The sequence below is a fragment of the Pogona vitticeps genome, chromosome 6 (assembly GCF_051106095.1).
Source record: "Pogona vitticeps strain Pit_001003342236 chromosome 6, PviZW2.1, whole genome shotgun sequence".
Lineage (NCBI taxonomy): Eukaryota > Metazoa > Chordata > Lepidosauria > Squamata > Agamidae > Pogona > Pogona vitticeps.
In genome coordinates this window covers 46172279-46460636 of record NC_135788.1, presented here as the reverse complement: position 1 = coordinate 46460636, position 288358 = coordinate 46172279, and the positions used below count along the sequence as shown (strand labels likewise).

Sequence of the window (288358 nt, the reverse complement as noted above, 5' to 3'; positions counted from 1 at the left end):
TGTGGACACACGCATACTTGTGCACATGTACAAATGGCAGCGCCTGTCTGGGCATGCTTGTGCTCATGTGTATGCGCAAAAGATGGCACAGAACTTGCACAGGCACGCTGGAGCGTGGGCGCATGCACGAATCAGCGGTGCAGGGGTGAGTGCATGTGGGGGGCAGGGCGGGAGGTCTGTCTCCGCGGCCTGGTCTGCGTCAGGCCACAGACCGGCACCAGGCCATTGACCGGGGGTTGGGGACCTTTGATCTAGACTAGAGGACACCAACACTGGTAAAGTAACTATGCTTGTTGACTTCCCCCACTTTGCTGAGCAAAATGTGACCCTTCATTTCATATCTGAATGAAAAGGGCTTCTTTGGCTTTGCCACAAAGCCTATCCAGGTGCTATTCAGCCTGCTACAGGCAAGTGCCTAGCTCAACCTTTTTCTGCTAACATTTTCTCCACATCTGCAAAATAGTTAGGTTATCTACCTGTAATCATGGTTGATCTAGTGGACCTCTGTGAATTCACACAAATGGGTTTTACTCTGTGCCTTTGCAGGACGTTTGGAAGATTCTAGAGCTTAGAAAAAAGAAACAAATTAGTTCCCCCCCCCAGGGCGCGAGCTCCACCTCCTCAACCTTCCTTTCAGTTTCCTTTAGTCTGCCGTTACCAATAAAGTAGGTGTCTAAGAGAAAGGCAACGTGACGGACAGAGGGGAGGAAGGGAGGGATGTGTGAATTCACAGAGGTCCGCTAGAAGAAACATGGTTACAGGTAGGTAACCTAACTTTCTTCATAGTGGCCTCTGTGAATGCACACAAATGGGTAATTAGCAAGATTACTCACCAGATGGAGGGCCATCACGGTAGCAGGGATGTCGGTATTGCCCTTCCAAATGCAGCATCATTTTTGGCTCTGACATCAAAGCAGTAGTGCTTCGCAAATGTCAGAGGGCTGGACCAAGTGGCCACTCTACAGATGTTTTGTATTTGTATGCCATGGTGCAGAGCGGTCAATGTTGAGGCTGCTTGGGTGGAGTGTGCCTTTAAATGGTCCAGTATCGGCTTGCCTGAAAGTTGGTATGCTAAATGGATTGTTTGCACTATCCAACTCGATATCGTCTGAAAGGAGGCAGGAGCACCCTTGTTGGGAGTGTGATAACATATGAATAGTCTGAGTGAATGTCTAAAGAGCTTTGTCCTATCTAGGTAGAAAGCCAGGGCTCTTTTTACATCTAGCGTATGAAGCTTGCGCTTGATCGGTCTGGACAGAGATGGAAATAACGTTGGCAGTATAATAGGTTGGTTAAGGTGGAAATCTGATACCACCTTAGGAAGGAAGGAAACATCAGGGTATAAGGTTACTTTGTCAGGATGCATCTGTAAATATGGAGGGTCTGACCTTAGAGCGGCTAGCTCACTGGCTCTTTTCGCTGAAGTGATCGCTACTAGGAAGGTGGTTTTAAGAGAGAGTAGTTTCTCGTTACAGGTGGCCATGGGTTTAAATGGCAATTTTGTAAGCATTTCTAAGACAAGTTGAAGTGACCACTGTGGCACAATTCATTGTGATGGTTGCCTGATGTTTTGTAGGCCTTTGAGAAATCTTTTGAGAGTCGAATGGGAGAAGAGTTTAGCAGAGAATTGGTATGTTGTATTTTCGAACCAGAATCTGAGGAATTTTTGGTGAATAGTATGTATTGATACATGGAAATAGGTGTCCTTGAGGTCAATGGTTACAAACCAGTTTCCCTGGGATAGAAGAGAGATAATGGAGTCAAGTGTTAGCCGAAGGTGATAGGGGATGACTATCAATATCAGTGTGTGTGTGTGTGTGTGTGTTGAGCTTTGGATACACCCGACGACGATGAATCATCATTAGAAGATATAGAAGCGATCGAGGATGAGTGATGGAAACTCCTTGAATGAGTCCATGGAGGGGGGTCGGCATCTGACTGTGTAGGTGCTGAGAAAGGCTCGGTATCAGGACCAGGAGGGCCAGAATAAAGTGTGGTTGCGTCTACTGAAGGATGGCTTCTGTTGTGTTCAGGTTGTTTAGTCATTATTGAGACCCCTGGTACCACCTTTCTTTTCTGCGGTGGTCAACTTGGGGGGCAGAAGCATCCCCTCGGGGGATTTCCTTGTCTTTCCTCTTTTTTGCAGGTTCAACTGGCCATGGTGGAGCCTTAGTGGAGGCTAATTTGGCCGATTTCAGAGAGTCCTGGGACTTGGTAAGTATCAAAGCCGTGCTGGATAAAGATTGTGCAGCTGAGCTGGAGACAGATTTAGCAACCTCCAGTCATGGAGGGTTAGGAGAGGGAAGAGTTTGTACCTCCATGGCAGGATTCAGAGTCTTTTCGTAGAGAAAAGACCTTAAGCGCTGAAGTCTCAGTTTAATAGCTTGTTTAGAGAAGCTTCTGCACACGGCACACAACTGGGTCTGATGGAATTCCCCCAGGGAAAATAAGCATTGATTGTGTCCGTCCGTCAAAGGGATTTTTTGGAGGCAAACGGAACACTTCTTAAAGCCCCAAGGGGCCATAAAACGAGGGGAAGCATAAAAAAAGAGGGGGAATCCAGGGGGAAGTGGGAAAGTAGTGAAAGAATGGAGCAGAGATCTTATTGCTATGAAGATAAAGCAATAAAATAAACAATTAGAAAATAAAACAAGGTAGAAATATCTACAGAAGCTAGAATTTACTTTCCTTAACACTCTACTGTTCCTCACATCCTAACCCAATGGGCATCAATAAAGGAACTGAAAGGAAGGTTGAGGAGGTGGAGCTCATGCCCTGGAGGGGTGGAAACTAAATTGTTTCTTTTTTCTAAGCTCTAGAATCTTCCAAACGTCCTGCGCAGGCACACATTTGTGTGCATTCACAGAGGCCACTACAAAGAAGTATTCTTCAATGATAAACCTACAGAGCAGTTTCTGTTCACATATAGGTTCTCCATGCAGCCGGATTCCCAGTTTTCCAGGATTCCTGTTTTAGGAGAGCTTAAGGAAAAGAGGAACCTTTGTTATGCAGATGCACTACCTTAGTATGAAATTGATATTTCATTCAACATTTCATTCTGTTTCCATGTGTGTCCAAGTGGATGTGTCCAAGAAAGCTCACATTGAAATGAAATAGTCTTTAAGGTGCCACATGTTTTTGTCTTTTGTTTTGTTTCTTTGGATATTTCTGATATGCTTCCATATACAGAAAGTAATAACAGAGGGAGGAAAGCTAGGTGCTGTCTTACTCCCATGTTGAAGAAAGCAGGGGGGGCTGAAAGTCTGAATAGAGCTATGGATAATGGCAAAAGTAGCAGCATTGTCTGTTGTAGAATTATGGATTGAATTCTTTTAGCTGCTCAATAGAAGTACACAGATCCACAAAGGAGAATAGCTTCAAGTTCCTTAGATAATCTACCCCTTTTCTCATTAATTGGTACTTAAGGTCCAAATACAGTGGTGCCTTGCTTAACGAGTGCACCGTTTAACGACGAATCCGCATAGCGATCTATTTTTTTAGATCGCTAATGCGATCACATTGCGATGTTCTGAATAGGCAAAACATCGCATTGCGATGATCGGTAAGCGTTTCGCTTACCGATCTTTGCATTGCGATGTTTTTTTAAACAGCTGATCGTGGTTCCAAAATGGCCGCCAGGTGCACAAAATGGCCACTGCAAGTGTTTTCGCGCCCTGCCCTCGCTTACCGAGGGTGCGAAAATGGCGGCGCTATGGAGGAACTTCACTGAACTGTGAGTTTGGGAGCCATAGGAACGCATTAAACGAAGTTTCATGCGTTCCTATGGCTTTTTCCGTTCCGTTTAGCGATGTTTTTGCATAGCGACGATTAATCCGGAACAGATTAACGTCACTATGCGGGGCACCACTGTAAGCCACTCTGAGACATTTGTAGGAGAAAGAATAAAGACATTTCATTACTTACAGTTGTGAACAGGTGACAGCAAACTAACACAGAGACTTCGACTAACTTCAACAGACAAAAGAGAAAGAAATAGAACTCTCAACTGAGAAGCAGGCCTCTCTTTGAGTTCTGAGGCAGGATATACAGTTTGGTTAGTGGTGGATAGACTGACAGTCACTCCAGCCCAGAAAAGGTCCCTCCCAGCCAAACTAACTACAGGCAGCATGTGAGGTTGTAAAACTCCAACAGTTTCTTCTTGGAATGTTGGTGCTTGTATTCTGTCACGGAGTGGCTCACTAAGTGAAAAGTCACACAGGAGCTTTAACTTTTCAGTATCCTAACACAGTATACACCAGCAACCAAATAGTAAATTGATAAGAGGAAATTAGGAATATTTTATTTCAGTGAGAGAATTAAACATGTTCTTGAGGTGGCAGTCTAGTACAGTTACCCAAGAGTAGGTCCCAGTGAACTCCGTTGGCTTTATTTCTGAATAGACGTGTCCAGGACTGTGCTGTTCTTTCTTCCAGTGAGTTGCCCAGAACTGCTAGGAATAATACTCAAAAGGTCTTGCAATTTCATTGATCTTTCTGTATACAGCAGCAGCAGTGGAAATTTAATCAGACAGAACTCTTGCTCTGTGAAATAAACAGATAAAATCTTGCTGTGGATTTTGCATTCCATATTTTTGTTCCCTTTGTATTTTTGAATGTTGATTATTTTCAGTTCCCTGACTTAGAACTCACTGCCCAAATCACGACAGCCTTTTGGAATTCTTTTTCTCTGTTAATAGGGTGATCCTGCTGGAAATGTCAAACATGTTTTTTCAACTATTGTGTTTTAGTTTTCTTTGCAAGATCCCCAAGCTTATGAAGAAAATAGAATGCCTTTTGGGCGGCTGATGCATTTTATGTTCTGCTCTGCAAAGGCTTACGTAGACAAGCAAATACCATGCCTGGTGAGGAATTTGAAATGATTCATGTGCTTATCTCTGTGTTGTTTTATATTATTGTTATAGAGGTATATAAACCTGCAGATGACATGAAGAAAGTGGACAGGAAGAATGCAAGTGATGTTACAATGGCAAGGGTTGCCAAGCAAGGAGAGCTTTGAAAGGGCGCTGGGCAAATCCATGGAAAATCACACTATTTGTGGGCTACTAATCATGCCTCATAAAGATTTCTTCCATTAAGGAGAGGTGGTAGAGATTGGAAAATTCACTTGTTTTTGGACTCCTACAGTCTGCTAACTAGCATGACTCCTGGGGATTCTGGGAGTTAAAGTTGAAAAAGTGACACTTCTGAACTCTGAGAGGCAACAGACTTCTGTATATCATTTGCTGGGAAGCTTGAGCAGGAGAGTACTGCTGTCCTCTGTGGTTACAACTGCCCTCAACCAGGGTAAGGCCCCTTTTCCCACCCCTGAGACCTCTGTCTGCCTTTTCACACCCTCCTGGTGGTCTGCCACTAGGGTCTCCATCAAGACTACCAAGAGAGAGGTGCAGCTCAAGGCCAACCAGCTTGCTTGGGGACTGCAGGGCCCTTCTTGCACCCTTATGTTCTGCTCATAGATAGCTGAATAGTGGGAGACCAGAATGCTAGGCAGGCCTTTGTCCTGATCTAGTATAGTTCTTCTAAAACATGTGCTAGAATGCCTCTTCTTGTCGTGCATGGGGGTCAGGGCATAGTTTTTTTGTTCATGTTAAGTGCCGTTAAATTCCCTTTGATTTATGGCAGTCCTATGAAAGACCTCCCAAATGTCCTGTCCTTAGCATCCCTGCTCAGCTCTTGTAAACCCAAGGCTGTGGATTCCTTTATGGCTGGTACAAAATATTACAATAAAATATAACAATCCTGGTTCTATCTATCGGGCCAGAAATTCATAGAGTGTATGCCCCAAATCAAAAGAGGCAATTACAAGAGGCCCTTGTAATGAAAATTTCAACTGCTGATTATTAGACGGTTATGTAGAAGAGACCTATCCTCTTTTGAATATGGCCACTTTATTTATGGATATAGTTTTATGTTACATTATGGATAAAGCATTATAGCCACAAACTCCAAATAGTCTCTGGTGGCATGAGATTTCCCAGAGTTCAAAGATATCACTCTGAAATGTTGGAATTTTCTTTTGTTGTTTAGTCGTTAAGTTGTGTCCGACTCTTTGTGACCCCATGGACCAGAGCACGCCAGGCTCTCCTGTTTTCCACTGCCTCCCGGAGTTGAGTCAAATTCATGTTGGTTGCTTCGATGACACTGTCCAACCATCTCATCATCTGCCGTCCCCTTCTCCTCTTGCCTTCACATTTTCCCAACATCAGGGTCTTTTCCAGGGAGTCTTCTCTTCTCATGAGATGGCCAAAGTATTGGAGCCTCAACTTCAGGATCTGTCCTTTCAGTGAGCACTCGGGGTAGATTTCCTTCAAAATGGATAGATTTGTTCTCTTTGCAGTCCAGGGGACTCTCAAGAGTCTCCTCCAGCACCACAGCTCAAAAGCATAAATTCTTCAGCGGTCAGCCTTCTTGATGGTCCAGCTCTCACTTCCATACATCGCTACTGAAAAAACCATAGCTTTGACTATGCAGACATTTGTCGGCAAGGTGATGTCTGCTTTTTAAGATGCTGTCTAGGTTTCTCATTGCTTTCCTCCCAAGAAGCAGGAATCTTTTAATTTTGTGGCTGCTGTTACCATCTGCAGTGATCAGGGAGCCCAAGAAAGTAAAATCTGTCACTGCCTCCATATCTTCCCCTTCAATTTGCCAGGAGGTGATGGGACCCCAGTGACCATGATCTTAGTTTTTTTGATATTGAACTTCAGACCATTTTTTGCGCTCTCCTCTTTCACCCTCACTAAGGGGTTTTTTAAGTTCTCCTCAGTTTCTGCCATCAGACTGGTATCATCTGCATATCAGAGGTTGTTGATATTTCTTCCGTAATTCTTAATTCCGGTTTGGGATTCCTCCAGTCCAGGCTTTCGCCTGATGTATTCTGTATATAAATTAAATAAACAGGGAGACAATATACAGCCCAATTTGGAACCAATCAGTTGTTCCATATCCAGTTCTAACTCTTGATTCCTGTCCCATGTATAGATTTCTCAGGAGATAGATAAGGTGGTCAGGCACTCCCATTTCTTTGATTGTAGTCCACACAATCAAAGGCTTTTGTGTAATCAATGAAGCAGAAGTAGATGTTTTTCTGGAACTTTCTGGCTTTCTTCATAATCCAGCGCATGTTAGCAATTTGGTCTCTAGTTCCTCTGCCTCTTTGATATCCAGCTTGTACTTCTGGGAGTTCTCGGTCCACATACTGCTGAAGCCTTCCTTGGAGGATTTTGAGCATAACCATGCTAGTGTGTGAAATGAGTGCAATTGTACGGTAGTAGGAGCATTCTTTAGCACTGCCCTTCTTTGGGATTCGGATGTAGACTGATCTTTTCCCAACCTCTGCCCACTGCAGGCATATTGAGTGTAGCACCTTAACAGCATCATCTTTTAAGATTTTAAATAGTTCAACTGGAATGCCATCACCTCCACTGGCCTTGTTGTTAGCCATGCTTTCTAAGGCCCACTTGACTTCACTCTCCAGGATGTCTGGCTCTAGGTCAGCAACCACATTATCTGGGTTGTCCGGGATATCCAGATCTTTCTGGTATAATTCTTCTGTGTATTCTTGCCACCTCTTCTTGATGTGTTCTGCTTCTCTTAGGTCCCTACCATTTTTGTCCTTTCTCATCTCCATCCTTGCACAAAATGTTCCTTTAATATTTCCACTTGTCCTGAACAGATATTTGGTTTTTCCCTTTCTATTATTTTCCTCTATATCTTTGCACTGTTCATTTAAGAAGGCCCTCTTGTCTCTCCTTGCTATTCTTTGGAAATCTGCATTCAATTTTCTGCAACTTTCCCTATCTCCCTTGCATTTTGTTTCACTTCGCTTCTCTGCTATTTCTAAGGCCTCATTGGACAGCCACTTGGCTTTCTTGCATTTCCTTTTCTTTGGGATGGTTTTTGTTGCTGCCTTCTATACAGTGTTACGAGCCTCCATCCATAGTTCTTCAGGCACTCTGTCTACCAAATCTAGTTCCTTAAATCTGTTCTTCACTTCCACTGTGTATTCATAAGGGATTTGGTTTAGATTATACCTGACTAACCCAGTGGTTTTTTCTCCTTTTTTCAGTTTAAGCTTGAGTTTTGCTATAAGAAGCTGATGATTAGAGCCACAATCAGCTCCAGGTCTTGTTTTTGCTGACTGTATACAGCCTCTCCATCTTTGGCTGCAGAGAACATAATCAATCTGATTTTGGTATTGCCCATCTGGTGATTTCCATGTGTAGATTTGCCTCTTGTGTTGTTGGAAAAGAGTGTTTTTGATGACCAGCTTGTTCTCTTGACAAAACTCTATTAGCCTTTGCCCTGCTTCATTTTGAACTCCAAGGTCAAACTTATCTGTTCCTTTTATCTCTTGACTCCTTACTTTAGCATTCCAGTCCCCTATAATGAGAAGAACATCTTTCTTGGTGTCAGTTCTAGAAGGTGTTGTAAGTCTTCATAGAATTGGTCAGTTTCAGCCTCTTCAGCATGGGTGGTTGGTACATAAACTTGGATTACTGTGATATTGAAAGGTCTGCCTCGGATTCATATTGAAATCATTCTGTCATTTTTGAGATTGTATCCCAATACAGCTTTTCCCACTCTTTTGTTGATTATGAGGGCTACTCAATTCCTTCTATGGTATTCTTGCCCACAGTAGTAGATATGATAATTGTCTGAATTGAATTTGCCTATTCCCGTCCATTTTAGTTCACTGACACCCAGGATGTCAATGTTTATTCTTGCCATTTCCTGTTTGACCACATCCAGCTTACTAAGGTTCATAGGTCTTACATTCTAGGTTCCTATGCAGTATTTTTCTTTGCAGCATTTGACTTTCCTTTCACTTCCAGGCACGTCCATAGCTGAGTGTCCTTTCGGCTTTGGCCCCACCACTTCATTAGCTCTGGAGCTACTTGTATTTGTCCTCCACTATTCCTCAGTAGCATGTTGGATGCCTTCCAACCTGAGGCGCTCATCTTCCTGTGTCATATCTTTTTGCCTTTTGTTTCTGTTGATGGGGTTTTCTTGGCAAAGATACTGGAGTGGCTTGCCAGTTCCTGCTCCAGGTGGATCACATTTAGTCAGAACTCTCTACCATGACCTGGCCCCTTTGCCACGACAAGGCAGCAATCTGTGAAGGGGAATGTTGGAATTAGTTATTCTTGAATCTGATCCATTGTAAAGATTTCGATGGAAGTTATTTTTGACTAATATCTATCCTGTTGATTTCATCTGATATGCAAGTAAATTGGTCTGTAAGCCTAAATTAAGTTGCAAACTGTTGAAGTTGGGAGGGGAGGGGAGCCAAATTTCATTTAAAAACAAAGAATTTTGGGAGCACACTCCTTGTCTGAAAGCAGAATTTAGAGAAAATTTCCAAAAGCCAGTCACATGCTTCTCTTGAACCTTGCCATGTTTTTAAACAGAGACAGTGCTTTTATTGTCATTGCTGAGGTTGTGGAACAGCAGCAGGATCTGATGGATAGCATTTAATATCCAGAACGTCAGCTGTTACTCACCCTATAATAATAGTAACAATAATATTAATACTAATATTAATAATAGTTGCTGTGGTTGTTGTTACATGCTTTAAAGTCAATTCTGACTTATGGTAAGCCCTTTTAGAGTTTTCTAAGAACAGACTATTCAGAAGTGCTTTACCATGCTCTTCTGGGGATACCCTGGGATTATGCAGCTTGCCCAAGGCTACACTAACTGCCTCTTTGGGAGCACAGTGGGGAATTGGATTCCAAACATCTAATCTAACCCAGTGAGCTATCAGCCAGCATATAGGAGAGTATAATTCTTTTATATGTGACCATTCAGCCTTCTCCATCCACTCCATCCTAAAACAGCACCAAAATCAAGTCAGCTCTTTCCTGCATTTTTTCAAGGAGGCAGTGTACATTTTCTAAGGATCAAAGGCACTACAAACCTACTCAAGTGTAAATATCACACAAAGGCCCAGTGTTTATATTCAGCCATGAACTGGTTTGAAATAAATATTTGAACTTATTAAATAAAATAACATAATCAACCTGAAAAGAATCAACAATTTTCTTTGTTAACTAAAATGCTACCAGTACAAGCCAGCTTGATTAAAGACAAATCATTAGTAAACCTTGGAATCACATAAAGCATGTGACATGAACACCCTGTGTGGGCAATAATCCCTTTTCTTGTTTCATACTGCTTGTTCCCTCTGTTTTTGTGCCCATAAGCAGTCTGACTGAGAATTGACTAGGAAAAAAAATCCTTCAAAGCAAGTACAATGGAGCACAACACTTTATGGTCATACATATCAAACAGTGCAGAGGCACAGCACAGAATATTATTAGCGGAACATTCCTCCTGCTCTAACAGCTCTGCTGCAAATAAAAATCTAGGCAAATCAATGGAGCTTTAAACCATTGTATTCACATTTCACGCTAAAATGATCTTGTGGAATATAGGCCCCATATGAAAGCTGTGTCAAACTGAGTGATCCACATTGACCTGTACTGTTGAAACTGGCTGGGGGCAATTTTCCAAGGCTTCAGGCCTGGTTCTTCTTGATTCCTACTGGGAAATGCTAGGGATTGAACCAATAGACCTCTGCAAAATATGTGCTCTGCCACTAAGCTGTGATCTCTTCCTCTATGTATTTTCAGATAAGAGTAATACATAACCTTCATCCCTCAAACCGTTATGCAAATTACGGTAAGCCATTTTCTTGCTTTGAGAACTTTTGAGAGTTGCCTGTATGTATGCAGTAGGAGTGGGTGAGAAATGTGTCCAGCTATGACTTCTCCACTTTTCACCCTCTGGACTCCAATAAAATTGTTTTTTGAAGCAGTAAAGGCTGGTGTGGTGGATTTCAAAAGAGTGGTGAATCCACTCAGGGTTTTACTTTAAATATTACAGAGGTTTTTGCAAGGTGCTGAACTCTAGCCCACAAATAGGTTCAGCAGCCTGGGTAGATTCCATAAACTTCACGCAAAAAATATGGAATAGCTTCCATGCCAGGTTCACTGACGGGAATATTGTGCAGTTTCAGGCTTGCTAGGGCTGTGCATATAAAACAGTGCTGCAAGAGCTGTAGTGAAATATGGTACAGCTGCAAACAAAGCTGAAATACAGACAAACCAATCACTAAGATATGTTTGGAAAACTGACACTTTTGACACATTTTTACAAACATTGTATCGTCAATAGGAGGAAAAATATGTACATTAAAAATGCATCTCTGCATACATTTCCAAAAAAAATATCCCTCGATACAGAATTTTCATGCCAAACAAACAAACAAACAAACCAGACACGCTGCAATCTGATATGCAGGCAAGTCTGAATAAACTTTGAGGTGGAAATCAGAAGATGTGGCAAACTCAGGTTTTACATATTTGCACATTTGTAGCTAGTTATAATATAGTAATAGGGTTTAGCCTCCCAGAGGTCTTATAGACCTCCAGAAAGTGCTCAGAATCAGACTTTGGAGAATGGTAGAAAGTTCTGCAAATAATGGAAATACTTCTCTGTAAAATCTTGTCATGCTGCTCCAACAGGCAAATGGCCATGGCTGAGGAAAGTTTCTAGTTAACGATCCACTGATGGGAGGTGCCATTTCTTCTGGCCTCTGATGTATTTAGAAATATATAGGATGAAGTGAATTAGTGGAGTACAGTAGCAGGGTATGTCCACTGCTGCCAGAAAGCAAATCCACAACCTTATATTAGATCACCATAGAGAAATACCTGAGCCTCACAGGTATGTTCAGTAGATATGTCTCCCTGCATGTTTGTGTGCACTTGTATGTGTATGCGTGCATTCCAAAACTGATATTTCTTTGCACACAACCATGACATCAGTCTTTCTTTTAAATTGGGAAGACTGACTCTCCTAAAGTAGGATGGCTAACAGTATAATTTTGTCTTAAAGCTGTGCCTGCTGCAGCTGTTAAAAATCAATCCAAGCTTCTTTTGTTGTCTGTAATGCCCTCATGCTAGCTGCCTCCTTCTGTTTGCAGGCTGATCTCAGACATCTGCCAGCAAAGATCTGTCCACAGAAGAGTCAAAATTGGGTGGGTGGGAAGAGTGAAAATGAAGCCATGCTATGTCCAATGCAAACTTCCTTCAGCCAAGGGACACAGACACTATGCTGCCACAAAGATAGACCATGGTGTGGTTAGTCCTTAGAAATATTTAACATTCCAATTGAGCACATCTTCAGTAGGTGTCGTGTCAGCCTAGATGGTCTTTGGCATCTTGACTGGTCAGGATGTTACTCCTACTGTATATATTTACAGTGGTGCCTTGCTTAATGATTGCCGCGCATTATGACGAATCTGCTTTACAACGATCTTTTTGCGATCTTTTTGCGATCTCAAAACGATGGTCTAAATGGGGGAATTTCACTTTGCGATGATCGGTTCCCTGCTTCAGGAACCAATTCTTCGCAAAACGATGTTTTTGGGATAGCTGATTGGCGGTTTCAGAATGGCCACCAGGTAATTAAAATGGCTCCCTGCTGTGTTTAGGGATGGATTCCTCGCTATACAGGCAGCGAAAATGGTCGCCGTATGGAGGATCTTCGCTGGACGGTGAGTTTTTACCCCATTGGAACGCATTGAACGGGTTTCAATGCGTTTCAATGGGGTTTTTTTCCCTTTACAATGTTTTTGCTTAATGGCGATTTTCCTGGAATGGATTATCGTTGTTAAGCGAGGCACCATTGTATTAAAAAAAAGTAGTCAGAAAAACACCATATACCATCAGTGTTTTCTCTTTTGTAAAAGGAAAGTTAAATCCAGGAAGAACTTGGAACTGCTTGCCACTAGATTAACACAACAATCAAGAAGGCCCTTGATCCTTAAAGTTATGATGACTTATGTAAGTCAAGTATTAATTTTCTTAGACACAACAGCATACAGTATTCTTAAGGGTAGAACTATGCATGATAAGAAATATGGTGTTGGTGCCGACACCTTTGTCACTTCACACACACACCTCCCAATTCCCAAGTGTGTAGGAAAGATACTTGTTTTTCATTCCAGCTCCCAGAATTTCTAACACTGTCAACACTGGTTGGTGGATTCTGGAAGTTGTAATCCAAAATGTAACATAGGTCACATGGGGGGTGGTTTAAGCCTCCACCTCTGTGGATATATCTGTAGGTCTTTTTGAAGACCAATCAACTGGTAGCACTTATCCTGCTTTACAGATGATTGCTAGACTACATTACTATCTACATGCTGCATCCTTAATTCTTTTTATTAAATGTATGATATATTTTCTCTTCCTTCTGCTTCCCTGTTGACTGTCTGTCCTATTTGTGTTCTGTTTATGTGGTTGTTCTTCTGCCTCATTGCTTCTTTGTTTTTTTATAGGTTAATTTATCTAATTCCTAGTCAAACAAGGACACAGAACTTTGTCAATTATTTAGCTTCTCATTAATCTCTCCCAGCTAGGCTCAGTTTTCACCCCCAGTTGTTTGCCGTTTCTGCTTTCAGAGAATGAAAGACTTTTTTGCTGCTGCTGTTATCACTTCCCACATGCAAAGTCAGGGTTCCAGCTTGATGCTCTTTTGACTTACAAATAATTGAGGTGAGCATTGTGTTTGTGTTTTTAAAATGCAGTGAAATATCTTTTCCTCTTCAACTTAGAATACTAACATATACAGTATTTGATCTTCAGTGCCTAAAAAGGGAAGCAAAGACTGTTTTTTTAAAAAAATAATCTGAAAAGCTCATTAAGTAGTAATTGCTATTTACCTTCTTCCAGTAGCAAGTGACCCTGTCAGTCACCTATCGTGGAAACAATGGGTGTCACTTTCAAGAAGGAATCTAAGGGGTAAAACATAGCAATACATTCAATATATTGTGTATACAATATAGAGCATGCTATGGTCCTGATTCACACTGGGAGCACTGCATACAGATTGGCAAAGTTAAATCCATCCCCCCCCCCCCAAATATCCTACCTCTGAGAAGAGAAAGGTCCCACTGGCAGTATGGCTGTCTCTGTCTGGAGAACAACACTTTGATGTGATTCAGCCAGCGGTGACTTGTTGACCAAGCTTGGAATGTGTGTCATGACCAATGGAGGAAGATGCCTCCAGCTTGGTTCATGAATCCAATAGAGCCATTCTGGTGAAACTGGAATGGGGTGCTTTTTAGAGTGCCACAAACACCTGTTTCCAGAAGGCTTGAAAACCAGGATTTTGGGTGACATTGAAGACTGCAGAGTAAGGAAAAGGGTAGAAAGTCCCATCATTTCACTAGGCATATAAAGCACCAAGATTTATCTCCTTTTCACTAGTTTTTAACTCAGGTTTTCATAGCTTCTTCCTGAAATCAGGCACATATCTATCCTACACCCACTGCAATGAAGAGAGACACAAAGGATTAATTCCGCTTCTCTGCAGTCCCCTTATACTCCTGTATAATAATCATCATTATCATCATTAAATAATGTCAAGTTGATTCTGAATATTAATGATCCTTTCCATGGTTTTCTAGCTAGAGAATACTCAGAAGTGGTTCACCGTTTCCTTCTTCTCCAAGGGCATCCTGGGACTCTTGCCAAATCCCACACAAATTCCACACAGGCTGTATCTTCTCCCAGAAGTGGGGAATGAAACTTCTGATTCTGCAGCCAAGTACCCAATTCCTTTGATACTACTTGAATTGCACCTTCACTCTGTTGCAGAGTTTTGTATTTCTGGTAAAAATTCCTTTTTCTTTGTGGTAGAAATACTCACAAAGGTTTCCCAGACAGCCTAACCCTTTCTCATTAACTGGCATTTAAAGTCTCAATAATAACTTATTCTGAGACATTCATACTGTAGTAGAGAGAATAAAAAACATTTCATAACTTACAATCGTAAACAGATCTACAGCAAACTACAAAAACAGCTTCCAACAGACAAATGAGAGAGGAAAGAAACACTCAGCAAAGAGGAGGGGCTCTCCTTGAACTGAGAGACTGGAAGGAATGATTGGTTACTGCTGGATAAATAGACAACCACCCCAGTCCAGAAAAGCCTCTTTCAGTCAAACTATGGGCAGCAGGCAAAGCTGTAAAAACTCCAACATACTCATCAGTCAGACTGCTTCACTCTCTTTTTGTAATGTTTGTAGTTGGTCTTTATTTTATTATCCATGATATAATGTCACCTGATAAGAGCCTAAACTTCTCTTTCTGCATCCCCTGTTGCCTACTTGCATTTTCTTTGGCCAAGTTTTTGCTCCTTTTTTCCCTTATCATTTGAGTGAGACACTTTTTTTCCCTAAAGGAAGCCTTCTTTTCTTTAATTTTATATCTTTTATATATAAAAATACTTTTATATAGTATTTTAACTATTCTGATGGCTTCTACAGTACTTTCCCTGAGCAGCTATGCATTCCAGTTGAATGTCTTTTATAGCATACATTTGGTAAACCTCAGGAATTCTAGGGAGAGCTCCTCCTCATGACTTTCCATTTAACAAGTTCCCAGATTTTGGAGAACTTTCTTCTTTTGAATAGATATGTGATTGGGTTAGACATTGTTAACTATTTCCCTGTTACTGGCTCTAGAATTCCAAGAATTTCAGCCCCTAGAAGTAAGCATTCCAAGCTCTGTACTGGTTAACTTTACTATTTTATCTTTGTGGCCTTCCACAAATAGGTCAGTGACTACAATGGGAAACAGAATGCTGGACTAGACAAATGTCCAACTAACTAGGGCTATTGTTACTTTCAAAGCAGATCTCAGAAGAGGTTATATAGGGTGGAACTACCACGCTCAGAATCCCCCAGGCAGCACAATTCGTCAACATGCCAGCAATTCTGGAAATTACAATTTTTAAGAAGTGATTTTACCAAGTTCTACTTCTAAGCTCTCTAATTACTGGGGATGCTATTTTGGGATTTTTCTGGATTATGAATACCATAGTTCTCCATCCTGGAAGCTGCTATACCTAGTGCTATCCAAACATTCTGTTCCTACCCCAGTGCTATCTGGGAGCATTCTCTTTGAGCAGGTAGCTGGGAGGAGGGGAGTTAGTCCTAGCTAAGCCTCAAAGCCTTCCAATTTAGGCCTGTCTTCTAGGTGCACCACATTTAGGCGTTTTTAAGGTGTCTTTATGGCAAGCAGAACTCCCAGCATGGAGAATTGTGGTGCTTCTAGTCCAGAAAATCTGAACATCCCATCCATAGTAAACACTTGGAGGGAGTGCTGTAGAAAGATTAAAGGATTCTTTTTTTTCTTTCCAGTATTTATTAGCATATTTCTTTCTGCCCTTTCCTTATACATCGTGACTAACATGCAACAAAGTCTATGTGAGTCTTCTTATGTGTCCATTCTGTCCATCAGTGGATTGGCCTTAAGATCAGTTAGGTTTGTAAGAAGGCTGATTTCCATATGCTTCAAAACCACATGTAGTTCGATTTTAATATGCAACTTTATGGGTAAACACATAAACAATTGTGGCCAGCCCTGCAATGGGGTAAAGAGAGGTCAGTGCTTCTAGTGCCAGATGCTGAGTTGGCACCCCCCCTCCACTGTTCCTTCAAACCTCATCGCCCTTCCTCTGTGTCATAGTAGAAAGCTATATGTTATACAGCCTGTTCTGCACCCCCTAAACTTGCTTGTCTGGAATTGTAATTCAAAAGTTATTTTCTAAATCACTCTGAAGGGGGTATTTACCATCCGTGGTAATATATCTAACAGCTGAAACATTCACATTATTGGTAGAGGTTGCATAACATTTCAAAGCTGTGTTTATATTAAAAATCTAAATACTTTAAATATACTTGGTACACTTAGAAATAGATTACACTGATAAACATGTAAGTTAAGATGCATATTTCAAGAATAAAAGTTAAATATACTAGTCCTATGTCATGAAAACTGGCATTTTGATATACAAGAGGTTAAAATACTTTACTGGGCCACTGAGGAGGCAAAATATATAAAAAAAGAGGGCAGGATTCATCACTAATGAAAACCAATGAAGCTTTGGTTTAATTTATGTACCAATTAAGTTGGTACCCCTTGCTGGTCACTGTAATCTTTTTAACGCTAGGTAAGCAAAAAGGTGGCATTAATGATCATGATGATGACACAGGGATTTTTAGCTCTGCAAGTGAGAAGGGAGAATCATTAGTTTAACCAGCAAAATCTAATGCTTTCCCAGATTGGATTCCATCCATTTCTCTGTCTTATGCTGATGCTGGGTATCAAACCAAAAGTGTTTGCACATCCTGCTTTTCCTTAAATGCCTGTCTGAAATTTTGAGGGGAAAAACACAAGGGTGAAAACTGGAGTATTGCCAATTGATTTTAGGACTTCAGAATTGTCTTACAAGCCAGGGTGAAGGGTGGGATTATATCCCAGGGTGTTTCACACAGTGATAGATATACTATGGTGACTATGGTGTGTGTGTGTGTGTGTGTCTGTGTCTGTGTCTGTGTCTGTGTCTGTGCAATCCCCCGGGCAAATATCCTGCTTGGGTAATTTTGGGAGTTGTAGTCCAAAAAACACAAAACCTGCACACCTCTGCAGATACATAGATAATTTTAATAGCCCTGCTGGCTTAAAACCAGTCTGAAGGCTATTTGTTATTGCCTCAAGCTCTGCATAGCCAGGAAACGGAAGCTAAGGCCAAGGCATGGCCTTTGACCAGATGCGATGTGTATAAAACATGGTGGAGAAAAAGAAGTGGCCACAAACAGTGAAAGATGCCCCACCCTGTCTTTCCTTCAGAATAGATAGGTTTGTTCTCCTAGCAGTCCAGGGGACTCTCAAGAGCCTCCTCCAGCACCACAATTCAAAAGCACCAGTTCTTTGGCAGGTCAGCTTTCTATATGGTCCAGCTTGCGCTTCCATATATCACTACTGGAAAAACCATAGCTTTGACTATGCTGACCTTTGTCGGGAAGGTGATGTCTCTGCTTTTTAAGATGCTGTCTAGGTTTGTCATCATCTATTATTATTACCCAATGATTACATACATTTAAAAAAATCCTCAACCAATTCTGTTTTTCATTTTCCATATGTTGATTACTATGAGTGAGGTGTGAAATGTTGCTGGGTGTGGTGTAGTGGGCACTCACTGGATAGCTTATGCCATTTATTATGACAAAAAACCAAAGCCTCTACTGTGTGTCACAGTCCCAGGGGGTTTCAACAGGCAACAGTCCAATAGGCCAGTCCAATATCAGAAGTCCAGAAGATGCAAAGCAGATACCAAAACACCAAAGCCAAAACACAAACCATAGTCAGCAGTCAGAGTCCAAAGCCAGGGGTCCAGAGAACAGGGTCCAGGAGAAGCAGGAGCATGGATGTGAACCAAAGTGTTTGACTTGTTGCTTCCACAAACTTGCAAGCCTCTGGGTGCAGATTTCATAGCAACAGCAGTCATCTAAACACCTCATCCTGCTAAAACTCAGGGCTGGTCAACCTGATGTTCCTATGGGAAGCATTCATGCGGGCTTCGGATCTTCGTGTCATGCGTCCTTGCTGAAGACCCCTTCCAAAGTTTTTAATTTTTGGAATTACTTTAGAGACTAAGGGCTATCTTGCAAGCGCACAACTTTACACCCTGCTTACACAGCAACAAGGGGTCATTTTATGACTCTTTGTCCTTTTAGCAATAGACCTTTCCAGCACTTGATTGTTTGAGGTAAATATTGCTTGGGCTGCTTATGTTAAAGTTGAATACTTTAAATGGCTCTTTCTTTCTTTGCTATATTTGTAAACCACCTTTCCTCCAAGAGCTCAAAGGAGGCAAAATGGTTTCTGCATCTCTAGACTTACTGGACAATGCAAACTACAGGACTCGCCCTCTCCCTTATTTTCCTATTACAACAACCTTGTGAAGTATACTGGGCAAATCCTATGAAATAGATCGTGGCTGGCTGTGATATCCTGGGACATGAAAACTGAAAAAGCTGCATCTCCCAGCTGTGAGCATGATGGGCAGCAGTCTGGAGCCAAAGAAAAGCTGGTGGCAAACCTCACAGTCTCAGGATGCAGGAGGGGAAGAGGCAGAGCATGACCACCAATTCACATCCAGTCAAAAAGTGCCCAATCTAAGGTGAGCAGAGGTATTTGCATTCTTCAGGATGCTCTCTTTCTGTGTCAAGTAATTAGATTTTCACTACTGACCACAGATTCAGCCATATCTTTGTGTTTCCAAAACTGATGAGGGGCCCATTACACTTCATTGATTAACCCTTTATCTCATCTTAATGAGAAATGGATCATTGCAATGACAACTGCTGTGAAGAACTATTGAAAATGTAGTTCAGAGTTTGAAAAAGTTACCTTTTTTAGATTACAACTCCCAGATCCCTCTATTTAGCATGGTGATACTGGCTAGGGAATTCCAGGAGCTATAGTCCAGAAGGGCATTTTTCCCAATCACCAGTTAAAGATAATACTCGCAATCCAGGACATACCAAAGCACACTTACATTTCATAGAAATAATTAGGGACAAAAGTACAGTACAGCTAGCTGTACTCTGGACTGCAGCCAATACGTGGAGTCCTTCAGTAAGGGATTATTCAGTAAGGGATTATTACAATATGGAGACAGATGGCAAGGCAACTCTCTTCAGGTGCGTGTTGCAAAAAGATACTATGTGTGTAAAATGGGACGACTAGTGTATGTGTGTAATATGGTAGTCTTTGTGCTTTTCATATGCCAAAGTACATCTGAGTTGCCTTAACCAGAATTATCACAGATACAAGTCCACTCAGAAGGATGCCTTCGACTTGAGAATTAGCTTGATGGTATTGCATTAGACCTACTGGATAAAAAGATACCTGAATTTCTAAGGAAAGAGATTTGCTTATTGGAAAATGAAAGTGGATATTGTTCTGCATGCTATGTTTTGGAATAAATTGACTTATTCATTGTTCCTTTTTGCACCCTGTCCTTCTCCCTGAGCGCAAGTGTACATAGTGTTCCTCCTCTACACTTTAAGGCCACAAAATCCTTGTGAGGTAGGTCAGGAGGAGAAAAAGGGACTGGCTCAGGGTCTCACTCGTGAGTTTCATGAACTTTGACCTCCGAACTCTCACTCCAGCCCTCTGAAAAACGATGCAGAAAAGTAGCTGTAAGCATTTTAAGGAAGTACACATGTGCAGAGTGACACAAGGTTGCTACCTTCAAACCTAGATTCTGCTGTTGTGGCTACTACAAAACTAGCAATGTTTAGATAAGGGTCTGAAGTTACAAAAAAACTTTTAACTGAAATGTTACAATGTACTTGGAGCAGCTTATAAAAACAACTCAAGGGAAAATGAATATAATAGAGTCAGATGCAGCCAGCATAATCACTAACAATTCCAAGAAAACCCACAAAAAATAACCAGGCAGCTATCTCCGTAAAAGCTTCCCTAAACATAAATGTCTTGCAAGCTTTTCAATTTATTGTGTATTCGGGCATATTAGATACCATGGTGTATTGCTTCACATAGGCAGCTTCAATTACCTTAACACATCTCTGGTTCTGTCAGAGATGAAGACAGAACAGATGCCAACCTGTTCATCAGTATTTCGCTCTAATAAGGTAGGAATCCAAAATGATAGTCTGGGGCTGTCACATCAGAAAGTCAAAAATAAATCAGTATGTGTGTGCCAGGGAATGCTGCAATTCTGAAATAGGGGGCATTTTCTAGAAAACATTCTATCTATAAACCCGTAGCAATCCTTGAGTACAGACATCTATGCTGCAATGTGTACTGCAGCTAGCAATGCAAATATCTAAATACAATATTTCCAAAAAAATAGACTGCAGGTGGGTTGCATAATCTGTATCAAGACACTTGCCCTCCCTGTCTTTGTTCATACTTAAACCCATCCCAATGTACAGTAAGAGCAACCCGCCATCCCTTCCAGGTGTTTGGGTTCTTCCATTTGGCTTCAATTGGAGCATACTGAGAACAGCCAGATGTTCAAAGATTTTCCCCAAGGCACATATACGAAGACTATTTTATTCTTCTTTCATCTTTCTTTCTGCTTAGAGCAATAGACGAGTCGGAAGAATATACATTCATTCCAGTGCCACCCCTTTTTAAGACAGTTCCCTCTAGCCAGGCCATTCTTTTCTGTTCCAAAAATTGGTAACATTTTAAAGCTCTGATCCAAGCATCTGAAAAATTCAGCATTGCTATGCTGTATGAAGCATGCAGCAGCAGGAAAATTTCTCTGTTCATGTTAGAATAGGCGTTCCATATGAATAACAAGAGTGCTACACAAACCATGACTTTAGGGTGCAATCAGCTAGCAATTTAGTTTGATGGCACAGCCTGTTTTGGTCTCTTTTCTGGAGATTGGGTGATGTACAGGAGATCACAAACCAGCCTGCTCATTGCACAATCTGGGCCTCTGTGATCTAGAGCCAGCGTTACTCTTTTTTTTTCTGGAACAGAAGTGGAGTGATCAGGGCTGGATTGTGTGTGCATAGAAAGGCTGTTTTGAAAAGGTTTGTAACCAGGGAGGTGACCCTTTCCATTGTGATCCAACACCATTCTGTATTGCCATCTGATCATATCCTTTCATGTTTGAGAAATCAGACTTTAAGGGGATCCTTTATTTAAGTCCTGAAGGCCACTCGCGCAGCAAACTAAGCTAATTTGCAAATATGTGGGGTGAGAAGAGCTCCTGCTATACACTCATTGTGTCACTAAGAGAGACAAGTGTGGTTGCCCTAGGAACAAGACCCACATTTGAATCAGGTTTAGCATGTTTTTTTTAAAAAAAACCACACACCACACAACACACATGGAAGCGTAGATTGTTTTGGCAGGCAAGAGTGTTGTTTTTTTTAACAGAAGCGAGGTATTTTACTCTTCTGCCAGACATCAAATCGATTTATTTTGAATTGTTTTGGCATACACAATCACTTCTTAAGAACGTTAGGGCATCAGGAAGTTGATTTCACTCCCAGCATCTCTCAGAGAAGAGAAATGCCTTACAAGTCTTTTACTGGGAGGACTGGAGCCCTTTATCTGCTATCAGTTCTAGGACACTTCTCAGGTACACCAACATGGAGTGCAGCAACAGGGGTGCTATATGCACATAGGGTCCTTCCCCTGCTATAGCGTGGCACTAAAGGAGGAGGTACAGAAGGAGTGCTGCCCAATGGGCTGCAAGTAGCCTGGCCAGGAGGTCTCTGCTGTGAGGCCAATTGCCCCTGCTGCTTCTTCTGCTGGCAGCATGCCTTCATCTGGTTTTTGGGCCTCTGGGCCTCTCGGCACCTGGCCTTGTCTCAGTAAACTTGTCAGCCTCTTTGGATGGCAGCAGAAACTCCTCCCAGCGTCTGGTATCAGGATCCCGGCAACAGATGATCTCCCAGCCAGCTGTTAAGTGCTCCAGCAACAGCAGTACCTCTTGAGCCTCAAATGTCTCCCAGTTAGCCCAATAGTCCTCTCCTGCCTCACACTAATCCTTAAATCCCATCTCAGGCATTGTGATACCTGAGGGTGTCATATGTGTCACTGATGCCAATGCCCAAGTCCACATGTGAACTGCAGGTTGGGAATTTCATCCTGAGTCTCAGGAAGGTGCAGAGCCCCCTCTTGTAGGTGAGGGATCAGTGCCAATCCCACATCCAAACAGACATTTAAAAGAGTTTCTATTTCTGGTGTGAAGATATTTAAAAAGATATTTTAGAAAACAGAATAAACATTCAGAAGCTCATTCATTTAAGCTGTTTTTGCATTGTGGCTGAGTTTGGTGCCTATTCCATCCATCTTGTCACTATACCCTTGTTTGGTAATTATGAACAAAATTTCCAAAGATGCTATGTACCTTCAAGCCACTTCTGATGTATGAGTTATTGACTTCCCAAATGTCCTATCATTAAGAGGTCTATTTTTAGCACAGAGGGACTACAGACATATGCAAGCTGTTCTTGCTTCTGTCTTACCCCGGAACTATAGTATAGATCATGTGCTCATCTTCTGGAATCCACCAGCACTGGGAAATTCTATATGAGGAAAGTTTCTGTTGGAATTTGCGTGTAGCGTATGTATATTTAAAATCCCATTTTAAAAAAATCAGTAAATTCATTTAAAAAACCCTCTGGTTTTTGAAGATGGGAAATTGTGCTTCTGTACCCACAATTCAAAAAGCCAGGAAATAGCCTGATTGTGCTGCACAGTACCATGCCCACATTGTCAACAGGAGAAAGGTTAACTGATGATAAAAAGGAATCAGCTTCTGGGATTCTCAGTTGCGTAGTTTCACTTTGTTAATGATAATAAGCACAAGAGGATATTCTGTATTTAAGCTTGCATGCTAGCATTGCCTGCTCTCCTATGGCTCATTATATTGAGTCTGAATGCTTTCCTTCTCTTCAGACAGAATTCGAAATTCAAACAGGCATTTGACTTTACATCTTCAATGTTATCTCTTTTTCCTCTTCTTCCTCCTCTTCTTTTCCTGAGATTTCATTCCTCCTCACCTTCAAAGAAGATATTTTTCTCTTCTGTCCTTTGCCTTTATGGGGCTTCCTCCTTGATTCTGTCCAGCATTTAAAGTCACACAGGTCTCAGCAAATGTGATTCTGCAAATCCTTGCCCTTAGTAGATCTTTTGTATGTGTGTGTGTGTGTGTGTGTTTTTCTAATAAAGCGTCCCATGCCTTTTATGAATGTTGGCATTCCATCTGCACACTTTAGAAATTTGCAGGTGCCTCATGAGATGCTAGACACAGAGCCTTACAAGTGGTTAAAATGGCTTTTTAAGAACTATGGAGTTGTTATTCAGTTACTGTATTGTGAATTGTAATTTTGTCAATTAATCCAAGTACAATCAGAGAACATCTTCTCTGTTGCGTTTGAGCTTATGCACCTCAGGACCAAACTAGACAGGACTTTAGAATGAGAATAGACCATGAGTTTATCCCTCTCTGTTTTCCCGTGCCTTGCCTTGCCTTTGCAGAGGTGCTCCCATGTATGGTGAAAGTTGTCTGTCACTGCAAATAACTTTCTTCACCTACATGTCTTGCATTTACTGTATTATGTTTCATTATTGGTCATTGAGAAGTTGGTTGTTGGGCAGTAAACACAGACTTCATTTGCAACTGATCTTTGAGGCATGTATCATTGAGGCACTCCTGTGGGGGAAGTGAATTAATCAGAGGAAATGAGCATTCCCTTTAATATTTATAGCTCAATGAGTTAGGTGTCTGACTGCAGAGCCAGAGATTGGGAGAAGAGCCAGCCTGTGTAATTATGGGCAAGCTGCACAGCCCCAGGGTGCCCCAGAAGAAAGGAATGGTAAGCCACTTCTGAGGACTTGCTACTTAGAAAACCTTAAAAGAGTCACCATAAGTCAGAATTGACTTGATGGCACACAGTTATTATTATGAGCATCAGTATTGGCCCCAGGTGAATCCGAGCAAACACAGAGGAGGAATTTGACTAAATACATGGTCTTCGCTGAGGGCGGAAAAAGCAGGGTCACCATATGACCTAACTCACAAATAACATTCCTGTCTTTGATGAGGTGTCAGACAAAGCATCCTCTGTTTAGAACTGTCTAGCCCAAGTTTGGTTTAAAGGTAAAGAATTAAAACAACAACAACAACAATGGAAAGACAAGCGTTGAAGTTGCCCAACAACATTCAGAACCTATGAATAAGCAGACAGATGGGTTACCTAGAGACAATCTCACCATTACTATCAGCAATATTGAAGTGCTATTTAAATCATAGCAGCTATTTCTGAACTTGCATCTATGCATATGAGCCCAGGAATGCAAATGTGATGAAAACTTGTGGGATTTTTGTCTTCAGTGATAGTACTGCAAAAGTAGTTGCCCCAGGAAAATTATTTCTCTGAAGCTAAAATTTCTAGGAGGAAGCTCCTGAGCATCAGAAGGAAAGGCTAATTTAACATCACACATACTGTAGGTTAGCCCTAAAACTAGGGTTGAATAAGGCCAAAATGTAATGTAATATTTGATCATGTGTAGTTGGCCCTGAGCATAAAAAATAAAGTTGCAACGGCTGTGCATTTCAAAGGAGGACTAGTGTGAGGGGGTCTGTGTAGCCAAAAAGACAGTCAGAATGACTTTGATGGATGATGCTTGTGATCAGTTTTGTTACATTTTTTTAGAAACCTAGTAAAAGGGCTGAATGTGCCCCAGTCCCCGATTCCCTATTATTATTCAAAAATACCAAACATGGTCAATCAAAATTATTAAAGCATTAATTGGTATTATAGAACAGATACAAGTTTTAACCAAAAATCTAAGTACAGTATCTGTTAAATACCTGTGCAGTATGTATGCTGTTCCTAATATTGTCTTTTTAAATAGCTCTGTTGCTGTTGTTGTGGAAGGTTCTTTATATCCTCCAGGAGACTTGTGGAGGAAATTTGCCCTGTTTTTTGCATCCTCAAAACTCTTTTAGTCTTGTTGAGCCTTTTCTGAAGACTAGAAGTGAATATTACCCACAGGATATGGAATCATCAAAACTGAAGTTTTGAGAAAATCACAGATAATACATAAAAATGTTCTGTAAATATATAGCAAGTGAGTCGATGGATACCAACCTTCATTCTGATCCTGACTCTTCCCTTGTATGATGTAAAGTCAAAAGGCAGCTTGCATGGATTTAAACATGGAGGCCTGCCAAACATTAACATTTCCGCCATTACAGAAAGAGCAAATTGTCTGGCATTTTCAGAGACAATTAAGCATGCAACACCCAAAGGAAACCTGCAGGGGAATACTGAAAAAGTTTATGTTAAAAAACAGTGAGCTGTGAGATAGCACAGCTGTCTTTGTCAACAACATGAACAACAACAACAACAAAAACCCTGTGAGAAGAAGTCAATTGAGGCCTCCTCAAATGAAAATCTGTGAGTCACTGAAGTAAACACACAGGAAATACAAAGGAGCAAGCAAAGTGAAGTCAAGACCTGAGACTGTCAATACTGGAGGAGAGAAGAGAGCAAACAAAACGAAAAATGAACCAGGAGACCTTAACTAGCTGTGTTTCTCCCTTCTGCCTCTATATGCACCTTCTGGATTGTGTAAGCATTCCCACACTTGGTTCACATTCAATATTTCTCTCAGCATCAGCTAGAGATGTGTAAAGAATTTTTAATCCCTCAGTTACACGGTTACCAGTTGCAATTCTCACTGAGACCCTGTTCTGATATACAGTAATGCCTCGCAAGACAAAAATAATTCGTTCTGTGAGTCATGTCGTCTTGCGAAATGTTCGTCTTGCGAGGCACAGTTTCCCATCGGAATGCATTGAAATTTAATTAATGCGTTCCTATGGGCCAAAAATGTCTGAAAAAGTCATTTGCTAGGTAGGGAGCTGGGGAAGCACCATCGGAGGATTGGCGGGGGGCCCCCTCACTGCAATTGCTGGCTATGGAGGCCTTCGGAGGCTTCCCCTGCACCATCAAGGACTTGTGGGGGGCCCCCATGTGGCTATTGCCACTTTCAGAGGCCTCCTGGGGTTTGCCCTTGAATTTCCCGCCCTTTTCCCCTGTCTTTTCCCATTTGAAGGCTTGCCCAGCATCATTGGAGGACTGGCGGGGAACCTCTGGAAGCGGCAATCACCATGGGGGGGACCCCCACCAGTCCTCCGATGGTGCTGGGTAAGCTTCCAAAGGCTTCCCCATGTCATGATTTCAGCTGAAGATCTGGAACCTGAAGGGTTAACTACAGCTGAGGAGATTGCTGAGCGATTGGAAGCACAGACAGCTGAATCACCACCAGATTCTCCTTCCCCAGTAGCCAGGGTGAGGGCTAGACTTCAGCAAAGACTTATGACACAAAGGTCAGAGGATTGTTTGAATGCTGCCCGCAGAAACATCAGGTCAGCTAATCCTGAGTTTTGACAGGATGAAAGGCTTCCAGCAGTTCAATGACTGTTTTGCTATATAATCAGCTCCCAGATAGCTGGGAAGCTCTTGGAAGCTACAAGTCAATACTCTGGCTTGCATCCACGCTCATGACTATCTGGAACCTTGTTCTCTGGATCCTTGGCTTTGGACTCTGACCCCGGACTATGTTGTGTGATTTGGCTTTGGACCCTGACCTCTGCTTATGGTTTGTGATTTGACTTTGGCATTTTGGTATTGGCTCTGCATCCTCTGAACTTCTGATATTGGACTGGCTTATTGGACTTTGCTCTTGAAGCCCCCGGGAATGTGACACCCCAGCACCATCAGAGGACTGGCAGGGGTACCCCACAGCCATGATTGCCGCTTTCAGAGGTCCTCCGCCAGTCCTCTGATGGTACTGGGGAAGTCTTCGGAGGCATCTGAAAGTGGCAGTCGTAGTTGCAGGGTGCTCCTGCCAGTCCTCCGATGGTGCTGGGCAATCCTCTGAACAGAAAAAGGCAGGAGAAAGGGTGGGAAATTAAAAAATGGTGCTGGGCAAGCCCTGGGAGGCCTCTGAAAGTGGTGATAGCCATGTGGGGGGCCCTGCCAGTCCTCCAATTGTGCTTCCCCAGGTCCCTACCTGGTAAGTGACTTTTTCAGACTTTTTTGGCCCATAGGAACACATTAATTAAATTTCAATGCATTCCTATGGGAAACCGTGCTTCGCAAGACAAAAATATCTTCATCTTGCAAGTCACCTAAAAACTCGCAAGACGCTTTCGTCTTGTGAGTTTTTTATTGTGCGAGGCCTTTGTCTTGCAAGGTACTACTGTAATATAAACTACTCTCAAGTGGAATAATGACCTATTCTTGTCCATACATCATTAAAACAGTCAGTCATTGTGCTGACAAGGGAGGGGGCAGGAGGTTCATTATGTGCTAAGTGCTGGGTAAACCTTTACAAACAATATTTCATTATTTATGAATGTTAAAACTCTTTAGGAACATTATCAGCTCCTGGTTTTGAAGCAACACTTAGCAAACAAGTCAAGTTGCAGATACTGAGTTTCATACTCCTTTCAAAGATTTTTCTCTTATGAAAGAGTTACAGTATATTCTTGAATTTAACTGTTAATAAACCACAAGTTTTTCTAAAGCCATAAGATCTTTCTCTCCATCATATGAAGACATCCACTCATTTTTCATATTTTCTGCCAGACTGAGCTGAACTGAACTTATTTGCCATGACCACTGGCCAAATTCAAGAGAAAGAGCAAGGAGTTTTTTTAGCACAAAGTGATGACCCTGATTTAGCACCAGTGTTTGGCATACAGAGGAATTTAGGTGAGATTTTTAAGAGCTAAGCATACAAAACTTTCTATCCAGTTAGACATATTTGTTTCAGTTTTCCTCCATATTCACTTTTTCCAGGTCTCCATCTTGATAGAGGAAAACTAGAGAATTTTGATAAATGCTTTGAAAAAGTGAACCAAAACTCATACTAATCCACCCTAAATAAATTTAGTTTTCTCTCACAGAACCCCCCCTCCCCAGCTTTCTTCATTTTACCTGAACAGTTTACTGTTAAACCTTATTTTTGCTGTTACTAAACCATTAAGACTTGAAAGTGCTTGATGATATATTTCAAATTGCCATGATGCACTCCCCAGTCAACATTCTGCCCATTCTTGTTCTAAGCGGAAAGTGTGACAACTTTCGCTTCTGCAGTTTGTGTCACATTCTTGCCACAAAATATGACCATCCCATGTGGTTGTCTTTGTGGCAGAACAACTTATTCAGGATTCAAACTCTCATCTGGAAAATGGATGGCTGTGTTGGCTTGAGTATGAGCACAGGATACAAACTAAATGCATAATAAAGAGTAAAAGAGCCACTTCTAAGAGATTTAGAGGTCGCTTAAAGCTGCGATAGAAGACAAAAATGACATAAGAGACTTTGACATCAATGAGTAGAAAACTCTGGGAAGGAATAGGAACAGCTGGTGTCACAGACTGTGGGCTGGCATGCAACTACGATGAGCAACGGCTTCTACAGCTCCAGAACAAACAGGAGTGTAAGATGGAGACAATGACCTTTTTGCTGGGATCGACCTCTTAATCTGAATTCAATTACAAAGGAAATTTAATTCAGATGAATCTGGCTCATCCAAAGAGATGTTAAACATCCATTTTATCAAAACAGATAGCTGTTACAGGGACATTTCAGTTCATGTGAAAATAAGCAAGTACTTGATAACTGATTTTTACTACTACTATAGTAAACAAATACATGTAGCAAATGATTTTGTTGGCTGGTCATTGTTTCCAGTCATGCAAAAGAGGCTTTGGATTTCTAGGTAAGGAAAATTGACGTCCATATCTTTCAATTCGATGGGAAGTATCACAAAGGAAATACTAACATAAAAATCTCTACCATGTTATTTCCAGTTCTGTCTGTGTTTCCACACACACACACACACTCTTTCCCCCGCATATGGAACAAATTATTTGGGTCTGGGCCATTGCAAGTGATCATAATGGGCCTCATTGCACCAGATCAAATGTATTTATCCAAACAACAAAAATGAAAGCCAAGAAAAGTGCCTTCATTAAGGTATAAATGAAACCATTTGCTGTACTGACAAAGACATTTTCAACCTGCTTTTGGCATAAAAATTTGCCTTTTATGGCCCACGTTGGCATGCCTGATTCCTGCTTTTCAATTATGAATGCCTTGGGGTGACCAAGCGAGCAATTACTCTAGCTGCTGCTGACAGAAGATGCCACTGCCAGTACTGCATTATATTGCTCTGATGGATGTATATTCCCAATATGCTAAACACCCGCTATGTCAGTGGCATCTGCAACAGCAGGGATTTGGAAATTAGGTCAGGTATATTGATGGGCTGGGAGAGAAGATGGATGAAGTGGATTAGGTAATATGTAAATATGCATCTGAGTATGTAGGAGCTCACTAAGGTGCACATACCTCATTGCTTCCAGGGGCTAACCGTGTTATCATCTGTTACAACAAAACCACAGGTGCTAAAAGACTTATCAATTTCTTTAGATCATGCTTACTGTCATAATTTAGACATTGGACCATGCCAGAACTTGTAGAGTTGCAAATGTCTGCTGCATTCAGATGTGCTTTGAGCTTGGATTGTACTCTTCCCCCCCCCCCGCCAAACACTCTGAGACTCAGGGTTGATTCTACAATTAGGCAGCATGACGTGACTGCTGCAGGCAATATATTTGATCTGCCATGAAAGAATCACAAAGAATATAGCACATTGTAGTGTTCCTCAAAATTGGAGCACCAGATATTCTTGGACTACGACTCCCAAAAGACTTACGTAGCTAAGCCAATGGCCAAAGTTTCTGGGAATAAAAGTCTAAGAACATCTGGGACTCTCAGCTTGGGATCCTTTGGTCTTGTGGCATCTTAAAGACTAACACACCTTATTAGGCATAGGTGTTCAGAGACTGCAGCCCATTTATTCAAATGCATGGAGTGTAGCCTATGTTGGCAGCTAGAAATGCAAAACGTACCCGAAAGTGATTATCTTATTAGCAGTCATTTAACTGTCTTTGGAAGGTGACAAGGACATCCTTGCCTAGATAAGCAGATTAACACATGTATGGTGATGAACAGGGTTTATTCAATCCAAGTATAAGAGAGAGAGAGAGAGAGTGCTTTTCTGTTCCCCCTATAACTTTGGCTATAATATTTGCATTGTTAAACTCTCTTCTCAGGAGGGTCCAAGGGAAAAGAAATGCAACTATTACAGCCAGTTATAGGAGGAACAGAAAATCTGGTACTTATTGCTTTTCCAGTTTCTCTCTTGTTTCTTTTCCCCAGCATGTGTGCATTTGTGTTACTGCCTGTCTGTGTGTGTCTATCACCTGAAGTTATGCTTCATGCAACTAATCAGGTGGGCAATATGATGCCCAAGTCTCCCTAAAGAGCACTAAGCATTTGGTCAGAGTTCAACAGGCCACTTACCTACCATCTTTGTGCTGGGGCAAGTCCCAAGACCTCAGCCATGTGTAGCGTATGCCCTTTGAACAAGTCTGTCCTTAAAAGAACACTTTATTCTTACCCAGTACTTTGCATGTACAGACACATGGGCTTTGTGATTCCTTAGATTTCAAAACAGCTCAGTTAGGCAGGACTCTTAAAGACAGCTAGTTTGTGGCCCTCTCCACTCCTTGGATTTAGCTAGACCCTGTTGTTCAAGAGACCAGTCCTTTTGTAAGAATTTTTATAATTAATGTTTATTAGAAAAATAGAGTTTCATAGAATCAGTTTATATTGCACACACTAGCATAAGGAACATATTCAAAGACTATGATAGTAAAATAAAATAACTAATCCCCATTAAAATAATAAACACTACTTAGTTGGGCTACAGTGGGCTAGCCCCACCTCCTTCTTTCTCTTTACTTGCATCCTCTCTCAATCAGGTTCCTTTCTCTCCCATCATCATGGAATCAAATCTCAGAACAGAACTTCTTTCACATAACCCATCGTCCATTTTCTACATTCTCTAACTCCTCCCTTCTTCTTGACAATTTTAGCTGTTAACCAATTAGTCTCAAGGGCCTGTAACACCTTCCTCCTCCTTTAATTCCCATGGAGGTCCAGGTGTTTTATCTCTTCTCCAATTAGCTCGGAATGTTGAGTCTTCCAGGGGTTCCTCAGTTCGACCTTCAGTTTTATCTTGAACTGCCTTGTACCGATTTTCGGAAAAACACTCTCATAGCACTTAGAAAAACACATTCCAATGTCTCTCAAATCATCTTCACACAGAACCTATCTGACTCCATCTTACATTTCTCTGACTACATATCCCATCATCATGACAGGCGGTAGTTTATAAAAGCATGTGCCAAATAAAACTTGCTACTCTTTAAGATGCCACAAGGATCTCTGTTTTGTTTCTGCTGCAGCGGACTAACACAATGACCTCCTCCCCCCTGGAGGTAATTTGCTATCATTGAATTTAACCACGAAAGGGAAGCAGAAAGCACTTGTGGAATTTTCCACTTTCTGTGCCAAAACAATTCAGCTGACTGTGGCTACTATTCATTTTAAATGGTAAGGGAATGCCATTTGCTGCTTCATCTCAAACAGAAAGATTTCTTGAGCTGGCCCTATGCACCTCCAGTGGGACTACAGTTCAGATCAAACTTTATGGAAGCATGGCCATGAGCTGCAATAAAGCAGTTAAACACTGGCCATTTGTCATAATAGAGCTTGGGAAAGTTACCTGCCAGCATGACTGCTGGTGATTCTGGCTGGAGATTTTGGGAAATGTAGTCAAAAAAATATTCAAAGCTGTGATCCTCATGCTAGGGATTTCCAGTTGTTTCAGAACATGCAAGAGAGGGTCCAACTATTTGCTTTCAAGATAAGCAAGCTTGGTCTTTTCAATCTGTATAAGTTATATTAAATCTGGAGATGTTTAGGGTCGCTTTTTACTGTATGGGGGGTTCAAACAGTTTTACATTTTAAACATCACAACTCAAAATTCCTTTGTCCAAACTCCCCCAAATTTGAGACAGAACAAGAGCAGACTGTCTGCTACATCTGTGCTAAATTTGGCACTGATATGAAGTCAAGTTTCAAAGTTATAACTTTTTGTTTGAGCTGACCTAATTTTTAGAATTGCCTTGTAGAATGTAGATTTGCTCTGCTGCACAATAACATAGTTGCACTACCATGTAGCTATAATCCTTTACTATGTCATGGTGCAACGTCAAAGTTAGCTACTAGAGGGGACCAGAGAGCACCCCCTGACATCCCTGTGATGTTAGAAATGCACAATACAATAGCAGCAATAGCAATAATAACAATATGGTAGCAAAGAGCATTACTTCTTCCTTCAGAAAGTCCAAGCTCTGTAAGTAGCACAGTGATTTTGTAAAAACTAATGAATTTCACCAGTGTGTTCTTCAGAAAAAAGAAAGCTCTGAGAATTGTATGCTACCTGTCTTTCAACTTCTTTCACATGAAAAGCCTGGCCTTCTCAACACTTGGCCTCTTAAAAATGGGGCAGTAAAATGAATACTGCAGCTCAGCCTTGGGCCAATCCACGATGTACTGTAGACATGGGCAAGCTCTGGATGCCCACAGCCATTTCCCCCATCCCAGTCATGCTATAGGATGCAGTACTTCCAAATGCAGTAAAACCAGAAGTATTGGCGTTATGGCCCCTTCTTTGTTGCGGGGGGGGGGCAAGAGCCAACCACTACAATACGTTTTCAAGAAGAATTGTTGCTTCTGGTTTTTTTGTTTTTGTTTTTCTGTTTTTGGTTAGTGGCTTTGCAGAAGGCCATGAGACTCCAGAAATGGGTGGGGAATGCATACAGTTAATGAGCAATATGCAGACTATCTTGGTTTTAGTGTGTTTGAGGTTTTTCTTAGATACCGAACCCCAAACTGATCCATGTAATCAGAACTGGCCCTTAGCAAGGATCAACTCCAATGCTGTTATGGTTGTTTCATGCTGCCTAATGCAGCCTATTAAGTCAAATGTTTTACTCTCTGCAGTTTCCAGAAAGATTTAATTAATGCTGGGCAGGCAACTTGATATAAATCCCTTAACACTTACCTCCTCAGCAGTAATGTTCAAACTGAACGAATAATAAAAATTACAAAGGGAGATCATACTGATTAGCTTTTTTCATGTTTGGTAACTTATTTTATAAAACTAATTAGCATTAGGCTCTTCACACTGCCATGATAATTAAAATATTATTTAAAAAAATGCTTGGAGTAACAAAATCCTAAGTATCCGTTTTCTAATTACTCCATACTATGTCAACTTGTCTAAAAGGAGACACACATTTCTGCCATTAAAGATTCTTCCTTAATTGAAATCTATTTAATACTTCTCTGGAGGATGAAAAGAGGCAAGTATTTACTACGTGGCTAGTGCTTATAAATATTCTATATTGAATTAATGTTATAATGTTCCCACAGTTGTTGGGGCAACAGAGGCATGGTCAACCTTAACATGACACCAGAGTTTAGAGATGAATCATTTTTTACATTTTCCAAATGGAACAGTTCAAGCAGGCTTTTGAAATATTATTCTTTTCTTACTCCAGATTTCCAGAATCCTCAAACCATAACATCTAAAGGCTCTTCTATCTGGGGTGTATGTGCTTTCTGAAGGTTGTAATTGATAAAAATAACTTTTGAGAGTTCTGATTTAAGTATGCATCTTTGTTCATCCCAGACACTTAGCAGATTGATGCACTGTTTTCTTATTGCAATGCCCTATGCCAGTGGTGGCAAACCTTTTTGGGCCCAAGTGCCCAAACTGGGAGGACCGGAGGGCCTAGCATGCTCTGGTCTATGGGGTCATGAAGAGTCAGACATGACTTAACTAAACAACAAGCCCAGACTGGGGGGAAAAACACCACAACCCAGTGGGTGGCGTGCCGTGGCGGTGGTGGAACTGGAAGTGGTGTCGGAAGGGGGAATCCCCGGTACAGAAGTGCCTCGAGACTCCACTCCTGATTCAATGCTGGTGCTAGCTGCTCCGGATCCTAGCCCACCAGCACCATGGCTGCAGCCACCTCCTGAGGTTTGGCTGCGGCGGGGGGGGGGAGCAGTGATATGGCGATTTATGGCTCGCAAACCCACAGAAAGGTCTCTGCGTGCCAGCTGTGGCACGCGTGCCATAGGTTTGCCATTGCTGCCCTATGCTGTCATTATTACTGCGTGTAAAGAGCACATGTGATGAGTGGGAGCAGACATGGTCACTTTCAACGTGGAAAACATGTGTTTGGAGAGGAAAGAAAATCTGGATTCTGGTGCCCTAAAATTTCCTCTGTCTTTTTTTTTAACAATTTATAAGTGATGTATAGCTATTTCCTGTCACTTCCAATGGTTAGCCAATACGCAACCTAGTGGTATCTGTCACCTGCAGCCCTTCCTAATTTTTAAATTTTTCACTACTCAATTCTTTTCTCTGCTTTCCGTTTCCCCCTCCCTCTTCTCTCCTTCTCCTCTTTTCCCTTCCCTATTTTAGTCGATCACCCCATTTTCCTTATTTTCCTGCATTTCTCCCTCCCCCTCAGTTTTTGGCTTTAATTTTTCTTTTCCTCTTTGAACAGCATTGGGAAGAGGAACCTGCAGGAATCCCTGCTTGGCCTCCTCATCTGAGTGGGTGGCTGCTGGCGGAGGCAGAGGAAGGAAATGTGGGCTTATGCTTGGACTGATTGAACAACAGAAGAAGAGGGAGGAGGAGAACAGCAGCGTGCATCAGCTGGTGAATGGGATATCCAGGGGGCGCGCGAGGGAATGCACAGCACCTGGGGTGCCGGTCCAACAAACTGTCATGAACCTCTAAACTGAGGTTTGTGCCCATCTCTAGTGATACAGAGTTGGACTTCTTCAAGGTTTGGATCATAGCTCCCTGATAAGAAACAAAGAGGTTGTGGGACTGAAGCCACTTCTAGGCAGCTTGAATAGCAACCACATTCTTTTGTATACCTCTTTCTGCCTCAGCAGTGTTATCCCCATTGCACCTTATCATAAAGATTCTGTTCAGTTGTCTGAAAGATGGTGCCCTTTGAAGTGTGGCTTTCAACTCTTAATTGGCAGCTTATGAAGGGGTGATTAGTTGTTGTTTAATTTTCTGGCATTTTTTTAAAAAAAGTTTAACGTTTAAATAATAGAGTGATCTAGTGATGCAGAAGAGATCTAGGAATAATGATGGAATGAATTAGAAACAAACACTATCATGGTGTGATGCATAGATTATCAGACTTGCACAAGGGAGCTCTAGTTTAATTCTCAGAATCCATCTTAAAAAGTGCTGCCAAAATATTATGCACACAGTAAAAAAAATTTTTAAGTGCAATTTAACTTACAGATTAAACCAAATCTAAAAACTGAAGTGCTTTAGTGATTTAAAAAGATCATTGGTTAGCATAAAAACATATAACATCAGTTATGTCAAATCATATGGCAAATATAAAAATATATTGTTTCCGGAAAGTAATATCTGTTGGTAATCACTAAACAGCTTTGATATAACCCCCCTAGCTTTATTAGTAGTATTTATGTTAAAGAAAATATTTTGCTTCATGTTTGTTTTTTCTAGCTTAAATCCCTGCATTGCTATGAGTTGGGCTGGTTTACCTTGGGCTAAGAAGTACTGTATCTCTAAGCCTCACCTACCTGATTTATAGTATGATTATAAGCAAAACACAACAACAACAACGTGTGTTGCCCCATAGTGCTTAAAGCACTCTCGTGGGGGGTTTACAATTTAATTATGTAGGCTACACATTGTTTCCTACTCCCCCAGCAAGCTGGAAAGACAGAAGGCTGAGTAAATCTAGACCTGGCTATCTGGAATTGAATCTGGGCTGTGAACAGAGTTTTGGCTGCAGTACTGTAGTTTAACCACTGGGTCAAAAAGCTTCAAATGATGGTTATGATGATAAAAACCTGCTAAGTCTGAGGGAAGATATGAGATAATTTAGTTACCTCTTCATAGCACTTTTGGGGAAATGGGTTCTCTAAATCTGTGGAACTAGCAACCCACAACATTAAAAAAATGTGTGGGCAGTGCTGTCAGTCTTTAACAAAGCCCGATTATATAACTTTCCTACCTGAATCAGAGCAGCACATAGTTCTCTCTCCCCTCAGTCAAGATGCTTAGCATCCAAAGAAAACCAAGGTACAGCTCTCTCAGAAAGAACATACAGTATATCGCAGAAGTGAGTACACCCCCTCACATTTCATAAATATTTTGGTATATCTTTTCATGTGACAACACTGAAGAAATGACATGGCTACAGTGTGAAGCAGTGCGGATACAGCTTGTGTTGTTGTTTAGTTGTGTCCGACTCTTCGTGACCCCATGGACCAGAGCACGCCAGGTCCTCCTGTCTTCTATAGCTTGTATAACAGTGTAAATGTGCTGTTCCCTCAAAATAATGCAGCACACAGCCATTAATGTCTAAACTGCTGACAACAAAAGTGAGTACACAATGTCCAAGCTGGGCACAAAGTGTCAATATTTTGTGTGGCCACCATTATTTTCCAGCACTGCCTTAACCCTCTTGGGCATAGAGTTCACCAGAACTTCACAGGTTGCCACTGGAGTCCTCTTCCACTCCTCCATGATGACATCACAGAGCTGGTGGATGTTAGAGACCTTGCACACCTCCACCTTCCATTTCAGGATGCCCCACAGATGCTCAATAGGGTTTAGGTCTGGAGACATGCTTGGCCAGTCCATCATCTTTACCCTCGGCTTCTTTAGCAAGGCAGTGGTCGCTTTGGAGGTGTGTTTGGGGTTGTTATCATGTTGGAATACTGCCCCGCGGCCCAGTTTAAAAGGGAGGGGATCATGCTTTGCTTCAGTATGTCACAGTACATGTTGGCATTCATGGTTCCCTCAATGAACTGTAGCTCCCCAGGGCCAGCAGCACTCATGCAGCCCCAGGCCATGACACTCCCATCGCCATGCTTGACTGTAGGCACGACAGACTTGTCTTTGTCCTCCTCACCTCATTGCCATCACACACGCTTGACACCATCTGAACCAAATAAGTTTTTCTTGGTGTCATCGGACCACAGGACATGGTTCCAGAAATCCATGTCCTTAATCTGCTTGTCTGCAGCAAAACTATATACAGGCTTTCTTGTGCATCATCTTTAGAAAAGGCTTCTTTCTGGGACAACAGCCCTGGAGACCAATTTGATGCAGCGTGCGACTTATGGTCTGAGCACTGACAGGCTGACACCCACCCCGCCCCTTCAACCTCTGCAGCAATGCTGGCAGAACTCGTATGTCTATTTCCCAAAGCTAACCTCTGGATATGATGCTGAGCACGGGCACTCAACTTCTTTGGTCAACCATGGCAAGGCCTGTTCTGAGTGGAATTTGTCCTGTTAAACCGCTGTATGGTCTTGGCCACCATGCTGCAGCTCTGTTTGAGGGTTTTGGCAATTTTCTTATAGCCTAGAGCCCTAGGCCATCTTTATTTAGAGCAACAATTCATTTTTTCAGATCCTCAGATAGTTCATTAGCATGAGGTGCCCTGTGGAACTTCCAATGACAAGTCTGAGAGAATGAGGGCAATAACACCTGCTCCTCCTTCACACCTGAGATTTGTGACACTAACGGTCTCATGACACCAGGGAGGGAAAACAATGACTTGGGCCCAATTTGGATATTGTCACTTAGGGGTGTACTCACTTTTGTTGCCAGCAGTTTATACATTAATGGCTTTGTGTTGTGTTATTTTGAGGGGACAGCACATTTACACTGCTATACAAGCTGTATACTCACTGCTTTACATTGTAGCCAAGTGTCATTTCTTCAGTGTTGTCACATGAAAATATATACTAAAATATTTATGAAATATGAGGGGGTGTACTCACTTCTGTGATATACTGTATCTCCATCTTTTGGCAACTTGGTGCCAGAGGAGTACATGATTTAGCTTGGTTTACTGAGATCCAACTCTGAACAAATCAAGAAATATATTAACAAAATTTAATGAAAATGCATTTTCCATCTGTGGTCTCTTGTGCTAGACCTGGTAGCAGCAGCTGTTGTTATTGTTTTGAGTAACGGGTCCTTTTAAGGAGAAAGGTAGGGTAAAAATAGACAGACAGACAGACAGACAGTCAGTCAGTCCTAGGAACAGGATCATCAGTTCAACACATCATAGTGCTAAATTTTGCCTACCAGAACAGAGAAGAATTAAAAATAAACTCAGCTTTTTGGGGAGAAGAAAATATGAATATGAATATCCCCGTCCCAGCTGGACCTAATGAGGGTCCGGCCCCCAGGACCAGACCACCTACTCAGGTGTCCCAGCACCACGAAGGTCCTGCTCTTCCCGCCAGTAGTGCCAGGAGCTAGACTATCTCCCTCCTCAGCTGGCCACGCCAGGCAAGGGGTGGGAGGACAAGTCTCCCTGCATGGCTGCAGGACCTTCGCAGCCCCAGGATGCATGAGTGGATGGGCCAGTCCCGGGGTCCAAACCCTCATTACGTCCAGCTAGGATGGGGATATTTGTATTCTTTTACAAATATGAATATTACCATCTCTGTTCTTAACTATATCTTGGATTGCTTTCTTTAAAAAGGCCCTAGGCACGTTATAGATAAAATATAGTACACACATATTCAAAATAGACACAAGTGATATATTAAGCAGTATCTCCCTTTAACAAAGTATCAGGATAACCAGCTGCCTGTCTGATACTAGAAATAAGTGGCCAGTACCATTCCATTAAATGCCTGTGAATAGAGAAATGTCATTGAAAAGATGATAACGTAGGGCCTGATGGATCTCACTGGGAAGAGCATTTTTCAGCCACGGAGGCCACAAATGAAAAAAGCTTTTGGAAGTCACCATCTTCTAACTCTTCTACAGATTAGATACTCAGAGGAATACCTCTCATGATTATGGTGATCTCAGTTGACCACAAGCATCATAACTGGAGAGACTTTCCATCAGTATACAGGGAACCTTGAAATGTAAAATACCATTTACGTTAAAAGTGCACCTTGAATTGTCCTGGAAACATATGAACAGGCAATGTACATAAAAATGTGTGCAACAGTATGTCTAGCCCTGGTCTTCAAAGGGAGCAGTGAATTCCTTTTGCACAAAATTTTAATTGACATGTTTCTGGCACTCAAGATATGGAAATCCTCAACTGAGGTATCTGTTGAATGATAAACTTGCACATAAGCCAAGAAGTGTATTCATTGGGGAAGTTTGAGAAGTGAAGTCCACCAAAGTAATGTTTCAAAGCTCTGCTTGTATGTTACAAGTAATTAATGGAACAAGGACAAATGATACTTCCTGACATCTGTTCATTGCTTACACTAACAAAGTCTTTTCTCTAACCCAGTTTAGTTTAGCTAGTTCAGCCTAGTTCCATTTAGATCTTAGAAAGCAATTCATAAGGCATCTGTGTAAATATTGACCTTTCTGTGTTGTTTTGGTTACTGGCATAATTGTATGAACTCCACTCATGATGTACTGTTGTAACCAATATTCCCTCCAAGGTGCGCAGGAGCGTGTTCTCACCCATTTGCTTCTGGTCGCAACCAGAATCCCACAAGCAGGGGGCAGAGGCTCCATGCAGCACTCTGGAAAATTAGAGGGCACGTTGGTTGTAATGTTTTGTTTTGTTGTGATCATCTGAAAAAGAAATGTGATAAATAAATACACTGTGCTATGAGCGTTGTCACATCTGCACTTGGGTATAATTGATTGTTTTTACAGGAACGTAAACATTTCTTTATCTTAAAGGAATCTACCACAAACATGCATGGGGAGGTTTGAATTTTATCTTTGCAGCAGTTCTTATCATCTAGTAGAATAATTCTCGAAGTGTGAACATAATGGAGCTGGATAACGGTGATGAGGAATGTGTGGATTTCCAGCTGGTGCTGGATTACAACTCCCATAATTTGTAACCAGGATAAGCTAAAATCAAGGTATGATGAGAGTTCAAAAACTCTTGGAGGGCTACACTTCCTCCTGGAAAAAGATGAACTTATAGCTTTTCTTCTGTCAAACTGTCCTTCAGTCTTCCTTGGTGTATCTAGCCTTTTGTGTTAATGTCTTGTTGATATCACTAGCCTGTCGTGGTCTGGTCAAACTATGCATTTGTTCCCTGAGCTTCTGGAAGCTTTCCTAGAGACTAGCTGCAGCTCACTACAGCTGCAGCTCATCAGAGATAATGTAAATAGTCCTGTATATAAGGAGAAACGCCAGAACAGTTGGTGTGGGTTAGATTGGGTTAGAATGGGTGTGTAGGAGTGCACGTTTGCTGCTATTTTCTTTATTTTGTCTGAAGTAAAGTGCCTCTGAAGAAGACTTGCTTTGCTTGTTGTGCTTCTTTTGCTGGAACCTCTGCTGAAAAGGCATAACCCTTACATCCAAAACACAACAGGTTATGGGCCCAGCCTACGCTTCTGAAAGCTGCAAACAACAAGAGAAAAGCTGTTGAGAGCAGTAAGTGGCTTTGGTGAGAAAACAGCGACAGAATGTCGGACACAGACGATGGACCAGAGGTGTCTGTAGGAGCGGGAGCACCAGCCCAGGTGCCAGCTATAATTCAACAGACTACTCCTTATCCAGTCTGTCACCTCACCGAGACAAATTATGCAGCATGGTCCCACAAGATGCGTCTGCTACTGAAGAGGGAGTCGTTATGGTCAGTAGTAGAAGCAACACCCACCCCCTTAATGGGAGAAAATCTTCAAAAAGATGAGAGAGCACAAGCCCATATCGGCTTAAGCATGGACGATGAATTGCTTGTGCACATACGAGGCCTGACCACAGCAAAACAATGTTGGGACACACTCAAAGAAATCTACACACGCCAGTCTGTGGCCTCGAAAATAAGCCTGTCCAGACGTCTCTACAACACGAAATTAGAGCCTGGAGGTGATTTACGAGTACATCTACGTCTCATGAAGCGAACACTCAAAGATTTAGAGGACGTAGGAGTGAACATTCCTGAGCTGCAGAAAGTGCTAATTGTGCTGGGCTCATTAGATAGCAGCTGGGATGTTTTTGCTCTGACCCTGGAGGCGATATCAGAGAACACATTAACCCTTCAGTATCTCATTAGCCGATTGCTGGAGGAGCAGGAGAAACGACAAGAGCAAAAACAGGAAGGGAAGAGGGGAAAAGCCCATCCCTCTACAGCGAGGACAACGGAGAAGGAAGAGACACAGCATGTGTATGCAACACGGAGATGCTATTGCTGCGGCTCGACCTCTCACATTCAGCGCTACTGCCCGTCTAAAGAGTCAAAACGCCGAGGGAAGACTGCAGGACGAGGCAAAGTTGCAGTGGTGAGAACACAGGATCCAGAGGAAGGACAATGGCTAATTGACAGTGGTGCCAGCTGTCACATTTGCTGTGACCCGACACGGTACACCAGTTTGAATCCCTCCGAGAGGACTCACGTGAGCTTGGCTGATGGAGCTTCTGCAAAAGTTAAAGGGACTGGTAAAGTGTATGTACCTGGTTTGCAAGCTGTAGTATCTAATGTTTTGTGTGTACCCTCCCTCAAACAAAGTTTATTAAGTGTGTCATGCCTGTTGCAGGACGGGTTCATTGTGCAATTTAAAGGGAAAACATGTAATATCACAAAAGGTGGCAAGTGTATAAAGGTGCCAATGAGAGACAATCTTTTTGTCCTCGAAGCCACTCCAAAGGCTGAGATGGCTAGAGCATTGTGCACAAATAAAGAAACCCATAAAGCATGTGCACATCTGTGGCATAATCGACTAGCTCACTTAAATTATAAATATATTCAGAAAACAGCTGAATTGGCCCGTGGTATCCACTTGCAAGAGTGCCATAATTATGTGGACTGTCACACTTGCAAACAAGTAAAATCACGTAAAGCCCCAGTGAGCAAGAAAAGTGACAGACAGTCACTAAGACCTTTTGAATTAGTCCATGCAGATATAGTAGGTCCATTCAAAGCAACAGTGGGAGGGGCCAGATATTTTCTGTTGATAATTGATGACTACTCACGTTTTGTATTCTGTTACCTACTGAAAGAAAAGAAGGAGGCATTTCAGAAATTTAGAGGTTGGGTTCATATGGTAGAACGCCAATTCAACCACAAGGTGGCGCAATTACAAACCGATAGAGGAGGAGAATTCATGGGAAATGCTATGCAATCCTGGCTTGAAAAGACAGGAATCCAACATCGGACCACAAATCCGTATTCACCTGCCGAGAATTCTGTTGCTGAAAGAAAGGCAGGAGTGCTACAGGTCATGAAAGATGCTTTGCTAACCCAATCAGGGCTTGGTCAAGCATTTTGGGGGGAAGCTTTGCAATGTGCTACACATTTGACTAATCGCATATATAGTAGATCTATAGATAACATTCCCTATAACTTGTTATATGGGAAAACACCTGACCTATCCTACTTAAGATGTTTTGGTGCTAGTGCTTTTGTACACATACCAAAATCCCAAAGAAAGAAAGGTGCCCTCAAAACTCAAAGACTTTTGTGTGTCGGATACTCTCCTTTTACTAAAGGTTATAGATTCCTAACCAAAGATAAGTGTGGTATAGTGATATCTAGATCTGCAAATTTCTGTGAACAGGAGCTATTGCCTCAAATAGAAGAAACTTATTTCCCTACCTCAGACATGCCCTTCACATTACAGGAGAGAGAGAGTGAGTTGCCAAGGCAATCTCTCCCAGCAAAAGCAGATAGCGGGGATGAGGAATACAAACCCTTAACCCCTTCTGTGACTCCAGAAGCTATAAAACAAAAGGCAACACCGCCTATTGAGCACAGCCCCATAGCACAGAAAAGAGAACTCCCACCAAGAATGACGAGGGGTGTACCACCCCAACGGTTCGTTATAGGGGAAGCTGTGGCATATAACATACAGCTTGAACCCCAAAAATATGAGGACATTCTCGAGTTACCAGTCAGTGAAAGGAAAAAGTGGTTTGAAGCAATGCATAAAGAGATGCATGCCATGAAGACACTTGGTGTCTTCACCCCCTGCAGCCTACCACCAGGAAAGCAAGCAATAGGCTGCAGATGGGTATACAGAATCAAGCCCCAGGAGGGGGCAGATCCCATATATCGGGCCCGCTTAGTAGCCAAGGGATTTTCCCAGAAGGAAAATATTGATTATGAGGAAATATTTTCGCCCACGGTAGCTGCTCAGACTATTCGTTATGTTCTAGCACTGGCAGCCCAACGACAGTGGCACGTGCATCACTACGATGTACAAACAGCATATCTGAATGCCACACTGGAGGAAAATTTATATATGGAACAAGCACCTGGTTTTGAGTTACCAGGAGTAGGCACAGAGCATAAAGTATACCACTTGAATCGCTCGATATATGGGCTGCGACAATCAGCTAGAAGATGGGCTCTACATCTAAAAGCAAAATTGGAAAGTTTGGGCTTTAAGGCCACAAAAGCAGATGCATGTCTATTCATTAAAGGAACAGGTACTAACCAAACAATAGTGATCTGTTATGTTGATGATCTCCTAATAATGAGTGCTGATGTACAGCAAATAGAACACACGGCACTATGCCTAGAGAAAGCTTTTACTTTAAAAGCACTAGGTCCAGTAAAACAATATCTGGGTGTAGAGATAGAAACAATACCAAATAAAGGATTTGCTCTGCATCAAACCCAGAAAATTAAACAACTCCTAGAAACATGGAGAATGTCAGAATGTAAGCCGGCTAGAACTCCTATGACAGTAGGAAGCCAAGTTACAGAAGAAAACACTGAACAATTTCCTCACGTAGAACAATACAAGTCATTATTAGGCAGCCTGCAGCATATAGCCATATGGACAAGGCCTGATATTTGCAATGCAATTAACATACTAAGCAGGTATTCCAATAACCCAAGTCACAAAAACTGGACAGATCTAAAAAGAGTTTTAAGGTATCTAAAGGGTACAACAGATCTGAAACTGAATATTACACCAGTGGGTGCACTAACGATTAAGTGTTATGTGGATAGTGACTGGGCAAATGATACAGAGGACAGAAAGTCCACGTCTGGTAATGCCATAATGTTTGGAAACACTTTAGTTGATTGGTCTGTAAAGAAACAAACATATATAGCCTTATCTACATGTGAATCTGAGTTTGCATCACTTTCGCAACTATGTACAAGTCTAGTATGGGTCAAACAATTGTTAACAGATCTAGGCATAGACCAAAAAGAACCAATAATTGTCTATGAGGACAATATGGCATGTATCAAGTTAGCTAGCTCCGAAAAGGTGAAAACCAGGAGCAAACATGTGGACATTAGGTACCACAACGTTAGGCAAGCGGTACAAGAAGGAATAATTTCTTTGAACTACTGTCCAACAGAAGACAATCTGGCAGACATACTGACAAAGCCTCTGTCAGAACTAAAATTCAACAAAGGTATACAGATGATGGGTATGAAGTGCATATAATGTAATATGTATAATGTATATGTCTAACAGTATGTAAAATGTACACTGCATAAGTGAAATGTATCTGTACAGTATAACATAACCAAATGAAGCTCTGTATACATGCAAAATTGTACTGTAAAAAAAAATGTATATGTCAATCAGTACAAGTGTTATATAACAGAGAAAGAGACCAGAAACTCAGAAACAAATGGGAGGAGTGTCGTGGTCTGGTCAAACTATGCATTTGTTCCCTGAGCTTCTGGAAGCTTTCCTAGAGACTAGCTGCAGCTCACTACAGCTGCAGCTCATCAGAGATAATGTAAATAGTCCTGTATATAAGGAGAAACGCCAGAACAGTTGGTGTGGGTTAGATTGGGTTAGAATGGGTGTGTAGGAGTGCACGTCTGCTGCTATTTTCTTTATTTTGTCTGAAGTAAAGTGCCTCTGAAGAAGACTTGCTTTGCTTGTTGTGCTTCTTTTGCTGGAACCTCTGCTGAAAAGGCATAACCCTTACATCCAAAACACAACATAGCCCAATGCAGGTGTTGCTGAATCTGGAAATTTGAGCACTCTTGGAGGGTAGCACCTAGCCCCACACTTCCCGTCTTTGTCTTACTTGTGCCAGCACTGTTGAGTGTGAAGAGATTTGTCTTCTTGTGTGTAGGGTCTCTGTAGGAACAAAAATCTTGGGAAACCTGGGTCATTGCTCATGTGAGCTGGAGACTCACATTCAAACCTCTTGATTCAGTCGTGCTTGAACAGGGTTAGTGTCAATGCACCTTTCAGCTTCCATCAGAATTTTCTTTCCACCATAGCCTTAAAAGCCTACACAGTCTTTGACTCACCAAGTCAAGTGTTGCCCATCATCCACATACACTGTTTTGTCACTTATTTCCAATCTTGCTTTTGTAATATTCAAACATAGAAGAAGAAAAGGCTTAGTGAGAACCTGGCAGGGTGCACCTACAAACATAGCTAAATGGGGCATCATAATTTTATTCTGGCCTTTTGCTTGGCTTGTCACTTAGCTCAGGGTGAGATATCGAATAATGTCTCACTTTTGAGCCAGGAAACTTAGTAGGTACTGTCTTTGTCCACAACAGCCTCTGTTATCATAATAACCTCCAGATGAATTGGACTGTATTTTCCATTGTCTTTATCCAGGGTAAGGAATTGTAGGAATTGTAGTCCCTAGACATGAGGAAGGTTCCCAGCTGAAAAAAAAGCTCTTAGAGTGTCTTTTCTAGTTAAGATAGGTTTATGTCTTTATCTGCAGGGGAAAATTCACTATTTCAAAGGTTGTCCAGTTTAAATATTAAAGATAGGAAAGCAGCCTTAAAGTTAACCATCCACAGCACTTGAACAGCAGATGGAACAGGCGTGTGTACTATAGTGAGATGTGCTCTGTTTCTATTTAAATTATAGCAATTGCTTCTAAATTTGCATCCATCCATTTCAGTGTCAGTTTGTGACTCTGCTGCCCTCTGTTTTTGGTAATACATGCCCTCTTTTAAGACAGCCCTTAAGTGGCCATCCATCCCTTGTAGCAGTGTTTGAGAATACCTGGTCTGGCTGTAACAGTAATGTGTAAAAAAACCAACAACCAAAAAAAAAAAAACCAAGTAGACTGCTTCAGGCAGCGAGCAAATAAAGTTCTCAGGCTTCTATTTCTGCTTGTTCAAATATACATTAGATTGAAAATAGACAATTCTAGGCACACCTAACCTCTACTAATATATTACAAAATTTATCCTCTAGAGAATTCTGACTGCAGAGGTATCCATTATATTTTCTGGAACACAAATGCCATAGTGAAGCCTAATTATTATTTGCATGAGTAACACATTTAACTCTCATGAATAAAACCTTCTATTATGTACTTCTTAAAAGCACATGGAAATATATTCCTGCCTTCCTTTCTTCTACAGATCCAAGTAAATAATAAGTTGTTTTTGATCAGGTTCTGTAACTTGAACGATTGCCATTTATTTAAATATGTACCTTTTGCATTTCACAATAGAATAATTAATATGCTTTTCTTCTGCTACTTGTTGGTATTTTATTATAGTTGCACTTACTAGCTTACAATACTATTATCTTCACTTTCCACATTGTACTCATTTGTGAATACCTCCAGTAAGAGCATCATGTCTACTCAAGTGTTCACATTGAGATCTTAACAAATGCAGATTTACTCATTCATTTTATTAGAGAGAGCAGATCCTTAATGTGCATAAGGGATAATTTCCCCCCCACAAGATTGTGCTTTTCTGGAATTGGTAGAGAAGCTCAACAGGTATGCTAGACCTCTTTTCTTTGTACAGTATTTCTCATGTTATCATTTAGTCATTGCTTCTGTCAGACTGCAAAGAGCTGTTCCCCAGATGAACAGGAATCTTGGACTTGTAATTGGCTGCTACACTGAAGATCAGTGGCAACTCCTCGGCTAGTACCCTTCTTCTTGCGCAAGTGAGCCAAAACCCAAATCTGTACTCAAGCATATTTTGGAAAGAAATACAAGAACGTTGGATCCCCAGAGTGATGCAGTGGATAGAACAATGGAATAGGACTCTGGAGGAAAGGATTTGAATCCTTGTTCAGCCATGGAAACTCACTTGGGGAATGGAACTGGTAAAAACACTCCTTAAACATCGCACTTACTTTGAAAGCCCTATTATGGTCACTATAAGTCAGTTCTGGGTTGACAGCAAAGAAGAAGGAGGAGGAGGAGGAGGAGGAGGAGGATGACAACACCACCAACAAGAATGTTTATTGAAGTAGACTTTTGACAACAAGATAGATAGATATGTTTATTGTTTTGACCACTTTGGTCATCCAACATCCACAGATTTAAAACACAAGTATAGATATAAAAATATACACTTGCTTGGAGCCAGCTGAACATCCACAGAACTAGCAAGTTTAAAAAGTACAGATACAAATACATACTTTCTAGAAAGTGCTGAATTAAAAACAGAATAAAAAAGGATTAAAATGTACACATATTTCAATTCTAAAAACCAAGTCGTTTCAGGTGGGTCCTCAGATGGGGTATGAGATATTCCCACAGCATATGATTATATCCGCTGGCCGTTAAAACCACAAACATATACATATACATTAAAATTCACAACAAAATGACATAACAGCAGTAAGATTGTACATCTGATAACCATATAGACTAATCAGCTCCATATTCTATACCATATCTCCAGTACTTCCTGCTCTATCATTATCATTCAACCAGCTATCCCTTAATTTTATCGCTAGCCATCCAAACTTGGCCACTCTATTTGTTACCTCCTTATTCCTATCTTCCAAAAGCTTCTGAAGGATTTCCTTTCTATCTCTGCCATCCAAAGAAGGTATACAAGGTTTTATGAGCCATTCCCGAATCTGCTCATAAATTTTACACTCTAGGATAACATGACTCAGTGTCTCTATAGCCCCCTCACCACATACACATAACCGACTCTCATAGGGGGTATTATTGTACCTTCCCAGCAACTAAGAGTAAAACTGATTTGGGCATACAGCTGTTGTGTTAGCCGTAGAGATGGGGGCATTCATATTTGTATACGGATTCGTATACGAGTACCCTTGCACAGCTGGAGTCCACTCACGTGGCTGCCGCTGCAGCCAGCCCGTTCTTCTTTCCAATTGCTCTGGAGCGCCCGCGCGGCTAGCCACTCCTGGCAGAAGGAGGGAAGACAAGTCTCCCTGCAAGGCTGACAAGTGGCTAGCTGACCAGGCGCTCCAGAGAGATTGGAAGGAAGAGCAGGGCCGCCGTTGCCAGAGGACACGTGAATGGATGGCCCGGCCCCAGGGGCCGGACCCTTATTAACTCCAGCTCTGCAGGGGTATTCATATTCATATATAAATACCCCCATCTCTAGTTAGCAACCAATCATAATTACAATTAAAGTATTTATATTCCAACCAGAAGGTCTACTAGAGTGGAAGGAGACAGCCACTAAGATAAGACAATTTCTGCCTGCTGTTTTGCATGCTAAAAGACCCAACTTCCAGGGGCGAAAAAGTGGGATATGATGGTGGAGAAAAAAAGCAAATTCATACCAAGAATTTTAGAAGAAGATCAGTCTATGCTTTATAGACTACAGCAAAGCCTTTGAATGTATGAGTCATGAGAAATTATGGGTTGTTCTGAAAGTAATGGGTGTGTCTCAACACTTGACTGTCCTGACACAGAACCTGTGTCGTAGACAAAAAGCTACTGTTAGGACAAATATGGAGAGACAGGATGATTTCCTATAGGCAAAGATGTCAGATCCCCTTGTCTGGTCAATATGTATGTAGATTTCATACAGAAATCCAGATTCAGATGAATGAGGAGTGAAAATTGGTGAAAGAAACACCAATAATTTAAGATATGCAGATGACACCATCTTACTGGCAGAAAGCACCAATGACTTGAAAGCAGGATTTCAGTTGAACATTAAGATGATAAAAATCACAACTAAAGAAGAACTACACAACTTCAATATTGACAATGAAGAAACTGTAGTTAGAGATTTTGTATACTTTGCTTCAATCATCAGTCCAAACGGAGACTGCAACCAAGGAATCAGAAGAAGACTGAGACTTGGAAGGCCAATAATGAAGGATTAGAAAAGTTAATCAAGCTTAAGGATGTGTCACTGGGGACCAAGACCAAATTCAACCATATTCTTGTATTCCTGATCACTGTGTAGGGGTGTGAAAGCTGGACACTTAAGAAAGCTGACAGGAAAAAAATGTTTTGTCTGAAATATGGTGGTGAAGATGTTTGTGGATATCTTGATTGATTGATTGATTGATTGATTGATTGATTGATTGTATTTATACCCCGCCTATCTAGTCATTTCGACCACTCTAGGCGGCTGCCAGAAAGATAAAGAAGTGAATCCTAGAACAAGTGAAGCCTGAACTTTCTCTGAAGGCAAAAATGATGAAACTGAGCTACTTTGGGCACCTCATGAGAAGGCAAAATTCTCTGGAAAATACAACAATGTTGGGAAAGGTTGAAGGCAGCAGGAAATAAGGAAGACAAAAAATTAGACGGATTAACTCCCTAAAGGAACCCACAGGCTTCACTTTACAGTTACTGAGCAGGCTTGTTGAGGACAGGGCATTTTGGAGATCTCTCATTCATAGGGTCACCATAAGTCACCATGGATACGAGTATATTACAAAGTTACTTTTTCAGTGTATCATCCAATGTTTTGCAGTTACTTCCAAACATTACTTTTAAAAGACATTTTAAGCCACTTTTACAGTCATTTTTGACAGGAAGTTTTCAGGTGTTACAGCATTTTCTTATCAGTGATAAGTGTCAAGAGAAGAATTGTTTTGTTTCATCTTTTGTATTTTTCTGTTTTGAATATGCGATTTCAGAATTGGCCACTAGAGAGTACTACATAGTATCCCTGCGATTTCTGTGGGGCTGGTGAAGATGCATGTAAGGAGTAACAGAACAGTCTGCTTTCGTAATCACAATAACAAAGATCTGGCTTCTCCACTGCAATGAACAACACAATGGGCTGTTTAAAGGAAAATGTTCCAGACTCTGCACCTTAAAAAAAACCCAGTATCCTTCTCATCTATGTTGTTACTTACAAATGCATGAAATTTTGCACTCAACATTGTTCTGCTTCATTTGCATATGTGAAGAAGATATATACACTTATCAAAGCACCATAATCTATAACTGACTAGTTGGCTATCTGTATTGTCCCCTCCACCACACGCTTAGTGGGGATACAAATTTTACCACCTATCTCCACCCAACTAAACACCAGGGCAGCATCAGGGTGTTGTAAATTTCTCTTTGGATGTGGACATATGAGCACATTAGTAATCACATTCACCCAGAAAAAACGATATTTGATAAACTTCTGTTAGGCTCAAAAGATAAAATAATTAAGAAAATGTAAAATTATTTGTTAGAAATTAAAATTCAAGATGAGATGGTTAAAGAATGTATGATTAAGTGGGCACAAAATATAAGACATAATATTGATATTGATCAATGGTTGCAAACATTGCAAAATAATATAAAGCATACAACATTGGTTAATTTTAAGGAGAACATATACAAGATGTGTTACAGGTGGCATATGACTCCGGAAAAATTGTCAAAGATTTATACAGATGTGTCAAATGTTTGTTGGAAGTGTGAAGCACATGAGGGAAGCTTTTATCATATGTGTTAATTGTTGTAAGCCGCCCAGAGACCTTTGGGTAGAGTGGGCGGCATATAAATTAAATAAATAAATAAATAAATAAATAAATAAATAAATAAATAAATAAATAAATAAATAAATAAATGTGGTGGACTTGCAGAGCATGAAACAATATTGGATAGGAGTGTATACTTCGTTACAAAAAATATTGCTTTGTAAGGTTCCACTAACTCCAGAACTGTTTCTATTGAGTATGATACCAGACAACATAGATAGGACAAAGAAGTGCTTAGTTATATATATAGTCACTGCAGCCAGAATTCTTTGTGCCAAAAATTGGAAAAGTTTGGTGATACCAAAACAAGAGGAACTTACTGAGAAGATGCGGGGAGCAGCAGAAATGGACATTCTATTAGAAGTGTTGAAAGACTGTCTAATACAAAAGGCAACTGAACGATGGGATTTATTTTATAAATGGTTCTAGTCACCAGATAGTGCTTGAATAACATAGATCTAAATTAAGATGTAAATGTAAATTAAAATCTGGAGGGCAGTGAATAGTAGAAAAGCGGAAAGTTTGAATTTTGATATTGCAATATGAATAGACTGGATGTCAGTATATTTTGTGTTTCTCCCCCTCTTTTTTCACCCTTACAATTCCCTTTACCCTCTGTATCCCATACCCTATACCAAGTTATTAAAAAAAAGTAATCACATTCTGTGCTTCTGTAGCCAACTGCTGGAACATATGGAATAAGCACAATCCTAATTTGTGTTAACTTTTTGTATTGAACGTGCTATATTGGATCTCCACTGTTTTTGAGGCCCAGGCATCCCCAGTACTTTTCCAACCGAGATGGAATCTTCCACGCTGAACAACAGAAGTAATGGAGAAGCCAAAAGTGCCACAGAAACATGATCACTGTTTCTTCAGTTTACTGTACACTGTAAACCACTTTCACCTTTTGTTGTCTTTCATGCCCACAACAGCACTAACTCCTCTTGGCATGAGAAGGGCCTGCTGCCCTTTGAACTCTTGCTCCTCCTCCTCCGCCCCTCTTTTCTCTGTTAATTTGCTTTAGCCTGCAACTGAGGTGCAGGGATAACACCAGCTTGATAGAGAAAGCAGTTCAATTAATGGAAGACTTGGCTTCTTACATGCATAAAATCTATGGAGTAGCTTTTTCTCCCCCCACACCAAACACAGCTAGCTGCAGCCAGTGAGCACTTTTGAATATCTGGGCTATCATTTTCTTAGATTGGCAAATACATAAAAATCTGAGACACAAAGGATCTTTAGACTAGCTTTCTTCTTCAGGGATTGCTGCCTTGTCGTGGCAAAGGGGCTTGGGTAACTCAGAGAAGCTATTGGCTATGCCGTGCAGGGACACCCAAGACAGATAGGTCATAGTGGAGAGTTCCAACTAAACACAATCCATCTGGAGTATGAACTGGCAAGCCACTCCAGTATCCTTGCCAAGAATATCCCATGAACAGAAACAAAAGGCTAAAAGACATGACGCTGGAATATGGGCCCCTCACGTCGGAAGGCATCCAACATGTTACTGAGGACAAGTACAAGTAGCTGCAGAGCTAATGAAGTGGTTGGGCCAAAGCCAAAAGGATGCTCAGCGCCTGGAATTGAAAGGAAAGTCCGATGCTGCATAGGAACCTGGGATGTAAGATCTATGAACCTTGGTGAGCTGGATGTGGTCAAAGAGGAGATGGCAAGAATAAATATTGACATACTGGGCACCAGTGAACTAAAATGGACAGGAATGGGTGAATTCAATTCAGACAATTATATCTACTATTGTGGGCATGAATCCTGTAGAAGGAATGGAGTAGCCCTCATAGTCAACAAAAGATCGGGAAACACTGTAATGGGATATAATCTCAAAAATGACAGAATGATTTCAATACTAATCCAAGGCAGACCTTTCAACATCACAGTAATCCAAGTTTATACACCAACCACCAATGCTGAGGAGACTGAAATTGACCAATTTTATGAAGACTTACAACACCTTCTAGAACTGACACCAAAGAAAGATGTTCTTCCCTTATAGGGGATTGGAATGCTAAAGTAGGGAGTCAAGAGATAAGACATAAGACATAAGAAATTTATTTGTCATTGCGCTCACAAGTGGGTGCAACGAAATGAGGTGCTCTTCCCCAAGGTAAAACTGGACAACACTACAAAAAAAAGTTAAAATATACACAACTTTCACCATCCAAATAAGGAACAACAGGAAAGTTTGGTGTTGGAGTTCAAAATGAAGCAGGGCAAAGGCTAATAGAGTTTTTTCAAGAGTACAAGCTGGTCATCACAAACACTCTTTTCCAACAGCACAAGAGGCAACTCTACACATGGACTTCACCATATGGGCAATACCAAAATGAGTTTGATTATATTCTCTGCAGCCAAACATGGAGAAGCTCTATACAGTCAGCAAAAACAAGATCTGGAGCTGACTGTGGCTCTGATCATCAGCTTCTTATAGCAAAATTCAAGCTTAAACTGAAGAAAGTAGGAAAAAACACTGGGCTAGTCAGGTATAATCTAAACCAAATCCCTTATGAATGCACTGTGGAAGTGAAGAATAGATTTAAGGAACTAGATTTGGTGGACAGAGTGCCTGAAGAACTATGGATAGAGGCTTGAAACATTGTACAGGAGGCAGCAACAAAAACCATCCGAAAGAAAAGGAAACGCAAGAAAGCTAAGTGGCTTCCAACGAGGCCTTACAAATAGCAGAGAAGAGAAGGGAAACAAAATGCAAGGGAGATAGGGAAAGTTGCAGAAAACTGAATGCAGACTTCCAAAGAATAGCAAGGAGAGACAAGAGAAACTTCTTAAATGAAGAATGCAAAGAAATAGAGGAAAATTATAGAAAAGGAAAAACCAGAGATGTGTTCAAGAAAATTGGAGATATTAAAGGAACATTTTGTGCAAAGATGGACATGAGAAAGGACAAAAATGGGAGGGACCTTAAAGAAGCAGAAGACATCAAGAAGAGGTGGCAAGAATACACAGAGGAATTCTACCAGAAAGATTTGGATATCCTGGACAACCCAGATAGTGTGGTTGCTGACCTTGAGCCAGACATGCAGGAGAGTGAAGTCAAGTGGGCCTTAGAAAGCCTGGCTAACGACAAGGCCAGTGGAAGTGATGGAATTCCAGTTGAACTATGTAAAATCTTAAAAGATGATGCTGTTAAGGTGCTACATTCAATATGCCAGCAAGCTGGAAAATTCAACAGTGGCTAGAGGATTGGAAAAGATCAGTCTACATCCCAAACCCAAAGAAGAGCAGTGCCAAAGAATGCTCCAACTATCATACAATTGCACTCATTTCACATGCTAGCAGGGTTATGCTCAAAATCCTACAAGGTAGGCTTCAGCAATATGTGGACCGAGAACTTCCAGAAGTACAAGCTGGATTTCAAAGGGGCAGAGGAACTAGAGACCAAATTGCTAACATGAGCTGGATAATGGCGAAAGCCAGAGAGTTCCAGAAAAACATCTACTTCTGCTTCATTGACTATGCAGAGGCCTTTGACTGTGTGGACCACAACAAACTATGGCAAGTCCTTTAAGAAATGGGAGTGCCTGACCACCTTATCTATCTCCTGAGAAACCTATACATGGGACAGAAAGCAACAGTTAGAACTGGATATGGAACAACTGATTGATTCAAAATTGGAAAAAGAGGGTTGTATATTGCCTCCCACCTTATTTAACTTATATGCAGAATCCATCATGCTAAAGGCTGGACTGGAGGAATCCCAAGCCGGAATTAAGATTGCCGGAAGAAATATCAACAATCTCTGATATGCATATGAGACCACTCTGATGGCAGAAAGTGAGGAGGAATTAAAGAACCTTGTAATGAGGGTGAAAGAGGAGAGTGCAAAAAACAGTCTGAAGCTCAATATCAAAAAAACTAAGATCATGGCCACTGGTCCCATCACCTCCTGGCAAATCAAAGGGGAAGATATGGAGGGTAGTGACAGATTTTACTTTCTTGAGCTCCGTGATCACTGCAGATGGTAACATCAGCCATGAACTTAAAATACGCCTGTTTCTTGGGAGGAAAGCAATGAGAAACCTAAACAGCATCTGAAAAACAGAGGCATCACCTTGCCAACAAAGGTCCACATAGGCAAAGCTATGGTTTTTCCTGTAGTGATGTATGGAAGTGAGAGCTGGACCATAAAGAAAGCTGACCGCCAAAGTATTGATGCTTTTGAATTGTGGTGCTGGAAGAGGCTCTTGAGAGTCCCCTGGACTGTAAAGAGAACAAACCTATCCATTTTGAAGGAAATCAACCCTGAGTGCTCACTGAAAGGACAGATCCTGACGCTGAGGCTCTAATACTTTGGTCATCTCATGAGAAGAGAAGACTCCCTGGAAAAGACCCTGATGTTAGGAAAGTGTGAAGGAAAGAGGAGAAGGGAACGACAGAGGATGAGATGGTTGGACAGTATCACCGAAGCTACCAACATGAATTTGACCCAACTCTGGGAGGCAGTGGAAGACAGGAGGGCCTGGAGTGCTCTGGTCCATGCGGTCACGATGAGTCGGACACGAAGAAACGACTAAACAACAACAAGACTAGGTTTGGAAACTAACTACCAGCAAGATGCCTCAGCTTTCAGGTATTTAAGATCATTCCACACATTGAGTTTTCACTATGATGAATGAAATAATAACATATTCAACATCATATAGAATCGTGGCATTTTCTTTGTTTTAGCTGTAAATATGTAAGTGACTTGAATTGAGACTATAGATTCCAGCCTCAGTACACATGGCAAAACAATAATTTTCAATGAATGCCTGAGATGTATTCTAGTTAGCACTTTGATTTTGAAAGAACATCTGAGCTGCAGAGGTGCTTTCAGAAATGTAACATGATATCAACGATGTTTTCCAGGGGTAACATAATTCATTTGGGCAGTACAGTTTGTTTTCTGGCAGTAAGGTATTGCTTCTCAGAGTAACCTCTGTTAAGCCCCTGTTGCAGAGCTGATCTCATTATGGAGGATCATGGCTTCAGCACCAGTAACTCAATCTATTAATGCACAAGTTAAGCAAGATGTACATAAATATTTTAAATAGGTGCTTATTTACTAGTGTAATATTGCATTATAGAATTAACTATTGGCTTCTGTATAGCAGCATTCTTGGAGGATGGAGCTGCGTCTTTTTAATGCTGCTTTGTGTTAGCAGCTGCCTCCTACAGCTACCACTCTTTCTTAAGATTTTCCCATTGAAATGAAATCCATTTAGCTTAGCAAGACAAAGTGATGTGTGAAAAAATAAAAATCCACAACACTCCTTGTATTGCTTTATGATCCTTGCTTGCTTCTTAATTCTAATGCTTTAACTCCACTTAAAAATGAAATCAGTCAATGAAGCATTATTGTGATTATATTCTAATCAAAGCACAAGAGTTTGTTAATAAACTCTCTATATCCCACAAAAGTGTTTGCTGTGCTTGGGCTTGGAGACTCCTTGTGATTCCTCCTTAAGAAACTGAGGCCTCCAGGAGTTTCAATCCCAGTTTTATTTTATTTTTTCTAACAGGGAGAAAACAGGGGCTCTGTGGGGACATCAGAGCCATATGTATCCCATAGCAATAGTTTGTTCACTCTACTGTAGCATTTTCAAAGGACTGCCTCAATACATTACCAGCCCAACACATGTGATAGGTGATTTATCTGGATCTGATTTGTGCTACTAGACAGAAAAAGGATGAACTTAGGCTATAACCTCATTGCTATATAGACTGGTCACTTCTTTGTGAGATTTAGGTAAGAATAACCCCCTACAGGTATGCAGGACTGAGTAACATGGTTCACCCTCAGAGATTTATGGAATCTAAAGGGTTCCTGAACAGTGATGTAATCATGCTATCGCTTGGGGCATCAGCACCTTTCCTGTAGTCAGGACCTTCTTGGGTCATTCCCTCCTCTCAGGTGGTTTATATCTCTTCAGACTAGCCCCTCCTTCAAAACCACTCTCCTTTTACTTCTCAGAAGGATATATAATTCCCACCATTTCAGACACTTTCACCAAGCAGAAAGCTAAGCAGGCTGGGTGCTATTGCTTGGTTTTCTGCGCTTCAGTCTTTATTGCTGCATGTGCAACAGGTGTCAACTAAAACCCAGAAAAGGAGATACCCTACAATTCATTCATCCCCATACAACTGGGTTGCTTGGAAAACTCCTTTTCTCCTTTTCCCCTAACTTGGGTTTGCTATGTGTGTGTGTTATAGTGAGAGAGTGGGCAAGGGAGAAGTAGCTGGGGGGGGGGGTATAGTACGAAAACAGTTGCCATTGCCTCTGCATTTCACAAACATGCAAGCAGAAGGTGGCGGGGGGCTGGTCTCTGGATGACAACTTCCTCCCCCCAACTGCTGCAGCTAAGTCATAATTTGGAGCATATGGATGTGTGCACGCGTATGTACATATATCAAGGAAGGAAAAAGTGTGTGTCTAATGAACTTGCAACTAAAGTGCAAATGAAAGTGCTGGGGGACTTTCTGGCTGACAAGGCTGGAGATTCTCTTGAAGACTTGGTCTCACTATGGTATGGAAAAGGGTATCAACACAACTGCTGCGGCATCTATAATGGCCTTTGGTTCACAGAAGATCTACAGGCAATGAAACAGGCCAGTGGCTGGCTAGCATGCAGGTGGTGTAAGTCACAAACCGAGTATGACTGGAAACAAGCAATAACTTGTTTCCTAAAGAACATACGACTCATTAACAAGCTGCATTCCACCCTAGATCTGTTTGTCTTATTCCCAGTGTTGTGAGAGAAAACCTCCGACCCCTCTGTTAAGAAGAGAGCAGTATCTCATAATTGAGAATGTGTTTGGTTTACACAGGGAAGCAACATTCCTTATGCTGAAGGATGGGCCTGTATGCACTGAGATAGTTACAAGAGAACTCAAGGGGAGGCAGAAATAGAATGTCTCACTTGGGATTAATTTAAAGGCAAGGTTTCTTCCTTGGTGAGGAAGGACCTTTGCTTTGTATGTTTTCAATCATTTAGTTGCAATCACACTCCTGGGTTCCACCCCCTCCCAATCTTTCCCTTCTTTATTCAAGTTGTTCTAAGGATGTTCTGCCTACTAGTGTAGCTATAAATATTACAGATATCCGTGAGAATAATGTTACATTTGTTTCATCAACACCCACCCACAAAAATGTGGAATGTAAACTGCCCCCTCCTGAATATTTATTTAAGCAAGTTGGAAGAGAGAGAGAGAAAAGATTTGAACTTGTTTATTTGGTCACAGAGCAGGGTGAATTAAAATCAATTATTTTTTTAAAAAAAATGAAATTGATTTAAATTTTAAAAATGATGATTCAAATAGAAAAGGTGGACAAGGGAATGGAAAAGTAAGGAAAAAAGACTGAAATTAGAGGAAAAGGCAGAAAGAAAGGGAACTGTCAATCAAATATATAAACTATTAATTCCGGCTGAACAGGATACACAACAATTAAAAGCACAGTGGCAACATGATTTGGATAAAGAAGCCGTAGGAGAAGAATGGGATAAAATGTGGGATCAATGATGAAGAACATGTCTTTAAGGATAAAGGAAAATTATTATAAGTTAATATGGAGGTGGTATTTAACACCGGTAAAATTGAATAAATAAAAATGTATCATCACTATGTTGGAGGTGTAAAAGACAGAAGGGGACGTATTTACATATGTGGTGGTTATTTGAAATAAGAAAGAAAGAATGGAAGCAAATCTTTAAAAAAATAAGGGAAATAACTGGATTAAATATTCAAATATCCCCATCAATGGCTTTATTGAACATGGTTAAGAAAGATCAATTGTTGAAAGAAAACAATGATTTAATTGTAACAATGGTTACGACAGCAAGGTTAATTTTTGCAAGAAATTGGAAAAATGATAATCAAATTAATTTAGAGAATTATGGGATATGGCAATTAATGATAAATTGACATATGATATGAAAATAATAGGAGGCCTATCCTATCAAAAATAATGATTTTAAGAAAATATAGAGTGTATTTCTGGAATATGTATTTCAGAGAGGGAAGGTGTATACGCTGAGGGAAGAAACAATGAATTTTTGGAGAGAAAACAGATTGAATGAATTTTAAAAATATTATTAATGCTAGCCCTGAGGGTGAAAGGTGGCACTGGTGTATTGTATAATTGTATTTTATTGTGGTGTTAGGTTTACGTTGTTTAGGTTGGATGTTTCTTTAATTTTTATATATATAACGTAAAGAACCTTAACCACATCCAACCCACAGATATAAAAATATAAAAAGAACTACACAGATAAATATTCAGGAAGGCAGCAGCAGGCAGAATTGAAATCAAATCCTTCCTTTCACTGAGTGCCCAGGTTGTTCTATGGGGAAAACAGCATCAAGGGGAAATCCTGGGTAAGTCATACTGCTTCAACCTCAGTTTCCAACCTGTACAGTGAGAGTAGTCATTAAAACCCTTAAAATTTGATTTGAGGCATGGTTGTAAAATGAGCTGGATTTTAAATAAATTTTGCTCAGAGCCATGAAGGCCCTGGTCTACACATACAGCATGGCAAAGTGGTCTATCATGTACCTCTAAATTTGGGAGATCTTGTTATTTGTTCCGCTACATCAGCAGCTCAATCCAAGTAACTCCAGCACCGCAGGTGAATGATTGGGGTAAGAAGCTTTGTTCTCTCTCTCTCTCTCTCTCTCTCTCTGGGAGGTGTTCAGTGTGACAAAACACCCAAAGAAGGTCCTTCCTCTCCAGTTGCCTGCAGTGTTATAGTCTACTCCATCATATTTATCTGCATGTGTACATACAGCCTGGGAATGGGTGGGAGTGTTGTGGCAGATAATTAATTTATATTCAGTTTTCTACTCCCTCTGCTTTCAGTGATCATCAGCTGAGGCTTGAAATATTCAACATCCTTATCTGCATGACATGACTGCAACAACTATGTGGGGGATCAGGAGAACTTGAACAAGTAATAGCTTTGGCTTAGTTTGCCCATCGGAAAAATATAAATAACAGCATTTTATCTTTTAACAGTTATCAATATGTCTGAATTAGGATTGAAGTAGTATCTCCCAACACAAACTATGGAGCTCCTGCACATTTAATAACTGAATGACATAACTTCTAATCATTGCATTTCTAGCCGTGTGATCCACAATGAAAAAGCCTTAAGACTGAATGACGTGTGGCTTGGAAAAGTTACTTCTTTTGAACAATAACTCCCAGAATATGCTAGCTAGGCATTTTTGGGAGCTGCCAGAAGTATAACTTTTCCAAGCTTTTCCAAATGAGGTTAGGAAGGATTGCAAAACACTACATCCATGGAAGCTTTACTGTACATCCAAGGCTAAGATAAATCCATTGAGGCTGAGAAGCAGTGACACAGAATGGCTAGAATGCCTCCTGTCAGTATATTACGTTTTTGCCCAAATACAAAGAGGAGCAGAAATACTGGCAAAGCAAATGTAAATTGATAAAAAAAAAAAAGGAAGGGAAGGGAGAATTTGAATATGTTTTTGAAGCTTTAAAACAATGTGACAGTATAATCCAGTATGAAGCTAAAAACTAGCCAGAGTTGCCTTCTAAGAAAGGTGTGAAATGATTTCTTAAAGAGGTTTGGAGACTGTAGGGAAGCTAACTGGATTACAGTTTTTTTCCCCACTGCGGAACATATCAAACACCCATCCTCCCAATTTGAGCCATATTTGTTGCAGGGAATGGATATATGAAGAAATATATCACGTGGAGAATATAATAAAGTTCCAGGCACAGCTGATAACGTACAAATCAACATATCATGGGGTGCATGTATGAATGGATCAGATGAGAAAATATTGATCTTCTAACCAAAATAATGATATACAATTTGTCACCAGAATTAGTATGGTTCCCAGAGATAGCTTAGTGATGGAGCTTGAGCATTAAATAAATTCCTGATGTCCAGTCCATATACATAGGTAGAATGGATATGGAATGTATAAAAGAATAAACCTTACTGAGGATGAATAAGCTTGGCTTCTACAAAGAGAAGTAATATCTAGATAACATTTTGGAACGCTTGTGTGCTTAAAAACATTTAGTTGGGGTGTTTCTTCCAGCAGAGTTACTATTGTACTGTAATATGATTCTGAGAGCCACTGCAGTCTAATGCATAAAGAGTCAAACTAAAACTCAGGCGTTTTGGATTCACATTTCTACTCGGCCATGGAAAGGGGACAATGATAAATGTATCACATACTTCAAACACCCTGTTAGGGTTGCCATAAGTTGAAAATGATTTAATCGCAGATAACACACAATATGGTTCTAAGAGAAGAGTGACTGTTGTTTGATGTTTGAGAGTTCGTATGATTTAATATTTACAGGAATATATAACAAAGGACAGGTCTTCCCTTCCCTATTATTTACACCACATTTTGCAACTGCCCTTTTAAAGTATAAAAGATGTGTGTGAGGAAGAGAGAGAGACAAAAAGAACTTGCATTGTATGTTACTGCATATTAGAATCCCTGCCCAAATATCTGCTTGTATCTTTTGTACTTTAAATGTTTTTGGGGTTGTAGCCGTGTTAGTCTGCACAAATATTTCAACAAGAAACCCAAAACAAAAGGAAAAAAATACATTGTAGCACCCCAAATATCTTGAAAAGAAAATCATGCACAAAACGTTTGGTCTTGCCTTAATGTACTAGTTATGTGGTGATGGGGTGCTGAGGTATGTCTTTGCTTAGTTCTGTCAAGCAGAGGGTGGCTTTTAAACAAAATTCTTCAAATCCCTCCCACTGAAGTTATATGCATGCTAATTTCTTGTTGCGAGGCTAGGGCTGGTGTAAACACCTGCCTACAAACAGAGATACTGTAGTAGATGAAGAATTGAGAATATGGCAGCTGATCTTCCCCTGTGCCTCCCAGGTCCTGCCCACAACTTTGCCCAGTTTCAGATGTCATTAGTAGAATGGTTCCACTTGCTAAACTTTCTGCATGAAAACCTGCTTGTTCGGTCTACACTTCTCATGATTCCCGAGCCAGTATGGCCACATTGCCTGGAGCATTCTGGGAACTATAGTCCAAAACCATACTTTTCCAAGCTGTGCCATGTCCTTATGAAGATACACTTCTCCCTTGAATTGCAGGGAGATGACCACATCAGCAGCCCTTCAACTTTTCCTCTGAGCAGTACCAGTTTGGTTATACCCTGATTTTTTCCAAATAAATAAACAAACAAACACTAAAACAAATAAACACAAAATAAACACAACACATAAACAAATGAATGAATACTGTGCTGCTATTCATCTCCAGGAAGTGGTTTGAGAAAGGGGGGTCTTGGGCTTACCAAGACCCCTGTTGGTGCGGCGGGGGCCTGATCTGAAATTAGTGGCCCTACTAGCCCCTCCTGGCACAGTAGTGGAGCAGGGTGCTGGGGCATGCTGCGAGTTTGATGCAGTTTGGGATGAGGTCTGTATGTGTGTGTGTGTTAATACTGTTTATGTGTTGTAGTTATGTTTGGGGGGCCCATCAAGAGTTATACACAGATTTTGAGCTATTTGGGGATCTGCTGCCCCAACCCCTTTATTACTGAAGGGAGAAGTGTACACCTTGAGCACCTCCAGTGTAATACAGCTTCCAAATCCTATATCCCCTCATCCAGCAGTATTTGCACCATGAACTAGAAATTCAAAGGCTGCAATTCCAGGCGCACCTCCTCAGAAACTGTACGGAAATCAGTAAGACTTCAGAAAAAGGGCAGGTAGGATGGAAACCTATCCCCAACATGCCATTGTTTCCTCTTTTCAGAAATGAAACAATACATGTAAGGAAAAGCTCCCGCTCGACTAATGCCTTCCCAGTTTCCCACCCATTCTGCAACACCCCTTCAAACACTTTCCCCCTCCTCGTGTTACTGAACTGTTGCCAAAGGAAACGGGCACTTTTTCCCTGTCACTAATGAGGCGGCACGAGGCCCAGCGGCCAGGGCCTCGTGCCTCTTCACGACTTTCCCTGTGCCCTCAACATAACCCTAAGGCAGCAAACGGCAGCTCAGTCTTGTTCTGTGAGGTATTTATAGCCGGCTTCATGCCGGACCGCCGACACCAGCGGCAGAAAACGGGGGCGGCCGCTCTGGCGGCTGAGCGCCCTGGAGCCGGGTAGGCGGAGCAAAGGGCCGGGGCGTGGATTTCGCGGCCGGCTAAAGAGTGCCGGAGGAAGCCTAGGTTGTAATTCCACCTGGAGCTCTTTGCCGGGGCTGCAGCGGTGGGGCGACCCAGCGGGGAAGAGCGGCCTCGCGTCGAGCCAGGGAGGCGCACCTAAGCTATCGGCGAAGGCGGGATGGAGGAGGAGGAGGGTAAAAGCAAAGCGGCCCCGCGTGGCTTTATTCCCCCCCCCCCCGCTTTTCTTTCACAATAACAAAGCGGCGAGTCGAAAGCCTCTTTCATGTTTCCGAATGTATGGACTGGCGGACGAGCACTTTGAGGAAAAACCTCCCCGCTTTTCAGTCTTGGTTTGCAGGACATTTCCTCCCCACCCTCTTCAGTTTCTGTTTTTCAACTAGAAGAAGCAAGTCTGCTCCTGAGGTGTGCTCGTGCAAGTGTGTGTGTGTGTGGGGTGTGTGTGTGTGTGTGTATTTCTGCCCTTTGGCGGAGTGCAGGCTTGACCATCCTAAGGCCACCTCTTTGTTCTTGGCTTTCCTAAGTGTTGAAGGTCTGTCCCTCTTTTTACGATACGTGTGTTGTGCTTTCGTGCTTCTCTTTTACCTGGCCGTCCCTGTCCTTCTGGAGTTTGCTCCTTCGGCTTTTGCCTGCATCTTCCCCTTTATTTTATTTTAAGAAAAAATGTAAGGTTGTGGTACACATGAATAACTTTCTTTTCTGAAAGCCCTCAGGACGGGAGGAGGAGTGACTCCAGAATCTCTCCTCACCAACAGTGAGAAAGCTGTTCCTGTGCTTATCAGCTGTGACCACTACTGACTTCTCCCACTGCAGGGACTGCATTTGGTAAAGCAGAGGGGAAAATAACCAAACACAGCCCGCCCATTTAATATAAACAAACACACCCTTTAAAAAAATACCAGCCCTGCAAAATTTGCCCTCTTCTACCCACTTGCAAGCAGGGTTTTTTTTGAAAGGCATTGTGTTTAAAAATAACTAAAAGTAAATGCTACAGATTTAGTGGACCCTTAAAAAGGAATGGAAGTCAACGTATAAAACAAGATTGATGATTAACCAGTTATTTGTGATAAATTATAATTTTTATCTATTTATTTAATTTTGCTTTCCAAAGGAAAACAAATGAGATTGTTTTTCAGCAAAATATAATTTGCCAGCTTCACTGACATTCTTAGGATTTGGGTACAGTATGAGAATCACCTGTTACTTTAAATTCCATGGAATTTGCTTCCACAGATAAACGTATTTGTTTTGTCAGTTGCCTTGTTGCTTCATTCAATTCTTTCCAGATTTAATAAATTCTGGATTAGACAGTTTCAAAGACTGACCTGCAGTGGGAAGATGAAAACTGTTCAGTAGAATGGACTTTAAAAACCTGTCAATGTAAGGTACAGACTTATGAAAAATTGTGTATGCTCAGGGTCATTGTTTGCAGCTGACACACCTTATTCAATTTAAGATTGTACTGCAACTATGCTAAAAGCAAATCCAAGGAGATTAGAAAAAGTTAAAAGTCACAGAACCTTTTCAAATGCCCAACATTTTAAAAAATATCCAACACATGCCAATTTATTTGACGATCTTCAGGGGCATTAATTCAGCAATGTGTACAAACATCTTTTGCAATCTGTGTTGAAATCTCATTGAATGGCAGTGACACTTAGGAATCATTCAAGCTTAGAATTTTCCTCCCTCCCCTATTTTGTGCAGGTTGTACACCTTGATGCCAGATGAATATGGATCTTACCAGGGTTTCTGCCCATACATGCCTAAAACTCTTCTCTTTAAGAAGGCAGTGTATTTTCAAGGAAAGATTTGAAAATATTTTTAAAAACTCGAGGAACTGCATCAAGAATGATCTTCTGTCAGGTTCTTTTTTAAATGAAAAAGATAGATTAGCTATAATTGTGAGCTTCCATTTCCCACCCTTTTCAGCAGAGGCATGTTGAACTGCTAATTTGCTTTTCAAAATCAGCTGTCTTTCATAACATTTCAACAATGGCAGTCCTTTAAAAATAGTCCTCTGTATTGTTTGTTTGTGAATTAGCATCATATTGAAAGCTTCTGAGCCAAGAAGCTCTTTCCACCTCCTACAAAGTGAAACTTAACAAAGGAAAGGCAGCACCTTACTGGTGATGTATGCATGCGTAATTGATGGTAACAAATTGAAGCTAATTAATGACGTGCTGGTTGCATTTGTGGGTGTGTTCCAAAATGCAACAAATTCCTCATTAACTAATAGTAATTTGCCACCATGATTTTCAAAGTTTTGCCTATATTTGTAAAATTGTCAGTAGGATTCTGGCCTTTATCTACAGGAGATGGTTTTTAAAAACCTGGAGAGTCTGAGTTTTTGTCCCTTTTTGTCACTGTTGGTACTGATTTAAGCTTTGTGTCATCTGGACAAATGTCAAAGTCATTAAAACAAAATTGAATTGATACACATAGAGAAAGACATAGTCTGCCTGAATGAGTCCATAGTAAAGTTTTGAAACAGTCTCTAAGCGATGTTTGTACATTGTAAAATTAATGCCCACAGAATAAACGGAACAAAATATTTTAGGCATTTAAAAAGTGGACAAAACCTTTTTTTTAAAAAAAAGCTTGAAACTTGTCTCTTTAATTGCACTACTTCTCAGACTACAGACATTTTCCTTTATTACTTTTTATTTACAGTTTATTAAATGGAAAATTTAAACATTTCTAAATTATGAGACCATTACTGCTAAGTGATCAGTGTAACAAATGCCTGTATATTTTAATATCAGGCTTTTCTGCAAGAAGATCAGGATAGTGTATGTGACTCCATTCTTCCATTCTTCTGAGCTTGGCAAATGAATACTCTGCTCACTAGGGGCCAGAGTGAACTGAAACAAGAACAACAGGTGACACTCCCACTCTACATACAGAAGCAAAGGAGAAGGCGGTGCCCTCCACTCCATGTAGAGAGGGCAATTGAACTGGTAGATGAATTTTGCTTTAACATTGCTGACAGGATGGTGTCTTTCACCACATTTGAGGCAGCACATACGTTTTAGGAGCACCCAGATAAGTTTTGTGAGATGCACAGTTCTGTCTTTTAATACTGGGGAACTCCTGGTGCCTCAGATGGAAAAGTGGAAGGGCTGCTGATGTGGTCACCTCATTCCATTGTAGGTCTGGCCCTTTATCTTCCTGCAGACGACAGTTCTTACACTGTAGCATAGGGTAGCATAGAACAATGTGTTCAGTCAAAATGGCCTGGGTAACTTTTTTTAAGCGTTATTGTTCAGGTGGAGCAAGACATAAGGTTGCTCTGAAGATAAATGTTGAAACTTGGACTATAGCAAGCTGCCCTGTACTGAGACTGGCAATAAGCCTTTCTAGTTTAGCAGTGCTTACTGTAGAAGTGGGTAGAGCAGGCTTTGGGCTTGCAGGATCCCCTTTGGTTTTTACTGGAACTGTGAAGTCCATCAGCCAGAACCAGATGTAATACAAGGCGGACATATGCCAAGAATGATTGATCACAGCTCAGGACTTGTGATCATTATCTGAATGAATTTCTCCAATCCTTCTGTACAAAATTTGGTTTTACTCCAGGTGTTCTTCTTCAGCTACCTAATTTAAGAGGAATATATTTTTATTTGTAATAACACTGTAACCGGAGTTGGAAACCCTTGCCAATCAGCTACAGTAGATCAAGTGTGGGCATTCCTGTGCACACTGGAAAGCAGGAGCTGTCCAGGGTTTCAAACAAGAGTCTTTCCCAGTCCTACCTGGAGGTAAAAAAGCTTTCCCTCTGCATTTGAATTCTTACTCCTCTCTTGGATATCTCTTGTTCTGCATTCATGAAAACATCAAACATAAGGATTCCTTTTATTCCAAAACAGGTGTAGCTCACTTTGTGTATTTATGAACAGAAGCATGCCGTCGATGATCTGCAGCTTGAAAAATTTGTATCCTGGCACCTTTTACTCACAGCTTCTATTTTGAGCCAAACAATTCATGGAGTTAAAACATCAATTTAGTTTTTTTAAAAGCTTTAAACTAGATCTGAGGAATTGTGTGTGCAAAGGGATCATGTTAAGTGGAATGTAATTTGTTCAGAATTTATCCACCCCACCCCACTGTGAGAAAGATAATGGTGTTGTGGACATTGGAGTGTAGTCATCTCAGGAAGCTCAGAGGACTGTACAGGACCCAAGGAAGGTCCAGTTTGGCTGCAGAGCCACAAAGACTCCAGCCCTGCTGTGAACATCTGTAGGCCCATCACTGAGAAGTGAATGGGCTTGTTTTTTGATACTTTGGTTTTCGTCAGTCTGAAGATAGACCATGGAAATATACTTTATAATTAATTAAAGTAGAAAGATAAACATGCTGTGTGTCTCAAATGAGAGAGAATGATAAGCACACTGGCAATGCATACACAGCCTTATGAAAATGGTTTGGGTCTGGGATAAATGAATTGAATGTGGGTACTATTGGAATCAGTGGAACAAATCTTATGAACATCCTCTTTGTTTCAATGGGGTCTAAGTTCAGGCACTGTAACCTGAATCTAATCCATTACTTACAGTGAGATAATATTCTGGATGAAGAAAATGAGATAATACATAGTAAGAATCCAGGCAGTTTTATTAATTGTCACACCATGTACCTAATGCATTATACCCCTAAGAGAAAGTCAGTTGGTCCAGTTGTATCTAACTTGTATTCTTGTTGATATCTGCATTCCTTAGTACAGTGGTCCCCAACCTTTTTGGGGCCATGGACTGGCTGGGGGGAGCAAGCTCCATTTTCAGGGGAGGCGGGGGCACCCTGTGAGAGGGCAGTGGGCACCGTGCTCACGGGGGTGTTCTCACGCTTGCACACATGCACACAAACTTGACATGCCCCACGTGAGCATGACACCCCCCAGTGCAGCACGCCCACTGTGGGTGCAAAATGCCCACCCCGGGGACGACACACCCACCACACAAGTGTGACATGTCTACTGCACGTGCGTGTGGGTGGTGGGGATCCATATCTGCGGCCCAGTTTTGGGAAGCCCATGAACCGGCCCCGGGCTGCGGACCGGTGGTTGACGACCCCTGCCTTAGTAGACAAGTATAAATGGGGGATAATAAATCTTACAAAACTGGGAGTTGCTTCTGCTCGTTTTCTCCTGTTGACCAGGTTTGTCAGTGAATTATATATACTGAAATTGCACATGAAAGTCCATTTGTTTGCCATAAAGTCTGAGGTTCAGTTATTTGGAAACAGCAATATGGGCTTATTATCAGACTCTTTAGATCCTTCCTTTGGATCATTCATGGCTCTTTGGATCCTTCCTTTAATATTTACATCTGGGGTAGAGCAGGTTTGGTTCAATATTACGGCAGTGTGGCTATGGTCCTAAAAATAATGTTGGAGGTGTAGCTCTTTGAAATTAATTAAAATCAAAACATTTGTATTCTCTCTCCCCCAAATATTGACAGGATAGCATGTAATCAATAACATTACAATAAAGGAACTAATAAAGTCTGAATACTTCAAAAATATTAAAATATTTTAAAACACCTTAAAAGAGTGAAGACAAGACAAAAACAGCGAACTGAAAGATTGAAGACATGATTTATCTATTTCCCAGTGGAAAGCTGTCAAAATTTTATTTTTAACAAAAAACACCACACACATTAAAATTATGGACTGAACTGCTGTATAGCTCAGTGGTTTAGGTATCTGGCTGCAGAGACGGGATGGGAATACAGTGGGGTCTCTACTTAAGAACTTAATCCGTATTGGAAGGTGGTTCTCAAGTTGAAAAGTTCTTATGTTGAATCTGCATTTCCCCTAGGAATGCATTGAAAACCATTTAATCCGTATCTGCTCTTTTCCGTCCATAGAAACTACAGTGGAACCTCTACTTAAGAACTTAATCCGTTTTGGAATGGTGTTCTTAAGCTGAAACGTTCTTAAGTTGAAGCAAAATTTCCCATAGGAATGCACTGAAAACCAATTAATCCGTTCTGGCTGTTTTTTTGTTATGTAGAGGTGTGTTCGTACATTGAAGCATTAGTTCCCATAGGAACTAATGCAAAGCTGGTTAATACGTACTCTACCACTAGGGGGAGAATTTTTTTTAACCTAAGATGACCTAAGGTTAAAAAAAGAGCAGGAAAGGTTTTTTTTCCTGTTCTTATCTTGGATTTCTGTTCTCAAGTAGAAGCAAAATTTAGCAAATGGAGCTGTTCTTAAGTTGGATTGTTCTTAAGTAGAGACCCCACTGTATGATCTTGTGAATCAAGATGTCTGAGGAAGTGGTCTTGATCTACAAAAGCTCACATTGAAATATAACAAAATAGCCTTTTAGGTGCCACAACATTTCTGTTTTTGTTTTAGGGTTTGTTTATTGTTTGGTCTAATATCCTTACATTTTTGTAGGTATTTAACAGCTCATTATCATGCACTACAACCCTAGGCCCAGACAAAAATTCCTGGGTAACATTTTGGCTGCTCTACAGGAGGAAAGCCCTCAGACAAAGGTGGTCAGGTTACTTTTGGATTGTTACCCATATATTACATACAGAACAGCGCTGTTTGCAAAAGCGGCCAGAAACATTCGTGCTAATTTCCTGGGAGCCATTGCGATCAATTGTGCGGAAGACTCCCAGATATGAATGGTCTATGATTTTATTCTGATTTTATTTGATTATATTTGTATTTTAAACAATTGTGATGGCTTTTAGCTAATACAATAAACTTGAACATTATCATGCACTTTATATTGGAAATAAATACTGTATTCAGAGGACCTTACCACCCCATAAGTTTATTTAGGTTTATAGCCTGAATTGTTTCCTCAATAATGGTACTACTTACTCTCTTTAAAAGTTCAAATAGCAGTATATCCTCACATGAGTTGCTGGGCGTTGGCCTGCTGGGTTAAACAGTATACGTAGTTTCTAATGAAAAGTGCTACATTTAAGCCATAGTTTGGTAATACCAAATGCCCTATGCTTTATATCTGTGTACATAAGGGGATAGTTTATTTATTTTTTAATAACAAAGGGAGCCCATGATCTAAGCTGGGGTTGGGCTCACCCTGAAAAGGAAAGAAGAGGTGCTTTCAGTATGAATCATGAGCCACTGGTACTTATAAGACAATAAGAAATGCATATTTCTTGTAAGCCGCCAGAGACCTTTGGGTAGAGTGGGCGGCATACAAGTTAAATAAATAAATATTCTTGGGAGGCAGGCTTTCTTCTTTCTGTGTGTTGTAGATACTCTGGTTTGTTACATTGCCTGAACTGATGGTGACTACCCATTTTCTTTAACACTGGACTTAGATCAAGGGAGTTCAAATTACTGTGTTAGCATCAAGTTAGCCTTCTCTCTCTCTTTCTCAGACTCACCTACTTCACAGGATTTCTATGAGAATGAAATGGAAGGAACCTTTTACAAGAGGTGCAGGGAAATCATAGTCCCCCAGAAGGTAATGGACACAGGCTGTCATCAGCCCAGATTGAATGGCAGGGATACTAGGAGTTGTAGTCCAACAACTGCTGGAGAGTTGTGGACTTTTTATCCTTCTCCATTCTGGACTTCATGGGTTTTAAATGGCATGAAGATATATTAAATAAGATATAATCTAATTGGAATTCCTCTGTGCAAGCCCCAGTGTCACGGGATGCTTACAAGAACCCTTTTTCTGAAACAGAAGTTTCCAAGAGATGGAAGTATCTTTCTTTGAGCTAACAGCATCCATTAATGTTTTTTTCTCCTTCTTGGGAACTTTATTCTGCAAGATGCTGTGATCCAAGCATTGACCATATTTAATTTTAATAGAAATATAGTATTAGAATTATTCATTGATTTTGATCAGAGACCTTGTCAGATGGATTGTATCCTGTTCACAGAAAGCTCATCCTTACTCCTAAGTATGAACTCCAAATGTGGACTCAGGTTATGAATGTGACCTTCTCTATGAAGGCTTTATATAGATACAAGTCTAACAGGGATTTGTTTTTTCCAGCTCGTCCAGGAGAGCTGCTTCTGTAATTTGAAATCCAGTTTGTTTGAAAAGGACAGATCCTGTTTAAACTGTGTTTTCTGTGGGTTTTTTAAAAAATTATTATTGCTGCCCCACAGTTGTCATTCAGAATCCCAATACTTGCCTTACCACAGATCCCATTCTGATTCCAAGTACTTGGTTGAAGGACTCTTACAGACTTTACCGTAAGTGTATCTGTGAGCTAGACCAACATTACTCACATGGATAAAGCTTATTGTGTATTAGTTTTAGCAATGCTAGAAGGGTAGGAAATTTACACTGAATTATACTGTGCTGGAAATGAGCTTCAGTTCAGGACGAAGGAACACGTGGTGTAAACCTCAAACTATCATATGATATTTATTTATTATTAAAACAAAATTATCCCACTTATCAAAACCTTTTCTCTGTAGTGGTTTCAAACATAACACAGTAAAGCAGACTGTAAAAACAATGGCAACATTAACACTGCATAATAAAGAGAATGTCAAAGCAGTATATATGCTACCTGTTTTGGAGGGAGTAAAATAGTAAGAATTCTGGAAATCAAAAGCAAAAAGCAATGCAGAATTAGCGAAGTGGTGCCAGATGAGAGCATTCCATTGCTCATATATCACTGCTGCCAAGAAGGGTTCTCTTTTACTTTGTTCACTCAAATCTTGAGGGTGGGAGGAGCACATCAGAGAAGGTGACCAGCAGACTGATATGGAGAAATGTTCTTCCAGATGCATTTAAACTCAGACTATATAATTCCTTAGGGATACATTTCAGTTATGCCAAGTAAAAGAGCCAGAGCCAGTGTTTGAGACCTTCTACATACAGGAGATGTGTAGAGGGAGTGGTGGTTCTCATCATAGGATTTTGGATAATGGTAGAGTGAATCTTTATCCTCCATTCCTTCTTCAAAGTGGCCTTCACATAAAATGATGCAATATTGAAAATTTACAATTATTGTTTTTTATTTTTTTCCAAATTAAAATTAACTTATTAAATTAATTTTTTTTATTTCAATTTTTGAATCAAATTGTGATATTATCATGAAGGCAGAATTATATAAGCTTCAAAGAGTCCCCTACACAGCTGCAACATATCAAACTCCAAATGAGCTATTAACAGCTGGCTATATTTTTTCCTCATCTGTACCAAGACTGCAGAAAATATATGGGCTTGCTAAAGCTGCACACTCTATGTGGCTAGTGGGCTGATTTGTGCTACACGCTGCAGTTTTACTGTAAGAGAGAGAGATATAGATGATGCATTTTTTGTTATTGACAAGACAAAAAGAGATGAGTGGGGGGAAATTATGGAAGTATGTACACTAGTGATTTCTCAAGGGGAAGGCATCTTATTTCATTCACTTTTAAAAAAGATTTAGTCTATTGTTCCAAAAATCATGTTTAATAAAAGTTACGATGAATGACAAATTAACATCCCATACTTCATTAAATTGTCTTGTCAATTAAACTTCTAAAATTGCTATCATATTAATGCATTGGGTTCATTATTGCATGTTAACTCAATTTTTATGCTTATTAGATGAGCTATATTTGATAAGTTGTTTTTTTCTTGCTCGCTTTAAGGAATCTAGATTAAATCCTACTTTTGGCTGAGTGTCTTAGTAACAGTTCTTATAGTCTGCATTGAATATGGAAGTGTGGAAAAATACAGTACTTCATTTCAGTGTAATATAAAGCTGGGGTAGGCATCAAATGTCTGCCAAGGCTTCTACGGAGACGTTCCTGCTCTCATTATTAGCCTACAGGTGTGGACCAAATTGCAAAAGCCGAGGAAGCTGACATAGAGATTCTGACCAGGTATAAGGCAGCAACCTACGTTTCTGCAATATATTTGGTTTTTCTTTTTGGTCAAATCAAGTTTCCTTGATTTCTTTTTCATTTCTAAATATTTATACATTAGATAAAATGAAATTACTGAATCTACTGGGAGAGTTCATTTGGTTTTTTTGCTGTTTGTGCTTAGCTCTGGAGGTTTCCTTTTGGAGTGTTTGTTTAATTTTTTCCCTTCAGGGAATAATTTCTTTATAAGGTTACATTAGGTAAAAACTGAAAATACTGAAAACCATTGTATAATTTTATTATGTCCCGATACATAAAAATCTTAGAATTCAAAGAGAGTGTACTTTCTTTTTCAGCAAATGGTTTTGTGCCCTTTCACAAACAAAGAGCAATAGGTGGGTTTGCACCTCCTGAGCACCAAATTATTGCACTATCTAAATGCTAGCACCCAAAGTCAAGGCCCTACTTATTCCAATATAGTTATGATAGGAATATTTGCAGAGTATTTTTTGTTGTTTCTGTATGCTGTCAAGTCATCCATGAATTGTGGTGACCTTATGAATGAGTGATGTTCAAAATGTCCTGTCACTAACAGCCCTCCTTAGCTCTTGCAAAGTCAAGGCTGACACCCTTCCCAATGGGAAATCGTCCTGATCTCCATATTCTATCCTAATAGTAGTTTCTTGTCCACAGTGTAGTTTATGCATCAAGAACAATGAACTGTGGAGGCATATCTGTTTTTTCAAGAAGAAATTACTGTATAGTTTTCCCAAGAGCCACACTGTCAAAGGCTTTGTTGTAATCTATAAAACATAGACTTGATTTATTCAGACGTCCTTTGGTGTGTATAAGTAACCACCATGTATTTGCAATATGATTTCTAGGACTTCTTCCTGTTCAGAATCCAGCTTAAACATTGCACATTTCTTGCTCTATATAAGCTAGAAGTCATTGTTGTAACACCTTTAGCACCATTTCGTTTGTGTTGGAAATAAATGCGGTGATCTTATTGCATTCCCTAGTTTCTTCTTTCTTAGGGTTTGAGTGTGTGTTGAGCATTTCCAGCTTGTAGGAGACTGTTTTATTTTCCTTATTTTTGTGAGGATTTTGACAGATTCAGTAGCTTAGAATAATTTTATGCATGCCCTGTCTATTCTTGGTGATTTATTTCTTCCAGATGCTTTTGAGAACCACTTTCACTTCTTTTTCTGAAATTATACGTTTATATTCATAGGATTCTTCTTCAAAGTAATTTGTTATTCTTGCAGTTTTTCTATACAATTCTTCAGTATATTGTTTCCACTGGTCTTTATTTTATTTTGGTCAGACAATATGTTCACCTGTTGATCATTCAGCATACCTTATCTAGGTTTAAATTTGGCTTTGATTTCTTGGATATTATCTAAGAGACCTCTTGTTTTTCTAATTTTATCATTCTCTTCTACTTTTTTGTAGTCTGTGGAGTACCTAACATACATTTTTATTCTCAGGAGTTTTACTGTGCAGCAGATATGACAGGTCAGTTTCAATAGAAATAACGGAGCAGTTTCAGACGTCACTGTAAATTTTATGTCTACGTCAAATACTGTAATGGTTTGCAAGGAAGTTTCTGCAAAGCACATTTAAGATGTACCTTGGTTTAGTATCATGATGCCATTCTACACTTTGATTAATATAAAGCAGAATCATCATATCATTTTGTAGCCACACCAGGGTGGAACCTGAGCAAAGGCAGATTATAGTTAGTGGCTTCAGAATACGCATGAACTGACTTGGTAGAATAAATCTTAATAATTGTTATACTGTAGTTCTTGTATTTTAAGTGTATTTTAAGCATATGAATAAAAATGGACATGACTTTGGAGATGATGATATACTGTGATCGTGTTCCTCACTGAACCTGATGACAGAAGGCCATCATCACTCTTATTAATCTCTTATGCTTCCTTGAAACAGCAGAACGTTGCACAATATGGGGCAAATTCCTGTTGATATAAACATTTAATTAAAACCTTGCCATCCCTTCCCTTTCAGGCCATGAAGCTTCCTAGGGCTCCTTTTTGCTCTGGGAAAGCCACTGGGAACCTCAGAATGATGGAGATGGGTGGGGAGGGAGCCTCTAATAGTCAAAAATTGCTGGTGGGATTAGAAATGGTGCCTGCAATCTAGCTCTTGATTTTTCACCTTTAAAGTGGTGAGCAGGGCAAAAGGGAACCCTCAGAAGCCTTGGAACCTGAAAAGGAAAGAATAGGAAGCTTTACTTTACTTTATAATAAATATTTCTAGAACCCAAATTAGGTTACACCAGTGTAAATTTATGCAACAGGATTTTGCCTATTGAATAAATCACTAGTTCTCTTATTAGATTCTTCTGAATCTTTCCCAGTGTCCCAGTCCTGAAGAGGTATGCTGACTGAAGGCAAAGAAAACATTTTGTGTTTTTAGTGCTCTTGTCTTTTGGACCATATAGAAACTTTCTAGGGTATGATCCCCTCTATGAAGTTCTCCAGTAGCAAATTCGCAACAGATAGCATTCCAGCAGTAATAAAAACTCTCTCCTGCACATGCCTGAGTGGAATATTTCAAGAAGGATGAGATGCAGGTCTGGTTAATTGTAATAAAGGAGATTAGCTTAGGTTTTATTTTCCTGAGGTCATGGTTGAACAGAATGTAATGAGAAGACACTGAAGATCTGTAGCTAAGACCTTGCCTTAGCTATACACAGCAGTAACTGATGAAACATGAACGCGAAACGTGAATTGACTATTTGCTTCAGAGTGATCTCTAGACTCTACAAATGGTAGTTTATGGAAGCTTTCTCTCAAAATGGAAGCCTTGAAAAGGATTATAATAAAATGTAAATATAAGACTGAGTTATTTTTAGAGAATAAATGGAAAATGTTTTTATTCAATTATTTATGGATACATTTAACATTAAAAATTTGTTTTCTCTTTTGTGCTTGTTTCCTTTATGAGCCATTTTGATAACATCCTGTTTCAAGCTGTGTTCAGCTCAAGAGTTAGTGAGTCAATCACAGAGGACTTTATAGTGCAATCCTGTACATCTTTATTTGGAAGCAATGGGCAATACAACCCATATGAATTTATTGAGACTCAATTAGTTTCTATAGAATTATAACTTCAGTTTCTTGTGTTCAGAAAGGTAGGCAGAAAAGGACAGAATGCCCCCTCATGTCCCATTGAGCTGTTCTTTACCTGTAATTGTTTGGCAAGCCTGTTAAATGTCTTCTTAATAATATTTATTTATTTATTTATTTATTTATTCAATTTATATGCCGCCCAAACTACCCAGAGGTCTCTGGGCGGCTTACAATAATTAAAATTCAATACAGCAAAAGATAAAATAATTAAAATACAATTAAAATACAATTAAAATTGCCATCAGACCCACAGCTAATATTATTTCAGTTAAAAGCCTTCTGGAACAGGAAGGTTTTGACCTGGCGCCGAAATGTCATCAGCGTCGGCGCCAGACGAATCTCAGTCGGGAGGGCATTCCATAGTCTGGGGGCAGCTGCCGAAAAGGCCCTTTGTCTACAAGCCGTCCCTCTTACCTCCTTAAGGGACGGCTCTTTCAAAAGGGCCCCCTGGCTAGATCTTAACTACCGGGTAGGTTCATATGGAAGGAGGCGGTCCTTCAGGTATCCAGGGCCCAAGCCTTATGCTATTCTTTGTACTCCTTCATACACAAATTGAAATCATAGATGTATGACAGGCAAGAGAAACTGGAATGCAGAACACAACTTCACTTTGTTAGGACAGACTTATAGGGGAACAGTTTCTAGTTCTTTTCGGAGGAGGGGGTGATGAATCAATACAGAAGCTTTCCAGGTATTTATATTTCTGCCAAACATGTCAGAGGAAAGGATGCACATTTCCTTACTAGCAAATACAACAACAAAACCTAAAATAAAGAAATGGAGCAATTTGTTGCAATAAATTTACAGGCACCTTCCATCTGTTGCAGTGGAATTACAGGATAAAGGCAGTGAATTGGGAGTGTTTCACTTTTCCATGTGCCTCTATTTTTACTGCACATGTCAAGTGTACACCTTTACATAGTAGTTGCAAGGCCTCAAGCACTTTGGCTTGCATCCAGTCGTGGTTTGGCCTTAATAATAATTGTCAATAATCTTTTAAGCCCATCTTCCTCCTAGAAAAACTGTTTGTTTGGATCTCTGTAGAATAGAATGGAAGAGAATGTAAAATGATCACATGGCAAAATAGTGTCTCAGTCTGAATTAAATGTGCTCCCTTTCTTCAGCCTTGAGGAGGAGATATGAAATATCTGTTTCTGATTTAAATAACTTGTTATATATGAACTGGATAGGAGGTCACATTTGTTTAAAATTGGTTTGTTAAAACAAGACACAATTCAGTCATGGATCATGATCATGGTCTGTTGCCAGATAGTAGCTGAAATCCTGCTGTGGAGTCTCTTTGTGCATTTGGAATTACATCAGCAGCTGTGGCAATTCCCAACGGATTAATTAATTCTTTACTTTATATACCACCCATCTAGCAAATTGCTATTCTGGGTGGTATAGTACTGAAATTTTTAAAAAAACCTATAAAACATAAATTATATAAAAATTAACTACAGTAAACTAACATGGTAGCCATGTTAGTTTGTGTAAGCATGTCAAAAAGATGAAAGCAAAAAATATAAAGCCGTGACATCTTAACTGCAGATGACATCATTCCCACTGTGTGCACAATCCAGAGCTCCACAACAGGATTTCAGCAAAAAGTTTTAACTGCATAGAAGTCTTAGCACGCGCTCCCCCACCGCTTCACACATGTGCAGGAGACAACATGGAAACATTGCTGGAATGTGGGAATGATGTCACACCGAGTTCAACTGACAGCCTGAAGGCGCCTTTCACTTCCTTACAGAAACAAGCTAGAGAGAGAAAAAGAGAAGGGTGACCTCCGCTGATGTTGGGCCATGAAAGCAAGGGCCAGGAAAAGCCACCTTCTCGGTTCTCTTTCTCAACTTTCCTGTAAACAACCCAACCAGCAACGCAGGGTGAAGCCGTTCCCATTCCACCCAGGAGATTCCCTCAACCGACGGGATCCCAACATGGCAGCGAATTCACCAGGGATTGAGGGAAAGTTTCCCTCGTGCCACCTCCGCCGACCCTCAAGCTGGCTTCCCCGCCAGGCTTGCTCGGCCTCCCAGTTCGGGCTTACTTACCCATTGTGCCCTGAGCCCTTCCGCTCCTCATCCTGAGCACTCTGCTTGGTCACAAGCCAAAGCATGCCGTCCAGTTCTGTTTGAATTTCCCGCGGAGGGCGGCGAGGAGCACCCCGGCCATGCTCAGCCTCCTGCCTCTGGGCCACCCCTGGCGCTGGTGCTGCTGGTACTGCCAGGCTGCAAAGCAGACCTCTCCCCCTTGCATGCCCTCCCCTCCCCACAGCAGCTTTGCGCACGCGGGCACATGCATGAAGGGGTGAGGGAGCGCTCACACCGGCACTGGCACGCGCTTGTGTGCACAAAGCAGCTGTGGGGAGGGGAGTGCGTGCGGAAGCCACGGACTGGCAATGGGCCATGGACTGGGGGTTGACGATCTCTGTCGTACAGCATAGATTGATCCTACTCCAAAATTATTTGGTGTACACCAATAGGCAGCGGATGCTTGCAGTATGATATCTTCCAGAGCAAGATTTAATGCAAATCTTGTGAAAAAAGTAGTGAAAGCAGAAAAAATAAAATAAAAGTAGTACAGCTGGTTTTTAAAACTTGAGACAATTGCTGAGGAGTTATTTTTAAAAATTCCAACAAATTAAAGATCTTGCTCCTGCAAAGTTAGCAGATAAAGCCAAAGATTAGGCTGAAGTTCTCCTTGATATGCTGATTTGGTAGGGATCTTTGTAAACATAGCTGCAAGTTGCAGTCTGAAGCTTTGTAGCAATACACATTTAAATGCACAGTTCCTCACCAGTCATCTGAAGAAGTAATCATCTATTAAGAACTGCTTTTGTGTGTTGTTTGCATCAATGAGATAAATTATTTTTCATGACCAATTCCTGCCCATAATTTAGGTAGTGTGTACTCCAAGTCATACTAATCCATACAAATTTCCTATTATGTTTTTCCAAGTGTACCAGATGAATTTGCTGCAGAGAAATACATTGTTTCATCTCTGGGCCAACCATTAATTTAACAGATCGCATCCACAGAATGATGATTACATAAGATCAGCTTGAGGATTCCCTGTCATTCATAAATAATGATATAATGCAGTATGGTTTAGTTTTTAACAGGATGCACAGTATTATGGCAACAAACCAAATTCCTTGTAGGGCGTTCAGCTTAAAGTCATAGTGACTCATCTTTAAATTTTAATTGGTACAACAGGAGTTCTGTTCTGAGTACTGTCTGTTTCTGTTGGCTCTTAGAGTGAATAAGTAATGAAGCATGCAGATGCTTTAAGAGACGTTGATGCTTTAAATGTGCATCATCCTAATGTCATTGCACGAACTGATTTGCTACCATTTGGTGACATTTTCTTTGGATCACATTGCCATTTATATACTCATTCAACTAAACTGAGTGGGAATCAGTCCTGTGAGGCACTTGGTCCTGTACTACTGCCCCTCTGTGGAAGAGATTTAACCCAGCCCATTAGCTATTGCATCTCATTCATAAAGTGTGCTTCTTCCTCCATAATGAAGTCATAAATGAGTACTGTCTCATTGTAGACTCTCCTGGTGTTTGCCAGTGGCATATGCAGTCTGGAGGGGAGAACCCAAATTCTGTTGGGGGAAAGAATGAAGAAGAGATAGTTCCTAGTAGTTCCTAATGTTCATTGGGCTTATAAAAAAACAATGACAGCTGTGCCTCTTTGTGCCGGTGGCTACTGGAACAATAAGCCCCCCCCCCCCAGTTATTTCCATTGCTCAGGGACAATAAACAGGAGTGTGGGCAGTAAGTAACTCAGTAGAGTATAAAGAGCACAAGTAAAACAGTCACACAGTATATCAATAAAAATGTAATGAGATGCAAAAAGAAGAGCAGTAAGACCTAACCTGAAAATAAGCCCTAGTATGATTTTTCAGGATACTCGTAATATAAGCCCTACCCCAAAAATAAGCCCCAGTTAAGTGAAACTCCGCCCTCCACCATTGTGCAGCAACCAGAAGAAGATGACATGACTGTATTTGAATAAATGTAGATGGTTGTACATGAAAAAAAAACATCCCCTGAAAATAAGCCCTAATGCAATTTTGGAGCAAAAATTAATATAGGACCCTGTCTTATTTTCGGGAAAACATGATATGTTCCCAACTTTCCCTCACTCAGCCCAGCCTTCACTATAGTTATGAAAGTTTGACAAAATCAAATTCCAGTCAACTCCACTCCAACTAAGACTAGGAATTCTGTCAAGTCACATCCTAAAACAGGACCATTGGGATTGCTTTTTCACTGCAGTTGGGGTGACTACACATGCCATTCTCTTGAACTTGGGATGGCTCACCCCTGTTGGGGGTAAATGCTCACCTTCTACAAGCCTTTACTGTATGTCTTGTTGGGCCTTTTACTGGCAGTTAAAACTATATCAGAGATTCCTGGTAGTTGATAGCCAAGATAACCCATGTGAAAAAAACAGATAACCACTGGGCTCCTGGTGCTCCATATTAGAACACAATTGCATGGATATCTCTGCTATGTACACACACATAATATAGCACAAAGCTTTTTGTCCACTGCCACCTACTTATTCCAGATCCCTTTAAATAAAGCCTTTAATCAATGAGCTTGACTGATGGAATGGCTGAAAAAAGCATGTGTGAATATGATACTTAACCATTCCACTCTTCGGTCCTCCCCCCGAGGGAAGCCCGGAGGGAGAAGACACGAAACCGGGCCTTCTCGGCGGTGGCTCCTCGCCTTTGGAACAATCTCCCTCCTGAGATTCGCGCGGCCCCTACGCTGGGTACATTCAAAACTCAACTAAAAACATGGCTCTATGTCAAGGCCTTCCCTCCTGCCAGCACCTAATCTAACTTAATTTATTTTTCTCTTCTTTATCTATTTATTATTTGCGATTATTTATGATTTTTGTCATTTTCTGTTAATTGATTTTTAATTTATTTTATTATAATTGTATATATGTTCCTGTTAGCCGCTCAGAGTGGTATAGATTTACCAGATGAGCGGGATATAAATCAAATAAATAAATAATAAATAAATATGATTTCTGATAGTTAGCAAATACATCCTTGCCCTGGTTCCAGAACCACTGGATTTTCCTGATTTTAGCTGGTGCCATAATTTTTATTTTATTTATTTCTGGTACTTATACACCAACCTAATATGGGCAGATTAACTTAAAAATAGAGGATAGTTAAAACTTTATGGTATAGCATAACATAAACAACAACACCAAGAGCTGGCTTGAGCTCAGATGGTGCTAAAAGAGCCGCAAAATGAGGGTGGAAGGGTTCAGAAGAGGCAGCCATCAAAAACCTCTTGAAGAGAAGCATTTCAGCAGCCTCTTAAACATCTGTAACCACAACTTCTTTCAGCCTATCACAGCAAGGCATGTCCTTTTACCATGGTAGTTGCTAGTGTGTGTTCTCTGGGACAAGATGAACTTGGTAGGCTTCCTGCAAGTTGCAGTCTGAAGCTTTGTAGCAATACACTTTCCCTTCACTGTGTTAAGTGAGACTCTGCAACAAAATATTGCAGTGTGGTATACTCTCCTAGAATTCCATCCACTTCATTCCCCTGTGTTTCTGGTTTTCTTCTGTCCCACCCTGCATTTGGTTAGCATATTGTAGCCACAGAACCTGTTTAGTCCTTGTGGTGCTGTTTCTGGTTTTGCCTTCAAGATATTTTTTAAGGGTTTTTGTTTTGTACTTGTGCAAATCAGTGTGTGGCTGCTGTTGTTTTGGCAATAGCACTCATCCTGTGAATAGCCGGAATGAAGATTACAGAGTTTGGACATCTTATGCCTCTTTTCTTCTTTGTCCCATCCAGCAAATGATTCTCTACAGTATTTTGTGTGCTATCCCCTTGTATTTGTGATGATCTGTTCAAGTCTGAAACAACAGCAACAGAATAATTGGTGACAACACCACTGTGTGGAGACTTTCTGCATTCACGTTGTGCTACTGACACCTGCTGTGAATTCTGTTCTAGTACTGGTGTAATGGTGGGCAATTTCAGACTGTCTGGGGTATTTCTATCCTTAGTATCACAGGCGGTGGGGGGGGGGGAGAGGCTGTACCAGCTCCTAAATGAACAAGTACTGTTGGAAGCCTGCTTGCAAACTGAAAGCATATGGATTCTGCATCCCATTTTACTGCAGTAGAATCACTCTTGCAGGATTTCAGGAATGAAAAATGTCATATTTGCAGAATATTTTTAATGGGGGTTGGAGCATCTGAGGTCACGTGGCTGTTTGCCATGTGCAGCCCATGGGCTATACTTTGACCACCTCTCTTAATTTGCTAATAACACTTGGACTTCAGTGTAGGAAAATACTGTGATACACTTTTGTTAGCAGTTAATTTTTGTACTTATAGTTTCCATTGCTTGCTTAGGCTTCTGGGCAGCTAGAATCCAATTAAATGGAGTGCAGTCCTGGTTGAACCAATGGCACACATAACCAGGTGGTAACATTGTTAAACTAGTGTATGTAAATAAATCTTGCTTTCTAGATTGTCTGTCCTATATAGACATTCACTTATGAACCTTGAGTCCCTTTGTCAATTGCTGATACATTTCAGCACATCCTCAAATTCAGTTTCTGCTTTGTACACACAGAAACATAAAGAGGATCAGTTAGAGCAGCAACATGAATTTGCCAGATCTTTGACTGTTTCTGCAGTGTAAAACACTTTTATGAGCTTTAATGCAGTTTGGGGGAAAATAAGCCATGTGAAGAAAGAGAGAGAGAGAGAGAGAGAGAGAGAGAGAGAGAGAGAGGTTCACAGCAAGAAATCGTAATCATAATTTAAAAAGACCTTTTTCAAATTATAACCTGCTTCTGATAAAAACAGGAACAATAGGGTGGAGGAAAGCTGTGGCTGAAAATCTGATAATAAAATTTAAATTATTTGAATTTGTTTTCAAGCTTGGCAGTTTAAGAAGCTTGCCACAGACGGCAAAAATGTAATTTAAAATATAATGTTAAGTCAATTAAAACTATCAGTAGGGGGAAGAAATACAGTACATAAAATGAGCAGATGCTGTCACTCCTGTGTGACAAACAGAATATGCTGGGACATGCCCTCTTCTACACAAGTGTCAAAAGTCAGGGAGCTTTTGCCTACTTGTGTGTAATTGTCCTCCTTTGCTCACTGCATATCCTTTTCGCTAGACCACAAAAGACCCAGCCAGAATACATTATAAAGTGTTTATAAGATACTTGAAATTTGAAAGAGTCTGGAACAAAATAGCAACTAAGATGGTTTCTCTACATACCTTCACTGTAAGAACTGGGTGAATAATCTACCTGGATGGGAGGATATAAAGATAGGTCAGTAGCAGCAGATATTAATTTTAACGCTGTTTAGGTGTTTGTAGCCCCACTTGGGTTGGAGGGGATGATCACCACTTGACTAAAGTGTACTTGACAAATCTGTAGAACATGGATTTGTGGCTGAAACACCCAAACATCTGCCCAAGAATTATGACAGATAATCTCACTTCCAGATCACCAGTGTTTGTATACCTGTTTCCAGACCCCTGTGCGCATAGTCAAATTATATAACTATGTACATGTGAGGGGACAGTAACATCATAACTGTTGCTCCTGTTTTTACCTACTAAACGCTCAAGATCCTTTTGTAGCAACCAGTACATATACAGTGCAATATGCATAAGGTCCAATTTTGGGATTGCATCATGCAAAAACAGAGAATATAAGTTGCAGATAAGAGTTCATGTGCATTAGGGTACCTATGGATAGTATTGACCTCTGTGCAAGAGAAGCCTGGTTGGGGTAATCTGTCCTGTAAAGTGAGCTAAATGTAGTTCTTCAGTGATTTTAATTGGATTTATATTTGCTCTAGGACTGGAAATGTCAGTTCTCCTATAAATCAAAATGATGATACAATTTGGATTTCCTGAATGAAACTTCCACTGACTTTCCAGTTGTGAATTCAAAGCTTGCTTTATCTGTCTGTGCTTAGTGAGTCTTTCGCACACCAGTATCACTCTTTCTTTCTGACACTCATGTTTGCTACCATCCTATCTTATACTTTTTTCATGGTTCCTTGGCAAATGGAAAAACACGCCTCATTTGAATTAGAGGAGTTAACAGTCCCCCAGCAAGCCAGCTGCTCTGATGAAAGAAGTGGTTCAAGCATCTTTCTCTTGTGAGGGAGAAAGAGTTTTCTCTGTGATGGAGAAATTATATTTGTTCAGTACTCCTAATTATATTCATACATCCTGGTAATTTTTTTCACTCCATTTCTGTTGTCTTTTCAGTAACATATGCGTCTTACAGTTATGCATCTACCACAGTAAACATTGCTTAGTTCCCTGATAACTAGGGACTGGGTTTATTTCTTTCTCCATAGTGTATGAATGTTTTGAAACATTAAAGCAGGAAGGGTCATATTAAAGGGTTTGATTCTTCCTCCAGCTGTTCTCTAAACTTTAAAATGTTATCTACTAATTCCTTGTTACAATTATAAACAAATTCACCACTCTGTGAACACTTCCAAGGCTGCTATCTTGATCGCATAGAATTGTTGCCATTTTGTAATCTTGTCTTTATTGTGGTGATATTGTACTTTAATTCTGCATATGATGTTATTTAATTTCCCTCTATTTTACCTTTGTCATGTACAGCTAAAACAGATAACCAGCAGGAGCTCCTGCAGAGAAGGAAAAATGCAATCTTAGTGGATGGTGTAATTTTAAATGGCCCAGTAGCAGATGCAAAAGCAGGAGAAAAATTTGTGGAAGAGGCCAGTAAGATTATTATGGAAGAGGTGATAAAGAAGGCTGCTGATGTATCAGAAAAGGTAGAAATCTTAAATGCAATACTTTTGTATATACAATATAATTAGCACAAAACCTTCTTTTATTGACATTTGAATTTAGCAATACTAAACTGGAATCCGGTTTGTTCTTATGTAGTCTATCCCAAGATAAAAGTTGGTGAGCATTTTTTTAATCTGCACAAGCATAACAGAACCGTTTATTGTTTTGTTGTGTATCTATAAATGAGAGAGCTGGCAATGGGAGATTTATGCAAAGTAGATTTCATATAGTGCTGAATCAGAGTTGTTATGCAGTAAGTAATGTATCTGTGATACATGGTCTTGAATGTTGTGTTAGAGATCTGTTTTGGTTTTAATTTAGATGACAATTGTTAAGCTAACTTTAGTAAGGTATAAACTTGCTTTAATAAAGGAAAAATTGACTTAAAAATTCTAAAACAATCAGGACAGTTTTCAGATCAGTTTTTTAAAAGTCAGTTTCCTTTTATAATGTGTGTTGCAAAATATTTAGAAAATGTCCTCACATAATTTTAAGTTTTGTCATCATTTAATTTATTTCCACTGACCTAATATTCTCCTTTAATTAGGTGTGTGAATGGCACCCTCCCGAAAAGCTGAAAACTCTTCTTGATTTGGAATTGAAAGACCTAGGAGAGACACATCAGAAACTCTTGCAGTTTTGCCAAGATGTTATAAAATTCAGCGTCAAAACCAGTAAGAATCTTATCCCTGTTACCTGTTTTTATTGTATTAGATATTGTAATATTCTTCGGTTAGGTTTTTGTGGGTTGGTACTTTGTTCTTTTCGTTTCGTTCTTTGATAAAGTGGATGATGCTTTGTCAGACTTTTTATTTTCTACTTTGTCTAACGAATTCTACCCAGAAGCAATCTATATAGTAAGGTTAGATAAAGCTCCTAAATGTTTTAGGCTTAAATCCAGTAAGAGTAGAATTGCTGAATTAATAGGGTTTATATAAACATTGATATATAAATCAGGAGTTGATTCTGTTAATTCAATTCTAGTTGAGTTGGAGTGTTACATTCCAGGCTTCCCAAACTGTGATCTTCCACCTTCATAAATCATAATTTGTGAAAACTGGAAATGAGCAGAAGGGGCACATACTCTTCCTTGCCCTTTTGTACTTCACTCTGGCTTAGTATCCAGGTTAATTAACCAACTTCAAACCAGAGTATCCTGCTTTAAATGTAACCAGGAACAAAACACAGTTTCTGTTCTAAAGCCAGTGTGTAAGAGGAGAAAGGAGTAAGGGAAGAGACACATTCCACAAACTGTGTTTATGCTTCATATTATAAACAAGTATATCTAGAACTCGGAGTGTACATTTGAATTGAATATTCCTGTCACCCTAGGGATGTTGTTGATAACTGCATATTTAGGTGAATTTCCTACCATCTTACCCCAAACCTAATGTGAAGCAGTGCTCATTATATGAATCTTAACCAGCACGTAATTTGTTTTCTTGCCCCACATCTCTTGATGGAGCTCTGTTACAGTTCTGTTGTCTTATAACTACTGTAAGGTATCAGATACTATGTTTATTGAATTCACTGTTGGGTAAGCAGCATAAACATTGCAAAGTGATGTGAAAATTAGTTTACCTTGACTTCCTGAGCATGCTAACAGGAGTGCAGAAATCTGGGCAGGATTTAGATGGCATGTGAATGTCTCCAGTGTTGATGTTATTGAGAGCGGTACTTGAAGATGGGAACTTGAAAAGCACAAGTGCAACCTGGAGCAAAATATTGTAGAGTCTTGTACAGGTATTTGAGAAATTATGTGTTGCTACTAAGGTTTGCTTAATCCATTTATTAGTATTTTATGGAGTTCTGCTCTTAGTTATGGTTTGTTTTGTTTTGAAGCTTTTATGTCCTCTCTCCCTTGTAGACAACTTATATTAGCAGTAAATATACCTGAACTCATGTAAGAAATGGCTTTGCTGTGTAATCAGAACTGGGAGCTCTAGGCTAGGATTTGATGTGGATGAGAAAAGCAAGGGAATGGAGTTCTGAACAGGCTGACAGATAGAAGATGCCACACATTCTTCAAGTGAGGACTTAAAAATGACTAGGTTGGCATGATGTAGACACCTGGTTTCTTCAGCTACAGCACTCATCTGTCTTCATATCCCTGCCTTGAAACTGCATGATCTGAAATATGTGGGGAACAAATTTACGCTTGTCAAATAGAAGCATTGTATCTCAGGTTTCACATTTCAGCTGGACTGTACAAAGTACAAATAGTAAATCTAGATTCTAGAAGTCAGCATGTGGTCTTACATTTGCCAGAACTCATGAGTAACTTAGAGCTATGGCTTGAGGCAGAGGCATGATTTCAAAGCAGTAGAGTCAGAGGGCAAAGCACATGTATTCACAAGAAAGGTGTGTTTAGTGTATGATCAGGTATCAGAAGTGCAGTAGTAGTGGTGGTGAGGATTGTCATTTTTTGGAGAGAATTGTAGGCATGAAATAAGATTTCAAGTGTGGGAAAAATAGGTACAGTGTTTCTCCTCAAGATGCTAGCACTTATTGGTAAATAGTGTATTGGGCACCATTTCAGTATAAGGATGCATGATTAACTGTTTGAGTTTAAACTTAGTTCTATGAACAAAACTATCTTCCTTGTAGTCTTTTGAAACTTTTATTACTGGAAAAGTCTATGGGAGCCAAATGCACATATTTAATGTTAATCTATTTAATACTTACCAAAGCTTAAGAGGAAAAAGAAAATCCCAGGCCTACTCTGGTGTTTATCATATCTCATGTTGTTATTGTTTAGTTGTTAAGTCATGTTCAACTCTTTGTGGACCAGAGCACGCCAGGCCCTCCTATCTTCCACTGTCTCCTGGAGTTTGGTCAAATTCACGTTGGTAGCTTTGATAACACTGTCCAACCACCTCGTCCTCTGTCGTCCCCTTCTCCTCTTGCCTTCACACTTTCCCAACATCAGGGTCTTTTCCAGGGAGTCTTCTCATGAGATGGCCAAAGTATTGGAGCCTCAGCTTCAGGATCTGTCCTTCCACTGAGCACTCAGCGTTTATTTCTTTTAAAATGGATAAGTTTGTTCTCCTAGCAGTCCAGGGGACTGTCAAGAGCCTCCTCCAGTACAACAATTCAAAAGCATCAATTCTTTGGCAGTCAGCCTTCTTTATGGTCCAGCTCTCCCTTCCATACATCACTACTGGAAAAACCATAGCTTTGACTATTGTGACTTTTGTTGGCAAGGTAATGTCTTTGATTTTTAAGATGCGGTCTAGGTTTGTCATCGCTTTCCTCACATGAAGCATCTTTTAATTTCATGCTGTCACCACCTGCAGTGATCATGGAGCCCAAGAAAGTAAACTGTGTCACTGCCTCCATATCGTCCCCTTCTATTTGCCAGGAGGTGATGGGACCAGTGGCCATGATCTTAGTTTTTTGATGTTGAGCTTCAGACCATTTTTTGTACTCTTCTCTTTCAACCTCATGAAGAGGTTCTTTAATTCCTTCTCACTTTCTGCCATCAAAGTGGTATCATCTGCATATCTGAGGTTGTTGATATTTCTTCTGGCAATCATAATTCCAGTTTGGGATTCATCCAGTCTAGCCTTTCACATTATGTATTCTGCATATAAGTTAAATAAGCTGGGGGACAATATACAGCCTTGCCGTACTCCTTTCCCAATTTTGAACCAATCAGTTGTTCCATATCCAGTTCTAACGGTTGCTTCCTGTCCCACATATAGATTTCTCAGGAGATAGATAGATAAGGCGTTTCCATTTCTTTAAGGACTTGCCATAGTTTGCTGTGGTCCACACAGTCAAAGGCTTTTGCATAGTCAATGAAGCAGAAGTAGGATTCTTTTCTGTAACTATCTGTCTTTCCCTATAATCCAGCGCATGTTAGCAATTTGGTCTCTAGTTCCTCTACCCCTTCGAAATCCAGCCAGTACTTGTGGGAGTTCTTGGTCCACATACTACTGAAGCCTACCTTGTAGGATTTTGAGCATAACCTTGCTAGCGTGTGAAATGAGTGCAATCATATGATAGTTGGAGCATTCTTTGGTGCTGCCCTTCTTTGGGATTGGGATGTAGACTGATCTTTTCCAATCCTCTGTCCACTGCTGAGTTTTCCAAAATGGCTTCCATATTGAGTGTAGCACCTTAACAGTGTCTTCTTTTGAGATTTTAAATAGTTCCAGTGGAATTACATCTCATAGAATATCTTAAAATATATCAAGTGTTAGTTGTGGATCTGACTCAACTTTTTAAAAAATTAAAGAATGTCTATATTTTTAAAATATATTCTTCATTATTGCTGCTTTATCTATTGTGTAAGCACTGAAGCCATTCCTATGGAAGATAACAATAGCAACAACAGCAGCAGCAGGAGCAGCAGCAACAACAACAACAACAACAATACAATCTGTTATATAATATCAGTCAATGTTTTTATAATTTTGATTGACTGTGTCTGCTATTTCTGAATAATAAAAAATCAAAATGGTGGAAATACAGTTATAAACACAGCTGGAATAACAGATTGGACCCAAAATGAATGAGAAGAGTTAGATTTTAAAAATACAGAAGCTAAAGAACATGCATCACGCACTACATCCAAAAAGTGATGTGGAGAGATTATATTTACCACAAAAAATTGGAGGCCATGGATTACTGCAAATACAGCAGGTAGTAGTGGGGGAAAACAGAAGCCTAAATGATTATATTTGTACAAATAGAGAAAAATTACTTATGGTGGTGAAAATGGAGAATATTTTGAAAACAGAAACAAAGGTTCAATATGAGGAACAACAATTTGAAAATAAATTAAACAGTTGGAAAAACAAACTACTACATAAACAACATCTGAGAAATATTGATGGAAAACATGATAATAATTCATCTTGGGTACAGCTAAAACTGGGGACCCTTAAGAAAGAAACCGAAGGCTTTGATTTTTGCTGCGCAAGAATAAGCACTCCAAACCAATGTGATGAAAGCTAAGATTCAAGGAATTAGTGCTAACAGTAAATGTCAACTCTGCCAAGAAAATGATGAAACTGTGTCACACCTTATCTGTGAATGTCTGAAGATTGCACCAACAGATTAAAAAAATAGATATGATAGATTGGCAAAGTTAGTGCACTGGTCATTATGCAAAAAAATGTAACTTGCTGGCCCTCAGAAACCCATGGGAACATCAGATAGAAAGGGTATCAGAAAATAACAAATTCAAGATCTTGTGGGATTTTCAGATCCAGACTGACAGACGCCTTGAACATAACACACCAGATATAATAGTAATAAAATGAAGAAATGTCTGGATGATTGACATTGCAATTTGAGGGGATGCCAGAGTTGAAAACAAAGAATTGGAAAAACTAACAAAATACAGGTGTCTGGCAAGCGAAACATTTTGCTTGTGGATGCAACATACTTCAGTGGTCCCTGTAGTCATTGAGGCTTTGGGAACAATATCAAGCAATTTCACACAGTACTATAAGCAGTTGCAGATCTCAGAAATAACACCATCAGAACCACAAAAAACAGCAGTATTAGGAACAGCATGCATACTGTGTTGATATTTAACAGATACTTAGGTTTTTGGTTAAAACTTGGATCGGTTATACCACACCAGTCAATGCTTTTATAATTTTGATTGACTGTGTCTGGTATTTTTGAATAATACTACTAATAATAGAACTGCAGAACCAGAAGGATCATTGAGGCAATCCCTGTCAAGAAGGCACAGTAGGGAATTGAACTCTCAACCTCAGATACCCAAACCACTGAGATATCCAGCAGTTTAATTATTCTTCCTTCATCTGTCTTTCTTGTATGTCTCTAAAGGGGGTTGTAGAAAATGAGAATATATAGAAAATATATTTTTAGAATTTTTGGAACTCTCTTTATTAAGTAAAAGGTAATATATAAATTTCCCTATATAAATTCCCAAAGATTCTGTTTTTTTTTTCCAAAAGAACAAGGCAATAAACACTACATGTATTTTATACCATATCAATGAAATAAGAAATCAAAGTGTTTTGAAGTCACTTAAGTATTCTTCCCCAAAGCCATGTGCATCTGGCCATATATCATGATCCTAATTGTCTCACAATATGGAATAGACATATAACGGGAGTGTGGGAAAATGAGGCTTTGAAGACTAGTAACTAAGGAAATACATAGCTTTTTGATAGTGTAAAACTGTAGCTCGTGTTTTTGAAAAACTAGTGTTAAATGCAGACATAAAAATTCTTGTGCATTGAATAGCAGTTAGTCTTATGGGGCAAGCTTGTTCGTAGGAAATGGATATGTGAGGTTTTACCAGTTTCATCACCCCAGTGAGTTTCCATGGCAGAGATGGGCAATGGAATCCAATCCATCACTCTGTCCACTATAGCACAGTATCATACTTAGGATATGCCTATTGAAATAAACAAGACCCCCATACATTCTACTGATTCAAATGAGCCTATTTTAACTTCAGCTTACTTTAGCATAGAAAGTCACAATTACAGTGGACACATTTGCATGAACAGAACTTACAGAGGAGGTGACTCACCAAACCCCCCATTGATTCCATGGGCCTACTCTAGTACAATTTACTACACTAATCAACAGAAGTTTGGCCATTGTTTTCATTGAGTCTACTGCATCTGTACCGAACCCATGTGCCTTTTCTTTTTTTTTTTTTTGGAAATGCCATTATGAATCTGTATCCCTTTTGTTTAGTGTTACAACTCAAGAAACAATGATAACTTGGGGCAGGTTACTAAAAATAAGGCATGACCCTCTTCAAATAAAAGACGAAAACAGGGTGAATTGATGTGCTGTAAGCAAGATAGCAATGAGCCCCATTCCCCTATGCTGTTTCATAGCAGTCCTTTTTATTTATTTCTTAGTAAAGAAAGTCTTACATCATGTAGAAGGTAGAGTAGTAGGCTCCAGAAGGCACACATAAAGGAGAGAGATCTTTGCCTGATGATAATCATGGGGCTTGACCTCCCCCACCCCCAATTTTTAGTGGTCAGTATTAACACTCTTAATGGAGATCAGAACTCGGTGAACAGCTTTTCTATTTGTGCATTGCTTTTCATGCATCTCTCATGTTTACTGAATATATGTTTTATTATTTACAGATCATCCAAGATTTTTTAATCAGTTGTATGCTGGGATTGATTATTACTCTTTAGGGGCACGTTTCATTACAGAAGCATTAAACCCAAGTGTGTAAGTGTATTTTACTTGAAATCATGCTGATAATTTGGAAATGCAGTGTTACAGATTCTATTTCCTGTAGATGTTTATGTATATTAAAGGATACAGAGGGATGTATTCTTTAGATATGAGATGAATTAAGCTGACCTTCACCTATTGTAAGTTCCATGCAGACACCAAAGTACAAATGAAAAGGAAATGCCATTAACTTAAATCTGATTAGATGTGGCATTCTATTCTGTTCAATTTATTAGTTCTTATTTTTATTCTTTCCTCCCTTCCTTAATATGGCAAAATTTAGCTGATTCAGGTTATTCTTTCTCCCTTGTGCATACACCTTTTCCATGCATTCATCAAGCATTGTCTGTTCTGCTAGACATTCATTTGTGTAGGTAACATTGGGATAAGACATATATGCATAGTCACATGTCTTTCTGCAATCTGGATTTTGAACCTATGCATTGTTGGTTTTTCAGCCATTTGCCTTGTTCAATCGTTATATCAGTATGTGGTGGAATAGTCATGCCTGCTAGGTGTAGAAGGAAAATATGCTTTCATACTCTAATCAACATACTGGAGGCAAAATATTGTCTTTGCATTCATTCATGTGAATCAATGCAATATAAAGAAAGTTAACCATGCTTTTTATATTGAGATCTACTGTCTTATTAGTATGACTAAATGAACTGATTATGCAACTATAACAACATTCAATATGTAAATATACAGTAGGACCTCTTTATCTATGGAATCAGTATCTGCTGATTCTCTTATCCACAGTCTGAAAATACTAAAAATATTAAAAGAAAAAACCACAAAATATAAATTTTTAATGACGAAGTTACCAGAACTGGCCACGAGAGGGAGCCAGAGACCATGCTATGTATATTATTTACTATAATAATAATAATAATAATAATAATAATAATAATAATAATAATAATAATAATAATAATAATAATAATAATAATAATAATAATAGTGTTCACTATAATCCTCCTTTTTCAGCATCTGTGGGGTGTGGGCCTTGAAACTGATCCCCTGCAGATACCGGGATCTACTGTAAATGTATTATGTGTTCACATGATGATTTGAGAGTATTTTTTCCATAGTTAGTTGGTCTGTCTTTATTTTGCTTTTTTAGGTGGGGTTTTCAAATTTCAAGTAGAACGGGAGTTTTGTCCCTTTGGGAATATTCAGGGTACAAGTTTTTCTTATCAATTCAACAATACCATGGTAGAAGGCGAACCTCTGAAATTGTTTCCTCAGAGGTCTTAGAGGAACTGAAATCCTTTTACCGAAGATTTTTATTCAAGACCATATTTGGACACCCTGGCTCTTACACCATTAGTATTCCTAGAGCAGCAATGAATACTTGTTTAAAACCATAAGGGTGTGGGATAGGTGTAGAACTGAGCTGCTAAATAATAATACTTTGTGAGGTGAATGGGTCGGAATCACAAGGCGAATATCAGATACATTTCATGATAAACTAATCTTATGGGTGGTGGGTGTGGGTGTGAGATACTAAAGCAACAATTTTCATTCCATAATGTCCACTCTAAATTATCCATTTGGGGAAGAGGGACGTGTAGAGACTTCAAACTTTCAGAAGATCACAGGATTGCAGCATCAGTGAATAATGATAATTGTAATGAAAAGATTGCAAAAAAAGAGAGAAGAAACACAGTCCATCATGAGTTCCCATGAGGGATGTAATGTGGAACCTCTCATAAACCTTAACGCAATATGGTAGTAAGAGTCACCATATAATGTTTGCTATAACAAACTTTTGGAAGTAATGAGGGAGCAGTGATGTTATTTTTGTGACGTAACGACAGCTTGTAACATTACTACTTTTAAAAAAATGTTAAGAACGAGTAACATTTAGTCAGTGTTTCTACAGCATTATATTTTGTGAAATTTGGGGACATTTTTCATTTACTTGTGTTACACCCATATCCGTGATCTCTACCCCACTCCATTTTACATTCAGTTTGATGAAACAACTGCTGAAATTGTTTATGCCACCTTTCTTTTTATTCAGATACACCTATGAGGTGTCCCCGGTGTTTTTGTTAGTAGAAGAAGTAGTCCTAAAGAAAATGATTGAATTTATTGGATGGGAAGAAGGCGATGGCATATTTAATCCAGGTAGGAAGATCTTGCTTTTTAGTGATGATTCTGTTTTAGGTTTGTTACCTTCCAGTACTAGGAACTAGAGTTGAATTCGCACAGCAGTGCTCCTTTGAGGATGTCTGGATAGCTGCTCTAGATACTTCCTCCCTCCCTAGGGCAACGTGTTGCTTATAACAAGGTAGAAAGTTACACAGTTTATGCTGGTTTCTTCAATGGTGTGAATTTTCATTTCTCTACTCTCTAAGATCCCTATTGCTGTCTGCATATGTTTGATCCCACAAATAATTGCCTGTATATTTAGAACACTTTCGACATTGAATTTTTAAAGCCATTTTTAACTCACTGTGGGAAGTGTCTCTCTTTTTATTAGCTTCTGGAAAGCAAGTATCAAGAAAGAGTGGCTTGAAATGAATGTTTTCCTCCAGGTAACACTTTTGCTAGTGTGACACTATTTCATGTCTAGGCCAAAACGTTCACTTCTACGCTTGCAGGTTGGAAACCTAAATTATTAGTTAGGATTTGTATTGCATTTTTCTCTTCTTCTAGGTGGATCTGTTTCTAATATGTATGCAATGAACTTGGCAAGGTACAAATACTGTCCCGATATAAAGGAAAAAGGGCTTTCAGGGATGCCTCGACTGGTTCTCTTTACATCAGAAGAGGTAATTAATTAATTTTTTACCTTGTAATCATTGTAATAAAGCATTTTCAAGAGGGAAGACAAATCATCTCAGAAAAAAAAAACATTTCTATAGCCACTCTCAGATGTATCTTTAGGGACCCATACTACATCCCAAAATCTGGCTGGTAATCATGATCCCCGAGTCTATAAAATTAGGCTGACCTCATTTAGCGTTTAGTTTGAAAGTTAAATTTTGTTGGATAGCCTTCTACCAACTGCCCTTGTCCTCTTTGGGCTGTTGTTTCATCAATTGCTTTGCAGTTCATTCATTCATTGCATCTGTATACTGCCCCACTAGGGCACAATGCTATTTTGGTTGGTGTACATATAAAACAACAAAAACCACGATCACATAAAATGTATAACCTAACAAGAACAGACTAAAATAAGCTGGCACAAAGCCCTGGTGCTGCAGCGTAACAAAGCAGCAGAGGAGAGCTGAGTAAATTCAAAAGAAGCTGCCTTTGAAGGCCTCTCAGAAGAGAAGTGTCTTCAGCAGCCCTTTGGAGTTAGGGAGGGAGGGAGCAAGGCATAGATCCACCAGGAGGTGATTCCAGAGAGATGCCAAGAAGAGATGTCAAACGAGAGATGTCAAAGATTTTCTGCCTCCTTTGGCATGGCCAACCAGAGGAGCATAGCCAAGCGGTGGTGCAGAAGGAAAACCTTGGGGGAGAGTGCTCAGTTTTATCAAAGCTCTGCACCACCATTTTCCTTCCTCCTTTCTCATGTTGGTTGGTTACCAGCTTGTCCAGCATTGAATGAACTTTCAATAAGCTTTCTTTTCACTTTTGTGGGTTATTTTCCTTCACCATTCCCTCTCTTGCTTGATGCATGCATTTCACTGGAAGGTAGATTTCTCAGAGTGAAAGAGTTAAGTCAAGAAAATATTCATTTGTTTTCCCCCTTTTACTCACTATGCAGAAGAGCGATGCTGTTATAACTTAAGGTGGAACTTTTTCCTGCTGATGTCCCAGGTTTAAAAATAGCAAGGGCAGAAGTAAAACATTTGTTTTGTTTTGTTTTGTTTTTTTCATCATAATCATTACTGGATTGGTAAGGAGAAATGACATCTCCCTAAAAGCAACAAGACCTGTAATGGTTTGTCAAGCAGAAACAATACAGTTCAGAAACAAATTGAAATACTTATTTAGGATGTGTTTTGTGTAATTTAAATGGAACATTCTGCACTTCAATGATTGTATTTAGATGGTAATTTGTGTTTCTCATGGCAAAACATTTTTAACTGTCTGTTTTCTAGTAAATCATGTGAGTGATCCTCTTTTTCCTTTTAGTCGGTAAATTAGAATGTAGATTCAGATGCAATGGAATTTTGTTGTGTGTGTCATGGGTTATATGCTTCCCATCTTCTTCAAGCACGTGAGGCAACGATGGAAAGCTGAATTTTTGCACTAGCCACATTCTTTCATTGTGTCGGAGCTGGAGCAGGTTGTGCAATGTGAGAAGGGGTACCTAACCATAAAATTTCAGGTCAAGTCACCCCCTTGCCACAGTTATGGCACAATGTAGGAAGAAAGCTTTGCTTTAATCCCTTCCTTGTGATCTAGTTATCTACAGCTATTTCCAGGGAGTAACCATGTTGTTCTGTTCCACCAAAAATCAGCAGCAAGTCATGGGTACAATGTGTATTTTATCTGGAATAAGTGTTTTATGGATTGCATACCACTTTCCTTCCATCTGATCAAGTGGGCTACAGTTAGTGAAAGTAAATAAAATCAAATTGTATAAAAACTTGTAGGTCTTCCCGAGACAACTAAGATTCTGGGGTACAATGTTTCCCCCATCTCATAGATTTTGCTGAGCCCTGAGAGGTGTGACATTTTCCCAATAATTCAATGTCACTCTTTCAATGGAGCTTAATAGGTGATTCTTAGTGTACTAAGTCTTAATGTATTAAGTCGTTATTTTGTAAGAATCACTTGCAATTCAAATGAAACTCTGCTGGCAGAGTCCAAACCTCTAGTGAATAGTATGTTGTGGCTCTGCACACGTATTTCATTATTGGTGTAATGCAGTGTAACTGAAGATTAATTATCTGCCTATGTATGTTATTATTCACACAACAATCTGACTGAATGAATTTTAAAGGCTTTGTGAATGTGTCATGTTGGAAAAGATTGGGTGCTGGTCGCTGGTAGAGTCTTTGCGTTTTGTCTAAAACTGGGGAAAGAAGACTTGTCAAAAAGAAGGGGCACCCTTCGGAGGGGATCCTTCTTATTAAAAAATTAAAACAGGTTTGAACATATTTAGTATACGAACAAATTAAAAATTGGGAGATTTTTCATAATTATGTTCCTTCGTAACAGAGTTTGTGTGAAGTCTCTGGAAGAAAACTGAATTCATTAACCACCTGGTTTCACCTGCTGTGTGCAAAGGAACAATTTAAGGCTTTTTTTGAGGATCGTTGGCAAATATATTAATTTAACCCTTAAATAACATTGAAAGTTGACACTGACTACCTGTTCTTTTTTGTAAGTCATAGCGAAATAGCCATTATTTTGCTAAAGTAATAAGTCAGTTCTCATAGACTTTCTTGCCACATGTTGTCTGTTCTGGAGCTCTGTAGAATCCTTCAAAGCCTTTCAGGATTTGCTGTTAAGTCAGAGATTATTTGAATATAAGAAGTTAATGAATTATTTCACATGTGCCATTATTTGTTGGGGTCAATCCAGACCTTGCATGTTTCCATTCTCAGGATTACTCCCAGAACCAAGCCCTCCTTTGCTCTTCTGTACTTGAGCTGGGTAACCTTTTTAATACCTCAGGACTGCATGTGGTACAGTCAACAAGTTGTGAGCTGCATCCTGACAATGCACAGTCCTATTCGGGCATTCAGCCTGAAAGCACGTAGAGTGGAGTGAAGAACAGGGACACACATGCAAGTCCACCAGGCCTTCATGTATTTAGTGTGAAAGTCTGTGTAGGTGCTATAAAGTGAATGAGCTTGCAGCATTTCCTTTATAATTAGCCTTTCCTAGGTCTGCAAGATTTCGTGATAGAATAGGGATGTGGGGGATTGGGCGTGGATAGCAGAGATCCTCCTGTTCTGACCCATCACCTTCCATGCACTCAGGTCAGTGATAACACAGAGAGTGGAGCTGGAGCACTGAGTATGCCTGAATAAAATGGCTACTGTGTCCAGAAGCCTGATATTTCTCTGATCTGTGAGAGTAACTCCCAGAATCCTTTGTCATTGTGATCAGTAGCAAGAGATTGTGGGAGTGGTCGTTCAAAACATCTGTAAGGCAAAGGGTTCCTCATATATTTGTTTACATTAAGGAATTGTACTGTAATGTCCTTACAAGGCAGGAGGAATGGGACAACAACTAGATTAATTCACTCACCTATTATTGACCTTGGTTTCACCTTCCACTTACCAACCTGTTCTTATTATTCCTGATGGATATGAGTCACCACTGGTTTCTACTCAGAAGTCCTCCTGTGACCATTTTTCGGAAAATTGTCCATGAGTATAGAATGTCTTATCTCAGGAAATTACCCCAAATTTGTACCCAGTGGATGAGGTGATAAATCCAATGGAGTTGTTTTATAATTTGTCATCTAGAAGCCTAGACAATATTGATTATTTTGTCATACAATGAAAAATAGTCATTGGAATACAAATTTTAGAGTAAGAGTGAAACTTTATGTACGAAATAGAAGCGAAAAAGCTGTCAAAACCTCCATTGAAGCAATAAAAGGAAATTTTTGATTTAATGCCCTTTTGTTGCTTTATATCTATAACCTGACTTTTAGTAACAATTTGGGACCATGACACTTGTGACTGTTAAATACATAATTTGATACAATGTTAAAAACCTCAATATTTCCTCATGGGTGGAGCTTTTGGGGAAATTATGGTTGCTATTCTATGCATATAACTGGCCTTGTCTGCTTCTGGTTTTGCTTTGCATTTGCATTTTCTTGCAACAGGAAATGTGTTACTTAATGTTTCTGCTATTAAATGCCTGTTTCACATCCCTTGCATTTACATAGTGTCATTACTCTGTGAAGAAGGCAGCATCGTTCTTGGGGCTTGGCACACAAAATGTTTACTTCATTAAGTGTGATGAAAGGTAAGATACCCGAAAGCATTGGTTTGATCCTTTTAAAAATGCAGTAGTGCTGTAAGTGAGTAACCTAATTGGAGATAACTGAAAAGTTTTAAATCTGTGTCCCATAGAGGTAAGATGATACCTGAGGAACTGGAGAAACAAGTCCAGCGGGCCAGGAAAGAGGTGAGAGGGGGGAGATTGAGTGAGAGAGCAAGACAATGTGTCTGTGCCCTGTGAAAGGTGTGTTGACGGATTGCATGAAAGTATGTGGGAAAGGGGAGAATCGAGGTTAAAACAGAGCAGTTAATACATTAAAATGTTCTTTTTAGGAGTAGCCTGTTTTCTACAAATTGCACTGTAAGTTATACATTTCAGGTGATTAGGTTTCCCAAACGTTCTTTTAGTTCATCCTGAAAAATGGGTAATGTGACCTCATCAAGGACCATGATTAATCTCTCTCATCATCAGTATTTTTTATTTTATTTTTAAATATAGATTGGCTATAAACAATGACTTTTGCATTGCAGTCCTAAACCACTTTCTTATGTATCTCAGTTAGATTATGTCTGCAGATATTGACAAATATCTCATGGTGACATTTAACAAGCCAGTAGACTACTCGGGCTTTACATTAATGCTTATAGTGTTTTATTAGATATTTCATTCAATTTGAGCAAATGGAAAAAACCTGGAGTAAAATTTAAACAAATCTATTAATGTACTGTAAGTCAGTCTGTCAGTTCTGGATGAGACAAATGCTGACGGCCAAGAGCATTCTCTTCATATTTAAAGGGTTTTTTGATAAAATATAGTTTGATTTGAAGTGAAACTGTTTCATGGTGAAGCAATACTTGGTTGTAGCTTCTTCTCCTGTACTCTTTTTTTAAAAAGCCCATATCCTTATTGAAATATGGATATCTTTAACTGTATCTGATATGGTTCAGTTTTCTTGAAATAAAAATTATGGGCATTTGAAAGGTTATTTTATCTAATTTGAGCATCTATAAATGTCTTGGATGAATTCAATTATCTAACTCCATCCATATTCCTTACAAACCACAATGCAATCTTGTACATGATTGCTATACATTTGATACAGGGAAGAGCAGAGGGTTGTCACTTTTTTTTCTGTTTTCCTGTGCAGTGCGTCAAGATTACAGGAAGGGGATAAAATCTGATGTATGTATTTGGATACACATTTAACAGTATTTTTGATGTGTATATGTGAAGATTATGTATTTCACATGGGAATTTGGTGTCCACAGTCTGTTTACAGCTGCAAGAGCTGATGTCTGGAGATAAGCAACATCTTCTTTAAACAATGCAGAAAACGCAAAGATGACATACTGTACAAATGAATCTCCCCTGTAAAAGCAAATATTGTTATGGTATATTTTATGTATTTCCTGTGTGTGCTGTGATCCTGTATACACTTCCTGGGAGTGAATTGAACAGTGTTTGTTTCTGAGTGGACATGGATAAAGCCGCACTTGTCATTCAGTTGTCCTGAAAATTGAATTGTTATGGGACCTTGTTCTCAATTAATGTTACGTGCCATTGCAAAATTTATGAAAGGGAAGAAAAACTAGTGTGGTACAAAACAAGTGTGCATTTTTCTGGGTTAGTAGCAATGGAGGCTTTGGGTTTGCAATGTAAATTGAAATTGAAAACAGTGTCAATTTAGTTCCAGCATATGGTGTTAGCACCATTCCTCATCTCATATTTCCCTAGAATGCAACTTGATTCATGAGTTTCTTCAGGATGAGAGTGTTTGTATGGTGATGGTTTGCATTCATTGCATTGGATGCACAGAATTCTTCACATGCTAGGTTTCTCAGTCATTTTAACAATAGAATAAATGTATTCATATTTTCAGATAATATTTATTTTAACTATCTCATAATAGTATCAAGGTCGTTTATGGTAAAAAAATTAAATTATAATAAAAACAATTAATTTGTGAAGGCTTTCACGGCTGGGATCTAATGGTTGTTGTGGGTTTTTCGGGCTCTTTGGCTGTGTTCTGAAGGTTGTTCTTCTTAATGTTTCGCCAGTCTCTGTGGCCGGCATCTTCAGAGGACAGCACTCTGTGCGCTCTCCTCTGAAGATGCCGGCCACAGAGACTGGCGAAATGATAGGAAGAACAACCTTCAGAATACGGCCAAAGAGCCTGAAAAACCCACAACGACCAAAAACAATCAACATTTACCATCAGATAAAACATAATGACAGAGATTCCAATGTTCTAAGAACTGCTAAAGGTATGTGAAAACAATATAATTTTTTTTTCTGTTGCCCATTGTGTGCGACATTTGCCTGTAGGGATTATACTCTGGAGTAAATTGAATTATATAAATTCTGATAAATTGCAGCCAATTAGTAAGGCAACGGTAACATACCTCTTCTAGGACCGGGCATGCAACCTGGCATGTGACTGACATATCGACCACAAAATATGCAGGAGAACTTTTCTTCCTTTTTTTCCTTACAAGTAAGTGTGCAGACCCTCACTCTGGAACACGAGGAACATTGGATAAAAAGCCACAGTATATGATGACTTTTCTACTCTGCTTTTTGCATTAAGTTTGTTCCTCCTTGGAAAATGGAAGAAAAATATGCTTAATTGGTATCACTGGAGTATTTCCTTTTTAAAACACTAGTCAGAGGCTGCACAGGAGTGGGGATCCGGTGTGGATAGCAGTTGGGGAGGAAGGTTTTAAACCTCCCCTACTAGTACATAGTGGTCCTGCTCCAGATTGGCTGTTCAGCTCTTTCTTGTCCACATGACAAAGGTAGGGAAGCTAAGCCTCACCTTCATGTTGCACATTTAGTACAGGGTGTAGTTTAGCCCTAAAAGCTGACAACAATGTAAGCAGACAAATATTCTGATAAAATGTTTGTATAGATCAGGTTACTGAGAGATAAATTAAAGTCTTGAACATACATACTCACATAGGAAAGCCTGAGTAGATAGAAACTGTATGTTGGTCAGCCAAACAACGGCAGTTGATTTACTGAGGCTGCAGTTGCAACGGGCAGGTGTTTGTGACGGCAGTGGCTGCAGTCTGTATAAAAGTAACTCAGGCAGAACTTCTGTTGCTGCACTTTGCTTAAGGGCAGCCATGCTTTCAGTGGGTTCGTGAGTTACCAAGTCATTATGTGTTACGTACATTCTCTTGTGCTGAAGTTGAGCTCTTTAAGTTAAATGTTAAATGCAAAGTATTTTGCTAATTGAGTTTGCCTGTCGTAGGTTTTTGCATCCTGAGATAAGAAGACAAAGGATTGAGTTTCTGTCAGGGCTCTCTCTTTTTCTCCAGAAGGCGACATCTACGCTTATTTAGCAGTACTGTACACTGTTTATGTAAGCAGAGTTTCTTGACATATTCCTGCACAGGGAGTTTCATAGTTTGGGAACCACTAGTGACACATCATTCATCAGCTGCCCATCTAATTTTCAAAGTTAATCAAGTCCATATGGGAAAAGGAGTTTATCATGATATGGGAGCCCCAGCAGAATTATGGCTTTAAACAGGATTTGAGCTTGTACGTTAAAAACCAAACCAAACAAAAACAGCTAGTGGAGATATTTCATAGTGGTGAAAAGTGGTTGTGACAATCTGGCCATTGTGCTTTTTCCCATGGATGCTTTTCAGTGACAGTGCATTACAGAAGCCGCCTTTCCCAGAAGAAATCATTTCTGCAAGTATATATTTTATTTTAGATTAACATCCATAGGAGATTCTGTTTCTCAATTCATGTGTGATTTCTAGGTGCACAGTGTTTACACATGATGTGACAAAGTTGCAGGTGAAATTGCAAAAGAAAACCTTTAATCAGTGGCATTCTGCTGCAGCTGATACTAGGGCAGTGGTGCAGGTGGACCCCAGCAGGATTTCAGCCATTAAAAATGGCATGTGACAAGAAGAAAGGGCAGCAATATTTTGTATTTCTTCATTTAATTGTATCCAGCTTTTCTCTCAGTACTCTAGGTAGCTGACAACACAGTAAACAAGAAGTGACCATAATAGCAACAACAATAATAATAATTTAATCTTAAAACTGCAGAGCTGGAAAGGACCCTATGGATCATTGGGTCAAGCTCCTGTCAAGGAGGCACAGTGGGGAATTGAACTCCCAACCTTTGGCTCTACAGCCAGAAACCTAAACTGCTAAGCTATCCAGCAGTGCATATTAAAGCCCAGTTAAACAAATTATAATATTAAAGTGCTATTGGATTAAAAGCAGCAGAAAAGAGGAAGTGTAGCATCCATTCATTAAACATGCAGGAGAACTTCTCTTTCCTCAGAAGCAGGTCAGTTTGTCTGGGCTGAAAGGTCCTTGTCTGTTTGTGGAACAGTAACAGTGAGGATGTTAGCCTGCATTGAAATTTAGGAGCAGCCAACAAAACATGCTGACTCATGCCCCCACCAAGTGTATCTTTGGAAGTGCTGGGATCCTTCCTCACCCCTACCATTGATATCATTAAAACATTTAAAATATATTTTCTATATTTTTAACAATTATTTTAGTTAGCTTCTTTTAAAAAAGAGAGAGAAATCTGTTGAAAGCACTTGCTCAAGTACTTTCCTCTGAGTTAAGGTCAAAAGCTATTTAAAGTCTCCTCATAGTCAGAAGAGTTCATTTGGTGGGATTTATGAGGTTCTTCCACTGGTTGTAAAATATATTATTTTGTGATTTTGTTCAGTGTTTCTGTTCATAATTGGGAAGTGACTGCAATCAATAGATCAGTGTAATGAAAGCTTACAGCTGTTACATTGGGAGGAAAATATTCCTTTACGGAGTATTTTTGCTTTAATCATTTTACAAGAGAAATACAGTGGCGCCTCGCTTAACGACATTAATTCGTTCCAGTGAAATCGATTGCAGAGGCAATCGTTAAGCGAGGCATGACTGTAATTTCTTAAGTTATTTTGCAGTGAGAAGAATTTGAAAGCAAGGCATAAGTATTTCAGATAGATATGTCTTTAGCCCTACAACTAACATTTATGTAAAGCTGAATGGCTCCTTTTTGGTTATGAAAGCTGTGTGTAATATATATGTGAGACCAACTTTAACATCCACTGAAAAATAGTTCTTTAGGCCAGATCATCATAATGTATTTAGAAAATGAATATCAGAAATTCAACATCCTTTCCTAAATTTTATATTTCACTGGAAAATCATATTGTGAGTCTACAATGGGTTTAGTGGATGTGTGAAAAGAAACCTTACATGTTGGCTTTAAGACACATCCAGCATACCATGTCACACAGACATTGACTTGATGCCCTGCAGTATCTTGATTTTGCAATTGCTGCTCCTTTTGTTTTGTCAATGGCTCCTCTTGCTGAGTTTTATGAATTTTGGGTGATAGCAAGCTACAGTTGAAAGAGGGCCTTTTGATATTTTTTCCTACACATTCTTTTTGTGGCTATAAGGTTGTGAATCCTTAGGATCAGGACATTGTTTTCTCAAGAATGCAGTAATGATTAGAGCATGAAAAAAATTTACTTGTTTGGACAACAAGTCTTAGAATTCCCCACCCATCCATTCTTGGTGGCTGAATTTGATTGCGGCAGGAATTGTCTGCACTGCAGTTCTGAAGGTTGTTGGATGTCATGTCATTGTATACCCTGATCCCTGAAATTCACTAATTCTTCATTCATTCCACACGTTTCCGAGCCCATCAACACTGATCAGATGGATCTGAGAATAGCAGAAACTTTGCATTATGTTTTGTAGAATCAGTGTTTTCATTGTGTCCTGCTTCCTTCTCCTAGTGGCCCCATCTTTTTTCAGATTTCAGAAAACCAGGTTTTCTTCTGTAGCATGCGAAGCTGCCATGCAGTCATCTTCATTTTTGATTGATAAGCACTCTAATTCACATCTGATGGCAAATTCAGGTGTTCTTGCCTGACGTCTTCCTTTGTGTGAGTAGGCCCCCCCCCCCGAGATGGCAGGATAGTATTTGGGTAGCAGAGCTAATTAACTGTGTCATCAACAGCCATGTTGTTGCCATGTGAATTAGTATTAGGGCCGCATGAGACTCCTATGTAGGAAAAATAATTCTGGAAGAATACCTATTATGGAAAAACACTGTGACTGCAAGATGTTTGCATTAGTGTTAAGGCCTGTCCATGGTGGCTGGGGAATTCTGCAGGTACCGTTTCCATACTGTGTTCATTTTAACTAAGGAGCTGTTCTCAATGGAGATGGAAACAATGAATGTCACATTTCTACCAGATACAGCCTCTGTACTTTTTTTGACATTCATTTGAGGAACTAGAGCCTGCTCCTGCTGTCTTTTTTTGGTTTGTTTTTTGTTTTTTGCCAAATCCAAGTTGTGTAGCACCAGACACATCTGAGGGCCCTTTTTGGGGAAAGGGGACAAAGGAAAGAGGTGATGAGTGCTTCAGGTACCTGTATTTGTTTATATCTGCAGATACTAGGAGTTTTTTTTTTTTTTAAATATTATTATTTGGAGCATGGGCAAAGAATTAAGCCCCTTAGGTACAGCATGTAATGTAACTTCTTAAACCTCCCTTGCTGTGGTCCTCAAGATAATCATTCCTTCCTGTCAAGACTAATCGCTACTTTGGAGATGGGAGAATTGTTCATTCAGATTGCAACAGGAAATACAGTCTTTACAAACGTCACTTCCAGTCCAGACCATGAGTTCCACTGTAGCTATTTTGGTTTAAAAATTTGATTGCATTAAATGTCACTACACATTGAATGTAACATTCAGTATACCTTGAAGATCGCCACCCTCCTAACGTCTGTCAAGGGAACCAATCTGCGGGCAAGTCTTAAATGTTGTGGTGAAAGATTGGCCTTACTGTGGGGTTGAAAGAGGGAACTTCCTTTGATTATTTTTAAAAGGCATGAAGTTGTCAGCTGTTCATTTGATTGTATTTTCCATTGCTTGGGAAGTGTCTTAGAGTTGTATGGCAATGGAAATCTTTCCATGTGGAATTTAAAGAAAGATAACCAGTTTGCTTTCAGCAGTGTATGTGAAGAACTTGAAAGTGCGGCCATAATGTTGCAAAAGAAAATTGATAACTCATAGTCACTGTTTGACATTTTGAAACTTAAATAATGCAGGTTTTGCTGTATGCTTCAGATACAGTACTTTTAAAGACCGGTCCTTTGTAGTTTTCCACTGAGAATGTAAAATGTAGACATCATCAGCCTTGTCCTAGATTCCCAGACCTTATTGTATTTCGCATGTTACATTCCACGGAGAATTTGAACAGTGCAAACAATCTCTCTTTTGTTTTGGATCATTCCACAGGGTTCAGCACCATTTTTTGTCAGTGCTACAGCTGGCACCACAGTTTTGGGCGCATTTGATCCTCTGGATGAAATAGCTGACATCTGTGAAAGACATGACCTTTGGCTGCACGTTGATGTAAGTTAGTTTTAATAACATTAATTCTTTGTTCTCCTTGTACTCGCTTTTCTAGTAGCCTGGGAGCTATTTTCACAAAGTAGTCCACTCAAGAATGTGCTGTAAGTTTTATAAATTTACCTGTTTTTGCAGTTAAGTGTGTGGAAACATTTTTATTGGTTTCCTATTTGTTTTTAAATTTTGTATATGATCTTGTTCTGAGGCAGGGTGGGGAACCTGTGGCTCTCCATCTGTTGTTGGGCTCCAACTCCCACCGGCTTCATCCAGACCATTGTTCAGGGATGTTGGGAACTAATCTAAAATCCGGCGGAGCACATGTTCCATATTCCTACTTTAAGAGTGTTTTTATTTGGCCTCTCACTAACCACTGCATCATAATGATTTCAATTTTATCAAATTCAGTACTTGTTTACATCATTAGAAATAACTTTTGATTTTTATTTGAAGGCTGTGTAGTTTCTGGTATTACTTAACATGTTTTTTATAATTACACACCAGGGCTCCTGGCATTTGTTAAGAGATGTGGAATCTCCCCCTTTCCTTGAACTGCATTCCCTGGAAAGTAGGGTTTGGGGGCTGAATGCTGATAGTGGGAAGGGCCAGAGCATCTCTGTCCCTCTGTCTTTCTCTTAAGAACATCACTATCCCTCTTTATCTCTAACTTAAAAGTTTTGACAGAGTGTGTGAAAAAGATTGTGGGGTGATAAGGATCTTAAATTCACTCCCGATCTCTACTTTTTCTCTGAAACACAGTTTTCAAAAAGGTTAGTGTTAGTCTGTTTCAACATGATGTTTCAAAAATAAAACAAAAATAAAGACTAACAGATTTATTTCAGTATCAGCCTTGAAAGTTCACTACCAATGTAATTGTCATCCTTTTTTCCCCATCTCACTTGGTCCCCATCCCGCTACTGTGTAAGTGTCCCATTGTGCTCAGTGGGTTGCAATGCATGAAAAATCTCACTGAAATAAATTGATTAGTCTTTAAGTGTGCCAATACTTTCTTGTTTATATTTGTTTTGCTTTCTTATCCAGAGCCATCCTGCAAGATTTGCCACCTGTTCACACTCATCTGTCCTTCAAAATTATCCTTTTACACCCCAATTCACATTCATCCATCTATCTGTTCATCCAGACACATGCACCCATTCTTGCCAACATATTCCCATCCATAACCATCCATCTATATGTATCCATTCTCCATAAGATGTATGCGCATTTCCATCTGTCAATGCATTAATTCATTAATATATCCATTTCCATTTGAGCAAGCAGAAAACTGATGTGTTCCTGCTCAGGGTGTACTGAGTGATGAAAATTATTCTTGGTTTTCTCTCTATCTAGTTTAGGAAATATTCTGGGTGGCTAGTGGAATTGCAGAGGGATGTTTGTTCATCTTCCAGCAGTTTGCTAGGTTTCTGTGCTGGATGCTGTTTGCAAATTCCGATTTAGCAGCATGCATATTTTCATGTTGCTCTGTTCTACCTGCCAAGTTCAGAAAGAGTTACTTGCCTCTTCTGAGGGTGGGACATGTTTTCCCCTTGCTACACTTTTCCCACCTGTTGACCTTCCAGGAAGATGGTAGGAGATGATTTTAGGATTAATCTTTTAGCTAGTTGTGTGTCATCAAGTCGGAACCTACTTATTGTGACCCTAATAGGGCTTTCAAGGTGAGATATTTAAGTAGCAGTTTTACCAGTTCCACACCCCCAGTGCATTTCTGTGGCTGAATAGGGATTCAAACTCTGGTCCCCAGAGTCCTGGTCTCTCACCCTATACACTACACCACATTGGGTACCCCAGGATTAATCTTAACTCCTTTTAGAGGGTTGAGTAACACCCTGTAATAAAATTACTATAGTTTTCAGTTTAATCAGTCTTCATTCAGTTTTTGCCATTTATGAGAAGAGTAAGGAATAATACCAAATCTTAAAGAGCATTTTGATCTTCTAGTGTGAACAGTCCTGGTGATAAAAATTAAATACCATCCAAAACAGGATACTTGACGTCCTGTTGGCACTGTAGTACTGATCTTAGTGTGGTATTGTGGTAGTTAAGTGTTTATTATCCTAGTACTGTATTTAGTGAGCATTGAGTTACTTATATTTCTGAATGTCTGTTGCTATGCCGATGGAAATATTTTTCAATAATTCTCTTGTTTTTCTCTGTGGATTTAGCATAGTTCTGTTTGTTTAACGTTGAGTTAAAATATGACAGATGAGTGAGTGAATAATTTTTAATTGCCTGAGTAATATTCTTGTACATTTTCAGTGAAACTATGTTTGAAAATAAAACAAAGGAGGATTAACATAAAGTGGGTCTTTTGAGTATTTGGTTTGGTTGTATTTGATAATTTTTGCTATTTTTCTTTTTGCCTTTTTAATAGATAGTTTGTTAGAGATAATATGTCAGTCTGCTCACTGTGAGTTTCTTCTTTTGGAATGCTGTGTTTTGTTGATTGTTGGCAATAGTTCTTTTGTAAGATTCTTTGTTTCCTCTGAGTAAATAATTTGCAGAAAGAAAGATTAAATTGCTTCCCTTGTGTTTTGTTTCATGTTGGCTACTGATGTGGTTGTCATTGGGATATTATCTGATTATTAGTAGAATAAAAAAGCTCAATTCATGATTTCTTTACCACATTGCTTTTGATAATCTTTGCATTCATTTTAGTATATGGAAAATGGCTTGCAGGTGTTTGGGATCCATACATACCTGCAAAGGCACTTCTACTATAATTTATTCCTCTCTTCTTTTCAAACCTCCGAAGGAAGTGCTATATAAAAATGTGTTAGATTTGTACTGGCTGGGGACACATTCAGATATCCAAATATAGGCTGTTATTTATGACTCAAACCCATAGGAAGCAGAATGTATGTATAGCAGATTCACTGTGCAATCCTTGATGTGTCTGCTCAGAAGACCCATTTAGCTCAAGGTAAATTGTCTATGGGATTTCTTAGTGAAATTTACTTTTGTAAGCATGTATGTTTGGGAACAATCACTTGGTGCACATTTTAGAGTGTAAGTAATCTAGATAGTGGGAAATTAAATATTCACAATCTCTTTTTCTCCATGATCATTGTGGTTTTAAAAATTTGGATTATTTAGGAAATATCTAAACACACATCATATCCTATATTAATCATAGTCTTTTTCTTAAAATCTACACTTAACCATTTGTCTACAGATTTTCCCAGTTAGCGTAACAGTTTCTCCTTCTCCAAATCTTAGGCTTCCTAATCTGCAGTAGCTCTTTGTTTGTTTCACAACTTTTTGTCAACAGTACACCATTTGTCATTATATGAGGTTTCTTCCCAGCTATTGCTATCATGCTGAAGCACACTCTTGGAACTGCAACAGAAGGTGTCTATCTCAAGGGACTAGATCAGATGGAAAGCTCTTTAATCTCTCTAGATTGAGAGCAAAGAAAAAGTCCAGATGGAATGCATGCAGGACTTCCTCTTTGCTGATGATGCAGCTGTTGTTGCCCACTCTGCTGAAGACCTCCAACAACTCATGAATCGTTTTAGCAAGGCCTGCCAAGATTTTGGATTAACAATCAGCCTGAAGAGAACACAAGTCATGGGCCAGAGCGTGGACTCGTCTCCCTCTATTACCATTGGAGGTTGTTCATGATTTTGTGTACCTTGGCTCAACAATCCCTGACACTCTCCCCCTAGATGTCGAGCTGGATAAACGCATTGGCAAAGTAGCTACCATGTTCTCTAGACTCACAAAGAGAGTATGGCTTAATAAGAAGCTGACAGCATATACCTAGATCAAGGTCTATAGAGCCTGTGTCCTGAGTACACTCCTGTACTGCAATGTGTCTTGGACCCTTTGTGCATGGCAGGAGACGAAGTTGAACACATTCCATATGTGTTGTCTCCAATGCATTTTTGGCATCACCTGGCAGGACAAGGTTCCAAATAGAGTAGTCCTAGGACGAGCTGGAATTTTTAGCATGTATACATTACTGGAACAGCGACATCTACGTTGGCTCAGGCACGTCTTGAGAATGGCTGACGGTTGGATTCCAAAAGATCTCCTGTATGGAGATTTAGTGCAGGAAATCGTCCCAGAGGGAGGCCACAGCTGTGATACAAGGATATCTGCAAGTGGGATCTGAAGGCCTTAGGAATGGACTTCAACAGATGGGAAACCTTGACATCTGCGCGTTCAGCCTGGAGGCAGGTGGTGCAGCATGGCCTCTCCCAATTTGAAGAGACCCTTGTCCAGCAGGCTGAGGCAAAGAGGCAGTCCTGAAACCAGCAAAATCAGGGAGCTGGACAGGGGGCAGATTGTGTTTGTCTTCAGTGTGGAAGGGATTGTCACTCTCGAATTGGCCTTCTCAGCCACACTAGATGCTGTTTCAAGACCTGTATTCAGAGCACGCTACCATAGTCTCTCGAGACTGAAGGATCCCTACAGAGATCTTCCCAGCTCCATTAATCTATTGCCTTTTTTTTCCTTATATTCTTAAACTGTATTTCATCTACCTGTTGAATCTTAGGGTGGGAGTAGACAACCCAGTTATCCCAGTATGAATCAGACTAGCTTGCACTGGAATGCAAAGTGTCACTTGGGATGATCCTTGTAGACACACACAAGGGTTGACCACAACGGACCTCAAATGACTCTGTTATGTATAATCTAATCTTTCCCATTAAAGGGAAACAAAGACAAAATAATAGTAATAATAATAATAAAAACCTCCTCCTGTCTCCTCCTCTGTGATTTGCTTAAGCTGGTAAACAACCTTGAGAAATTGACAGCTTTCTTCCTGCTGCCCAATGGAGGGCAAGGGAGAGGATGTTTTCCATTTCTTTTAATTTTTGTTAACTGAGAGTATCAGCAATGCATTTAAAGGGCTTTTTTTTTAAAAAAAGTCCTTTCATAGCATCACTGATGCTTTAGCAACAGTGATACAGTAATAGAAACCTTCCTCTCCCTTCTACTTCACAGGAGTCTAGGGAGGATGCTTTTCGATTTCTCAGGATTGTTAAATAGCTTAAGCAAAGGGATAACTTAAGGTATCCACTTTGGTTTGATCCTAGTGATCACATATGTTGGAATTGAACCAAAATGGAACCATCCTACACATACCAAAAACAAAACAAAACAAAAAACCCAAAACAAAAACCCAGTAGCCCTGACAGGGACTCAAAAAGATGCAGATGTCATTGACAAATGACAGACTGGTTCACAATGGCACAGATATAATGTGGTTGCTAGGTAAAGGAACAAATAATCACAAAAGTAAAATAGATTGAAGGACAAATGCCATGTAGTTGTACCCATAGCCTGTTCATTTACTCTATCTTCTTTTTTCAGGTTCCATGCCTCTGATCCTATCCTACTCTTGCTTTAATTGTATACATTCCTGATTATCCTAGTTCTTTAAGAAATGGGAAAAGTTACTTTTTGGAATATAGCTCCCACAATCCCAGAGCTAATATGGCAGTGGTAATGAAAGCTGTGGGAGCTGTGCTCCAAAAAAGAAACTTTAAATCATAAAGCCCTTTGTTAGCTCTTTTGTTGAATATTTTAACCACAGTAAATTCCCCCCCATGACCTTTCAGCCTTCTCACATATTCCATACACATTCTTCATTCCATACGCTGTCAACATTCTTCTGATAGTAGCTTCTTTCTCTGTAGATAGAATTTATCAACATTCCTTGACATGCCAGCATTTACATACTATATCATGTACATTTATTAGCTGTGTGGGGGACCTTGCAGTATGCAACAAAGTTATTTTCTTTTGCTGCTTTTCATCACTAGCTAGTTAGAGAAGCTAACTGCAGAGCTTCATTTTGCTTCATTGCATATAGGTGGTTAAATGATGTTAAAATGAATTTCCCAGAATCCATTTTGACAACTCTCTATTATTGCAGTTAATCTCATAATTATTCAGAGAAATATTCTTCATTTTTTTCAGTTAATCAGCGATCCAGTTATATGAGCTCATCACTGGCTTATCTTATTCTCATTGACAGAGTAATTGTAAAATAGTTCTGAGGTATTTTAGGCTCAAAGGTTCAGGGTAACAGACCCTTGCATATTAAATATATGCACACCTTGTACAGTTCTGGGAAGTACTTACAGGCTGAAATCTAAGTGCTTAGTCTAGTAAGTCAGGACTAGAATAGATCAATTAAATCGGTGGAGATTTGGTGAGTCAACTACTCTGTAACTTCTATTGATTCAGTATACCTATTCTAATTGTGACTGTTTCTTCTAAGCAACAAGATTTCAGCCTCAGTGCCATATCAAACAATTAAATCATCTGTCTATAAGGTCTGCATATATATTGTGTTGTGCAAGTGGTATGAGTTTTTTCACAGGGGCACTGATGGCAAAGAGAGAGCCTTTGCATACTGAAGGGTCTATTTCAGGATCACAGACATTGTACTTTATTTTGTTTTGAAGTTGCAGGGGGGATGCAGCAGTCAGGGGAATTCAATAAGTGCACTGTTGAAGCTTTTAAAATTACCTGTTGAGTAATAACTAAATTGTACAATGCTTGAAGTCCTGTTTTCTTGCTTTTAATAAATATCTCCACAGGCTTCCTGGGGAGGCTCAGCTTTGCTGTCAAGGAAGCACCGCAGACTACTGCATGGCATCCACAGGTACCAAATTTAATTTTAGGGGAGTGGGAAGAGTGTGTGTGTGGGGGGTTAATCACTTGAAAACTAAATGTAAGCACTTTAAAAGTCCTGTTGATTTCCAAGACAGCAGCAACACTTTCTAAGCTAAGCCAGCAACCCTTAAATTGGATAACTTCAGTTAGGTTGTGTTGCTGTTTAGGATGTGCATTCCTGTCATGATTCTTGTTATTAATTGAAGTATATTTATTTAAAAAATAAAGAAAGGTCTAGTTGGGGATAGGAAATCTTGAATATCTGGCTGCTTCAGACATGATTCCTCCAATCCCATCCCACCAGTCAAGTTTATTATGTGGGTATTAAATGTGGAACACTCCAATTACATATGAATGAAAATCTGTTTTCCTCTATACATCACTTATGTAGGGCAAATTCTGTGGCGTGGAATCCTCATAAGATGCTAATGGCGGGAATACAATGTTGTGCTCTTCTAGTGAAAGACAGTTCTGTAAGTAATCCCTTTTCTAAATGTGACTAGCTTATGTGTATCTTCTGCCATGAAAAACACAGCAGGTAACTTATGGCTGCTGCTTTATTTAACTTTTAAAATACAGTGTTGAAAACCAGAAAATGTAGATATTGAAAAGAGATCAAATAGGTGTGAGCCTGTTATCATTTCTGGATTTTTTAGATTTCAGTTTTTATTAAAATGTATTTTCAAGTAAGTATAAGGGGATTGAAATGCCTTATTATGGACCCTCTTCTTTTCAATATCTTTTTAGATAATTTAATGTTGTTGCCTTTGCCTCTGGCCTTAGCTTTATTCCCACAACATACCTATTTTTGTGTAGAATATATCTCTTTGATGGCATTAATTTTGTTTTTCCTGAGGATAGCCAGAATCCTATTGGCTATTCACACTGGTATAACTTAAGTGGCATACATTTCAGTGGCAAATCCCTGCTAGTTAATAAGTCAACTTGTATTTCATGTTGCATGCCAGATTAAATGGACGGTACATGATAGGGAATACAAATGATGGTTCATTAACTAACAGCAATACACCACTGCAGTTTATGCCATTGCAGTCAATGCCAGCATAAATAACCTATAGGATTCTGGCCACCGATCTGCAAAGTGGCATATAGTCTGATAATAAGAGTAATAATAGTTTGATGTATATTGAGTACTAATTATAATAGTTTTATTATTGAATTTGGTTTTAGTGACAATAATAATGTTGTTTAGTTGTTCTTGATGATATTATTTTTATAGCACTGAAAGCACAATGCTATTTTTATAGGAAAGTTATGCGAAAACGTAATAATAAAAGTGTAAATAATAATAATATGGATATATTGATCAGCCCTAATCTGAGAGAAAATTATGAAATCGAGTTTCAGTACTATTTAAAGTAATTGAGTTGGGTGCAGACTCGTTATTCAAAGAGACTCACTGAAACCAGAGGGGCTTATTCAACAAAATAAAGCTAATTGTGACAAAATAAAGCTAAATGGTCAGAACAAGATGTCAGAAGACATCAGGTGACTTTTTACTGGATAAGCTCCACTGGTTTCAGTTCGTCTCCTCAAAGGTTTAGTTTTCATGGGCTGTAGTCTGCTTCTTCGGATGCTTGGAATATATCCTCAGTAGACAGGCATTTCTAGGTCTTATGTTAGTCATGGATTACTTGTCTCGTTGATTTTTACCAGTTTGTTCTAGAAATGGCTGAAGTCTAGATGTAACCCCTGCAAATGTGTAGAGTTTGACACAAATCCTGAAAAGCCATTCTCATACGGATTTTCTGGGATTTATTGCATGTAGTATTTGGGGACAAAACAACTAGAAATGGCTTGTCTTATCTGGACAGTTGCATTGTTCTTTCATTGCGTTAAATTTTTTGCAAAGTGAAAGTTAACACTTTATAATGTGTAAGAAGTACATGATGGCTTTTGTTTTTTAGACAAAGTTTCCTTCAGGACAAAAAGCCTTTTATTGTGAAATCAGAACTTTTAACTGTGTCTTGGAAAGAGACATGTCAAGGGTTATGGGTGATCACCTTATACATATTGCCAGACTATGCCCTGAATTAAAGTGGTAGGTGTCACCTTAAAGGAGCTGAGTGTTCCTCTTGTTGATGCTGGAAATGAGAAAAATCTGTTGCTTTTGGTTTTTCCTATGTTGCTGAAAGGTTGCTGAATGATTGCATAATTTGAACAATGAATTTCATTAATAAAGAGCTAAATTCAAGGTAATGCCCAATCCTGTATTTTGGGTTCCTTGTTATGAAAGATCTGCTATCTTTTTATAAATACTGGCCAGTTGTTAGTCCCAACTTAGAGCAAATCCATTGTATATAAATGTTAATTTAACTGCTCAGCAGTTGATTTTGCTCTCTACCTGACAGTAGCAGTAGGATACTGGTTACTGATTTTTTTTAACTGAATGAGAAATATTCTGTTTTTTCCCTCCCCTTCCAGCATGATAGAAAGGCAGTTGAAATTGCAAGGTTTTAAATTACAAGTTTCTGATAAATACCCAGTTTTAGAAATATATATATATAATATATATATTATATATAATAAGTCACTACTTGTATATGTGTGTGTGTGTGTGTGTGTGTGTATAATACTTTGCATTTACTGTAACATAATAGGACACTAGTGACATTATAGGACATTATAAGACACTAGTCAATTAGCATTGACTATGCAAAAGCCTTTGACTGTGTGGACCACAGTAAACTATGCCAAGTCCTTAAAGAAATGGGAGTGCCTCACCACCTTATCTGTCTCCTGAGAAACCTATACATGGGGCAGTAAGCAACAGTTAGAACTGAACATGGATCAACTGATTGGTTCAAAATTGGGAAAGGAGTACCACAAGGCTGTATATTGTCCCCCGGCTTATTTAATTTAGATTCAGAATATATCATGTGGAAGGCTGGACTGGAGGAATCCCAAGCTGGAATTAAAATTGCCAAAAGAAATATCAACAACTTCCGATATGCAGATGATACCACTCTGATGGCAGAAAGTGAGGTGAGGAGGAATTAAAGAACCACATTAAAAAAAAAAACCAACTAAGATCATGGCCACTGGTCCCATCACCTCCTGGAAAATAGAAGGGAAAGATATGGAGGCAGTGACAGATTTTACTTTCTTGGACTCCATGATCACTGTAGATGATGACAGCAGCCACAAAATTAAAAGATGCCTTCTTCTTGGGAGGAAAGCAATGACAAACCTCAACAGCATCTTAAAAAGCAGAGACCTCACCTTGCCAACAAAAGTCAGACTAGTCAAAGCTATGGTTTTTCCAGTAGCGATGTATGGAAGTGAGAGCTGGACCATAAAGAAAGCTGACCACCGAATAATTGATACTTTTGAATTGTGCTGCTGGAGGAGGTTCTTGAGAGTCCCCTGGACTGCAAAGAGAACAAACCTATCCATTTTGAAGAAAATCAACCCTGAGTGCTCACTGGAAGAACAGATCCTGAAGCTGAGGCTCCAGTACTTTGGCGATCTCATAAGAAGAGAAGACTCCCTGGAAAAAACCCTCCTGATGTTAGGAAAGTGTGAAGGAAAGAGGAGAAGGTGACAACAGATAATGAGATGGTTGGACAGTGTCATCGAAGCTACCAACATGAATTTGACCCAACTCCGGGAGGCAGTGGAAGACAGGAGGGCCTGGTGTGCTGTGGTCCATGGGGTCACGAAGAGTCGGACACGACTAATTGACATTATAAATGAAATCTGATGACTTCGTTAATTTTATTAGGTGTTCTTTTCTCAAACTGTGGTACTCGAAAAAGTTTACATTACAGTGCAGTCCTATACATATCTGGTCAAAAGTAATCCCCACTGAGTTCAATAAAATTTACTTCCTAGTGAATGTCTATAGGCTTCAAGTCTAAATGTATCAGTGTATAGAAAGACCAAAGTGTATATGCTGTGGTGGGTGGGGGAAGTACATTACAGAGCATCGTTGAATATTATTGAGCTAAGAAGAGAGCAAGGCTCTCAGTTGCGGAGGGAGGAAAGTGCTTTAAATTGATTGAAACAGGAAAGCATTTAGACCATGGAGACAGTGAAACTGAGAGATTAACAATCAATTGTAAAAGCAGGTATCAATCAAAGCAATTTCTGGGTGTCTTCTTGTATTGACATAAAGTGCAGACAGAGAGCCCAGTGTCTCCCATGATGCACTGCTAAAATAAAACTTTTCTTAATTAAACTCTGACATGGCAAGCTTGAATTAAAGTCTTTGCCTGTATTTAGGAGAAGAGGAACCAAATACGTAGGTTGGTGTGCAAGCATTATGTGTTTTGTTTATTTTTAAAAAACAGAAAAGGAATGTATTATGAACATCTTAAATCATCTGCACATTTGTGTCACAACAGTTTTTTCTTAATTTATAGTCTCCCCAAATTTAGAGAAATTCCAGGGAATTTTATTGTGCAGTTATGTAGCAGTTATGCTGATCTGGTAGTACTGTAGAGTGGATTTCAGTGCACACAGAAGTGTTGTAAGAGCATGTGCTTCAGTGTTCTGGGAAACATTGCAAAGTCATTATGTACTTAATTGTTTCTGTGCATCATAACAAAGACCGGCAGCCTCTATTTATGTCATTCTTGTAGAGCGCATTAGATCTACTGAATGTTGACTTGCATCCTTAAATCCATATGTAATATATCAAAATATAGATGGAGTGAGCATGGAAAAAATTGTTGCAAATTTCCTGGTTCTTTTTGATATAGGTTACCACAACACCTTGAGAAAGGCTGAAGACCTGTTGCTGAGCATAATAATGTTACACTAGAGTAGGCCTCTTGAATCAGTGGATATTTGGTGAGTCAACTCCTGCATACATTTCATTGATGAAAATGGGCCTACTCTAAGTTGTGGCTTATTATGCTAGTTGCCACTAGAGCACAGCAATTTAAATGAGTAGAACTTACCGAGGAATTGTTTCATCAAAACTCCACTGATTAAATGGGCATGCTGTAGTGTGGCTTGCTACACTCCACAACAAGATTTCAGCCAAAGAATGTATGAGTAGCCACACAAAACAAGAAAAAACACAGTACTATAATCATGCAGACAGGTTTGGGTGGGGCTGAGCCCAGCCACGTTGGCACCAGGACACCTGGACAGGTTTGGGCGGGGCTGAGCCCGGCTATGTTGGCACCGGAATGCCTGGATAGGTTCAGGTGGGGCTGAGCCTGGCTATATTGGCTTTGGGATGCCTGGATAGGTTAGGGTGGGGATGAGCCTGGCTACGTTGGCATTGGGACGCCTGGACAGGTTTGGGTGGGGCTGAGCCCGGCCATGTTGGCATCGGGACATCCAAGGAGGGTAGGACGCTGAATTCAGCAAGCAGCATTTCAGAACAAAGCCCGAGGAAGCTGGAATAAGCAGGCAGGCCTTTTGGAATGTAGCCCAAGGGAAGAAGAAGGAGCTGCAGGACTAGGAAATTGGTCATATGGCCAGCAACATAGACTTTTGGGGCCCATCAGGCACTGAGATAGTTGGCAGCAGCAAAGCAGGCTTTTTGGCCCCATCTGGCAGTGAGAAAGTTGGCAGCAGCAAAGTAGAGTATGTGGCCCCATCGGACACTGAGGTACATAGCAACAATGTAAACTGTGGCGCTGCAGGTTAAACCTCTGAGCCGCTGGGCGGAATTTGATTTTGGGGTCTGAGGTAGTTGACACTTGGCAACGAAGCAGCCTTTTTGGCCACATTGGGGCACTGAGGCAAAAGGCAGCAATATAAACTCTTGTCTTCAGCAATATCACATTTGCCTGTGAAGTTGAGTTTGCCCCCAGGAGGCAACAGAGGTAGTTTGCATCAAAACCAGCAGTAGATGAATAGGCTTCACCTCAGTGGGAAGGTAATGGGCCGGCATTGTCCAGTCATGCAGGCGACATGACCACAGAAAAGTGTCTATGGAGAAACTGTCAATTGGCAGCAAAGTAGATTTTTTTACCCATCAGGCACAGAGGCAGTTGGCAGCAGCAACACAGGCTTTTTGCCCCATTGGGCACTGTATTTCTAGGCTGGATCACAGATGTGGAAGGAGTTGGAAAGGATCGACAGCAGGCAGGAAAGAACTTGGCTTGATCAGCTGACTTGACTCATCAGGGAGGAGTCGGCCCAATGAGGTGACTGGAAACAGCAAGCAGGGAGGAGTTGGTAAGAACTTGGCCTGATGAGGCAACTGGACTAGCAGGCAGGAGTTGGTCAGAACTTGGCCCGATAAGCCAACTTGATTCAGGAGGAAAGAGTTGGCCCCATGAGGCGGCTGGAAACAGCAGCAGGCCGCAGCTGGTCAGAACTTGGCCCCATGAGGCGAGTGGGCTCAGCAGGCAAGAGCTGGTCAGAATTTGGCCCTATGAGGCAACTGGAATCAACAGAAGCCTACATAAATTGCCCATCTGATTATTTTAGAGGAGATTGCAGTTCTGTTTGGAACTAAGGTTCACCTAACTTTCATTGGCTTGAACTCAAATCATCATTTTGAAATTATACATTTTGTGCCAGTAGGACACATGCTTTCTTCTCCCTTGGCAGTGCATGAGTATTCTTTGGTTCACAGCGCTGAGAACCTTTCCGGGTTGGAAAGCCCTTCGGGCTTTTTCATATCACATTTGTACTACTGGCCCATATTTAAGGCTGAAATAATTTCATTATTTTTAATGAATTAGGTTAATCTGGTGGTTTTTAATCCACAAAAACTAATTTATATCTTAAGGCAGTGAAATGCTCAATGTAATGTACTGGAAGCAGCAGTCACCCAGGGGTTTTTCTCCATTTTCTGAGTTTTGTCACATGATCAGTTGCACAAACTGCATGAGCAACAGATATCCCAGAAAAAGTGACAAAACTTCTTGTCTGATTGCTGTTCCCTACATAGTGAATCAAATGACATACTGGTTTTTCTTCGTGGTCTCTGTGAATGCACATGAATAGGTTAATCTGTGCCTGCGCAGGACGTCTCGGAACTTTCTAGAATTTAAAGACATGTGATTAGTGGGACGTTCCCCCATGGAGCACATGCTCTGCCCACCTGAAGTCCCCTCAGTTCCTTTTAGCTGCCACTTAGGTCAGACCTCTCTCAACGACTAAAGCAACAATTTTCTTGATTGCGACCATTATTTTGTTCTTGTGCCTTTTTTTTGGCTTCTTCATACTATTCCTTGATGTTTCCCTGTGAGTCCTCTTCAATTTTAATTTTTCTCCCTGGAGTTTCTTTATACTTTTGTTCCCCCCCCTTCATTCCCACTCTTTTTATGGCCCCCCTGTTGTCCATGAATAAGATCCATCTTTCAGACAGCCACAACCCCTGCCTTTTCTGTTTGTGGGAACAGCACCAAACCCAGTCCTGCCTGGAGTGCAAAAGAATCACCAAACCTGCCCTCAAGCTCCATCTTCAGCATCTCCGCTCATTCCTGTGGGAGAAATCCCTTTAACTGCCCACCTCTTCCATGGAGCCTAACTTGACTCCTGTCCCTTGACAGGAATTGCCTCAGTTCATGCCAAGCCCGACCACACCATTTCCCAAGCGTAAAGGGCAGCCTAAATTTTCCTTGAGGTTGAAGCTGCCATCGGCATCGAAGTCCTCCTTGACACGATCTCATGGCCAGTCACCTAAAAAGAAGGACAAAAGTGCATTGAAAAAGACTTAAGAAACCATTTAAGCCTGCTCAACCTCCACCAGGCATCCCTTCACTGATTCTTGAGGAGTCTTCGAGAGAGGTTCCCGACACTTTGTCAGAGGTGGAAGATCCACTTTCCCTACCTCCTGGCCAGGCTCCTGTTTCTGTTGCAAGCCTTTCACCTAGTCTTGGCCCTCCGATGGCTGATGTTCTCTCCAGCCTGACCTCAGCCCATTCTAGCCCTGCATCTTCAGGGTGGGGAACGGTGGTTCAATATTCCAACTCGGAGTCTTCTCCTCACCAGTCACCTCCTCACAAACATTTGTCAAAGAGACATCACCTTTCACCTGATTTCCAAGATCCTCCACATCAGGAGTTCTATTATTTCCATGAGCCTTCTTGATACCACCTCCTGTCATAATATAGAGACCCTTACTTGGTGATTATAACTAGTATCGACATCGCAGAGCTGATACCGACCCACATGCTGGATCAGCCTACTATGATGAACCAAAGAGAGTTCAGTATGCATTTGCCTACCCACCCAAACCCTTTCCATCACTGTCACGATCACCACCCCGACATTGGCATTGAGCTCGGCTACGCAAGCCTCAACCCATACTGACAGTCCCACTGCATTCTAAGTCAGCTCTTAAACACAACTCCTTGCGTTCAGCTGATCAACCTGTCTCCAAGCGCTCCCGCACATTTTGTTCACTGGCTTCCGCTTCTCTTTCCCAACCTAATGCTACCCTTTCCCAGATCCATGCTTCATCTCTTCAGGTCACTACCACCTGTAAAGGACCTCCCCCTCCTCTGGCTGACACCAATAAAGTTTTATTGACGTTGTCTTTCACTGAACACAGACCTCCACATCCAGACCTCAACACTGGTCACCCTCTTCCGATACAGCGGCTTCAGAAACTCACAACCTTCCTTTGGATATCTCTCAAGAATCTCCCTCTAACTTGCCCACACCCGATTCCGATGTGGCAGATAATCATCCTCCTTCACCTTTTGGAGACTTTATGTCCTACTCTCAGCTAGTGATCCATATGGCAAAATCCCTCGAGCTTGAGGTCAAACAACCTCTGCCTCCAAAACAAGATCTGGTATTTGATGACATCAACCAAGATAAAACCTCACAGCTCAGCCTGGCCTTCATACCTGCCATGCTTGACTTGGTAAAAGAATCTTGGAACAAGCCACCGTCCTCCCTTTAGATCTCTAGACAGGTGGAGAACAATTATAAAACTCATGGTTCAGACACATCGTTTCTTCTGAAGCATCCAGCACCCAGTTCGATCATTATTGAATCAAATCAGTCCTAAACTCGCAATAAATCATCAGTAGCTCTGACGAATAGGGAGGGTGGGAAGCTAGATGTTCTTGGGACATCGTCTCTATTCTCTAACATCTTTCATCATGTGAGTTGCCAGCTACCAAGCTGCTATGAGTGCCTACCATAGGCAGCTCTGGAATAACGTTCTCCCAATCCTATAGACTGCTCCAAATGGCTCTATGACTAGAGAATGTCCATCTTGAGGCCTCCACCCTCGCAAAACAACAATGGATACCTGCTTGTCATACTGCAGACGCCGCAGCCAAGGCGATGGCAACCGTGGTTGCCCTTAGGCATCATGACTGGCTCCTTTCAGCCGGCATAACAGACAACACCAGGTCTCGAATACAAGGCCTCCCCTTTGATGGAGTCGGTCTCTTCAACGAAAAAACGGAGGAGGTAATGGACAACCTCCACAAAATCAGGAAGATGGCTAAATCCTACTCTACCCAACAGCCTTATCGGTATCAATGCCTCCAATGGCGTCGGCCCTCTTTCCAGCAGCCTTATGACCAGCACCAGTACCATCCATACAAACCTCAAACTTCAGACAGGCTTTTTTCAGGACCATCCACTTCCACATGGTCCACCTTCCGACCTCGGCCTTAGGCTCAATGCCACCAGCCCTTTTGCCACCCTCAGAAGAAGGGCAAACAATATCTTTGACTCCCTTCAGCCTGAGGTCAGCCTTTATACATCTTTTTGCACCCATCTCTGTCCTTTCAATGTTGGTCTTGCATTACAAAAGACCACTGCGTACTGTCCATTATCCGTCATGGTTATCTTCTTGAATTCATAGAACTTCCACCCATCGGTCATCTCAGACGCACTCGATACTCCCCTGCTCTTCAGGACGAAATCATGACTCGCCTCCAAAAACAAGCTATCCTCAGAGTTCCTAAACAGGATCGAAATAGATCTTCGGTAGCCCTAACAAACACAGGGGCAGGAAATTAGACATTTATTCTTTGACCTCTTTCATTATGTGGGTAGCCAATTAGCAAGCTGCTATGGGTTCCTACCATAGACAGCTTTGGAATTAAGTACTTCCAATCTTACGAGCATCCTCAGAAGATTCCAGGGCTGGAGCTCTTCATGTCCATCTTGAAGCCTCCTCCTTGGCAAAACAACAGCAAATAGTAGCCCGTCATACAGCAGATGCTGCTTCAAAGGCCATGGCAACATCTATTGCTCTTTGGCATCATGCCTGGCTTTGTTAGTGGGCATTACTGACAATGCCAGATCTTGTATAGAGGACCTGCCTTTTGATGGAGTATGGCTTTTCAATGACAAAACAGATGAGGTTATGGATAACCTCCACAAGATCAGGAAAACAGCTAAATTCTACTCCACTCAACAACTGTATCAATACCAATGAACCCAATGATGCCGACCCTCCAGTTTCCAGCAGCCATGTCAACAACTGCAATGCCGTCCATACAAATCTGAGACATCGGGCAGACCCTTTACCGGGCCATCTACTTCCACATCGTCTATTTTTTGGCCCTAGCCTCAGGCTCAATTCTGACAACCTTTCCGTCACCCCCAAAGGAAGGGCAAACAATATATTTGACTTTCTCCAGCCCGAGGTCAGCTACCATACACCTTTTCACACATGCCTTTTCCCTTTCTTCCAAAACTGGTCCTGTATCACTCACGACCACTGGGTACTTTCCATCATCCAGTATAGTTACCTTCTCAAATTCATAGAACTCCCACCCATTGGTCACCTCAGACATACTCCATACTCACCTTCTGTCTGAGACAGTTTCACTTCTCCTCCAAAAACAAGATATTTACAGAGTTTCCAACCAAGATCTCCACACCAGTTTCTATTCCCATTACTTCACAGTTCCGAAGTGAGATGTAGGCCTCTGTTCCGTCCTCGATCTCGGACATCTCAACGCATACATCCACTTCAGGATGGTCAGTCTCGACACCATTATCCCTTTCCTCTCCCAAGGTGGCTGGTTCGTTCTAATAGACGTTCAAGATGCATATTTTCACATTTCCATTCATCCATGTCATCACAGATACCTCCACTTCTGCTTTGAGGGCACTACCTACCAATTTTGTTCTCTTCCCTCCGGCCTTTCCACTGCTCTGCGAACTTTCACAAAATGTCTTGCAGCTCTTGCAGTACATCTCTGCCTACAGGGAATAACTGTTTCCCCTTATATTGACGATTGGCTAATCATATTAGACTCTTATCAAAACACTCAAAAGGACACTCATTTCACTCTTTCGATGCTAGCAGACCTGGTGCTCAGGGTCAATTTCGACAGGTCTCGGCTAGAACCCTCTCAAATCACAGATTATATCAGAGCTCGCCTTGATTCCAATATGGCCAGGGCATTTCTTCCTGTGAGAGGATAGTCAAATTGAAATCTACAATAAAACCCTTCTGTCCTCTTGCATTGGTCTCGGCACATTGGGCTCAACATTTACCTGGCCTTATGTCCTCAACCACAGCAGTTATCCAACATGCCAGGCTAAAAATGAGATCTCTCAAAGCATGGTACCTTTCTCTGTTCGACTCCCCTTCCAAACTGCTGACAGTTTCCCCAGAATTAGCTCACCTACTTACCTGGTGGACCTTTCTTCCATGTCTCACAGTTGGCTGTCCATTTACTCTGCTCCAACTCACGATCCAAGTTACCACCAACATCAGCCCCACCAGATGGGGTGCTCACTTTCAAGGTCACAAAATCCATGCCCTGTGGTCAACAAGAGAACAAGGTTTGCACATCAACCATCTCAAACTGCTCGCCGTCATCAAGGCCTTTCGTACCTTCTGTCCCCTTAAGGAGGATGGAAGGCTCAGTCAGGCTGTTCAGCTGGCCACAGACAATATGACTGCACTGTACTATGTGAACAAACAGGGAGGCACTCACTCGCTTTCTCTCCTGTACCTAGCAATCCACCTCTGGGAGTGGTGCTACACCCACCACATTTTTCCTGTGGCAGTCCACATTGCCACTCAACATCATAGTGGACTGCCTCAGTCGCCTCACTACTAGAATTCACGAGTGGGCCTTGGACGATGCAGTGTTTTCCCAACTCTGCCAACATTGGGACATTCCCATACTAGATGTCTTTATGTGCAAATCTCTAGGGGATGCCTTCATGGTCCAGTGGGGATTGGGTCTTCTATACCTCCCCCCCTTCCTCTCATCCAGAAGACAATAAGCAGGCTCCAGCAATTTCACTCCAGCACCATCCTCATAGCCCCATGGTGGCCGTGTCAACCTTGGTTCACCCACTTGAGAGCAATGTCGAGCGACCTCCTTTGCCTCCCTCGCCTCCCGCAATTGCTCATTCAGGACAGGGGCAAGATCTACCACCCAGAGCTCTAGTTCCTCAATCTCACTGTGATGTTCACCTCTATGCACCTACTTTTTGTGCCCTCACAAAGGTTCCAGTCTTTGTTTCCCTCACTGCCACCAGTGGATTAGCTCTATCCACAATATAAAAGACATTTCTCCAAACACTTGTCTGGTAAATGCAAACAGAACTTATTTATTGAAGTGTAGCAAAGTTAATAATAATCACAGATGTTCTTCAGATGTTCATTGTACACAATCAAATCATTCACAGGTCTCTCTATACATACTTTCTTCTTCCCATATAATTAATTACGACCTTCTCTATCTATTTATCATAACCAGCTTAGCTCTATTAATATCTGTGCCTTCTCTCTCTGACTCTGACTCTTGACTCTCTCAGGCTCCACCTTTTAACCTCTCTCTCTCAGCTCCGCCTCTCCACTACATTAGCATAGACATAGACATAATACATGACATATTTTGCATAACAAGGGATGAAGGCTATACTCGTGTGGAGGATTCACCTCCCATAGAGGCTGTTCTAGACAAGGCCAGGAAGCCTTCTACTCAGCTTTTGTATTGCTACAAATGGAGGACTTTCTCTACCTTCACTGCTTCCAAGGGACTCACTACAGTACCTGTCTCCCTTGATACTCTCCTTACCTTCCTTCTCCACCTTTTTCATCTTGGTCTTTCTCATTCCACCTTGAAAGTGTACATTTCTGCTATCCTAGCACACCAGCCACAGGGCTCAGATTCCACTTGACTTTTATCTCACCCTACCTTTAAAAAAATGAGACCACCACTTCCACAATGGTCACTCTAAACCATCCTCCAAGTTCTTACTCATCCTCCCTTCGAACTGCCGACCACTACCAATTTCAAACTTCTCTCTCTCAAGACTCTGTTTCTTGTTGCCATTAGAGCTAGTGAGCTAGCAGCTCTCAGCGCTGATGCCCCATATCTGCAATTTCCTCCTAACAAGCTTACCCTATATCCAGACATCTCTTTCCTACCTCAGGAAATTGCCAACCAACCTCTTATCCTCCGTTCCTGCTTTGCACCTCAACCAACCTCTTATCCTCCGTTCCATCTCCAACATCAAATCTAGAGCACATGCTCCATTCTCTAGAAGCCAGACACTTCCTTGCCTTCTATGTTTCCAGGACAAAGTCTTTCTGAAAGTCTCCTTGTCTGTTCATCTGTTGTCTGTTCATCTGTTATCACAGTCCTCGCAAGAGTTCTCCAGCTTCGGCACAAACTCTATCTTGGTGGATTGTTCAGGCAGTTGCCTTGTCATATGAACTGGCGGGAAATCCGCCACACTTTTAAAACCCACCCCACCAGGGCCATCTCTACCTCTACCACCTTTCTTCACGGTATTGATGTCTCCAACATCTTTCAAGCTGCTACCTGGTCTACACCCTCGGCATTTGTAACTCACTATCAGCTGGACGTCAGGGCCAAGAATTAAGCTATTCTTTCCTCCTTTTTAATGTGACATCCTACCAACTGGTAAGTGAGCTTACTAATCACCCATTCATGTGCATTCACAGAGTCCATGAAGAAGAAAGCGAGGTTCGTTACCTGTAACCATGGTTCTTCGAGTGGTCCTTTGTGAATCCACACGTCCCGCCTATCCTCCCCTCTGTCCATCACATTGTCATCTCTATCTACCTTTCTGACAGTGGCTGACTTTTTAAGAATGGGGGGGACTTCAGGTGAGCAGAACATGCACTCCACGGGGGAACGTCCCACTAATCACATGTCTTTAAGCTCTAGAAAGTTCCAAGAGGTCATGCGCAGGTGCAGATTAACCCATTTGTGTAGATTCACAGAGGACCACTCGAAGAACCATGGTTACAAGGTAAGTAACCTCTCTCTTTAATGTTTAACTTAAAGAAAAACTTTGCCCACAAATGATATTGTTATTATACATCAAGCTGCTTCTCACTTACTGGTGACTCCATGAATTAGTGACCTTCAGAGATCCTCTCATTAACGGCCCTGTTCAGCTCTTGCAAAATTGAGGCAGTTGCTTCCTCTCCACCTCACATTTGGTCTTCCTCTTTTTCTACTAACTTCATCATTTCAAACTCTCATTGACTTTTCCATTGACTCATGTCTTTGCATGATGTACCCAAAATAGGACAGCCTCTGCTCCGTCACTTTTGCTTTCAGAGAAAGTTCAGACTTTATTTGATCTAGAAGCCATTTATTTGTCTTTCTGGTGACCTGTGGTATCTGTAAAAGTATTTTGCAGCAACATATTTTGAGCAAATCAAATGGTCAAAATCTGCTGGCTTTCCTGTTGGCTTGCCTTGCTGTCCAGCTTTCACATGTGCATAGTAATTAGGAATACAGTGGTGTGGATAGTTGTGACTTTGGTCTCCAGTGACATATCCTTACATTTGATTATTTATTTTGTACAAAAATAAATCCTCAAAAAGATGGATGCACAACCAAATTGCAGCTCCTGTATAAGGATATAAGATGGTAAACATTGTGCCTTTCCAATGTAGAACTTACTCTATAAATGATGTTGAGTGTAGCTCATGTCTGGTTCATGTATATTTTAGGTTTTAGGTTGGCATATTTCCTCTCCATGAAATTATTCATTTGACAGAGTTCTGTATTGTAGTGGACATGGAAGGCTGTAAATTTCAATGCATAAATACAGATATTTTAATTAGGAGTATTGGCAGACTAGTTGTCCCACGTCTTATATCAGATGAACAAGAGAAGGAGCATGAAATACTAACACTTAACTTGCTCTCAGTCCAAGCTTGCATCTAATATATTCAGTTTTAAACAGAATATGCACTTCTTGTGAAATGGTATTTGATGACCTTTTGAAGTGCTGTGTGGTTCTATAACCTTCATGCTCTGCTAAATTGTACACCTTTTGACTTTAACACTGACTTGTAGACCAGTTATATTTCTGACACCAACTTTAGGGGTGGATTTGAATTGGAATTCTTTTCTCCAAACTGGCTTTGATTCTCTTTTTCACTATTTCTGTGTAGCATGCATAGTTTTTGATGTTTCTGTAACTGAGTTATCTTTCCTTTACCTTTTACCAACATCTGCAATTCCAGACCATAAAAAAGTCCCAATTGGTGTAGACCCAGTTAATCAGTGGGATTTACATCAATGTAGACTTACAATTCTGCAAATGATTCCTTGAGTGTTCTCCAACTAGGTTTAATATTTTTAAACTTTCAGCCTCTGAAGACTGTGAAAAATGAGTTATTCGTCTGAGTTGGTTAAGACTCTTATCTTTTATTACTTCCTTTAGCCCTGAGCATCACAGTCTTTCAGTGCTGTGTTTATATAGCGGTATCATATTACTGTGCTTTTCTTGAAATCCAGTTTCAAGCCAGATTCAGTATAGTTTAATATTTTCCTTCTGAGTACCAAGCTGGTCCAGAATTGTACTTTCTAGGGAGTTCGTTCACACTGTACAAGACCAATGATTCACTAAGTGAAATGATTTCATTTTAAAGTTGCAACAATTATCTAATAACGTGGACTCCCTCTTCTCTGGTTTTAAATGAAAAGTACTCTAGAATTTTCAAAAGAGGTCAAAGTTGATGAGCTATTTGAATGTATCTGTATGGTGTGAAAAGAGCAAGGTACCTGTACATGAAAACATGTTGGGCATGGTGAGAATGAGACCTTTTATAGTTTAGAGGGGTTGGTGCTGGTAGACCCCTCTATGGATATGGCTATTCATTTGGTTTGGAAGTTTATAAACTGCCTAAGATTGTGGAAGAAACTTGACAAAACCCAAAAAGCAGTTTCAGTAACAACCTACTAAGCATTGCTGACTTATCTATTTCTGGTCCAAAAGGTCTATGGGACTTACTTATAAGAACAGGAGTACAGCATAAAAAGTTTTAAATATATTTTTTTCTTCCCATCTTGCCCATTTCAGGGAAGAGACTGCATGTAACCATAAAAAAAAATCTTAGCTTTAGAGTAGCTTCAGAAGTAGCTGTTTCTGTGGAAGTACAAATTTTAGCAAATCTTTCTTCGCTTGTGTTCCTCTAGCAACTGTTGTACCGAATTCCTTAAGCACCTCCTTCTCCTTCATGAGTAGCAGTTAAAATAAAGGATATTACATACACTTCCCCCCACCAAAATATTTAACCCCCACCCCCAATTATGGTACACCTCCAAAGATTAAGTTTTTAGCTAGGCATTGTAGACTACCTATAGAAAAAATATGTAAACTGAAAACTTCCTTTCATCCTCTTTTGACATTAAATTGGAAAGAAAGAGATGTTTCTGCGTTTATTTTTGCATATGCACCTGTAAGTGTACATCCACATATGCACCTCTGTATGCTCCAGAGAATATTTTATACTATAGTTGTGTACTGAAGGAGTTGCAGACAGCAGTACACATGTTGATATTGCCATTATTCCTGCTTGCATTATTCCTACAGCATGTAGCAGCAAGGACTCAGTGACCAGAGTAGTTTTAATGTATATCACTTCCAGAAAAGAAACATAAACTTTGCATTAAAATGAAACTAATGCAGACTCATTTTAATAGAATCAGCTGAATAGTTTTAACCTCTTAATACACATACATTGTCTTCCAAAGAGATCCCAGGACAAGGTTATGCTTCAGCTGCCATCTTTGCAGAGTTGCTAGTTTAGGCTACAACCTCCAGAATTCCTTGGCCAACATGGCCAGAAAGAGTAGCTACACAAGACTGTACCTCCAGCCTTTTAATTTACTTCTGTAATGAATACGGTAAAAAGGTTTCTAATTCTGCTTCATTTTATGTTGCATCAAAAAACAGGACTTGCTTAAGAGATGCTACTCTGCCAATGCCTCATACTTGTTCCAGCAAGACAAATTCTATGACATCAGCTATGACACAGGTGACAAGTCAATCCAGTGCAGCCGAAGAGCAGATGCATTCAAATTCTGGATGACGTGGAAGGCACTGGGGACAGTTGGCCTTGAGGAGAGAGTAAACAGAGCCCTTGCCTTAGCCAGGTACTGTATTTTAATTATAGAGACTGTGACTTGTTGATTATAAAATCATAAAGGAATGTCAACTAATTTATCCAGCTGACATGGAACATGTGTGCACAAAGACAGTGAAAAAGGCTGTCCGGGTCATAATTGAAAAATACTATACCCTCCTAGGGAATGACTTTGACATAAACTAGTAATTAATTCTATATTATTGTAAGATACATTAGAAAGATTGGGAACAATTTTGCTAAGGTATTGGAGTATAGAGGAGGAAGGGAAGTGGATAGACACAAATGCCTATTTTTGCTCTGATAAATTCTTAATTGATGGGGCTGAAATATTTTATCTGCGGGATTAATATGGTTTTGGATCCAAACATTTTTTCCAATAACACATTTGAAAAGTGTTCTTTAATGACAAGACAAGAATTATACAATATGATTGTATCTGCCAGACTTAGAATGTTATTGGAAATGACAACATTTCTAACATTCAGGAATCAATCAATAAGCTATGAGTTTTAGCAGCTATGTCTAACCTAATGAATTTCGCACTGGTGAGAGGAGTCAGCAAAAGGACAAACGCTCCCAAGGAAAAATCTATCTTGTTAATTATAGGAATAAATTTAAAGATGAAATTTATCACTCTATAACAGTTTCAAGACAGTTCTTCTACTGAATCTGTTTTGTGGCTCCTGAACACTGAAAGTTTATTCCCTCTCCTTTTGACCACTGCATGTTGAATGAGTGGGGGATATATTGTGATTAGCATTCAAACTCATCTTTAAAATTCAACATCTCTTCTCTTAAGAAATCAGCATTCTAAAATCTTGAAGAAATCTTTTAAGAAAGAGCCTCTTTGCTAGATTTGTTGTTGTTATTGTTGAACAGTGGTTTGGCACTAATTGAAACCTCCTGACTGGAAGCCACTTGCTAGGGACATCCACTTCTGCTCTTTTTAGGAAAGCAACATCTTTTTTGGGGAAAAAAATCAAATTAAGAAATCTGGAAAATTATCTTCCAGAATTCTTTATTTTTCCTAGCTTTGCTAAAAACTGCCTTTTTGTTTATATTGTTTTATTTCTTGTGAGTAGTATTAATTGAAAGCTTCCGACTAAGAATCTCCTATACCTAAACACTTGCCCTAGTACAAATGAACAACAAAAACAGACCTTCATTTTACAGAATTTAAAAAGGAGTGTAAATGTGTGAATAGGGAGAAGACTTACAGTTTTTCAATGGTAGAAAAAATAGTGCAGAATCTCATACTCATTCAAGAATAGTTGCTTCATCCAGATAAGGCCTTAGAAAAAAATTAGAACCTCCCATGAAGTAAACAATATGATATATTGGAAAAGGTGTAAGAACAGTCGGTATATGGACATTTGGCACTCCTTTCCTTGAGTTCCCTGTTCAGACAAGCAGATGCTATCTGAAGTTGAAAAATGCAATCTACACAAATAATAAACATGAAGCACTTTGAATACTCTCTGAATTATTATATAAATGTTGCATTATCACTATGTTAAACATAGTTAAAACAATCACTATTGTTGCATTAGCTCTAAGTTCTTAAGAGGTAGATTTTTGGCATTCCATGGAGCATTCCATGTTCTTTTTTTGTATTTGGCATATTCCTGTTTTAGAAACTGGGTCAGGAAACACAATTTTAGGGGTGGTTTCAGTCTGTCTTCTGCAAATTAACAGCATAATTCCATAAATAGTTTTCCTTGAAATTGTACAAAGATTGCAACTAAAAATAGTAACTCATTGTCTTTTCTATTATTTTAAATAATCTAGTTATATAAATGCTTATGAGATGCTCCCCACAGAATTGTTATAATTGATGATCTTCGTGTTATTAACCGTATTTATTATAATTAATTAATTTTGATTTTTGAGTCAGAATTGACTTGAAGGCACATGATTATTATTATTATTAGTAGTACTTATGAGTTAAACCCAATTCTTGGAAGACACTCATTGAAGGAATGAGGTTTGTTAAATCAAATGTCAAACTATGACCTTCCAGATATTATTGAATTACATATACAGTATCTCTTATATATGTCATTGTTTATTCTGGCTGGGTCTGCTGCAAGTTGCAATCTAACAACACATGGAAGACCACACTTTGGCCACCTCAGGTACAGCCAACACATATTGAAATCTGAGTGGGTCAATGATTTTACTCTGTTTGAGACCAACAATTGGATTTAGCCCTGTATGATTACTTGTTGATTATAAAGTAATTCCTGAAAGCTGGTGATGTAGCTAAACAAATGTGAAAGGAGAGGACAGAGTCTGGAGAAGAGATTAACTGGCTGGTGTGAATCACACTGAAGGATGAGAGTTTGTCCATTTCATGTTCTGAATTTGCATGGCACTAAGGACGGAAGCAAATATTTGTATTGGGATTGGGAGAGTTCTGAGGTTACTTTGTTATTTCCATTTTAGAATGTAACAAAGGCTGTTTCTTTTTCTTTTTCTTTTTTTGCAAAACACATGGTTTTATTTCAGGAAGCCTAAAGTGTACGTGTGAAGAAAAGCCTTAGCAGGTGTTCTGCCTCAAGAACTATGTCAGAAAATATACTAGAAACAAAATTTGGTCACACATTTGTTGAAGAGAGGTCCTTTGGGCTTCCTAAATGAACTCCAGTTGTGTCTATTTGTAGCCCATCTTATTAGTCTGATTTTGTTAGTTGATCCTCTCCATCAATAAAAGAATTGTTCCTCATCAAGGACACTCTCGCAAGTTCACTTTGCTAAGAATAGATCAATTAATGATTCTGTTTGGATCAATACTTCCCTTTCATGGTTAGGATTAAGCCAAGGGTGTATCTAACTGGAAGTGTCACTGTTTTCCCAAGAAGAAAATTGCCTTCGTCTGATAATGACTATCAGTGATATTCAGCACAGTAGCTGTTTTGCTAGCTGGGAGCATTAGGCACCAGGACTTTACAGCTGAAGCATCAGTTTTCTGGGCAGTAAGCCAGGTTTGTTAACTATTTGACCAACTGTACAGCATGTTTCAGAATATATTACAGTAAGCTTTATGATGACACTGCAGAGATAATATTTCAGGATCCCTGAATATAGACTTGTCTTCTGGGACTAGCCTACTGACCTTATAAACTGAAAGCAAAGTATTTTTCCCCCTTTACTGACAGGCAGAACTGCATATGTTTTTACTTGCAACATGTTTTGCATTTCTCATCAGCTGTGTGCACTATTTATCTGTCTTCTTCCTGCTTTCTGGGAAATAATTGGTTTCCGTATCTTCATTTCACATTGCTAACCCGAGTCCCAGTTTAGTCACTTTCCTTGCAGGGGTGTAGTATTTTAAGCTAATTGCAACAAAGTGCTCAGCCAGTCTCTTCAGACATGTTCCGCATGCTTTGTAGAAGTGGTTCCTCAATTGTAAAGATATTTTGTGCTAGGGTTATACGTGCTGAAGCTATGTTTGCCTCTGTGCTTGTGTCGCAACATCAGCACCGTATGCTCTTCAGGTAGCCTGGCACCTTTGGATTTTCCTTCCCTTTTTATAGAATATGAATAATAGCTCCCTGCCTTTCAATACACTGTGAGAATGTGAAGTAAGAATTTTAAAATGTTCTGCAAATATGTTTCAATATACAATAATCATAAACATGAGTCAGAATCCTATGTATTATTTTAGGGATACTGCACTCGCTTAGACAGGATTGGTGCTAGTGGCAACCGTTTACCATGGCAATCACATTGCTTGGAGATAAATGTTGAAGAGAGAGACATCACATGTCCCAGTCTGACTAACAAACATCTTGCCAACTCCCTGTGCTCTTATATGAACACCATCTCTAGTGTTTTATTTAGTCAGTCCCTGGACATTTTTGGCAATGTCTCAACTAAAATGCTAGAATAAAGCTTATATTCACTGCTCAGTGGGTGCAGAATTGTTTCAAATTCAATTTTATGTTCTGTTATTTTATATTATGTATTAGTAGAAGGATGTGGCTTCACACAGCTTAGATAAGTACCCCTCCAGGGTGTCCCTTTATCCAAACTCTCATCCAAGGTATATGCAGGTTATAGTCAGCAGTTCAGGGTAGTATGAGGTATGGAACAATCAAACCTCAGTGGAGGTGATTTGAATAATTTTATTTCTAAAATAATTAAGGTTCAGTATTTAAACCTCACTGTGAATAAAATCACCATATTGAGAAAACCAAAAAGAAGTATCAGGTGCAAGGTCAGCTGCCATTCTCTTTTTGTCAGGAACAGATGTGCTTTTTTGAAGAACTGAACAACAACTGGGTAGAACACTGTCTGCAGCCCTTTCCTCATATCTCTGTAAATAAAAGATTTGTTAGTTTTTATTAAAGCTCTGAGGAAATGGGAATATATGACAAGATTCAAGATTTCATCCTTTCTCTTTCTCTTTATTTATGGAAAGCATTCATTAATTGCTTTTCTGCTCTCTAGGGCCTCCAGAGTGAGGCACAATAAAATATATTAAAACACTTTCTTTAAAAACACATTAAAATAATTTTAAAAACTGACTTTAAAATGCATAGGCCAAATAGAATAATATGAATTTTATTTGCCTGCCAGTAGCTCAGAAAGGACTCATATGTCACAACTATGGCTTTGTTTACTGGGAAATCACATTAAAGTATTTTGCAATTCAGTTTAATGATTCTCTCTCTCTCTCTCTCCCCCCCCCCCCCCGTGTGTGTTTAGTTACCACTTTTCACTAGATCCTCCTGCAAACCCCAGTGATTATTCTTGCAGGGTCATTCCCTGTTTTAGAGAATAAATTCCCTCAATTCTGGGATCAATTTGTTATGGCAAAGTTAACAAGACTTGAAGGATTTTTTTTTGTTCCAAGTCCAAAGCATGTGTTTGTTAGTTTGTTTGTTGAAAATATTTTTTACCCTGCCTTTCTCCTTAAAAAGGACCCAAGGTGGCTTACATCATTAAATAACAATATTAAAGTTAACAACAGTGAATATACATATACTAGAAAGTATCAAACAAACACCATACTAAAAAACATAAGCAACACAAAACACATGCAAAGCACTAAGAGACAACCATCCGTTTAAAAGCCAGCATGGAGGGCAGAAACTTAGTAGCACTTGTTAAGTAGGCATAAAAGGATCAGATTGTTGCACTCAGAAGTGCACATTTAGGCTAACCCAAATGTTAACACAATTTTTATGTTCTTAATTGCAGATACCTAGTGGATGAAATCAAGAAGCGAGAAGGATTCCATTTGCTGCTGGAGGTAGGTGTGTGCCAAGTGCAATTCAATACTGAGTACATTACAACAAGTATTTTGGCACTGATGATACAAGGAATGCTAAAAGCTATGTAACATAGTCAATATTTCATGTCATCAGCCTGACTATGGTTTACAGTTTGGGAGAGAAGACCTTTAAACTGTAAGTACTCACCTTGGATGTGATTAAATATACAACAGATGGGCTGCTGGAACCTTATTGCAGATGTGGCTTCCAATTACTGTACACTGGCCAAAATCTTGTTGCTTAGTGTGATGAGTCACAACTAGAGTAGGCTTACTGGATCAGTACAGATTTGGTGAATCTACCTCTCTGTGTTCTTTTGATTCAAATAGGCCTACTTTAAATGCAACTTACTATGCTAAGGTAAATTATAGAAAGCTCATTTGAATCAATATGACTTACAGAAGAGTTGACTTGCCAAATCCCCATTGACTAAAAAGGCCTGCTCTAGCACAATTTATGACCCCCTTTTGCAGCAGTCCCACTGGCTGCCGATCCATTTCTGGGCACAATTCAAAGTGCTGGTTCTAACCTAAAATGCCCTAAATGGCTTGGATCTCAAGAACAGCATATTTCTTTATGAGCCCGCTCAGGTGTTTCTCTCAGTCCCACTACAATCACACTTGTGCTTAGTGGGAACATCGGAGAGGGCCTTCTCTGTTGCTGCTCCTAAACTTTGGAACTCCCTTTCACAAAAGGCCAGGCAGGCTGCATCTTTGCTGCTTGAGTGGGGTTGTTAAACAAATTGTTGTTCCTTTTTCCTTTCAATAGGTTTTTGGTTTTGGTTTCATTTGTTCTGTTGTAGTGTGGTATTTGACCCTTTTCCGTATTTGTGTACTTACTGTTTTAAGCTTTAAATACTGTCTTTTAATGATGTAAGCCACCTTGGAGAAAGTCAAGGTAAAACAGACAAACTTTTTAAGGAGAAAGTCAAGGTAAAACAAACAGACAAACAAACATGGAAAAATGTAAATCTTGATCACTCATCTGACTCATATGCTTGAGAAATGACAAAGATTCAGATTTTTGGTTAAGATCTTTTCTGGATACTTTAGCATAGCCGTTGATGTAAATTCACTGTGAATTCCATCAGAAGCAGTACAAAACCTGTCTAGTACTTGAATATGATGCCTATGCTTGAGCGAAATAAGGAATAGGCTATTTAAAGGTCACATTATAGGAAGGAAGGAAGGAAGGAAGGAAGGAAGGAAGGAAGGAAGGAAGGAAGGAAGGAAGGAAGACAGACAGACAGACAGACAGACAGACAGACAGACAGACAGACAGACAGACAGACAGACAGACAGACAGACAGACAGACAGACAGACATCTCTAGAGAGCTTCTAGGGTTACATAGCAAAATGCATTCCATTCCCCCCCCCCCTGTCTTTAATGGTAACAAAAGGCAGAATAGATGGTAAGACATAAAGGGGTTACAAATGGAGGCAAGAGTGATCTCTGGATCCCCCTCATAAAATTCTGTATTTGAGGCAGGGCTCTTGCATGAAAAAGCCTCATCTAGAAAGCTTTTTTAAAAAAAGATTTTTTAAAAAAATTCTCCAGAGGCGTTTGAAAATGAAATTTAGTTTTCAGCAAGAGCAAATCCACATATACCTGTGTCTGTTCACACTAGAAAAAGAAAGCTTAACTTCATCTCATTTCATAGCAGCAGGTGGCACGCTTGCTGATCTCTTCCTGCTGACAACTGTATTCTCCTTGATGATTAAACTGTATTTAATGCATTCTTTGAAGGAAGGCAGAAAATGATATTATGTATAAAACTAGTGCCTTTTCATGAAAGAATTTAGAACAGCTGGTAGTTTCTACCCACTTGGAAGGGAGATTAGAACTGTAGTTGGGATAGTATTCACATATGGGGGAAATGTTGTAGTCATTTTTTCCTTCCCTGCTCCCCCCCCCCATTTTGAATCAGAGGTTTTGAAAAAGTATTGTGTCTATCTAACAAAAAATATGGTATAATTGCCTCTCCCTCTTCATTTTGTGAGAAAATAGAAGTTACACTGTCAGTTTGGCCCAAGAAGAAGGGAATGGCAAAACACTTATGAGTGCTCTTTAACTAGAAAAGGGTCATTATAAGACAGAAATGATTTGATGGCACGTCATCATTATCATCTTCATCATCAGTCTAACATAATAACATACAATCAGCTCAGAGCAAATTAAATAGAATATAAATCCCACGGAATTACAGGTTAAGCTTTTCCTGCAAAGTTTCAGTTGAGTGTGTGTTAAAATCTAAGGCAGTAATATAGAACCAGACTTAAGGGTTATTTTGTAGAAAGTCAGGATAAAAAAGTATCAGGCAAACAAGTAGTAAGTAAGTAAGTAAGTAAAGTAAGTAAGTAAGTAAGTAAGTAAGTAAGTAAGTAAGTAAACAAACAAATAAGAGTTCTACATAGTAAAAGGAAGGAGGGAAGAACTATTATAAGTAATTGATACCTCTGTGCTACTTAGAAAAATATTAGGTAGGACTGGTCATTAATGAAACTGATATACTGTAATGAGATTGTCAACCGAAATTTACCTAGCCCATTACTTGTGATAAGATGTATAGTCTAGCTGTATTGGTTCTCATATATATGTAGAATGAAGATGGTGGCCTCTTCTGTGTCCTCAATACATTTTCTCTTTTCCCAGCCTGAATATGCGAATGTGTGCTTTTGGTACATTCCACCTAGTTTGAGAAACATGGGAAAAGGACATGAATTCTGGGAGAAGCTCCATCATGTGAGTTCATAATTTTGCTTTGTAGGATTGTTCACTTTGAAAGTTCTTTTAAGAGTTGCATAGTGTACGGTAAGGGATGCTTTTCCCAGTATACAAAGACAATACAGCTTTGTTTCTTCTTGACAACCAACTTTCAATGGAAAAAAAGAGTTGGTAACCCTATTTAGACATGGAATTTTTATAGATTTATCCTCCTTACATGCCTTGGAATAGAATAGAAGAAGGTTTTTGTGCATGCTCACAAAACTGATCCATAATCAGAATGGTATTTTGATCCAAAGATATGTGTTCGCAGATTTTTGAAGTTTATAGCTACCTCAGTTTAGACAAGGCTAATTAAGTTTCTCTCTTAATATAATAGATGCAGACATTATACAAGTCTTCCGCTTGCTATCATAGCTACTAACAGATGGCAGAGCTGAGAGAAGATGAACAACATTGTCTGCATCCATTGTCTAGACAGAACATTCATTACCTGTTTTAGACAGTTAATGTTGTCCTTGGGACTTGCTTTGCATTATCAGTGGATATTATAAGATGAGAAATGCATAGGAGTACATTTTTGGCATAAAGCAGCCTATAAAAGAAATTAGAAATCAGAATGGATCGGAATTAATAGTGATTCTTTATGTAGCCTTTGTAATTCTGATGGAGAAAGCCATATACAGTGGTTCCTCAACTTATGAACTTAATCCATTCTGGAACGTGATCGTAACTTGAAATGTTCGTAAGTTGAAGCACCATTTCCCATAGGAATGCATTGAAACACAATTAATCCATTCCAACAGAAGGGAAAAAGAAAAGCAAACAAAGACTGCAAGACCCATCCTAAATGGGGGGGGGGACCCAAAAAGCAAACAAACCCTGCAAGACCCATTGGAAACTCGAACCCCCCCAAAAAACCTAGCAGAGAGTGCAAAACCCATCACAGCACAGAAACATAACCCCCCAGCCCAAAACCATGCTGCAAAACCCACCCAGAACAGACAAAAGCAGAAAGCAGGACCTTACCAAGCAGTCTGAAGCCTCCTCCGAACTCACACTCTCTAACCGCTGGGGTGAAAGAGCTACAAGGAAGCAGCCTCTTCACCACCAACGGTTAGCAGTTTGAATTCCCTGCCTTTTCCCTGCCTTTTCTCTGGTTGTAACTCAAAGCTCCAGTCACAAGTTGAAGCAAAATTTTGCGACCAGAGCTGGTTGTAACTTGAAATGGTCATAAGTTGGGACGTTTGTAAGTCGAGGCACCACTGTATTCAGGGAGAAAAAGTGAAAACCTAGAAGGGTAAGGATAGAAAAAACCCATTATGTAGTTCATTAGCAGAAAAAAATACATTGAAGACTTCATACAAAGTTTCTTTAATAAAATTGATGGGGATTATGACTTTACCGCTCAAAGTGAATTATTTAAGCGACCTACCTCTCCTCCCAGTCTTTATATGTGAAATAAACACTTGTCACATAAACAAAAGTAATTGTATAAATATCTGGTCCAGTGTCTGGCATAACCCTCTGTCTAGCTTTATAGAAGAAGTGTTGAAGCAGAGCTTGGGTTTAAGTTGTTAATTGTGAATAAACAACTTATGAAATGTATTTGCGAAGGCATATGAAATGTTAATTCTCTTACTCTAAAAACAAAAATACAACCAAGTTTCATTATGGGTTTCACTGGGCAAGGAATAAGTTCATCCATTTTGTGCTATAACTGCAAGATCTTATTTTGTGAGGTTGTGTCCTCATTCGTAAATGATGGAGCAGGAATACCACATGGTTCAGGTGCAGGCTGCAGTTGTGCTGGTGTTCTACCTTGGTTGTTGAATTGATGATGAGGTGGGAGGGAGTAAGTGTGTTTTTTGTTTGAAAAGGTAATGGCCTGTAATTACCAATGTATTTTTAAAGTGACTAAAAGTAGCAATTTAACCTCTGAGAAATAGGATAGCAAAGAGTTAATTTTTGATAATCATAATGGTAATTAACTATTTTGAAAGAGTATAATTGTTACACATTTGTTTCTAAAAGTAACTTTTCAAGCTATGGTGTCCTAAAACCTGACAGAAGGGTCTTAAAGCCAGCACAAACAATGATATTTCATTAATTCAGCACAGCAGTCAAACCTTTCTACAGCAGGCCTGAAATAGACAGCAGTTTTCATCATTCTTGCTGGTACATGGGAAGAAGATCAATGCACTAGAATAGGCTTCTGTTAGGATCTTTGGCTTTGCATCACATACGTAAGATAACCTGTACTACCCTTTCTTTATAATAGTGACATTTCTGGAAAGTGAAGCAGTGTCATGTAGCTAAATCTCACATGGTGGCATCAGATTGTGCTTATCATTTATGCCATTCCTATGAAATAGGATGCTAAGTTAAATATGACAAAAAAGTAGGCATCCAGCTGAGGACTTCTAGCCTGCCAAATTAAAACAGAGATTTAAATTTCCTTATTATTTTCTCACAATCCACTTTTGAGTTTTGTATTTATTGTAGGCAGTTACTGTCTGATCATTCAGAAGAAAGATGAGGACAATCATCCTGTTTGTTTTAAAACAACCTTATTAAGGAGATTGAAATAGCAGAAGATGAGATATGTGAAGCAATGAGAGCTGCAAAGTGAAGTGTAAATGTAACATAAAAACATAAGAGCCCTGCTGGATTAGCTGTTTAAAGAAAGCTATTTTCCACAGTAGCTTACTGGATGCCTTTGGGAAGCCCATAAGCAGCAGCTGAAGGTCATAGGAATCTCACATTTTTGCTCCTCATGACAAATGGTGTTCATTGACAAACTGTCTCCTGAAGGCAAAATATATCTCAAGACTAGTAGCCATTGATAACAGTACTCTGCATTAATGTATTAAAAGCCATTTAAGTTTATAGACATCACCATGTTCTGAGGAAGCAAATTCCCTACTTCAGTTATTCATGGTATGAAGTAATTCTTTTTGTTTGTTTGTTTGTACAGACTCTCACACAATTCAGATACACTGTATATTTCCAAAAATGCAAAAATGTTATGGGTTACTTTTGTTCCAAAGTAATTTTCCTGGTTCCCCGTCTGACATTGCAGTCAGTGGTGCTTGTGGTGAGTTTCATGGGTCAGGAAGTATTTGAACCTTGGTGTCCTCAGTCCTAGTCCACAGCTCCAACCATTACAGCACACTACACCACCTAATGGACATTGATTAATATTTTCTGGTTCAATATGGTGTGATTGTTGCTTTTGACAAAGGCTACATGTCATCCATTCTTTTCTCTTCGGAAGGAAATAACTATGAGTTAATGCAATGCCTGTTAGTCACATTGCCCTGGATGAGTTTCACGGTGGCAATATAAGGAAACAGAGAAAATGCTTGCATTTTTGCAAAAATGTGACCTGATTAATGGGAAACAACTATTACAATTAGTCCTCATGAGATATGATAAAGTTTCTTGGTAAAAGTGTTATAACCACTGCTGTTGAACTGGAAGCATTGTGCTTTTTAGATAGAATGATAATTCTGGAGTGCTTTTTCTAGTTCTGTACATGCCCCCTGGTGGTACTTTTCTCCTTTTTCTCTTACAAGCATGATGCAGTTATATAATTGATAGAAAGGAGATGTTCTGTTACTTCAAAGGAATTGCCACGTTAAAAGAAAGTTGCTTTTGTGTTGAATCGTGTTTTTGTAATACTGGCATTCAAATGTATTTATTACTTTCCTCCATCGTGCTATCAATATGAAATAAGGCCATTCATATATTTCACAATGATAATACCTGCACAATTCAGAAGAAAACTGATTGTATCCCTTGAGCTGTTTTATACATGCTTTCTCAAACTTGCAATAAAAAAAGGTGACACATTTCTGTCTTTGCCATTCTGTCCCCTGTGTAACAGTCTACTCAGAGACATCACTGGGGAGGGAACGAAAGAGGTGAAAAGGTCCCACTAAACTACTGGTTCTTATCAAAACAAGAGTCTGCTGACCCCTACAAGATTTCTCACCTGGTGAAAACAATAAAATAAAAGAAAAGCCTTCTTTTTCTATTGAGAATTCTCAAATTGTACAAAATGCTTCTGTGCAAAATTAAACTCTTCTCCCTTTATGAAGCTACATGCAGTTACATAGAAAGCATTGACAAAACTGGCTAATTCATTAAAAAAATAAAAAACCACAGCCACTGAATGCTAAATTTCTATCACTACCACATTTTAAAGTGAATTACTGAGAGATACTCTTATGGGGGTGGTAAATGTGGCTTGCACCAGGCTCCTGGATATGTGGGTGCCTTGGTATAATCTGAGTACAGGAAGCACACTGGGCTCCCTGTGGATCGTTTTCAGAGGGTGATGCGTCATCTATGTTCATTGTGTATTCCTCACATTGCAGCAGTGACCAAAACAGAGAAGAGCTAGAGGGAGACCTGTTCCAATAAATGGAAAGGAGATGACTGCAACACGTGTACAATATGCATACTGAATAGGGTTGAGAGAGGAGCATCTCCCTGCCCTCCCCTCTCTTTTCTGCATTTCTTCTGCACTCCTCCTTCTCTGAAGATGCAGGCAGTGAGAAGCTGATGAAGGTGCATTGGGATATGTTCACCCATTCAAGCAAGAGGGTGATCCAGATTGTTCCATCTATCAGTAAGTGATGGGCTGAAGAGAATTCTCACATTCTGTCTGTCCTTGACCTTATCATTGAATTTGGTGGTGTTGCTGTAGTCTTGCCAAAGTATAGCACCTCAGGGTGGGACCAGCTGGTTTCTTCTCTGCTTGGTGTCTTTTGAATCAGCCAGTTTGCCACTGCTGTTCTTGGTAAGCTGAGCCTGCCAACCTTTCCTCTTCTTATTCCTTAAGGCATATGTATGCTGGTATGGAGCAGAGGCTTTCTATTCATGCACCCTCTAAACTGGGTGGGGAATGTAGGCACACAATGCATTCTGCTCTATAGTCAGAAGGGGAAGGAAAAGGGTAATGGAAGGCCTCAGCCCACAAGATTATTGCATGGCCTGGTGGAGCATGAGCCAGCCACAGTGAAGAAAAGGGTAAGGAGTGAACACCTATAAATCTTCTGTCTGGTGTATTGTAACAGCATTGCCATTAAGATGTAAAATTAAAGTGTTCACCGGTAGAACCCACTATATTATTACTTAATGAAATAACAATGGCTTCAATTATGATCTTGGATAAAGTTCATTTGTCTACTATATATATATAAGAAGGTCATTTTATGAAGGAGGGAATTGTAGTATTAGATACTGTAATAGGTGGCTCATGACCAGAATGGTGGGTGCTCCCAAATGTTGGGATGAGGCAGCCCCTCATTTAGTCTGTAATCTGATTTTGTGTGTGGTTTAATACTTTGCTTTTCAGTTAACAGTGTAAAAGAACATAGTACTAAAAACATTAAAAATACCCTCTCAAAAATTAAGTTTTTGCAGTATGAAACAGTGTTCTTTGCCAAAGATTGTACAGTCATTGTCAGTCTAGAGGCAGTCTATAGGCAACGATGCTGGCACTTGTAAAGAAAACTAACTAATAATGTATTGCTTCTATTGCTCATTAAGAGAGAGATACTTGTATTCTACAAGAATCAACTGTCCAAAGATTTTCCCAACAGGCAAAAATGTTGTACACCATTCAGTTTGGGCTTTTTTGCCCCCAGAGTTCTAGTGCTTCGCATAAAAGTTACCATGTGCAAAGCTGCACTTGCCTGCAAGATAGCAGATGTCAATTTTTAATATGCAGAAAATAATATGCTGCATTCCAGCCTTCAGAAATTATATTTTTAGATCTGTTTTTATCTTTTTATAATTTGTGTATGTGTGCTGCCAGTCAGAATAAACAATAACAGCAAATGAGGTGACCTTCTATAAACTAGCTTCCTGTGTACTATAAATTTATAAGTTTTGACAATAAGGGATATTGTTCTGGTTGTAAGTATAGCAATAATCATTTTTTTAAAAATTGCAGTCGTGTGTGATTGTAGTTAATACTGTATCATTGTACTTTAAAGGTAAAAATAGAACTATTTAAGGAAGTGTTTCTTCGAAATCTATCAATGCCAGCAGATAGTGTCTGCAATTTAGCTGCAGATAAATTACCTTATTTTTAAACAGTACAGTCTGACATCTGATAAAATTGGAAGGCGCTATCTAAGAGCATAAGACAAAATTGTCAGTACTTTTCAGTTTTTTAAAGAAATAAGATTAATGAGTTCTGCAGTTTAATTAACATTTATTTTCCTGAACCATTCATATAGAATGTAAAGCAAATGGCTATTTAAAGGCCTTGGAAAACTTGGTTTGGTTCCTTTTTCATTTTGGGAAGTGGGGGAATACCCTTTTGCTGCTGTTTCAGGAAGTTAGTGGTTTGCTTGAAGTTCTGTGAGAAAGAAATTGAAGGATTCTGCTTTGTATCCTATAGCAGGGAGTAAGTCTGTTTCTTTTTTCTTCCCTTTCCTTTCCTTCCCCCCCCCCCCCTCCATCATCCCTCCTCTCCAACCTATGGTATATGGTTGGATTATGCTGAAATGTAGGCTTCCTTTTCTGTAATACAGTAACAGACCTCTTTGTCTCTTTTAAATATTTCATGTAGTCACTTGATAGTTTACAGTGGTCAATTTTACGATCTCGTAAATGAATAATGATATGTCTGCTGATACTGAGGAGTTTTCTGCTTATTTTTTTTTAAATCACTATAGTTTTTTAAACATGAAATTTCAGTCCGTTGAATCTCTGCCTTCATGAGCTTGAATGCTTCATCCTGCAACATGGGCAGTGTGGGCGATCCTATCAGGTGGAATCTTTCTTTTCTTCCCCAGAACACATAGGATTCTGGTTTATTGGAGTAATGTCAGGTCTGTTGCATCCTCAAGCACATTGCTTTATTATTCATTTGTTTAAGCTATATACATTCACAACTTGGAAACACCCCCTGAAGAGGGGGTGTTAGATTGCCTCCCCGCCCACAAGGCTCTGCTCATGAAATGGAACTATGCCTGACTTTGGGCAATGCTTCCTCCTTTTTCTCCAAATTCCCTCCCCCATGGCCTCAATGCTTAGGAGAGGCTTTTCAGATTCTTTGATTTTTGAGAAGTAGGGAAAATGTTCTTCCCCCTTGGAGGCATGGATGAAAGTTACTTTTTGGACCACAGCTCCCATAGTGTCCAATGGGTAGATTTTCCAAGCTGTGCTTCACTGATGCTTTTCATCAGGTGTTGTTCCATGTTTAACTAGAACAAAGTTAATATGACATAGGTAGGACCAGAGACTATTGAATTACCTGCAAGTGGAAATAGCCCCTTTCAAACATCCTGAGCTTTTCATAGAAATGTTGTAGAACATACCTCCTATGTTTAATGGTTTTTATTTCTGTTGTTTGCATCCTTTATATGTGTTTGTAATCTGCCAATTAAGGATACTATTTAACAAATCTGTTAGCTACAGCAGTGGTCCCCGACTTTTTTGACACCATGGACCAGTTGGGGGGGTTGTGTGGATGTACAAAGGGGTGGGGGTACTCACATGGTGCATGCACACACTTTGCATATGCAAAGGGGCAGGAGGTGCTTGCGGGGCATGCATGTGCGCATGTGCAAAGGGGCTGTTTGGGTGGGTGTGCAGCAGGAGGGCGTGCGGGGGGCGGAAGATCTGTTTCCGCGTTCCGGCCAAGGCCACGGACCAGCACTGAGCCATGGACCGGGGTTTGGTGACCCCTGAGCTACAGGATCTTGAGAATTGTTTATAAATGGTAACAAAAAAGTAATAGGCTGACTTACACAGGCTATAGATAGTCCACTTCTTGATCTGCTTCAGGAACAAGCTGGTTAACTTTTCAAGACAATGATCAGGCAAGTTCTTTGTTGGAGTGAAACAGCCTATCTCTGGAATGGTCCCATCCATAGTTTCTGAGCCCCTGCCAGGGGCTTCTATTTTTTTGTTGCGGGTAGCATCTCTCCTGTTTGGATTGGTTCCAGCGCATCTTATCTCTGTAACTGATCCAAAGCAAGCCTTTTGGCTTAATAAGCAAGTCCTTTCAGGTTATTGGCAACTTAATCACTTCCTGTGCTCCACAGCAGAAGAGGAGATGAAATGATTTTTTTTAAAGTCTGTGTAATAGACCATTGTTGATGTACTTTATCAGGTATAAAGCCCTCTTCTTTGCCTCATCTAAAAGGGCCAGTTGAGAAATTGCCTGCATTCAAATCTGCCACTGTGGATTCAGCTGTCATCAGTTTCTTGAATGGCCCTCTAAGCTGAGGCAAAGAAAACAACAACAACGACGATAATGATAATAATGATAATGATGATGATGATGATGATGATAAGAATAAGAATAAGAATAAGAATAAGAATAAGAATAAGAATAAGAATAAGAATAAGAATAAGAATAAGAACTGATGCAGTGCATCAGCAATGGTGTATTATACAATCTATTTAATTTTTTAAAATTTAAACTCTCCACCAAAGAACTGAGAAAGTGTTACTATGACCAATACCCTGAAGTGGCTTGCATATTAAACCACTTCCCCGATATCAGAAATAGAAGGAACTGGACCATATAGGGACACCTGAGCTCTGATATGTCATTTGAATGTAAGGATTGCACCAAATGACATATTACACCTCCCTATTTAACTCGCACCAGCCCACTCCAAAAGAGTTTTCTGAAGCTCTGTACCAAACCTGTAACGTTTTTTGGGACGTAGTTCAGTAGGTAGTGTTTTACACTTGGGTCCCCTCCTAAGGATCACCAGCTTCTGATGTGGCCATGGCCAGCAGCTGAGGAAAGAGTTGCCCCTGCTTATTTAAAAGGGAACAGGGATGATTTATGCAGTGTTTTCTTGATTCTTGAGCAGCTGCAACTGGTAAGTCTGTGAGAGACTTTCACATTTCATTTTAATACATGCAGTGGGGAAAAAACAGATAAAGATTTTTGACATCCTAAAACACTTCAAACCATAAATCTATTAGGTTTTGTATATTCAGAAGTCTGTAAATAGAATACTTTGTACATGAAGCATAAAAATTCAAAGTCAACTATGGTATTGACACTTGATTTTAGAATGCAGCCCTTCCCATTTATAAATAATGAAACAGTGCACTCTCTGAAATATTCTTATGAATTCTACAAACACAGATGTTATGCTTACCGTACATGTGTGTGTACGTGCACGTACACAAAACTTTTCCCTTCAATGCTCCCCTATCCTTGTTGGCTAGCAATGAAAGAGTAAGCCATTGGGGGGCACAAGTGCAACAGAAATGAATAACCATCTCATTAGAGTACCTGTTAATCTCTTCTAGGTACAATCATGGAAATCTGAGTTGTTGTTTTTAAAAAGCATAAAACACCTGCCCTTTTTTTAAAAAAAAGTCAGCATATTTTCCCTTGATGTATTTACAGAATGCTTATTTTTTGAAGAGCTAAGCTACAACCATGGAATACATTACAGCTTGTTTGAATTGTGTACTGCCTTCCAGCAGGCAAAATCTGTTCCCTTTTCTGAGAATGAAGCTTCGTGTAGAGGATTATATTACCTGGAAATGTTCAAGAGTTACAATCAAAGCTTTTTTAAAAAGGAAAAAAAACCCTGTTCAGTTAGACTTGGTTTGTAGTAACAGCATTTAGGATTGCAATGACAGGGTACAAAGCTTTGTTAGAATAGAGTTTTTGCTGAAGGTTATAGTACAATAGGAAATTTTGCTTATCAAAGCTGAGGAGTCTATTTATCAGGAACGCTGTTAGGCGTATTGGTTGTTTGGTATATGTTTTTAACTTTTCAGAAAATACTAGTGGATTTATGTTTCTAAGGTTTCAGTTCTATACACACTTAGGAGGAGAACATCTCTTTGAATTTAGTGGCGCTTACTTTTCATTAGCAATTATTATTATTATTGTAGGATTATAATTCTGTCAGAAAGTCAGACTAGCCAGTCATTAGGAAATTTGAGCACACTCTACTTTAAGAAAAAAGATTGTACAGTATACTAGAAAGTTTTACATTTATAAGATGGTGTGCAGGTAGGATAATGAAGATTTTATATATAGACAGAGAGAGAGAGAGAGCTAGAATTGGATGAGGGGTGAGAGTGTAGTGAATTGGGCATTTAGAGGCCATAGCCATGGAAACAGTAGAGGCTGGATATGTACATTTTCACTTATTTTCTTCTCACAGTGAGCACAATTAAGGTGTCTGTAAAGTCTGGGTTCTGCAGGTAAGATTCCCAGAAAGGAGATTATGGGATTTGTAGTAAAAAAAATCCCAAATGCACATCCCTAGTAATTAGCTCTGTTTATGTTACGGAAGATGGAGTTGAATCCTTTGATGTATTGTAATCTAGCGGTTTAACATTGCAATTTAACTTTAAAATGTTTTGTTCCAAAATGGTCCCCTAATGGTCCTGGGATTTCGAAGTATTTCTCCACCCAATATTGTGCATGTAATGTTGCCATTTCTAATGCAAAACAAACAGAACCAATTCAACAGGAGAGTAGCCCTGAAGAATCTTCGTTTGCATTTTGTCAGTTTCTTCCCTGATAATTCATATATTTTTAGATGATATTAAAAACTTTAGCCAACATCTTCCTTTCTTCTCAGCTCAGACAGTAAAAAAGCTGTCCAGCCGTGGAAACCTAGAGTGATCCTGTCTCCCTTTTGCTATGTATGTTTTATCAGTGTGAGAAGGAATTTTTCAAGCCCCCAAATTTGGGTGTGATATGAGCTAACTGGCAGAACTGGTTTCAGCTGAAGTTAATGGGCAGGGAGAAAGTGAAGTTACTTTAGGAGAATTGACTTGTTTTGAGTAGGTTTGGGATGACTTGAGACCTGACTGGTGAATTCCCTTGAAAGGTCTGGAAAGTGGAATGATGTGTATAAAAATGGAACAAAAGTCTGCTTAATCTAGTCTAGCCTCTTTTAGGTGAATGCTATGCTCACCTGCTGATTTGTTACATTCCGCACATGTTCTGGAACCACATTGAATGTCTGCTTGATCTTTCGTTTTTGTTTGTTTCAGAGCATTGCACAATTATGGACGTATATGTAATATAGATCAAGTTTGAACAAATTTATAATGTTAAAATGATTAGACTGTTTTGGACACGAAGCAGGCTACTTCAAAAACATTATCTTGACCATTTGCTAGATCTTCTTTTGTGCACACAGTGGGACATAAATTGCATGCATGTAAGTGCTGTATGGATTGAATTTATCCATATTCACAGAACATTTTTCCTATATCCAAGTAGTTCCGTTTTACTTGATTATTCTTTGGTCGTCCTACATGAGACAGCCAGTAATAATCCTGCATTAAGAGTTACATTCATTTGTTTGGCATGTGTTGATTTGCACCATTACCATATTTGTACCATATGCTCTACCATATTCTACTGTCAGTAGCACAGGGACAAAGCTGCTGTTATTGTTTGTGCACCCTACTCACATTTCCATTTGCAGCAGAAATGAAACCAGTCAGTCAGGCAGTCAGAACCTTTATTGGTATCCAGGAAAAAAAAATCACATATACAGAATAACAAAAAACTATTAACTGGATCTGCAGATTTGTTATGTTTTAGTTTGCACTCTTCATTATTTGATTCAAAAAGGCCACAATGTTCTCTACTGTAACTGACTCTACTGTTGATAAAATATATCTCAGTGTGTCACAATCCGAACAGACGCCTTTCTTTATAAAAATGGGTCTAAATATTCTCTACAGAGATCCAAATAGAATGGAATGTGCAAAATCGTATGAGAGAGTTATTCCACCCCACCCAGCTCGCAGGAGCAGCACCTCTCTCTATATGGAATCCCATCGAATCTCTCATACAGCACTGCCAATGGAATGGCATTGCATCTAACAAGGGTAAAGGCCCTGTGTTCCTGGGGGAATCTTTGCAGGTAAAGATACCATGCTGGTTAACCAACTTTGATGGGAATCTGCAGGCTCGTTGGCAAATAAGACTTATTTGCAGTTCCTGTGTTTGTATGTCTGGCAGCCAACATTTTATCATTCCATATGCTTACAGCTGGGGCATTGAACCCAAGGAAATGGAAACCAAGAGCTCCTTAGCCTTCTATATTAATAGAAATTATTGTAATTAATAGACCTGAAAAGGACTGTTGGGTCATTTTACTCATCAGCAAATTTACAATGCTATGCTTCTGGGATAGGAAGGATTAACCAACTGCACACCATTGCCCAGGGGGTGCCCGAGTATACTTGCAATGCTTTCCACTCTTTGAAGCTACTTCTTGTATGTCCCTCAAAGTCTGCTTGAATGTATTAGCCTAGGAGAGTTAGCTTTCTTATTTTTTGTGGGAACTGTTCTGAAATTGCCTTTGTCTCAATACGTTTTGAATATTTATTTGCTCCATGTTGTTTTGGCTGCTTTTGGATTTTTGAAACACTTTTTGGAACTTTATTTCGTTTGACTTCTGTTGCAATACCTTCAATAACTGTTTGGGTATTTGGGGACAAGAGGTATGCCTGGTACTAAAGAAGGCCCTTACTTTGTCCACCTACTGGATTCCTTATATGTTGTGGGTATTTTGGTCTTTCTACCTGGCAGGGTTGGCATGCAGGCTTAAAAGCTTAACCCTGCGTATTTCTGGTAACTTCTTGGAGTGCTGGGCAGGAAGGTGTTCCCCGAGCCATTAGCACATTTCGCCCTCCTGGAATTCAACTGCACCAGGAAAGTCTGGCCAGTGTGGGTTGGTGCTGACTTCTCTGGCCTGGCCATAAGCTTGATAAACACCTATTCTAGTGCAACTCTCATCTTTTTCAAGAAAAAGGATACTATGAAACATAAAAGCTATCCCCATCTAGTCCACTACTGTCTAATTTGTTTCTCACATCATTACATTTTTCAAAACAATCTATAGGAAAAAAAGTCTAAAGATAATGTTGATAAAACTCATGATGCTCAAGAAAATTCTGGGGCATCAGATTTCATCCTGAAGTTTGAAAATCACTGCCTTCCATATCACGTCTTTCTAGGAAGGCCACTGAAAGTGTTAAAAGGGTACAGTTTGGCAAAGTTTCTTTGGGATTACAGCTCCTGTAATCTTCCCAGTAAGCAAGGATGTAGTTCTAAATCCTGGGAGTTGTGACCCAGAAAATAATTTTGCCACATTCTGTGAAAAACAAGGTCAATCCTACGGAAGGTGAGACAGTTAATTCTGAATTTAACTCCCAGGATTTCTGCAATTCCTTAGTTTAATCACTAGATGGGGATCAAAAGCAATATAAATAATATTCCTACCCTCCCCCTTTCCTCACTTCAGCCATCATCCACACACTAGAAAATGAAAACAGGTAATATTGACTACCTCCTTTGCCAAGCATTCAGACTTCTCTTTCCACTCCTAGAATGATGAATGGGGGTCCCCCCCCCAAAAATGTTTCACTTTGGAGATTAAGCTAGAAAGGATTGGTTTTATGCACACACTGGTGAACAGTTACATATTATTGTGCTGCAAGTAGCATGCCTCTCTCATTGCAGAGAGACACATATAAGATGGTCACAAATATAGAATAAAATTATATTTTAAACTTTTTTTACAACAATAATTTGGCTAAACTGAAAGATAGCTAAGATAGCTCCTATGGAGTTACAGTGCAATGTCTGATCTGCTAAAGTTCTCTTTTTGCTATATTCTCTCTCAGTGATAATTTAGAATGAATGACACTTGGTTGGACAAAATTATAAAACTTGGCCTGATGCATGTAATAAGAACAGCAGCAAGACTGACAGTCCTGAGGAACTGTGAATTCTGAGATAAAACGAAGATCATGGTAAACATTGATGGTTTATATGGTTAACCCTAGAGTACAATAACTGAAAAAGTGTTTGACTATGGAATAATAGAATTTCCAGCTGGGAAAGAGGAAGCTACTTTAGAAAAAAAAATACATAAAGTATATGGAGCAATGTTATACTGAAGGCCATTTCAAATGTGGCAAAGCTTCTATGCAGTCTGTAAATTCAAATAGGGATAAAGTAGCAATTTTTATGTCCGCCATTGTATCTCATTATTTTTGCTACATCCGTTTCATTTCAGAAGTAGTAGTGGTCTTCTCCAGGCTGGGTTCCCTGGGATGTTTTGTAGTACATCTCTCCCCCTAAGCCCCCCACCCATTAAACTGATATGTGTGAAACATGCTTAGGTCCTATCTACTTTCCTACGAAAAAGGAACATATTTATTATATCTTCCATGATTACAAATTAAAAGATGGAGATCCACATTATAAGTTAAAGCAGAAAATTATAACTGAAAAAAATGAACAAAAAACCCACACACAAATGCATATACATTAATAGCAGACATATAATATCATAGTTGAACTAGACTGTTAATCAATATTTGTGCTGTGGGGGGTTGACCCCAACTGATATGGGTAGGGAAGTATTTGTCCTGCAGAGATACAATGGCAGAGAGACAGCATGAGAGTGCTACATGATCCTGAAATTCCCATGCACCACTGACTGTGGTTCTCAATGGACTTTTCATAGGAAAAGAGCTTCTTTACCTTGGCCTATCAGAATTAATAGCATCAAGATTTATTTGTTTGTTTGTTTGCTTGCTTGTTTATTATCCTGCCTTTCTCCTTAAAAAGACCCCAAGCCACTTACATATGTACAGGAGAATCCTTTATGGAGAAGGTACAAGCTGACAATGGAGAATCCTCAGATCACTGGCTAGCACATTCCATTTTCCAAAACGTCAGTGTGCTGTTTGTGGAACCATTTTTCTTGATTCAAGCTATGTGTACATTTAAAGGTAAAGGTTCCAGTCGCGCCCAACTCTAGGGGGCGGTGCGCATCCCTGTTTCCAAGCCATAGAGCCAGTGTTTGTCCATAGACAGTTTCCGTGGTCATGTGGCCAACACGACTAGACACGGAACACCGTTTCCTTCCCACCGTGGTGGTACCTATTTATCTACTTGCATTTTTACATGCTTTGGAACTGCTAGGTTGGCAGGAGCTGGGACAGGCGACAGGAGCTCACTCCGTCATGTAGATTCGATTTTATGACTGCTGGTCTTCTGACCTTGCAGCACAGAGGCAGGCTTCTGCGGTTTAACCCCCAGTGCCACCATGTCCCTTGTGTGCATTTATCTTTTTGAAAATCAGTATTTTAGTCCCACATTAATTTCAGCAGGAAGAATGCTTCATTCCTGTACTGTTTCCAGGCTTTACATGCTGAGCAGGGTCACAGGTTTTGATTTCATAACATGAAACCTTGACTGAACTTAGGCAGACAGCTTTGATAAATCTACTTTACACAGGAAACAAAATCCTATTTGATAGATATACTCTTCGGCCGCGTTACAGCTGGTGTCCTGTTTCCCAAGTAAGGTCCTGAGAAAGGCCCTTATAATTCAGTATACCCATAGTATGCTGGCTTCCTAATTTCTGAAACTTTGAAGAACAGGGAGAATTTAAGCCATCCATAAATCCTCCCACATTAGCTGTATATGACAAGAGATGAGAGATAATTTTGTTCAGCTTGCGATGAATGTAAAAATATTCTTACTATATAGGAACCAGAACACAGTCGTCTCCAGTATGTACATTTTTCTTCATTTTGCAATGCAATTCTCTTGGGCAAAATAATTATACACAAAATTGTATGTTAGGGGAAATTGCTTACAAAATAATGCTATGCTTACTAAAGAACTGTATTAAAGGAGCATCATACATATGGGAAAACTGCAAATATGTATATATATATTTGGCAGATACATGCAAAACATTTATAATACGTTGATGGATTTTTGACATGTGTTATGAGAAACAGATATAAAAATGGATATAAAATTATTGTGCAGTTTTTGTTTTGAATTGTAGACTGATTCAGAACAAGCTAAAGGCTAAAAAAGTAAGAAACTGAAAGAGAATGTGATAGACCATATTGTCCATCCAATGAAACCTGGTTACAGGGTAGCTGATATCCATTAAGGGAAAGATAGGTAACTTCCAGAGATCTAAAGGCCAACTAGCAATCCATGGGCTGCAAAAAATATTTAGGAAAATTTACTTGAAAATCCCATCCACTCCATCTCTAATGGGCATGTGATGGTGAATTCCACCAATTTTTAAAATCCATTTGAGCTGCTTTGAGGCCTTTTATGAAAACTGGAAATATTGGAAACCACTTATCACTTCCAAAAAAGTTTCCTTCTGGGACTAGAATGGCTTGGGTGGGGGAAGCACACACCCCTGTGATATTTCCTCAACCCCCCCTAAAGAGGATGATATATTTCTCCTCCAGAAGGTTACTTTATGATATGAGGGCTGCAGTTGGGCCCCCGGGGTCTCAGTATGGTTTATGGGCTACCCTTTGGTCAGCAGTGCTGTAAGGCATAGTGTCTGTACAGTGGGCCCTCTACTTATGAACGGCCCTAGTTACGAACGTTTCAAGTTACAAACCCAATCTCATAGAAAACAGCAGGCCCTACTTACGAACATTGCCCGAGTTACAAACCCAATCCATAGAAACAGTGGGCCCTACTTACAAACCTGTGGTTCGAGTTGCGAACAAAAAAAACCTGGTGAGGGAGGCGGGGAAAGAGCGAAATTTGAACTTTCAGTTAACCGTTGGCCAGCGAAGACTGTGGCTGTCAGCTTCCTCGCTCTTCCCAGCATTTACAGAGTGGATAGAGAGACAGTTTTCAGACTGCCTGGTACTGCCTGGTACTGGTACAGTGCTGTACGGACAGTACAGTACAGTACTCTATTTTTTTGGCTTTTTTTTTAAATTTTGATTTTTGGATTTTTTATTTTTGACATTCTTTTTTTAAGCGGAGAGACTGCCTGTTCTGGGTGAGTACACTACAGTATGTTTTTACTTTACTGTACAGGGTTTTTTTGCAGCTCGTTGGTGGGGGGGTAGGGCTAAGTGGGGGGGGTTCTGAGCTCTGATGGGTCTTGCTGGGTAGATTTTACAGTTTTAAAATGGCTGCATGCTTGCTGGAATCTTTCCTTGCTGTGTGTGTGTCCCTGTGTGTGTGTGTGTGTGTGTGTATGTGTGTTCTGAATCTGTCTGGATAAAATGCGGACTCATGTCTCTCTTTGTGCTGAGGAATTCTGTTGGGAAGAAAGCCTGCTTGCAAGCAGGGTAAAAATGGAGTTCAGACCCATGCCTCTCTTTGTGCTGAGGAATTCTGTTGGGAAGAAAGCCTGCTTGCAAGCAGGGTAAAAATGGAATTCAGATCCATGCCTCTCTTTGTGCTGAGGAGTGTTTTTCAAGGTGTTCTGTTCTCTGAAAGGTGCTTGTCCCCTCTCTCATTTGCTGTCCCTCCCCCCCCCAAAAGGTGCTTGTCTTGGCTGAAAATGTGTTTTTCAAGGTGTTCTGTTGAAAATGTGTCTGTTCCCTCCTTCCCTCCCTCTTTTCTTTCCTTTTTTTAAAAGTCATCTTAGGTTAAAAGGAAAAAAAGAAAAAAATTCTGCCCCTAGTGGTAGGAATGGATTAACCAGCTTTGCATTAGTTCCTATGGGAACTAATGATTCGAGTTACAAACTGCTGCTCGACTTAAGAACCAAAAACAGCCGGAATGGATTAAATGGTTTTCAGTGCATTCCTATGGGAAATGCTGATTCGACTTACAAACTTTTCGACTTACAAACTTCCTTCCGGAACGGATTAAGTTCATAAGTAGAGGGCCCACTGTATAAGAACAGTGGTGTAAAGTAAATTGAATGTTTCAGTTTGGATGGTTGCCACAATTCATCGTAGGCTTTCCTTTTTTTCGATTTGCTTGCATGCTGTGCCTTGCTAAGGTAAAGGCTGCTAGGCGAGCACACTTCGCTGACCGGATAAGCGAAGCTTCAAATCAGCAGACGGAGCTTTTCCACATAGTTCGCGACCTATCCAGAATTGGTCTAGGTGATGGGCCTCCCCCTAGTATCTCACCAGACCAATTTGCAGCATTTTTAAACTCTAAGGTGGAGGCCATCCGCTGGGAACTTTCTCGTTTTTTGAATACAGTGAGTCGAGCAGAGATGTCCAGCACTCCACCTTGCCCGGTGAGAATTGATCATTTTTAGCTGGTGACACCAGAGATTGTGGACAAGGCACTTGATCACTGTCATGCCATCACCTCATCTCTCGACCCTTGTCCGGCCTGGCTAATCAAAGCAGCCAGGCCTATAACAACAGAATGGGCCACAGCAAAAATTAATGGGTTTTTCCTTGAGGGCAGGTTTCCCCTTGCCCTCAAGGAGACACTCATTAGGCCCATAAGAAAGAAACTAAATTTGGCAGTGGACGATATTTCCTGGATCCGTTCCAGTTGGGCTTCAGGCCGCACCAACGGCATTGGTCGCCCTGTATGATGACCTATTGAGGGAGGCTGACGGGGGAAAACATCCCTGTTGGTCCTCCTTGATATCTCAGCCACCTTTGATACCGTTGCCCACAGTATCCTCCTGAGGAGACTCTCCGAGTTGGGAATTGGTGGCCTGGCGTTTGCTTGGCTCCAATCTTTCTTGGAGGACCGTCCTCAGAGAGTATAGCTTGGGGAGAGTGTTTCGGCCCCATGAAGCCTCAATTGTGGAGTCCCGCAGGGCTCAATCATCACCCCAATGCTATTTAATATCTATATGAGGCTGCTGGAGGGGTCATTAGGGGATGTGGGGCATCATGCCATCAGTATGCTGATGACACACAACTCTACATCTCCTTTTCTCCAACTACAAAGGATGTCGTTCTGTCCCTTCAGCACAGCTTGAAGGCTGTTCTGCAATGGATGCAGGAAAATGGGTTGAGGCTGAACCTGGATAAGACGGAGGTCCTGAGGGTGGTGACTCCACCATCAGTGGTTTCGGAAACTCCCTCCTATTTGGGGGGGGGGTTGACTCTCACCGCAAAGAGTGAGGTATGTAGCTTGGGGATACATCTGGACCCGGCGCTCACCATGGAAACCCAGGTGGCATCAGTGGGCCGCTCTGCCTACTTCCACCTTTGGTGGATTGCCCAGCTGCATCCCTATCTTGATGCTGGTGCACTCACCACTTTAGTGCATGTACTTGTAATCTTGAGATTAGACAACTGTAATGCGCTCTGCGTGGGGCTACCTTTGAGACTGATGCGGAAGCTTCAAATGATGCAGAATGCAGCGGCCAGACTTCTTAGTGGGGTGAGAAAACACCATCATATCTCCCCCGCTCTGGCTGCATTGCACTGGCTGCCCGTGCACTTCCATGTCAGTTTCAAAGTTTTAATGATGACATACAAAGCTCTAAACGGTTTAGGATCTCACTATCTGACGGAACGCCTCCTCCCACCAAAATCTACTCGTATCACTCGATCTAGTCAGGAGGTGCGACTGAGGAGCCTAACACCGAGAGAGGCCCGGAAGGAAAAAACAAGAAACTGGGCCTTCTTGGTAGTGGCTCCTTGGTTATGGAATAATCTGCCTTCAGAGATCCATATGGCCCCTTCACTGGGTATTTTTAAAAGCCAATTAAAAACCTGGCTATTCAGGCAGGCCTTCCCTCCGGGCATTATTTGATCTACAGTATTTTCTTTGTTTTATCCATCTTGAATGATTAATTATTTTTTGATATTGATGTTATTTTAATCTGTTTATTTCGTTTGATGTACACCACCCAGAGTAGTCAAATGACTAGATGGACGGGATATAAATGTAATAAACAAACAAACAAACAAACAAAAAATTAAATAGGTGAAGCAATACAGTGGTGCCTCGACTTACAAACGCCCCTACTTACGACCATTTTGAGTTATGACCAGCTCTGGCCACAAAATTTTGCTTATACTTGCGACCGGAGCTTCCACTTATGAACAGAAAAAGGCAGGGGGAAAAGATGGGAAATTCAAATTTCTAACTGTAGGTGGCGACGAGGATGCTTCTTTGTAGCTCTTTTGCCCCAGCAGTTAGAGAATGTGCGTCGGAGGTGGCTTGGGACTGCCTCCTTCTGCTTCTGAGAGAGAGTGTGTGTGTTTCCAGGGAGGCTTAGGGCTGCCTTGTAAGGTAAGGTGCTGTTTTCTGCTTTTTAAAAACTGTTCTGGGTGTTTTTGCAGCATGGTTTTTTTGCTGGGGGGGTTATGTTTCTGTGCTGTATGGGTCTTGGGGGGTTTGTTTTTGGGGTTATTTCCCCCATCTCCAATGGGTCTTGGGGAGTTTCCTTGCTTTTTGGATTTTTTCCCCATTTCTGATGGGTCTTAGGGGGGTTGTTTGCTTTTTAGTTTTTTCCCCCTTTTCCGATCTTGCACAATCTGCTTGATTGCTTTTTGCTTTCTCTTGTTTGCATTTGCAATGGGTCTTGCACGGTTCTATAAGTTTAAGTTTGGTTCATCCAAAACATTAAGATTGACAACTTCCATGCATTCTATATGCACGTTTTGGGAAGCATTTCCTACCAATATAATCCATCTATAACTTTATTTTCTGTAATAAATGCATTTTGACTTCCTTCTACTAAAAATAAATGTTTGGACGAAGGAACATGCCTGCAAAATTGGCCGATTTCAAACAACTGACTATGGCTGTTGGTTCAGAAGTGTCAAATTAGGTTGAATTAAAAAGCAAACCAGACAAGTTTATCTCATATTCCTAACATCATTAGTTAATAGTAGCTTTTGCACTGTATTCCAAAGAAACCAAGTGTTCCTCTTGAAGCTTGTCAAGATCAAGCCACCAGACAGTGGTCTTTTGTCTATGGAGGTTGGCTCGCATTCTCTTAGCAGTCTTCCACTGCCATCTGCAGTCTAAGAGAAGTATTGGCTGTACTTTAGATTTAGCAGCTACCCTATGTGAATTGAAAATGCCCCTTAAAATCCTTCAAGTATGGGGTACTTCTTGGGTAGCAAATGCTTTGCTCTTCATGAATTAAGAGTTCTTGAATGCCACTCTGTTTTTAATCTGAGGAAGTCTAGTTATACATGTTCGTGGATTTTTACGTGCTGTATCACATATGCTCTTAATGAAAAAGCATATTCTTTTCTTGCCAATGGTCTCAGGTCCTATCCTAAATATATCTAGATAGGGATATGAAAGGCTCCTTTGTGAAATTATGGAAGGTCACGGCCAGTCAGGGATAATCAGGGTGGATATATATGAATTTCCAGATGTTGTTGGATGTCAGGTTCCAGCATTCCTCCATATTGGGTCTGCTGGCTGTGGTTAATGGGAGTTAAACTCAAAGACCATTCCTAACCTAGACAAATCTGAGTTCCTTGGACTTGGTAGAAGACAGTTTCCTGAAGCAACTCCATTATGAAGGAGTTTGAGATATTTGTGTGATTGGCAATAGCTCTGAGGACAGAAAGACAACTAAGCACAATATGGATAGGGAGTGATGTTTTTCCCTCTCTCACAAGACAGTAGATATGCAGTGAAGCTGAGTGGTGGCATATTTCAGACCAAAATGAAGCACTTTTCTATATAGCACATAGTGAAGTTAAAGAATTCAAGACCAGAAAATATTGAGACTCTGGTCAAGTTGAACAGCATTGAAGGAAATTAGACAAATTCATAGATGTATGCTTCAATTTATCACTTGCTAAAAAGCATTAGAAGGAAATTGTTGTTACACTCATATTTTCCTTGAAGACTTTCCATAAACATGTCTTTGGCCACAGCAGATACAGAATACTGCACTAGAAGGGTCTTTGTTGTGATCCCTTGTGACTCTTACATTGTGGTGGTAATTTACAGTTGACTGATATAAGGAAATATGAATGCCCTTGTGGTTTTTCCCTATACAGTAGTTGCCAGTTCACACATTCAAGTTGTTATTAGCGTTCATATTTGCAAAACATAGTTCTAAACATGTTGCATTCAGCAGGGATGAGCACGCATGTATGGATTTACCCTTGCTTCTCACGAAAACATTAGCTAAGGGGTGCTGTGGATTTGATTCCCTATATTCTTAACTTTCCACATTTCAGTTTGGATTGATGTCTCAGTGTCCTATTAATGCTGAACTATTTTCCATGCCAAAATATAAGGGAAAGAAGAGAAGTATATAAATAAATTTCAGAAACCTGAGCTATGGTTAATTTCTTTTAACATTTTGATATATTGAATATTATTTGATTTAATCATCAGAAGTTCAGTATTTATACCTCATGTTGTGGTAATGAGTATTGGCACACAGCTCACAAGTGCATTGAATTTAATTAGCATTAATAGAATGAACTGGATAATTGAAAAGATTAACATCTGTTGGAGGCCCAAAACAATAAGATTGATAGTTCTTTGGGTAAATACTTCCTCCTCGGATATCAGTGTAATAAATCTTCTGATTGACCTTCTCTTAAACTGGCACCAGAATCCATAGAGGAGACTCTGAAGCTGCCCACTCCTTTTTTTGTGTTTGGCTCTTTAAAAAATAAGTGAGAATACTTGAAGTCTCCTTACTGATTACAAGCAGGAAGAGCCTAGTTCTTTTCCGCCAACAAATTCTCCAACAGATATTGCTGAGCAAGAAGAATAAGCACAATTATTACAGTATGATCCTATTCCTAGGAAATACTAAAACTGCAATACTCTATGCACTTGCCTAGGATGATGACTTCTTGAATGCAGCTGACCTTGCTTCTCAGCAGAGATACATAGGATGTCATGTGTCCCTTTTTCTTCCCCTTCTGTACATGTTTTGAATATTTCCGTTCTTGGTTTAGTAATAAATAGTTTCTGATTTTATAGTAAATAATTCATCTGGACGTACGTGCAAACCACAATCCCCTTGTAAACCATGACAGCAAAGCACAGTTGAATCGTTATTTACAGGCTTACTGTGGTTTGTGGTTTGTTATATTTGGACAAAGTTACAGATTGCAATTTGTCTCAAAGTAAAAATGGAAGCTTGTAAAATACGTATAGATGTGGATCCAACACACTCTGCTGTACACCTTTAAATGTAAATTGTGCTGTCATTATTAATTTGCATCCAACCATTTTATATGAAAATGTAAGGAGGCCTTGATTATTTCACATTGCTTCAGAAGAGCAACAAGAACTGAGGTCGTTTATATGTGCCTCCACGTCCATCGTGTTCACAAAGCTCTCCTCCACCACTATATTTCATCTGGGGAGGCTGCTGAAAAGGTTTGAATCCAGAATCTAGATAGATCTTAGTTGGGGAACAACTCCATGTGGCTTTGCAGATAGGAGACTGTAGATTCCCTTATCCTTGAACATGTTGACTGGGGCTGACAGGAGTTGGATGATGGAAATTCTATATGTTATTGTTTCAGGGACTTGGAGATGAGGTGTCACTAGCATGTGGTTGATATTCAGTTCTGTGGCTGAAATCCAGTAGTACATCACAACTAGAGTAGTCCCATTGAATCAGTGGAACTTGCAGAACAGTTGGTTCATCAAATCGCCACTGATTCAATGGGCCCACTATTTACTATTGGATTTTGGCTTATGTCTCTTAATCTGAGTCAGGTGTGGGTGTGCATACACTTCATGCCCACATATTGTGACACACAGGATGAGAGCTGACCAACTGAATTTGAATTCTGAACATATCTGAGTCTCTGTGAGTGGGTGGCTTTTGGGTCTAGGAGAAATGTGCTTGTCCTGGATATAAATTACAGGGATCGGTGTATAGTCTGAATGTATTCATGGATTCGTCGCTGTCAGATTAAAACCAAGTGGGCTTAGTAAATCCTTCCTACTGGAATTGGCTAGTGGGAGATCTTCCTTTTTTATGTTTTTGGCCACAGTAATACATTTGTTGTATTCAAGATGAATATTGTGATGCACAGGGGGAAAACAAAGTCATCCAGGAAACTAAAGTTGGTGGATGTTTGTTTACCTATCTCTCACGCTTCTATTGTGTCAGCCGCTTCTCTATCACATTTCAGGACATTGTGCTGCTCCCAGCGTATCAAAATGTGTGATATGGAAAGCAGTAAAATGCACAGTTGGAAAACTATTTAGAATTTGCTCTTAATAAAGTTTGGAACATTTCATTAAATTTGCCATAAACAGCAAAATCTGTGCAGAGACAGATTACAGTGGGCAGTCCGCAGACTATGTCATACTGTTAATGTTTATTTTGTCATCATATTTACTTTTAAACACGAACTGATTAGAATTAGATATAGTTCCAAGGTCAAAAAGCTTACAGCAAGGGTTAGGGAACTTTTTTTTATCTTTTACCACCCCCCTAAAAAAATTATATATGCCAACATTACCCCGTTCCCTCCCAGCACCACCCCTCCACTCTCACCGTCCGCAGCTGACCCTCCCCGCCTCTGCGCTTGCCCAGGACCTGTGGCCGTTGCCCAAGCAGCCAGTCTGGAGCCACCACGCCACTGGGAAAGTTTGTCCTTGGTGAAGGGAGGTGGGCACCGCAGGGCCAGCAGGTCCACCAGCCATGAACTCAGGTGAGGCGGGGAGGGAAGGGGGCCTCCTTGCCAGTGCTCGCTTTCCCCGCGACGGGATGCCCGCCCACACACAGTATTGTCGGAAATAAAATGGCTGGGGGTAATGAGGAGGGTCACGCTGCCGCAACCATCCACATTACCTCCAGGATTTTCATTTTTGCCCCATTTGGGATAATTTACCCCTGTTCCCTGACCACTGGCTTACAGGATACATGTGGCACGATGCACCTTTCCATACTGTAACTATTTTTTAAAAAAAATCTTGACAGTAATTTAAACATAGTAAATTTTTTTGCATGTATAGAATAATGCACAGCAGCCAAATTTAGTAAAAGCGAACTTCTTATTTTGATGGTCATAGATAACAGGAATAGAAAAACTTATGAAGAGGGTATCCAGTAGACCCTCTTGTCTGCTAACATGTTATAAACAAGAATTTTTGTTTAGGATCCGTATAGTTTTCATGGTGTTCTCACCTTTAACTGTTAAATAATTTGTAAAAAAGATTTAAAATGAAATACCTTTTTAGTTCAGTAAATAACCCAACCCCCTGCAAGCTACCTTGTGCATGTTGTTCAGTGGTCCCCTAGGTTTTTATTTATTGATATTGTAGAAATTCCCTAGGTTTCAGATCTGTCACATATTCTGTGGCAAACCTTTAACTCTGCTTAAAATATTAATCACTAATTAATCACTGGAAGTTTATTAATTTTTTTTAATTGTACTATTTGGATTAGGATGTTCTGTAACAAAAGGTTATTGCCTTTTGTGTGTTATGTTAGCATTGATTATATAGTTTTTATTGGAATAGTAAAATATTTAATAAGAAACCTATAATTGCATTTAATAAAATTGTTTATTGACAGCACAGCTGTAAATCTGGCAAACAGATTTGCCTTTGCCTTTAGCAATCAAATAAATAAATAATTCAAAGAGTATTTCATGGTCAAATTACATGGTTTTATACACTTTGGGATGAGTATCTGTTAATCAGGAACTGATTGATTCTAACATAAAGCTTGATATTCCCAGGATGACTTTAGAAAGCAGATATGTGGGAAAGAGTGTATTACAGTTATCAACACAGCTTTCACAAAGTGACATTAAGCAAAGGAAAATCCCAGGAGCTGTCGTCAGCAGTTAACCACTTCTCACCCAAACACAAAGCAGTTGTCAGGACTGTTTTTCAACAGGTATAAATGGTACTGTGCAGAAGAGTATCTTGGTTGAAGTAAGAGGGTAGACCATCTTGATTGTTGCCATTGGTTTTGTCAACAGACAACAATATTGTGCTGCAACAGTGGGCCATTTTTTTTTGGCATTTTGAATTGTGAATGCAGAAGCATAATATTCATAATCTGATAGTTTTTTTAATTGAATTTCCTGGCTTTTTTAAATGGAAGTTTAAGTATGCTACATACAGCAGAAACTTTCCTCATGTAGAATTACCCAATGCTGGAGGTTTCCAGAAGATGAGCACATGGTCTGTAGTGTGGTTACTGGCAAAGAACAGAAGCAAGAGCAAGCTGAGATGTGACGGTGGTCCTTCTGTGTCAACATATTTTGAAGAGCTGTTTTGAACTTAATGAAATGGCGAAGCAAGAGTGTGTTCAAGTGCAACACATAAAATGGAGAAATATACAAACCCTTTAACCTCCAAGGTGAACTAATGTTACCAGGCCCACTCCGCCCAATGCAGACTAGAAAGCTATGTTCCAGTTTCCAAACCCTTTAGTAGGCAACATGAGGAAGAAAAGTTATAGCGGACCAAAAGCTCTACACACATGTTGTGTTTTCCAAAAGATGTTCCATCACCCTTTGAATTTTTTTAAAAAAAGGATAGCTGGGAGTTGGCAAAGATTGTCATGCTAAACCAAGGTCAAAATCATTCATACTATGTGAAGGAAAGCCAGTGAAAAATGATAGGGACAAAAATCAATTCATTTGAAATGTGGTGTAGCCTTACAGATACCACAGACAGACAGAGTCAGAAAAGTGGGTGCTCAGTCAAGTCAAGCCCTAGAACAAAAATGATTAAACTGAGCCTGTCCTACTATGCATATATAATGGAAATACAGAAGTGACCAGTAGGGGGAGGATTTCTATGACATTTAACATTTTCTGCACAACCTACATTTGAACCCATAAGCAAGTTCAAACATGTTTATGAGTAATCTGGCTTTTATCAACAGATTACTCATAAACAGGTTCAAACATACCTATAAGCTCAAATATACTGTAGGTTGCAGAAAAAAATATGCCATGTCATAGAAATCCTCCTCCTGGTGTCCAGCATTAGACTAGAGATGGAGGCTTCGTGTTTGTCTCCCAGGGAAGATAAATACAAAGCTCGCCACCACAGGTGGCAGATTGGACCCTCCCTCTCTGAATGAGGAGTCAATTTACCACTTGTGGCACAGTGCACACTGTTGTTCTTCACGCCACGGCAATCATGGAGGTAGCCCGGCTGGGACTTCCCCGCCTCCCTACACTACTGACTAATCAGGAACTGAGCAGGGAGGCTTGTCATCCCACCCCCTCACCAGATTGGGCATCAGTGCAGGGAGGAGGGGAAGCCCCAGCAGGGCTACTTCTGTGATTGGCATGGCACGAAGGATGACAGCTCTACATGCCGTGCCCCAAGCAGTAAGTGGATGCCTGGTATGGGGGGGAGGGTCCAATCAGGCTGGCCACCTGTGGTGGCGAGCTTCACATTTGTCTCCCCTGAGAGACAAATACTGTTTCCATTTCTAGAATAGACTGTTTCTGGGAATAGTGAGGTGGAGCAGTTAGGAAAAGAGGAAGGCCTAACATGAGATGGGTCGACTAAACAAAGGAAGCCACACCTGTTAGTTTGCAAAACCTGAACAGAATTATTATTAGAAAATATGAAACACAGTCAATACAGACGAAATCATAAAATATTGAGTGGCATATAACAGATACAAGTTTTAACCAAAAACCTAAGTATCTCCATGTGCGAGATTTCCCATCTTGTGTCATATTTTTATTTAGCTGTCATCATCCGGGGTGTGTTCTGCTCTATTATAATTGGGTTCACAATTAAGGTGAAGATATAGAGGAAATCCTGTTTCATGGTTTCACAAACCTAACACAACAGAGTTCCTGCTGAAGATGGCGTACTCCAGGCAGGCACATATAGAAGGAGAGAGTCTTTCAGATAAATTGTTCCAAAAGTGTATGAGGCCTTCATAATAATTTCAAGCTGCATATGAAAGAGCTTGAGCTTGCTTTCCTTTCTGTTACAGAGAAACAAAGCATCTTTTATACTGCTTAATTCCCAATAGGATGGCAGATCAAAATAATGGTACACAGTGCATCTGATGCCAGATGCTAACTCAGGTACTGGTAAGAATTATTGTAAATAGTAGGAAACCATTCCAAATGTCTCCAGGGATATTTATTTTCTGCTACAGTAAAACACTGTCAGTTATTTTAAATAGCAAATTGTCAACAAATGTAAAATTTATCACTGAAATGTACATTTTCATGTTGCAGTGAGATTTTGGTCCCCCGGAGGGGGGGAAATGCATACAAGCTATGAAAGCATTTTTAAATACCCCTTCAATGGGGGACGAGGGTAGGAGAAGATGTGAAACAAAATTTAACATGGATCTGAAGGTGCAAATTATCTGGTAATATATTTAAAAATTCAATTCTTTTAACAAACTCCAGTTTATAAATGTAGAATATTGTGCTTCTGTATCCACAATTCAAAAAACTAGGAAATGACCCAATGTTACTGCAGAATATCATGCCCATCTCGGCAGTAAGAAGAAAGGCAGATGGAATGTTGATGATCCCCATATCAGTAGTCAAGATGGTCTACTGAATACCCTCTCCATAGGTTTATACTACCCTCTTTTAGTTTACTGTTTAGAGCTTGAGAGGTGCAAAAACCTTTTCTTCTATTTTAGCCATTGTTTGGGGAATTGGTATCCATGAAGTGGATGGGTTTGGTACTGTAATACCTTATTTCATTCTTTATTTGCTAGAACTTCTGGATGTACTCCTGGAGGGAGAATGCCAGCCAAATATTAAGACATATTCAGTGGGGGGTAGGTTTCAGACAGCCAATAATAATTTTGCACAATTCATAAGAGCTACATCCCTTTGTTTGCTGCTTGATACCAGAAATTGTGTGATATAAAATGAGAGGAACCCCCTTGCAATCATTAATGGCAGTGATTTATTAGTGGTTTGATGATGTGGGCCCAGAACAAATTCTAGACAAAAGAAAAACATGCTAGGGTTTTTGCTGACTTCTCTAAGTGTTCAGAAATCTCATAGTGGAGAGCACTTGGTTTCTGGCTGCTCCTGGGGATGCTAGAAACTTTCCTTTTAAAGCAAGCCTAATTTGCATGTCTCAGACTGGTATGCATACCAGAACACAATTACATTTCAGATTCTTCCTTTCTCTGATTTTTCCAATCCATTTGCAATGTATCTTGGAAATAGTCTTGCCTGTATTCTACCTGAGTTTATTTCTTTTTTATCATCTGAAGCCAGATTCTTAGAAATTGATGGGCAGCATTCTAGGAATAACAGTCAGATTCTCCTTTCAGATGAAATAATTGTTGGTGCTTTATTTACAACCTCACATGTTGTCTGAAGTTTGAATGACTGGCTGGGACTTTTCTGGGCCAGAGGGACTGTATCCATCATTAACCAGTAGTTCATTCCATCTTTTGAAACTCGCAAAGAGCTCTGCCTCTCTGTTGAGTGTCCTTTGCCTCTACGTTGGTGGCAGTTATTTCTTTCTGTCGATCTCTTCGATTGATTGCTAATATGTGTGCATTAAATATAGTAGTATACACAAGTCTGACATTTCAAGCAACTAAATAAAGAAACTGTTTTTTATTCTTTTTCCTACAAAAGTCTCAGAGTGAGTTATTGAGACCCTAAGTGCCAGTTAATGAGAAAGGGGAGGACTCTGTGGATCTCTGTACTTCTACTGTACTTCTAAAAAGAGAATTTTACCAGAAGTTCTAAACTCTTCAACAGTAATAAACATATTACAACCAAACCTTGTCCTTTCGCATTTTATCCCAGGCATGTATGTGATAACAATGTCATTTAGCTAGTTACCTCTCTTTAATATTACAAAAAAAGAGTAATTATTCCTTTTCTTTGTAGAGATAAATGTGCATTTTCATGAGAATTTCCTGTAATACAGCCTTAGTATTACTTTTAGCACAGCTCATCTGAAGAAGCACGTGGTTTCAGTAACCTGAGTTATCAATATCTTTCTTTCAATATGTACGTGAGCTGTGCCTAATGGGAACGGGCATAGGCCTAGAGACAGTATTCCTGACCTACTTTTGAAGAGAAACTTAGATTCATTAGAAATTTGGGTCAATTTGTTATAGATTTGTAAAACATTATGCTGGCCTACATGTCTGTTGGCAGTCTAGGGCTTGGGGACACCCTGTGGCTTGGTGAAACTGTGGCTTATTTTGCCAAGTATTATATGGGAACGGTATTATATGTGAGGGAAAAGAACTATTCTGGGAGGTGAAATTTTCTGGTCTTGTGCAAAAAATATTTCTTAGTCTTCTGCAGTCTTTTGTGCTATTTCTTTGTGAGGAATTCTTATCAAAGTTAAGAAAAGTTAATTTTAGAGAATTCCTCCAGCCAACAAGGTCTTTAGGTAAGGAGGGGGGGCTGTTTATCTCTATACATTTCCTTATTCTTTATTCATATCCTTATATGTGTGTATATCCTTATGTATATATTCTAATATAGCTATATGAATGTGTATACAGTGGTGCCTCGCATAGCGATCGCTCCGTTTAGCAATGAAATCGCTTTGCGATGGCCCCTATGGGGAAAATTCACTTTGCGATGATCGCAGGGGAGCGCTCCCCCACAATCATCGCAAAGGCCTGCCCGTCAGCTGTTCCAAAAAGTGAGCCTGATGTCCTCATTCTGTCTTTCCCACTGGCAGATGCTCAAGCCCCCTGAAAATGCAACACAATTGGTGGAGAGACAGGGCTGGATGGGGTTAACATGGTAGGGAAGAGAGGGATAGCTCCCACAGAAACCAATTCCTTGCTCCCAGCCATTAATTCCAGCTATGGGAAGGAGAGGAAACGCTGGAAAGAGGGCAGCATCTCATTCCAGTGTGCCTCTTTTCTCTGATTTAAAACATGCTTCTGAATCAAAACTTCAATTGTCATGTTTTGATCAAAAGTATATCATACTGGCATTCTGACATACTGGAATGGACAAAGCATTTTCTGGCAATATTTCCACTAACATTTCCAATACTTCCTATTGTAAAAGATATTTTATACCAGTTTCAGGGGATTTCCTGTTTCCTTCTACTGATGAGATCCTCAGAACTTGGTGGACTGAAACATGAACTCATTATCTTTTAGCATACATTTCATGGATGTACATTAGTAACTTGTGGTACTTATAGTGCTTCATTGTACAAATATTTTTAATGGAAACAAGAGGCAATTGATGAAGAAAACCCATATTTGCTAGGGCATAAATGTGGAACATGGTGGTGCTCCAGTTAAACCACAGAAGCCTCTGTGCTGCAAGGTCAGAAGACCAGCAGTTGGAAGATCAAATCCACGCGACGGAGTGAGCTCCTGTTGCTTGTACCAGCTCCTGTCAACCTAGCATTTTGAAAGCATGTAAAAATGCGAGTATACAGAAAAATTATACCAGAAAGATCTGGATGTCCTGGACAACCCATATAGTGTGGTTGCTGACCTTGAGCCAGACATCCTGGAAAATGAAGTCAAATGGACCCTAGAAAGCATGGCTATCAACAAGGCCGGTGGAGGTGATGGAATTCCAGTTGAACTATTTAAAATCTTAAAAGATAACAGTGTTAAGGTGCTACACTCAATATGCCAGCAAGTTTGCAAAACTCAGCAGTGGCCAGAGGCTTGGAAAAGATCAGTCTACATCCTGATCCCAAAGAAGCACAGTGCCAAAGAATGCTCCTACTACTGTACAATTAAATTCATCTTACAAGCTAGCAAGGTTATGCTTAAAATCCTACAAGGTAGGCTTCAGCAGTATGTGGACTGAGAACTCCCAGAAGTACAAGCTGGATTTCAAAGGGGCAGAGGAACTAGAGACCAAATTGCTAACATGCACTGGATTATAGAGAAAGCAGATTATTCCTGCTTCATTGACTATGCAAAAGCCTTTGACTGTGTGGACCACAAAAAACTATGGCAAGTCCGTAAAGAAATGGGAGTGCCTGACCACTTTATCTGTCTCCTGAGAAATCTATATGTGGGACAGGAAGCAACAGTTAGAACTGGATATGTATATGGAACAACTGATTGTTTCAAAATTGGGAAAGGAGTACGACAAGGCTGTATATTGTCTCCCTGCTTAATTAACATGTGTGCAGAATACATCATGTGAAAGGCAGGACTGGAGGAATCCCAAACTGGAATTAAGATTGCCAGAAGAAATGTAGCAACATCAGATATGCAGATGATACCACTCTGATGGCAGAAAGTGAAGAGGAATTAAAGAGCTTCTTAATGAGGGTGAAACAGGAGAGCGCAAAAAATGGTCTGAAGCTGAACATCAAAAAAACTAAGATCATGGCCATTGGCCCAATAATAATAATAATAATTTATTGTCATTGTAAGTATATACACATACAACGAAATTCACAGACACCCAGAGACCAGACACATGCACACACATAAAATTCCCCAAACACTCCCCACCCACTAAAAGTCCCCCACTAAAAATACAAACATCTACACCGCAGGCCAAGTAACACAGTCCAACTAATTATTCACTACTGGTGGTCTTTAAGCTCATTATTAAGTGCAATTATAGCTCTGGGATAAAAACTATTGAGAAAACGTGTGGTCCGAGTCTTAATTGTTCTATATCTTCTGCCAGATGGTAACAGTTCAAAAAAGTTATAAGCAGGATGGGAAGAGTCTCTCAGGATGCTATGTGATTTCCTTAGACAGCGGGATGTGAAGATGTCATCCAGGGTTGGTAGCTGGAGCCCGATGATATTCTGGGCAATTTTAATGGTCCTCTGTAGAGCTTTTTTGTCCGCTACAGAGCTACTCCCAAACCATGCCAGAATGCCATAGGTTAGGACACTCTCAGTGGTGCTACGATAGTATGACAGAAGTAAATGCTGAGATAAATTTAACTTGCCGAGCATTCTCAGGAAATACAGCCTCTTCTGTGCCTTCTTCATTAGCATGTTGGCATTTATAGTCCATGAGAGGTCCTCTGAGATGTAAGTACTCAGAAATTTAAAACTACCAACTCTCTCCACTTCCTCACCGTTTATGTACAGTGGTAAATGTACATTTCTCTTCCTCCTATAATCAATTATGAGTTCTTTAGTTTTTTTGATGTTAAGTGTGAGATGATTTTCTTTACACCAAAGTATCAACCTTTGTACTTCCTTTCTATAAGCAGACTCATTGTTCTTATTTATGAGCCCCACCACTGTTGTATCATCCGCAAATTTAATAATTGCGTTGGTGTTATACAGTGTTATACAATCAACTCCTGGCAAATAGATTTTACTTTCTTCGGCTCCATGATCACTGCAGATGGTGACAGCAGCCACAGAATTAAAAGATGCCTTCTTCTTGGGAGGAAAGCGATGACAAACCTAGACAGCATCTTAAAAAGCAAAGACATCACCTTGCCAACAAAGGTCCGCATAGTCAAAGCTATGGTTTTTCCAGTAGCGATGTATGGAAGTGAGAGCTGGACCAAAAAGAAGGCTGACCGCCGAAGAATTGATGCTTTTGAATTGTGGTGCTGGAGGAGGCTCTTGAGAGTTCCCTGGACTGCAAAGAGAACAAACCTATCCATTTTGAAGGAAATCAACCCTGAGTGCTCAGTGGACGGACATATCCTGAAGCTGAGGCTCCAATACTTTGGCCATCTCATGAGAAGAGAAATCTCCCTGGAAAAGACCCTGATGTTGGGACAGAGTGAAGGCAGGAGGAGAAGGGGACAACAGAGGACGAGATGGTTGGACAGTGTCACCGAAGCTACCAACATAAATTTGACCAAACTCGGGGAGGCAGTGAAAGACAGGAGGGCCTGGCGTGCTCTGTTCCATGGGGTCACGGAGAGTCGGACAGACTGAATGACTAAACAACGACTTCTGTGAAAAGAACAGCATTCCAGTCTAGTCATTCTGGCCATGTGACCACGGAAACTGTCTATGGACAAACGCTGGCTCTATGGCTTGGACACAGGGATGAACACCGCACCCTGGAGTTGGACATGACTGGACTAAATGGCAAGGGGAACCTTTACTTTTACCTTACCTTTGGAATGCCTGGAAATTAATCTGACACATAATTCATTGCCATTGGGCTACATCCATTGTTAATTGTAATTAGAGAAGCGCCATTGAAATGAATGGTGCTTGTTAGTCCCATGTAACATATGTTCTATTGACGTCAGTGGGGGCAATGTAGTTAGAACTAGCACAGGATTTAGCCAATTTAGCAAAGAAATGCCCATTACTTCAGTTTTTCTTTGTGCTGAATTACTGCTTTGTTTAGGTATGTAATTTTCTGGTTCAAGCAATCCGGGGGACCTGTATATAAGAGGCCATGTAGATTTTTTCTGTAGCCTGATAAATTTTTTCTACCGAAATGATTATTGCAACATAGTTTTTTTTTTTTAAAAAAAACATTCTGATTATCATTTATTTTCATTAACAAGGCCTATGCACTTGTGCTTACAAGTAAGTCCCATTGAATTTAAAGAAGCTTTCCTGTAAGTGTAATGTATTTAGAATGGCATTTTAAGGCATTTTGCTATTCTCTTCCCAGAGATTGTAATGCTAGTCCTATTAACAATACATTTATTCTCATGTATCTTTTTGCATTGTTATTGTTGTTATGTGCCATCAAGTTAGAACCAGTTTATAGAATCAACTACAGTGGTGCGTCGCAAGACGAAATTAATCTTTCACCGTTAATGCCATCTAGTGAAGTTCATCTTGCGAGGCATGGTTTCCCATAGGAATGCATTGAAATTTATTAATGCGTTCCTATGGGCGGGAAAAGTCCAAAACAAAAAAATTTAAAATAAAGTCACTTACCAGGTACTGCAGACTGAGCCTTGGTAGCCCTGAAAAGCAGGAAAAAGAGCGCCAAACAGCTAAGAGCCCAGACCCATTAGGGAGGTGGCAGCCATTTTGTGCTCTTCTCTGCTCCCGCCCCCCATCTCAGAGCTGATCGGTGCTTGGTCTTAGAAGCTTTCCCTGGGCTTGCCCAGCACCAAAAAAGAGCTGGAAATATCTCCCCCACCCCCTACGGCTTTCAGAGGCTTCCCAGGGGCAGGGGAAAAACACATTTTTTTAATTTCCAGCTTTTTTTCTGTCCTGGGCAAGCCGGGGAAGCCTCTAAGACCCAGCGCCGATCAGCTGTGAGGTGGGGAGGGAGCGGAGAAGAGAACAAAATGGCGTCTGCCTCCCTGCTGGGTCTGGGCTCCAATGGTGCTGGTAAGACTGGTGGGGGACCTCTGAAAGAGGAACCTCTGAAAGCTGTGCTGGGTAGGGGGGTGCCCCTGCCCCCCATGTGGCAAAGCGGGCCCTGCTTTGTCTTGCAAAGCAGGGCCATAGGAACGTTCATCTTGCAAGGCACCAAAACCCTAGCCAGACCCATTCGTCTACGGATTTTTCATGCCGTGAGGCGTTCGTCTTGCCAGTCACCACTGTAATAGGGTTTTCAAGGTAAGTGAGATATTTAAGCGTGGCTTTATCAGTTCCACCCCCTCAGTGAGTTTCAGTGGCTAAGCAGGGATTCAGACCCAGGCGTCCTGAGTCCTAGTCCATCATTCCATCCAGGGTATGCCACACAGGGTATTTTTCTTGTATTACAGTTCATAAATAAATAAATAATACAATTACTTTGTTTTCACATAACATAATATGAATCTGTGTTTATTGTGGCCATATTTGATTCATGCTTGTGTTGCATTATAAACTTTAACTAATGTCTAGAGAGCCTTTCAGGCTGTAAAGAAAAGCTAAATAAAATATGAGATTTAGTATAAAGACAAATGAGAATGGACAGAGGTGAAAATAATAATATTCTATCCTTTTGAATCTCAGTTTGATTTTAAGCCAACATGGTCTTGCACATTAGGTGCTTAAATAGTGATACAGGGGGAGTATATGGTGTGATATACCAGAAAATATATTGAGTAATTTCCTGACATTTATATCAAAATTAATTGCCTGGGCTTTATCAAGTGAAATACATTTTGTATATGCTGCAAAAGAGATATAGTACTATGAAGCCAAAGATAGGCAGCACCATATTTTTTGTACAGATCAAGCTGCAGACTGCCACCAGTTTTTAGAAGCAAATAAATGAGTGTAAAATCAAAGTCAGTAGCATATTTGCTCCTTTCAAAGATGCATCCCAAAGCAGGCTGAAGGGAGGCTGTGTTTCTGAAGGTTATATGTTATAAGGAAGTATTTATTATTGCTGCATGAGAGTACAGCGAGGATCTTGTGTGGGCAACATTCTGTAAAGCAATTCTAAAAATGGGGATGGGCCAAACAAAAAATTATAACGTTTAATCTGGGCTTCAGAACAGCATCAAATTTGGCACAGGTGTAGCAAACAGTCTGCCCTTCCTCTGTGCCAAAATTAAGAATGTTTGGGCAAAAGATTTTGAAGTTACTATTTTTAAAAAGTAATCTAGCCCCCCAGTTCAGAAATAGGAAAACCTAAATGTCCCCAGATTTAAAACAGATCACATACATTGAAAAGACCAATCTTGCATATGTTTAAAGAGAATGGCACCCCCTTGAGTTTTTTTTAATTTGGAAAGAATCTAGGCTATAGGGACTGAAACATTGATAGTCAAAAAAGGCCTTTCAAAAGAGCAAAATAGCCATTTTATTATAAGACTGAGCAAGTGTGGACAGGCTACCCAGCAAAAGCTTTTCAAAATGAAACGTGGCATACATTTGTAGGCAGGAGAGAGGGATATTTGGAAACAGATTGAAATGACAGGTATTCTATAAAACCCAAGCAGCTTTGCTTTTAAAGAAAGTAGTAAAGTGACAGTCCTCCAGAAAGTGGGATATTTTGCAATGTATCTTTAGTAAACGTTGTCTCAGGATTTCTGAAACTAAACAGACTACTTATATAGGTTTTGAAAGGGGAAATCAGCTTCACATCTCACTATCATTCACAAAGAGACGCCAAACCGGGTGGGGGGAATATTAATTCATTAAATCTGAGAACTTGGTTCCTTTTATTTCTCACCCAAACACAAATTTCAGGGCTGTTTTTTAACAAGTTCTCTAGATACCAAAATGCCTAGAAAAAGTGGTAGTATACTCAAGGGGGTATCCTGTAGACTAGTGGTCCCCAAATTTTTAACTCCACTGACTGGATAAGGAAGGCAGGGCACACACACACCCATGCTCACGCACATGCGTGAAGGTGGGGGGTGCTCGGGGGCACTCGCATTTGTGAAGGGGTGGGGGAGCTCTCGCACATGCACAAAAGAGGTGTGCAAGGGGCAGGAGTGCGTGAGTGGCAGGAAGATGTCTTTGCGGCCCAGTCTGGCCCAGGCCACAGCCCGGCACCGGGCCACGGACCGGGGGTTGGGGACCCTTGCTGTAGACTATCTTGACTGCTGACATGGGTGATTGCAACATTCAGGCTAACCTTTATTATGTAAAGTTTGGCATCCTTTTTCCTGCTAGCAGGCATTATATTGTGCAACAAAGCAGAGGAAACTGGTACATCCACTGGTGGTAAAAGTCCAAATGGGTGACTTTTATAAAATAAAATGTATAAAAATGTTGGCAATACAAATTTTATTATCTAAAAAGCTCAGTCATGACACGTTTCAGCTGTAGCCCTTTTCAGGAGCTAAGCATAAAAAAAAGAAGATAATAATATATTAAATTAATATATATATTTATTTTATGCTTAACTCCTGAAGAAGGCCACAGCCAAAATGTGCCGAGCCTGAGCTTTTTAGATAATAATATCTGTATTACCAATATTTTTATACATCTCGAGACTCAGTTCTCCCATTTGGACTTTTTGGACTTTTGTCACAATATTGGGCCATTTCCTGGCATTTTGAATTCTAGATGCAGATGCACAATATCTCACATTCATACACTTGAAGCTTTTTTAAAGAATTGCATTTTCTAAATAAGTCCTCCACAGTGTGGAAAGACCTGGGTTCCACTACCCTTGGATGACGTTCTGTACTGTGCTTTTAATGAAGCAGCGGTATCATGAATAACATCCTGATTATGAATGCAGTTTATTGGAATGGAACAAATTTGCTGGAATAGAACACAGTTTCAAGCCAGGATCACATACTGAGACTGCAGCCTTAAAATTACACTTGATGGGAAATAAGTCGTTTTGGACTCAGTGGGATTTACTTCTGAGCAAACACACATAGGAGTGCACTGTATCCTGTTTCAAGCTTAGGCTTGTTAGATATAGATGCTAGACTAATAGAGTGTATGAGGGTTATAGCTTGTGCTTTGATCTAGCCCTTGCCTCCTATTGCAGATGTTTAGGTCTGGAAGTAATTGTGCTATGCTGAGGGGAAGACACTATTCAGAAGCACTCTTCGCTCTATGATTATCTTGTTTACACCAGTAGTTATTTCTGGCATTAGCAAAAATCCTGCTGAGTTCTGGCTGTGATTAAAACCCAAAAGCATTATTTACTATGAGCAAAGATAGAGTAAATAAGCATGTTTCTTTATTGCTTTATTAACAGACTTCAAACTTTCACAATGCCTTATATAAACAATAGCTAGGAGATAATGGCTGAAATACTGGTAGAAGGCAGATGATGCCACTTCCAATCGGTAATTTAAAAGCCACATTGCAAATCTCAAGGGTGCTTACCAAACCCACCAGTTTGGTAAGCACTCAAGAATACTATTGGGGATTCTTTAATTTCCAGATGGAAGTAAGGGAATGTTACTCCTTCTGCCTTTTCTCTGATAGAAATAAAAACAAAAACAAATAAACCTGAACAGGATTTCAGTCAGTAATGTATTTCTTTAATGCATTTTAAAACATCCATTAGCTAGACCGGTGGTTCTTAACCTTTTCTTTACCACGGACCCCCTTCAACTATATTTTTAAAGTTCTTTAAACTCCAGACGCATTGTATTATAATAACCCAGTGTGGACTTGATTATAGTAGGAGTCACTGACACAGGATTTGTTATGTCCAGGTGAGGCCATAGTTGTCAAACCAGCTGAAGCTGGTGAAAAGCACTCATTGCCCTCTGAAGCCTCTTGCAACTTCATTCAGAAATTCAAGCCCAAAAATACCTCCAAACTGTGTCCCGACTCCTGACTCTTCAGAAGAAATGCAGCCCCATGCAAAGAAAGGCTCACTTCTCTATCCAGCTCACAGGATTTAGCTTCAGCTTGTTTGCTCTCATCTACAAAATTACTCTGGTTCAGAATTTCTACTTCTTCTACGCTTGGTTCACCTTAAAATCAAAACAAACTTCACATATCTTCATTGTTACTAGAAATGGATTTTGGAGAAATGATATTTCATACCTAAAAGGCCCCCATGGCATTTTAAAGACTAACAAATTTTATTCGGCATAAATTTTCATGGCTTGTAGCCCACTTCTTCAGATGCATAGCTTGAATACGCAGACATGCATACAGTAATAGAGAAGTAGAAATATAAAATGTAATAGAAATGCAAGAATCCCGTATGGTGATAAATCGCACTAGTTAAACATCATTGACAGTCCTTGGAGGTGAGAGATAGAGTTCTTGATGTTGTTCTTAAGAGCCATCCAAAGATCACTGGGGGGGTAACAAATACATTCAAGCATAGATCAGCATGGTGGGAAAAAACCTTCATGTGAATCCAGTATAATAGAATAGTATGGTGTACTGTAAAGTGGGTTCATATGCATACTGGTCCTGGTTATGAGAGTGGAGCAGAATGAAATAAGATGCAGAAAATGACGTTTCCAAAGAGCTGGCAAATGCATGTCAGAAGACCAATGTCATTTTTGCTAGAGAGAAAAATGGGTTAGTTGCATGTTACCACAGCAGTGTATGCTGATAAGTTTTTCATTGCTTTTGTAATGCAAACCTATTGAAAAGTGGATGGAAGAGAGTCCAATACTAGTTGTTATTAATGGAGATGTAAATCTGGGGAATGACCACTGATGTTGAAAACAGATGATATCAGAAAGCAGAATCTAACCTGAAGTGTTTTGAGGTTTTTTACCCAGTAATTCTCTTCTCAAATCGTTGCTGCTTTGTGCCAGTAAGATGGTATCATCTGCACATCTTAAGTTATTGATGTTTCTTTCACCAATCTTGTTACTGTTGTTGTTACAGGAGCATGCTCCTGTAATAATACAGAATTTTTAGTGCACAGAACATCAATAATATAAAATGTGCAGATGACACTATCTTACTGGTATTAAGGAGTTATAGTTAAAGTGAAAGAACAAAGTGCCAAAGCAAGACTGCAGTTAAAGATTAAGAAGACCAAAATTATGACAACAGAAGAATTATACAACATTAATGTCAACAATGAAGAAATTGAGATTTCTGCAGCTAAGAAATCAGAACACAACTGAGACTGCATTGAAGGAATTAAAAAAGAACTTCAAGTGTAAAGATGTATCACTGGAGACCAAAACCATCCTTACTATGTATCCCATATGATGTATGGGTATGAAAGCTGTAAAGTAAAGAAAGCTTACAGGGAAAAATTGATTTGTTTGAAATGTGGTGCTTGAGGAGAGGTTTGTGGATACCCTGGACTGCCAGAAAGACAAACAAATGTGTCCTAGAGCAAATCAAGCCTGAACTATCTCTGGAAGCAAAAATGATGAAACTGAGGCTGTCATACTTTGAGCACATCATGAGAAGGCAAGATTCTCTGAAAAGACAATAATGCAGGGAAAGATTGAAGACAGCAGGGGGGAGAAAGAAGACAAGATATGAGATGAATTGACTCCCTAAAAGAACCCACAGGCTTGAGTTTACAAGAGCTAAGAAAGGCTGTTGAGAACAGGATATTTGGAGATCTCTCATTTATAGGGTCACCATCAACTGGAAATGAATTGGCCACATGTAACAACAGTAACAGTTTCTTCCTAAGTATATTAACTAATCAAAATTTTGCCTTTTTGAAACAGGTAATTGGAAAACAAGCTAACATAAAGAAGCACACTGATTTCTAGTGTGCATCACTAGCATTTTGGAGATGCATATAACTATCCATTTTATGCTTTATTTGTGTTGCTATTTTCCTTGCTATTGTGTTGGGTACAAAAAAAAGGTTTTACAGACATCCAGTGAAAACATATAGGATCTATCAAACCTGTTGGGTAGCTATGCCTGTGTAACTTCAAACTGGAGAAGCAGTTGTGAAATTTGCACCAAGGCAGGTGTCATATCCAGCAAGAAGTTCTGCAGATGTAGTTGTGCAACCAGTTGCACAGTCATTTACATAATCAGGCACAGAATGTGGATTGTCTGGGTATAGCTTCCTGAGAACTTCTGCAAGCATAACTTTATGCTATGCCAAGTGCAATACGATTTCAAACTAATTTTCTTTTTCTTCTGGGAAAGGATTTCATCATGACCATTGATCTTTCACGGTTCTTTGCAAATTGACATTCTGAATAGATGTCTTCTCCTTTTTCCTTCAGGTTGCACCTGTCATTAAAGAGAGAATGGTGAAGAAAGGGAGCATGATGTTGGGGTACCAGCCTCATCAGGGCAAAGTTAATTTCTTCCGCCAAGTCATTATCAGCCCCCAGGTGATCCGTGAGGACATAGACTTCTTACTTGATGAGATTGACTCACTTGGAAAGGACTTGTAGTTGATATTCCACAACACGCTGTGCTTCTTACGTGGGGATAGAATTTGTGGAATAAGAATGTTAGTGGCATAATCAGAATGTTACTAGGCCATGTAATCAATAACATGCTCAAATGACTAAAATACCAGGGGTATTGGAATCCAGTTTTCACTGCTCCTCTAAGAAGATGCTGATGCTATTTGAAGAAGGCATTTTGTTTCTACTGTTGGCAGGTATTAGCTAATAATTTAATGTTAAAAGGGTTAGATTAACTGTTGACATAAATTACTTTAAATTAGTTGAACTGAAAAGACTTAAGACCCTGACATGGTAGGATCAGTGTATCCCAGTGTGTATGAAGAAGTACCTTCATATGTATTGTGAAAATTAAAGTTTGGGGTCTTGGGATTAATGAGGTTGTGTAGCTACAAGCTCAGCTTTACACTGACTGTTACCTATCAATTTTTCCAGAAATTTGTATTATTTTCTTTAGAGATAAAAATGATGCAATTTAAGCATTATGTTGTTTTCACCTTTTGAAAAACAATTGCACTTAGTAAATCACAGTTCATACCTAACCTAAAACATCAGTCATTTTAGAGACTTATTCAAATTAAAATTGTGTGTGTGCGTGTGTGTGTATGTGTGTGTCCTAGAGCTGTATTTTTTATACTGCACGACTATTTAAAATAAGGATTAGTGTACTAATTCCTCCATTGATGTGTGTTTTTAGAGATGTAAAAGTATTTCATTTGGGCAGAATACAAACATGGAACAGGTTGCACAAAAAGTAATGTCCGTAATAATTTGAAATTTGGTTATAATATTGAAATAAAGACATATTTGTGAAGCTGAAAAGAATGCTTTTAATCTATTTCCCCCAATTAATTCATTTATTATGATATGTTTTAACAAACTCATTTGTTACTCATAGTCTTGTTTTGGTACTGTATGTACTTGTGCTGTTGAATCTGGAGATTGTTTGTAATCCTTAATTTATTAGAGATCTGTATTTTACCTGCTGCTGTCAGATCTGAAATATACATGCATCTAATACACAACAGAATTGTCTGGTTTGAATATTGTGATGGTACCCTTTTATAACAGCATATTTAAGTCTGGCAAGCAGCAAACTTCCTGTGTTTTTAGCTGAATATTTGAATTAAAAGTTGTTGATAACTCTTCAGGTAACAGTCAGACTCCTTGTTAAAAGCAAATATGACAGCTTAGACTGTTGGACATTTGTAAACTGACCCATGTCACCATTTCCTATGTGCCTACCATACTCTAAACCAACTTTTGCAGTGTATCACAGAGTGAGCATATTACTGTGGAATTGCAAATTCTTTTTTTACTTTTCCCAGGAATTACCAAAATAGTTATCTGAACTTGGTGGCTTCTTGGCCATGGACCTAAAAGAGGGGGAAATGCAATGTGGTAGAGAACATAACATAGTTGTGGGGAAACACAATAGAGGTCTGTAGATACTGTAATTTATTTATCAAATTTTTATCTTTCTCTTCTTGGATGGGAAATTTATGTTCTAAACAAGTCTGCACAATTGCTAAATCTGAATGACTGGCCCAACACTGTTTGGTGACAAAAGTCTCACAGTTAAATTAATTACTCTGTACACTATACCACATATGAAATTTACAGAGAAGACATTCATGACACAGGATTGATGAACGAATTTTCCTCCAAGGTTAATCAATGTCTTATTTGTGGGCTGTTTCTTGAAATGGGTTTTTATGTACATAAAGACCAATGTGTCTTGAAAGCAAAACTAGTAGACTAGAAACCATTCTAAAGAGCATCTCAAACCTACACTCAAGTATTCTTTGGCTAGCAAAAACATACATGTGCACTAGAAAGTCTAAACACAGCAACGTTTAGGATAAATGTCCTTCCCCACTTGATTCATCGAAGATCCCAGTCCTCTGAGCGAAATGAGGGGAAGCTTTCAGAGGAAGGGAAACAAGATCGAAACAGGTAAGTGCTTGCTTCCAGCAGTTTGCTCATATCTGGAAACCTTCACCACAAGACTGGTGGGTCATAAACATGGTGAGGGAGGGGTAGAAGATAGACGTTGCTCATAGAGGCTTATCAACACATTCTATCTTCATCTCAAGAAATAGTTCAGGTTTCCATAACAAAGAAGATATTTCCAATACAGTGGCCTTCCATTCAGCCAGTCTTTGTCTGCCAGAGTGTGGATGAAAGTTTTTGTCACCTTTGTAGTTCACATTAGGACACAAAAATCCACATAATCTTGTTCTTGGATGGCATTTTTATCAGGTCATGAACAGAGAAGCAAGCAGTAAGGGACATCAGTCTTATCAGTCACGTGTCTAATGGATCATGGAAGCCCTTTTGGACTCCAGGATAATGCAGGTCATCTAATCAGGAAGCCATCAATAATATAAATTGGCTGGAGTTGAGGGCAGTCAGGCTGGTTCTTTTTCATCTCAGTGGAAAGCTATGTGGCTGTGCCCAGACAATATGATCACAAGAGTGCATATCAGTAAGACATTAAAAAAATCCAGGATCCCGATGAAAGAGACTGCTGTGTTAATAATCTGAGTGTCATTTAGGTATTTGAAGGCTGTAGATCTGCAGGAAACCATCAACAAGACAAGCAAATGGCTTGTCCGGAAGGAAGTTGATCATTCAGAATATAGTCTACCGCGAGGTACTCACCTAGGTGACATCTTGCCTCGGAGCACTGATAGTGCACCTCTTCGCTTCTCATCTCAATCACAAGGTGAGGAAGTTCTTTTTCAGGTATTGAATGGAAGAGACTGAAGCAGCCAATGCACTGGCAGCACCTCCAGGTTTCCTTATGCATTTCCTCAACATTTTCAGGGAGCTGCTGAGGAGGATACATGTAAGGAAATGCTACATAATATTAAAGCTCCATACTGCCCAGATAGATTTGGCTTCTAAACATCCTGAATATCGCTCAAATGGGGTTCTCAAATGGAGTTTACCATTCCCATGAATATATCTGTGAAGATTCTCAACCATCCAGGTGAGGTTATCTGGAAGTTAAGTCATGGCAACTGGACTTCATTCTTATGAGGTTTAAATGTTTCGCAACTCATCCAAGTAGCTTCTTCAGTCATCCAAGAAACCTATTCAGACCAGGGGGAAGTGAAACCAACATGGAAGATATCAGGGGTCTCCTACCAACTCTCCTCAGACTGAAAAAGCTACTTGGATGAGTAGTGAAATGTTTCAGCCGAATAAGAAGTCCAGTTGCCATGACTCAACTTCCACATACCCATGAATAGGGAATCTTCTCAGTCAAAGTAAGATCTTATATGCTGATGCAGAGCAGTTCCAACTACATGTGTGGCTCTTGAAAGAGATAGTTGAGGAAGGATATGTAATGGACTTCCAGCTTGACGCTGCAAATAGACAACAGGAGGAGGACGGAGCTCCGTCCTCTGGGCTGAATTCTGACCTGTTTGGGACCCCACAGGGGGTTAAAAACACCCCAAAGAAGTGGTGAAATGGAGGGAAAGCCTGTTGATCACAGAGGGAACAGCGATTACCCCCTTTGATCCAGGAAGCTCCCAGTCAACCAGTGGGTTGAAACAAGCAGCTGAAATAGCTTGCTTGCAAGTCATCAGCAGCTGGCAATGGAGAAGCAATAAATCAGCTAATTAACATCGTGTTAAAACTGGGTGAGAAATATTTTTAAGTGAACAACTACAAAGTACTGCTTTATGACTATCCCTGGACAAGACAATCCCTACAGAAATAGCATTTCCTATCCCCACCACTTACAGAGCAGTGATAAATATGGAGAGAGAGAAGAGACGCAAAGAGACACAAAATAAATTGGACATTAATTAGACATTTAATTATACTTCAGAGAAGGAAGTTTGGTATTACTTTGTCCTTAGAAACTTAAGAATCTCTCTGTTAAATCCATCATTAGTTAAACATCTCTGGGAAGTTAAACTTGTTTATGTTATGGCTACAGATACCTACAGTGTTGGCAAAAAGCCTAGAACAATGTCCTTGAACACTCTATGGCTGTTTGGACTTGATCTATCTCCAATAGATCTTCTAGGCTATCAGATGGTATAAGGAATGGCAGAATTTGTAGAGAAATAGAAATAAGAAATGGGAAAAGACAAACAAGAGAAGGTGTTACTTAGAAAGATGAAAAGGGAAAAAATACTAAGGTGGCCTTCAACATTGAAAGCATGTATATTCATAACTTCTGGAATTGTAAGGGGGACATATCCTATATATTAGAAAAAGAAATTATACTGCAATAAGGGATCACTAATCAGGAAGAGTAAAGGCATAATATAATGGTTTTTATGGTAAATTGAATAAGGATATAAGGATGAGGTAAAATAAATAGTACTTAACATATATTAGATGTGATATTGATATAGACATGTTAGAAAATGTAGAGCTAGAAATGGCTAAACAATTATATAATCTCTATAAAATGCTTTAGATAATATTGACTATGTGTTGGAACCTATTTAGTTATTATTGGTATAAAATACAAAGTTGGTTAAATCACCTCAAAATTATATAGATTTGAAACCATAATTACTTTTATTAGGTATGCTATTAGAAGATTTTGAGAATATTGTATACTATGAGAGCAATATTATATGATAGTAGCCAATATTATGCACTAAAATACACACATGAATGGTTTAAAGGTTAGAAAAATATATAGATTTTGAAGGTACAACTAAGAAGACACCAAGACGCAAAAAAGAAGTAATTATAAGCAACCCATGTAACACAGTGTTTAACAAGCACGAACTGAATGTAGATATATTGAAAAACTAATAAAATGTTTAAGAGAGAGAGAGAGAGAGAGAGAGAGAGAGAGAGAGAAAGGATATGTAATGGAAGTGATTAACACCATATTGGCTTCAAGGACAGGTTCCATAGGATTTAGGAAACAACATGATGAGCTTTTAATAGATCATAGCCAAGTAGAGGGATGCGACCTCATAGACCTTCTGTAGTGGCTTAAGTGCAACTTATAATGATATACAAGTTGTGAGGCAAATTGTTGCTAATTAACAAACTGATGATTGCCTTCCTTGGTGTGTGCCTGATCTGCCCAGGAATCCAGCCAGCACGTCATTACTCAAAAGCAATCTGCCACCAAGTTTCCTTAATTTCTCTCATATAAGCATAAATTACAAATTGAATTCTGGTCTTGTTACATATCATCAAATCACTTCCAACTCAAGACCAAAGACAAAAAAGAAGTAAAGAAAAGAAATAAAAAGAAATTACAAAATTAAGATATATAAATAAAACTATAATACTTGAGGTACAGAGTTAACCAGACACTACATTTGCTATTATTACATTCTTTTTCCTTTCCTTTTTTCTTTATCAACCTGTTTGTCGTCAGTATATATATCCTTACCCATAGATATATCTCAACTTTCTTTATCTCTTTTATGAGTCATTTCTCTGGTGACACTTCATTGCATTTGAGTATCTTATCTAGCTCTTTCATACCTTCTCTTCCAAGTCTCAATCTTCTTTTGAGTTCTTAGCTGCAATCTTCATTTGGATTGATGGTTGAACCATCATTTTAGCAATTTCAATTTTTTCATTGTCATCATAAAACTTATATAATTCTTCTGTAGATTTGGTTTTTATAGAAAATTTGAGTGTTGGCAACTGTTAAATGAAAGGCAGAGGGAAGGAGTTAATTTATTACTGCTGATGTTTAAAGTGTAAACAGTTTGCTGTGTTGAATCAGTAATATTTTCTTAGTTAAATTGTTAGTTTTTAAACAAATAGTGCCAAGATCCTGTTGCTTAGCCTAGGATGTGGCACTAGAGGAGGCATGTTAAATCAATCCAGATTAGGTTTCAGTGATTCAAATGGACTTACTCTAAGTGCAATTTATTTTAGCATAGCAAGTCACAATTAGAATAGACCAATTTGAATAATGATTCATGTGGATGAGTAAGGTTTTGTTTTGTTTTTGTTTGTTAGGAGTGATGAAAGTCCCCCAACATAAATTACTGTTTGTATGCTTGATAGAGGAAGGGGAGGTTTTGTTAGTCAGCAGAAGCAAGGGCAGATATATACCTTTATTAGAGCACTCTCTCTTAAAAATAGTGATCTCATAATGGTATTATCTGCCCTTGCTTTTGTATTGTGTATGGACCACGTGGTTTTATTTGTTTAGTTTTATTAATCAGCCGGTTACTTTTCTCTTTTCTTTCTTTACTCCTTTCATTCTTTCTTCCTCGTTTGGCTTGCTGGCTTTGTTCTGTGTCAATGGGGTTGATTTTTACCCTGGCTTTGAAATGATTCAATAATTACTTAACAAATGGTCTTTGAAAGAAAAGTTAACAAGACTAATAAACTGAACTATTTGGATAACTTGTGGACTATATGGATAATAAGCTTATGCTAGTTACCATTTTGATTCTTGAATTAGTGTACAACATAGCATTGCAGCAGCTCCAGCCAGTCAAAATCTTTCCTTCTTACCTATCCCTGTGGATTTCAAATAATCTTATCCCTTAATAATGTTAGCAAATGTGGGGGTGGGTGGGTTATCAAGCTCCTAGAAATTATGCATTTTCCAATTTATTTCCACCTGCAATTTGGCCAGTATCCTATGCAAAAATATTATTACTGCTTGCTGAAGTATAGTAATTGCGCAAATAATGTAATAGCAGATTAATTCTCTATCTTATGATTAAACATGTTAATTGCAGGCTGGATGCAGTAGAAATGCTTCTAGTTCACAAATATATTGTATAATGTGTGGGAGTAGATATGATGGAGGATACCTTTGCCCTTTAAAATTAAATCAAGCCATATGAAATTAGATATTGCTTTGCATGTCCAATTGCCTGTTTGGTAACTAGAAGACAATTAAGCAGGAATTATATTCAATGCAATGGAAAAAACAAGTTTTGAACTCTGATAGGAAAATTGACAAGAACAGTTGTTTGGGGCACAGCTATGAACATTTTATATAGTTTTAATTGATCCTGTGTTAATTGCTATACTGTGAGACAGTTCACAAATATTGTATCAAATACATGCTGAAGAGGTAATGCTAAGCCAGTATGTTGGATCTAAATGTGGAAACATGCAACTATGCTGGTGGAAGGGGCACTCCCCTGCTGAAGTACATCATTTCTTATCTTGAATTTCCTAATACAGATGATGACGATAATCTCAATGTTCCATGAAGTCAACTCTGATTTATGCAATCCTTTTCACAGAAGTGGTTTACCACTCCCTTTTCATGGGGGCATCTTGGCTCCACAGGCGGGGGTCTTCTCCCTGGAATTGAACTCCCAGCCTCAGACTCTACATAAACCCCTGAGCTATCCAGCCAGACTTCATAACATCTTCAACAAACTGGAACTTTCATTTCATAATAATATTTGTGTGCCATCAAGTTGATTCTGACTTATGGCAACCCTTTCCAAGGTCTTCTAGGTAGAGAATACACAAAAGTGGTCTATTATTTCCTCCTTATGGGGGCATTCTGGGACTATGTATCTTCTCCATGGCTCCACAGGCTGTTCTTCTCCCTGGAGGCACAGTGGTGAATTGAACTCCCAAAGTTGAGTTTCACAACCGAATACCTAAACCCTTGAGCTGTCCAGCCAGCCTTTGCAACATTGCTCAAAGAAGCATTTAATGTGACACAAAAGCCTGATTCCAGTATAAAAGTTAAGAAACAAATGCCATCCATTATTTTAAGAGTGAGACTTTTCCTTCAAAGAACAACAAATGTAATATTGATTTCATTTAAAATACTGTAAACCAGTAACCTGACATTCTGGTTGGAAGACTTCTCTTTCCCTGTCTGAAAATTAAAAGTTCTACATTAAAAAATCCCAAAAACATCCATGTTGCTAGTTTAATTTAGCGACAATCAGGGGTTAGTCATTTCAGCAGCATACTTGTACAAGAGGGCCCTGAGACTTTTCAAATGAAAGTTGTATTTTAAGCACTTTCTCCCTCCGCTAGCTTGTCTTTAAATCTTAAAGATTAAATCCTTTTAGCGTTGTATGTACACAAAAGAGGAATCACAGATACTGCAGCTACTAATGCATGTGCTGCTAGCCTCACATCAGATGTGTGCCTAATTGCACACCCAGTACACATCCAGCACCTCTCCCTGGAGCATGCAGCTTGCACGTACTCCTCTTGCAGGCATGGAATAACCCAGTAGGATTCAGACTCCTGTTTCCTATTAAGTCTCATTTTAGATTAACGTACAGAATTGACAGTACAGTCGTGCCTTGCTTTACGATTGTCCCACGTTACGACGAAACCGCATTATGACAATCTTTTTGCAATCGCAATTGAGATTGCAAAACAATGGTCTGAATAGGTGTTTTTCGCTTTGCGATGATTGGTTCCCTCCTTCGGGAACCGATTCTTCGCAAAACGACAATTTTCAGAAGCTGATCAGCGGTTTCAAAATGGCTGCTGGGTAAATAAAATGGCTCCCCGCTGTTTTCTGGGATGGATTCCTCGCTGCACAGGCACTGAAAATGGCCACCCTATGGAGGATCTTCGCTGGACGGTGAGTTTCCAGCCCATTGGAACGCATTGAAGGGGTTTCAATGTGTTTCAGTGGGCTTTTATTTTCACACTACGATGTTTTCATTCTACAGCGATTTCACTGGAACGAATTAACGTCGTAATGTGAGGCACCACTGTACCATGGAAGGACCTGTCTTAACTAAATGCTCTCCTGAAATACTGGAGGGCTTGTCTTGGCTTGTGGAACTCTGGCAGAACTCTGGCAGAACTCTGGCAGAAGCCAGAGTTCCACTGGTAGCGAATGCCAGCAAACAAGGGGTGGGCTGTGCTTCCCAAACGGATCTCTGTGGAGAGATGTCTCATGAGTGGAAGTAATTCCACACAGCCTGCAGAGGCTCCAGGTTAAAGGGAAAGTGCTTCACACATGCTCAGGAAGACTGACACTTCTCGTTCTCTCTTGTGGTTTGGGGCGGGGGGCATGCACAAGCCAAGCGATGCAGCGCAAGCAGGAAGACCCTCAGGGGACAGAGTGTAACTCCTTCTCTTTTTCCTAATAAACTGTGAGAGACTGGATGTGGGTTGACACCTGGGACAAAAGTCAAGGGAATTTTAATATTCAAAAACCTCTTCCCCACCCCCAGCTAAAATAGGGCAGTGGACAAATTGCCAACATGCCCTAAAGAAAGTAACCTTTTAAAATAGAAAAAATGAGGGTATTGGGGTATGATTTGAGATATGGGGTTGCTCCTTCGTTCATTTCCAAACTCTGCTTTTTTAAAGATCCAGTCTAAGGACAATATGATCCAAACGATTCCCATTTTTCTTCCACTACCATTTTCTTCTTCCTCTTGGAAAGAGAGGACTCCATGCTGAGGAGGATATGAGGAGGAGAAGGTGATGGTGGTGGTGGTGATGGTAGCTGAAGATCACCTGGAGATAAAGAAGTGTTATATGTAGGGAATCAAACTACAAAACACTGTAATTCCTTTGTTACAGATCTGGACCATTTTGGAAGCTGTAATATAAAAAGGCTCTGCTTGGTTCATTTCCAATCTCTGCTTTGTTTGTGTACAGTCTTTCAATATGTTGATACCATAATTTTCATGGCAAGTATATAAACCATCAATAACAAAATAGAACAATAATAACATAATCCCACAAAAGCATTAATAATCTAAAGAAAGTATCATAGCGATGACATAACAGGCATCAACAATATAAGAAATAACTAAATAATGAAATAATAGATTTATTTCCAGATTTTCAAAAAACATGGATATTTTGCCCTTGCCAGTAACAGCAGCAGAAGGAGAACAGAACAGTGGAGAAAACCAACACCATAAAAACATTGGGTGAAGGAGTGATAGAGAAAAAATAAACTTTACTAAACAGAATTTCTACGAACAAGGAAATAAACAAAGTAAAAGGTTAGCTTACCAAGTACAGAAAAAAGAGAACAAAATATAATAAGAGAAATCGGAAAGGGAGAGGAAATATTTTCGGACCCAAAGATTATAAGGCAGGGGTCACGGAACTTTTTTACCTTTTGCCCCCTAAAAAATTTATATACGCTGACATTACCTCCTTGATTTGAAAAAAAGGATCTTGGTCATACGTGGCCAGTCGAGCACTGCCTCCCCCTCCTCCTCCTCTCCCACCTGGCGGAGCCGCACTCAGTCCTTGGCCTCATGGGGCGGCTCCCTTTTTCCGCTGGCAGTTGGTTCCTGGATGGCCGTTGAAGAGCAGCAGGTGGCTCACCCTCCGAGGGCGCCTGACGGCGCCTCCCGCTCCAGCACCAGCTGCGGTGGCTGCTTGTTGGGGCGGCCACAGGCCTCGTCGTTGAAGCGCTGTGACAGCTGCCGCACGGAGGGCAAGAGGCTCCGCCAGGCCAGGCTGGCCAGCGTGGAGGCGTCACTGAAGGAAGCCGCGTGGCCAAGTGAGTTGGTGTAAAATGTGTGAGGTCTTTAAGGATATTAACCCACAGTGGGTAGAATGTTACATCTTGCAATATACCAACATAAATGACCTTCAAGCTGTTGATTATTCACTGCCCTGATCAGCTCTTGCAAAGTCAGGGGGATAGTTTCCTTTATTGAGTCACTCTGTGGCATCCAGAAAGCTTTTCTCCAGCCCTTTTTGAAAGGGATACAGCCCATCCATAAAGAAGGTAAAATGAGGTCACAACGTCAAACAGAATAGTAATGGTGGAATCCCATTGAAGAAACAGGAAATATTTCATAACAAGAACATCAGAAATAAAAAAGTTATGATAATCCCATAACAAGCAGCAATAATACAATTAATAAATAGGCAATGTATTGGCAAAGAAACAGACCTCTCTGGATTGTGACCTCCTGCTGCTGTATTCATAGCCTCCATAGTGTCCAATTAGTCTCTCTAATAAAGAAACCATCAGTCATAATCTTCAACAAACTGGAACTTTCATTTCCTAATATTTGTGTGCCATCAAGTTGATTCTGACCTATGGCAACCCTTTCTAAAATCTTCTAGGTAGGGAATACATAGATGTGGTTTATTATTCCCTTTCTTATGGGGGCATCATGGGACTGTACAGCTTGCCCAAGGCTACATAGGCTGGCTCTTCTCACACGGGAATCTAATTCCCAACCCATGGCTCTGGAGCCAGATACCTACACCACTGAGATATCCAGCCAGCTGCAAGAAAGATAAGGAACCATAAAATTGTCTTTGTTCCACATCCTTTTGCCACAAGATGAGAATATTTTTATGGTTTCTTCATGAAGATAAGGAGCCATAAACTTATTCCCATCTCCTGGCAAACATATGAGAAACAAGGACAATTTTAGGTAGCATAAATTGAGCAAAATTTTATGAATAATGTATTATTATTATTATTATTATTATTATTATTATTATTATTATTATTATTATTATTATTATTATTATTATTATTATTATTATTATTATTATTATTTTATCTTATCTTATTTTATTTTATTTTATTTTATTTTATTTTATTTATATCCCACCTATCTGGTCAGATCAGGACCACTTTAGGCGGCTAACAACATAATGTAAACCTCACAAAATGATTATGGCTGCTGATTTATTTTATGGGTTCTTATGAATTAAATGCAATGGAGAGGGTGTTTCCATCTTTCTTCATAGTCAGCCATTTGTTGTTCTTGTGTGTTCTCCTTCTGTAAAGGAAGAGTTGCTATTTCTGTGCAGAGAGGAAATTCTTGAGTCACTGATAAGAAGAAATAGCACACCTCATCTCACTCTTGCATAGACTCAAGGAATCTAGAAAGAGCTGAAATGTTTTCATTGTGAGGGCCTGCTGTGGCAAGAAAACAAAAATGCCATAAAGAGGTGTTGGGTGTGGGCCCTAGTGAAAAGTCTGAATTGTGCTGTTGAAGCAAGGGGGATCTGTGAACGTTGGACAGAGGCAACTTTTGTGATTAGAGCCCTTTACAACAGAGCAGAGACCAAAATTTAAGAAGAACCATGGCTTGGCAAGAACAAAGATTTACCAAGCCCAGGTCTATAGAGCTTGTGTCCTGAGCACACTCCTGTACTGCAGTGAGTCCTGGACCCTTTGTGCTTGGCAGGAGAGGAAGCTGAACACATTCCATATTGTTGTTTCTGATGCATTTTTGGTATCACCTGGCAGGACAAAGTTCCAAACAGAGTAGTCCTAGAATGAGCTGGAATTTTTAGCATGTATACATTACTGAAACAGCGATGTCTATGTTGGCTCGGGCATGCCATGAGAATGGCTGATGGTTGGATACCAAAAGATTTCCTGTACGGAGCATTAGTGCAGGAAAAGTGCCCCAGAGGGAGGTCACAGCTGCAATACAAGGATACCTGCAAGCGGGATCTGAAGGGCTTAGGAATGGACCTCAACAGATGGGAAACCTTGACATCTCAACGTTCAGCCTGAAGGCAGGTGGTGCAGCATGGCTTTTCCCAATTTGAAGAGACCCTTGTTCAGCAGGCTGAGGCAAAGAGGCGGTCCCCAAACCAGCAAAATTAGGGAACTGGACAGGGGACAGATTGTATTTGTCTTCATTGTGGAAGGGATTGTCACTCTTGAATTGGCCTCCTCAGCCACACTAGATGCTGTTCCAAGACCTCTATTCAGAGCACATTACCATAGTCTCTCAAGACTGAAGGATGCCTGCCAATGTTCTGTTGTCCAACCTGTTGTCTATGAGAAGAATTAGAGTGTATCTGCAGCTTCACACTCATGCACTCCAGCAACTGACATAGCAGAAGCATATGGCCTATGATACTGGAGGTGATGCATAGCTATCTTAACTAATAGCTGCCATTAGCATTCGTGTGACAGAACTCTCACCAGGTCTACGCAGCAACAACATAAATAAGGTGATTGGTTGGAAGAAGGAAGGAGGAGAACCAATCTAGAAGAGCCTGCAGGAGGGCTTAAAAAGAAGTGAGAGCTGAAGAAAGGTAGAGTAATATTGCATCCCAAAGGAGGGAGGTCATATTTTAAGAGTGGGCTAGAAATTGGGAGAATTTCTTTTTATCTGAGGAGGGAAGCTGGATGTTTGAAAGCTATCATATAACACAGTGTAATCTGAAGTTGAACTGTTTAGTTTAACCAGTTGTTATGTTACAATAAATAACATTTTTCATGTTTCATTCTTAAAACCAGTTGGGCTCATATGTGTTTACACTGAAGGCAAGCCTAGTAAAAGTAAAGGCATTTTGAATGTGATTACCTTGGGCAGAGGTAGTTGTGTAATTTGGTGGCAGCAAGTGAGATAAGAAAAATCCAGTAGGGATTTTCAAACAGCCATGAGAGGCCTGGGGAAATCCTAGATGGTGGATTTGGAGACCTGATAGTGGAGTGGGATCCAATAATCTAGGGAAGATTGGAGGACTTGGAAAAATCCTGTGTTAAAATGTTAAGATAATTAGACTATTTTTGACCAGAAAAAGGCTACTTCAATAGCATTACCTCAGCCAGTTGCTAGCTCTTCTTTTGCATAGGTGGTAGGACATAAGTTGCATGCACGTCAGCTGCATTGATTGAGTTTCTCAACAGTCATAGAAAATTTGTCCAAATAACCCCATGTTACTTGACTATTCTCTGATCTTCCTACTTTTCTTTGATTTTTTTAAAAAAGTGATTCCCATATGGTCCAGCTAGAGCCTTGTCTTGGCAGGAGACACTCTTCATCATTCATCCATTTGGCAAGGTGTTTTGTTTTTATGTTCCACTGGTTTAGCTGAGCCGCTTCTGGTTTCATATTTAGATTCCTTAGGTGTGCAGAAAACATTTCCTCAATTTTAGCGTAGGGGGTTGGTATCCATGAAGTGGATGGGTTTGATACTGTGTTACCTTCCAGAAGTGATGAAATGTTTGTATCTAATGACATGCTGCCTCTATCATATAGTTTTAACCTAACAGAGCTACCTCCAGGGAAATTCATTCACTGTTTCTGTGCAAGGAAAATCTAGTAATGGATAGTCCTCTGAATTTGTTGGCCCACAATTCCCATAGTGCCTTACCATTGCCATGCTGTGTGAGCCTAATGGTAAATGCAGGCCAAATGTGAGAGTCAAAGGTCCCCCACCCTTGGGATAAAGGATGACATAATGGATGTTAGCAACATAGGGAAGAAAAGGAGGGTCTTTTCTGTCCATTATTTCCTCCAATAATTGAATATATTTGGCAGGATGTGTTTGGTTCTCTTTATAGATAGGCAATGCAGGAATTGTGAGTGAGCGGGAAATAGCTACTATGTCTATTTGTGCCAGGGATCAGCTGCTGCCAGGCTAGGTGGGCTTCAACCACACAAAGCAGAATTATTGCTTCAATTTGTCTCAAGGAGAATTATAGGATGAGGTGTAAAAGCAGCAAGAGTGTCTCTGGATCTAACCAAATCTCTTCACTTGTAAATGCTGGAAATGGATATTGGTGTGGAATATTTAATTACAGCAGCTGATTCATACATTACAAAACCCGAAACAAATATTCTCAGTTTAATGAAAGTGTGGTATACAGCTTACAGCGCATGTAATTTCTTCTTCATTACTTGTGGCTGCCAATTAACATAATCATTAAAACAGAATCCATATGAAAAAACATGGAAGAAATGAAATCACAAATGTATGCAGATTGTTCAGGATTACCTTTAATGTGCTTCTGCAAAAATAATTACTGGTAAAATAGCACTGCTAAGGCTGCTGCAGGAGATGCTATGATTATAAAAGTAGTTCCCAAAATTAACACAATAATTAGATTTACTGGAAATCATATTTAGAAAGGGAATAAGGCTCATTTTTTAATTTATTCTTTTAAAAGGGTACACTCTGTACCATCAGAAACTTTTTTTGTAAAAAGAAAGCCAAGGTCATTAAAATGTAGTTGTGTGTGTATTAGTTGTGTATTACCAAATTAACAGTGTTCTTCAGACAGTTAACACTGCAAGTTAAAAAAAACATAATATGGAGTAAAACAGCCATAATACAATCTGGAACTTGGACATGTTATTTTGGTTGGGTTGCAGCTCCTAGGATTCCACAGCCATGATGGAGGCGCGATTTTGGGGGCTTGTGTAGAACAGGAATGCTGACTGGGGGATTTGGGAAGATGTAGCCACAGTGTTATTTTTCCAAATTCTGATTCAAAATAACTGAATTCAGTTGATTTAGACAGATTTGGAAAGTTTGTTACTCAGAGGATGACATTTGAATTTTTCCAGTCCTGAAGATGTGTTAGAAATTTTGATTTGGAAGTATACAGAGACAATATCTCTCAAGAAATGTAATACATTTCATCCAAGTTCTCCATATTACAAAACAAAACAAAACAAAACAAAACAACAAAAAAAAAAACAACCACCAGGGAAAAGAGAATTGGGAGGCAGGGGACAGTATAGAGATTTATCACAGACAGACAATTCCAACTTCTAATACTAATGATAGTTTTAGCCAGGCTGACCTAACCCAGTACATTTAGGGAGGGATGATTGATGACTAATCCAATGTTTGGTATACTTCAGAGGTTTCCTTTACAAAAATAAGAATGCTAATGAGAATATGTTGATTAATTTGTTGGGCTTGGAAATGTATAGCATTGGATGCTTGCTTGGAGAATGGCACCAGTGGAAGGAAGGGAAGGAGGGAGGTCTACTCGATGAATCTTTGATCCTTTAATAAGAGTCCTAAAGGTTTGTATCTCTTTGGACAGGGACTTCCATTGTGTAAAATCACAACATGAAGAGTTCTTGTGCATCTTTTCATTTCCATTGAGAAAGGCTTCCGTTCAACATGAGACAGCCTGTCAAGAAAATGGCAATCTGCACAAACGCTTTCATCTCCAGTGTGACAATCAGACAATGAATGCTTTTTTGTTTTTGTTTTGTTACTATCCGGACTTCTGTGTTTTACACAAACTGTAGAGAAGGACTAACTGATTGGTCAAAAAGAGTGCAAACAACCCACCTTGTGCTTCTGCTTTTTAAAAATATGTGCAAAAAGCAGCAGTTCTATATATTGGTGCAAAAGTGACTTCCGCGAATGTACGGATCAGTTCTTGTGGTCAAGATTATGTTGTGCATTTGCAACCATGTGTGAATATTTCTGTCCTTATATTAGGAATGAAAAACCTTGTTAGTCTCATTTTTGGGGGACATCAACATGAGAGAAGATCAACTTCTCCCACTTGTGAGATGACTGGTGATCCCCCCCCCCCGGTTTTCCTGCAAATGGAGTTATAGAGTTTTGGGCTATAATTCCCAGATTTCCCTTGCCAGTATAACCAGCAGGACTGGATGGGGGCAATGGTAAAGACATCCACTTAGAACTTAGGACATCATACTTCTGAGTAGACAACACTGGATTACATGAATTAACAGCATCATCTGATATAGGAGCAGCCTTGTACTTACTTAAAGTTTTGCAGCTCCCAAATGAAGATCCCCCCCCCATGTTTCCAAGTATTTTAGGAAGTGATTTAGTGCTTTTAAATATTTCCCATATTTATTCCTTTTGGCTGCATTTGGTATTGCATTGTTTCATTGCTGCTGGTGTTTTTCTCTTTTGGTGTCTTACTGTCATTAGAATGGATGCAGGCCAACTTGTGACCACTTAGTCAGGGCTAGCTCAAGTCCCTCTGATTTTAAGAGAACTACTTCAAGCATAACTAGATTTGGATCTACTCTTCAGCCGGTATCCTGTCCAACATTTACACGCATATGGTGCTTCAAATAGAGAAGCCTTTGCAATGATAGGCTGGTTGTATGCAGTCAAGCCCATAACAAGCTCCTCAAAAGACTTCTGGGGCAGTGGCTGCAGTTTGAGTCCTGCATGTATAACTATTGAACATGATATTGGATGCAGAGTTGTCTTCTTTCACCAACATTTATTCTGATGAAGTGCTGTCAAACAAGAGAGTAAAGGAGTTGAAATAAAAAGAAATGAGGGTGCACAAAGGAAAAGTGAAAAGGCAAGGATGTAACTTCTCAACAGCTGAACAAGCTCAGGATCAACTAATCTGCTCCAACTGTCTGTATCTTCCAGGCTCATACTGAGCCTTTAGTCATCTGCATGTCCATCAAAGTGCTATTGCTGAAACTTAAATACCCACTTTTTTCCCCACCCCTAAATGGTGAATTTGATGGAGATGGTTATCTTTGAAAACCATGATAAAACTATTCATCATCCTCATCCTTGTGTATTTTATGTTTTTAACTGAGTGATGTCCAAAAACTGTGCCTACTGGACAGTCAGATCAAGTCACAAATCTGTTTTAACCTGACAAACAGGTAAGAGAGAACGGAAGTTTCTGTCATTATAAAAAGTATGCCATTTTCTTCCTTCATGCCCTTGACTTTATGTGCCCAGAGAGAGGTGTTTAAAAAAAAAAAAAAAACCACACACACACACCCTGATTGACATGCTAATTAAAGGAAGCTACCAGAAAGGTTTGGAATACATTTACAGGAGGACAAAGCCATGCAACTGAATTAATTGGAAAATGTTTAGAAAGATTGAGTTACCTTCTTTTCAAGGGTGGAAGACCTTGCAGGATTATTCCCTAAGCCATGACTTAACATGCTTTATGCATTCATTGTGCATCACTTGTTAACCATGCGATTCTTTTTTAAAAAAACACTGACAGTAATCCATTGTAATGTCTAATACCTGACACATACCTTTGAAAAAATCATTGTGAATTTTCCATACACACCTCTATCCTCATACACATCTCATAGGAGGGATTAGCTGCATGCTTTCTGATAACCTGAGAGAAAATAAGAAGCAGATCTAAGCAACACACTATGAACTCAGCACTGGTATTCTCAGGATAATTGGAATCTTGTTAGGGACTTAAAAGACTGAGACAGTACCTTTTCAGCATCTGGTTTGTCATATGTGCACTCCAATGCTTTTCTCCGTTTTCCACATTCTTCTAAAGAGTACAGGGCATGTTTACCCCAATCTGTATACCCTGTATTATGTATAGAGCAAGAGGCATCTCTCCCCCAGTTTTTGAAAAAATACAATTAATTTTGTTTCCGGTAGTGGAATTCCATTCAAAGGGAGTGCAGGCCAGAAACTCTTAATTATGGCTTCTGTCCATGTAGGTACATTTCATGGAGACCATTTGCTACTACTCTCCAATAAGGGAAAACAAGAAGTACTCTATTTACCAAAAGGAGGAGAAATTAAAGCTTGGATTAACAATTCATATTTATCAGTAAACAGTTACTTAGAAAAAAACCTGGAGTGACAAGACAACAGTGCTACCTGGCTCTTATCTATCAAGGTCTCCCTTAGGTTACTTGTGACATAGGTTAATGCTTCGACTTCCAACCAAGTGTGCATTTATTTTGGAATGGAAGAAAAATTGAACTATTTATGGTCACTTTGCAACCCAGTAGCCAGATATTTTGCATGGAGCTGGTCACTGTGACAGTCATCCAATTTGAAGTTGGTTTACATTTGCACTCTAGATATGCCTCTATTCATTACCTTTTTCTTTCACTATGTAACTCTGCAATTTTCTTACACAATATACCTAAAATACTGTTTCACTGCTTAAGTTATCCTGTTTGCTACCATCACTCTCAAGTAACAGTATTGATCTAGCCTTTGGGCTGTGTTTTGTTCCTTTCTTTCAACTAAAAAGATACAGTATCTACTGTAAAATATAAGGGTACAGGAAACTAGGGGGAAAAAAGAAAGAAAAAGTTAGAGAATGTTTTATCTATAGTAGTAACCCGAAAATCCATTTGAATCTTTTCCCACAGAGTTTTCCATGATGTATGTATAACTGAAACACCCATTTTACAGGTCAGAGTTTGGCAGGTAATGATTTATGGCTTTTCAAAAAAAAAATCCACCATAATTGTTTTAAAAAATCCCTTTATGGATATACTCCATTGTTTTGGAAGAGTTTTGGAGCACAGCACACAAAAGGACATCATAATGCAGGAATAGTGAACTTTGGTTCTGGATTCAAGACTAATAAGATGTGGCTCAAAACTCCCATCAGCTCCACCCCTATGGCCAATGGTAAGGGACTATGGGATCTGTAGTCCAAAATCTAAGTTCCACCTCTCTGATAGGAGTCTCTCATTCTGGTTGTGGAAGGGAAATTATCTGTGTGGGTTATTCTTCGAAAACATTTTTAACCTATATTTGGTATAAGTATTACAACAAAACCATCCCTTCTTGTTAATTTAAAACATTTTATTTATATAAAAATGTAAGTGCTGGAAACATTTGATAAACAAGATTATATATGTTCACATTTGTATTTTCATACATGTTTTACAATGAAGGTTTCTCCTGGAAAAATGAAAACTTCCCTTTACATGTAATAATACAAAAAGTTAAAGAGTTGTCAGGAGCTACTGGGTGTTCTTTTTATTGTTGTCAACTCCTGGGAAATAGCAAACACAATAACTAGAGGTGTTGGGAACAACTCACCACATTGTAAGATGCGGTGAGGACTATTTCTTGCTTGGGCCACAGAGTGTCTGTGAAAACAATTCTCCTTCAGAGTGCAGGCTGTTGAAAAGACTGCATAGCATATATAAAACAGCATCAAACCACATTCACCCTCGTATGAATGCAAGAGTAACCTTGTCAAAGTAGGCCTGATGTCGGGACAGACTTTTATGTTATGAATAGTGAGATAACTATGCCAGAAGTGGCTGGGGCAGTCCGCCCACGTTGCAGAAGAGTGTGTGTGCTGTAGATCCCACCCTCCACTCTCTAACTGGATTCCTGTCTTCAAGTGTGGTGGAAAATCCTATCACACTGCCAGTAATAAAGTAACCTTTCCGCTTATTGCATGGAATGGAAGGGAGGAACCTAACCCCAGCAAAGTTCTGTGCCCCAATCAAGTCCCAGTCAACCCATCCCACTTACATCTATGCCACATCCCAGCTATTTCTAAAGTACAGTGGTGCCTCACACAACGATGTTAATTGGTTCCAAAAAAATCAACGTTGTGTGAAACATCGTTCTGTGAAACACCATTTCCCATAGGAATGCATTGAAAAGGACAGGTTACTTACCTGTAAACATGGTTCTTCAAGTGGATTCTCCATGAATACACACTAGTGGGTTTAGACAGCGCCTGCGCTGGCCTCTCGGAATTTTCTAGAGCTGTAAGAGAAAAGTAACAATGTTTTAGGCTACCCTATACCGCGCATGTCTAGCCCGCCAACGGCTCAGTTCCATATGCCCGCCACAAAGAAGAGTTGGGACTCGATTCCAATGACGGACATGTGGGGAGGCCGGGCGGGATGTGTGTATTCATGGAGAATCCACTTGAAGAACCATGTTTACAGGTAAGTAACCTGTCCTTCTTCAACGTGGTTCTCCATGAATCCACACTAGTGGGTGATTAGCAAGCAAACTTACTGGATGGTGGGCCGTCATTGCAGCAATGACGTAAGGACAGCCCTTCCAAACTTGGTCTCATTCTTGGCCCGGAGGTCCAACTTATAATGTGTAACAAACGTGGACACATTAGACCAGGTAGCCGATCTGCAAATTTCTTGAATATCGACTCCTCGTAGTAAAGCTGTAGAAGTGGCCACAGCCCTAGTTGAATGGGCTTTAAGGCCCTCAGGAATAGGTCTGTGTTGTAGTTCATAGGCCAAAGAAATAGTGGAGACCAACCATCTAGAAAGAGAGGACGAGGAAGCAGCTGAACCCTTTTGCTGACCATAGAAGCAAAGAAACAGCCTAGGAGACGTCCTAAAATCTTTAGTCCTTGAGACATAATAGGCAAGTGCCCTTCGAACGTCCAAAGAATGAAGCATGCGCTCAACATCTGTCACTGCTTCAGGAAACAACGTTGGTAAAACCAAAGGTTGGTTAACGTGGAACTCGGAAACCACCTTAGGGAGAAAGGAAACATCAGGATGCAAAACAACTTTATCCTTGTAAAACTGAAGATAGGGAGAATCCGCACGCAAGGCTGCAAGTTCACTAGCCCTCCTAGCCGAAGTGATGGCTACTAGGAACAAGGTCTTGAAAGACAGGAACTTAAGGTCACAAGAGGTCATAGGCTCAAATGGAGGTCTGGTGAGGCTATGTAAAACAGTCTGCAAAGACCATTGTGGCACTGGTTTCTTCAACGGCGGTCTCATGTTGCTTAAACCCTTGAGGAAGGCCTTAAGCGTTGGGTGCGAAAACCAGCGAGATGACTCAGAACCCTGAGGTTGAAAGGCCACAATAGCCGCTGTGTAAACCTTCAGGGTAGATTTGGACAGTCCAAAGTCAAAAAGATGTCTGAGGTAGAGCAGGAGAGTAGACAAGGATACTGGGGATGACTGTAAGTTGCGTTCCTTAGCAAACTTCAGGAAACTCCTCCATTTATATTGATAAAGCAACTTTGTTGCTGGTTTACGAGCCTTATCAATGACTTCAATTAGTGATGGGAAATCCTCCACGCTGTCAAATGGAGGGTTTCCAGGTCGGGATGCAGAATCTTCCCGTCGTCCAGAGTGAGAAGATGTGGATGCAATGGTAATGTCATGTAGTCCACTGCACTCTGAAACAGTGTGGAGAACCACGGTCGACGTGGCCACCAAGGGGCGATTAGGATCGCCTCTGCTTTCATTCGCAAGGCTCTGATGATAGTTCTCTGCAGAAGAGGTAGTGGAGGGAACAGGTAGACCAGTCCCACGTCCCAAGGGACCATAAAAGCATCCCCGAGGGAGTCCTTTCCTCTCCCGGCCCGAGAAGCGTAATGCAAACACTTCTTGTTGCTGAACGTCGCAAACACGTCCACCCGAGGTTGACCCCACATGTGACACAGCCTGAGGAACACCTGTTGATCTAGTTCCCACTCGTGGGTCTGAGCATAGCGGCGACTCAAGTCGTCCGCCAGCTGGTTGTCCGTTGTAGCAATGTGGATGGCTACCGGAAAGATGTGTTGCTGGTAGCACCACTCCCACAGCTGGATAGTGAGGAACAGAAGAGACATTGATCTTGTGCCTCCCTGTTTGTTTACGTAGAACATCGTGGTGGTGTTGTCCGTGACTAGTTGTATGGCCCTGCCCCTTACTAGGGGAAGAAAGGCCCTGAGGGCTTTTATGACCGCCAATATCTCCAAATGGTTGATGTGCAGCGTCGATTCCTCTGGGGTCCAGAGGGCATTGATCTGATGACCCTCGCAGTGGGCTCCCCAACCTGTCGGACTCGCATCTGTGGTGACCTGTCTGGTAAGTAGAATGGGTCTGAACGGCTTGCCGACCAAGAGATGGGGGAGGAACGTCCACCACTGTAGTTGACTTGCCAGCTCTGGTGTGACCCTGAGGCGCTTTCTTTGGCTGTCTGTCTCTGGGTTGAACAGGGTGAGGAGCCAAATTTGCAGGGAGCGCATCTTCAACCGCGCGTGGGACAAAGTGGCTGTTGTCGATGCCATGAGGCCAAGCAGATGTTGAGCTAGCCTGGCCGACACCGTGCGTCGCGGTTTGAACTTGCGAACCGCTTTTCTGATCTTGTGGACGCGTTCTAGAGGAAGAAACATGCGGCCTTGCACTGCATCGAGATGTGCCCCTATGTAGTCCATCGTTTGAGAGGGCTCTAGATGAGACTTCTCGAGATTGATGGATAGTCCCAGGGCTTGAAGAATGTTGAGGACGAATTGAGTGTCCCGATATGCCTTTGGTTTGGATTTGGAGACGATGAGCCAATCGTCGATGTACGGGTAAATTTGGATGCCCTGCAATCGCAGGTAAGCCGCCACCGGGGCCATACATTTGGTAAAGGTCCTCGGTGCCGAGGCTAGACCGAAAGGAAGAGCCACGAACTGGTATACCGTGTCCTTGAACATGAGCCGGAGATACTTTCTGAATTTTCGGTGTATCGTCACGTGAAAGTAGGCATCCTTGAGGTCCACCACCACAAACCAGTCTCCTTTCTTCAACAGGTGAAGGATCCCTTCCAAAGTGACCATCCTGAAGCGACGAGGCCTGAGGTAAGAATTGAGGTCCCTCAGATCTAGTATGGGACGCAGACCGCCGTCCTTCTTCGGAACCGTGAAATACCGGGAGTAAAACCCGTTCAGGATGTCTCGTTGAGGAACTACCTGGATGGCCTGCTTCTGTAGAAGGGTGAGAATCTCGTCCTCTAGGATGGGATCGAACGAGGTAGGCTTGATCCAGCCTAGAGGAGGTAACTCTATAAACTCCAGGCGGTAGCCTGAGCTTATAATGTTCAAGACCCAGGTGTCCTGTGTAATCATTCTCCAGTTCAGAAGGTAAGGAGAAAGTCTTGTGTGTGACCTGATGGACCGGATGGGATGATGAGAGTCAAAGATATTGTTTTGACCTTTTCCCCCCAGGTTTGAAGGACTGCCGTTTGTACGCCTGAGGCTTGAAGCTGGAGGCCGATGAAGAAGCCTGTGAAGACCGTGGAGCTGCTTGAGATCGGAACGAATGGTAAGTGGAAGGACCGGACTGTTGATAGGTCTGCTGTTGATAGGGTTGTTGCTGGGGTCTAGGCCTCCACTGAGATTTGGAGGGCCTAGGCTGCTGATGCACTGCATAGGATTTTGCCGTCTTTTTGCTCTTGTGTAAGTTCTCGAGATTCTCATCCGTGGAGCCATTAAATAGTCCTGTAGCATCAAAAGGCAGATTTTTAATCCTAGCCTTGATGTCCTCCATAATATTGGCAGAACGAAGCCAGGCGTGCCTTCTTAAAGTAATGATGGATGCCAAATTTCTCGCGTTGGCATCAGCGACGTGACGGGAGGCTAAGCGTTGGTGCTTGGAAACGGTCAAGGCCTCCGCATGGGCATTGAGACAAGTCTGCCTGATGTCTTCCGGAGCTACTTGCAGGGCTGGCAAGACTCGTTCCCATAGTTGTTTCTGATATGCCCCCATAGCTACCAAGTAATTGAGAGCTCTGAGTGCAAAAGTAGTCATAGAATAAAGCCGTCTGCCCAAAACTTCCAAGTCCTTGCCCTCCTTAGTGGTTGGAGTTGGATGACCTTTAGCTGGTAACCTTGAAACACTAGACTCCACCACCAAGGAATTGGGAGCTGGATGCTTTAACAAGAACGAGGTATCATCTCCATGTACACGATACATGTTCTCAGTACGCCTGGACATATTGGGAGGGTCAGCAGGGTGCTGCCAATATTCCTTGAGAAGGTCCATAAGTTCAGGCACGTAAGAGAGACTGACAGGGCGAGACCTTGCGAGGTGGATATCCCCAAAAATCAGGTCGTCTGCACGCGAGGGGGATTTTTCTATGTCCAGTTTAAGCGCTGCAGCCATCCTAGAAACCATCTGAGGATAAGAGGAGAAGTCCTCAGACGGGGAGGAGGGGTGGATGTCAGCTGCGTCTGAGCCTAGGGGTTCTCCTGGAGGTGGTAGATCCAGAGAAGCCTCAGAAGTGTTTCCATCCTCTTGCTCAGAAGAGGAGTGAGGGTCCTGGCTTTCCTCATCAGAAGACTGGAGGATGCTAGGACGAGAGTCCGTATCCTTAGTCTTAGAAGTTTTACGAGGCCGGGGTGCCTGAGGTACAGGTTCGGGCACCGGGCGCACCGGAGGAGGAGGTGGTGTTGGTCGACCTGGAGGGTCAGTCGGCTTAACCGGTGCCGAGGGAGCAGGTTTGTCCACGATCGGACGCTTGCCATGTCGACCCTTCCTAGGGGGTGAGGCAGACGACGAGGAGGAAGAGGTGTATCGGGACCTCTTCCGACGTCGACGTCGGTCGCGAGAAGTCGAGGACGAGGACTCAGTGGAATCGTCCCGCCGACGACGCCGACGCCGGGACCGTTTCCTATCCCTGCTATCCTCGGAGTCGGAGGAAGAGTAGTCTCGGCGTCGATGTCTCTTATGCCTATCGGCACCAGAACCGCGTTTATGTTTGCGGTGGCGCCGGGGCTTCTTAGGCACAGGCTCCTCCTCTAACTCGGATGCTGGAAGCCGAGGAGAGGGGGCCGGAACAGGCTTAGCAGGTCTCACTGGTGTAGATGGAGACTTGGAGCCTGGGGATCCCGGTGTCGAGGATCGCGATCCCGTCCCTAGCCCGGTTAGAATGGGGCTGCGAGGGACGCCCGGCAAATCAGCCACTATCTTCTCCAAGTGGCTCGTCGTCGGTGACTTCTCGACAACGGACGGTGGCTCTTGATGAGGAGGTAAAGAGGGAGCCAAGTCCGACACCGATTCCCGGTCTCGAGACGAATCCTCGAGTAAAGGAGAGGGCAATGAAGTCGAGACAGATGGGACAACGAGGGTAAGCTCCTTAGCCCTCGATGATGACTTTGTTGACGGTTTTTTCTTTTTCAGAGGCTCCGACACCGGTGGAACCGAGGACTCGGCCGATGTAAAGAGGGAGACCGAAGCGGAGGTGAGTGTAGACGGGGTCTTCCTCTTCTTGGACTTGTCCTTAGAGGATTGCTTAGGTCCCTTTCCCTTAGATGACTCCGGCGCCGAGACGACTTTGATTTCGGAGCGCACGGAGGAGGTAGAGGGTACAGCCTCCATTTGAGAGGGTTGGGACGCGGACAAAGTCTGTTTCCACAGAAAATACTTCAGGCGTTGCTGGCGCGCCTTGAGAGTGACTTTTGTGAACTGCTTGCAATGCCTGCAATGGGACACCGCGTGCGATTCCCCCAGGCAGTACAAACAGAGGGAATGTCCGTCCTGAAAGGGAAGTTTTCTGGAGCACGCGGTGCAGAGGCGAAAGGGTCCTCTCCTGGGAGATGGCTTTTCTTTAGGAGGCATAGACCAAGAGGAAAGGGGAAAAAACCAACCGTAGCGGAGGGTCCGATTAACTGAGAGTAGAGCCGCGTCGACAGGAGCAAGAAAGGAAGTCCAATGAGAGATAATTGAAAGATTCCTGTAGGCGCGTGGCGCCTCAGCAGGGAGCCCGTTAAGGCCTATTAGGCCCCAGCGGGAAGCCTTTTGAGGTAATCAAAGTCGGATAGAGGCACAGTTCACCGAACAAAAATCACCAGAGGCAGAAGCGTTGTCAAAAACGGTCCGAAGTCAGGGTAGCCAGAAAAATAGAAGAAAAATAGTTCGCCAAAAACGAACCAAGAAGGCAAAGCTCTAACGAGAGGTCCCAACTCACTGGCGGAAAAAAGGAACTGAGCCGTTGGCGGGCTAGACATGCGCGGTATAGGGTAGCCTAAAACATTGTTACTTTTCTCTTACAGCTCTAGAAAATTCCGAGAGGCCAGCGCAGGCGCTGTCTAAACCCACTAGTGTGGATTCATGGAGAACCACGTTGAAGAACCGGTTAATCCGTTCCAATTGGAACGGATTGCCATCGCTGAGTGAAAATCCCCATAGGAAACATCGCTGTGTGAAACAATGTTTCCTCCATTGGAATGTATTGAAGCCGACTCAATACATTTCAATGGCTTTGCGAAGTCCTTTTTTGCTCCTGTAAAAGTGTCTTACAATGTTTGGAAGCCGTTTTAAATGGTTGCAATGGTTAGCCCACCTCCTGAAACCTATGCAAACTGATTTTGGTGTTGTTCTGACACTTCGTTAATTTATGGTAATTTTTTGTTTTCCCCCCTCATTGAACTCCATGCATTTCAATGAGGGGGAAAAACAAAAAATTACCATAAATTAATGAAGTGTCAGAACAACACCAAAATCAGTTTGCATAGGTTTCAGGAGGTGGGCTAACCATTGCAACCATTTAAAACGGCTTCCAAACATTGTAAGACACTTTTACAGGAACGAAAAAGAGACATCGTTGTGTGAAAATCCCTCATAGGAAACATCGCTGTGTGAGGCGGCAAATTTAACAGAAAAAGGCATCGTTGTGTGAATTCATTGTTGTATGAGGCACCCGTTGTGCGAGGCACCACTGTACTGTAAAGCACTGGTTCTTAACCTTTGTTACTCAGATATTTTTGGACTCCAACTCCCAGAAGCCTTCATCATCAGCTCTGCTGGCTGGGGTTTCTGGGAGTTGCAGTTCAAAAACACGTGAGTAACAAAGGTTAAGAACCACTGCTATAAAGCTCCCCGTTTTCCTTTCCTATGCAGCTTTTCCAAGGATGCTAATCTGCATAACACCACTAGAGGTCAGTAGATCCTATCTCAGTTTAGCAATATTCCTCGCTAGACCGATGCTTTTTGCCAGCAGCTCCACAGTTGAGTAAACAGCCCATTGCTATTGAACCTGGATTCCATTTTCTTGAGTCTTCCCCACGTAATGCTTAAATATTTCTAGGAAATTTAATATAAAGAAGACGCAAAGAGCAGTTTTTTAAAAAAATAAATATTTTCACCATCATTTTTTAAAATTCCTATATGAATATATTTCTTCTTTCCTACTGGATACACAAAGCAAATGCTCTGGGACAGGTGGGCTACTTGACCTGCATGACGAAATATTTCCACATAAGACCTATCTTTTAGGTCATTTTTGGTGAGAGTAAGTTTAACGATGGCTGGCAACCAATTCATGGTCTCTTGTTAGAAAACAAGGAGGCAGCCTGGAATGCACTTGAAGCTATGTTTGCAGGCCTTCAGACATGAGACAAACCAAGGAGTCTGACAATCTAGCAAGAAAACTTGGACAGTCAAAACTCTGTCATTTAAAATTCCTTGTGAGGCCAGCTCCAAAGCTAAATATTTTGGAAGACTAAAAGAATGTAAGCCATGCCTGTGGGGATTGGTTGAAGAATGTGCTCACAGTGCCAGCAGTTCGGAAGGGCTGCAGCCAGGCTTGGCTACGATGCACATTTAAAGGCGGATCCTAAAGACAATGCCTGCCTATACAGACAGGGCAAAAACCTTTTCCACGGCATCAGAGATTTCCAGACACTCTGGAAGACATTCATAAGCTGCCCCTCCTTTTCTGCCAGGCATGAAATCAAGTGTGAATTTAAGGGCTCAAGAAACTAGACATGATGTTACTGATCCCAGAAAGGGAGGGAGAGCAGAAGTCTACTCTCTCACACTCTCTTTTTTCGTCAGAAGGCACAGCAAATATAAAACATCTGTTTCAACTACAGTTGGTCCTTCCTGATTTTGCAGAATGGGGTGAGAGGTAGGGAAACTTATTCTCTCTCTCTCTCTCTCTCTCTGTGTGTGTGTGTGTGTGTGTGTGTGTGCGCAGGCTGTTCACATCCAATGCATGTTCAAAGAAAGTGGGGAGGAATTAACAATCCTCTGTATAGGCGTGGATGAAAAACAACTACATGACTTTCCAACCTCAAAGAGGTTTGGAAGACGGAAAGGGGGAAAAATGCATCAGGCTAGCAACAGACCCCTAAACCTCCACATTCTAAAATGTTCAGGAACCAGCTGAACAGTCATTAAAGAGTTGTGCATTTTTTTAAAAAAAAAAGCTGTAATGAGTGGCTGAATTCTAGCCATTGTGACCTCTTCATCCCCCAAAAAAGTAGTGAAGCTATGTATAGCATTTTGCAGTGTACTGCTACAGTTTTCTGGTCTGCGTGCGTGTGCAGGCATGAATAAGGCACTTTTGTTGCTGGTAAGACAGTGGATATCCTGGCAATCCCTTACAGGATTTTCCTATTATTTCCTGGAAGATTCCTCACAGAGCTTTGCTGTGTGTATAGATATAGGTATATATATACATACGTAAAATTGCTCTTCCATAGTTATACATATACAGGCATCGATAAAGTGCAAACACAATTAGCATTTTGTACACTCTCATTTGCTTGGGTAGCTTTTATCCTATGCCACGATCAAAGAAGCTGTTGTCCTGACATGATACTTGGCCCACAGCTTCTTTGTAAAATGAATTTTCTTCTCTCCAGCACTGCTATGGAGAGGAAAAGGTGAGATCGCCGGTGCCACAGAGTGTACAGACAAGGCCTCTTCCTGTTCCCAGGCTGCACACCCAGAACACAAGAGCGGCCAGCCTCCTCTCTTTCCTGCAAGTCTCATGTCTTTGTCGGATGTTAGTTGGCTCCATTCACAGAGACCTCTTCAGGGATCTTCTCTTCTGAACTGCTTCTTCCCGAGAGTCTGTCCTGGTACTCTAAATCATTGAATCGCTCGGCTACACACTGCGCCGTGAGCCGGGCCTCAGGGTCGTGGTCCCAGCACTCGACCAGAGTCTCACACACTTTCTGGATGCCCTGTGAGACAGAGAGGAAATAATGAACACCCACTCAGAAACTGCAAATGTGAGTGGGTGAATGGGAGACTCCACAATACAGTCAGTTTTAAATCTTGGAAGTATATAAATGTACTCACTTTGACTGCCCTTAAAAAAAGGTTAGTAACACTATGGGAAGCAAAAGTATACTAAACTCGCAAAAGCCTGTCACATCTACTAGTATCCTACGTTTTCAGTCTGAGAAAGGAACATTTTTTAAAATCATAAGGAATGAACCAATGGGTTAGGATCAAGAGTCTTATCTTAATCCTACAAGGCATAGTTTTGGTAGTAAACATTGCTACAAAGGAGGGGTGGCCAAAGTTTGCCTCACTGGCTGCATGAGGACAATATGGGATCCAAACGTGTCCCCAGCAATCTGTTCCCCCAAAGTTTTGTTTTAAAAAACCAAACAATCCCTGGGCACCTTCTAGAGTGTGTGCAAGGCAATTCCACCTGTTTCAGGCGCTCTCTATGTTTTCTGGTGGGAACAGGCTCTTTTGAAGCAGGAAGTGTGCATTCCCTGAATCTCTGAAAGTAAACCCCACCTGATTTAAAGCTGCATGTCTGTTTTGCTAGCAAGAATCTCCTAAAACTTGGAAAGTTAATTCTGGGAAGCAGAATGTCTAGATTCTGCTAGCTCCTTGTACCCTATTAAAGAGTGCAGGGGAAACTACCCTGAATGAAGCAATGGAGAGTGTTGCCTGGGTGGGGTTGCCCCAAATTGGAACTAGCATTTCTCTTGTGTACATGGAAGGTGGCTCCACTAATTATCAACAGTATAAGTATCCCCATAAGGCAAGGACAGAGAACTTACAGACCCCTAGTCTAGATAATGATGAACTATTTCTCCTAGCAACCTTGGCCTATGAGAAGTGACTATGGGAGTTCCATGTGCTTCCAGAGGGCCACAGAGTTTCCAGCCACACCATAATGGGACCTCTACAGTTGGTCCCCTATTTTATCAACCTTATTCTATCATTCCAGCCCCATTAAGACTGGATGTCCTGCAGGCCTTTATTTCACAGGCACTTGCATAGTTGCCCACCTCTGCATCAGGCTGATTAAGTTATTAAATCTCACCCTTAAAGTATGTACTCTTTAACGTCAACAGAAGAACCTACGTAGCAAATGCTTAGCTATTATAAGGAATAAATGCTCCTCCTTTTTGGTTACATAAAGTATTACTAAGTAGGGTTAAGGGGGAAAAAACTATTGGGTTTGTATATAAGCACCACACGGTTCTGTATTTGTTGCATAATTTACCTAATGGGCAACAATGACAGATGTCAATGGTACAATCATATTGAGAAGTGTACAAATAATATTCATTTTCCTTGCATTGAAATTACTGACATTAAAGTTAAATTAAATATTAGACTTTAACTTGAAAATCACTAGTGCAACAAATCTCATTAGGAAATGGAAGGGAGTGGAAGGAGTACTGTGTAAAATCCATTCTAGTATTATGAATAATGGGTACATTACCAAATACAAACACAGATAAAGAATATGAATATATTAAAGCTGATACAACACCAACTGCTGCAGATTTTGGTGTTTTGCTGGAGTACTAAGAGTCTCACAAAAGGTAGCTAACAAACACCAGTGACTGATACTGGACCAGTAACTAGAAATTTTGGCAGCAGGAATAATGATGCCTTCTCAGTTAAGCTTGGGTCACCTGAGCCTGGTATACAAGGGGAGAGGATAGAAGAATGGGCAGGAATGCCAATGTGGGCTGTGACAGCCATACCAATTTTGCACTGAAGTTGTATCTTTTGTGTTTCCTTCCACCTGGGAAAGAGCATTTGGAGGCAGTCTATGCACTCAGTGTGGTGGGCTCAGGTTCTTTCAGCAGCAATATTTGGTGCCCCCTAAATTTTGGCATCCTTGGTCAAAGCTCCAGTTGCCTCACCCTAGCTAAGTCTCTGGTTGATTCCCAGTGCACCATTCTCTAACATTTGACATGGCCACTCCCTAAACTGATCAGGCAGTAGCCTTAAGTACCTTGGGGTTATGCTATGCAAGGTGAGTACAATCAAACATACCTATCAGTGCAAATGCAGTTGTAGCATCTATCAAGAAATAGGTTATTGAGAAAATGCAGATGGTACAAGGAAATATAAAACTGCAAATAGAACTGGGAAATGATATTTTATATAGAGTACAACTCCCAGAATTCCTCAACCAGCCTCAACCATGCTGGCTAGGGGATTCTGGGAGTTTTGGATGACTGTACCGTGTGGTCCAAAAAAACAACTTTGGCTTCCCTGCAATCCTGATAAAGTTCTGTGGGACTGGTTCTCTCAACAGCTTGGCAATATAAGCTGATGCTTTTACCTGATGGTTAAGCCATGAGTTAGGAATTTCTGGTCGTCCTCTGTCCCTTAAAACATTGTCTTTCATACTTTCAACACAAGGATGTTCTCGCACTTTAGAACCAAAGGGCGGCTCATATTCTTTCACCTCTGCCAAGATAAGAAACAAACACAAGATCCTTGGTTAGGTTTGCAGGCCCAGATTACATGGAGATGCCTTTGTTCTCCATGACAGATACAGAATCTACTGACTGCTCATGGACTTTATCATCTGACCAAAGAAAAAGCATAATATTCCAGCTTTCCTTTTCTGGATTTATTTCTTCAGTGTCTAAGATTGATTTATCTACCTTAAAATGAGATGCACTGACAAATAACACAGAATGCACTTCACCCAATGAGATGCACTTCTCCCAATTCATGTCTGTTAGTGGAATCTTGCATTTTTAGACACATGATTTCACACAAAATGGTGTTTGGTCTAACCAAAATGTACTGGATTGGTAAGAAGCCAAGATATGAGTCTGGCTTCAAACCCTCAAAGCATTCTCCAAGTAAATAGGACCCTGACTATGGAGTGCCTTGCAAGTCTCTACTCCACCCCATCACTTTAGTAGTCTTCTCCAATTGTGTCAATAGCATTCATAGTGTTTCATAATGTTACCTCAAAGAAAAGTCCTATTCTTATATTTTTTTATTTAGAAGGAATGATAACAACTTGGACATTGAAAAAGAAACATACAACAAAGCTAACTGATAGAAACTGATTTTTTCCAGGAACCATATTTTTTGTAGTTAGCATCCAGACAATCTGTAGAGCTTGATAAGAGAGGGGACAGTATCCTGGTCAATATTTATAAGTAAATAGAGTTCTAGCTATGGAAGCTGCCAGATTAATCTGACAAGATGCCAACTCTTCCTCACCAGGCACATGTCCAGCACTTTGTCAGATAGCAGCAGCAGCAGCTTCTGCAGTTAAGAGTTTTGTGCACATGAATATTGGCAACTGTTTTTATTTATTTTTTGTGCTCTAGATCATTCCACACAGAGCAGTCAACAAGCATCAAGTTCATCTTTGTACTCCATCACCTTGATATCCACAGCAACTGTTCAGCTCATCTATCCATAAGGACATGCCTTCTATCTGAAGGATATACAGCTAATTATGTCATGTTTAATACAATACTCTTAAAACTGTAGAGCTGAAAGGGATTGTATGGATCATCAGGGCCAGCCCTTGTCAAGGAGGCACAGTGAGGAACTGGATTTCCAACCTTTGGCTCTACAGCCAGATATATAAACAACACTGGCTTTATTTGTTGGACTGGAACTTGGAAGAAACAAATTCAAGTCTCAACAAATTAAAAAAAAAACCTCACATTCGGGTAGCAATTTTCTCTCAAACTGACTTACCTCACAAGGTTATTAGGAGGATAAAGTGGGCAGGAAGATAGCCATATCTGCTGCCTGGAGCTCACTAAAGGAAAGGTGCAGTAAACTAACTAACTGAACTCTAAAATAGAACAAGCCAAGACAGAACCCTCACTGGACAAATTAAAGCCGCATCCTTAAATTACTGAACTCCAAGCGAAGAAGTCTTCAGAGAAATGATGAACCAGAGGTTTTGGAGATCCTCCTGAAAGGTTGTTCAACTCCAAAACAGCCATCAAAACTAAATGGAGACTAATGGAACACAAACATGTTTACACACACTTGAGTTTTAATGTTGGTTTTCACCCATATTGCCTTGTTCACAGGGCAAAATGGCATGGGAATTTTTAACTGTATTAAAAATTACATAGAAGAATTTTACCTACTCCACTCAGCAGAAGGGGAGCAATTAGAGTAGATTTCCATATAACACAGAAATCATCCTGCTCTCTTTGAAAGCATATGCAAAATTGACTCAGACCCTAATGAATCACTGGGACTGTAAGAGATATAAGTAATTGGCCTTTTCTGATGTTTTTTTTTTTTTAAGGAAAGAACTGATGGGAACTGGGAATGCAGGAAAAGAAAAAGATGAAAGGTAGTCTCAGGAATGCAGCTGAACCATCAAGACAATGGAGGCTGCAATCCTGAAGTAATTTATATTGACAAAGTCATCCTAAAGCTCAAATGTGCATTTTTTGGCTGATGTTTCTTAGAAACATGTGAGACTACCTTATTTGAAGGTCCAAATCCAACTTACTTGCAGTGGTGCCTAGATTCTCTGTCTCTCTCTCTCATTCACTCACACACACACACACACACACACACACACACACACAGAGAGAGAGAGAGAGAGAGAGAGAGAGAGAGAGAGAGAGAGAGAGAGAGAGAGAGAGAGACTACTGCAGTTGCCTCTGACACAGGGTGAGATCAGATGGTGCAACTGCAAACCAGCTCATTCCTGATCCATTCCTACCTGCACCTTTTTGGTTCCCTGGCAGGGGCTACTGCTTTTTTAGTGTTGGTAGGATCACTCTATTTTGGTTCTGCCGTGTGTGATTGCCAGGATCAAACTGAAGTGGATGGCTTAGCTGTCACCTGGTTTAGGCTGCTTCTGGATCTAACCAGTAGAGGCAGGGATCATGCCAGATGACATACCACAACTGGGACAATTTGGCCATCTAGCTGCACACACAGAAAACTTGCTCCAGAGACTTTACCAGGCCTCTACAGTATGTTATTAAGGTCTGTAGGGTTTGTGGGAGCAAAGTCTGCTCCTAGACTTTGGAAGTCCTTCCTACAGGAGGCCAGACTGGCCCCATCTTTGCGGTCCTTCCGTAAGCAAAGACTTTTCTCTTTTGCAAGCTTTCCCTTAATAACAGGATGCCTGCCTGAAATGGAGTTTTTTAATGGATGTTTATGCCTTACTAGTCTGAATGTGATTTTGGTGTTGCTTTTATTTACTATGTTTTGTGATATTTGTTTGATCATTTTTAGTATTTGTATACTTACTCTTTTAAGCTTTAAATATTGCCTTTTAATGATGTAAGCTGCCTTGGGTTCTTAAGGAGAAAGGTGAGGTAAAATATTTTAAATAAAATAAATAATGATAGATACAGGTGGACATGTGCTTGCAGAGAAGCTGCTGCCACAGCTGTAAGGACACTGAAATATGTCAGCCCCTCCATCCGTTTTGCTCACTAGTGTTTACACTGGCTGGCAGCAGCCCTCTGGATTTCAAGACAAGGGTCATCTTCTAGTCTTACCTGGGAGTCCTGGGGTCTGAAGCTGGGATATTATGAGCTAGAAACCTTCCTCAGCTACAAATGAATCTCAAACAAAAATATAAATGTCTGGTTTCTGTCTTATTAAGGCACAGGTCTGCTGGTGTCCTGCATCCCAAGCAATAAATCAAAATTAGCCTTCAATAATTCATTAAAATCTATAGTGTTTGAATAACACTAGAAAAATTAACAGTAGCATTAATATGGAATTGCCTGAAGAATACAGAAAACAGGCTGCTCAAATTAGAAACCTTTTCTTTACTGTGTTTTAGTGTTTTCTTTCTATGTTTAAATCCTTCTGGTTGACGAAAAGAGGTTCTATCCTACTATGATTTCTGTCAGAACTGGTGTTTATTGATGTTAAATGTGCCTTTATGAATTCTATGCATTTGCAGAATGATTGCATATGCTTGTGGTCAGGTTCTGTTGTAATGGACACCATACAATCACCAAACACATGATTTGCTGCTGAGCACTGATAAGTCCACGTATCAGGCAGTCTGGGTGAGGTAATTCCTCATTATCTATTTTTGACATGAAAGGATGTGTGACAAAACTAGAACACTGACACAAATTATATTTTCTGGGGACAGTCTAAGGAAACAAATGTGACTAGAAGAACACCAAAAATGGCAATTTGAGAAGTACTGTACAAAGTTTTCTTCTCATGGGAATGGGGAGGAAGGTAATAACCATATCTTTAAAAAATAAAAATAAAAAATCTGAAAACCTGCACACAGTCATTACTTCTACATAACTCTTATTTAGAATCAGTACAGTGCTCTGTATATGTAACCAAGGATAGGTTAACAGTTTATATGCTTAATTTTATTTTTGTGAAAAGCAGTTCATTGGGGAGGCAGTAGCACCCCACCTTGAACATAATTACTGTATATGGGGAAAAACATGATTATGCCTCTCCTCACTGCTACAAATTTTAATTACTGTATGTATTGGCTCCTCCCATAATTATTTCCATGCAAACTTTGATTAAGGGCCCTCCTAACCCCCCTGGCCTTTTTTTAAAAAAGGACATGTATCTCAAGGTGGAGAGTGAGAAAAATATTAGTTTCATCGTTTCCATTGAATTTGACCCAATGTCCACTGCCGCAATAAGAAGCTAGGTGTGGGTTTATAGCCAAACATCACAAGCTTTTGAACACCTGGAAAATGAAGTGTAGAAGCATTCTCCTTCAGAAATATTGAGCCTTTTCTCCTCTCTGCTCCCTAAAATAACAACGCATTTTTTGCTTCCACTGTAGACCATTTCTTTCTGTACTGTTATATTTAAACCAAAGACATTGTTTTAGTTGAGCTTGCAAAATCTTTCAAGTGGTGACATTCGGCTGAAGGAACAGAGGCCATTTTGAAAGGTATTTTCCAAATTACTCCCTGGTAACCTCGCTGGTTCTGACTGATGTCATGTACTGGCAACAAAGGGCTTGAAAATCAGCAGCTTTTAGAGGGCTGTCAGATCACTTAACGCTCTCTGTGCTTTCCTTTCTCACAGTACCCATGCTGAGCACAAAGGCAAAATGCTTGGGTGGAAATTATATTTCTCAGAAAGTGTAACATCTGGTACACAGCTGTTGTGCCGACTGAAATACCAAGCTAGCAGGGCAATGGAGCAGCTTAAGCTTTCCCAAAAGCAGCATTGCTGACTTTCTAAATATGACTTCTAAATTATACTCCAGTGAAACATTAGGCAAACGGTACTCTCCTTCTCATATACAAGCTTCACAGACTTTAGCCCATCAAGTGAGAGTCGGTTCTTTTTTCTCAGGCCAAAACTTCACTTGCAACTACAGTACTATTTACAGCTTTAGTGTATGGATCCAACTCTCTTTCTCTCTTTTCTGTTTCAAACAAATCTTGTCTGCAAATGATTAAGATACTATGAAGACTGCATCCAGGAAATTTTCACACCCATTCTGCTCCACAAGACGTATAGAAACACCTGCACACTTCACTATTTTATTGCCAAACAAAATACCTTTATAAGCCCTTTTTACAGAAATGTACACAACATTTTTTAAAAACAGCTATCTTAAAAACAACACCCCTGGCTGGAAGCCTATTACTTATTCATGCCAGTGTTAACTCCATCAAGTAAATTTCAGCAGCAAATTTCTGCCAGATACGAAGTCAGTTGCATTATTCTTTTTGTGTGCCAAGTCACATGATGACTTTCGGATTATTAAAATCAGGGCTGACATTTTAACTGGTGGCAATTTGCCACTAAAATGTATGGCAATGGAGTTACACCAGTAGGTGTAAGTGACAGGATTATGACCACTGTATTACTTCACTAACCAAGCACAATGTTCATGTCACTGTTGATCTGCCTTCTTCGTCCCATAAAAAAATCCACATTGTTCTTCCCACTCCCCATTTTTAAATACATACTGGCCAAAATCCTGTTGCTTAGTACAGCAAACTGACATAGAGTAAGCCCATTGAATCAAAGGGGATCTCTAGAGATTTGGTGAGTCAACACCTCTAAAAATTCCATTGATGCAAACGGGACATACTAAATGCAACTTACTTTTGCATAGTAAACCACAGTTTGAGTCAGCTCATTTGAACCAACAGAATTTACAGAGGAGTCAATTCACTAAATCTCCACTGATTCAATGGGTCTAATCTATTGCAATTTAATACACTAAGCAACAGAATTTTGGCCTTGCAACTCTTAGTGGGGTGAAAAAACACCAACATATCTCCCTCACTCTGGCTGCTTTGCACTGGTTGCCCGTCTGTTTCCGCATTGACTTCAAAGTGTTAATGATTACATATAAAGCCCTAAACGGTCTGACACTGAGGGAGGCCCGGAAGGAAAAAACAAGAAATTGGGCCTTCTCGGCGGTGGCCCCTCGGCTGTGGAACACCCTCCCTACCGAAATTTGGCTAGCACCCTCACTGGGCATTTTCAAAAGCCAGCTGAAAACTTGGCTATTCAAGCAGGCCTTCCCTCCAGTCAAAATAAGTCATTCTTATTTCTTATTTCTCTTCTTTTGATTCTTGCCATCTTGAGACTGCTTGCTTTAAACTGCTTGCTTTAAATTAATTGTTAAACTTGTAAAATTACTATACTATGTTTTATATCATATTGTCTTTATCTGTGTAAAACTGTCTATATTTTAAATTGTTTTTATCTTGTATGTTGTGAGCCGCCCAGAGTAGACTATGTCTAGATGGGCGGCATATAAATGCAATAAAATAAATAAATAAATAAATAAATAAATATTTTGTCATCTCCAGAATGTTACTGCACTGATGTTTTTAACTGGTATAATCCTTGAGCAAGGAGGTAATGGATGCCTTCTTGTGCAGATATTGAAAATCTACTATCATCATCAGCCATGTAACACAGCACTGCACAAGGAGAACAAGATGATAGGATTCTGGCTGCAGTTTCTCAAACACTGTTCTGTTTCATACATGCATTGCACACTTGCATTGTACAGTTTGAGTTTTAGGTTCTGCCATGTATCTGTCTTCTTCATTTTTGGAGAGATCTGTACATAACTTTACCCTTTTCTTAAGCAGTACGTGCCTTTTCTTTCCTGATTATATTAATTGTACTCGTGTAACTTCCTGAGCAGACCTGCTGATTTGATGGTTTTCTCCCTAGACATTATTCTGGTTTGCTCAAACAGGAACAGGAAAAGAACTCAGGAATCCGCAAGGATAAAACATTCTTCCTGAGCAAACAACTCATTAATGCCTTAAAAAAACCCTGTGGAATGCAGTAAGCCAGAATTCCAGAACGGAAGACAAGAAAAGACCATTCCTACCTGCATTTCAGTGTCTTTCTGAAAGGTATGAAAATAAAAAAATATTAAGTGGGAAAACCAGGAAATACTTTTTAGGGCTCCAAATTGTTTGCCAATCTGTGCAACACTATAATATTTATATATATCTACACCTTTCTAGCAGATTGCCCTGGTTTGGACAATCATATAAGGCTTCATAAATGGTGGTTGATGTGCATCGTGGTTTATGATGCTGAGAAAAAAACATTAGCTGGAATTTTATTTCCCTCTCCCTGCCTTGACCCTGACTCAGTCTCATAATTCCCCATTTGGATGTAAAGGTACACTCTGGCTCAGCACAAGTCAGGATATTTACCTTGAAGGCACTGGGGGATAAGAGAGCAGGAAGGATGAAGAAGTATCACGGCTATTATGCTAATTCTCAGTTCTATAAACAATGGGTTATAAAACCTTCAACAATTGTCTGAACTAACTTCTTGCAAACCTAAGTTTCTTCAGCATAATCCCTGAATGTCAGAGGTTTAAAAGAAAGAATTAAGATCTCTTTGGACATGCCTGCATGCATGCATGCACAGGTTAGGTAATGGGGTCTGAGCAAAATGCTATGGCATTCTTGACTACTATATATGATGTGAAAGTTGGACAGTGAAGAGAGCTAGCATAAAAAAAAGAGAGATTCTTTTGTAGCATAGTATTGGAGGAGAGCTTTAGAGATACCATGAAACACCAGAAAGACAAATTAATGAGGTTTAGATCAGTGGTTCTTAACCTTTGTTACTCGGATGTTTTTGAACTGCAACTCCCAGAAACCCCAGCCAGCACAGTTGGTGGTGAAGGCTTCTGGGAGTTGCAGTCCAAAACTCCTGAGTAACCCAAGGTTAAGAACCAGTGGTTTAGATCATCAAATCAAGTCAGAATTCTTAAGAGGACCTAACATGATAAAACTGAGACGATCACACTTTGAGCACATCATGGGAAGATTGTCTGAAAAAGACCATAAAGATGGGAAACATGGAAGACAATGAGAAAAGAGGAAGACTGAACATGATTAGTGGATGGACTCAATAAGGGAATCCATGGCCTCTGCTTTGAAAGACCTCAGCAGGGCTATTCATAACAGGACGTTTTGGAGGTCACTAATTCATAGGGTCTCCACAAATTGAAAGTGGCATAATAACACATAATAACAATATTTAAGCAAAATTATTACTTTTTACACTTCAGTATAACTCTGACAATTGCATCTTCATTCCTTTTCAGATGCTACGAGACTGGAATCTGAACACTCTTTATAAAATTAAAGACTTGTTTGATGTTAATCTCAAATTTTATTTATCTGTTTTACTGAGTGAATAATTTGACCAAAGATAAGTCTGAACTAGTTTATTTTAGTTTATTAGACAGTGATGGAGGAGGCCTGGTCCTCTAGATGCAATTCCCATTCATTCCTCACCATTGTCTTTGTCAAGGGGCAATCAAGAAACATCTGGAGGACCGTACCTTCCCGACACCTGCTATTACAGGATGCTTTGGGTTCTCGATAATGGCAGACAAAAGAGTTAAAAACTGGATCCATTCATTCACTCACTCATTCTATTATACCCCACCTTCCTCCCAATAATGGGACCCAAGGTGGCTATAGATCTATGGAGATCTAACCCTACATTACCGTTTTAAAGTGGTCAATCATAACAGTCTTACAACGTGGAGGATGGATTCAGGCTGAATATTCTATCTTTTGAAGGCCTGGTTGTTTTTAACACTCCTGGCTGCTCTGGATATCGTATTTGGTGTGTGTGTGTTTAGTCGTTTAGTCGTGTCCGACTCTTCGTGACCCCATGGACCAGAGCACGCCAGGCCCTCTTATCTTCCACTGCCTCCCGGAGTTGTGTCAAATTCATGTTGGTTGCTTCGTATTTGGAGCTGAGAATATTTTCCCTTCTCCAAGATGAACCACTTCATGTAATCTGATCTATGGGTGGAGGGAAGATGCCATCTGTACAGTCCACAACTTTATTGCACATTAAGCCATGGAAATGATTATAAAAACTAAATTATGCCCAAGAAGCAGAAAATAACTCGCTCACCACTATTTGCCATGAGTGTCAGGCATGCTTATAATGCACAGTAGTAATCTCATCCAGTTATCGAAATGCACATCTGTTGCCAGGTGATTCCTGACTATGAGATGCCACAGCTGGTACACTAGCAAATGCGAGGCATTATATGTCCTGAACGTTATTTCAGCATCCAGCTGAAAAGAAACACATCTGGAGAGCACCAGATTATGGGATTTTGGTTCAAAACATGGCCTGGATAGCATCTTGGCAGTGTTCTGCTCCTAAGGCTAAGCAGATCTAGACAGCCCTGGAAGTTGCTTAGATGGGAGACCACTAGTGAACCATGTTGTAAACTACTCTGAGCTGCCCAGAGAAAGGGGCAAAGTTCAAATGTCATAGATCAGTCACATATGGGGAAAAACCTGCTGCAACCTGTACAACCCAATAGTTTTTAATGGCACCTATAGAAAATAAAAATACCCCTGAGCTTTAAGACTGCCCATCACACATACCTCCAACACCATTACAGCGAGATGTCATTTCCCACAGAACCAAAGCCATGGAATACACATCAGTCTGCTTGAAAGATTCAACATTATCTAAGTTCATTCTGGATTCCAAGACTTCAGGAGCCATGTACCTTGCTGTGCCAACCTGTCAGTATACAGAAAACAGTGAAAAATACTTCAGATGGGGCAACATCTTTAGGAAGTTCACAAAACTTTGGGTAGAGTGGGCAGCATATAAGTTAAATGAATGAATGAATGAATGAATGAATGAATGAATGAATGAATGAATGAATGAATGAATGAATAAATAAATAAATAAATAAATAAATAAATATGACAATTTTGCACTTTGAATATAACACACCAGCCCTACTCAGGTGGTCTAAAGCAGTGGTCCCCAACCTTGGGCCTCCAGATGTTCTTGGACTTTAACTCCCAGAAATCCTGGCCAGCAGAGTTGGCGGTTAAGGCTTCTGGGAGCTGTAGTCCAAGAACATCTGGAGGCTCAAGGTTGGGGACCACTGGTCTAAAGTATATTTATTCACCATGTGAAGAGGGGTGCAGTCTAGGCCAACATCCTCTGTCATCACTTTGTTCACACTGAAACTGTTGAGTCCAAAGAGGAGAGAATTCTCTACCCACAGAGCTTCTGCATGTGAAGCAGAACCCGGATTCTCCCATATTAAGATGCTTACAAATACTTTAACAGGGTTATTCACTCTGTTAACACTTCCCTTCAAATATTTCATCATAACAAAAAAAACAAAATCTAGGTGATAGCTTTGCAGGTGAAGGAGGAAATATTAAACAAAGGTATAACTAAGTCTTGAGTAGGAGGGAGAAAGGGGCAGAAAGAAAGTTTAATTGTCCTTCCCTCATGATGGCTCACAGTCCCCTTATTTTTCTGCCTTAAGAGTGAGCTATTGCAATTCCTTTCAGAGACTGAAAAAGAGCAGTACTTAGTATACTGTTATGGTGGTTACAAAACATGTCCACTGTCTTGACACAGAGGAGCAGCTTTTGTCTACAAGGATACTGTATGGCCCTCCTGCCATGACTAGAGTCTTCTCCTGCAAACATTTCCAATCTATCGTAGTGGAAGGCTTTGCCAGGTCATGCTTTAGAACCCATGGTTAATGTCCTGTTGCTTCTAAACACAAAACATAAGGTAAATCATGTAAGTTTCCTCATGCCTCACCAGGTTCTTCACTGTGTGACCAACTTCACAAGTGTGAGAATGAGTGTGCAACAAGACACCTGCTGGAGCATGTAAGATACTTGCACATTTCCTTTCCACTCTGCAGTTAAGTAATACAGTGGTGCCTCGCAAGACGATGTTAATTCATTCTGCGAAAATCACTGTCTTGCGAAAACATTGTCTTGTGAAATGTGGTTCCCCATTGGAATGCATTTAAACCTATTTAATGTTCCAATGGGGGGGCAAATCCTTGTCTTGCGAAAATCGCCCATAGGAAAACCATTTTGCAAAGCACGGACCCAACTGTCAAAATCGCTGTCTTGCGAAAAACCGTCCCTAAAAAATCATCTAGCGAAAAACGCCCATAGGGAAAACCATTTTGCGAAGCGCTATGGTGATCGCAAAAACCCATCGTCTTGCGAATTAACTGTTTTGCAAGACAATTGTCTAGCGAGGCACCACTGTAGGATACTAGCCTTTGAGTTTTCTACTGCTCCTCCTCCTGAAGCTCACCTGCCCACTGTTGGCCAAGTCATCTACAGAAAGAGTAGGATCCAGTCGAAGTGACAGCCCAAAGTCACACAGGCAACACGTTAAGTCATTTTTGACCAATATGTTAGAGCTCTTTAAGTCTCTGTGGACAATGGGTGTCTTTGGTCGGCCACAAGGTGTATGGTCGCTATGAAGATGGGCAATCCCTCGAGCCAAAGATCCACCCAATCGCCAGAGGTCTTCCCAGCTAATGATGTGTTTCATAAGGTACTCCTGCAAGTTTCCTCTTGCATGGAAAGCAGTGATCAACCAGTACTGCTTGCCTAGATCTGTCTTGCGTTCCTCAGCTGTTAGGAACTGAAGAATATTCTCATGCTTCAGGTTTATGTCAGAGAATATGTCTTTCTCAGTCTTCCAGGAGGCATATTCTTCATAGGAGAAGATCTTGACAGCCACTGTTTCAAACTGTTCTGAGGTGTTTTGCTTCAGTTTAGCCTTATAGACTTCAGCAAACCGTCCTTTGCCTACCAGGGTGTCCAGCTCAATGGGCAACAGCTCAGTATTATGGTTAATGTTATTTGCACAAGTTGAACTAATGTCAGAGCCGTTATCATCCAATATCATGGCACAAACATCGCTGCAATCTTTATGTGTCCTGGACTTTTTTTTCTCCCATGACATGTTCATCTTCCTTGCCCTCTGAATCCGGTAACAGTAAAAGATAACAGTAACAGCAACGGCAATCACAAGCAATGGGACGAGGCTTATTACTGCAACTTTAGAGATCACACCTTTAATGTCACTGGAAGGGAAGCTGTAACCTAGAAGAAGGGAATACAAATAGTGATTGAAGTATGTATACAGAAGTACAGTGACAATACAGTAATAAACAATACAGTGGACCCTCTACTTAAGGAATTAATCCGTATTGGAATGGTGGCTGCAAGTCGAAAAGTCTGTAAGTCGAATCTCCATTGACCTACAATGCACTGAAAACCGATTAATCCCATAACCAGTGGTTTTTATTCTATTTTTATTCCATTTTGGTTTTTTTCTGGTCTGTAAGTCGATTCTCTGGCTGCAAGTCGAATATAAATTTTGTAGCCAGAGAAGTCTGTAACTCGAAAAGTCTGTAAGTCGAGCCGTCTGTAAGTTGAGGGTCCATTGTACACAATAAAACACTAACAATATAAAACACTGTATTCAGAAGTGGGGTTTTGAATTTCCATGTCTCAAAAATGTTATTTGAAAACATCGCTAGATGCATACTGGATGGGCCCAGTTAAAGCAGCTTTTCAGATCTTGGTGCTTCTATGTGAAAATACACTGCCATACTGTGGTACACAACCAGATATTCTTCAGGTGTTTTTGACTATGGCTCCCATAAGCCCCACCTAGGATGTCCAATGGTCCTGAAATAGGGGAAATATGGTTGAAAACCTCAGGAGGAAGCCAGATTGCCTATCCTTGGCATAAACTGTGCTAAACAGCAATAACCACCCAATTCAGGCAATGCTGAATTACTGTACCTTCTCTGAACTTCAAATGAGAGGAAGATCAGGAATTCTTGCTTGTTTGTGAATTCTTCAAGTACATATTGACACATGTATGAGTTGGCCCAGTTTCTTATTTTAGCTAGACCAATGAACTGTAGCTGATCAACTCTGAGCCCAGTTGATTGCTGCTAGTACGGGGATTATAGGATTCTAACACTTCCTAGCAAAAGGGGAAAATGGCACAAGTGGGCTATGTTTCAAAAGCCTTTTTCTTTATCCCTGAGAAATCTAGGCTAGACCTAAACAATATGCCATCAATATTTTTATTTTCCAGATTGACCAGTAGAGCTACATGAAAGAATTCATATGATTGGTTTCCACTGTGTGAAACGTGTCTTCACTCAGCTGAGCGAGAAACACAATAGACCTAGTTGTCACCATGGAATGACTGACTTGTGCAATCAAATTCTTGTATTGTTTTGCACCAACTCTGTTTTCAGCAGAGGTTGAAAGATGGGTGAGTGGAGGGGAAGAGGAGAAGCATAACCATTCAAAGCATGCAAGAGAATCACTTTACAGTATTTGAAGTGATAGCAAGTAAACATCTTTAAATTTGCCAAAAATGCGATTACACCATAAAATGAGATACCACAATACAAAAATACAAGAGTGAAAGGAAAACAGTGCCAACTTTTTTGTTTATCAAAGGACAAGAGACATAATTGGAAATATATTTTTAAAACTACAATATCCAGAATCCTCTCAGTCAAAAGGCCATTGGTCATGCTGTCTGGGAAAACTCTGGGAGTTGTTTTTCAATACAGCAACCTTTTTGGTTCAGGTGCCTATAAACTGCCAGAGACATTACCAAGTGAAGAAACAGGTGGATGCCCTAAGAAGGAAGAGAATAACTGGGCTAGATGCAAAGAGTACATGTCAACAAGGATGGTGGAGGGCTATGGACTTGGTGAAAATGTGATTCATAATAAGGAAGATGTACAATCTCTAAAATTGTGCATTCTGCAAAGACAAGACCAAAAAACCCACAAAAACAAAACAAAACGCCCTAACATTTATCTGACATATTATGGCATCTTTATTCAGGGCAAGTACCAAACATTTAGTGTGTTAGTTAAAATAGTCATATGTTTTGCATGGAGTTCCTTAATGGAAAGCTTCAACAGTCTAAACCAGGCTGCATGAGATTTCAGTGCACCAGCTGCTTCATAATTCTCCTCTCTGGTTTTTATGAACTGTCTTGATGCCATTTGTCAAGCAGCAGTTGGGCCGTAGTACTTCACCAATTGGGTGGTGTGGGGGGGGGCTTGCCCAGGAATAGCTCACTATCCAAGCCTGATCGTATCATAAATTCTAAACACTGCACAGTGTGTAAGAAAGAAGTTAATTGCCAGTGGATTATTTCCCCTGCCCTCGAATCAAAATCATCATAATTTTCTCCATTAACTATATTCAGAGCATCTATATACACAATGGCAATGCAAACATACCACTCTGCACATGCCTGGTCATGGAAACTAAGCAAGATTTCACCTGATTAGTACTTGGATTGGAAATAGCAGGAACCTTACATTGGGGTCAAGGCTGCCTGAAACCTTATAGAGCTGTTGCCCATCATTTGTCTACCTATAGCAGAGGTCTCCAAACTTTTCAGCATGAGGGCCACATTATATATTTTCCACATTTTTGAGGGCAGAAGGAACATATGCACACCTGTGTGTGCACAACCATGCACATGGGTTGAAGGGAATAGACCTGAGCCTGTGGCATTCACTGGACTGGATAAAAAGGCAAGGCGGGCTGGATGTGGCCCACGAGCTGTAGTTTGGAGACCCCTGACCTAGAGTATGAGGCAGCTTCCTCTGTTCTCACTGGAGAAATTCCTATCCAGATGCTGTCTTACAGAGAAAAATGCTTCAAGAAGTATGTCATTTTACGAGAAGGAAGCTCTCACACTGGACATGAGAAAGTACAGAATGCTTGCAGTTAACATTTGAAGCTTTCAAAAGTAGCTAAGCAGTGATATCAGGAACAGTAAAACAGCCAACTGTTCTGATTCAAAGGTCAAAAGAAGAAGGCGGCATAAATATTTTAAATAAAAAAGAGAAATTAATTCAAGTGCAAATTAATGGCCACATTTGACCAGCAGTATCTGCAACACTAGGGACGTGGTGGCGCTGTGGGCTAAACCACAGAAGCCTGTGCTGCAGGGTCAGAAGACCAAGCAATCGTAAGATCGAATCCACGTGACGGAGTGAGCGCCCGTCGCTTGTCCCAGCTCCCGCCAACCTAGTGGTTCGAAAGCATGCAAATGCAAGTAGATAAATAGGGACCACCTCGGTGGGAAGGTAACAGCATTCCGTGTCTAAGTCGCACTGGCCATGTGACCACGGAAGATTGTCTTTGGACAAACGCTGGCTCTATGGCTTGGAAACGGGGATGAGCACCGCCCCGTAGAGTCGAACACAACTGGACAAAAATTGTCAAGGGGAACCTTTACCTTTATCTGCAACACTAAGACTACAATCCTACTCATACTTAGTCTAACACAATTCAAGAGGACTCAACAGGCCATCTAAGTAGACTTGTCTAGGATTGCATTGTGAAGTACATATCAGCTGGGCTACCAGCAGGACTTTCCATTTGCTACAAGAAGTGACCTAGACATTACAAACCATTTCTGTGGGAAGCACTAGCCATTGCTGTTTCCATACGCTCATAACATGGCTGCCTCAGTCTGTGGTCTTTGCCTTTAAATTTAACAACTGGCCACACTCCCTGCGCCCCACATCCCCTGTCATAGAACCAGCAGCAAATCCCACCCTTACAAGAACAGGAACTTAACAGTAATAATAAAATTATCAATTCTGAAATCACATTAAGAAAGGATGAACAAAGAAATAAGCCTAAGTAAGGCCTGAATTACTCAAGTCCAAATATACTTGATTTAAATGGTAAGACTTTTAACTCACAGATGGTGTAAGCTTTGCCTGTAACATTAAGATACTTACAGTGAATAAATATTCAAGTGAGTCCAAATGATACTCATCCCAATTCTCAACCTGCTGCTAACTGGAACTTATTTGGAAAACTCAGTAGGAAATGTTGGCAAAGAAAAGTTTTCCATTAATATTATCTTGCTTATCTGGATTTATAGTAGGGGAAGGCCACCGTTAAATTAAAGGGTAGTGAATGAACCACAGATAGATACCTTATCTGACAATAAATTATCTCCTACATAACTTTTCAGGGGACAATCCCAACAGACAAGTTAGATTGCTTAAGTCCTATTGAATTTAATGAAACTGGCAATTCTCCTACACTCAAGGTCTATGGTATCATTTGATCATGCTTTATCAAACTGTAAAACTACAATTGTTTATAAAAATACAATTACTGTTAGAACATCTCTCCTTAAGATAATCTACCCAGGACATCCAGTGTACCCAGGCTTTGCAGTTGTGAGTGGTCACCTCCAGACAGGCCCAAAACATTACAGTGGACCCTCGACTTACAGACGGCTCAATTTACAGACTTCTCTGGCTGCAAAATTTAGATTCGACTTGCAGCCGGAGAATCGACCTACAGACCAGAAAAAAGCCAAAATGGAACAAAAACGGCTGGTTATGGGATTAATCGGTTTTCAATGCATTGTAGGTCAATGGAGACTCGACTTACAGACTTTTCGACCTGCAGCCACCATTCCAATACGGATTAATTCCGTAAGTCGAGGGTCCACTGTACTACGTACCAGGAAATGGGCTTTCCTGTTAATGTTTGCAGGCTCCCTCCCTTCTGACTTTCAGGAAATGTGTGAAAGCTGAGCTTTTCAAAGAGGCCTTTGATAACATCCTCCCTCTCTGATATTCGTGCAGACCCATGTGTTTCTAGTTGAGTTTTGTTTGCCATTGCCTTAGGAGTTTGTTGTTGTTGTTGGTTTTTATCAATTACGGGGTTATACTGTGGGTAGATTATAGTTTCTATTTCCTTTATTATTAGCCCCCAGAGTAGTGCTTTGTTATCAGATGGGCAGGACAGAAATGTAAATAAATAAGCAAATACACTGTGAACAGTGTGCAATATGAATGTGATGGGTTACAATGGATTGTTTATTCTAATAATAATAATAATAATAATAATAATAATAATAATAATAATAATAATAATAATAATAATAATAATAATAATAATAATAATAATTTATTGTCATTGTAAGTATATACACAGTATACCATACAACGAAATTCACAGACACCCAGAGACCAGACACATGCACACACATAACATTCCCCAAACACTCCCCACCCACTAGAAGTCCCCCACTAAAATACAAACATCTACACCTCAGGCCAAGTAACACAGTCCAACTAATTATTCACTACTGGTGGTCTTTAAGCTCATTATTAATTGCAATTATAGCTCTAGGATAAAAACTATTTAGAAAACGTGTGGTCCGAGTCTTAATTGTTCTATATCTTCTGCCAGACGGTAACAGTTCAAAAAAGTTATAAGCAGGATGGGAAGAGTCTCTCAGGATGCTGTGTGACTTCCTCAGACAGCGGGATGTGAAGATGTCATCCAGGGTTGGTAGCTGGAGCCCGATGATATTCTGGGCAATTTTAATGGTTCTCTGTAGAGCTTTTTTGTCTGCTACAGAGCTACTCCCAAACCATGCCAGAATGCCATAAGTTAGGACACTCTCAATGGTGCTACGGTAGTATGACAGAAGTAAATGCTGTGATAAATTTAACTTCCCGAGCATTCTCAGGAAGCACCCAAACTTCACTTTATAAGTGTTGGTATATTATTTAGAAGACATTTATGTACATGTGACATTTGCACATTTAGCATATCTCCTATAATTTGCTGCTAATTTTCTAGAACAAATAAATCACTCTATACAGAGTACTATGTCCCAGTCCACACAGGTTAACCATAATTCTTATATTCCGTATGAGTTTGATCCTGCACAAATTCTGAACATCACTGCTTGGCTGATATTAGTTATAGTTTACAGCCCAAACCCAAAAGAGTTCTGTAGCACCTTACATTCTCACATGTCTATCATAGCATACGTTTTTGTGGATTTCAACTCATTTGTTCAGATACGTGAACAGTTTATCTGCAGTTACTGAAAGCTCTTCTGTGAAAGCTTGATAACAAAGCTGCCTCTAGACTTTGGCTAAGATTGCCATGCAAACAATGCCATGTGTCAGCTGGGGAAAGACTGCTTGCCCCTTTACAGAATTCAGCCACCAACTTTTGCAGGCTTGTTTCTCTTGGAGGACAAAAGTTATCATCTTAATTGAATGACTCTTCTTGCTGCCACCCCCTGCCCTTTTTAAAAGATCCACAGTGAAATTCAGATACACACAATTCACCTGACTTTTCTTGGGATACATGGCACTGCAATGTTTTTAAGGCCACCAGTACAGGAAATCCTGAGGATAATACAATGGAGGCAGGGGACATCTAATATTTAACTAGCCTGATACATTAATAGAGATTGCAACCTTCTAATGGGTCAGGCTTCATGTTGTTGTTTTTGGATGATATTGGTGAATTTATACACTGGATTTTTAAAAAAATTCCACCATTTTTAGTATAGTGTTTGTAGTGTCACACACTAATGGGGTGGTATATAAATGACACAAATTAATTCATAAGAAGAAAGGAGGGGGAGAAAGAGAAACAGACAGACAGACAGACAGAGAACCAATCTCAGAACAGTAGCATTATTAAACAGAAAACTTTCTTTGATGACATGTAATTCTTTGCTGCATTTCTGCAAGGGGACTAATCAAAGGATCCACTGCAGCATATGCAAGAGCAAACCTGCTAAATTAGAACAAAGGCCTGCCTAATCCCATATCTTGTTACCCAGAATGGCCAACTGGATGCCTCCGAGGACAGTAAGGATAACAGCCCTCTCTGTCTTGCTCTCCAGAGACTGCCTTTTATTGTGGAGATAGCATATAACTATAATGACTAAGGTCACTAATGGCCTAATCTTCTCTTACATCCAATTTCCATGTAAAGTCATCTAAGCTGACAGCTATCACCACATGTTCTGGAATTAGTTTCCATGGTTTAAACCCTTAGCTTGCTTCATGTGTTGGGCACAGAATACTTTTCGTCTGTACTTACCACAAGAAGACAAAGCCAGAACAATGAATCATTCAGACACAATGACTCTGCTCCTAGTAACTGGGATCTTTGGGCTTGAAGCTGGCCTTAGCATGTGGTAGTCTTTTGTAGCACCCATACTGTGTAGTTCAGGAATGACTGAATTGGAACATTGTTTGATCTGGAACGTTAATGTTATACTTTATTAGAGGTAGAGCTGGAAGGGTTCCAAATGTTGGAAGGAGGCACTGAATAGACTTTTTGGAAATACTCCCAGTATTGATGCTGAGATATTGTTGCTATGTGATGACAAGGAACCTACAATTTATTCTGACCTTATGAATTAAAGACCTAAAGTATATTATATATTTAATTACCCTTCTCAGGTCTTGTAAACTCAAGGCTGTGGCTTCCTTTATTGAATCAATCAATGTCACTTTTGCTCTTCCTATTTTTTCTGCTACCTTCAGCTTTTCCTAGAACTATTGCCTTATCTAGTGAGCTTTGATTTTTCATTATACATCCAAGGTAGAACAGCCTCAGTTTAGTCATTTCACCTTCTAGATAGCCTTGGGCTTGATTTGATCTGGAACGCACTTATTTCTTTTTTATACCACTCCATGGTATCCATAAAGCTGTCCACCGACAACCCATTTTGAATGAATCAATATTTTTCCTTGTCAGCTTTATTCATTGTGCAGCTTCTGTATGTGTGCATATTAATCAGGGGTAATACATTATGGATGATGTTGGCCTTGGTCTCCAGTGGCGTATGTATCCTTACACTTAAGAATTTTTCTAGTTCATAGCTATCCTTCAAAGTCCCTTTTTAATTAATTTTTGTTTGCAGTCTCTGAATTAGTGACTAAACCTAGATACAGAAAATCTTTCAGTTCCTTTATAGATATCATAGAATTTATTTATTATTTAATTATTCCATAGACATGATTTTATTTGCTTTCTATTCAGCTGTAATCCTGCTTTTGCACTGTTTTCTTTAATCTTTATCAGCAGTTGTTTTAGATCATTGTTTTTTTGTGAGTAATATGGTATCACCTTTTATTACTGATGTTTCCTCCACTAATTTTCATTCCATCTCCTTCTGAATGTAATAAAGCTTTTTGCGTGGTATGTTATCTGCCCAGGATTGAACAGATATGAAGAAAAAGCACACCCTTCTCTGTCACCTCTGTATTCTGTCTTAAGCATAGGCACCAGGACAATCCAGCACACTCATTTTCTTCTAAATGACCACAGCTTTTAACAATCCACACAGTTAAACTGATTTTGCTCTGAAATTCTTTGGTATGTTCCAGTAGCCAATGCATATTTATATTACAACTAGTGTTTCCTCTTTTTCAGAATTCATCTTGAACATGTCACATTTTGTACTCCATAGGTGGTGAGTATTTACTGTAAAATCTTGAGCATCACTTTATTTGTTTATAAAATAAATGTGATAGTCCTAACATTACTGCAATATAGCACTCATTTCTTTTGGATTGAAAGGTATATTGAAAACTTTCAGTCAGAAATTGAAATGAAATCACGTGATCCTAACTGCTCCCCCAAACAGTAGTTCCCTCCTGCTGAACCTGTATGCTGCTAGAAAATACATTAAACTTAACCGTGCCAACAGTGGGACTAAATGGGAAATAAATCACAATATAGCTGCACCCTCAGTCTAGCATCTCAACTCTAATCCTTTCACCTTGGCTAATTCTGTCAGGCATTCAGACTCATAATAGAGTCTCGCCTCCTAACAAGTGTCCTCAGCTTCCCTGACACACTCAAACAGCCTTAATGCATTAAGGTGTGCATCCATTCCATCTTTCAGATTCTGGTCAGCTATTCTCCATGTCTCCTTATTTTTCATTGTCTTTCTTTCTCACTGTGCTGTTGCTGCTGATTTGTAAACATTCCCTGTGCCTCTTGATTATTTTGTATATTGCTCATTCCCAAACTGTTGTACATGCATCTGTACAGTCAGGCTTTGCTGTCTTACGAATAATCCATTCCTCATTTCTCACTGAGAGGTATGAAGCCAGATTATATTCAGAGCTTGTTGAAATTACTTTCTTTCCACTCCCAGAATACCCTAGCTACCGTAGCCAATTGGTGGGATAGCATTTCCCAAATTCTTATTAGATAATGTACAAGGATGCTAGAAGCTTATTGAATTAGAAACAAGGATGTTGTACTAAGAAAGTGCCCAGGAAGCTATTTGCATTCCTTTCCTGTTACCTGTTGTTTGCAAAATGTTTTCTTCTTCCTTTTAGCTTGCCATGCCCTTTCAAACTTTGGCAGTTGTTCATGTTTATTATTTCTAAAGCTTATATTATCCAATGGAAAAAAAAATCACTCGGAGGACAAACCATATTCTGTTGAATTACAACAAATCAATACACAGGCAGTAATTTGTTTAATGAAATGGCTCAATGTCTATAAATGAATATATACTCCATTTGGGCCAATTATATTTAGTATATGGGTAGCTTGCACAACAATCCAACATTGCTTTTCAGCTGATTTTTTTAATGGCTCAATAAGACAAAAATGATTTCCAAGCAACTTTTCAGACAAGACTTAGAATAGATATGCTCATCCAGAAGAGTAAAAAATGGTGCATGACTCAGACTGAAGCCAATTCAGATAGCAGGTTCCTAATCATATTTTTTTTCCCATTTCTTCCTGTATCAGCTGTACCACACCAAGAAATCTAAGGTTCAAGTTACGTATATTAGTCAGGCTGCAAGCAGCTCCCTTTGCGTTTTATGCTTAATTTGGAAGATGCCCTTCCAAAATTGACAGAGACCAGGAGAGGAGATTTATTTGTTATTTGCTGGTTTGTTGCATTTATATCAAGGTGGCATACCTGGCTTTCCCCCTTTCTCCTTTACCTTCACATCAACTCTGAGAGGCAGATTAAGTTGAGAGACTATGACAAATCTAAGTTCACCTGGTAAGTTTTTCCTTTCTGTGCAAATCCAGACCTCACATATCCTAGTTCAACACTCTAACTACAACACCTCACTAGATGTCTACATTTCATTTTTACCTCTCCAGCCAAGGTCCGCTGAATCATACGTACATACGTCACACACAGTTTACTTAAAAAAACCTGTGCACTAGTGATGAGTGGAAGTGACTCACAGAACTACAGAATGGGAAGGGTCCCTTATTGTAGGGGGAGGATTTCTATGACATGTCATTTTTTTCTGCAACATGAACTTACTTATGGGTTCAAATGTAGGTTGCAGAGAAAATGTGAAATGTCATAGAAATCCTCCCCCTACTTATAAGTAATCCAGTACAGCCTCTGTTTGAACACATCCTGCAGGCAAGGGATCCTCATCCTCTTAGGTTACTGGTTCCATTTTCAAATTGTTCTTACCAGACTTATAACAAGGGAGAAATAAATGAGGCACCTGCCCTGTGTGTGCAAAGCTAAGGGGTGCAGATTCCCCCTCCAACAGAATATGTCTCTTCTATCCTATTAGGAAAATTGTGAATTTCTTTGGGCCTATTCTGTCATTCTCTACCTATAGAAGCTTCTAAGGCTCAGAGTAGGGTAGCTAGCTCATCCCCTCTCCGAAAAGTTTGCAGGGGAGACAGTCCCATTGGCATGTTCTTGAGAACAAGAACTCTGATTTTCTATGGTTCTTCCTTGCACACAAAGCCAACACACACATGTAGCACAGGAATACCTCCTGGGCAAACCTGTTGCCTTCTGTGTGTAGAAAATGATGACAGACAAGGAAGAGGCTAACCATGGCCAATAAAGCATGGTGAGCTTAACTGGATAGATAGGAAATGACTGAGTGGGCCTTATAAATTCAAAGTGAACTGACAGGTGTGAATTTCAAACTTTGTGCAGGATGATATATGTGTGTGTTTTCCCATGCTGTTTGCTCCCCCTACTTTCTCTGCTTTGCTCAAGAGCAGTGACTGCCCAATGTCCTCATGGGTCTACGTTGGGTCCTCGTGAGGAGAAAAATGAGGTATAAACATTTTAAATGCATAAATAATGTTAGTATCACGAAAGGTTTGCAGTAGAAACATTTGAATTTATACAAGCCATCGGTGAGGCAGCATGCCAAAATCCTCATGACTAAAATAAACATTGTACCAGTACTGTACTATGGTTGTTTCTTGCTATTTACATAGGCATCTTTTCACCCAGATGGCTACTATGGAAGTTTCATATTCTTGCCTCAAGCTCTTACTATCAAGATACTTCTCCTAACTTTCAACCCAATCAACTAACCTGCCTGTTGAACCCATGAGATCTAGATCTACCCTCTGGGCAGCAAAATGAACAACTGTAGTTTTCTGTGTGCCCCTCTTTGGAGCAGTGCACAATATATTTAAATAGAAGTGTCACACAGAAATGCAGACATGAATGAGAACAGTGGGTGAGAGAGGTTTCATTCTTCCCTGATAATTATCCAAATCTTCATCTCTCCACCCCCGACACCATTATTGACATGATGTAAAAATAGCAGCAGCAGCAACTACTGGTACCAACGAAGGTTTTATTTACTATTCATGAATGAGACTGAGAGTGGGAATTTTGAGGGTCAGGACTATGGAAGAAGAAAACCTTCCCTTCCTGTACTCCCAAATCCAGATCAGGGATGGCCTGTACTTACTTCACAGTAAATAAAAGTGAGAAAAGGATCTGCTTACTATGCATCTCATGTGACATATAATTTCACTCTAAGATGTATGGAAGAAGGCAAGATTTTTGTATAAAGTCAAGCATATAATCTAATCCTGCATCCATCCTGAATTTTTCTAGCTCTTGCATATATTGCTATGGATACTTATTAAAAAAGTTAACCCACTATATAGCACTAAACCCATCTTTTGCCTCTTTTCCATAACAAATACCCGGGGAATTAAGGCATATCCTATCCTTAAACCATGGCAAACACTTAAGGATTCTGAAATCCAAAAATGTAACTTCCCAAAGCTCTGGTACATAACACATATCACATTTCATTTTCTATAATTTTGCTTTCCCTTTTCATTTTGAAGGGAGGGGGAGTTCTATTCCTGTAAAATTTGGACTCCTTCTTCAGTCTTGCTCCAACAATTACCTAAAGACTAAGGCTGGAAAAAGTCTACTCTCAAAGGTTGTTTTTCCACTGAAATACACCATACTCAACATTACAGTTTGTGCAGGTCGCTTGCCAGTCTGTCCCAGTTTTCTTTGGCAATGAAAAGACCATAACTTAACCACCATATGGCACTCATTCTCAAGTTTGTTTCCCAATACGAGTGTGTACACTCAGACACAGACAAACAGCACACACAAAACTCTTCAACGTTTAAAGTGATTGTGCAAGTTGAAAATATATATTTCTCTGACTCACAGCATGAGTCAAAGTTTTAGTTATTAAAATGAATCATATCCATTTTGTTAGGCACATACTGAGCTCCCCACCCAACCAAACGAGATAGGTTTAAAATAAAAAATCCGCAGAGAAGGAGGGTCTAGGTTGAATTCCACTAATTGCAAATATTTTTAAATTTAGGTTTTTTAGTACCTAACATTACTGACAAACCATATTTAAAAGGGTAGAGGTGTGCTTTTAGTATTCTCAGTTTTTACAAGATTAAGAATGGCAGTTCCTTAAACTAATCTGCCTGCAAGCTGAACTATTTCATTAGAACTGAGTGTCTAGCATCTTTGGGAAATTAGAACCTGCTGTTGCATTCATGATTTTTTTGTCTTTGAAGCAAACATGCCTTTCTGCTACTTAGGACTAAATCAATGTCTTAATGCATCTTTTACAGGCTGGTGCTTAAAGCTGATGGGAAATAAAATAAAGTTAACAAATGAGGGAAAAATCAAGTGAACTAGCACCTTGATTCAAAATTCATTCATTTTAGTGCAACTCACTTTGTCAGGTATCTGTAGGTTATAATAGAAATGAAACAGCCACCCCATCTGAATTAAGTAGGGCAGGGAAAAAAAAATCTATATAAACACATGAGACGATCTACACTCTACTAAAGAAGCAGCAGACTACATGGATAGAACAAGAGCCACATGATGCATCTGGTTGACAGTCCCAAAGACAAAAGTATTACAGGCTATTATCTAGTAGTCTGCAGGAGCAGTGGACCAGCTGGCCATGATGTTCTGCCCAGAGTTAAACACAGACAGGAAACCGCATGTCTGATACTGTAAAAATCGTTTGTCTTCCTGCTATGGCTAACCAGGCAAGCAAGCTGAAGGGGCTGTTTTCATTTAAAAGGAACACTAATCCACAACAATAAAAAAGGAATGACAACATGCCAGTTGTACATGGACTAAAAGCAAGTGTTACAAAGGGAAGTTTTGGATTTCATCCGCACATGCTCCAACTAGCCAAGCTCTGCTTCAGAGCACAGATGTCCCACTCCAAATGTGATTTTGAATTGTCTTGACAAAGGCTTTGGAATATACTAAAGGCCAGTCAGTAAAGGCAAGACTAAAGCTTGAAATTTCTCTCATGTTTGAGCTGAACAGCATAAGAAGGGAAACTGAACCACTGCCCTAAAAAGCAGGTTGCATTGAGGGAGAAAGAGGAAATTGGAAAGGAATAAGAACCTGCACTGCAACACACAATAGAAGATGATTCTGCAAAACCTTTGGAACTGCCAACTCTTTCTCACCAAACCCCCTCCCACAGGTAATCCTAGTTGCTGCACCACTGGGCAATATTTTTTTTCTGTCTGCCAGCTGAGACTGATGCAACACAGGCTGTTTCTAGATATTTATTAACCTTATGCAGACTTAATCACACCACTAACACCAAAGTCATACATCAAGTATATTCTTCCTTCCTGGTTAGCATATACTAAGGATGGGATTCTGTAAAAGAAGTATTTGTCCTGAGGAGGCACAGGACTTAGGCTTTTATGCATGGTGGAGGTACCCACAAAAGATGAATCATTGAATATTTCCCAAGAAGAAAGGTAGGTACTCCCTCTACAGCAGTGGTTCTTAACCTTTTTGAAAGCAATGCCCCCTTGAGCCATTGAGGAAGTTATCATCGCCCCCCTCCCCACGGTGATATTTATTTATTTATTTATTTATTTATTTATTTATTTATTTATTTATTTATTTATTTATTTATTTATTTATTTATTTATTTATTTATTTATTTATTTATTTATTTATTTATTTGTTTGTTTATTTGTTTATTTGTTTGTTTGTTTATTTATTTATTTATTTATTTATTTATTTATTTATTTATTTATTTAAAGATACTTAAATCCAATGACCCCTGAAAACAAAATTGAATTCCAAGAAAATGAAATGCCCCCAAAAAGTAACATTTAATGATTTAGTTGCAAACGAATTTTAAGACACAAAAAGAAATATAAAAAGGGCATAAAAACAAACCGCAATGCAGGGACTAAAAATTTCAAAATGAAAACTCTGAAACTAAATTAAGATTGGAGGAAAATATATATTCATGCACATTGTAAAAAGGCTGCAGCCATCTTCACAGGTGTGGCTTGCTCCAGCGCCCCCCTACCGCCCCCCTTCTGCTCCAGCGCCCCCACACCGCCCCTTTTCGTTCTACCGCCCCCCTGAAAAATGAAACCGCCCCCTGGGGGGCATTATCGCCCACGTTAAGAACCACTGCTCTACAGCAGTGGTTCCCAACCTTGGGGCCCCAGATGTTTTTGGACTAAAACTCCTAAATCCCTTCACCAGTAAACTGTGCTGACCAGCATTTCTGCAGCGTTGTAGTCCAAGAACATTTCAGGGCACAAGGTTTGGAACAACTGCTCCAAGTGAGGGTGGGCAACTGTGGCTCATCAGAATCTTTTGGCTATGATGCCCAGCAGCCTTCACCATTGGCTAGGGTGACTAGGGCTATTTGGCAGTGATGAAGGAGGTCAGAACTATAGTTCAAAAACACTGGGAGTGGCACAGTTTCTCACTTCTGTTCTAAAGCACCAGCATCTACTCTACAGAATAACATGTCCTTGCTAGAAATGAATAGACAGATTTTGGTGCATTCCCATGACAATTTCTGTAAGCACTCGGGCAGGAAATAACTTCAATATGCCAACTGTACTCAGCTGCTTCAGCAAAAACAAATACAATGTGACGAATTCATAAGAAGCCGGCCAAAATCTACAAGTATGTGTCGGTTGCTTTGGAATGTAGATCCTTGAACACTAACATATGATTAAAATTACTATTAGTCAGATGAAACAGAGACAATTCACAGTAATAAGCATTGCTGGACTGAATTTCCAATTCATGAGACAAGAAACAAGATCACTTTCTGTTATACATGCAAAAAGAAAGTGTGAGCATGTGGTGTGTTCTGCATATGGCTCACAAGGCAGGCAAATGTAGAGAAGATGCCTCCCTATTACAATCTCAGTCCATAAAGTAAACAAAAGAATATGTGGAGGGCGTAGGAATATAACACCCAAGCAATTTATGAGAAAAGAGGAGTGGTAGTAATCTCTTCCACGGAAATAAACATCATAAGAATCCATCACATTTGGGTTAGATTCAGTAAAAAGCTGCTATTCTACACATTAAAGCAGATTTGGCTTGTCTAGCTGGAACAGTGTACTAATTTCTACTCCTTGCACCCCACCCTCCAAAAAATGCTTCAAGAAATGCCAAAAAGAAAAAAATTAATAAAAATCAAACCAATAAAAAGTTACAAATAAGAATCAAATCAATGTAAAGCCACCAGTTCACCCAACATAAAAATCAATAAAATCACATAAAGAAGAATGTGCACCAATATAGCAGCACAATGGCATGATATAGCCAAGTAATATTTGTTATACCCAGTAATCTAATTAGCTTTCTGCTCTTAATGCTACATTCAAGTCATAGGAGTTTTCAAATACAGTGGTGCCTCTCTTAGCGCTGTTAATCCGTTCCAGGAAAAACGTTGCTAAGCGATTTCATCGCTAAGTGAAATTAAAAAGCCCATAGAAACGCATTAAAAAGTGATTAATGTGTTCCTATGGGCTTAAAAACTCACCTTAAGCGAAAATCCTCCATAGCACCGCCATTTTTGCTGCCTCTTAAGCGAGGCAAAACAGGTGGCCATTTTGTTTTTCTGGCGGCCATTTTGAAACTGCCGATCAGCTGGCCGAAAATGGGCGCTTTGGGATGATCGCTTCCCCGCGATCATCGCAAAGTGAAAAAACCCCATAGGGACCATCGCAAAGCGATAGCAAAAACGATCGCAAACACCCCATTGCTAAGCGATTTCATCGCTCAACGGAGCAATCGCTAAGCGAGGCACCACTGTACTTGAAAGGCTGTCATACAGAGGAGGATCTTTTCTCAATCAATCCAAAGTGCAGGATACACAACAATGGACTCAAGTTACAGGAAGCCAGATTTCAGTTGAATATCAGGAAAAACGTTCTATTAGAGAAGTATCATTTATGGAAGATAGCGGCACAAGCATTTGCAGCGGCTTGGCACTCCAGAGATCAGTATCTTTTAATCAATATTTTGATTGTGTACTTGTTATTATGGACTCTGCATGCTCAGGCACAAGTAATTTACAGACAACAGGAATTTTTAACTATTGGCAGAGAAGGCTGCAACTTTGAACAGAGGATCTCAACTTACAACATTCCAGCTGAGCTCTTTAGACTGCATGCATGCATATCCGTGAGTTACTCCCCTTGCTCTCCCTATCAGTAAGAAAAGAACACGGAGAAAATGCAAGTAGAAAAGAGGTTGCAGGGCTGGATTAGGAGTTAGGCTAGGTAAAAATTCTCACAAGCCTGCATTGCCAAGTCTTTTTGTTTCAAATGTTAGATCTCTACCCAACAAGATTGAGGAGTTGGAATTTACTACCTCCCTGCAGAAAAATATTTGGGAGTGTTGTGTTATGATCTTTACAGAGACGTGGCTTGACTCTTCTATGCCAGGGGAGGTAATAGAACTACAGGGATGCAGTGTACATCAAGCAGGCAAAAAAAAAATCTTGTAAATAAATAATAAATAAATAATCTGGGAAGAGCAGAGGTGGAGGGGTTTGTGTTTACACAAACAATAACTGGAGCACGGATGTTAAAATAATGGATCTTCACTGTTCTCCTGATTTGGAGTATTTGGCAGTGAAATGCCACCCCTTTTATCTGCCATGTGAGTTTAATGTTGTTATAATAACTGCAATATATATACTTCCTGATGCTAACATAACCACAGCTATGAGTTGTTTGTTAACTGCTATCAGCAAACAGCAGCAGGCCTACCCAGATGGAGTGCTGGTGGTAGCAGGTGATTTCAATCAAGCCAATTTAAAGACTGTCCTCCCTAAGTTTTATCAGTACATAGACTGCCCCACTAGAGAGAAAAATACCTTAGATCAGGTATATAGTAACATCATGCATGGATCTAAGATTAAGCCATTGCCTAGTTTGGGACAGACATATCATATAGTGTATCTCTGGTTTTGATTCCACCATTTATTTATTATTTATTTGTATTTATTTGCAAGATTTTTAGCCGTGCCATTACCAGTGGTCTCTGAGCAGCGTACAACAATATTAAAACTTTAAAAACATTAAAACCATTAAAATAGACAATATTATAATAATACCCTATATTAAAAACAGTAATTAAAACATTAATATTAATAAATACTGCTGCTCATATGGTCAGTTAAAGAATACTGTTTAATTAAAATGCTGGCTAAATAGAAAGGTCCTTGCCTGGCGCCTAAAAGCCAAAATTGTTGGAGCCAGGCAGATCTCTATAGGGAGGGCATTCCAAAGTTGGGGGGGGGGGGCAACAGCCGAGAAGGCCCTATTTTGACATGCCATCTCGCTCACCTCTTTCAGGGATGGTACCTTCAGAAGGGCATCCTGGTCTGATCTCAGAAGATGGGCAGGCTCATATGGAAGAAGGTGGTCCTTTAGGCAACCAGGTCCTAAGCCATTTAGGGCTTTATATGTCAGAGTAAGCACTTTGAATTGAGCCCGAGCAGAAACTGGCAGCCAGTGTAAATTTTCCAGAACTGGCGTGATATGAGTCCATGTGGCAGCACTATTTATAGCTTTTTGTCTAAAGTTGATCTGTTGCTTATCTTTAACATACCACAAAAAACCTCTTTAGTATTTGTGAAGATTAACAAGTTTTAAATAAAAACAATCATAACATCACTGTTTCATTTTATTTTTAAGTAAGGTTTGGTTCGGCCCCCAAAAACAGTTCAGAATTTTCATGTGCCCCCCCCATAGAAATTAACTGCCCACCCCTGGTCTAGCAGGATGGCCTGACACAAGAGTTCCTGCAATATACAACCTTCTGCCCCTGCACGAACCTGAGCAATTCCCTCTGCAAATGTTCTAAATGATTACAGGAATGCATATAGAACACTGGAAGCCTTACGGGCTTTTATCTTTCTTCTTAAATGACAACAGTTTACAAAACACACTAAAGTTAGAGAGCAACCTCTTGATTACAATGCAGACATTACAAATGCAGCAAGGTTGTGCAACAGAAATCTGCAATTCTTGCAGGATGTAGTTCAGTCACGTTAGCTCCACTAACATTTAGTCCTCTTGTGTGTCAGAGTCTCTACACAGAAAGCTAAGACAGTGACATACCCCACAAAAAAGCACTAAGTTTAAATTGCCATTGATTTTAAAATACTATAATTCTAATTAGTTCCTCTATAAGAACTTTTCTGCTTATTCCACCCCCACCTCCACAGAGGTGGAAGGCATGAATGACATCATTAAGAGTCAACCATTATCTAGAGCCAGCTTGATTGCCTTGCCAGCATTGAAATAATGGGCATCATTAAGTAAATGGACAAGATAAAAATGGGAGTTTCAAAAATAACAGGAAAGATCAAAGGAAAAACCTCCCTAAGGCAGTCTTATAAAGCACCTTTACTGGCTGTGATAAGAGATGGACTTTACAGTCTGAAGGTAAGAATTGACACCCATCCATGCAAACTTGGCTAATTCATGGATTCCCCAATCCATGCAAAACTTGGGTTATGTTCATTAGAATTTAGAACTCTAATTAGTATAACACAAGCTATGCATCTAGTTCTATAACTGAAAATATTGTGCCTATTTTCCACTTCTATGGAAAACATCTGCTTGGATGTCCCATCACAAACTCATCATGTCCAAGACTAAAACTCTCATCTTTCCTCCCACATCTTCTGGCTCCATGTATTTATTTATTATAGTCAATGACGAGGAAGATAATAACACATTATTTAGATAAAATCACATATTATCAGATAATACCAAAAGACACTGGACAAGACATGTCACCATCAATGACCATCTGGATCTCTTAGGACATTAAAGTAAAGAAAGAAGTTTTAAGTTAGCCAGCAGCATTGAAGGATATAAAGGCGTTTAAAAACATCATACCAATCACATACTGTACTATAAAATGAAATTAAGAGACACATATAACCATCAGTATGCCACCCCCAACCCCCCCGAAAGTAAAATTAATCAAGAAATCTCTAAGAAGGGTGGGTGCACTCACCGTCAGGAAACTGTGGGAAGCTAGAACAGCTGCACAGTATTTGGCCTCTTTACTAGTAATGTAAGAAACCTTCTCAGAGAACAGTAAAAGAATATAAAATTCATCAGATCTCCCCAGAAAGTTTTGAAAAATAGGGTAGAGAAGATCCCTGCATAGATTTAGATAAAAATGACAATATATCACAGAAGTGAGTACACCCCCACACATTTCATGAATATTTTAGTGTATCTTTTCATGTGACAACAATGAAGAAATGACACTTGGCTACAATGTAACACAGTGAGTATACAGCTTGTATAACAGTGTAAATGTGCTGTCCCCTCAAAATAATGCAACACACAGCCGTTAATGTCTAAACCGCTGGCAACAAAAGTGAGTACACCCCTAAGTGACAATGTCCACATTGGGCAATATTTTGTGTGGCCGCCATTATTTTCCAGCACTGCCTTAACCCTCTTGGGCATAAGAGTTCACCAGAGCTTCGCAGGTTGCCACTGGAGTCCTCTTTCACTCCTCCATGACAACATCACAGAGCTGGTGGATGTTAGAGACCTTGCGCACCTCCACCTTCCATTTCGGGATGCCCCACAGATGCTCAATAGGGTTTAGATCTGGAGACATGCTTGGCCAGTCCATCACCTTTACCATCAGCTTTTTTAGCAAGGCAGTGGTCATTTTGGAGGTGTGTTTGGGGTTGTAATCATAGTGGAATACTGCCCTGAGGCCCAGTCTCTAAAGGGAGGGGCTCATGCGCTGCTTCAGAATGTCACAGTACATGCTTGCACTCATGGTTCCCTCCATGAACTGTAGCTCCTCAGTGCCGGCAGCACTCATGAAGCCCCAGACCGTGACAGTCCCACCATCATGCCTGACTGTAGGCATGACACACTTGTCTTTGTCCTCCTCACCTGGTTGCCGCCACACACGCTTGACACCATCTGAACCAACTAAGTTTATCTTGGTCTCAGCGGACCACAGGACATGTTTCCAGAAATCCATGTCCTTAGTCTGCTTGTCTGCAGCAAACTATATGCGGGCTTTCTTGTGCATCATCTTTAGAAAGGCTTCCTTCTGGGACAACAACCCTGGAGACCAATTTGATACAGTGTGTGGCTTATGGTCTGAGCACTGAAAGGCTGACACCCACCCCACCCCTTCAGCCTGTGCAGCAATGCTGGCAGCGCTCGTACATCTATTTCCCAAAGCCAACCTCTGGATATGATGCTGAGCACGGGCACTCAGCTTCTTTGGTTGACCATGGCGAGGCCTGTTCTGAGTGGAACCTGTCCTGTTAAACCGCTGTATGGTCTTGGCCACCTTGCTGCAGCTCTATTTCAGGGTTTTGGCAATCTTCTAATAGCCTAGGCCATTTTTGTATAGAGCAACAATTCATTATTTCAGATATTCAGATAGTTCATTACCATGAGATGCCATGTGGAAATTCCAGTGACCAGTCTGAGAGAGTGAGAGTGATAAAACCTGCTCCCCCTTCACACCTGAGACTTGCGACACTAATAGGTCTCATGACACCAGGGAGGGAAAATGGCTACTTGGGCCCAATTTGGACATTGTCACTTAGGTGTGTCCTCACTTTTATTGCCAGTGGTTTAGACATTAATGGCTGTGTGTTGCGTCATTAGAGGGGACAGCACATTTACACTGTTATACAAGCTGTATACTCATTGCATTCATATTTATGAAAAGTGAGGGGGTGTACTCCTGTGATATACTATAAAAGAACATGCCCCACTGTTGCGACTTCACCACCATTGCAAGGACATAAACAATCAGAATAGGATATGCCCTGAAGTCTCCTTTACAAGTGATTAGAAAGCAAAACATTAAATCTGGCTAAGGTAAAATCTCTTCTAGATTTAGGTGATGTTATACTGGTCAAATTGGTGGGAAGTATAAAGCCGGTTTTTTTTTTTTTTACAACACTAGATTGGTCCAGTGAACCTAAATGTTCTTGAAGTTCTATGTCCCAAATCCTTTGCTTGACAACTGCATAATCCATCACTATAAGGGTATTTGGGGAAAGACCAATTAGCAGTGCTTAGTTTGTCAGGTGACACTTCCATTCCGAACAGAAGGTATCGGAAAGAGTCAATGGTGCCAAATCTTGTGGGAAGAATATAAGCTTTAGCCAGCGGTTGAACATGGAAACCTTGGCACACACTCTGATGGAGACTAAACCTGCCTCTAGGCATAGAGCTGTGTTAGGGACACAAGGAGACACTGCTAGTTTAGCTCTCAGAAATTTGGACTGGACAAACTCAAGGGGTGCATATTGAAATATGCGAATAATTGGGAACCATGGAGGATTTGTGCAATTACTTCAGCCTTAAATGCTTGGATCACTGATGGAACATGTTGCCCCCCTTTTAGTATAAAAAAAATCTATTTAGTGCAGTAGCACTTTTCTGCGCATCCACTGCTGTGTATTTTATGTGGGAGAGCCAGGATCTAGAGGAATGAAAGACTATGCCTAAATATTTATAACTTGACACCTGCTCTATGCAATTCCCATTGATGGACTATTTGTGCTTGATTCTCCTTCTGCTAACAACCAACACCTTAGTTTTTGAGTAGTTAACAGTTAGTTGCTCTTTGTTATAATAAGAGAATAAGAAGAGAAAATAAGAGAGCCCTTAAAAGTTGTCCTAAGCCAACATAAGTTAGAGACAACAATACTACATCGTTGGCATATAAAAGAATTGAGAGAGGGTGGGTAGACAATGTAGGAGGCTGAAAATCAGGATTTGTTAGATTTTTGATACATTGATGTAGAAATTGAACAACGTAGGAGATATATCACAGCTCTGTTTCACTCCACTGAACAATGGAATTTTGGACAAGAGCCCTGGATCCATGTGTTTTATTAAAAGTTCATTCTCCTTTAAGAATGAGTCAATCACCATTTTAAACAGGCACGTGGCCTTGCATTTCTTTTTGGTTCCCTTCTCCTCTTCTCCTTCTTTCTTGTTCCACATTCAGTCAGTTGTCAAGCTGTCCTCTTTCTCCCTTTCCAGCATGGGTGGGTAGCATAGGTGATTTCAGCAGCGCTAAGGGCCATTTCTCAGGTTTATCAGCAGCTCACGGATCACAGTCCTAGCTGTGGGCATGGGTGTAAATAGGAGGAGTGTTGCCAAAGCAGATTAATTTATATAATTATTTTATAATTCTTTTTTTTTGTAAATGTCACTAGAATATTTTTTTTGTTAACTGAAAAACTAAAATACATTTAACTAATATAAACCTTTGTATCCTTCACTGTCCAGGTTTTTTTAAAAAAACATTTTAAAAAAAGATTTAAGGGCCATGGGGACCCCACAGATGGTAGAAGGTCCTCAAATTGTGGCAAACTAGCCCTCTGTCTCCTAAAGGGGATTTTTGAGCCATTTTTTCAGGCATATGATGAGTTCAAGATCCAGGGGTACTGGGCCCCCCAAAATTACTATGACAGCCCTTCTTCTCTCTCACCTGGCAAAAGCTCTAGAATATTAATCTTGCACATGGACTACTATAATCCTCTCTATGCCAGTCTACCAATAACTCTTGATCTGTTCCCTACGACTGTTACTGCCTTTATGTTTATGACTGCATCTACAAAACCAGCTCTTTATTTTCTGTGATTTTTAAAAACTATCCCAGCCAGCTAATTATACGGGGTAACACGGCAAGACAATTTAGGTGTGAGACAGAAATCAAAGTATCAGATCAAGGTTGAACACACAACACACTTAACAAACAACAATAGTTGTGATGAGATTTCTATTTGGGAGTGGGAGATTCCAACACAGTTTGAGTAATTAAGCATAAGAATAATTAGGAAAAGATGTAGCTGAGAAAATGCATCCACCCAGATGTTGCCATCCCCATTTCCCTACTTCAGTTAAATGTTAGCAATAAAGCTATTTCTTCCAGCTTTTCCTACTTTGTCAGCCATGCTAAGGCATCAAAATAATTCATCAAAATTAATACCCGTGATCTGTATATTATTTTAACAATAATTAAAAAGATATTATTTAAATAATTACATACCAACTACGTTAAAGATTCTTCATCATTTTAATTCATTCCATTGGGGGTTGCTTTTTCCAGACACCCTGCCGTACTTTGAAAACCTTTCAAACTACTGTTCAGAGCAATTTCTAAATATAAACCCTTCAGCTCACCCTCCTGGTTCCCAACTGCTAGAATTTGCCCCATCTCCCTTTTCCAGATGTCAAATTTTACACTGTATCCCCCCCCACTCAGGGTACACATGAATTCTGCTGCATTCTGAGCATACTGATGGACCATCAGACCCATTACTAGGTTTGGAAAACCAGGCTTTGATTTTATTGTTGTTATGTCATCTTCAACTTATGATGATCTAATGAAATGAGGATCTCCTAAATGTCCTGTCTTCAAGAGCCTTACTCAGCCCATGCAAACTCAAAATAAGCTCCTAAACCTAGGGGGTGTAACAATTTGCCACTGCATGGGCATGAACCCACTCCTTGGTATGTATGTATGTATGTATGTATGTATGTATGTATGTATGTATGTATGTATGTATGTATGTATGTATGTATGTATGTATGTATGTATGTATGTATGTATGTATGTATGTATGTAAAATATATATATTTAAAGTATTTTTATACCTCCTTTCTCCTTAAAAAGGCCCAAGGTGGCTTACATCATTAAAATATAATATTTAAAGCTAAAACAATAAGTATACAAATATTAAAAAGGAACAACCAAATACCACTCTGAGCAATGGTAAACAAAAGCAATATAAAAACACATTCAAAGCAATAAGGCATAACAATCTATTTAAAAATCCCACTCAGGTACTCAATCACTACTGGGAAAGCACAAACACACCTATCCCAGGCTTATATATCACTTCCAGCCACCACTCCTCCCCACAAACAAACAAACAAACAAACAAACAAACAAACAAACAAACAAACAAACAAACAAACAAACAAACAAACAAACAAACAAACAACAACAACAACAACAACAACAACAACAACAACAACAACAACAACAACAACAACAACAATAATAATAATAATAATAATAATAATAATAATAATAATAATAATAATAATAATAATAATAATAATAATAATAATAATAATAATAATAATAATAAAACAAAACAAAACAGGCAGGCTCAGCACAGAACAAATATGGCAACTGCACACTCAGACCTCAGCATTCCTCCCCATTCCTCTGTTCTTTCTCTGTGCAGGTCAATCTCTCAATATACAAACTTAACCAGGTTTGCAAAGCCCCAGGGACCAAAACTGCTAGTCACAACTCTTTGGCCAGTTAGCAAAAGTAGTAGTACTATACAGGTGTAAATAAATAAATCCATAATTTCAACATATCTGATGTAAAAAGGTCACATTCACAGACACTATCCATTGTGCTGTAACACAAAACTGGAATTGTGAAGATGACAGAATGCTAAATATGAGTCTACATGCCAGTGTTAAACCTTGACCTGGGCAAAACAGGACAGTACACACTGGGGACATTCTTGTGAAAATTCACAGTAAACTATTAATGCAGGATCCTTCAGGACTTACAAGCTGACTGATAGTAGCACGCTCATCACCATCATCTTCTTAAAACTGTAGAGCTGAAACTGACTCTTTGGATCATCAAGTCCAGCCCCTGGCAAGGAGGCACAGTGGGGAACTGAACTCCCAATGTCTGGCTCAGTAACCAGAGACCTAAACCATTAAGCCAGCTCTCATGCAGTGCCAAATTCAGAGCAGGTGGTGGTGGTGAATCCCAGTATGTTTTAAAACATGAGTCAAAAATCATGAGACAAGCAAGTTCCTTTCTTCTTTGGCCCTTTTCTACACAAGACTTGAGAGACTTCTTGATAAGATGCCCAGTGGATTACCACTATCTAGCCTTCTGCTTTGTCATAAAGAAATGTTATACTTTTCCAAAACTGGGAATCCTAAAGATTAAAGCTTCCTCCATTCACCCCCCTGAGCAATGGCACAAGTGGAAGTGCAAAAAGAGGAAAGAAAATGAAACAAGGATATGGATAGAACAAGAAAACTGAACATACTTGAATTGTCTTCGGAAAAAATGAGTTCATCATTGCATTCTTCCATCTTGCAGGAACACATGAACAGAAATCCTCCAGCTTCCTTCTTCTCTTTCATTATACATTTATCAGAATTGAAATCATCCAGTTCATGCCCATCGAGCTTTTTTTTGGGATTATGACATATCGTTTCCAAAGTTACATTTTTATCGTTCCTTCTCCTACAAGCCAAATGGTTTTAAAAAGAACAAAACAAAAAACAAAACAGAAATACTGTAATTTAAAAAGAAAGACAACAAGAAAAAATTATTGCGATGAAGTGAGTTCAGGGCAAACCTAACCCACTGTACTAACATTTCAATTGCATTTAACCATTGTGACCTTATGCTTCTGACTTCTCTGCAAAACTTCAGTTACATAGAACATAAGACCAAATGACTTGAAACATGGAGAGGTGGTGTCATCCTTCACCAGACTGAATTTTATTCCTTTAAAAATTGGTTTGCATGACCTTTTCCATTATTAAGTCCATTTTGGGAACCACTTTGGAAGAAAAGACAATATATGAGTAAGCATGAAAAGAACAGCCTTTCCTTCAGTCATGCATCAGTACAAGCTGCTGCTTCCTGTGGCTTATTAAAATAAGATATGATTGAACCAGATCAGTAAACATGAGTTAAACTGGAGACAATGTTTTAAGTTTCATATGTTATTCTGAGTTATTCAAAGATAATTAGTTTTCAAAAGAAGGTAATATGAAACCAATAACAAGTATTTTTGAGTGACTATCAAACTCAATCTTTTTTTCTCTTTTCCTCTATGTTTAATTGAACGAGCATATAGTTTACATTAAATATCAAACACCCCAGAATTCATAAACACAAACAGTACTAAAGGTTGCCATTACAGTCATTCTGAATTCCTTAGGGTGATTTCATCCTCTAGCTATAATATACAAATTGTTTTATTCTGACTTTTTAAATGCTCTTCATTGTTTTTAAATTGCAGTGAGAGTTTAACAGTTGTAAGTCCCTCCAGGACCTTTTCACAGCAAAGATAGTACTTAAATGTTTATAATGAAATAAAATTGCCCTCTGAATCGCCAACATTTCAGAATGCTGTCATGTAATTCAAAAGGTTACATATGCTAAAAACAAAATAAACTGTTCCAATAAAAAAAATAAATTTATCTGCACATTTTGGATTCAGAGAATCGTCTTATGTCAAATGAAGGCAAATGAATGGAATTCCAAAGAACCTTGCAAACTCTGCCTGATTGCCATTGTTTTTGCTGACAGGTCCCTACAGGTTCTTCCCATTTGTACTGAGCTGCACTGGCTTATAAAGGTCATGAACAATAGCAGGTATAAATAGCAACATTTCAACCTGTTAGAGATGATGCACATGCAGAATGATACTGGAGGGAGCAAAAACTTTGAATGCATCAACTCCAGTTGAGTACCTAATGGACAATGGTAGGTGAGAAACTGATTCCATGTGTAAAGCAAACATACAGCTATGCATGTATGTGCAATGTATTGGGCATGTAGCTCTGAAAAATTTGCAAGATTGAAGGGACAACATTTTAAAAGTAGGAAATGCTTTTTTGTCTAAATATGAGAAATGATCTAGTGAGTCACAGAAAAGAGGACGTACATGGGCATGCCCAAACATACTTCAAATCTTAGAGGACTGATCTCTTTTCCATCAGCTGCTAAGAGTTTGGAGAAAGTGATTCCAGACCTGTTTTCTTTCTGCACCTTTCAAAAGTTGATCAGAGCCATCAAACCCAACCATCTCAGTACAGGAGGAGGATTCTCATACACTTTATTATGTGAAGGAAGACCATCATAAAACCTACCATTCTACATGTAGGCCCTTCTTTACATCATCAAGTGCATGAGGATCTGCCTGGTTATTTTATTTTATAGGTTAACAGGTGTCATGCTGAATGAGATTAGAAGTTATATATATGAAGCCTATATCTTATTGGAATCACTTTTAGTGAAGCTTTTGTTTTTCAAAAATAATTCATATTCTGGACTCTCAGATCTTTTTTATCCTTGGATATAATGTGTATATATACAGTATGTATGTGTGTGTATATAATGCCTAAGTACAAGTTTTCTTTTTAAAACTTGCCATACTGTCCAAATTCATGTTACAGTCAACAAAAATAAGGAAAATATAGCATTGGAATGAATGTGCAGAACTGCCTGAACAAATCCCAGATTTGGGAGAAAAACACAGTTTAAGTCATGTATGCAACCTGAACGAACTTACCAAACAGCTACACATACTTCATTCTTGTCAGCACAGATAGATGTGATATTGCATTGACTCTTGCAACGGCCTTCATTTTTGCAGCTGGTTAATTTAACATCACAAAACTTGCAAAGTGCCCGTAATTTGATTTGACCATCAAACACACTGGATAAATGATCTTCAGCTACAAACAAACAAACAAACAAAAAATCTTACTAAACATTGGGAACACTCAGATCAGTCCACTTTGAGGAAACAAGCAGTACCCACCTTAACATGCTCCAAACAAGTACTCCCCACACATTTTAGAGCACAACTCTCATCATCCTGATTAATGCCAGATGGTATGACAGGATTTGGAAATGACCCATATTGATATAAAATTGGGTGAAACTAGAAATACAGATTACATTAAAAGAGAAAGGGGAAAGCCTTTTGGTTCTGGCACACAATCCAAAAACAAGGATAGAGGATACCTTTATTACACCATGAAAATCTCAGAAACAAACAAGCCTTTGAGTTCTGCAGGATGTTACTTTAGGACAGGCATCGAAGAGTGAGTGGGTGGGTGGATGAGGGGACATGTGTAAGCATGTTCTAAAATGGATTCTGCAGTACTGAAGAATCAACTTGAGGTAGTTTTCAGCTTTCACTTTGTGCAATATAGAATTAATTGCCCTTCCTAATATTGTTTGACATAGAGCTGTCAGTCACTCAACATCTCCTCTCTCACATCAAGCACATGTGCACACACGCACACACACAATTGTACATGGCTTCTGCTTGGTTGGGAACAGAGGCACAAAGAAACAGGAAGAACCCTACAACCAACATGTTTGGGATAACATTTAATTTGCACACTACACAAGACTGTGGAAAACTTGTGGAAAACACCCTGTTGCACTGTGGAAAACACGTTGGATATCCAAGTTTGGCATCATATACAATCATTTGCCATCACCCAAGAAACATCGCACCAAACTAAGGACAATACCTTCTTCCAGCCACTGAGTAAGATTCTTAATTTACCTATAACTGACTATGTCTTATGTGCTTCTGACAACCCTACTAGGGCTTTCAACATATGTGAGATGTTTAAGATGTGGTTTACCATTGACATTCCATAGTGAGCATTCATAGCTAACAGGAGCTTTGAACTCAAGTCTCCTGCATTCTAATCTGACACTCCATTCACTACACCACATTGGCTCTGTCTACATTCATTAGGCATCCTTCAGTCTCAAAAGACTATGGTAATGTGCTCTGTATGGGGGACTTGGAACAGCGTCTAGTGTGGCTGAGGAAGCCAATTCGAGAGTGACAATCCCTTCCACACGGAAGACAAATCCAACCTGTCCCCTGTCCAGCTCCCTGATTTTGCTGTTTTTGTGACTTCCTCTTTGCCTCGGCCTGCTGGACAAGTCTCTTTAAATGGGGAGAGGCCATGGTGCACCTCCTGTCTCCAGGCTGAATGCTCAGATGTCAGGGTTTCCCATCTGATGATATATCCTGCTAGTTCAGATCCCACTTGCAGATATCCTTGTATTGCAGCTGTGGTCTCTCTCTGGGACGATTTCCCTGCACTAATTCTCCATACAGGAGATCTTTTGGAATCCAACCATCAGCCATTCTCATGACATGCCCAAGCCAACGTAGACATCGCTGTTTCATTAATGTATATATGCTAAAAATTCCAGCTCGTTCTAGGATACTCCATTTAGAACTTTGTCCTGCCAGGTGATACCAAGAATTCGTTGGAAGCAACGCATATGGAACGTTCAGCTTCCTATCCTGCCATGCACAAAGGGTCCAGGACTCACTGCAGTACAGAAGTGTGCTCAGGACACAGGCTCTATAGACCTGGATCTTGGTATACGTCGTCAGCTTCTTATTGAGCCATACTCTCTTTGTGAGTCTAGAGAACATGGTAGCTGCTTTGCCAATGCATTTATCCAACTCGACATCTAGAGAAAGGGTGTTAGAGATTGCTGAGCCAAGGTACACAAAATCATGAACAACCTCCCATTCTTGTGTGGAGATGGTAATAGAGGGAGGTGAGTCCACGCCCCGGCCCATGACTTGTGTTTTCTTCAGGCTGATTGTTAGTCCAACGTCTTGGCAGGCCTTGCTAAAACAATTCATGAGTTGTTGGAGGTCTTCAGTAGAATGGGCAACAATGGCTGCATCATCTGTGAAGAGGAAGTCCCGTATGCATTTCAGTTGGACTTTGGTCCTTGCTCTCAATCTAGAGAGATTAAAGAGCTTTCCTTCTGATCTAGTCCGGAGATAGACACCTTCTGTTGCAGTTCCAAAGGCCTGCTTCAGCATGACAGCAAAAAAGGTCCTAAAAAGGGTTGGTGCAAGGACGCAGCCCTGTTTCACTCTGCTTCAGATGTCAAAGGGGTCTAATGTTGAGCTGTCAAAAACTACAGTGCCTTTCTATTTGGTTAGCAGGGATGGCCTTTTTAAAATAGTTCCCAAGATTGGATGTCCACCCCCCTCTACACCATACTGGTATAATAAACTACTAACACTATTGTAGTTACATTTTCTGTGATGGTGGTGGAACAGATACTTCCAACTGTTGAAGTATGGTTGTCTTTTGAATCAAGAAAAAAGTTCCTCTTTCCTAACCCATCAGATACATACTGCCTTGAGATCATGGACAGTTGCAGACTCGCATGCTCTTGTCTGATGAACAGAATTTGCTGCATATGGAAAGACAACAGCCTGGTCTATGTGAAATGTTCTACAGTACCATATTTTTATGACAGTAATGTACTCTCATGTGACATTCCAAGATAAATATGGCATATGATTGTGAAGATCATAATATTCTACAGCTGAATAAGCACTTTTACCGGTGCGCACAAAACCAGAAACAACCTGGCCTTGTGCACACCAGTATAAGTGCTTTGTTTTTAGTGGGACAAAATATGTATTTAAAATGTTTTCATATTATCAGACTCACTCGCTAGCTGTTCTGCTGTTCTAGGAGACCCACTTCCTGTACAAATGTATTATGCACTGGTGACTCTCTGCTTTTAAAAGTAACAACGTTTTACTGTTTTATTACGGGATTCATTCTATGTTTGCTTTGCAACCTCCAGCCAGTGAATTGGAGCTGTGAGGAAGGACCTCTGTGCAAAGCATTCCACCAATAGGAGCTGCTCCTGAGCAACATGTAAAGATGCCAGCATTTTACAGGTGACATGTTGCCAACATGTGCTGTACTTTCCCCAAATTGGATTCACATGGAAAAGGAACTAAATTGGTTGTTGTGGGTTTTTCGGGCTCTTTGGCCGTGTTCTGAAGGTTGTTCTTCCTAACATTTCGCCAGTCTCTGTCCTCTGAAGATGCCGGCCACAGAGACTGGTGAAACGTTGGGAAGAACAACCTTCAGAACACGGCCAAAGAGCCCAAAAAAACCACAACAACCAATTTAGTTTTAGATCCCAGCCATGAAAACCTTCACAAATATAGAAACCAAATTCTTCTAGATGACACTACTCAAAGAGCACCAGATGTGCCATGATATGCTCTTATGTGATGGCTAAAAGGGATGCAAAAATGCTATTCATCCACACACTGCTCTGCACAATCTAACGAGTGTGATAATGTGAACCCATTTTAAACATCATATTCTTTCTATTAAAAGCAAAGTATCACTTTAAAAATGTCTGTATTTCTATTTCTATGAATCTGCAGTATGGAGTTAAATCAGACGTACCAAATGTTTGTGTTATGTCCAATTTTTTTAAAAAATGTTCAAAAATACCCAATGCTTCCAATGCCCTTATGAACTATGCTTATGTTGTATAATGTCACACATGAGTTATACCACGTTTATTTATTCCCTTGGGTGCACGGGTGTACACACATGCAATATAACACACACAATAATCTGTCAAAAATCAGTGGCCAAAGTAAATGGTTTAATTTTTGGTGGCAAAATTGCTGAGAGTCACAAAGTCATTATCGGTTGTGTACAAAGTTGTGGGACTCAGTATACAACAAATGATGTCTATGCAGACTTTATAACTTAACGGCAATGGGCTGTCAAGCATTATACCAGCAATAGAAATTTGGCCATTATGTATTCATTTCCAAATGATGTACATTTATTTGGTGCTATTAGGGAAAGGGCACAATTGGTATGAAAAGCTATCATTCATGGGCTGTATCTTTTTACAATGTCAACACCAGCTCCCCCCATAAGTATATCACTTGGCACACCAAGCCCATTCAGCTCTATGGCAAAGGATTACTCTGACTGTGTCAGGAAGCAGAGAAAGCTAACTCTTTCCCCTACCACTGTCCTCCATGTTTGGAGAGGGACAGTCTGAAGTGGGGAATCTCCTCTGCATGTGGACCTTCTACACAAAACTGAAAACTCTGTTGTTTCAAGGTCTCCAATCCTGTGGAGCACCTCCATGTGTAGTTGTCTCCTCTGGAGATGGTCACATTCCACACATGAAGAATAAGGGACACATAAGGAACTATACCTGCCCCTTCCTAGCATGCTCAGGTTAACCCACTTCTGAATGCCCAAATAGGAGTCTAAACTTTCTCATTCGGAGCCCAACTATGGGAATTTAAATTCTCATAGGGTGGCAGACCTACACTTGAGATGAGACAGTCATGGAAACACATAGCAACAGCAAACATCTTTTGTCAGAGCCTAGAGAAAGAACCACACACACCCCAGTCCCCCTACTTTTAGCCAGCAAAAAAGATCAATTCAACTGTCCCCCTAACCTCTGAGCTGCTGATCTAATAAATTCTTTTACCTTGCCACTCACCAAACACTCCCAAATTGAGGGCTCCTAATTTTGTGGACCTAATCCACAAATCCCTTCATAGTGTTACACACACACACACCAGTTTAAAATGGCTGAGCATAGGGAAATGTTAAAAACAGTAGAGAAGTGACAGGCCTGTCTTCTCAAGCCTGACAGATATTTTGTCTGAATATACAATGCAAAATGCAGCAAATATTTGTTTCAGATGAAGAAATCTGTACTCAAACTATTCCTAAAACACAGTCAGGTCTATATTGATCCAAAGCACAGAAGTGAAGGGATCTGGGTTCAGAAAGTTCAAGTAGAACTGGTGTAGGAAGCAAATAGTCTCTCTTCACCTGAGAGACACATGGAAGGAACTAAACTAGTTCCATCAATGTTTATTAAATGAGGCTGAGAATGACAGTAAATTTCCATTTGGGATACAGATTTGCATAATGGTGCATGAGTACCGTTCATCTGCAGCTTTTTGTATTAATGTTTTGCTTCATTTTAGAATGGTTGCTGGGGAAAGGTATTCCCTCACAAATAAATGTGGAAGTCCTTATGGATTCAAGTATTTATCAGCACGAAAAACATTTTTCATACTGACCACGTTGTAAAGGGACAAACTGAGGATGAAGCTACTCAGTACCAGATAAAACTGCATTAATCTTGCAACAGTGATGCAGGGGCCAGGTGAGGGGAGTGTGTTTGAAGAATGAATTGGTAGTAAGGATGTACTTCATCCTTCCCTCACGCACCCTTTCATCTTTGCAAATACCTTCCTCCATTTTTAGCTCATTTACCTCCAAGCCAGAGTCCAAAACAAGAAGGCAGGGCTTGAGAGAGAGGGGAACTGGGTTAAGGAAACCAGACACAGGAGAGAACAGAAAGAGTTAAGCCCTCATCCTCTTACCAATGCTTGCTGATGGATTACTCCCAGATAATTCATGTGCATTTTCAGTTATGATGAAAAAGAATTGCCTGCTATTTCTCTATGAAATATAATAATTAGAAGCCTTCTAATTTGCAATTTTGTTGTACAGGAGAAAAAAATGTATAGCCTTACAGAGAAAATACATACTGTACACTACATTTTCAGCTCCTTTGGTACTCTGACAAAAAGGTGAGAAGACATGGAAAAAGTCCAATTACTTGAATTCAAAGTGATAATGGCAAGCTTAGCAAGGTTGTACTGTGCCACTAATTATAACTAAACATAGAGCAAGCAGAAAGTTATCCTAACATTCGAAAAGGTTTCTTGCTAAGATTTTTTTTTAATGGGTGAAAAATCAGTTTATTTTTCACTGGAGGAAGTGCACTCTTTTTGCAAAACAGAAGAAAAACCCCTCCTCCAAGCAACCGCAGAAATCAAAATACCCACAGGGAAAGTGAATCATCTCTTTGGAAACTGGCACGTTTCCTTCTTTGTCTGTGTTCCCTTTCCCTGGAAGTTACAAGTGTCCATATCACTGGCAACATGTTGAAGGCTGGTTTTGAACACCTCTCAAAATTCTCTTGGCAACGCACAGACTTCTCAACACAAACAGACAACACAGCAAAGAAGTGCTTGGAATACTGGAAAAACGCTCTTAATGCTTATCTTGCTCTCTTCTACAAGGGAATGTTTGCATTACACATTTGTCAACCTATCCCCCCTTTTTTTCCTGTTTGCATTTTTGTTTTTGTTTTTTTAAGTTGAATTAATCTGCCCAATAACTAAATCTGTTTTATCAGCAGCATGCTAAAATTACTCCATTAAGATCAACTGTAGTATGCTTTCTAAGTGTTCATCCTACTTGGCAAAATAAGAATGGCTAGAAAATATAGGCTTTCTCCAGGGGTAGAGAACTTGTCTATGATGATGACCTCCCTGCCTAGCCTAGTGGTTCTCAGCTTTTCCTGTCTCATGTCCTATCAGTCACTCTTTGAAAGAATCTGAGCACCGGTAAAATAATCTCTGGATACACAAATTGCCATCAAGTTGAGTCTGATCACCCATAGACATTCCTTGGGATTCCTAGGCACAGCATACTCAGAAGTGCTTTACCATTCCCGTTTTTGAGGGGATGCTTTTAGATTGTGCAGTTTGCCCAGGCCTATACATGCTGCCTTTTCCCCCCAGGAAGCACAGTGAGAAACTGAACTCTCAACCTTTGGCTCTGTAGCCAGGTCCCAACTCACTGAGCTTAGAGTATGTACAATTCTCTTAGAGTATGTATCTATTCTCTAAACCTTTTAAAAATATATACCTGTATTTAATGTTATATTTAATATGTTTATAGGCATTAAGTTATTATATTTCACTTGCCCAGCAAATTATACCTATAAGCTAGGTTGCAGAGCAGGAGGAAGAGTGGACTGGGAGAAACACTGAGTGTATAAAGTGAGCCAAATGGCAATAGATATTCCAAGGCAGGTAAAGTTGGCAGGAAGTCACATATCACACTTGTAGGAGAACATTGAGACTGGGCAAGAGTGAATTCTTAGTACTTGTTATGAAAACTCTGTGTTCCAATTTAGATTGTTTTTGTATCCTATCACTACTATTGTGAATTGGGCCCCCAAATCTTAAATCTATTCACAAAGATATATATGTGTTATTTGTCATCAAGTCAGGACTAATTTACAGTGACTCTAATACTTATGGATTGGTTTTCAAATTTCCAGTTCCACCACCACCAGTCCTCTGAATTTTCATAGACAAGCGGGGATTCAAATCTCGGTCTACCAAGCCCCAGTCCATCATTCTAGGCAAGAGTGCTCCCTTTACAAAAACAGAAGGCCCCTTTGTATATACACATTTTATGATGGGAATGGGTACATAATTCCTTATGTATGTGTTTGGGATGGTTTAATTTATTTTATATAATCACATATGGCTTGGTCCACATATATATGTTTGCTGAAATAGTTTATAGATTCGATAAATTAGGTTTTACATTGCCAGATAACACAAAATGGAAGTAGGATGTCAATAAAGCACTTAAGCCTTAGTAGTTTATTCCCAAGATTAAGATTTTGTTCCTGTGTTTTCCCCCATACTCAATTATATTCATTGGACCCATCACCACTGTGTTTACTCCACTGTGTTTAACAGAAGCTATTTCTAACAGAAGATATACAGACTGAAGTCTTAATGTGATGGAAGGGAAACCTGGCTCTTTCACTATATTATTCCAAGGTATGCTGCATCTACAATATAGGAAACAGAAGATAACCAGATTTCCCTCCAAATACAAAAATATCACACATGCCCAAATCCTCTTCCCTAGTTATCCTGGCGTAGCACACACAACATAACTTCTGGAGGTGAACTGCCCCAAGTTAAGAAATCACCATAGACATTCTCAACATGGAACTGATACTTCCTATGGTAATTTGTGACATGGGGCAATTTGCCTTCAAAAATTATGCAATTTGTGCAACTATGTCAGAGGTTTTTAGACACATTCTAACCAGGTTGCAAGCAGAGAGATAGTCAATAACCCCTTCAATTATTTCCAGAAAGTCAGACCTTTCTAGTTATATCTTTGACAATAAACCTTGCTTGTTGCAGAAGTGCTTTTACACGGAAGTGGGGAATGCTACACTTCTTTTACAAGTGTATCTTTGCTTTAATTTTTAAAGTTTTATTTATTTTTAGGCTTTAATTTGATTTGTTCTGTTCAATTCTGAACTGTCCATTTAGGAGAGAGGCAGGACGCAAATAGAATGAAGGAATGAATACCCAGTTACTTCAGTGGAGTTTAAGAATGTATTTATAATTAAATCAATGCCATTTCCTCCAAACTACTAAGCAGCCAAAGCATTACAAAATGTATTTCTCTATATTTTACTTTTCACCAAATTATACACACCTCCTCCAGGCTACACTTTACAAGGATACATCAAAGAAAGTCTCATTTCTGAGGGGTGGAAACAAGAACATACAAAAGCCATGTACAACATCCAGCATTTCCGATAAAAGTAAAATGGTTCATAGATGAAACTAAAAAGGTATTCCTTTGCTTAGAATATTATGTTGGAAAGAGCCCAGTGCAATCATGTGCACATCTCTCCCTAACACAGTATATAAATTAGTCATAAGCAACAGTTAGGATGGGCACAAAATCAAATCAAAAAGGATTTTTTAAAAACAAGTATATATTCCTGATCACTATGAACCAGCAACCCAGCCCTACTGAAGATGGGATGACAACCCTAACTTTGAATTTCCCTTTTCTTATTGCAATCACAAAGTAAAGTGTATGAGTTTATGCTTCATTTCCTGTGTGGGTGTTTCTCTTTCACAAAAGAAATATCATGAAAGGTCACAAATGCACATAATTCATAGAGCTGAGTGAAAAATGGTTTGACACTTATTGCTGTCATCTCTTGAGAAAGCTGTGTTTTACATATAAGCAGCTAGTGCAAACATTTGTTTCAAAATCCAAGCAAATTACTTGACTGGTAAACACTTATTGTTGCAGTCCTGGGCTGCTGACAAGCCACAATTATCCTTGCCCTTTTCATTTAATATATTTGTATGTCACAACTTAAGACATTGTTTTACAGACAGATATAAAGCCAACAGCCCATATCATATTTAAAAGAAAGCTTTTAAAACACTTTAATTTTACCCTGAAACAACGATCTCATCATTTTTCTGTTACTCTTACAGCACTTGTCTACTTAATTTCTTCCAACTGATAAGATCCTCCCCCAAGGTAAATTTGTAAAGGATTACAGCTTTAGGAAATGTAATACTATGCATTTTACTATGCAAAAAAGAGCATGTATTAATCAAAAGTATATTTGGAAAAGGCCTGTAGAAATAAAAAGCAAAACTGAGCATTTCAGGATGTTTCTACACAAATTCTACTTGCCTACATGAACCATTTTTGTCCTGAAAAGCTTTGTCTGGAAAAAAAAATATCTGGAAGACTTGGATTATAAAATTGAGATATTTTGTCTGCCAGTTCGCTTGAAAGATCCTCTGCCTTAATTATCTGACTAATAAAGCTACTTCGTTGTAAAGCTAAATGTAATGTCTTAATTCTTTGGGACAAATATCTATTATAATACTTTCTGATATTAAAAACTTGATGTATTCTACATCAGTCACATATTTTTACAAAGGCAAAATAAGGAGATGTTTAAGCGTTTAATATTTGCTTCCTTGACAGATATTGCTATCTGAAATTAATGGAAAGATTTATGTAGGCAATAAATTATATAAACCAACCTTTAATAGGACCTGCTTTATATCCAGGAAAATATTATAGAAAAAAAAATACTCTTCCTTGGGAGCCTTCATGTTCTCTAGAGACTTATAAATATGATGTTATGATGTGTCAGATTCCATGAGAGAGAAATTTATGTGGAGATAGAACTTTTATCTGCCATATGTTTCGTTACCTATTTTATGCCTCGTTGGCCACATCAGACACTTCCCTTTCCTGTTGCTTTAAAAACAGCCCTCTGAGCAATCTGACAAAATCTGAATCAGCACCACACATTACATAACTGTCAAATACTGTAGATGTAAGGCGTAAAGTGTGTATCTATTTTTTTAAAATAATGGACCCCTGCATTTGAAATGACAGTGAAGAACATCCCACCTCAATCATTATGATAGAACTTATGGGGAGACTGCTGACAGAGGAGAGGGGGATGTGGCAGATGTCTTCATACTAAGATTGCCCAAAATCTTCTGAATACCTAGAAGATTGAACAGTTGAACTGTTGAAGTTTGTATCGGGAAGTGAGAAGAGGGCCTATGACATCCTACTTGGCCACTTGTATGTCAGAGCGAGGAACTGTACAGCCCACCTTCTCACTCAGTTGTGGGAGAAAAAAAGCACATCAAACTTCCACTGATTATTCTTTGTGGAAGATGGGGAGGAATTTTTAAAATACTGTAGATCCTGACTGGGCACTAAAGTGGCACATTTTGTTATTCGCCAGCTGAAACAATAAATTGTAATTAGAGTAGGCCCACTGAATCCGCAGGGATATGGCGAGTCAACTTTTCTTTAAGTTCCACTGTTTCAATAGGCCTATTCTAGTGGCAATTTACTGCTGAGTTTCAATCATAACCTTTGGATTGGGCTCTAGTTTTAGCATGTTAATTTCAGTTGCGTGGTTTATTTTGTTCTCTTTCTACTTTTTTGAGAAGGAACAATGCGCCCATGGTAATACACAAGTCATATTGCCATGGGGAGTCCAAAAAATGGGGAGCCCAAAAAGTGTCCAGAAGATTCCTTTTCCAAATTTATTCATTTCTGTTACACAGAAGTTTTTGAAAAGTAACCCACTGTTATTACTTGGTGCAATACTGACAAGATAATTCATTATGGTATTTGTTATGCTGCCTGGTACATTTTCACTACTGTCTCTCCCTCTCCACCAAATCTTCTTAGGACTGAAGAGAAAAAAGTTTGAAAAATTCCTGTCAAAACATTTTCCAAAATGCCTTAAATGCCCTTTAGAAGTAACTTTTGAGAGTATCTACAAAACATGCCTTGTTACACCTATAAAGAAAGTTTGGTTCTACATTTTATATTATTCTTGAAATGTAACTTTGTAACACTTTAGTTACCAAAAAAGCCAAATGGTTTTAGGTCACTATGTTACTTGTAACTTTTAATATCTAAACTCTGATGTCTCTGCCAGGAGAACAAGACAGTCAACCTCCTCCAGACTGTTCCCTCCCCAGTTTTGAAGTGGTGGTGGTGGAGTTGGTGGCAGGAAAAGTTGGAGGGCAAGCAGCATCAGAATCGATATCTATCTATGTTCTTGGTGCCAGAATTTCATAAACAACTGCATTTAAATAGTTTACATCATACAAAAAGAAATCAAAAATCCATGCAGAAAAATTATAGCATTTGTAAACACTAAGCAATCCAGCAACATAAAACCAAGATAAGTTAGTGCAATAACAAACAAGAAAAATTACAATATGAAAAAATGACAAAGGCAATAAAAATAATGCTCCATCGGTTGGAGACCAGAAACAGTAGTCCAGGGACAGGAGTTACGGACTAATGCAAATGGAAGGAGTCATGTTGAATAGATCATATTCTGTGTCATGCCCTCACTATGACGTGTTGGGGGGGGAGGCCCACTAAGCTCCTAGCAAAGAGATAAGACTGAGCACACACCTCATCTCCAGAAAAAACACCTCCTCATATACACACAATTAATCTTCCTTAGATTTAGATATCAGAACAAGTTCTTCACAGGCAGGCACTGTGATCTAACCTTTCAAAATAGCTGCTATTTTCCCTTTTGAAGGGGGTAACCCTTGACTATGTAAAGCTATCATAGGTCAAAGAGAAAAGTCTTCAGTAGACAAGTGAAGGCAAATCTAATGTATCATATTCATGAGTTCTTTTTATAGGAAGGATGCAGCAAATCTGTGACATCTGGGGTCATCAAATACTTCATTCTCATTATCCTGTATGGTTACACGTTTGTATTACTTAAACATAATGTGTTAGTTGTTGAAAACTTTAGATAACTTCTGAAAAGCCTGGGTTCCAGATGCTTAGGTCTAAGCTAAGAACGTCTTCCATCTCTCTCTCTTTTATTTGCTAATGTGACTAAAAAAGTAGCAGCATTTTAGTTCTGTAAACACACAGTCATTATGTCTGCAGTGACTTTCAGCTGTAAGATTTAAAATCTACCCTGGCCTCCATGCAGATAACCATTTATGCTTACAGATATTGCCCATTATTCAAGTATACAGTTTCCATGTAAATATGTGTTAAATAAATTTTCCACTTCCACCCACAGAGTTAGTAAGACCAGTCTTGTTTAAATTTTAAAGTATTTATCATGGAAGAGTGATTTTTTTTCACTCTCAAAATTAGCTTGGCCTTGGAATGTGATTTACAATTACGTAATATGCATATTTTAGCTTCAACCCTCTAAATCTGGAATAAAATAGAATAAGAATAAGAATAATGTTCACCTAGTCTCTCAAATTCTCAGCAACTCATTGTAACTCTAATTTTAGGCTTTTGCATGCTGGAAAACCAAAAATAATGACAGGTAAGTAAGTCATTGTGTCTGTGTCTATGATACAACATTTCTTTTCCTTCCAGCTTTGCAACATTTGGGTATTCTTTACACACCACAAGCTGGGGTGTTAATTATTAGTGGTCTTATCTCAAACCCCTAGAAAAAGGGAATGGTAAACCACTTTTGGTGGTTCACCTAGAAAACTCTGGAAAGGGTCACTGTAAGTTGGAACTGACTTGACAACACACAATTATTATTAGTTGGCTAGACAGCTCAGTGGTTTAGGTATCTAGCTGTGCTTCCTAAGACTACAGCCAACCTGGCCTGGGGCAAACTGAACAATCCCAGGTCGCTCCTCACAAGAAGTAAACCACTTCTTAGCATTTTCTAAAAGAGAAACCCTGAAAAAGGGTAGATAACTCAGAACTGACCTGACAACACGATGGTGATGATTGTCTTAAATACAAAGCCATTATCTTCACTCTTTAAATTTGGTATTATATTTGCACTATATAAACAAATGAAAGCTGGACAATTAAGAAAGCTGACACCAAAAAAAATTGATTAGTTTGAAATGTAATGCTGGAGGAGAACTTTGCATATACCCTGGACTTCCAGAAAAACAAACAGGTGGGTTCTAGCTCAAATCAAGCCTGAACTATCTCTGGATGCAAAAAAGTTGAAACTGAGGCTCTCTTACTTTGGGCACACTGTGAAAAGGCAGGATTCTCTGGAAAAGATGATAATGCTGCGAAAGGTTGATGGCAGCAGGAAAAGAGGATGATCAAATATGAGACAGACTGACTCCCCAAAAGAAGCTACAGGGTTGAGTCTGCAAGAACTGAGCAGGGCAGCTGGGGACAGGACCTTTTGGAGAGCACTCATTCATGAATTGCAGGTGACTTGTTGATGCATTAACAACAATATATACAAAGCAGTTTCCAGTTCTGTTTTTCTCCTGGCCTTTCCAAGTCCCCAAATTAAATAGGGCCATTCAGGTTTACGTATAGCACCCTATCAAAACAGTTTACTCGTAGGCTTATTTTGTCCCTTTCTTTTTGCAGGATCCTCAACTATGCATGCAGCTCATATTACACCTCTGCCACAAGCACAGTAAGAGGCCTCTGGTATGCCCAAATCTCTGAGCTATTTTACAGAGTTGTAAACATTACAAGACAAGTTATTGAAATTCTTCAGTTGTCCAAAAGTCCTATATAAATGAAAAGCATATTACATCATATTGTTTCTCCTAAGTTGAAAGTGCAAAACCTTTTGCCCTGTGCATAACTATACCTATTAATCCCATCATGCTCCCGTCACAGTCAATGATAAAGAGCCCTGGGAGTTCTAATCCAAAATATCTGTGGGGGAAGTAGTGCCAAGCTCCTTCATATTGGTGCTATTGAAGCATGGAGTGAGGGGGGAATACATTTTTTGCTACCTGTGGTCCCTGGTTGCTTATATATTAAAGTATTTTGAAAAAATATATAGGTGGCAAGACTAACTGAAGATCTTCTGTCACCAACAATAGAGCTTGAGGCATCATACATCTCACAGGTGGTTTTGGCCTCTGAAGCAGGAAATCTTACAAGTATTTATCCCCTTCCATGGGAAAAAAACCACAACATTATGAAACAGTTTGTTCTCCTTTCATGAGATCCAACATCTGCTGCCTAAGAGAAGTGCCTCCCTGTGCCTAATAGTAGTGCCAGCCCCATAGATAATATTGTATTTCCCTGAAAATAAGACAGGGTCTTATATTAATTTTTGCTCCAAAAAGTGCATTAGGGCTTATTTTCAGGGGATTTTTTTTTCATGTACAACCATCTAAAAAAGGAAATGGCAAGAATAAACAATGACATCCTGGGCGTCAGTGAACTAAAATGGACAGGAATGGGCTAATTAAATTTAGACAATTACCATATCTACTATTGTGGGCAAGAATCCTATAGAAAAAAAAATGGAGTAGCCCTCATAGTCAACAAAAGAGTGGGAAAAGCTGTACTTGGATACAATTTCAAAAATGATAGAATGATTTCAATAAGAATCCAAGGCAGACCTTTCAACATCACAGTAATCCATGTTTATGCACCATTTCCTCTTTGACCAAATCCAGCTTACCAAGGTTCATAGATTTTACATTCTAGGTTCCTATGCAGTATTTTTCTTTGCACCATCAGACTTTCCTTTCACTTCCAGGCACGTCCACAGCTGAGCGTCCTTTCGGCTTTGGCCCAACCACTTCATTAACTCTGGAGCTCCTTGTACTTGTTCTCCGCTGTTCCTCAGTAGAATGTTGGATGACTTCCGACCGGAGGGGCTCATCTTCCAGCATCCTATCTTTTAGCCTTTTGTTTCTGTTCATGGGGTTTTCTTGGCAAAGATACTGTAGTGTCTTGCCAGTTCCTGCTCCAGGTGGATTGAGTTTAGTCCGAACTGTCCACTATGACCTGTCCATCTTGGGTGTCCCTGCACGGCATAGCCCATAGCTTCTCTGAGTTACTCAAGCCCCTCTGCCATGGCAAGGCAGCAATCCATGAAGGGGCTTGAGTAACTGAGTATGAAAAATCATACTAGGTCTTATTTTCATGTTAGGTCTTATTTTAGGGGAAACAGGGTAACAACTCTCAGGTTCTTTGCTCAGCCTGAATACTTTCTGGTCATAGCTAAGATAGTTACCTCAGTGGTGCAGGTTGTTGTCACTTTAGATCAGCCATTTTCAAGGGGGGCCATATGGCCCCCTGTGAGGAGGCATGGAACATATGAAGAGGGCCACAGACTGGAAACATTTATTCATGCACCATCTTATAAAGTTCATTATGTTACTTACAGGATACACTCCTGATCTGGCTTTTTCTTGTTGTTTAGTCATTAAGTCGTGTCTGACTCTTCGTGACCCCATGGACCAGAGCATGCCAGGCCCTCCTGTCTTCCACTGCCTCCCGGAGTTTAGTCAAATTCACATTGGTAGCTTTGATGACATTGTCTAACTATCTCATCCTCTGTCATCCCCTTATTTATTTTATGTTGTGTTTATGGTTATGGCCAAAAATAGGTTTGAGAATGGCTGCTTTAGACTGTGAATTACAGCTTAATAAACCTGAAAGTGAATGAACACTGGAACACACTGTCTCTTTGCTCCTGCTCCACTTTTCCCTTTAATTGAACATATAAACTGGTTAGGAAAAGGTCACTCTTTGCTTATTATCATGGCTTGTCTAAGCTCAAGAAACCAAGGGCAGTTAGACTTCAGGTTTGTAGGATATGCGTTTTGTTTTTGTAGAAGCTCAAAATCTATCAATTGGCGCAAACCCTGGATGTCACACTTCAGCTAGGATGAAATAACACAATGTCTCTGAGCAGTAGCAGATTACCACTAGAATTTGTTCTGAATATTTTCACCCATGGTGCCTACGAACAACAAACAACAAAAAGTTTTTTTAAAATATCAGCAGCCTGAGTGTTAGATAGTCTGAGTGAGGTCTGTGTATCTTGCTAATACTGGTAAAATTGTTTTGAGTGGGAAATCTTTGCCAATCAGGAATCTTCCACAGAATCACAATATATCACAAATTAGAAGTTGCCCCCTCTTGTCATGAAATCTTGGTATCATTCAAATGTTTCCTCTTTTTCTATTTCGTTCTTTCTTTTTTCTTTCTTTCTTTTTTTTTTTTTTGGTTTCTCAGCTGCTTGCAGAAAGGGAAGTCTGAGGGAGCATCAAATGTACTTGACAAATTAATATGCTCCTTATACACGTTCTGTTCAAGAAAACTCATAATTCATGATTTAAGGTGATAGGCTTAGCCAGGAAGTCCCAAATAAGCTGCATTTTTCAGCACCCATCGTAGGTGCAAATATTTGTGGCTTTAAGAAAATGCTTAGCTTCTCAAACCCTTAAATTAAAAACAGGGGCTAATCTCTTGCACCCACCCCCAGTACCTTCCACAAGTTATGAGAAAAGGCAATGCTCTAAAGTCCTTGCTGATCTAATCCCAATAGCTTTGATATACATTGTCGTTCCACACAGATGTGTTTTATTTCCTTCTTTAATGTGGCTTGTTGAGCAACAGCTTTGTTTTATCAGGCACACATCTGCCAGTAGAATAAAACTAGAATATCACAGATGCAACTTGTGTCTCCTAGTTTATGTCAGCACTGTACTGAAGTGCTCCAAGGAGAGCATTATTGAAGCATCCTGGAGGTTGATACTAACGATAAAGTAAAGACTTTAAATCTGAACTTAGCAGCAGAACCCTTTGGATTTTCGCCTGTCATGGACTGCATTTGTCAGTTTGCAGCTGTGAAAAATTTCCTTGCAACTGGAACATGCACTTCTGCATATTTTAAGCCTCTGCATAACACTCAATGTACACATCTATTCTATACCATGCAAAATAGCAAAGGGATAGCATTGCGTTCAAATGACTAAGCACACACTGCCAACTTCCATTTTAGTTTCAGTTGTTAACTGCAGGTCAAATTTAAACTCTCGTCCTCTAGGATAACAAACAGCTAAGCCATACTGCTAACAAGCCTTCTGGAAGAATATTTCAGATATTTGTGGGCTACAACATTTTGCATCTGAGAAATTTTTAAAATGTCTGTCTTCCCGTGGAATGCTTGCTTTTGGCACAAGCTAAGGCATTACCCAATGTAGGAAGTGAAGCATTTCTTCTTACGTCCTTTCTGTTTACACTGCAAATTAATTAAATGTGCAGGCACTTGCAGTACCTCATAGCAGAGGATAAGAACAGGCCCTCAGCTTTCCTCCTGGGTGTGGAGCTGAAGGGTGCACTTTCAGCTTGTCACATTTGCCCTGTATTTCAATCTCTGTATCTCAAGCACTGTGAAAGTGAAGCAAAACTGTGAGAATAATTCCAACTCTTTTCCTCAACTCCAAATTGGAGAGGAAGGCTGAGAAGAAAGCAGATAATTGTTCCTGACTGTATAGTTGGTTTCAGAGGGCAATGCAAAGTTACGGTCAAAGGCCTGCAGTTTGCAGGTCAGAAGGCTTCCAGTAGCCACACATTTTTAAGATGGCACCAAGGCAGGATGACCAAGATTTGTCAGACTCCTAACTATCATTACAGATTTTTTTAAAAGGTGGCAGCACTTTTATATGATATATTGACTTAAGCTTAACTAGTGCACCCATGCAATATTTCCTTCAGAAGACTTAATATGGCTGGACACATATAGGCCAATTGTTTTAAGCCTCATCCACTCTGAGACTGCCAAATTAGCTGGCTTATGCACAAATCTGAGTGTTACTTTTTAAGTCATTGCTTTTAAAACTGTAATATGTTACAAATCATGTCTAAAAGTAACACATTATTTTAGTTCCTCTTCAAATACTAAAATCAACCCTAAAACATTTTTTAAAACTATAATTCCCTCAAAATGACTCACAAATAACTTTTTTTGAACTAACAAATAAATGGTACTCATTAACACCCCCCATGTAATTACATCACCAGTTGTCATATTGTTTTCAAACTGTAATGGTACTGGTAATATCATGTACAGTATACAAAAACTAATGGTAATGTAATGTTGCTACTAGCAAAAGGTTACTTTCAAACTCTGGGCTTACGGAGGTACATAGTAGGTGGTAAAAGTTTGTGGAAGCTGTTGTTCAAAACATCTGGTAAACCAAAGCTTCCTTGCCTATGTGGCAAAGCCATGTTTCAAGATCACTTTCTTCAAGTCAGAAAATAATTTGGATGCATTTTAATACCAATTCATAAATGCTGATTCAGCTATTATGGAAAAAATAACAAATGTTCACAGGGAGCTAGAAAGCTTTTATTAGACTTTTTACTTGTTAACTCATGTAATACTGTAGCAAGGAGAACCTCCTTTCTGTCTTGTTTAATTAGCTACTGTGTGCTAATCAATAGTCCTATGCAAGCAAAAGGGAAATTATTAGGGCTGAAAATTTTAACATCTTCTAAAGTGTAATCTGGCATTATCTTTTGTCTACTTACCCATATTTAAATAACTAATGACTTGAGGAAAAGTCTTAATTACATAGCCTATCATACTTTTAAAATCATTCAATTCTTGGGGATTTCAGATGGGGGAAGTGCTTTGTAAATGAGTGCTATCGTTGTAAAAGATGTCAAAATGCAAACCTTGCAACCAAACAAGAACTCAAGACATACTCTTAGTCTAAATGTTTCTAAAACCACAAGCCATTTCATTTCACTACTACACTCGTATCCCTGGGTATCCATTTCTGTTTGTTTGTGCATTTTGAAAATCTGTTTTTCAGAAAGTAACACATCTTTTCAGAAGATCTCTCACCAAAAACCAAGCAAATTCCCTCTTCTCCTTTTTCAAGAAATACTACAGTCATTATGACACTCCAGTGAGCCCATCTATCGATATATGACTGTAAAGAGTGTAGATACAGTTCCCCTTCCCTGCTTATCTTCTTTTTTTTAATTCTGAGGATTGATCTACCATTTGCTGCCATTGATTCTGCTTGAAAACATGATTAAATACATGTCTAAAATAATAATACTACACATTTTGGGATGTAATATGAGTGCAAGAATCTATCAAAATGCTTTTTCATTTCTTACATGCTGCCAAGCGGTCAGTGAAGTCTAGAAAAGATATACAATTCAGACTGATTTTGAGGTAAGAGACAGATTAAGCAATGAGGTGATCTTCAGCTTAAATTTCTGTTTTTTTGAAACTGTTTTGAAGCCTACTGTTCTCATATTACTTTGACATTAAAGCTGAAGATCAAAAGATCAATTGCAATGTCATGAATATTTTTTTTGATTGCACCCTCAACTAATAGGAGTTCCAACGAAATCATTTTGATGGTTTAACCCCTCTATGAATATTGCACATGTGTATATTCAAACCAAGCATTCACCATACTAAAGTAATGTAGAAAGATCACCTTATGGTAATTTCACCATGTGAAGTAAGACCCAGATGGCTGTTTGTGTAAGGACTGCATAAGTTGCAGTAGCTAATTGAAGCTAACTGACAAGGTGTTGGGACAGATCTTTATTGTGTTGCTGGTCACATGCCTGATTGCACAACCAAGATGTACCCACGTCGCCAATTAGCCACTTTGCCATAGCATGTCATGCAAACCTTAGGCAAACTGAAATAGATTGCAGCCAGTAACATGAGATTTCATTCTTAAGGTTGCTATGAAGTTTTTTGAAACAGTACCAAGCCACGGACAGTTCATTCATCTCTATTATTACTGCACTAGCATAGTTTTTAAATTACAAAGTTGCTAAATAAAATTACTGTTTTGAATAGCAGTAATAGAAATCATCCTCCATTCTATGTTCAAAAAGTGCAAGTAAGATAATTATCCAATAGTATCATACTACTTTATCTTTCCCACACTTTCCAAGAATATACCTGCAAAATGCCTTGATTGATTCTTTTTCCAATGTAATAAGTAGGGAACATAAAGTTGAAGATCTCTAAAAGAACTGAGCAATATTCAAATAACAACAAATCCTTTAGTTTAACATGTTGTCATATGGATTTTCCATGTTTCAAGCTCCAAAAGGTCAGAAGGTACAGCTGTTAAGGACCACACCCTCACAAGCAACATGGATGCAGCTGGTATCTTTTACAATCTTTAGTTCCAGCTTCATCTCTACCTTGAATAATAATCATTGACAGAGAAATGGAATGAAGCCCTTGATTTTCTACTCATTGAAATAAACATCTCTGTCTTTTTTTTTTATCCTTGTATTTCAGAATTTGTTTTTATGACTTTTGCTCTACTTTGTAATACATCACTTAGAGTAGCAATTTGCTATATGGGCAATATAAAAATTAAACAAACCTATGCAACCAAAGCGATTTTGCAACGGAAGGTACCATTCCAAATTACAAGTATCCAGCTGGCAAATAATAGGCATTGTAAACAGTCATCAATGCATCAAACTCATGATAGTTAACTCTGACAAAGTCTAAGCAAAAGCATCTTGACCTAAGTGGGTCCTCAACCCATGATGCTACCATTGTTAGAACCACACAGTAACCAAATGAGCTACTGAGTCTGTCAACCTCTTAAGTTCCACCTTCTACAACTCTAAACTGACATATTTGTAGTGAATCTGTTGTTAGACAAGATAGATTTCTGTTGAGCATGTGCCATGACAAACTTAATACTTAGCATAAGCTGTAATATGTTGAAAACCAATTCTTTTTTAAAAAATTCAAACATGCTACTGTACTATTAGGGAAGACACATAATACATGTTCGCACTGAACCAATGCAAACATATATAACATTTAAATCCTTTAAAAACAAGTCCTTTCAGAACCTTTCTACTTCAAAAGTGGTATAGCACATCTTCAGGCCTAACTCTTCTATACTGCCAGCTTTCAGAACAATTTGTTAAACCATTTCCTATGTATAAATCATAGCAACAACTCTCTCTCCCTTAATTTGTGGTCATGATGGCAGAATGCAACTCGTCTGTTTTGCTTTCAATGAACAGCCACAATTGTGGCCATATATTTTGACCTCATATATTTTAAGTGATTCTATTTCCCATTCCCTCTTTGAACATGCCAGAATAATAATTTTAAAAATACCCCTACAATCTTCTTGTTGGTCCTGTTCTGCAAACACATCTGTGTCTAAAATCTCACCCCGAAAGTCCTATAAACTGGCAGAGCCCCCCACTTTTCTTGGTAGATTTCTAGCAGAGGCTGGACAACGCCAGATCTGTTCAGGCATTATAACTTGAAAGTGGGGGATGGACCATGGTAGGAATATGGGAATTCACTTAAGTCCTATCCCCAGTACCAGATGTCAATCAGGCCTTTGCATATTTAGTGCAAAGGCCTGATGAAGTACTTATACACATGTTTGGTTGACTGGACTGATAAATGTGTGCCCCTGGCCCTACCATGGCTATAATAATCCTCCCTGTTTCTGAACTGTAACACTTGAACATGGATTGTGTGTTAAAATTTCCTGCATTAGCAGGAGGTTTGGACTAGATGATCCCTTGTGATGCTTTGCAATTGTACAATTTTGTGATGCCATTATTCTAAGTCCCATAAGTACAGTGAATGTATTTTGTTGCCATTGAATGAGACACACAGTGATCTTTGACAGATCTTTTTATCTACAAATGTACAAATGGAACACAAATAGAGTTTTTTTTAAAAAAAGCTTTCTGTTACTAGAAATGAAGGCCCAAGGGACAAGTAGGAAAGCCCCACTTCCTCTGAATCTACATCCCAACTTTGAAACCTTAACTAGAAACACTTAACTCTTTCTTTGTTTCAACTGTGAACAGCCTATTTTCCAACACAGCTACTCATAATATGCTTTCCTCCAAGGATTTCCTCTAAGGACAACACTAAGAATCTTTACATTGTATCTAGACCAGTGGTTCTCAAACTGGGCTCCACAACTGTTCCTGGATGGCAATTCCCAGAAACCTCTCCACTTGCTGTGCTGGCCAGGATTTCTGGGAGCTTAAGCCCCAAAACAACTGGGGACCCAAATTTGAGAACCATTTATCTATTCTAGACAATCCCTCCTGAAACCATCCTTGCAACATTTTTTTTAACTGTAGAGGAGGAAATATATTGGATAGTCCATGTATTAGTAGAGATGCTCTTAGCACACTTCCATTAACAATACGAAAACTGTGTTCTGTCTTTACCTATTCAGACTGAGGCTATCCAGAGAGACAGACTGATAGAAAAAGGTGATGCTGCCAATTGTCTTGCATAGGAAACAATTCTATTTCGCTCACTGTCCTGAACCACTCAAAGCAAACTACAGTTCCAGGATATGACTACTCAGATCTAAGTTTTCTGAGCATGCTCAGTAGGGGTGTTTCCCTAGGCAGCAGGGTTCAGATTGGAGCTACAGTATAGAGAAGGTATGTTATAATGCAGTGGTCCCCGACCTTTTTACAGCAGGGACCGGTTTAGTTGAAGACCATTATCTCAAGGACCCGGCCGGGGGGGGGGGGGTGTACTTGTTATGCACTAGGTTGTTGGAGGATAGCTTTGAAATGAGGTCATAAAGGAAATGGCAAGCAGGAGCAGGAGGTGAGCTGCAACTGAAGCTCTGCTTCCTGTTAGATCAGCAGCGGCTTAGAACCTAATAGGAGCACAGGCTCCTATTAGATTCTAATGCCACAGTCACAGATGATCTAGCAGCAGCAAGAAGCTTCGCCTCCTGTCAGATCAGCAGTGGCATTAGAACCTAATAGGAGCATGCTGACAGGAGGTGGAGCTGGGCTCACCACTCACCTCCTGCTCGCTGCTCATCTGTCCCGGTGGCCCAGTCCTTCCAAGGCTATGGACCGGAACCAGTACACGGCCCGGGGCTTGGGGACACGTGTTATAATGACCTTATATGGTGCAGTCCTATGAAAAAGTGATTACACTCAAAAAATAATCTGATTTAAGACAACTTTGCATTTGTTTCCATTTTTTGCATCCTTCCTTGTCTGCCCAAAGCTTGAAATATAGTTAGCATTAATTATGGTTAGTTTATAGTAAATTCAAGTAAAACAAAAACAAAAAATGGAATATATAAAAAGTTTTTTCCCTCTTTATCACAGTCCTACAACTATGCCAGTGGGACGTGGTGGCACTGCAGGTTAAACCGCAGAAGCCTCTGTGCTGCAGGGTCAGAAGACCAGCAGTTGTAAGATTGAATCCACGTGACGGAGTGAGTTCCTGTCGCTTGTTCCAGCTCCTGCCAACTTAGCAGTTTGAAAACATGTAAAATGCAAGTAGATAAATAGGTACCACCACGGTGGGAAGGTAACGGTGTTCCGTGTCTAGTCGCGCTGGCCACATGACCATGGAAACTGTATGGACAAATGCTGGCTCTACGGCTTGGAGACGGGTATGGCCATCGCCCCCTCGAGTTGGACATGACTGGACTAAATGTCAAGGAACCTTACAACTATGGTAAAATATACCAGATGCGTGGGATATAAATAGAATAAAATAAATAAATAAATAAATGCCAGCTTCAGTGAGAAAATACAGATATGATGCCTTCTTGTTTTAAAATAACCATAATTAAAATTAACCAGTTTGCCAATGCAGACAACATTGAAAACCAACATTCACAGAAGACATATCGAAACTTTTCCCAATTTTTCATGTAAGTAAATTTCATTCCTGCTCATTTGTTGCTGGTTTATTTCAGACTATAATGTGGAAAACCACAAAGGTAAAAACAATGACATTAAGGGTGGCAGACAGCAAGGACACATACAGTTTGAAGACCAATACAGATGGTAAATATGACAATGAAATATTTTATAAGGCCACAGAAAAAGCATTTGCTGGTCCATGCAGAGCTCATGTTACTAGGCTGGACCTCATGTATACCAATTTGGAGCTTGACTTACTACTGGATTTCCACCAACATGTGTTTACTCTGTCGTAAAAATACTTCCTTTGTCTTCCTTGATGGATCACACCACAGAACTTCTACAAATCAAGGACTGATCCATATTTTTGCTGTATTCTAGGGAACATTCACGAAGCTCTCAAAGAATTTGAAAGCAATCCTTATGATTAAATCTACATCATTCAGGCTATCCTATCTAGAAGGCATTAGGGTGCTAGTCATTTAATTTAATGTACTTCCTTTGTATTTAGTCCTTTCAGTATTCCAAGTAAAAGACGTCTCTCCAATGACATAATTCACAGTTAATTATCTTTTCCAGAGTTAATTTTGTTATGCCAGTCCATAAGCTAGGTATCTATAGTTAAGTGTGCACCTTACAAAAACAATTAAGTACTAACAGTTATAATAAAACGCTTTGCAAACATTTTGCTATATGACTGCAACCCTCATCACTTCTTAAAACAGCTTTAAAAAGATTTATTTTGAACTTTCTCCCAGTACTACTGCTTAAATAGTTTTATTTTGTGTAAACTCAATGTACTTCAAGCTTAAAATGTACTGCAGTGAAATGGAAGCAGAGGAGAGAAGGCCTCAGACACATCAAAAGAAGATAGGACCCACTAGAAAATGCAACTGTGCTAGAACAATCAGCAGAAAAATAAGACGTACCAAATATGAGATGGAATGACTTTATAAAGGAAACCACAGCCTTGAGAAGGGCTGTTATTGAGAGAACATTTTGGAAGTGACTACTTCATGGGGCTGCCACAAGTCTGAAGCAACATGACAGAATGTGACAACAGAGGGGAGAAGAAAGGGCATGCTAACTTTCCTTTTCACTTGTTCAAATCATACTGAAACCTATTAGATGTTATCTATTTGGGCTAAGAGACTGCACTATAAATAAAACTCAGAGAGAAAGCCAAGTGAACATTATCAAATCAACACATTTTTCAGTCATGCTAGCTCTTATATATACCAGTCAGGACTTGAACAACCTTGTGGGTGTGCACAACATCGTAATATTGGATTTAATCCTATTTTAGAGACATCTGCTCATCTTCATGGACAACTTTCCAGGGCCCATTGAAAAAACTGTGCATTACTCTTTGGGCCTGGCCTTCTATTGCTTTTTAAATACTAAATTCTAAGACTCAGACAGCAGTTTACTTGACAATGTGAGCAACTTAGCTCTGAGAACTTCTACAAAGAAACGTGTGCACATTTCTTTCTTTAGTACAAGTTTACAGAACAGTGCGTTAACGTGTGACTACTGTATTTCATCCACAGCCTGTAAGTTACTTTCTTCATAGCTCCACTGCCTTCCTTAATATTTTGCATGTACTCAACGACATTAATAACTGCAGGATCAAGACTTCGATTACACAAATACCATACAAATATGATCTATGCCAAATGTACTTTCTGCTACAGAGCAAGCAAAACACTTAACAACTAAAAAACAACCACTGTACAGAAACCCTATAGGTTGCTCAATATGAGTATACAGTATATGAGTATATTTGAATGTTAAGATACATAATTTTGATATAGAGTTATTTTGCAGAAACAACATAAGCAAAGATTACACCCCAAATAGTTTACAATATAAATTTTCACCATGTTGTGAGAAGTGAAGAGTTATAAAAATAAAGGAAAAAGGAAAAAAAATCATAAAGAGGCTTCCAGGAAGCTGCTGCAATTTCAGCTTAACCCCAAGAACAAAAATAGTGATTATATAGCCTGCTAGACATTTGACTGCAACCCCCATCAACTTTGAACCTCACAGGCAATGCAGGCTATGGGGAGGTGCAGTTCAACAATATGAGCCACAGCCTCCTCCTCACTGCTTTGGGGCCTTTTCCAAAAAAGTGTGCATAAGGCCCTTAAAACAATATTGGTTCTGTTTATTAAACAGATTGCAGGTTTACAACAAATTGATACATGGATACATAACAACCCGAAACTATCTCCCCCCCCCCCGATCAATATGATGATGAAAATCAGACATGGTGCAGACTGTGTTTTTAGACAACTTCCAGCTCTGTCACCTGGAGAATCTTGGGGCGAGTTGTCCAAAAACAAACATCTGCACATTTCTAATGTAAACATTTACGCTACACCTTATCACTAAAAGGCATCTACACCATAACGGTATCACTAGTACATAGCACTGGTACCCACGAATAGCACATTTTTACTTCAGTAAATTGAGTTGGTGTTGCACAACTCCAAGAATAAGTACAGATGTGATGATCTGTATGCTTAGCAGAACAGATTTAAAAAATGAATTTACCACCTTTATATTCCCACGAACCCTGTTCAACACCCTTGGACTGTCAGTTGTTTTCCCATTTAGTAAAAAAGAACAAAGTACAAGCCAATGATAGAGTCATGCCTCTTTAGTCACATTTTATAACAGCAGTTATGTTCTGGATGGTGAGCAACATTTGCACAAAAACAAAAAAACCCAGAGAGACAGAAGGGAATTAAGAGAACTGATACTCTAAAATCGGGATCCCTTTCTCTCTTGGGAATTATGACTCAGAACGCATCAACACATGATTCAGTTCTCCTATTCTAAGGGCCTGTACCCCCAATTGTTATCTGCTTGCCAAACTCCAATCCTGCCCAGAGTAACACAGTTCCGAAGAGCAAGACATCCTAGGCCAGGTGGGGCAGCTGCTGCAGCTGCAACACAGACATCTTGTTTCCAGACAGAAAACCTGAGGTTCGGATTAAAATTCCACAGCTACACCTTTTGGGAGAGGGCCTCTATCTCACTGGTAGAGCAGAAGGTTGCAGGTTCAATTCCAGGTAGGACTAGAAAAGGCTTCTTTCTAAAACCCCAACCAGCCAGGGGACCAGTCAGTGTTGATCAGCCCGTACTGGACTCGAGGGGGTCAATGGTCTGATTTAGGGAGCTTCTTATAATTCGCCTTTTTAGGTTTTAGATCTCCAAGCTCTGTCAGCCAGCAGAAATTCTAGGTAGCAATCAGACTGGTCTCCAGCATTCAAAACAAGTGGGGAGGAGAGAGAGAGAAAAAAAGAGTTAGGGTAATTTTAAGGAAAAAGAGTTTCTGGAGCAGAAGTGGGGAGCAAAGAAAAGGAAATCTCTCCGACGTTTTTGCTACGATTCCGTAATTGCCGTTTCCAGGGCAGGGAGTTATGCAGAGAGCGGGGGACAACGGCAACCGTGGGCAGGAGCCCCTCAAGAAACACCACACCCCTCCTCACGTCGGAAATCAAGGGGGAGATTTACCTGTGACCCCAGCCAGCGGGGGAGCCGTGCTGTGCAGGAGGATCCACATCAAAACGTGCTTGGGAAGCCCGCTCATGTTTGTGTGTGCCTATGTGTGTTGTATATGTATGTGTATATATCCTTTTGGAGGGCTCTGAGGCGGCGGCGAAAGCGGCAGCAGGGCGCTGAGGGGGGGGGGGGAGAAAACGAGGGAGTCCCTTTTCTGAGGCAGGCGGGCGGCCGGCGTTCGGGGTTGGGGGAGTTCCGAAGCGAAGGTGGGGACCAGCGGCGGCGAAAGTGAGAGGCCCGGCCAGAGGCAGCCTGGGCAGCTGCGGCTCGGCTGCTCTCGGGTGTGCGTGCGTGCCTGTGTGTATGTGACTCACTTTCCTCCGCTTCAGCCCTGCCTGCAGGGGAAACAGGAAATCTTAAAAGTTCGCAAACAGCTGGGCAGGACTTTCTTAACTCTTACAGTAGTTCCTTCTCTGGCCCGCCTTTCCCCCCTCCCCCCTTTCCTTTCTGGCTCGGCTTCCACATGAAGCCTCTTCAGCCCGGCGCGGTGCGTCAGTCAGGGGCCTCGGACCAGCCTCCCGCGCCTCCCGGTCCCTCTTCTCCCGCTGCGAAAGGATCCCGTGGGCGGCGGGTGGACGTGGAGCTGTCGTTTGGTTTTGTAGGCGCGCGATCTCCCGCCCCCCTCAGTCACCCTGCTTATGACTCCCTCACGCAGAGACAGCCACGCGCGTCGACATACAGCCGACTCGGTCGGTTGTTATTATTTATTGCCATTCTTTTGCATTTCCTCTTGTCTCTAATACGACTGTTCAGGAGGCAAATTTCCACATGTTGCTAAGCACAAATTCACACACCCTCTGGCTGCTCAGGGCATGGAAATTAGGCAAGCAGTCCCACCTCATGCGTATTTCTTGAGGTTCAGACTGGGTTTCAGAAGTGATGCGGGGGGGGGGATCTAAGATGGATCCCTCCAGATATTGCTGAAGTATAATATCAGATTATTGGCTGACAACATCAGGAAGCTCACAGGCATTCCTTTGCATACCACAATGTTTATTTATTTATATTTATTTATTTATTGTATTTATACCCTGCCTATCTAGTCATTTCGACCACTCTAGGCGGCTTACAACATAAAGGATAAAAAGTTTAAGAAAAATTTATAACTATGTTAGTGTACTACAGGAGACAGCAGCCTCAGGCTACTCCTTCCTTTCAGCCTACACAGAGAACATGCAATGTAGCTCAGCATCATGTCTGTCTGTCCTATATTTATGTATGCTATCTTGTGTTCCTCCACTCATAGCCTAGAGTAGTGGTTCACACATACCTGCCCCTATTGCAACAAGTAACAAAGCAAGGTGACAGACTGGGTCAACTTCAGTGGCTGATGAGATTAAGTGCATGGGCTGGTGTCATCTCTCTTCTCTTATTCATGTGGGGATTCCCTCTCTGAATGAAGCCTGGATGTTTACAACCCTACACATGTAGAACAAAATTTTGGCATGGTCTGTTACCACAAGTTAAAGGAAGAGCCTCCTTCTTGGAGCACTGGTTGCCAAGTTTTTGGCCTACTTTGTACCATTATTGACCCTTATTGTCTGAAGTGTCTGGAATGGACAGAAGGGAGACGGGATACAGTAACTGGAGGAGCTGGGATAGCAATATTTGAAACTTTAAGACAAATTATGAATAATGGTGAGAATCCTATCATTTATATCCCTGGTACAAATCCATTGTTGTAAACCCAGGAGGTGGGTTATTGCTGGTTGAGAAGTTGAGGGTTGTATTTCCTGTTGCTTAGCAGTCATGTACCTTGGCCTGTAACAAGAAATGTGCTGCTGAAACTTATGCCATAACACTTACCCTAGTGTAATTGTTCAGTTGAATTCTGGCCATTAGGACATAGTTAAATCAATTATAGTAGTAAAACAGTATGCCATTTAAAATTATTTTAAAACATCTTAGTTAATAATAGTTATTATTATTGTTGTTTCTTTTTTCTAATTGTAATTTTTACTAATTTTACCTAAATCTAGCAATCCTTTGAAAGCTCTGTCCTTAGCAGTCAGTTGTCAAATGCCAGCATAAATCAGAAGGTCTTTGTATGCTGGCAGAAGGCTATCAGGAAGGTGTCCAATCTAGCTTCCATTGGGAGTTCCATAGTACGAGAGTGACCATCACATTTCGTCCTTACAAGTGAGCTTGGTGAGACCAAGGTCTCTCCTACATATTTCAAAGCCTTAGCAAGAGTGTGTAGGAGAGCATAATCTTTTAGATGGCCTGGACCCAAGTTACATGGAAATTTATAGGTCATAGCCAGCACTTTAAATGATTACATTCTCTATTTCTGAAGCATTCTGCATACATTGTAAATGCTTATATGTGGTATTTGCAAACAGTATAATACTGTTTTGTTTTGTTTTTGTTTTTTGCACCTTTTGGCTTTTTTGTACAATGTTAGTTTATTACAATATTATGTACAATGATAGTTTATTACAATATTACATTATGCTTGTTTCCTAGTTATAATTAAATTAGAACTTCTGTGGCCCATAACCATCCTTCACGTGGAGACAAACAGAGGGTTTTCAGTTTTCATTTTAGGACTCCACTTCATAAAGAATGTGCATGAGATAGGTGGCAGCAGAATTGGGCCTCCAGCTCTATGCACTGGAATGCATGTCTTGTACCTATGCATAGTATGAAGTCATGTACATTTTTATGCATTGATTGAGGTGGCAGATATGTAATTTCGGCATGCAGACAGTAGGGAGCAGAGTCCAAAGTCATATTTGTTACTCAACCAGTTCTTTACAACGTGCTTTGAGCACCTAGCCTCTTCCCCTCTCTGTTATTGCTTTTTCCATAGAAAGAAAATCTCTACAGAAGAGAGACTCCCCACTAGAACAGGAACCCAAGTTTTCATATGATCTAAACAGAACAACTAACATTCCATTTTTATTTCCTTGCCCCTTGTGCATTGGTAACTTCTTGTTTAAATGCAATGTGTTCTGTGCAAGGCTACCCCCCTCCTCCACTTTTTTTTTTTTTTGCAGATTTCACATGAAAAATTAAATTGAACTAACTAAGGAAAGAAAAACAAAAGACAAAAGATAGAATGGTGTTTCAGCATCATTAAAACCTGGCTATCAGTCAACATGGTAGCATCATGACCTGATCTCTAATCTTTCATTTTGTTGTATCTGTTTTATTTGACTTGTTAAATTGTTTTAAATTGTTCTCAAAGCATTCAAAATTGTTTCAAAGTATTTTGTTTGTTTTAAGGTTATTTTATTGATGATATCTTGTCCTGAGGTCTATTAATAAAAAGCAGGTCAGAAATTTTTCAGTCAATCAGCCAACCAATTAAATATTCTTTGTGGTATCAGTATGTGTGTTTTATTATACATTATACTTCCTTCGCACCATTTGAGTATATTTTATGATAGCTAGTGTGGTGTTATGGTTAGAATGTTGGACTAGGTCTGTAGCCTCAGTAGGCTATGATGCTTGCTGCACAACTTTGGACAAGTCACATTCTCTCAGTCTGACCTACTTCCTAGGCTTGTTATGAGGATAATTTGGGGAGAAAGAGGACCATGTACAATACCTTGTACAAGAACAAGTAATGTTAAGCAGAATGCTGTTTGCTGGTGGGGAGGAGTGTTTTGTTTTTTGGTTGCCAAATAATGTTAGGAAAAAATGCTATTTTTTTCATCGTTGGGATTGCGGTATTACCTGGCTTACAGATAACGTAGCAGTGGAGGTAATAAACGTGAAAAGTTCTAAGTTGTGTTTTACCCAGAATCTGGGATCATTTAACTGGATTCTTCTCAGGTCCATTTCCATTAGCAGATGGCACAGAAACAGTTTCATCTCCTCCAAATTATTGCCTTCTATGATATCATCATATGAAACACCATGAGAACCTGTCCTCTGGTCTCAGGTCTGAGCCCAGAAATCTCAGGGAATGTAATGCTGCTGACCATCATCTTCAGTGGGTCTCACTGTTAGATAAATGTATATGGAACTGCACACTTAGTTCCTGATGTTCAAAATATTACTGCTCTGTTATGAAAATATCTCAGCAGGAAGGCATACCACCAAAGGACTTCAAAACAGCAGCAGCAGCAACAACAACAAATAGTTCATTAATGGCAGGCTTGTGGATCAGTGAAAGGCCAGAAAAACACACTGGAAAACAGAGGAGGTGATAGGCTGGTACGTGGGGGTGTACCAAATGGTGAAGCCTAAAAATCAAATCTTAGAATTTGCAGGTGAAATGATGTGTTTGCAAAATGACTGATTTTGAGATATTATTATTTGAAAATACAAGACAATCTATGACTAGTGTTGTAACCGAAACTCTAAGTATCGGTTGAATATTGGTTTGATATCCATTCTGTTCCTAATATTGCACCCCTCCCCCACTCTGATGGTGTTACTGTATTTCAGAGATCTGCAGCTGATAATACTTTATAACATTTCACAGCATTGTTCCCAATGGCCCAATTCCTGTAGGAACACTGAAATGTGCTTCATCTACAATAAAGTTATTTCTATTGCCAGGTCTCTGTATTTTGTTGATTATTCCAGGTCTTTATCTTCAACTCTAGCACCACCTGGAATTGCAGTGTCAATTATCCAGATATTTATTTGTTCTGTTACTGTTATGTTTGGTGTCTTATATTCAGGGTGTTCATTTGAATCCAAAAGTCCCACAAGATCTGGGCCATTTTCTAATGCCTTCTCTAACTGTTGGTCCCATGGATTCTTGGATATTGGAAGGTTATATTTTTTTACATAATAACCAGTATATAATTTTTTCAGCTCTTTCGTGTCTAGGTTTGTAGTCTGTATGCACAGTCTTTGAGTATTCACAGATGAGGTGTGACACAGTTTCATCTTTTTCTTGGCAGAGTCAACATTTGCTGTTTACACTACATTCCCTTATTTAAGCTTTCATGGTGTTAGCTTAGAGTGCTTGTTCTTATACAGAAAAAAAAACCAAGCCTTAAGTTTCTTTCTTGATAGTGCCCAATTTTAGCCATGCCCAGGTTAAATTATTATCATGTTTTAGATATTGTTATGCAATGGTTTATTTTTCCAGTTTTACTGTGATGATAATGATTAAAAGTTTTAACCAAAAACCTAAGAATCTGCTAAATATCAGCGCAGTATGCATGCTGTTCCTAATATTGCCTGTTTTTTTGTAGCTCTGATGGTGTTATTTCTGAGATCTGCAAATGCTTATAGTACTGTGTGAATAACTACTGCTGCTGCTGCTGCTACTACTACTACTACTACTACTACTACTACCACTATTCAAGGTACGGTCAAAATTATAAAAACATGGACTAGTATTATGTAATACTGCAGTTAGAACTGGATATGGAACAACTGATGGGTTCAAAATTGGGAAAGGAGTATGACAAGGCTGTATATTGCCCCCCAGCTTATTTAAGTTATATGCAGAATACATCATGCTAAAGGCTGGACTGGATGAATCCCAAACTGGAATTAAGATTGCTGGAAGAAATATCAACAACCTCAGATATGCAGATCACACCACTCTGATGGTAGAAAGTGAGGAGGACTTAAAGAACCTCTTAATGAGGGTGAAAGAGGAGAGTGCAAAAAATGGTCTGAAGCTCAACACCAAAAAAAATTAAGATCATGGCCACTGGCCTCATCACCTCCTGGCAAATAGAAGGGGAAGATATGGAGGCAGTGACAGATTTTACTTTCTTGGGCTCCATGATCACTCTAGATGGTGACAGCAGCCACGAAATTAAAAGACGGCTGCTTCTTGGGAGGAAAGCAATGAGAAACCTAGACAGCATCTTAAAAAGCAGAGACATCACCTTGCCAACAAAAGTCCGAATAGTCAAAGCTATAGTTTTTCTAGTAGTGATGTATGGAGGTACAAGCTGGACCATAAGGAAAGCTGACCGCCGAAGAATTGATGCTTTTGAATTGTGCTGCTGCAGGAGACTCTTGAGAGTCCCCTGGACTGCAAAAAGATCAAACCTATCAATTCTAAAGGAAATCAACCCTGAGTGCTCACTGGAAGGACAGATCCTGAAGCTGTGGCTCCAATACTTTGGCCATCTCATGAGAAGAGAAGACTCCTTGGAAAAGACCCTGATGTTAGGAAAGTGTGAAGGCAAGAAGAGAAGGGGATGACAGAGGACGAGATGGTTGGACAGTCATCAAAGCTACCAACATGAATTTGACCCAACTCCGGGAGGCAGTGGATGACGGGGGGCCTAGTGTGCTCTGGTCCATGGGGTCACAAAGAGTCAGACACAACTAAACGACTAAAAACAACAACAACAGTATTACATAACAGATACAAGTTTTAACCAAAAACCTAAGTATCTGTTAAATGTTGTCGTTGTTGAGGGTGGTGCATGTTACAATTTCTCATTTCATTCTTTTTCCCTTAGAAAAACATCCTTTTCCACACCAGAAGATTGCTTATTCCTAGGCAAACAGCCTGGATCCAATTGTTAATTCCAACTAGAGTAAACCCTTTGAAGCCGTGGGATTTAAATAAATGTTGACTCATTTAGGAACTAATTAACTGAGTCAGCTGCTAACTGTAACTATTAATTGTATTCAAGTCAAAGTTCTTAACATCCAGACAGCAAAAAGCAAACTTTCTTGTATTCTTAAAATCATCATCGTGTTATGAATTGAATAAGCTTAAAATTTGAAACTGTGCATTTTTAGATTTTTTTTTTAATCAGTGTTGGGAAATAGTTTTACTTGGGAGTGGGGGCTTGTTTTTGCATTTTTTAATTGCAGAATTTCAGGAATATAGAAAGCATGGAAAATAGGAGAAGAGCAAAGTGTTGTATACGTATGTGTTACAACTGACACAATCCAACATGACCATCTAAAACAGAACTGTAACAGACTGTTAAATTTCTTAGGATTATTAGGTAATTAAACCATCAGACCATTATATCTGTGAGGATTATTCAGTAATTTGGTGAGAATGAGGAGCTTGTGACTATCAAGGAGAAGTAATCAGTCTTGTGAGGAAACTTACTGTGTATTAATTTTGGAAATCCATTTAGAGATAGTGTAGGGGAGAAATCAAAATAATAATTTGGTGTGAGATTCCATCCCTGTAAGTCTGCAGCTTTTAGTAGAAAAAATGAAGGAGAGGAAGAAACAGGGGTGACCCTAGAAAAAGAACGAAAGAAGCCTAAGGCTGCAATTCTAAGATCTGTAAAAGACAAGATGGCAAAATACCTGGGCTGTCTATCTGATTAATCACCTCATTCCTTTGCCGATCATTTACTACAGACCACTACAAATTTCAGAATCTAGAACTTCCTAGCTGCACCACTGCTGAGACTGAACATTTCCAAATACAGTAATAAAGATGATTTAGACTTCATCTACGGTTCTAAATAAGATGAGTTCTGGAGCCCTTATATTACTTGTTCAGGTATTTCCAATCCTATTTTTTTCCCCTCTGTCCAAAACTGACAACGAAAATCATAACTGATTTACACGGGCCAAAATTCCGTTGCATAAGTACATGCTTAAATCTGCTGTTGCGAGCCATTGTGAAATGTGTGCCAAGTCAAAACATGTATCCATGTAATCGCGGCACAGTGAATCACTTGTATGGTCAATTGAAGCATTTGTTGCAGAATTAGACAAACAGACTGTCTTGACATAACTCTCCATGAAGTTCTGTTGCCCTAACTTTACACTACTAACGCCAATAGAATTTAAGCCAGTGTTTTACTTTGCATTCTTCCTGCACAGCATGTATAGGAATATAACATATGAAGAGTGTAATATTATAAATACCTGGATAGCAGTCAAACTGTCTTCAGTGTTTATGTGACTTAAGTATCCATTCGTATTTTTTTTCTTTAATGCTTCTTTATTTTCTCTTTGAGACTTGTTTAAGATGACCATGGTTTGATAAATAGACAGTAGAATTTTATGAGTTTGAAACTTACTTCTGTATCAAAAGTAGAAACTACAGCTGCATACTTATTTTGAAATGGTCATTCCTCATATGGAAAACATCGGTCTACAATAAAAAAAGCTTTCATGTGATTTGAAAACCTGTTCATTTGCATTCCTCCTCCACCCCCACCTCATTTCCTGGCTTCTGGATTATTGTATCACTATACAATAACAAGGCCATAAGAAAAGCCCTGCTATCCAGACTTTAGATAATTACTGCTGTAGTTACAGTTTCTGAAAATTACCATCCATTTCTCAAACTACGTATTTATTTTCTCAAGGTATCTCAATGATTTTAGAACACTAAAAGAAGACCAGATCTTAAAGACATTCACTCCCAGTTGTGATGAAAATTGGGAGAAAAATGAGATATTTAATTGTGGCTCCACTAACTTTATTCTTGCAACAGTGGAAAATCCAAATTTTCCTTATTTGCTAACCAGAAAAGTGATTACTTCCTGCTGTAATTCAACATCAAGAGCAGGGCACCGGAGAAAGCCACATTTGGAATTGAGGTTTTAGACTGTAAATACATAAAACAAGCAAACAAATCTGAATGCTATAAACTGTTGGCCTGTTGTACAAAACATACTTTCCTCCTGCTGATATCTCAGCACCCACAATATAGCATGAAGCATGGTGTGACCCAGCACTTAAAACTGTGAGATACTCTTCTGGGACATAGCAGGACTTCCCCACCATAGTTATAAAAGAAGGTGTTATGGTTGCTGCATCACAAAAGGGATGAGAGTATCCCTCTTTAGCTGTACCTGCAGTATAATGTAAGTTCTGTTCTGGTTATTCGGCAAAGGAATTAATTTCAAGTAACCAGTTACTTGTAATTAACATATTTCCAAGCACGGGGTCTGTCAAACCCATCACTTTTGTTTCCTACAGCAAAGCCAACCAGATGCCTTTGGAGAAGTCATAAGCAAGTCATGAGGGCAACAGCTATTTGGTTGCTACCAACAGCTACCCATACTGCCTCTGAAGGTGGAGGTGACACATAGCTCTCATGGCTAGTAGTCAGCAGTTGACTGTTATTTCATTACTTTGCCTAATCACCTCTTTTAAAACCATCAAAAACTGACCTCCCTCACATGTTGTGCCATCAAATTCCACACATTACTTACATGTTATTGTTGCTCAAAGAAGAACATCCTTTTGCCTGACCGTTGTCTCTTACCAGTCAGTTTTACTGAATGACTCCAAGGTCTAACATTGGGGGGAAAGGAGAGAAATATTTCTCCCTTCATTTTTTCCACACCACACATTGCTGTGAAAAGCCCATTATCATGTCTTCTTTAACTGCCTTTTGTGTGGAAACTAGAAAAGCTCAACATGGAGCATCCATTCCCCATAAGGAATAGGCTCCAGTTCCCTGATGTTCTTAACTTCCTCTTAACTTTTAATCCCTCAGCAAGAGGAGTAGGGTAACTCATAGTCACTGATTGTTCCCATCCAGCCCTCTGAGCTCCTTTTAGGTTCTGCTCTACTTACTTTCTCCTCAGCCACTTTCCAGCAATCCAGAGAAGCAGAGTTAGAGTGGACGTCATGGGAAGTTGAGTTTTAACCTTTCCATAGTCTCCTGCCTACCCCACTGTTCAGCTGGAAAACACCTGAGTAACAGCCAGGAAAAGGGGAGCCAAGCAAGGAGAGAGGAGGGTGCATATTGGATACAAATGGTGTATGTTTTAGAGAATATGTGATTCTTCCCCTAGCCAATGCTTTGGGCTGTTTAATGCTGTAGGCCCCTGATTTCCTACCTTGGGTCCCCAGGTGTTCTTGGACTAAAACTCCCAGAAGCCTTCACCACTAGCTGTGCTGGCCAGGATTTCTGTGCACTGTAGTTTAAGAACATATGGGAACCCAAGGTTGGGAACCACTGCTGTAGTCCAACACCTGGAGGGACACATATTCACCATCCTGGGTGTATGAGTGAATGGGAAATTTTTGAATGTGTAGTGTGCATCTTGAGTTTGACTTCATCCAACCTACGAATGATACACTGTTTGTTACAACTATATGCCCTGCATCATCACATTCCTTTGAAAACATGCTT

At 40.0% G+C, this 288358-nt stretch overlaps 2 protein-coding genes and 2 long non-coding RNA genes across 6 annotated transcripts; 2 read left to right on the top strand and 2 right to left on the bottom strand.

Moving 5' to 3' along the window:
• Positions 1-4278: 4278 nt before the first annotated feature.
• LOC140708001 (uncharacterized) lies at positions 4279-14959 on the bottom strand. 2 transcript variants are annotated; one of them, XR_012088127.2, is made up of 3 exons: positions 14854-14959; positions 13747-13818; positions 4279-4541 (listed from the first exon to the last, which is right to left on the bottom strand). It is a non-coding gene; the product is annotated as an uncharacterized LOC140708001 (long non-coding RNA). The 2 variants fall into 2 exon arrangements; XR_012088128.2 differs by lacking the exon at positions 14854-14959 and adding an exon at positions 13956-14832.
• A 48235-nt stretch (positions 14960-63194) lies between these two features.
• GADL1 (glutamate decarboxylase like 1) lies at positions 63195-180741 on the top strand. Of its 2 annotated transcripts, none has more exons than XM_020808061.3 (15): positions 63195-63358; positions 84817-84992; positions 85559-85685; positions 92112-92202; positions 94238-94344; positions 94876-94991; positions 99026-99105; positions 99213-99267; positions 106379-106495; positions 113065-113129; positions 113532-113613; positions 130244-130443; positions 135642-135693; positions 138369-138458; positions 179523-180741. In XM_020808061.3, the coding sequence occupies exons 1-15, from the start codon at positions 63343-63345 to the stop codon at positions 179694-179696; spliced, it is 1548 nt and encodes a 515-aa protein (XP_020663720.3). In that variant the 5' UTR covers positions 63195-63342; the 3' UTR covers positions 179697-180741. The 2 variants fall into 2 exon arrangements, with proteins under 2 accessions (XP_020663720.3, XP_072859546.2); XM_073003445.2 differs by lacking the exon at positions 63195-63358 and adding an exon at positions 74072-76009.
• Positions 180742-207040: 26299 nt separating this feature from the next.
• Positions 207041-283434, bottom strand: TGFBR2 (transforming growth factor beta receptor 2). The gene is made up of 7 exons (XM_020808050.3): positions 278308-283434; positions 250881-251046; positions 248619-248818; positions 222395-223194; positions 220687-220828; positions 211146-211273; positions 207041-208782 (listed from the first exon to the last, which is right to left on the bottom strand). Exons 1-7 carry the CDS (start codon positions 278381-278383, stop codon positions 208603-208605), a joined length of 1692 nt encoding a protein of 563 aa, XP_020663709.2. The 5' UTR covers positions 278384-283434; the 3' UTR covers positions 207041-208602.
• Positions 277644-286394, top strand: LOC140708175 (uncharacterized). The gene is made up of 2 exons (XR_013537267.1): positions 277644-277862; positions 283515-286394. It is a non-coding gene; the product is annotated as an uncharacterized LOC140708175 (long non-coding RNA).
• Positions 286395-288358: the final 1964 nt, after the last annotated feature.

Bases quoted from the DNA above. Each gene is read 5' to 3' on its own strand.
- GADL1 (XM_073003445.2), top strand. From the start codon at position 75,958: ATGAGCCATTTTGATAACATCCTGTTTCAAGCTGTGTTCAGCTCAAGA. The intron at 85,686-92,111 runs GTAAGAATCTTA...TATTATTTACAG, and splicing joins AAAATTCAGCGTCAAAACCA to ATCATCCAAGATTTTTTAAT. The intron at 130,444-135,641 runs GTACTGTATTTT...TCTTAATTGCAG, and splicing joins AGAGCCCTTGCCTTAGCCAG to ATACCTAGTGGATGAAATCA.
- TGFBR2 (XM_020808050.3), bottom strand. From the start codon at position 278,383: ATGAGCGGGCTTCCCAAGCACGTTTTGATGTGGATCCTCCTGCACAGC. The intron at 251,047-278,307 runs GTAAATCTCCCC...GTTTGTTTGTAG, and splicing joins CCCGCTGGCTGGGGTCACAG to CTGAAGATCATTTATCCAGT. The intron at 208,783-211,145 runs GTAAAAGCATCA...TCTGTCTCACAG, and splicing joins ACTCATGGCTTAACCATCAG to GGCATCCAGAAAGTGTGTGA.